Genomic DNA, 288,358 nt, shown 5'->3' with positions numbered 1-288,358 from the left:
CTCCGTCGAGTTTTGTTAGCTAATACCTTTATAATGTAAACATACTGCTTAAGATATGATGAAACTTAAGCTAATTGTATAATAAGCGAAAACAACCCTTTAGAGTTTGTTAGCTATGATATAAACCTAGTATTGAGCTTATGAAGGAAAACTTAAGCTACATATATAATAGCAAGAACTCCGTTAGAGTTTGTTAGCTAATACATGTTATAATGTAACCATAAAGCTTAAAATATGATGAAACTTAAGCGAAATATATAATAGCAAAACCCTCTTTTAGAGTTTTGATAGCTAATATACCTATATGATATAAACATAGTACTAAGCTTAAGATATGAATAAGCTTAAGTTACATATATAATAGCTAAAACTCTGTAGAGTTTGTTAGCTAATACATGTTATAATATAACCATATTGCTTAGAAATATGATGATACTTAAGCCAAATAGCAAAAAACTCTTTAGAGTTTGTTAGCTAATCTACTTATATGATATAAACATAGTACTAAGCTTAAGATATGAATAAGCTTAAGCTACCTATATAATAGCAAAACTCCTTAGAGTTTGTTAGCCAATATATTTTAATAATATGAGTATAGTACTATGCTTAAGGTATAATTAGCTTAAGTTACCTATATAATAGTAAAACTCCGTAGAGTTTGTTAGCTTAATTAACTTAAGCTATGTATAAAATAGCCAAAAACTCTGTAGAGTTTGTTAGCTAATGCATTTATCATGTAACCATAGTATTACTCTTAAGATATGAATAACTTAAGGTAAATATATATAATAACAAACTCTGTAGAGTTGTTAACTTATATATTGTATGATGTAATAATCATAGTACTGTGATGATAAAAGGAACTTAAGTAAATTATACATAGCATGAAGCTATTTAGTATTGTTATAAGATAAGTAAAATCTGTTAGATTGACTTATCTTCTCGAGAGAACTGTCAGCTGTTGTCGCGAGGACCATGGGATCGAATTGGTGTATACCTGAGGCGTCCTCGGTGGTGATATCTCTCAGATAATGGTTTGCAACCACCATATCAGTTCAGAAATAAACCCTCCATTATTTCAATCACATTTGTGTAGAACAATTGTAGAAGTTAAGCTATAATATCATGAGTATTAAGCTCATGGAGGGTCGGAATAGGTCCATCCATATATGCGTAGTATGACAGTTCTGATCCAAATGGAGATATAGTACATGAGACTTCACTCTGCGTAAGTTGATGATAGAGGAAATAATCTGTTGCATTTTTTCCTCCTGTTTGGTTTGGTGGAGATAAATTTACAGTGCTCTTGCTGGCCAACTTGATAGAATCATCGTATCATGGGGTCCAAGTATGTCATCCAGGCGTGTTCATAAACCTCACTTGTGAGGTGTTGGAACACTATATTCATATCCCCAGGTTGGGAAGTGAAATTTCCGTTTTATTCTCCAAACAGAAGTTTAGTAGGTTTACTAACCATCTAGTTGTGTTAGTTAGCTTGATGAAATTCAGCTGTAGTCTGAAGCGCTGTGGATTTAGATCCACTTGTATCTTCGTCTAGGTAATTAAGCTCGCGCGAAGTCCTTGATGATGTAGGTGCACAACCAGGTGTGTCTGTCCTCGTTGAACTTTATGTAAAATCGCCTGACTGCCGATCCCTCGTCTTAACTTGACAGGGGAGGTCTCTAATGAAGAAAGGCAGTCTAATCATGAATGTTCAGGTTAACTGGACTGTAATGAGGCTTGCTCGTTCACTGATATATAGTTGTCACTTGTGGCGTAAGTCTTGAACTGTGAATTGAGATCGACCTCTGTGTAGGTCGTTGTCCCTCAGCGGTCCAATCAGAACAAGGCATTTTGATTCTGTATAATACCAGCTGTGATGTCACGGTGTAGCGGGAAAAAACCCACCTTGAATAAATTCTTGTAAATTCGTTGATATTAGCATAAGCGTCGGTCTTCACCGTAGCTTCGAAGTTATCCGAGTGACCCGTGTTTGAGGGTTAATGGTAATAGCGAAACCTCCGGTATGAAATATCTCGCTCTGTAATTTTATGCTGGGTAGGTTATTTTCCTGGTTGTCGTGAAAGTAATTTCAGTTTTGAATATAATTCCGACTTCCTTATATATAAGGGTATAAACAACTTGCAAGTTGTGAGCTTGTAGACTGTATACATGAATGTATCGTCATAATTGTAGAATTAACGTTGAACTTGTTGTACATATTTCTTCTCAGAAACTTTGGCGATTAAAGAGTTATACTTCGCTGTAACAAGGCTGCTGTTCAATTTCGATATTGAATTGTCTGCAGATATGCGTAATGGTCGCATGTAGATAATCGTATCGTCGATCGGGATTGTATATTAGCAATTTATCACGGAATAGTTGATTTCTGTGAAGATCTATGAAATGTCGTTGACTAATAATACAGCGGCGTTCTGTGTTGTAAATAGCCTGAGCAATTATCTTGGCGTGGAGGCTTATAGGCGGCATCTGGCATACAGTTGATAATCAACTTATGCGGCGTCTTGAAACGGACTGACGAGTAGCTATATATGGCGAGTGGCTAGTATATGGAAACCTTGGAGGAGACTTCCTCGGTGAGCGCCGGAGACTTAGCGAAGTTCTCGAAGTATCCCTTCTAGATCTTCTGGGTGAAGTAGACTTGGAGCCACTTAGCCTTAGCGACCATCGCGAAGGTGTCGAAATCAAAACCCGATTAGTATATATATATATATATAAATATATATATGGCGCTTGCCGTGAACAGCCTCTGTGTTTAACAGGATGTGGGATCGGCGTGGCGCTTGCCTAAAATAGGGCCGCATGGATCATCTTATCATATTCAGAAGTCGTGTTCACGAAGTCTGGTGATAAGTGTCTAATTGATCGTTCTAGATCTATTTAGGCCAGCGAACATCGTCTCGTCATGGATTCAACAGAACCAATATCACGATTGTAGTTCTTATACTTGATATCGATGATCAACTTGTCTATGGGTTGATCTTCTCGGAGACTTGTGAGGAGCGTTGATAGTTTAGCTGAAGCTCTTGTATAGTCCCTCGATGTCCTTCTAGATGATGATGATCTGGATTCAGGTGTCCTGGGCATGCCTTAGCGAAGCTTCCTCTGCGTCGGTCGAGGAGCGGCGATATGACCTTCAGCGAAGGCTTCCGTGATGTCTGATGGTCGAGTCCACATCTAGGGATGAAACGCGCATAAGGTGATGATCTATCCTGCCTTAGCGAAGTCGCCAGCGAAGGCTGTATCTAGGTTCTTTCAGCGAAGGCTGTACATCTTCGCCGCGAAGGCGAAGCGAAGGCTGTACATCTAGGTCCGCCGTCAAGGTGGTCCGTGACTTCCTTTAGCGAAGGTGACATCGTCCTGGCTGCTACGTTGGCGGGGGTGCCTCTGGGGTGCTGTCACGTTGGAGCCTTCAGCGAAAACTTCGGACCCTGCTACGCCAGATATAGTGGTCCTCCATGATGTTCATAATTTGTCGCATCATGTCTTCTGGGATGGTCTGCGGCGAGGTCGTCGGTGCTTTATCTGCGGTGTTAATGGAGGGGTCCACCGGAAAATCGTCCGACATCAGTGTAGAGGCATCAGGCTGCATGGTGATCTCTGCTGATGTCGTTGTAGCTGTCACCGGTCGTTTCTTGTGGCGTCGTCGGGGATGATGATCAGCTGATCATCGTAGAGAGTCCAGGTCATCGGCTGGAACAATCTCGGTTGAGAAAGTCCTAGTAGACCGTTGATTTTCCCTCAGAGGTCGGCGCTGCCCTGGGTGTCGCGGCGTCTGCGTTGAGTGTTGGTAATGATGGGACCCTCAGGACGATCATCGCATATCTGCGTTGGTACATCAGGCTGCATGCTGATCTGAGCCGACATCGGTCAATCTTTGATGTACATCTGGTATGATGACCGGCTGATCATCAAACAGGCCCAAACTGCGATGGGAGCGGTCGGCTGTTGAGATGTGGTAGAAAAACCCTCTAGTCTTCTGCTGCGGCGATGGGATGTCTGGGGAAGCAGGATGCTTCTTGGAGATGGCGGACTCGTCCCACACCTCTCCACCACTCTAGCGGAAACACCACGGGGAGGAGTCGGCCAACAGCAGTAGACTGGCGAGGGTTCGGTGTATCAGTCATACTAGAGTCTGCATCGCGACCTATCTGCTGTGCGTGCCAAAGCGCAAAGTAAATATTAATAAAAGGTAGAATTGGATAAATTAGTACCGCAACTGCAATGTGAATATAATAAACATGGCCGTACATCATATTAAAGCGGATCAGCAGCAGCATAAAAGCGTAATCTGCAATAGTACAGAATTTTCATCAAGCGTAATCCACTGAAACAAACCGCGGCGTCCGTGAATAAACTGTAGAAAAGCGACTAAATATCAATATATAATCGTTGAAGGATACTAGCTAAACCTCTATAGATGTCTATCACGAGGGTAACTAACTAAATATATTTCAAAGGATATAGTGTGTCGGAGACACAGAAGCTCTCGTCCAGCTCACTGGGCGAAGAAGGAGAGTGAGGCACATGGGTAGAGGTGAAGCCCTCGTTCAGCTTGTGGAAAGGAGGTAACTTCGTGGTGAATACTAATTAGTGATTTTAAATTGAAGGGAGCTTCAATTAGGGAGATACAAGTGTTCCACTATGTTCGCAAGAAGAAGAAGACAAGCAAAAGAGCATGAGTCAGGATAAGGAAAATATCCAGCTTAAGTCTGGGCTAGTACAAGCAGCCGCACATACACATACACATGCATGCACATCGTCATATGAGCGAAATATTCTCAAGCACGACGTAAAACCCAATTTCACCTCACCTCACCTTAAGGTATATGTTGTATTACTACAGTTCCTACCCGACAATGGAATGATTCTGTCGCAGTAGCTTCCCAAGAGTTTCTGTTCCTGCACCTCGAATGTTGTTTCCCTGGAGATCAATATCAATAACAGTTACACTGACATCACCCTTGTTAGCCATGGTAATAGAAATATCAACAGTATCCATGGTAACGGCAACATGAACAACTTTAACATCAACAACACTGCAGATATAAGCTACAGTAATCACACTGTCTGTCACTTGTCCAAAGAAAGAGTCAAGTAAAATTCTGTACAGTCAAGTAACTTCTGCTAGTCCATACAATACCCATGTTACAACACTAAAATTTACTGAAAATGATGCTGCGAACCAGGGCTTGGATTATCGTAAGTGCCATACATTAACATTAACATACGCCTACCTTAGGGCTAGGAGAGCTGCGAAAATCTAGGCCCAGGGTCCTCTTCCACAAAGAAATCTTAGCACTCAACTGATCGTAAGTCCATGTAAAATATATGTCAGTTTCGATCACCATAGTGCTAAGATCATTTTGTGGAACAGGGGATCCTAAACTATTAAGTTTGGGCACCAACTGTCTTCCCAAAAGAAGTGACTCTTCTGGACTGTTGCTTTTCAATATATTAACAAGTTCTAAATACAACACCCAAAACAAAACACATTCCATTTTATTCTTACATCATGATCTAACTTTAATTCAAATGTTACAGATCAACACTAGCATTTGGTTCAATATCAGAACATTCAACATCTTTCCTACCTTCAGATCCAGCTTTTTACTGTAGGAATTGTGGATGAATCCTTGACACAGACCTTTGAGAGCTTCATGAAAGAAAATAAGAAGGAATACTCCATCATACAGTAGTCATACAGTAATCAATGATGTAACATTGCTGTCAACAGGCACAACACATATGCTATACGCACTCAAGTGACAGAAGTCAATATTCAGGGGTGGAAATAACCTTAAAATTGCTAGTGTACTCCGGTACAGTTGCACATGTAAAATCACTTGCCCTGATAATTTATCCACTATACCGGCCACTTTTCTTGTTGGTTTTTTAAATAAACAACATAATTAACATTGGAAAGTCAACTGGACACCGGTATAGCGTGATATACAAATTGGCTTGCCCGACAGAAAAAAACACTGGACTGGGGCGTCGGGCAATGGGTTATTTCCACCCCTGATGTTTATTTCATTGTATTTCCCTAGGAATAGTTTGTCAGAATATTTTGTTTACTGTGCTGTTTAGAGTATAATATTCACAAAATTCCAGCAATTGGACCTATCTGATGATGGTCCGTAAACATGGCAAATACATGAGTCATGGTTTGACCACTCCATCATGTCCATCATGGCCTATTCTGACTATGAGTGAGTAACTTGTGTTTTACACCGCTTTAAGCAATATTCCAGCAATATCATGATGGGGGATACCAGAAATGGGATTCACACATTGTACCCATGTGGGGAATTGAACCTGGGCCATGGGCATGACAAGTGAATGCCACTAGGCTACCCCATCACCCCGACTCTATCCAAGCTACCACAGAGGATGTCATCAAGCACTGAAGCATGGAATGACATTCAGCTGCAAAATGTTTTATGTGAACTAAGAAAACCTACCATCCTCACTGAGCATACAGTCAGCAAACTTGTACTCTGTAAACGTCCGATCAGGTGCAATGACCTTTCCCAGAACAGCACAGGACTTCGCAGTAAGGCTGTTGGTAGATAGGTCGAGAGTTGTCCGCCCCTTACTGCCAGCATGAGTCAAACTGAAAAACAAAACAAAACAAAAACAGTGAGTGAGTATAGTTTTACGCTGATTTTAGCAATATTCCAGCAACATCACGGCAGGGGACACCAGAAATGGGCTTCACACATTGTACCCGTGTGGGGAATCGAACCCGGGCCTTTGGCGTGACGAGCGAACGCTTTAACCACTAGGCTACCCCACTGCCCCAAAAACAAAAACAGAAATGAGGTGTAGAGAAAACTCACACATACTGTTGAGTATTTTATTGAAATAACAAAATAATATATCATTGTTCATCATGATTAAAATGTTAATATATACTACCCATCAAAAGTTTAGACTCACTAGTGTAAATGTAGCCACTTACTTGTCCACTGTTCTAAACTAGCTTTTTGCAAAATATTCCATACTGTTTAAAGGTACTGTTTAGTTATGAACTGGTGTATTGTAAAACATATTCGTAACATTGAAAAGATTATTGTCATGAGTTCAGTAAATGATTAAAATCTGTGAAAATTGGCGAATTCTTAACAAAACTTTACACCAAAACGCATCTGTTCACATGCACGACATTTGCTCATGCCTTTCGCAATTTGAAGCATCATCCTTGTGCAATTCATCTGCATAAGGTTTTCAGTTGGTTCCCCCAAGTTGGTGGAGAAATTCATCTTCGATGTAACCACATACATATACATAACATATAGTGAGTGCTTTAAGTGAGTCTAAACTTTTGATGGGTAGTATATGAACTGCCTAAACAAAAAGATATTTTTTATAAGCTGTCCCATCAAATGAAAGGATCAGTTTAAAAAATTGAGGCTGGATAAAACTTAATTCTAGAATTTTAGGGGTGGTGGGTTCATGACTGTGCAAGTTTTCCATCCTTCATATTTAACCTACCTTATTTCTCAATGTTAACTTTGATCCTTTTTAACGAGTCCATTTTAACCACAAGATTATTATCACTGAGTGCAACTTGAAAGAAAAAGGCAGTTAACACTGTTCACAAACTCTTACCACCACTGCTAATGTAAGTCTGCTGTTAGGAGTTTTTCATTAAATACATTCAGTCTTTCCAAGAGATAGCGTCCTCATGACACTGTGTTTTTTAGCATTGATTGATTATGATGATGAAACAAAATGCTCATATCATGTGTATAACAATGATTAAGAAGAGGCAAATGGTTCTTGGCTAAAACAAATGAATTTGTTTCATTTGGATCATAAACTATTCAAAACATTATGATGATGAAACAGATCAGTGAGTTTCTTGTGCACCTTTTAAGTTTCTCCACAATACAATCTTGGGCTTCCACGTGGTTGTCCTTGCAGAGACGAACATACACCTGCCTGAAGTCATCCATTTCACTGAAGCTAAAAGCAAAATACGGTTTGGACATTGACATGGTTACAATACAGAACAAATGACACAGTAACCGGAGAGCTATTAATTTTACCATGTTACAAGCTAAATATGAACTTCAGAACTGTATTTTTTTTCACTTGTGTATGCACAACCTAATTCCTTTTTTATGGAGGATTGGGCCTGTGGATACTGATGCTAATTTCAATAATTTTATGAAGACCATATACCAGGGTTTAACTCTACTGGAACAGGGTAATACCATACATGCCACCTGAGGTGTTGTTTGTAGATTTAAATACATGGCTGAAATTATTTGTTTGATTGGCATTCTAGAGGTTGGTGAGTCTAAAATTTGTTAAAATCTTGAAAACACCCCACCTCATATGGCTTGCTCAAGACTGTTGGGTACAAAATATGAGCTTGTGGAACATGTGTATAGAGAAAGTAGGACTCGCATGTCTGTAGTTCAAATGCAAAGTCGTGCTGGACTAGCATGTCTGTTGATGCAACAGCCACGGAAAGGATAGCAAAGTACCCCTGCACGTTTTCTCTCATACCCTATTTTCGAACACTCAGGAACAGTCAAGACGAAATTGAACGAAGACGAAGTGTCATTCGATAATTGGAAGGAGACCTCAACTCTGCCATGACTTTGATGTAAAATTTGCAATGTTTGGAAATAAACACGTATCAACATAACCAACATAAACGTTTAAATGTTCTACAAGTCCGTAATATATTATTTTCAAATTTGACATGAAATGCCGGGTTTTGGTTGTCATGATTTTATGTTTTTAACTTTTTATAGTAGACCAAGTATTTCCACATGTTCAGATCGTGAATATGAACGATGATAGAGCCAGATATGTCTAGGGATGTCTATATTAAAAATAACAAACAATTTCAAAGCGATTCGTGTAATGTTGTCTTTAGAGGAAATTGTCGTTGACTGTCAAAAAGATTTGTTGAGACACGTTTCCATCCAAGGAAACCTGTTACAAAAACTGCAGTGACTGCATCGGCCTCAAAGATCACACTGAAAGCATGCAATTGTATTTCTACCAATACAGGCGGTAGTAAACACTTGCATTACCCCTTGTGAACGAGGAACACCACACAATATCCTTCGCACTGCTTCGAAAATATTCAGAACGCCGCCATTTTGAACCAATGACGCTTGCCAAGATTCGCATCTTCTTTCAAGGAGAACGACATAAATTACTTCCCTTGGATGAAACCGCGATTGATGGCTTTCCCTAAGCGCAACGTCAATTAATTATTCAAATTTGATCAGTCCGGAGAACAAATCTACATTAAAATTGTATATTTGGTCAATTTTGGTTTAATTAGTACAGAAGTAGTGTCGATGTCTAAGAACAATACAAACGCTAAATGTGTTTATTCTAAAAAAGGACTTGATCCGGTCCATATAAACACACAGGCCCCCACTGCGGGTCAGAAAATCGATAAACTAAGCCCTAGTTTACTATCCAGCCCCCCTACATGTTATATACTAGTAGTAGGGGGGCTGGATAGTAAACCAGGGCTTGGTTTATCGATTTTCTGACCCGCAGTGGGGGCCTGTGTATAAACAGTGAGTGTGCAAATCTGTATGTACATGTAATACCAGAGACCCGGTCTCTGGTAATACTCAGGGTTGTAATAAACGATATATCATTCATAACTTTTATATTAGGCTCATTTACGTGAAATCAGGCATTCTCCGATGTGATTACATGTCAACCTAGGTATTAAAAGAAAATCAATTATCGACCCTCAACTCCATTCACGCAGTCACATTTCTCAAAGTGATTTTCTTTCATAAAGGGTTGATTGAGGATGGTATTATAGATCATCCAGTGGAAAGATTTCCGCCCGTAACCCCCGTATTTTTTTAAAATCATTATATGACTAAGAACATACGCCTATGATTTTTTTTATATAAACAGCCTATACCTAATCCTAAACCCTAACCCTAAATATAACCCCAAACATACCCTAAACCCTCGAAATAATCCTAATACATGTAAAGAGAATACATTTCAAGCGGGGATTACGGAAACTCTTACCTCTAGATTTACAAGCTTGTAAATATCTTGTAAAATGAGATTAAAAAGACATTTAATTATTTAAAAAATTTTAAAGATGATATTTTTTTCTTTGTAAATATTGACAAAGAGAGATAATTTGTATGTAATGTCATAAGATTATTCTGTATGGGCTAACCTCCTGCTATAGTGGAGCTTGTCTATCACACAGACTCTGAAACAAATAGGTCCAACAAATGTACCCAATAACCCATGCAAATCTAGAATGTGTGTGGTGTCTAGATTACCAGTTATAGGAAATGAACAACGACCCTGGGCCCCTTTTTATTATATTTTATGAATATTATTTATGAACCGTTTTTCAATAAAATATGTTCATTTCAGAAAGTAGATGTTAGTCTATAGTGGCGCGTGACATTACTTAAATTTGCCCTGAGCTATAATTAGTGCTATGTGTACAGTATGCTACCGCCGTTTTCACATTTATTAAGAAATACTGATATCTTGAATTGTTTTAAAGATATCTTGAATGAAAATAGAGACATCTTGTATTGAATTGAAGATGTTATGAAACGAATTAAAGATACCTCAAACATTACTGAATAATTTACCGTTCGTAAATAATTATACTGATAATGCATTAACATTCTGCAACACAAGTGTAGTTATCATAAACTACTCAATATTTACAATATGACAAAACAGCCAACTTATCAAAGCGCAAACACAATATCTTTACACATCACGTGAATATGTATGTACTACAAAAATACTCAAACAGACTAACCTTCAGAAATGACCCCAAGAGCTCCAAAATAAATGTCCAAATAATCCAAATATTCGTTATTCAATACCCACAAGTGCCTTGTAACCAGTTGACAGTCAGGCGCGTAGCAAGCCATTTTTTTCGAGTAAGCCCGATAGGTTTCAAAGCTTTATATTTAGATAGCACTGAACCCTTGCCCAACCTTTTAGCAACAATCACGTGTAGGCCCGGGTTTTTTTTATAATGGTGGCTACGCCCCTGATAGTAGAGATGTTCTGAGCTGCACATAAACTCAAAACTTTAAACAGGGGACAGTAAGCTAATAAGGTTTACGACAAAAGGACAGTAAGTGGCGCGCTTGGGGTGGCTATTGTGTGGCAGTGCTCTAGGTGATTGTGATTGAGGCAGAAAACTCATGCAGTAAGCTGAGAGAGGGGTTTAGAAAAGCTGAAGAGTGAAGTATATAATGTTTAAAATATACTAAACTGAAGATTTATTTTGTTAAAACTAAAGAATAAAAACTCTACAAACAGTTCATCCTGTCACAGATAATAATAGATATCTGTAATAAACTTCATAACATCGCGAAATGAATTAAGGATATGATAAAGTATAATAATGATACCTTGAAGAGCATTGCTGATATCTTAAATTGGATTAATGATATCAGAATAAGATATAAGATTTATACAAATGCATGTTTTAATGATATCTGTTATTCAGTTCATGAAATGATGCAATTAAATATAGATATCTTTGATCAATTAAGGACATCTTAATTGTTCTAAAAATATTTTCAATTGAATTGGAGATATCTTGAATTGAATTAAAGATATCACTAATTGAATTAAAGATACCGCTAACCGAATTAAAGATATATCTCACAGAGTTAAAAATATCTGTAATGCGTTTGTGGATATGTATAAATTATTCCAAGCTATCTTGAATTGAATGTGAAATATCTTGAAATAATTTCTAATATAGTCATGTACATGTACATTATGAGCGTAACTGTTCAGTTGTTCATGGAGGCGGTGGGGTAGCCTAATGGTTAAAGCGTTGGCTCGTCACGCCGAAGACCCGGGTTCGAATCCCCACATGGGTACAATGTGTGAAGCCAATTTCTGGTGTCGCCCGCCGTGATATTGCTGGAATATTGCTAAAAGCGGCGTAAAACCAAACTCAGTCAGTCAGTCAGTTGTTCATGATATCTCAATAACATTTAACGATATCAATAATTCTGTTTTGGATATCAGAAATTACTGAAAGATATCTTCGATTATTTACCGATATCTTAAAAACATTATTGCCATCTTAAATAGAATACACATTTCTATAAACAATTGAAGATATCTTTATTTTCTTGATAAATGTGAAAACGGCTTGCCATACTACAGTGTGTTAGTGGGGTGACATACTCTCCTTGTATATACATGTAGTGGATTTGCAGACGGACGATTGCACTGGCTGTGACATCTATATCACACTGACTTGAAAGTGCTGAAATTGTTTCTGCAGAGCTGTCGGTGTTGTATATATGGTGTAGCCATGTTTGGAATGGAAACTGGGTCTTCGGTAGCCTTGCTAACCGACAACTTCACAAAGGAGCTCGGCCTCATTTCAAACCACATGTTCGCAGCTTATTTGATCATGGAAATGTTATTACAGTTATACTGTTTTCCGAGTTTAATTATATCTGCAAGTATTAGTTAACAGTGTATGTCCCCATCAGCCAATGCTTGTTTTATAATGGAACTAAATAGATCGGTGTTCGGAATTGGTGACTTGCTTGATTATTTACAGACCGCCGTCCTATATCTGGAATATTGCTGAGTGGCTGAATATAGCGCTAAACGCTTATCCGTGTTCTGATTTCCAATCAATAAGGAACGGTGGTGTAGCCTTGTGGTTGAAGCGTTTGATCGTCACGCCGAAGACCCAGGTTCGATTCCCCACATGGGCACAGTGTGTGAAGCACATTTTTGGTTTCCCCCGCCGTGATAATGCCGAAATATTGCCGGAATATTGCTAAAAGCGGCGTAAAACCATTCTCACTCACTCCAATCAATAAAAGTTAAAGTATAAAAAATAACTGCAACGCTCGTGCTATTGTATACATAGCTAAAATACAGTCGAAACAATTTTGTTTGAAGAAATAATATTTATTCATGATCAGTGTGTAAAAGGACTCTAGGAATACAAAATGCACACACCCATATTACTTATTAAACAGAAAACGTATAATATTGGGATTATTGCATTCAAACGTATTTCAAATGGTATAAGTCAGTTTCACATAATTTGCTTTCTGTTAATCTTCCGTAGTCAACATGGCGCTTCTGGAAGAAACGAGGAATGACCTCTAAATAGTTTTATAATAGTTGACATCAAATACGTATGGAGAGAGGGCTTTTCTAAGTTGGATTACTTGTGCCCAATCCTTTTCTTGAATGAATAAAATATGTTTCAGTCAATACGTATAACTATTATTATACAACGACACTACAGTCCGCCCACACATTTGATATCGCACTGATGGAAATTGTTTATGATGATCAGAACAGACAGTTGGTCTTGTATCAAGTGTGTTACTAATACAACATAAACTGAATTTATGAGGTTACCCCACTGCTATAACCTATAGAGAGAAATTGGACATCGTGATAAGACGTCCCAAAACACTCACAGCTAAAGAGTCATTTGAATTTACATTTGAGATTCATCAGAGATACTCTATATCTATATGTACATATTGCTTTCCGGGGCATGGTTCACAGTACAACTGAAATACTATTGCAATTTGAGGCAAACCGAAAGTATGCACATTTATATGGAGGTAGCGACAGCGAACCTTTACATGGTTATAAGCAAAGGGTAAGTAAAATGGAGGTTGCGGGGAAATAGAAAGCACACGCGTGCTTGTAGGAAAAGAGAACGCAGACGTGTGCTTGTAAGACAAGAGAAGAATACGTGTGCTTGAAGGAAAAGAAAAAGCACACGCGTGCTTGTAGGAAAAGAGAACGCAGACGTGTGCTTGTAAGACAAGAGAAGAAGACGTGTGCTTGAAGGAAAAGAAAAGCACACGCGTGCTTGTAGGAAAAGAGAACGCAGACGTGTGCTTGTAAGACAAGAGAAGAATACGTGTGCTTGAAGGAAAAGAAAAAGCACACGCGTGCTTGTAGGAAAAGAGAACGCAGACGTGTGCTTGTAAGACAAGAGAAGAATACGTGTGCTTGAAGGAAAAGAAAAAGCACACACGTGTTTGTATGCAAAATGAAACCATGAACATGTTTGCAGGCAAAGTGAAAGTACACATGTGCTTGTAGGAAAAGAGAAAATATTCGTGTACTGTAAATTTACCACGAACATGGTTGTAGGTATAGATGCATACCAGACACAAGGTTGTGAACACATCACCATATCACGAACGAAATCACATATTTGGAGGTACATACAAAAGATGAATTAGCCATACATACATGTACTTTTGCAGTCTTCATGGCAGTATTTTGAACCATATGACTGAACAGAAGGAACATGTCTATGTGAATACAACACACAGGCAAATGCTAGACTGAAAAGAAGTGCAACTTGTTCACTTGCTCATCATCAGTATGCAACTACTCCCAATGCAAAACAAAACACACACGCGCGCGCATGCCGCACGCACACACTTTACTTTTCGATAAGTGCCATATCAAACGATTGCCTACAGCTCATACGCATGGATGTTTTGCTCACAGATAAATTCCTTATGCATGGCGCCAAATGATCTTTCTGTTCGCTCATCCATACGTTGTCCTCCTTCTTATGATCCCATGGGATATATTAGTCATTCACCGCACTGGTCTATAATGGTGCCACCTTCTTGATGCAGAACATGCCTCTAAGGCGACGCCAGGCACGGACGAAAACGGATTTCTTTGGCGTGTTCATTCTGCTGGCAAGCATTGGCACGGAAGAGTGACCAGGCGACATCAGAGATGCAGTGTCAGCAGAGGAAGACGCAGCAACGGATCCATCGACGGCACTCTCTTGCCCATCTTCTGATTGAGCATCTGTGTTGACCGAGTTGCTCGTAGTATCGTTGCCATCATTGGTAGATGACTTGGACATCTTGATTGGCGGCAGGGCATACAGGGCTCCCAGACCGATGCTGGTCTCAAGCTTTGAGGTCATGTCCGTTTCTACTTCATTAACAGCAGGTATGCTTGGTTTTCCTGTCGACCGTGGAGAAATCTTTAGTGGCGGTAGACTCGATCTTCTAGGAGATCTGACCCTCAAAGGACTAGTTTCAGAAGAAACTTCTTCGGTTGTATTGGCCTTGGTAATCTCCAAATGTGATATCATTTCTTTCGTTGTATCGTTTCCACATTCAGTTTTGTCAGCAGGAAGATCATGGGAAGAGGTGACCCTTACAGGAGATCTAACTGGTTCTGTATCAGCTTCAGAGCTTCCAGGTGTTGGGCTGGTTGACAGGGTTTTGACATTGATTAGTTTACCGGTCGACCTTGGTGACAGCGAAGGTAGAACGGGAGACACACGGAGCGCTGGTAGGGCATCAGCTTCAGGAGATCCAGGTCCTAGGTGTCCTGACACAGATGACCTGGTGGACCTTGGAGAAATCTGTAATGGTGGGAGGGTTGCCCTGGGTGACCTCACTGGTCCTGGGTCAGGTCCAAATGGTTCATCAGCAGTGTTACCATCTGATAATGTGTCTGGGACAGTTTCTACTTTGAATACGACTTCTTCAGCTGAATCGCTCTCACTACAGGACTCCTTTACAGCCAAAAGCTCTTGCGACGAACGCTGTCCTGAAAGAACAAGCTCAATAGAATCACGCCGTTCGAAGGAGAAGGTTGATGGGCACGTTTCGGAAAGGTCAGTTGTTGACCGTCCACCCTGTCCAATCAGATCTTCTTCCGGTACTTCGGACATTTGACAGACACGACGGAGACTTTTAGTGTGGATCCGACTCCCCCGTCTGTCCTTAAGCCTGGCTAATATATCCCTGTGTCTGTATAAAAACTTTCGGTTTGGTTTCTCTGGTGTTTTTCTCTCACGGATAATTGCTAGCAACTTTTCGTGGTTATTGGACTCCGATTCTTCTCCAGTCTGAAATGCCGCTATTCGACTACAGCGTCTGTAAACCAGACTGAGGAAGCGCCTAAGTTTTCCTGGCTGGATGAACTTTCCTTTCGAGTAGACTGGCGGTGGGAGGTGCTGCGACACTTTGAGTTGACGGGCAACTTTGTGGACGATTCTGTGTACGTTTCGTAAGGAACTTTGGACAGTTGTAGAACGACCTGAGAGGAGACAAAGTTTGGACACGAGGTCGATGCTGTGATCGATCTCTCTTTTCAGAAGAAACAGCCTCTTTCTCTCAATGATATTGGTTTCTACCTGGAATAGGAAGAGACAGATTATATATAGACTCAGTTTTTCTACAGACTGCGATTATAGAGATGGAATATTGAGTGGAGCGTTGATAGAAAGTATGGTTTAGTTTGGTTGTTGTTTAACGCCGCACTCAGCAATATTCCAGCTATATGGCGGCAGTCTCTACATAATCGAGTCTGGACCAGACAATCCAGTGATCAACAGCATGAGCATCAATCTACGTAATTGGGATACGATGGCGTGTGTCAACCAAGTCAGCGAGCCTGACCACCCGATCCCGTTAGTCGCCTCTTACGACAAGCATGGGTTGCTGAAGATCAATTCTAACCCGTATCTTCACTGGTTCATAAAAAAATTAAAATAAAGTTGGGATAAAATTTAAATCAATCTCGGTAACACTGCATAGAAAAGGGCGGCTAGGTCATCAGTGCACTGATACGTATCCCTGTAGAAGGATAGTTATCAAGTATCACTGCATGACTGACTGACTGATTTTGGTTTTACGCCGCTTTTAGCAATATTCCAGCAACATCACGGCGGGGGACACCAGAAATGGGCTTCACACATTGTACCCATGTGGGGATTCGAACCCGGGTCTTCGGCGTGACGAGCCAACGCTTTAACCATTAGGCTACCTCACCGCCCCATCATTGCATGAGGGGCGGTGGGGTAGCCTAGTGGTAAGAGCGTTATCTCGTTACACCGAAGACCCAGGTTTGATTCCATGCATGGGTAAAATGTTTGAAGCCCATCTCCTGTGTCCCCAGTCGGTAATTCTGGAATATTGGGCGCAAAAACCCAGCTCACTCATTTATGACTGACCTTGTCTTGTGTGATTGCTGAAACCTTGATCTTGTCCAGCCACAGACGCAGGGTATCTATCTGCTCTTGGACCTCATGACTTGACTCGCTCTGGGACGCTGGAAGGAAAATACAAAATTTATAATTACCATATTCTCTCGCCTCATATTTACCAGGTGAAATATAGACAGACAGACAGACAGTTTTATTCAGTAAAAGGCCACTGGCCATGATACAGACAGATGCATGGTCACACATCACATGAAAAGCACATGTAGAGTTATAAACAAGTGGAGTGGAATCTTCCTAAACTAAAACACACACTATTATGCCGCCCACACTTACGGTTAGTAAAACCTGACCATTTTGGACTTGCTCCAGTTCGGACTGAAATTGTGGACATCAAGGGACCAAGTCATTGGGGGCGACTATTGAAGGCATTTCCTATTTAAATAATACTGCTATAGTTTTATACGTATACCTTTAAGGCTTTCCAGTGTAGATTCACGTGCATTATTTGACACAGTGGCGAAACCTCCGGACAACTGGTTAGATGACCAGGATCGTTAGATGACCAGAGGCTCGACTGACTGACTGAGTTTGGTTTTACGCCGCTTTTAGCAATATTCCAGCAACATCACGGCGGGGGACACCAGAAATGGGCTTCACACATTGTACCCATGTGGGGATTCGAACCCGGGTCTTCAGCGCGACGAGCCAACGCTTTAACCATTAGGCTACCCCACCGCCCCCCAGAGGCTCGAGATAACAGATACTCGGTAACCTCTGGTGGTCGTAAGAGGCGACTGAATGGATAAGGTGGTCAAACTCTTTGACTGGGTCGATTGCATGGAGCGATGCGCATGATAACAACCACTGGATTGCCTGATCCAGACTCTATTATATACGGGTCGCCGATCAGTAGCTCCTGTGCAGGATTAACAACCCAAAATATTAAAGTTTTGATGATTAAAACGGTATTTATACTGTGAGATACTTATTGTTATGAAGCATGTGACGTAATCTAAAATCCCTGTATCATAATTATGCAACTCCAATGAATGACTATTTCTTGTTTGTTTCCATTGTTAGCTACCATCAAACAAAAACATCCATGCATGTTTTTCCACGGTAGTTAAAGGTCCGGGTTAGAACAGGATTGGGTGGTCAGGCAAGCTAACATAGATCGATGCTCATGATGTCAATCTCTGGATAAGTGCTGTATTAAACAACAACCAAAATATTGATAAATAATTTGTCAATTGGCAATAGACTATTACGAAACACCGAGAGTTCCAATAATCGATACATAGGTCATTACCGGAATAACTTGCTGATGTCTTATAAATAGTGTGTGAGTGAGTGAGTGGCTTTTAGCCAAATTCCATCAATATCATGGCGGGGGAGACCAAAATGGGCTGCACACATTGTATCCATGTGGGGAATCGAACCCGGGTCTTCGTTGAACGAGCCAACGCTTTATACGTAATCATTAAAACTATAAATTGTTATGTTGAAGATAAGAATTATTTTTTTTAAATAATTTAAATATACGCGTATTTAACTAATAGTGGTGTTAGGGTTGGTAAAGAATATTTACAATTGAACAATCTGTAGCACAAAAACTTAAGAATCAGCATACTAAACTACTTGGTAAAAGAAAGTCTACCCATGTTTGGAGAGGCTAAAAATGTAACAAAAGATGAAGACTATAATGGTTATTAGTCCAAGATTTATTTGATACGGGGCTCGTGGTTATGTTTTGGACTCTATAAGTTTGTAGTCATTTAGAAACGACAGTTTGGTAACGCCTTGACAATGTTTGTAAATTTCTGCTCAAACAAGTGTACTCTCTTTTGCCCTTCAGTATAATATGATGTATTTCTATACTGTCGTAAAACTCTGTCCATATGTGATACAAGTTGGCTCACATGTCAATATTTCATTTACATATTTGTCCACCTGACGAACACGGGCCAAAACGGCGTTGTCATATATATTCATAGAAACGAATAAGGGAACACATGAAAGTACAAGTGTTCCTTTATTTATTTCCCGAATTTCACTCACAGTGCAATACATACCTTGTGAAGAAACCTGGAAAAGAATAAAGGAACACTTGTACTTTCATGCGTTCTCTTATCCTTTCCATGAGTAATATATTTCAGAAGAAAGGACATATATATGCGGACTTAAAGTGAGAGCATTGAACGAACAAGTATACTTTACAAACTTTTACTCTCACTATAGCTGCCAGTTCACAAACCCAGTTCGTACAGAATGTTCCAATAAGTATTTTATCAAAAACGTAAATTTCATCTCACCTGCCCGAGTCAGTGACACGCCAGAGATGACTTTCTTAAAATCAGGCATCTTGTCGAACATGAAAACTAGTGAAAACAGGAGAGAAACAAGGCGCAGCGTTCACAAGTGAATTACGCTGTCATTCAGACTGTCTATGACGTCATGTTACTGTGATGTCACTAGCGATAAATGTGTCGCGACCATTCGGGTCATTCCGGGAACGTCGTATGACCTTCTGCAGGTTACCGAAAGGAGGGCCACATCCCAATGTAGTCATGACAGTGGTACGCTACCTCCACACGCTATTTGTCCACAATATGTGACCAGATTGTTCTCTTTGGCGTAAAACAACAAACCAATCAACCAAATAATCTTTTAATAGAATAATCTATTCGGCGCAATTCTCTGAACAGAGTTGCATCTCTTGGTACGCCAGAAACCTATGGTCGTTGTTTTTATCCCGGTTCGACCCGAATATATTTGCGAGGTATTTTAGCTCCACACCAGTGCTCAATGGTTCCTACCAAAGTGTTAAACGCCTGAATGTTGCATAACCATTCAGCCCAGACGCAGTGACTTAACTGGAATACTATTTAAAGCAGTGTTGATTAAACCCAACTCACTGACTTACACTTAGAACTTCATCAATTCTGGTATGTAATAACAGTTCATTCAATTTGGTTAAAGCATTCTCTTGATTCAGTTTTCCAAATGGGTTCAATATGGGAAGCTTAGTTAGGGATTGCCCCACGCTGATATTCCTGGAATACCGCTAAGGCGGCGTAAAATGTCACTCACTCGCTTGAATTGAAAGAAACTGTTTACACTTAAAGCTGTAATTAAAGTCGTGGTGTGGTTCCACTGTAGGAATAACTATGGTAACCGAGACATCATTCATATTATCACCTTTAACTGCGGCCGCGATAAAGCGACAATGCAGCAACACGAGACGTAAAGAGGGGTGATGATTTTAGGTGTGTGTGTGTGTGTGTGTGTGTGTGTGTGTGTGAGAGAGAGACAGAGAGAGAGACATAATGTATAATATATTATGGGAAGGAAGGAGGGGTGTGTGTGTTTTGTACATGACATGCAGGGGAGTGTCACCTTAATCTTTTGTGTGTGTGTGTGTGTGTGTGTGTTGTCATTCACATCTACTTGCCTCTCCATAAAAATCATCATCACCCCTAGCCATAAATTATTAATGGTCCCTTAACGTTTAGATGCATATTTATATCACGACTTGTCAGCTTGATATGGGAGAAACTGTTGCATGCCTCCATTGTTGACCACTTTGATTAAACCCACAACCACGTGTATGGTGCTGGCAAACCCACGAAGCATATTGGGACAAACCAGGATTCGAACCCACGACCATAGGCTCCTGGGATGTGACATGTTCAGTACATTCAGAGACAACGGTGATTATTGATGAGCTGTAAACCTGGTCAGTAACTTACGAACGCTAATGGATACAAACACAGAGCACCCTGTTGTCATTGCAAATCGATACTGGGGCTAAATGTACGCCGACATGACAGAAAACTTTCACGACTGTGTGTGATAAATTCTCTGGTTGCCAATGTTATATTTTGTTTGTTTGTGTGCACGTTTAAGGTTATTTGACACAGTATTTACATGTCATTGCAAGTACAGTACAAACATATTTACGTTATTTATTAATGGAATGGAGACTGTTCCAGCCCAAGGCGACATACGCCTGTCGGAACGTGGTTCAATGGGATCGATATTATTGAATTTCGGTTGACAGTTTCCACATATATGTCATTGGCCTGCCATATTTTCGTCGACGGAGAACATGGCAACCGGGAAGTGAGTCAGTGCAAGAAATGTCCGGTCGTAGTCGAGTATGACATTTTGCGGAGAAGACTGGCTTCGTGGCGCGAGACGCAGACAAGGTATGGTTTTAATGTAAACATTGTATTCCGTGTCATTGTAATCTGGCTAGTTCGAGTCGTTTGGGGTGTCTGCACAGCACGTCGACCCCTTGGGCACCCTTGGGCAAAATGTCACGGTTCAGTTAAGAAAAAAGGTCGACGTCCTGTCCATTTGACTTTATGCCAATTAACAGGGGATTAACAAAGACAAAGACATAATTCAGTGTTTTCACAAGGCGGTAATCCGGATTATGTGGTTGAGAGCACAGACAACATGAGAAAATTACTATATTTCGTCCATTTTATTTCGTATACAAAATCATTCAACATGAAGTAGGTGAGATGCAGCATCTGCAAACTCTCTGGTGTTGATTTATCCACTCTCAAGATCATGTCTTAGGACGTCAAGGCGGCGTTCCAAGTTCCTGTATTTCTTTTTCTTCCATGGATGTTTCTGTCCAACGCATAACTGCAACAGGCGGACTTCAGCGTGAGTCTGCTCCTTAGCAAGAAATTTAATTATTTAAAAAATTATTGGGATGGGCCTTTCCCACCAATCTCTTCAGACGACAGTGCTACCCTTCCTGATGGTTGTTGGTACGGAGACCGTCGGGATCGTGGTGGTTCAATGGGATCTATGGACGTCACAATGTCATTAACAGTTAACGCAGTGGACTTACAGCTCTTTGCTGTGCACTTCCGATCTCGCTCCCTCATATTCACTCAGTACATGAATCCACCACCACAGTCATCTTCCACCACGAGATGGAAGAAATCGCCGATTTCACTGTGCATTTGCCATTTCGAAACTGAATGCAATCTACCGCAAGGTCTTTCCTTACATATAGCTAAACTGAATGAAATATGTTCATCATTGTAAACTTCACTCCCATATGATGTCATTGATGACATTTTGAGTGAACTATGTTCACTCCTTACGCTATGGTGACCTTATCGATAATCTTAAAACAACACCCACTAGCGGATTAGAGTGACTCCAGCAACACCTTCAACATCAAAGGTTACCGCGGGTCGACTTCGTGTCCATAGCGAAATTTCAAAAGGTCGACTTCTTGTCCATAAACCTATCTATTCTCGCTCTCATTTTTATTTATTTATTCACACACAGTCACATGTGTATATATCTATGTGAATGAAAACGTATGTTTGTGTGCATATACATGTAAACAACTCATTCTAATTCATTAATCCATTCCAGACCTGGAGTATTTGTTCAGAGGTGAAATCTTAGAAGAATTTGACGACATGAGACTTTGGTTGCTTCTGTTGAGGAATTCCATTCTCCACGAGCTTCAGGTGAGAGAACATCATCTGTGGCTTAATGCATGAACATTAATCACGTGGAACTGTTCGTTATAATTTCATATCCAGTCGATCATTGTCTCATTTCTATGTTCTTTTGTTGATTATGAAGTTATTCAGTACAAGTGAGGTCGTGCATATACATGTAGTATTTTCATCGATCCGTTTCACGGTCTATATACTCTTTTTCATAATTATGAATAGGTCACAGGTGCCACAGTATGGAGAATAATGTGTGCTTTTGTCATACAGAACAATGCGATTTGTGGTTTGGATGCCAAATGGATAACTGAAATTAATGTTTAATACAATAACCTGATCATGCAGCAAAATATATAGACGTAGTGTTACTCTCATATAGTGTTGTAATAATCAATAAACATATCGAAATAATTGGTTAACAGGTTACCAGGGTAGAAGGAACTCTTCTGTCTCTTTGGAAACTACATGAAGAAGTCGTCAGGTCGTGGAGCCAGACATCCAGACTCTTTCTCAGTGGTGATCGTTCTCCCAGTATCCGTGACTCCCTCATCTCCATCTACAACATCGTCACTACGGCTGCTGACAAGTACAGTCTCTCCAGGCTTCTACCACCGCCCATCTTCGAAAAAGGCGAGCTTGTGCGACCATCCTTATCATCAAGAACAACCCTCGTACGGAAATCCATACAAAAGACCCACAAAATACTATCAACCACTGCAATGACAGAGCGACGTAAGGTTCAGAAGCCGCCACGAGGACGAACAGCCGAAGCCGATCACTTACCACAAAACCTGGATGAACCAGGGACGAGCTGTCTTTCTCAACAACATGAACAGACGGAGCGTTGTGAAGACGTTTCAAATATGTTACCAACGGTTCATGAGTTTGGTGGCGAAGAATGTACTTTTAATCATAACAAAAGGTCACTCATTCACGCCCATTCTACAAACTATACGTGTGGAAAGTCAAAAATATGTTCTTTACAATGATTTTATGGAACATGGGAGTGGTAATTTTGGAACCCCAGTACAGACTTAGTGGAGGCCTCAACGTTGTATTTAGTGCCGAGATCTTGTTCTCAAAAGTGTATAATCATCAACTGCAAGATGTATTTTGTCATACAAAGTTACAGACAAAACAAATGGTGGGTTTGTCAAATTTGCTGGGACTGTGATGAAGCCAAAACACTTCTCCATTAAAGCATCACAGAAAGCCTAAACGTGGCATAAGATAAGAAACCTGGAAGAACGTTCGGAAAATATTCTTGATTGTCAAACTGAAGAAAGTACATTTAAAGAGAGCAATATTTGATATATGTATTGATGCATTGTTCACTTTCTTTTCCTCACGAATCAATTCAATGTTCAGTTAATCACACTGAACAAATGACTGGAATCATCTGGAAGAGGTCAAATGTGCAGAACACTAACAATTTGGAGAATATGCTTCTGGAAATCATGGCATAAAAATATAGCACCACAAGCTCTGGAGCTCACCCGTGTTTTTGTGTGTGTCTGGAATACAATTTTCCATTGGAAGTCAAAGGAGGATAAGTCAAATTCATTACATTATGTGACACTTGTAAAGGAAGTTAAACAGAGGCAAGTTACATGGTGATGGTCAGCATGCCACTATTGACAACCATGGATAAACATGGGCGGATCCAGGATTTAAAAAAAATAATTTTTTGGGTGGGGTGGGGTGTGGGGTGTGTGGAGTGTTACTGGGGGTTCGAACCCCCTGAACCCCCCCCAACGCAAAAAAAATATCTTCACTGTGGTCTTAAGTCATTTTCAAAAGGGGGGGTTCGAACCTCCTGAACCCACCCTCTGGATCCGCCAATGGATAAATGTTGAACATGTGTCAAAAATCAAGAGACAGCAAAACATAACATATTGGTGGTGGCATATTGTTGGTGGCATAGTATTCTTTCACCATGATTGTTGAATATAAAATCTCGTAACAATACATGAGGTGTTGATGTGTTTATTGACAGTGAACTGCTGCTCACTCTACTACCATTTGTATATGATCAGAGTCACAGTATGGTATCACAGTCTTGGCAAATCTGGACACACTTGACACAACTGCATTTTCATTGATTTTATTTATAAATATACAAGTATGTACATTGTAAAATATATATGTATTCCCTGCAAATATCTTCTATTTCACAATGCAGTAGAATGATGGTATATGTTACCAATATAAGTAAATCTTATTATGGTTTGTTTACCGATCATTCTGTTCCAACCCATAATATTATGCTTTAGTGGTAGTTCTCAGAAAACTATAATCTGTTTGCAGTAAAAACGTACCGATGAATTTCAATTTTAACAAAAAAGTAAATCGAATAAAGTGAAATTAAGACTGCGAATCCTCATAATTTTACCTTGCCAATTGAACATTTAAATCTCAGAATTTCATTCAACTTAGGATAGAAGTTGTTTAACAAACGATCATGGTCTCACATCGCCATTAATGGTTTGTATTACAAGGGGGTGTGCACATCAAATGAAACACCCAGAACATGTAGGGTTGGTCTAAGTTAAGGCTCATCACGTACCACACATGCATTTGTTTCACTGTTCCAACTACTGAGCTTACCCCTTTGTAACTTGTTCGACTGAACAAACTATGATGGCACCAGTACTTGGAAAGTTGAAGAATCTATGCTGAATTCAATAGGACAAGGATTTTGCTGCTGTTATTCAGTTTTGAATGAATATGGGATTTGAACATCGTATGTTCCCGGGCACAGCAAATTGCAGGAAGATTCTAAGATCAGAAAACATTTTATATGTACAATACATCCTACTGCAATGGTATGCATAATACATATCTGTACCGATTTTATGGAAGACATTGTCAGGTTTCCATGCATTGGGAAATTGGTTTAAACACCATTTTCAACAGTAGTTAAGCTTATGGAGGAAAGCCAAAGGTGATGATGGTCAAAGCTGTTTAGCACTTATGTGCAACCCCAGAATACAGATGGCACTGGAGTTAAAGTGAGTTTGAAGTCACATCAGCAATATGTCAGCCATATTGTGAAGATGGTCTTGGAACCATGAAGTGTTGGAGCAACAACCAGTCAAGTCATGTGTTCAGCTGTTGGACATTATAAAGGTCCTCTGTCCTGTATTGTGGGATGTCCTCATCCAGCATGTTGTCTAAGGGCATGCATTGGGGGTTTAGTTTGTGAGCACCTTTAGCCTCTAAAACTCCCCCGGGGGCACAGATCCAGGGGTCGGCAGTGACATTCTGCCACTGAGTCAGGTCCATCTGCAACTGCTTCAGGATGTTTGCATATCCTGCATCTTTCACCAAGTTCTTGGTTTCCTTTGGGTCAAGTTCAAGGTCAAACAGTTCCCACTGACTGCGGTAATAATATTCCCGCAATGTTTTTATCCATGGCAAAGGCTGGCCTTGTCTTGTGCGGGTTAGGATATCTTGGAATGTTGGAGAGAGATAGAAGTCCTGATCGATGGGGAATGGCATCTTGAAGTTGATGTTCTGAATGAGCTTGTAGCGGGTAGTCTGAACGACTCTCATTGGGTAATACATTGTGACCTCATGCAGATCATGGCTGGCGTAGACGGAGGTCCAGCCTGTTGGTGGCTCCACCTGGAGGATGGGGAGGACAGATCGACCAGTCAGCTTGACGGGCTGCTGGTTGAGGACGTAGTTAGGGTACTGTAAGCCATACCACTCCAGCACAGTTGGGACGATGTCTACCAGGCTGACCATAGCACTGCTCTCCTGAAGAAATAGTTCCACGGAACTTTAGCTCACCTGGATATGTAGTCAATAGCCTAAAATCTCATGAAATACCTACACATGAAAAGATGCTGTCTGCATTGATATTCAGATGACTAGGGGATGTTTAAGGTTTTACAATGTTTTGAGCAATATTCCAGCAGTATCACTGTTGGGACACCAGAAATGGACTTCAGACATTGTATCCATATAGGGAATCAAACCCTGGTCTCCAGTAGGAAGAGTAAATGCTTTAACCACTAGGCTACTTAATTCCCTTAAGAAACGAAGACTAAAACAACACTAAAATATACTGATATCAGGAAAATATGATGTTATCATAAAGAGAAACATATGCCAGGTCCCTCACTGTAGCCATTTTAGGTTAGATGATGTTTACAGAGTACAATTTGCCTTTTGAGAGAAATTGTTTTAAAGAAATGGTTAAACAAACTGAAAATTGTAGAAACAATAAATAAAGTGCAGAATGTATATGTGAATCTTAAAACTAAATAAATATCATGTACAGACTTAGGGCAATAAACAGGAGGACAATATTGGACCGTCTTGTTAAATTTTCAAAGTGTTCAGATCTCAAAGTTGTTTTGGATGGGAGCCCTCTCATTAAAAAGTTTGGCCAGTTAAATAGTAGCCATTTTAATATATCTGGTGATTAAAAATATGATCTTGGACACAATTTAGTGTATTTTAGTAAGAAAACGCTGAGTGGAGTAGAGCGGAGTGGAGTGGAGCGGAGCGTAACTGACCTGCCCCCAGCGTTTCCTATGTGCTGGGGAGGACACCAGCATGGGTTCAGCCATGCCAGGGTTGTAGAGGTTGGTGCGGCCAGAGGGGAAGGGGATGCCATTGTCAGATGTGTAGATGATGAGCGTGTCGTCTGCCACACCTGCCTCCTGTAGCTCCTTCATCAGCATCCCGATACCTATACAGTCGGGACATGGAATGTTAAATACTGTCACCTCTATCTCAGGCTGCCACTTTTATCTAAAGACTAAGCAACCCTGACTCAATTTCTTATGCTGATCGTGTCTACTGCCAAGAGTTAACTAGCCTTTTCCATTCTAGTGCATTTGTAACTACTCGTCCCTTTCTGTAACCTGAAAGTAGACTCGTACCCCTCTCGTAGCCATGTCCGGGAGAAATATTCCCCCCAGCCAATCAGAATGCGCAGAAGAAATTGGGTTAAGATAGGTCTTTGAAATATTTTTCATTTGGGCTTGCATAAATTTTTCCCAGACACTTCAAGTATATTCTAATTATTGCATAGTCCTCCTGGGTTTCCTGAATTTTTATAACCAGGATATATTAACATTATGGCGTAAGAAAGTATTTAAGCATGTTAAACATACCCTTTGAGGTAATTTCCTTGGCATGGATGCCATATGTGTTTTCCAAGTAAACTAGAGTTACATGCCCTTGAAAATAGTTCGGCGACTAGACTATTTCTTTCTCTCTGTGCTTTTGCGCTCAGACAGTGCCGAGTTCAATAAAATGGCTACGAGAAGGTTATGAGTCTACTTTCTGGTTACAGTAAGGGACGGTTAGTTACGAATGTCACTAACAGTTACAAATTTGGATCGAGTCTGTTGGAGGAGTTACCTACCCTGATCCAGTCTATCACAAAGAGGTACAAACTTGTATCCAGTCTGCTGTTAAAGTGAGTGAGTGAGTGAGTTTGGTTTTATGCCGCTTTTAGCAATATTCCAGCTCATTAGTCGGGGGACACCAGAAATAGGCTTCACACATTGTACCAATGTGGGGAATTGAACCCGGATCTTCGGCGCGTGACGAGCGAACGTCAACTGTTAAAGAGTTACTTACCTTGATCCAGGTTACTACTAACTGTTACCTAACTTGATCTTGTTGCCTAATTACCTACCCTTATGCTGTCTTCCTAAGAGTTACCTACACTGATCTATGTTACTACAAGAGTTGCTTACCCTGATCAAGTCTGCTGATAGTCGTGTACTGTGCTGCAATGTCTGCCCGAGCAGCTGGTGTGTCTTGTACAAAGTAGGGTACCACTACCTCATCAGGAGAGTACTTGACTGGCTTCCAGTCTGGGATCAAACCCATCCCTGGTTCCCCGTTACCAAACTTCTCACAGAATTGCCCATACTGAGGCTGGGTGCTGCCACAGCGGTGGGGGTCATGGAAACCAATGTAGAGAAAAAATGGTCTGAAATTCAAAACACAAAGCTGTCAGTATCATCAGAATACATCCTTGACATGATATCCTTACCTTGCCAGCTGCTGATAAAGTCAACCTCTTTAGTCAGGTGGATAAGGTGTCCGACCTTGGATCAGACCTTGTTCGAATCCCAACATTGGACATGGAAATCTTTTGGAAATGGACACTCTGTAGAAACTGCTTTTAACGGACTAGCGAAGCTACAGCCTGGTTCTAGCCAATGGGATACTGGCAAGTGCTCTGAACATTCAATATGCCACAAATCTCGATACTTCTCGTGCAGTGCCTGCTCCACCCTTGTAGCCATCTATACTGCACACTGCTGCTCTATTGGGCAATAGTATATTTGGGCCCATTTACCTCAATGTGCTCATTTTACTACGTGACTTGAAATAGACATACTTCACTGCTACTGCATTTTGACTGTATTCATGTGTGATGGAGGAAGAAGTGTATAGAACCCCTATCTCATTAAAATCAGGTCTTTCGCTCTGATATACCACCTTCTAATGAAATTGGAGGACTGATATATAGGTTGTATTGGATGCACATAATGCAGGCCTATTGGAGGGTGGTGGGGTAGCCTAGTCGTTAAAGCGTTTGTTCATCACACTGAAGACCCAGGTTCGATTCCCCCACATAGGTACAATGTGTAAAGCCCATTTCTGGTGTCCCCCATCGTGATATTGCTGGAATGTTGCTAAGAGTGGTGTACAAACCATACTTACTCTAGGCATATAACATTGTTATTTATGCACCCACCTGCTGTCATTGGCGGCCAGGAACTCGCGGACGTACTGCTTGATGAATGTGGTGTTCCGCCCCACCTGTAGGATCGGATGGTTCTCCTCCGTCTGGGAGAAGTCAAACGGGTACACTGGCTCGGGACCTACATGCTTCTTACCCACAATTCCTGCAGTCAGACACACAGAACACATGAACACAGTGGGCGTTGAAGGCTTTTAATTCTAAAGGAAGGTGAGCATTAGACAAATTCTGATATCAACACAAACCATAAATGTTCCCTGGATAGTTCACACTTTTGATTGCAGAAACTACCAGCTGTATAAGCTATAAAAACACAATACTTTAGGACTGGATCAATGTCTGCTTTAAGAACAGGCTGTTTAGAAACATACACATACAGGGGTGGAAATAACCCATTGCCTGACGTCAGAGTCCAGTGTTTTTTTCTGTCGGGCAAGCAAATTTGTATATCACACTGTACCGGTGTCCAGTTGACTTTCCAATGGTAATTATGTTGTTTATTTTAAAAAATCAACAAGAAAACGTCCGGTATAGATAAAATTATCAGGGCAAGTGAATTTACATGTGCCACTGTTCCGGAGTACACTAGCAATTTTAAAGTTATTTCAACCCGACATAGTTCTTTAGATGTTGGTGCTATAAATAATATCACACCACTATGGTGGTCGAGCTGTCTAAGTGCGTGGATCGATCCCCACTTGTGACCGGGTGTAAAAACCTTGGAGCTAACATTACTTGCAGGCTCTTTCAGTGTTTTCACAACCCCTAGTGTGCAGTACACAACCCTGTGAACTTAAAAGAACCCACGAATCTGAAGGTATATGACCAGATGGACACACTTACACTTACAGACACCCAGTTGTGGGTATTGTAACGTGCAGTATCATTGGACAAAATACTGTGACTATGTGTCCCAGTTCACCCCGCTGCAAATGGGTACCTTGGGAGGATGAGGCTGTGTTATAACTCGCTGCTCCAAACAGGCTGCATGAGTTGAAAACTCCCCAGGGAGTTGAGATGGTTAAAAGAATGCCAGAAAAAAAAGACATCCGTTGATCAAGGGAACACTCAAGCGCCTTGAGCATGTACTAGTTGCGTGGATATGTGCATTATACATCATATCATCATCAATATAGTTCTGGTCACTGCTATTATCGTATGGGCATCTTGAACGAACCTTATAAAGCATGTCATGTGCAATATTTTGCCCTAAAGTTTAAAAAGGATTTTAGAAGAAACAGTCAAAGTCAATATTCATAACCAATTTTAAAATACTGGAAATGCGCTGAAATACTGGAAACAAGCTTATGCATGCAAGCCTAGCGTATTTTAAACAAGACATTAACACACCTGTCCTGACACCTGCTTGTTGGAGGATCCTGGGCAGACTCTGCACCTTGTCGAAGGACATGAAGTGATGCACGCTGTGATGCAGGCCATACATGCCATTTTGGTGCTGCGGCAGTCCTGTCAAGATGGCCGACCTGGGATACACACCACAAGGATGTATATAAGTGTCAGTGAACGTATATATATATATATATATATGGGTCTGTGAATGTGTTGGATAATGTTAGGTCTTTTATACTTGGTAAATGCATTTATGCATCAGTGACAAAATGAATAAAAGTGTTGGTGAATGAGTGTAAGTGTTGGTGAATGTGTATAAGTGTCAGTTAATGAGTATAAGTGTTGGTGAATGTGTATAAGTGTCGGTGAATGAGTATAAGTGTCAGTGAATGAGTATAAGTGTTGGTGAATGAGTATAAGTGTCAGTGAATGAGTATAAGTGTCAGTGAAAGAGTATAAGTGTTGGTGAATGTGTATAAGTGTGGTCAATGAGTATAAGTGTCAGTGAATGTGTATAAGTGTTGGTGAATGTGTATAAGTGCTGGTGAATGAGTATAAGTTTTGGTGAATGTGTATAAGTGTGGTGAATGTGTATAAGTGTCAGTGAATGAGTATAAGTGCTGGTGAATGAGTATAAGTGCTGGTGAATGAGTATAAGTTTTGGTGAATGTGTATAAGTGTGGTGAATGTGTATAAGTGTCGGTGAATGAGTATAAGTGCTGGTGAATGAGTATAAGTGTCAGTGAATGAGTATAAGTGTGGTGAATGAGTATAAGTGTTGGTGAATGATTATAAGTGTCGGTGAATGTGTATAAGTGTTGGTGAATGAGTATAAGTGTCAGTGAATGTGTATAAGTGTCAGTTAATGAATATATAAGTGTTGGGTGTGTATAAGTGTCGGTGAATGAGTATAAGTGTCAGTGAATGAGTATAAGTGTTGGTGAATGAGTATAAGTGTCAGTGAATGAGTATAAGTGTCAGTGAAAGAGTATAAGTGTTGGTGAATGTGTATAAGTGTGGTCAATGAGTATAAGTGTCAGTGAATGTGTATAAGTGTTGGTGAATGTGTATAAGTGCTGGTGAATGAGTATAAGTTTTGGTGAATGTGTATAAGTGTGGTGAATGTGTATAAGTGTCAGTGAATGAGTATAAGTGCTGGTGAATGAGTATAAGTGCTGGTGAATGAGTATAAGTGAGTTGGTGAATGTGTATAGCGTGTGGTGAATGTGTATGAGTGTAATCAGTGAATGAGTATAAGTGTTGGTGAATGAGTATAAGTGTCAGTGAATGATTATAAAGCGTGGTGAATGAGTATAAGTGTTGGTGAATGATTATAAGTGTCGGTGAATGTGTATAAGTGTTGGTGAATGAGTATAAGTGTCAGTGAATGTGTATAAGTGTCAGTGAATGATTATAAGTGTTGGTGAATGAGTATAAGTGTGGTGAATGAGAATAAATGTTGGTGAATGAGTATAAGTGTGGTGAATAAATATAAGTGTAGGTACCTGCTAGGTGAACAGCTGCTGACGGAAGTGAAGGCATTCTTGAAGACGACACTCTGGGCTGCCAGCTTGTTGATGTTCGGGGTGCGACATACCGAGTTGTTGTACACCTGTGTCTCGAACCCTGCATCGTCACCTAGGAAACACAGTGACGGCCAGAATTATTAGGCGAGCATGTTGCTGCTTGGGTGGCTGGTTAGACTGCAACACACACAGTTGTGCACCTGCGTCTCGAAACCTACATCATCACCTAGGATTGAATGATTGGTGTTGTTTAACACTGCACTCAGCAATATTCTAGCTTTATGATGGTGGTCTGTAAATAATCAAACCAGACAATCCAGTGATCAACATCATGAGCATCCATTTACGCAATTGGGATACATACATACATTGATGCCTGAATTAAAAGAACAAGCATGTTGATGCGAAGGATGAGATGCACAAAGTCATCTGCTTCAGTGATGATGTGTAAAACTGTCCCTCTTATTTTGTCTTGCCTTGTGTGACTCATAGTCATTTGATTTATATTTTAATGTGGTAAAGTGACCATCATTCATAAATATATGAAATATTGTACAATGCAAAGGGGCAGGTATGTAAACTTGAAAGGAATTTTGAATATCGATTTTTTAACTGCAAATTGAAATAAAAATCAAGTGACTACTGAAAGAGCACACAAGGCAAGACAAAATAAGAGCTACTGTGCATATTGTCCTGACCGAAGTCAGCTGCTATCGATTCCAGTGACTAAAACAAGAATGGCCAGGTGTGATGTTTGCTCCATGACAACCCGACATTCCTGTGGATCTCTGTCACTAAAAAATTAGATCTGTCAAGAGTAGTACAACTGTCCAATTCCTCCTGAAAACACTTCTTTTCTCTGAAGCATATTCATGTTAGACAACTTAAAGCACCATTGAACAGTTGGAAACCTGGCGCTACAAAATTACAATGTAATTATTGGCATGGTGCAGGACTCAGGAAGCTGTACAAAGCAATGTCAGTGCTAATGTCGTTGTAACTGCCATACCTCCACATGGACTTAAAACTGTTAAAGATCTTAGGTTGCTTTGTACACTGGCACCCTGGTACATAGAATCGATGCTAATATTTCAGTGAAGAATTTTTGGGCCTATACTCTTGTAATGTGTGACAAATCAATACAATATTTATCCCTAAGCTGAATATCAGAATGCATGGTCATAAATTTAAAAGAAAAATCCCAGTCTAATTTAGTTGTACCAGCTGTTTACACTAACACAATGACGTACCTATATTCAGGTCTCTGACTCACATGACCCAGGAGTTCTTAAACTGGATTACAATACAAATCAAGCGTTAGGACTAGGAGAAGGATTGGCATCTTCTTATATGTACCTGCCGGACATGTATGGCCCTAACGTAAACCAAGTGGTACTGTTACGACTGAGAGAGGAAATTGGCACTTGCCGGACATGTAAGAGCCTAACTATAGAGTATTAAGTGTCCACGATGATGTCAACAAAGAAGTGTAAAGTGTGTCTCTTCAAATGTTCTATATCACATAACGTAGAATCACTGCAGTATCTTCAAGCACCACATAATGTCTATCCTATTTCAAAGTACATGTAATAAGCGATATATTGTTTGAAGCTTACCTACAATCACCAAAACATTTCTTGTCTTGGAACTGACCACGTTCGGTAACACAAAAGTCAAAAACAAGACGTATCCTGTGGCAATATACATTTTTCCAGCTTTATCTAATCCGTCCACACACATATATGTGGGTCAAGAGCTGTTACCATGCATGGTGCACGAGAACTACAAAGTCCGAACTCCCACTTCCTCCATGTTGTACTCGGTCACATGACTCTCATGTGACAAGACCGAGCGGTGGGGTTAATCTGATCGCGGTGAAGATGTCCCAGATATCAGTACGAATGGATCTTAAGCAACTCAGAAGCAATGTTTTCCTCACATGTAAGTCAATTTGTCAACTTCATGTAATTGTTGATTGCAGTTTCATTGCTATTTCAGCGACACGTCTCTTCTATACCACAGTGGTGGGCATTGTGTCAGTGCCTGTCACAACCTCGTCATCGTCAATATATAGCGATACAGCTGGATCTAAATATAAATTAAATGGAAGTTAAACTTCTCAATAAATGTTATTTAACATTTTTCGAAAACTTATATGGTTATTAAAAAACATTTTCAACACCCCACAGGAGATATATTTGTTTATTTTCTTATAAATGTATTTAATCAATATCACTGTTTGATAAGTTATACAACGTTTTATACCTATTTTGAGAGCAGTGTGTTTATGCAAATTAGGCACATATTTTGGCCCTTATCCAATCAAACGGTGTAAAGAGTGTAAACTTTACTCCTGTTAGTCTGAAGGGTAAATTTGACACATCTTATACCCAGGATTTATGATGCATTTAGCACTTACTTCACTATCTATATTATGGCAGGGAGGAGAAGAGCTAATTGCAGGATACTGTTACAGAGGAGAAGATTTCTGTCACCTTTGCAATGAGGTCCTTAGCTGACATTCATCTTTTCTGAAGTCACAACACGCTTCTTGTCATCTCTTTACCAGCCGTAATGTTTGTGTGCAAAGTTTACTTGGTAATGGTGCTGCATTTGGTAGATTTTATGTGAACATTTCACAGTAACCTGAATGCATAGTTACCAAGTAGACACAGTCTGTCATACAACCCGAGAAACAAATACATTAAACTACACTGTAACAAACACACTTTAAACTGTTTATGTCTCAGCAACCTGTATGTTTTAGTCAAAATGACACTATTTAACAAATTATAGTTATAACAAACTAATATTATTGGTCTCTTTGAGGTTGGTATAACCATAGTTCACTGTACACCTAATACTGCAAGTACACTAATACTGATACAGAGCATGCAAGTCTGTAAGAGTCTGCAAGTCTCGATTACTTCAGTTAGAGAAAAAAGTCTTTGGGCTCCTTTTTTGCTAGAATAATTTATCATTTTCTGTAAAAATATTTCATTCATTTCAGAGTCTAGATGATAGTCTATAAGTTACCACTCTATGTACTTTCTTTGTTACTAATGTTAGGTCTGCATGATGCTGAAAGGCTTGTGACCAACTACTTAACTAGCATTAAAAGTAATAGCTGTTCGCTGATAAGTGTTGAAAGCTTTAAAGGACATTGCAGGACTGCCCTTGTTCACCTTATCCTTTAAAAATACATGACCAATCATAAAGTGGAACTTAATCTACCTTTAGTTATACATGTTATAATGTCTATATTGATTTGTCCTTATAGTCTGTTTGCGGTGAAAACGTACGGATGAATTTCCCTCTAAACAAACAAGTAAATCAAATAAAGTGAAATTAAGATTGCGAATCCTCATAATTTTACCTTGCCATTTGAAAATTTAAATCTCAGAATTTTATTCAACTTGGGATGAAAGTTGTTTAACAAACGATCATAGTTTCAAATCGGTATTATTGGTTTGTATTTACACTCACTAATCTCTTTATTCCTGATTATCTAGCAAGACAAGATGAGTGTATTGGATAAGGGACCTTGATTGGACTGCTCATACCCATGCCGGCTTAGAGTGTTTGATTCACCATGCAATCACTACTTCCTGATTATCTAGCGTGACAAGAGGATTAATTAGTGTATTGGATTATGGGTCCTTGATTGGACTGCTCATACCCATGCTAGTTTAGACAGTGTTAATTACAGTTAAAATTGCTTGTTGGGACCAGAAAGTCGTCCCGGAATACGGAATAGACAGGTGCCGGATAAGACAATGTTTTAATGATCATAATATCTTCTTTGAGTGGCATTTTAGAAGTTCCATCTGCTTATGATGCACTCATCCACCAAGCCCAATCTACTGTATAAACTCTGCTGTATAAACATCTCATTATTATTTGTACATCATTGGCTTCCACGCCTGTCCTTTGTCTGCGCTTTGGCTTCATCAGCTTTCTGCCTAGCCAATTATGTTAATTATGTTGTTTTCTTTGTTACATTGTTACATCCAGTATATATATACTTCCCCCCTTCTTCATGTTCCATTATGCTTGACAACGGTGCAAGAATCTGTATCGAAATGTCGCACTCACGAATAAAAAGAAGTTGTTATCCATAAAGTTTGTTCTATAATGATCTTAATATCATTGTAAAATGGCGGGACCAAATTTTATGCCGGTTTTGACAGTGTGCCCGGATTAGACAGGTGCAGGTGTTGGCAGGTTTCACTGTATATTTCTACTTGAAATACTTTCAAAAGTAAGAATCTTCCGCATTAAAAGGTATATATAAGGTAAGCATTTTTCACTTATGCCAAGTGCTTCCAAAACATTTTCCCTGGCAAGTAAAGCATATCACGATGGTAATAACTAGGACTGTGTATTGGCAAATACATTGTATTGCAGTATATTGCAGTTCAGGTACCTGTATTGCCATACATATTGCAATATATTGGAAACTTTGTGTTTGACAATGAGTGACACTAATTGTGCATGTCGATCCTAAACATATGTTATGCTTCTGATAGGGCAGTGGGGTAGCCTAGTGGTTAAAGCGTTCTCTCGTCACGCCAAAGGCCTGGGTTCGATTCCCCACGTGGGTACAATGTGTGAAGCCCATTTCTGGTGTCCCCACCATGATATTGCTGGAATATTGCTAAAAGCGGCGTAAAACCATACTCACTCACTCACTATGGTTCTGATAACAGCAATCTCAAAATTAGGTTGCATAGTCACAGATTTATTTTATTTTTCATACAACTTATACATTACAGTATGCAGTTTTGTCCTTGAATAACCAAGGAATACATTTGTTGTGAATGAAAGTATGTGTAGATTTTAATTTATACCATAGAGATAATCACAAAAATTTCATATATGTTCTTTACCCAATATACCAGTTCTCAGAAAGAATAGGGGCGGTGGGGTAGTCTAGTGGTTAAAGCGCTGGCTTGTTACACCGAAGACCCGGGTTCGAATCCCCACATGGGTACAATGAGTGAAGCCCATTTCTGGTGTCCCCTGCCGTGATATTGCTGGAATATTGCTAAAAGCAGCGTAAAACCAAACTCAGTCAGTCAGTCAGAAAGAATATTGCAATGCATATCGTTTGAAGCGTATTGCAATATACCGTATACCGGTAATACCGTGCAGCCCTAGTAATAACATCACAAAAAAATAATCAGCATTTTCCGACATGAACGTAGTGCTACTGAAATCAGACCAGCTGCTTCTGTTGGGATGTTAGTAAAGTAACAGGTGTTTGTAGACATTGTTGGGCTTAGTGATTGATTTCGCACTCGTGATGTGCGATATCGTTCGCGTAGCGTGACAATGCCCCATGTGATGGCCTGAACAACAGCTGTCGTGTAACAGAATCACCATGTCAATACCTTTACTGTATGGCAATCAGTGTTTGTTTAGTTGATGAAATATAATTTGATTTTTATCCATGTACTCATCATTTGGGATTAGTTTTGAAATGCTGAGAGGATTAAATATTCAGGTATTTTAAGACTATGACAAAATAAATTCTTAGGTCTTCATTTCATCATGGCTTGCAATGAAACCTCCTACATTATATTGGTTTATTGTCACATAATAACTGATGCTTTGTCTCTGAAAATATATAAACGATTCTCATTTAAAATAAAAAGGAGCCCCAGGGGATGGAAGATTCAGATCCTGAACCTGTGGAAAATCGAGACTTGCTTGATTAAGGGTTTTAGTATGATGGTATCGGCTTGGTGAAAGGGAAAATATGCATTAAGATCCGGGTTAGAATTGGTCTTTACCAACCCATTCCTGTTGTCAGAGGCGACTTGCGGGATCAGGTGGTCAGGCTAAGTGACTTGGGTGATTCTTCTCAATAGTGTGATCGATGCTCATGATGTCAATCGCTGGTTTGTGTGGTCCCGACTCATATATTTACAGACCACTGTCTTATAGCTGGAATATTGCTGAGTGTGACATTAAACAACAAACAAATGAAAGGGAAGGTAATAGGGACTGTGACACACTCTACCAAAGTAAGGGCAGTTGATGCCTATGTGTGTCCTCGGATCTCTACCAAACGAAACACACCATATTGGTACTCATATCAAACGCTCATGCTTTATGTGAATCATATCTGCAGATACTTAATTTATAAGTATTCTTTGATTAGATTTTTTATGATAAATAGCATAAATGAATAAATAATATGCTTCGTCCATCATTGGAATATTTATGAAATCTTATGATTAATTTAACCTTATCAGTTATGGCAATTTTCAGAAGATCCACAGATTTCTGCGGATTTTATTTCAAATTACGCCCAAGCTGAACCCCGCATTCGATGGCACAGTATTAAGTTTTCAGCTGAAAATAGATTTTCCTGTTGCCATCCCTGCCTTATTCACATGACACATGAGTTTTGGCCTGATCAAGGTAATGAACGTTTGCATCTTCATCATATTGAATGTTGATTGATTTTCATGGTGAGTATGTTATATGTTCCCAGATTGTGCAGTCAGACAAGAGTATAGATATATATGCTGTTAACTTTGAACAGTCAGGCAGATAAAGTAACATTGGGGTGAGTCAGTGGGTTGGGTTTGATGCTCCACTGACCATGTGGATGAGTAATATCACTGATAGACTTCCTTGTGAACATAATGTGGGAAGAATGTTGAATGTCTTCCACTAGAAACATTATCAAGTAGAATGTGGGATATGGAGTTGAAACTAATGATTGTAGGATTCTGGCATGTCTAAGGGAGGCAACTCTGCAAAGTAAATGGAACACCTTATAGACAATATAAACCACATTGCTGTAGTATGAAGCTGATAAACCTAGAAACATAATCAAGTTGAACCTGCCACCAGGGATTATATGGACCTACAATCATAGGGTTCTGCAATGTCTAAGGGAGGGAACTCTGCAATGTAAATGGAACGACTTAGACCATATAGACCACACAGCCTTAGTATGAAGCTGACAAACCTAACAGAATCACAGTCACAGGATTCTGGCTTATCTAAGGGGGGCAACTCTGTACAGCTAAGTATGAACTTGAGACTATACAGACCACACAGCCATCTATGCCACTTTTATTAGTTAAGTATCTGGTGTAGTGATGTGCTGATAAATGGCTGTTAATTCTGATCCATCAGTTTCCCATTTACAACCCAGTATGGTGTAGTAGAGATTCCAGTGACGAACATACTAGATTGTCTTCATCCCGACTTGCACAAGTCTCTGAGGTAATAGTTAATAGTTTCAATGATAATTTCTAAAAAATAAAACTATTCCTATAACAGACTGGCGTCCTTAGAGGTACTGTCCCCTTATCTAGACTTGCCTCATTAGAGGATAGAATTCCCATACATCCATGGGCTTAGCCTTCAGTACAGCCTTGTGAGGTGAGGTGAGGTGAAATTGGGCTTAACGTCGTGCTAGAGAATATTTCAATCATATGATAACGTGCATGTGTGTGTATGTGCGGCTGCTTGTACTAGCCCAGACTGAAGCTGGTTTTATAGTGCTAGCCCACTGAGATACCATGCCGCAGTGAAGCATGAATACCCTACTCAGACACATTATACTGACTCTGAGCCGTCCAGTCCTTGATGTACCCATTAATGCCGAGCGCCAGACAGGGACCAACAAGTACCATATTTTAACGTCTTTTGGTATGACTCGGTCGGGGATCGAACCCGCGACCTTCCGCTCTCCGGGCAGACGCTCTAACCACTACACTATGGAGGCGGTCAGTACAAGGCTAGTAGCAAGGCTAGTTTCCATCATGTTATAATAAATACCCTGCGTCCATTTGCCGCCATTTGCTACATTTCTAAATGGACGTCGCTTTCTCAATCTCTCTGATCACTATATCATCACAGAATTTCTCTCACTAATTACTGGAATTTGTTTGGATGAGTAGTTCAAGCGTCATGCAATTCAATTCATGCTGAAAGTGAAGCTTTAGTAGCAAGCTGTGGTGAGAGTATTTAAAATGACAGAATGGAAATATTATACCAAGATAATCAGGGACAGTGACTGAACTGTATATAATTCTTACTCAGATTCTCTTTTTCTAGTCTGGTGTGGAGCGGTGAGGTAGCATAGTGGTTAAAGCGTTTGCTCATAACGCCGAAGACCTGGGTTCGATTCCCCACATGGGTACAATGTGTGAAGCCCATTTCTACTGTACCCCGTGAAGATACTGGTAGAATATTGCTAAAAGCTGTGTAAAACTAAACTCACTCACTCAGTCTAGTTTGGTTCATTCAGAATATTTTTGACCACAATAATCTTGTCACTTACAGCTACCCATGTGTGTGTCAAACACATAGAAACGAATGTGAGTGATTTAAGCAAGATCAGTGATTTAGAAACAAAATAATTAAACAGAATTTTGTGATTGTTAAAAACACCTTTCTTCCATAAAATTTTATGTCCTCAACATTGATGAATAGATGTTACATGAAGTGTTTCAGAATCTTGATCATCTTGATATTGTTATCACCTAGGTCAGTTATCATTGGATTATTTATATGATTATCTGTCATGTAGAATCAGGAATTTAGAAAATACAGATAGGTATTCAGAATTTGTTGATTTGCTTTTGATATGTGTCTATTGAAAATATTTAATTTCCAGTGATTAATAAATGTAATTAAAAAAGATCTTTTACTCTGATATCTATCGGTGCAAAGATATGAACACATCTCCAAAGTAGGTCGCATCAGGTGAACCTTTTAATCAGCCAATCAGTGTCAAGGCTTCAAATATCTTGGTATGTGTAAGATAAGGGTTCTAACTAGCTTATCTGATTTGTGCATCCTTTAATAGAATGTACAGCGATGTCACTATATTGGGCAGCGGGGTATCCTAGTGGTTAAAGCATTTGTTTGTCACGCTGAAGAGCCAGGTTCGATTCCCCACATGGGTACAATGTATGACGCCCATTTCTGGTGTCCCTCTCCGTGATATTGCTGGAATATTGCTAAAAGTGGCGTAACACCATACTAACTCACTCACTCACCAACAAATATTTGTGTTCTGTCTAGGTTTATATTTGTACAAATAAAAAATTCTTAATCAAGGTTGTAATAAAATTAGGCTAGATTGGTTTAGAAAGCTGACTTCTGATTGGCTCAAGAACCCACTTTCCTGATGTGACCTTCTATGAAGGCATCATAAAATCTTGACGCTCTAAGCATCCTAAACATCCAAATTTATCATCCATAAAGTTGGATGTTTCAAGGTTCAAGCCTGACCCAAAATGCTTTGGTCACTGACATCATTTACTGACTCTTGACATGATCAATAAAGGACCGCCTCCCTAGTGTAGTGGTTAGAGCGTCCACCCGGAGAGCGGAAGGTCACGGTTCGATCCCCGACTGGAGTCATACCAAAAGACGTTAAAATATGGTACTTGTTGGTCCCTGCCTGGCGTTCGGCATTAATGGGTACAAGAAGGACTGGTCGGCTCGGAGTCAGTATAATGTGTCTGAGTTGGGTATTCATGCTTCACTGCGGCATGGTATGTCAGTGAGTTAGCACTATAAAAGTCTGGGCTAGTACAAGCAGCCGCACGTACACATACACATACACACGCATGCACGTCGTCATATGAGCAAAATATTCTCAAGCACGACATTAAACCCAATTTCACCTCACCTCACCTCATCAATAAAGATTTTGTCAGCTGGGAAATAACATGGCTTTTGCATGGAGCATAAGTGGTGTCTAATAGGACTGGATGGTCAGACTCTCTGTCTTGGTTGAGGGGCAGTGGGGTAGCCTCGTGGTTAAGGCGTTTGCTTGTCACGCTGAATACCCGGGTTTGATTCCACACACAGGTACAATGTGTGAAGCCCATTTCTGGTGTTCCCCGCCGTGATATTACTGGAATATTGTGGCATAAAACCGTACTCACTCACTCACTTTCTGTCTTGGTTGATGCATGCCATAGTATCCCATTCATGTAGATCAATGCTGATGATATCAGTGAGAGGATTGTTTATCTAAACTTTATTCTTTATAGACTGTTTTTATACACAAAGAACTAAGTTACGCACCCCCTGGCATATCTCACGATTTAATGAGCCCCGATCTTAACCCTTTGGAGCATATCTGGGAAATGATTGGTTGTCGTGAGCAACAAAGGGATCCTCCTACAGAACCTGGCCCAATTGGAAGCTGCTTTAAACGAGGAATGGCGCAGACTGCCCTTCAGCGGATCAGGAGGTTGACTGGGGGTATGAGGAGGAGAGTACTGGCTGTCATATAGTCACATGGAGGTGATACTTGGTATTGACCTTGAATCGTGTCAGACATGCAAAATGACATTGTGAATGTTCATATTCACCAATAAATTCAACATTAAACATTCCAGGGCCATACTTGTACAGACATGGTTTTGTATGAAAATCAGTGGCTTTTTTTAATGATTTTTTCATCGTGGTCACCACGAGAAGTTTTATGTACATGTTGAAAACATCATTGCAAAAATACAGAGGTTGCTTAATTAGCTTCTTTGTGTATATAAGCTAGGGAATTGCTGAGTGCAATATCAAACCACAATCAAACAAACACACAGTTTAGAAAATGAACTTTAACTGAATAAAATAATTTTTATCATTAATAACAAAAAACATCCACCACTCTTTTCCTGAATTTTGCTCATGTTGTATGTCCTTTGATGTGTAAAAACCTTTGTCACAGTCTCGTCTAATCTTTTGATTTGAAAATATGACAACAAAGTTTTCTACATTTATGGTTTAGAGCAGCACTCAGTATTCATAACCATTGTGAGAAACAGTGTTGGTAGCAGGCAACAGTTGTATGAAATGTTCAACTGTTTATTTCACATGTTGCACAATTGTTGCATACTCAGTCAATATTAACAAAAATTACTGGTACAATTTGCTGCTGAACAAAAAAGGTAAAACGATTAGCTGCTTTGTTGAACTGTCACAAACAGTTTAATCTTGCTCAAACATACCACTTATTGAACATTTTGTTATCCAATATAATACATATTCTTATTCTAATGGACATGCTGAATCATTCTACAGGTACAATACAAAAGTTGACCAGTTGTCAATAGAAACCATCTGTTTCATTGTACAACATTGTATGATAGCATGACATACGAAACAATACAGCCTTTGTTTAAAGTGGGTGTGTGTGTATTTCTAGTGCACATATCCAGTGTGGAATAAGGATGAAATAAGTGTTATTCTCGTATGTATACAAAAACACATTATATGGTTGTATAAAATAGTGGTGACAGTGTTTACATATAATATGGAAATTATGATCTCCTTCATCATGTTCACTTTGAGAAACATTTCATATAAATGATAACATATTTCCCCCTGTTAACTAAAAATGTCTCTGAAATGAACATATTTTACTGAAAAAATTTAATTCACTCATTAATCCCATGGGCAACAGGCTCTGTTATTATAGTGTGCATTGATGTGTTGTAAAAATTTAATTGAACAGTGTGAGTTTGAAACAATCATTGGCATTGCTATTTTATATTCATTTTTGTATTCAGTCACCTTTCTCACAAGAGACACTTATTGAAACCAAACACCTATTGAAGGCAGACACATGTTCAAGGCAGAAACTTATTGAAGCTGACACTTATTGAAGACAAACTCTTATTGAAGCTGACACTTATTGAAGTTGACACTTATTGAAGCTGACACTTATTGAAGCTGACACTTATTGAAGGCAAACAGTTATTGAAGACAAACTCTTATTGAAGCTGACACTTATTGAAGGCAAATTCTTACTGAAGTTGACACTTAAGACAAACAGTTGACACTTATTGAAGCAGACTCTTACTGAAGCAAACAAATATTGAAGACAAACACTTATTGAAGCTGACACTTATTGAAGGCAAACTCTTACTGAAGCAGACAAATATTCAAGACAAACACTTGTCGAAGCAGACACTTATTGAAGGCAGACTCTTACTGAAGCAGACAAATATTCAAGACAAACACTTGTCGAAGCAGACACTTATTGAAGCAGACACTTATTGAAGGCAGACACTCACTGAGCAGGCATCTGTTCAAGGCAACACATTTTCAAAACAGGCCTTGATCAAGGATGACTGAAGCTTGCATTTTTCTGAATTGCAAAATAATGTATTGCAAGGATAGTCATCACAGCAATCAATAATACTGTGCAAAGTTTAACACAACCAATAGATTTATAGAAAGAAGTGCATCATTGATGACATGGAGGGCTGAATCTGCTGAAAATATGATGATACTGCTTCATTGTATTGATTTCATACTTGTGAGTTTATTGTCTGTGTGGCTGGCAAGAGTGATTAGGGGCCTGTAGGCTGGTAATGTGATCATCTGATGACAGTAACCACAGATGGATGAGGACAGGGAGGATATAACGTTATATCATCTTAAGGTATGTTGTATCTTCCGTATCGCTGAAATGTACCATGGTTGTGATCATCTGATGACAGAACAACAGATGGATGTGGACAGGGAGGATATAACATTATATCATGTGAAGGTATGTTGTATCTTCCGTATCACTGAAATGTACAATAGTTGTGATCATCTGATGACAGTAACCACAGATGGATGAGGACAGGGAGGATATAACGTTATATCATCTTTAGGTATGTTGTATCTTCCGTATCACTGAAATGTACAATACTTGTGATCATCTGATGACAGTAACCACAGATGGATGAGGACAGGGAGGATATAATGTTATATCATGTTAAGATATGTTGTATCTTCCGTATCACTGAAATGTACAATAGTTGTGATCATCTGATGACAGTAACCACAGATGGATGAGGACAGGGAGGATATAACGTTATATCATGTTAAGGTATGTTGTATCTTCCGTATCACTGAAATGTACAATAGTTGTGATCATCTGATGACAGTAACCACAGATGGATGAGGACAGGGAGGATATAATGTTATATCATGTTAAGATATGTTGTATCTTCCGTATCACTGAAATGTACAATAGTTGTGATCATCTGATGACAGTAACCACAGATGGATGTGGACAGGGAGGATATAACGTTATATCATCTTAAGGTATGTTGTATCTTCCGTATCACTGAAATGTACAATAGTTGTGATCATCTGATGACAGAACAACAGATGGATGTGGACAGGGAGGATATAACATTATATCATGTTAAGGTATGTTGTATCTTCCGTATCACTGAAATGTACCGTGGTTGTGATCATCTGATGACAGTAACCACAGATGGATGAGGACAGGGAGGATATAATGTTATATCATGTTAAGGTATGTTGTATCTTCCGTATCACTGAAATGTACCGTGGTTGTGATCATCTGATGACAGTAACCACAGATGGATGAGGACAGGGAGGATATAACATTATATCATGTGAAGGTATGTTGTATCTTCCGTATCACTGAAATGTACCGTGGTTGTGATCATCTGATGACAGTAACCACAGATGGATGAGGACAGGGAGGATATAACATTATATCATGTGAAGGTATGTTGTATCTTCCGTATCACTGAAAGGTACCGTGGTTGTGATCATCTGATGACAGTAACAACAGATGGATGAGGACAGGGAGGATATAACATTATATCATCTTAAGGTATGTTGTATCTTCCGTATCACTGAAATGTACAATACTTGTGATCATCTGATGACAGTAACCACAGGTGGTTGAGGACAGGGAGGATATAACATTGTATCATGTTAAAGTATGTTGTATCTTCCGTATCACTGAAATGTACAATAGTTGTGATGATCTGATGACAGAACAACAGATGGATGTGGACAGGGAGGATATAACATTATATCATGTGAAGGTATGTTGTATCTTCCGTATCACTGAAATGTACAATAGTTGTGATCATCTGATGACAGAACAACAGATGGATGAGGACAGGGAGGATATAACATTATATCATGTTAAGGTATGTTGTATCTTCCGTATCACTGAAATGTACCGTGGTTGTGATCATCTGATGACAGTAACCACAGATGGATGAGGACAGGGAGGATATAACATTATATCATGTGAAGGTATGTTGTATCTTCCGTATCACTGAAATGTACCGTGGTTGTGATCATCTGATGACAGTAACCACAGATGGTTGAGGACAGGGAGGATATAATGTTATATCATGTTAAGGTATGTTGTATCTTCCGTATAAGGAGTGTTGTCAAACAAGCACCTTGGGAAGTTATGACAGAACTAAAAATCCAAATTAATATTGTATAGAGTAGAATAGTTTGAAGAGAGATGTGTCTAATACATTATGAAAATGTTGACAGTGTTGAAATAAGGTTCAATAAAATAGAAAACTGGAGGGAGGGAAAGTGTTCTGCCTGAAGAAGCGGACATAGGTTACACAGTGTTTAAACCCAGGAATTTAACTAAATTCATTAAGCATTATAATAAATACCTTTAATATCTGTAGGCTCTTGTAAAAGAGGTTGTCAATATTTTATTACCCAAGACACAGAACAATTCCTGGTCCATCTGCAGTATTACTGCCACAGGACAACAGGTTAGCGTTCTTTTCCAACACTGCATACTACCAAACATCGCCTGCATCAAGCCATGCTCAACCAGGTCCAGATCTGTTCGGCAATTATTTCTAAAATATATTTTTAAAATAATTGTCAAAATGATACTATGTGTTTGTATGCATATAATTTGTTCTTATGCATCTAAGGAAGTCATTCTGTGTGTTACCATGGTAACTGTTGGGTTCAATCCCCCACATAGGTACTACGTGTGAAGTTCATTTCTGATGTGCCCCGCCATGATATTGCTGGAATACTGCTAAAAGCGGCATACAAATGAACTAACTGACTCACTCCTGCAACCGGATAAGATGCATTGACTTCGTCATTCTGACAGCATTAAAGCATATTGTTACACTACTATTCACACTTGCCATAAGCCTTTGTCGATATATTTTTCTGTTTCCCATCTCCCACCCACCCGGAAGTTTTATTCTGACATGAAATGATATAGAGTTTTCCTATCTCAGTTTTCCCCATGGAAATTTATGTGATGAAAAACACTACTCATGCATGTGTCAACTTGATCTTTCTTTATGTGTTACTAAGCAACTAACTTGATTTACATTATAAATTATAAAGACTATTACCAATTGATCTAAATTTCTAATATTTTTTTAATAAGATGCACAATAAGTGGAGGTATGGATGGCTCTTTTTTCAGCATGACAAAAAATGTAAATTAATTATTATTTGTTTTGTTGATGTATTGTGTCACATCATTGATGACTTAAATGCATGATTCTCAGCTTCTTGTGGCTTCATACGAGGAGCTACCCGTGAAGGTCCGGGTTAGAATATTGATCTTCAGGAACCCATGCTTGTTGTAAGAGGCGACTAACAGGATTGGGTGGTCAGGCTCGCTGACTAGGTTGACACATGTCATCGGTTCCCAATTGTGCAGATCAATCCTCAGGCTGTTGATGACTGGATTGTCTGGTCCAGACTCGATGTTTTACAGACTGCCTCCATATAGCTGGAATATTGCTGAGTGCGGTGTGAAACAACTCACTCACTCACTCATACGAGGAGCAGAATGACTCATATTATGTTGTTGGAATTGTCTCATACACTACAGCTGTGACTACAAATTCATATATATAACCCGTGAAGATCTGGATTAGAATTTGTCTCCAGCAACCCATGCTTGTCGTAAGAGGCGACTAACAGGATCGGGTGGTCAGGCTCGCTGTCTTGGTTAACACAATGTCATCGTACCCCAATTGAGTAGATTGATACTCATGCTCTTGAACACTGGATTGTCTGGTCCAGACTTGATTATTTACAGACTGCTGCCATATAGTTGGAATCTTGCTGAGTGCAAACAACAAACAAAAACAAAGTCATAAAGCCATGGTATTGAAGATCCTTGACCATGCTCACATTACTTGAGTCAGATTTAGTACATGCTCTCAATCTACTTGAATAGGAAATTGCTGTTATATAAGCTCCTCAATGTTTTATCATTATGTTCCTTTTTGTTATTATTAAATCAAAACCCAGCTATATCACAGCATCTTGTGCTTATACCTAAATACTGTGGTTTTGTCCACTATGTTCTACAATCAGGATAAGATGTATGCTTTCAGATTCAAACAGACAGAATCAGATTGTTTTTCTCTGTTGTTGCTGTCAAATTTCCTCTCTTAATGACTTGGTGCAGAAGGGAAATGAGAACACATGACCACAAAAGGAACTATATCAAGTGTCCTAAACTTGATCTTGTGACCCAACGTGTGATATGTTTGTGGGCAATGCTTCCTACTACAGCATGATCTGAGACTACTTGTGATGACTCTCATGCTGTAGGCAGTACAATAATACTGTCTTTCTCCATGGTCCACTTCTTAATATGGGGGTGCAGTGGGGTAGCCTAATGGTTAAAGTGTTGGCTCGTCACGCCGAAGACCCGGGTTCGAATCCCCATATAGGTACAATGTGTGAAGCCCATTTCTGGTGTCCCCCACCGTGATGTTGCTGGAATATTGCTAAAAGTGGCATAAAACCAAACTCAGTCAGTCAGGCTTAATATTGGCTTAACCCTTATTAATGGCTTCAGTAAATCTTTTGCATACTTGCTTCTGTATTTTTGTGGAAGTTATTTCCACTCTAAAGTTGTAGTTTTTGATGTAACCTGCTCTGAATACAAGCATTGCTGTTCAATTTGAAATGTTGTTTTAGAAGCCTTTGAAGGTTATTTTGGGGAGTTTGGTCAAAATCAAACTAAATATAGAATTTGATTGATGTAGCAATTCTTCTATTTTTTAAATTTAATGTAGGATTTTGTTTCACATGCTGTTATTGATGTTGATATGATTCATAACATCCTGCAGCTCTAGTGCAAGGAGGTCCCTCTGTGTGTCATAGTTCACGTGTTATTTAGCTTCCCCTTGCCCTTTTGTACCCTATTTTGGTTCCTCGTCCACACTTCCCAGTACTATAGGACGTATCCGTAGTGATGATCACATGATTGTAAGGTCTGACTACTTTAGTTTCTTACATGACACTGATCAATGTGCAAAGAAGCTGGAGCCAGAAATGTCTGGGTTAATTTGAAAAGAAAAATTAGATAAACAGTCACTTACCATACCAGAATTGCAATTCCTTTGAGCAGACATCACATCCTTCCAGGTTCCCACCCATAGCAGAGTGAACAGAGTCATGTTGCATATCAGATATGTCACTCCTTGTAGCGGACATATAGCTATCTCATCCTTCCAGGTACCCATCCTCAGCAGTCAACAGAGTCATTTTCTGTATATCAGATATATCATCCCTTGTAGGGTTCATATAACTATCTCATCCTTCCAGGTACCCATTTTCAGCAGTCAACAGAGTCATTTTCTGTATATCAGATATGTCATCCCTTGTAGACAGACAGGTACCCATCCTCAGCAGTCAACAGATTTTCTATATCATCCTTCCCTTGTAGGGTTCATATAACTATCTCATCCTTCCAGGTACCCATTTTCAGCAGTCAACAGAGTCATATTCTGTATATCAGATATGTCATCCCTTGTAGGAAGCCGGGCACATATAACTATCTCATCCTTCCAGATACCCATCCTCAGCAGTCAACAGAGTCATTTCTGTATATCAGATATGTCATCCCTTGTACGGGACATATAACTATCTCATCCTTCCAGGTACCCACTCATTGCTGGATGAACACTTTCCACACCATATATGTCACTCCTTGTAACAGACATATTACCATTTCATCCTTCCAGGTACCCACCCACAGCAGAGTCAACAGAGTCCTTTTGCATATCAGATATGTAACCCTGGAATATTTTAATTATTTCAGTTTCCGGATCCGGATGGAGCCATTAACATGGCAGAGCAAAAGCTAGGCTTTGTGGACGAGGATCCCGACATGGTCAACATTCAGCTCAGTGCCAAGATCAAGGAGTGTGGAGCTGGAATCTGCACCCTTGACTTCCTCAAGAAGAAGGTCCCCAGTATCAAGTGGATACCAAAATACAGGTAATGTTGCTTCAGGCTGTCATAACTCACTCTATGTTAACACTCTGGCAATACTTGATGAGGCTCTTAATGCTAAGGGGCGGTGGGGTGGCCCAGTGGTTAAAGTTATTGCTCGTCACGCTGAAGACCCGGGTTCGATTCCCCACATGGGTACAATGTGTGAAGCCCATTTCTGGTGTCCTCTGTCGTGATATTGCTGGAATATTGCTGAAAGTGGCATAAAACCATACTCAATCACTCACTCACTCACTCTTGATGCTAAGATGGTTTTGTGCAATAGGATTCAGGGAAACAGCTCTCCATCTTTGTTACCATGCACACTAAAAATTGGCATGAAATGCATGTGGACCCGTTTTTTTGTAAATATCTCTTCATCCAATGACCCAATCGATCTCAAACTGTGCAAGTGGATGTTTTGTCAGACAACCTAATCACATTGTAAATCACTGATTTTATGCATTTGTATTAAAGAATCTGTCTATGTAACTGTCAACAAAATAAACAGCAGAACGCAAACTGCTTGCAGAGGGAGGGAGCCAATGACCTGTAACAGCGGCAGTGTTGGGTCATAAAAGTAAATGCACGTGCAGTTCATGATAGTTACCTGTGCACTACACAGTGATAGACCGTTTGAATCATTCACATTGACTACTTCTAGCTGTCATCAAAAAACGGGTCCACATGCATTTCATGCCAAACTATAGGGGCCAGTTCCATAAAGAGGTCTTAGTGGTAAGTTTAACATAGTTGTGGGAGTAACAGGAGCGTACAGCTGTAGAACCACTGATAAATCTTTAAACAATATTCACTCACTTAGTGCTGACATAGCTTTCTGAAATGTGCCCAAGATTTTAATGCTTGAACTTTTCCAGTATCTTAAACACAGACATACTACGAAGTCTGAGTTGGTATTGGTCACATGACCTTGGCTCATATTGGTCATATGCCGGTGGCTGGTATCTGTCATGTGACCACAGATGGATTTTGTCAAATGGTTCAGGCTGGTACTGGGGACATGATGTTGGGTTGTATTTGTCACATGACTGAAAGTGGTATTGGTCTAATGATCCCAGTTGGTACCAGTAATGTGACTTAAGTTGGTATTGGTCATGCTACTTCAGTTGGCATTGGCCACTTGACCCCAGTTGCTATTGGCCACATGACCCCAGTTGGTATTGGTCATGTGACCCAAGTTACTATTGGTCACATGACTCCAGTCAGTATTCGGTCATGCGGACACATGTCCCCTGTAAATAATGAACAGGAACGATTTTTTTATGGACTTGCTTAATAACTGTTAGCATTGACACCGAAACCTTCGCATCCATTGCGATAAGGAAGTTGTCTGTCCATAAAAAATCATTCCTGTTCATCATACCAGCTTCTAAATGCCACTCAAAGAAGTTGCCCTGTAAATATTGTTCAAATGGTCCCTGTCGGTATTGGTCAAAAGACCACAGGTGATATTAACCATTTTACTCCAGTCTGCATAGGTCACATTGACCTCAGACACGTAACAAAATGGTACAGTCTCCATGTCCAACTGCCTTTGGAAACTATCACCATTTTACACCGTTTCTAACTTTTCTTGGGACGGCGGGTTGCTTAGTGGTTAAAGCGTTTGCTCGTCATGCCAAAGGCCCAGGTTTAATTCCCCACATGGGTACTTTGTGTGAAGCTCATTTCTAGTGTCCCCTGACGTGATATTGCTGGAATATTGCTAAAAGTGGCGTAAAACTCACTCAATCGCTCTAACTTTTCTTTGTTCATATTGAAACATTTAATCAGCAAGTACTATATGTACCAAGCCCATGTTGACAGAAGCATGAAATTGGATTTTATGGCATGTTAGTTTATTGTTCCATTTAAAAGTTTAAGAGTATTTTTAACATTGTTCACTATATATGTTAATATGGTTAATGAGTCATGCTTGTACACAGTCCCATCTAGGATTCTTGTCACCAGTACATCATGGGGGAAACAGGATGAAATCAAGAATTTACACTGAAATCTGTCAAAACTCTGATCCAGATCTCACTATAAATGAACCAAATTTATGGTCCCAAGTTGATCATGCTTTTTCTTCATCAAGCAAAGTTCTGTTCAATCAGAACCCGCTTTACCTCGGACTCTTGACCGAAATTTTTCTCAAAGTAACATCAGTTAAGAGTATTTGAAATGGAGAAAATAGCACACAATTTTAATGTCAAGCTGCTTGCATAAACGTAAGATCAGATTTACATTCCTAAATTTACCGTTTCTATATTATCAAGTTAAATGTGCTAAACACAATTTCCAGCACTTGCACTGAAGTTGTCACAAATGGGGTTTGTTCGTTTGTTGTTTAACGCCGCACTCAGCAATATTTCAGCTATGTGGTGGTAGTCTGTAAATAATTGAGTCTGGACCAGACAATCCAGTGATCAATGGCATGATCTACGCATTTGGGATACGATGACATGTAATTCAGCGAGCCCATGATCCTGTTAGTCGCCTCTTACAACAAGCATGAGTTTCTGAAGACCAATTCTAACCCGGATCTTCACGTGTCTGTCACAAAGGACTAATGTTTGGTGTGCTGACTCTTATCATTCCTCATTATATTTTTACAAACCTGCCTCAGACTGAAAGCTGTTCTCGCAAATGAACTGCTGTACATTATTGGGCGGTACTAAAACTACATTATGCTGACTTGTGTAACAGTACGAGGAACCTTTATGTTCTTGGCCTGTTCACCTGAGCTGAAGTGACAATGAGCACTCCGACATTTTCTGCCCCAACAATGGGGAAGTGTTTTCTGTGACTTATTTGCCAACAAAATGACATTTCATAATGGGTAAGACTTCCGCCTGTATCCCCTAAATTTTAATGATGAGGAAAATTTCTCTGAGTGGCATTTTTAGAAGTTGAATATGTCTTTCGGTACGTTTAGATACAATTAAAGAAACATGTTAAAACTCATCCTTATCAGATAAGGAAAATATATTCAGGTGATATGATTTGCTAAATTTTTAGAAGTTGAATATGTCTTTCGGTACGTTTAGATACAATTAAAGAAACATGTTAAAACTCATCCTTATCAGATGAGGAATATATATTCAGGTGATATGATATGACTAGAATGAATTTAAGGGGATACGGGTGGAAGTCTTTCCTATTAATGATTTTATGTCTAAAAGGCCATTACGACAGTCTCTCATCTGGCCAGATATATGCACTTTGATATGATGCCTTCTACTGAAACACTTATCTTGAATCAGCTCCTTTGTCTAATACTGTTACAGTGACTGACCACTGATGAGAAGGTTGTGGGTTCAATTCCAGTCAGTCATCAGTAATGTTAAAGTTTCAAGTCTCTCATGTTTTTACTTTAGTCATTTGAAACACTAGATCCAATTTTAATCTGCTGCTCAATTCATCAAGTGTACAACAACAAAAGTACCAGTAAAACCCCTCATACCCAAGGATGTGGTCTTACAGGGAAATTGTAAAACTTCATACCCAGGATGTGGTCTTACAGGGAAATTGTAAAACTTCATACCCAGGATGTGGTTTTAACTTAGAGGGAAATTGTAGGAAACTTCATACCCAAGATGTGGAAATTGTAAAACTTCATACCCAGGATGTGGTCTTACAGGGAAATTGTAAAACTTCATACCCAGGATGTGGTCTTACAGGGAAATTGTAAAACTTCATACCCAGGATGTGGTCTTACAGGAAATTGTAAAACTTCATACCCAGGATGTGGTCTTAGGAAATTGTAAAACTTCATACCCAGGATGTGGTCTTACAGGGAAATTGTAAAACTTCATACCCAGGATGTGGTCTTACAGGGAAATTGTAAAACTTCATACCCAGGATGTGGTCTTATAGGGAAATTGTAAAACTTCATACCCAGGATGTGGTCTTACAGGGAAATTGTAAAACTTCATACCCAAGATGTGGTCTTACAGGGAAATTGTAAAACTTCATACCCAAGATGTGGTCTTACAGGGAAATTGTAAAACTTCATACCCAAGATGTGGTCTTACAGGGAAATTGTAAAACTTCATACCCAAGATGTGGTCTTACAGGGAAATTGTAAAACTTCATACCCAAGATGTGGTCTTACAGGGAAATTGTAAAACCTCATACCCAGGATGTGGTCTTACAGGGAAATTGTAAAACTTCATACCCAGGATGTGGTCTTACAGGGAAATTGTAAAACCTCATACCCAGGATGTGGTCTTATAGGAAATTGTAAAACTTCATACCCAGGATGTGGTCTTACAGGGAAATTGTAAAACTTCATACCCAGAATGTGGTCTTACAGGGAAATTGTAAAACTTCATTCCCAGGATGTGGTTTTAAAGGGAAATTGTAAAACTTCATATCCAGGAGATGGTCTTACAGGAAAGTGTAAAACTTCATACCCAGGATGTGGTCTTACAGGAAATTGTAAAACTTCATACCCAGGATGGTCTTACAGGGAAATTGTAAAACTTCATACCCAGAAGTGGTCTTACAGGAAATTGTAAAACTTCACCCAGATGTCTTACAGGAAATTGTAAAACTTCATACCCAGAGATGTCTTACAGGAAATTGTAAAACTTCATACCCAGATGTGGTCTTACAGGAAAATTGTAAAACTTCATACCCAAGATGGTCTTACAGGAAATTGTAAAACTTCATACCCAGGATGTCTTGAAATTGTCTTACAGGGAAATTGTAAAACTTCATACCCAAGATGTCTTACAGGGAAATTGTAAAACTTCATACCCAAGATGTCTTACAGGGAAATTGTAAAACTTCATACCCAAGATGTCTTACAGGGAAATTGTAAAACTTCATACCGAAGATGTCTTACAGGGAAATTGTAAAACTTCATACCCAAGATGTCTTACAGGGAAATTGTAAAACTTCATACCAAGATGTTGTCTTACAGGGAAATTGTAAAACTTCATACCCAAGATGTGGTCTTACAGGGAAATTGTAAAACTTCATACCCAAGATGTGGTCTTACAGGGAAGTGTAAAACTTCATATCCAGGATGTGATGTCTTACAGGGAAATTGTAAAACTTCATACCAGGGAAATTGTAAAACTTCAAGATGTGGTCTTACAGGGAAATTGTAAAACTTCATACCCAGGGAGTGTCTTACAGGAAAGTGTAAAACTTCATACCCAGGATGTGGTCTTACAGAGGAAATTGTAAAACTTCATACCCAGGATGTGTGGTCTTACAGGAAATTGTAAAACCTCATGCCAAGAGTTTGTACCCAAATTGTAAAAGATGTCTTACAGGGGAAATTGTAAAACTTCATACCCAAGATGTGGTCTTACAGGAAATTGTAAAACTTCATACCCAGGGATGTGGTCTTACAGGGAAATTGTAAAACTTCATATCAGGAAGTGGTCTTACAGGAAATTGTAAAACTTCATACCCAGGATGTCTTACAGGAAATTGTAAAACTTCATACCCAGGATGTGGTCTTACAGGAAATTGTAAAACCTCATATCCAGGATTTGTCTTACAGGGAAATTGTAAAACTTCATACCGAAGATGTCTTACAGGGAAATTGTAAAACTTCATACCGAAGATGTCTTACAGGGAAATTGTAAAACTTCATACCGAAGATGTCTTACAGGGAAATTGTAAAACTTCATACCCAAGATGTCTTACAGGGAAATTGTAAAACCTCATATCCAAGAGTGGTCTTACAGGGAAATTGTAAAACCTTCAGTTTGTCACAGGGAAAGATGTCTTACAGGATGTGGGGAAATTGTCATAAAACTTCATACCCAGGATGTGGTCTTACAGAGAAATTGTAAAACTTCATACCCAGGATGTGGTCTTACAGGAAATTGTAAAACTTCATATCCAGGGAGTGGTCTTACAGGGAATTGTAAAACTTCATACCCAGAGAAATGTGTACAAACCTCAAATCCAGGGAGTGGTCTTACAGGAAATTGTAAAACTTCATACCCAGGGATGTGGTCTTACAGGAAATTGTAAAACCTCATGCGGTCTTAAGAGAAATTGTGGTCTTACAGGGAAATTGTAAAACTTCATATCCAGGGATGTGTCTTACAGGGAAATTGTAAAACTTCATACCCAGGATGTGGTCTTGCAGAAATGTCATTACAAAACAGAAATTGTAAAACTTCATATCCAGGGACTGGTCTTACAGATGTCTTACAGGGAAATTGTAAAACTTCATACCGAAGTCTTGTCTTACAGGAATTGTAAAACCTCATATCAGGAGTTTGTCTTACAGGAAGTGTAAAACTTCATACCCAGGATGTGGTCTTACAGAGAAATTGTAAAACCTCATATCCAGGGAGTGGTCTTACAGGAAATTGTAAAACTTCATACCCAGGAGGGTCTTACAGAGAAATTGTCTTACAGGAAATTGTAAAACTTCATATCCAAGGGACTGTGGTCTTACAGAGAAATTGTAAAACCTCATATCCAGGGAGTGGTCTTACAGGGAAATTGTAAAACTTCATACCCAGGATGTGGTCTTACAGGGAAATTGTAAAACTTCATACCCAGGATGTGGTCTTACAGGGAAATTGTAAAACTTCATACCCAGGGAGTGGTCTTACAGGAAGTGTAAATTGTAAAACTTCATAAAATCCAGGGATGGTCTTACAGGAAATTGTAAAACTTCATATCCAGGAGGGATGGTCTTACAGGAAATTGTAAAACTTCATATCCAGGGAGTGGTCTTACAGGAAATTGTAAAACTTCATACCCAGGATGGTCTTACAGAGGGAAGTGTAAAACTCATATCAGGGAGTGGTTTATCCAGGTTCTTACATGTGGGAAATTGTAAAACCTCATATCCAGGGAGTGGTCTTACAGGGAAATTGTAAAACTTCATACCCAGGATGTGGTCTTACAGGGAAAGTGTAAAACTTCATATCCAGGATGTGGTCTTACAGGAAATTGTAAAACTTCATACCCAGGATGTGGTGGTCTTACAGGAAATTGTAAAACTTCATACCCAGGATGTGTCTTACAGAGAAGTTGTCTTACAGGGAGTGGTCTTAAAGGAAAGTGTAAAACTTCATACCCAGGATGTGGTCTTACAGGGAAATTGTAAAACTTCATATCCAGGAGTGGTCTTACAGGGAAATTGTAAAACTTCATACCCAGGATGTCTTACAGGAAATTGTAAAACCTCATATCCAGGATGTGGTCTTACAGGAAGTGTAAAACCTCATATCCAGGAGATGGTCTTACAGGAAATTGTAAAACTTCATATCCAGGGATGTGGTCTTACAGGGAAATTGTAAAACTTCATACCCAGGATGTGGTCTTACAGGAAAGTGTAAAACTTCATACCCAAGATGGTCTTACAGGGAAATTGTAAAACTTCATATCCAGGGATGGTCTTACAGGAAAGTGTAAAACCCCTCATATCCAGATGTCTTACAGGGAAATTGTAAAACTTCATATCCAGGATGTGGTCTTACAGGGAAATTGTAAAACTTCATATCCAGGATGTGGTCTTACAGGGAAATTGTAAAACCTCATATCCAGGGAGTTTGTCTTACAGGGAAATTGTAAAACTTCATACCCAGGATGTGGTCTTGCAGAGAAATTGTAAAACCTCATATCCAGGGAGTGGTCTTACAGGGAAATTGTAAAACCTCGTATCCAGGGAGTTTGTCTTACAGGGAAATTGTAAAACTTCATACCCAGGATGTGGTCTTGCAGAGAAATTGTAAAACCTCATATCCAGGGAGTGGTCTTACAGGGAAATTGTAAAACCTCATATCCAGGAGTTGGTCTTACAGGGAAATTGTAAAACTTCATACCCAGGATGTGGTCTTACAGAGAAATTGTAAAACCTCATATCCAGGGACTGGTCTTACAGGGAAATTGTAAAACTTCATGCAGAAGATGTCTTACAGGGGAAGTGTCTTGGAGAACAATTGCCAAAAGCTTCATGCAGAATCATGTCTTACAGTGGGAACTGGTCTTCACAGAGAAATTGTAAAACCTCATATCCAGGGAGTGGTCTTACAGGGAAATCATGTAAAACTTCAGGGATGGAAGCTTTTCATATCTAGGGACTGGTCTTACAGGGAAATTGTAAAACCTCATATCCAGGGACTGGTCTTACAGGAAATTGTAAAACTTCATATCCCAGGAGTGGTCTTACAGGGAAATTGTAAAACTTCATACCCAGGACGTGGTTTTACAAGGAAATTGTAAACCTGATATTCAGGGACTGGTCTTACAGGGAAATTGTAAACCTCATATCGAGGGAGTGGTCTTACAGGGAAATTGTAAAACCCCATACCCAGCAAGTGGTCTTACAGGGAAATTGTAAAACCTCATATCCAGGGACCTTTCTTACAGAGAAATTGTAAAACTTCATACCCAGGGAGTGGTCTTACAGGGAAATTGTAAAACCTCATATCCAGGGACTGGTCTTACAGGGAAATTGTAAAACCTCATATCCAGGGACTGGTCTTACAGGGAAATTGTAAAACCTCATATCCAGGGACTGGTCTTACAGGAAATTGTAAAACTTCATATCCAGGGAGTGGTCTTACAGGGAAATTGTAAAACCTCATACCCAGCAAATGGTCTTACAGGGAAATTGTAAAACCTCATATCCAGGGACTGGTCTTACAGGGAAATTGTAAAACCTCATATCCAGGGAGTGGTCTTACAGGGAAATTGTAAAACTTCATATCCAGGGGACTTACACGGAGTGTAAGCCTGCATATCAGGGGTCTTACAGAGAAATTGTAAAACTTCATACCCATGGGTATGCAAGAGTGGTCTTACAGGGAAATTGTAAAAACCTCATATCTTACAGGAAGTGTGGTCTTACATTGGGAAAGTGTAAAACTTCATATCCAAGGAGTGGTCTTACAGGAAATTGTCTTACAGGAAATTGTAAAACCTCATACCCAGGGACTGGTCTTACAGGGAAATTGTAAAACCTCATATCCAGTGAGGTGGTCTTACAGGGAAATTGTAAAACCTCATACCCAGGGATGTGGTCTTACAGGGGAAATTGTAAAACTTCATACCCAGGGACTGGTCTTACAGGGAAAGTGTAAAACCTCATATCCAGGGAGTGGTCTTACAGGGAAATTGTAAAACTTCATATCCAGGGAGTGGTCTTACAGGGAAATTGTAAAACCTCATACCCAAGAAATGGTCTTACAGGGAAATTGTAAAACTTCATACCCAGGGACTGGGTCTTACAGGGACTGGAAGGAAATTGTAAAACCTCATATCCAGGATGTGGTCTTACAGGAAATGTAAAACCTCATATCCAGTGACTGGTCTTACAGAAATTGTAAAACTTCATACCCGGTGGATGTGGTCTTACAGGGAAATTGTAAAACCTCATATCCAGGATGTGGTCTTACAGGGAAATTGTAAAACTTCATATCTAGGGACTGGTCTTACAGGGAAATAGGGGTGTAAAACCTCATATCCAGGGACTGGTCTTACAGAGAAATTGTAAAACTTCATACCCAGTGAGTGGTCTTACAGGGAAATTGTAAAACCTCATATCCAGGGAGTGGTCTTACAGGGAAATTGTAAAACTTCATATCTAGGGACTGGTCTTACAGGGGAAATTGTAAAACCTCATATCCAGGGAGTGGTCTTACAGGAAATTGTAAAACTTCATAACCAGGGTGGTCTTACAGGGAAATTGTAAAACTTCATGCCCAGGATGTGGTGGTTTAGAGGGAAATTGTAAACCTGATATCCAGGGACTGGTCTTACAGGGAAATTGTAAACCTCATATCGAGGGAGTGGTCTTACAGGGAAATTGTAAAACTTCATACCCAGGAGTGGTCTTACAGGGAAATTGTAAAACCTCATATCCAGGAGTGGTCTTACAGGGAAATTGTAAAACTTCATATCTAGGGACTGGTCTTACAGGGAAAGTGTAAAACCTCATATCCAGGGACTGGTCTTACAGAGAAATTGTAAAACCTCATACCCAGTGAGTGGTCTTACAGGGAAATTGTAAAACCTCATATCCAGGGAGTGGTCTTACAGGGAAATTGTAAAACCTCATATCCAGGGACTGGTCTTACAGGGAAATTGTAAAACCTCATATCCAGGGAGTGGTCTTACAGGGAAATTGTAAAACTTCATATCCAGGGAGTGGTCTTACAGGGAAATTGTAAAACCTCATACCCAGGAAGTGGTCTTAGAGGGAAATTGTAAAACCTCATATCCAGGGACTGGTCTTACAGGGAAATTGTAAAACCTCATATCCAGGGAGTGGTCTTACAGGGAAATTGTAAAACCTCATATCCAGGGACTGGTCTTACAGAGAAATTGTAAAACCTCATATCCAGGGAGTGGTCTTACAGGGAAATTGTAAAACCTCATATCCAGGGAGTGGTCTTACAGGGAAATTGTAAAACCTCATATCCAGGGACTGGTCTTACAGGGAAATTGTAAAACCTCATATCCAGGGACTGGTCTTACAGAGAAATTGTAAAACTTCATACCCAGTGAGTGGTCTTACAGGGAAATTGTAAAACCTCATATCCAGGGAGTGGTCTTACAGGGAAATTGTAAAACTTCATATCTAGGGACTGGTCTTACAGGGAAATTGTAAAACCTCATATCCAGGGACTGGTCTTACAGGAAATTGTAAAACTTCATAACCAGGGAGTGGTCTTACAGGGAAATTGTAAAACTTCATGCCCAGGACGTGGTTTTGAAAGGGAAATTGTAAACCTGATATCCAGGGACTGGTCTTACAGGGAAATTGTAAACCTCATATCGAGGGAGTGGTCTTACAGGGAAATTGTAAAACCCCATACCCAGCAAGTGGTCTTACAGGGAAATTGTAAAACCTCATATCCAGGATGAGGTTTTAAAGGGAAATTGTAACAAGTGGTCTTACAGGGAAATTGTAAAACCTCATATCCAAGGAGTTGTTTTAGAACAAACCAACAAGTAATGTCCATGGTTAACATCACAGGTTTATAGACTCAGGTTCAGGCTACAAGGGGGTCCTGGATAGACCTGGGCCCCATTTCACAAAGCTATCGTAGCGCTACGATTGTCGTAAGTCTTATGTTATAGTATAGGAGGTACGACAGTCGTAGGGCTACGATAGCTTTGTGAAACGGGACCCTGGTTCCCAGTAACCCATGCTGTCTGACAAGGCAACAAGAACAAAATTACTTTGGTCTTATTATACTTCCAGCCCATTCATATCTGCGGACATTGATATAGTTTTGCACAAGCATGAACACACAGCACAAATGATTATTTATTTGGAATGATGAGATACTATCACCCTGACTACTAGTTTAATAATAGTGCTTTATTATGAGTATTGATTAATATTCATGTATTGTGCAGTGGTTTCATTGATTATTCAAGAAAGTTGTCCTGGTACAACATTGAAGCGCATGACTAAATGGATTAACACAAGTCAGGCTTTGTGGTTGAGCTTCCCAACTGTGAACTAAAATGCTGTGAGGAAATACTTGTTAGGAAGTTAAATACATGCATTACAATCAATATATACTGGTGTAATTGTAAGTAATAATTAAGTTTATTCAACAAATAATAATAGCAACAAAAATGCATATGGAAACAATATAATTAAAAAGAACAGGGATATAATTTGCTAAAGTATAATTACCTGGGTTGGTGGTTCAGTGTGCTTTTCATTTTCAAATAATTTTATAAATCTGGTGTGTGCAGTTGTATGACTGTGTGTGAATGTGAGTGTGTCTGTGTGTTTAGTTATGCACACAAAAAAAGACCTGATATCTGTCTTCACATTTATTCATAAGTGACATTGGGCCTTTCACTTCCCTGGGTGAGGGTCCATTGTCTGTAACAGGGTTTCAGAAATAAAATATCAATTAAAATAAAATGATTTTAGAAATCTGATGACAAGTTGTCCTGAATGTAGATTTTATATTCAGAGGCTAGCGACAACCCTAACACATGCATTATGTTATGAAAACCTAAGGCAGTATGTGAGATATAGCTAAATGCATGGTAGAGATTATGGAGGCTCTGTACCTTCTGCTGATCTGCTGACATTGTTTGTTGATATTTTATTTTCCAGTGTTCGTGATCTGCAGTGCGATTTGATTGCTGGTCTCACAGTGGGTCTGACTGTCATTCCTCAGGGTCTTGCCTATGCCAAACTTGCCGGTCTACCTCCTCAGGTTGGTCTAACAGTCTAACAAATCTTGCCCATATTGGGCTTTCTTGTCTACCTCCAGCTCCAAATCATGCCTACATTATACTTGCTGGTCTACCTCTTCAGGGAGGTCTACCTCCAGCTCCAAATCATGCCTACATTATACTTGCTGGTCTACCTCTTCAGGGAGGTCTATTTCCAGCCCCAAAACTTGCCTACACTATACTTTTCAGCCTACTTCCTCAGAAAGGTCTAACAGCCAGCTCCAAATGTTGCCTACTCTAAACTTACCAGTCTAACTCCTCACTTAGGTCTAACCAAACTTCAAACCTTGCCTACACTAACTTGACGATCTACCTCCTCAGGTAAGTCTAAAACTATACTCCAAGTCCTTCATTCTCTGACCTGTAAGTTGGGGTAAAATGGCCAGTCTAACACAAGCCAGTGAGCCAGTGTAAGAACTTTGACTGTTTGGTATGTCCTCTGTCTTAGCAAGAACATACTGCATGTCCATACTTGTCCTTCACCTTTTGTCCTTGTGATCCAGTATGGTTTGTACTCGTCCTCCAGCTTTTGTCCTTGTGATCCAGTATGGTTTGTACTGGTCCTCCAGCTTTTGTCTTTATGATCCAGTATGGTTTGTACTCGTCCTCCAGCTTTTGTCCTTGTGATCCAGTATGGTTTGTACTCGTCCTCCAGCTTTTGTCTTTATGATCCAGTATGATCTTGTACAGTATGGTTTGTACTCCCCTCCAGCTTTTGTTTTGTCCTTTATGATCCAGTATCCAGTATGGTTTGTACTCATCCTCCAGCTTTTGTCTTTATGATCCAGTATGGCCTGTACTCGTCCTCCAGCTTTTGTCTTTATGATCCAGTATGGCCTGTACTCGTCCTCCAGCTTTTGTCTTTATGATCCAGTATGATCTGTACTCGTCCTCAACCTTCTGTCCTTCTGTTCCAGTATGGCCTGTACTCGTCCTTCATGGGGTGCTTCATCTACTGCTTACTGGGAACATCCAAGGATATCACCCTTGGGCCCACTGCCATCATGTCTCTCATGACCGGGGCCTTTGCCACATCTCCAATACAAAATGATGGCACCTACGCCATTGTGCTCAGTCTCATGTGTGGAGTGGTACAGTTCGTAATGGGAATTTGCAATTTAGGTAGGATATATTTATTTCATTTTTAAGAGACTGGATGCAATAAACAATAAAATATGTCATGACTGATTTCAATATTATTATCATAAAAAGACAAAAGAATAGAATAATTCTATAAAAAAACAGGAATTTTTTTTTTTTTAAATAATTTTTGTGCATACTTTGGGGGATGTAACATTGACCCTTTTACAACAAATAATGTCATGTTATATGATATCATGCTTGAATGATTTCATATTTATCAGGGGGGCGGTGGGGTAGCCTGGTGGTTTAAGTGTTTGCTGGTCATGCCGAAGACCCAGGTTTGATTCCCCACATGGGTACAATGTGTGAAGCCCATTTCTGGTGTCCCCCGCTGTGATATTGCTGGAATATTGCTGGAATATTGCTAAAAGCGGTGTAAAACCATACTCACTCACTCACTCATACTTATCAGTAACACTTTTATGATCAGACATCATTGTTAATGAAAACTTATTTTCTTGTTCAGATATTTTGATCAAACTTCCTTTCTGTATTCCATCATCTCATTCGAAAACAATAAGTCCACATGTATGTATTTGTTTCAGGAATCCTTGTGAATTTTATATCCTATCCAGTCATCAACTCATTCACATCAGCTGCGGCCATCACTATAGCATTTGGTCAGGTCAAGGTAAGTCAGTGTCTAGTCAGCGATTAGATCAGCAAAGATTTGTCTTGTAGTGTAATCAGTAGCCTGCACTTTCTCCGCTGTAGGTGCAGTGGGACGCAAAGTCTTGAAATCAGTCCCTCATCAAACTGAATACTTAAATTAAAATGTTTAGAGCCCTTCCTTTGTGTGGCAATCATCAAGGTGCTGTTTTACATCATGAAGCTGAAAACATATACCTAAACATATTTCTCGTTACACTCTGGGGCACTATTATTATGTGTATCCCTTGGGTGAGGTAAGGTGAAATTGGGTTTAACGACTTGCTTGAGAATATTTCGCTCATATGACGACGTGCATGTGTGTGTATGTGTGTGTGCAGCTGCTTGTACTAGCCCAGACTTAAGCTGTTTTTTTCATAGTGCTAGCCCACTGAGATACCATGCCGCAGTGAAGCATGAATACCGCACTCAGATGACCAGTCCTTGTTGAACCCATTAATGCCGGGCGCCAGGCAGGGACCAACAAGTACCATATTACATGTATAACGCTTTTGGTATGACGCGGTCAGGGATCGAACCCGCGACCTTCCGCTCTCCGGGCAGACGCTCTAACCACTACACCACAAGATCATGTATGCAGAAAAGTACCATGCATGCAGACGACCGCCCAGGATACAGGAGTTCACCTTGCATGCAGAATACCGTCATGCATGCAGATGATCACCAAGCATGCAGGGGTTCACATGCTTGCAGAATTCTGCTGTGAGTTCATTATGTTGGCAGAAGGCTTTAATGTAGTAAACTCATATGCATGAAAAATGCCATGCATGCAGAAGACCACCATGCATGTAGAAGACCACAGTGCATGCAGTAGACCCATGTGCATGTAGAAGACTACAATGCATGCAGAAGACTAACATGCATGAAGATTGCAATGCATGAAGAATGTCATTCATGCATAACATCCCTATGCATGCAGGAGATTCAGTTGCCACACAATATTTTATAATATAGTCATTTGGCGATAACTGATAGAAAACAAAACTGAAATTTAGGTTGCAGAGGCAACTGTTTTAGTAGCAAGTTCGAGGCCTGGATGTGTTCTACTTTTGCACAGTATAATGTGTTATCAACTGGTATGCTGAGGTTATCTACTCTTGGCCTCAGATATGTGTTGGGATCTTGATAAGATACTTGGCAACATTCATATATCAACATGTGATAATTTGTTAACCTTGATTCATAGTTGACTTACTAATTTTTTCATAGTTAAATAGACTATCAATGAGATGAGTTTAATATTTTTACAATGTAGCTATGGTTACAAGTATTGTTTTCCAGATAGACACTAGTAAAGAATAAGTCAGTATGGGAAGCCAAAAATATTTGAAATTATCTTTTAAAATCATTTTAATCAAGTTCCTACTATGATATGTACAAGACATTTATCTTGGAATTGTATTGATACAACTTGTACTTTGTTGGCCACTTTCACAGCAGCCAATTTAATTTAATTTTAAATGTCACCAGCATGGATGGTTTCTCCGTGTCTTTATTTATTGTCTCAGAATTTCATCAACTATCACCATTATTAGTTCTTAAGTTTCTGTCATAATCCTTTTTGCATGACTTACGGTCGTGTGATCGTTTTTGGCTGTGCAGTGATGGAAAAGAGCTTTGCTGCATTGTTCTGAAGTGAAATGGAACGGTTGACACATATCAATATTCACATTAAGAAATTTGATTCACTACGTTTCGTAAAATTATTAAGCATAACCAAATCCTCCTAGCACCGCATGCAGCTATTGAAATTTCACAGTTATACAAGTTGTAGTTGGAAAAACCGTAGCTGTCACTCAATTTATATACTGTAATCGTAGTTACTTTCGCGTGGGATTAATTTTTGCGCTTTTATCGCAAAATGATTGTGCGTCAATGATCATACCAAGCGAAATATTCATGGTCAAGTCATGACAAATACTCAAGTAGGAACAACATGCAATTTGTTTATTCCCTCAGATAACAACATCAAAACAATATACAAAGGAATAGAGGCATATACTAGTATACTAGTAATAGCGATCACAATCAGCAAATATCACAATCAGCAAATCAGCAGTTTGTCAGTTAATTGATAGCTGATTACTTGTAATCACAAAATGAACGAAACTCACTTACATCAGTCACAAATCACAATGTTGACACAAGTATAATCCCACATCTCTCTGATTGTTTTAGTAAACACGATACAATTATGGCGGCTAGCTTTGATCATTGCATGTCTATGGGTTGTGAAAACTTTGTGATTGGCACCACCACTCAGGCGTTTGTAATGCGCGAAAAAACTACTGCGCTAATAGGTCTTTGGTGAACTTTCCGCGAAAATTGCACCCAGTGAAAATATATACGATTACAGTATACTAATGTAAGGTATTATAATTCAGTTGCAACAAGATATTTTTCAAGTTTGTTATTTGGCGACCTCTGAATTTATTACAGCCGACAAAGTGAACTTACTGTTGAATAGATAAGCATTTTACTTTGAGGTCTGGATGTGTATTGGTTTTGCACTGTATAGATGCATTATCAGCTGGTATGTCGAGGGTATCTGTTGGGCTATATCATGGGATATCAGAAAGATACTTGGCAATATTTGAAAATATACATGATTAGAAAGTAATAATTTATTCACCCTTGATTCAAAGGTGACGATACTTAAAACTAATACTACCAGGTTGTACACAAATGTGAGATACTTCGACTGGGAGGTATGGTTTGGTCAGTTGCAGCTGTATTGGGATGGCAAGAAACTCAAGTCTGTCTAGGTACATTATGTATAAAGGGATGATATCGATATCAGTAAATGATAGAGCATGTTATCAGCACTTTACCTTGATCTACTGACTCCAGTCTACATAGTATGGAAGTGATGGTTGGAGGGGAGATAACCCAAGGTCAGGTTGGAGGGGAGATAACTCAAGGTCAGGTTGGAGGTCACATTATTTGATGATGATGGCAACATACCTGTGTATATTTCATTGATAACAGAGAAATTGGTGACAGGATGGGCATGGTATTTTTCTGTTTTTTCAACAGTCATGCCACATAGATACAGAGAATGTCAATCAATGCAAACCAAGATAGTTCATCAGTAATGATATGGCAATACAGTAATGATATCTTGATATTGTACATTACAACTCCTGTCTTGCAATGCATAGGATTCATTGCATAGCAAATTATATTGATGTTTAAACATGAATTGGAACAGAAACTGTTCAAGATCCAGTTTATGCAGATCTCTGGTATTTCCAGGTTAGCTCTGAATATCAAATTCTGCCCAGTGCCAACAAACTTATATTCTCACCCACAATATGACAATATGACCTTGGAAAATAGATGTACTGCATAGGGATACAAGTTGTATCACATCCATATTACAAGGATATGTATTTTTTACGGAATTTGGGATGTTATCTCTGGGAGACCTTCCTCTCAAGTCTCATCCCAAGAATAAAAATCATGAATTAATGTGATATCATTACGTGTCAGTTAGGTTTTATTATAATTTAAGCCACATTGAGCAGTATTCCAGATACATAACAGCTTGTCAGTTTTTACATGAGAAAAATGGAGATTGGTCTGCGCCAACTTTGGTGAAACCAAGGAGAATGATGTGGACATGTCACCACATTGATGCGAATTTTGAGATCAAGCCTATAATTAGTAACGAAGTAAAAGCGAGTAGCCCTTTAAAATTAACTATAATAAGCATATGACAATTTTGTGACTGTCTCTTTACAGTATGGATGATCCCAGCTTTTTATTGAATATTTTCATTTGCTTTCCTAACACGCCTAGCTTCTGCCACTTGACATGAAATCAGTCAATGGAAATTCCAAACATGGTGTATTCAAATGAGTGATATGTCAGGTCAACAGTCAAGATTGAAAAGTTTCCAAGTATTACACTTGTTATATTTGGGATTACACTTTCTTAGTAAAGTACAGATTCTAGTACTTTTGTTAGGTTGAGTCTCATCCAGGGTTCAAACCCATACTGTCAGAGTCACCTAATCGCCAGCACACAAAGTCAGCCATCTAACCCACTCAGCCACCACAACCTACACTTTCCTGACTTTATGTCCTGTACTCATCATGACGGATGTTACGGACACGTTTCATAGGCGGATCCAGAGGGGGTGCAGGGGTGCGCACCCCCACTTTTGTGCTGAAAGTTTGTTAAATGACCATTGAAACTCGGGTGAAAATGAAGTGTGCAGCCCTCCTTTTCTCAATAGTGTGACCCCCTTTCTCAAAAAGCTGTATCTGCCCCTGCGTTTACGACACTGATGAGCTGTTTGTAACTGTATACTGTATAATTTGTGTAAACAAACATTGACCTACACTTGACACAGTACTTGGTGTGGAGGAATAGATCCTAGATTTAGATCTCAGTTACACTGTTTACTGAGAACTTTGTAATATAATACTGATATATTAGACACATTCCTCTGTGGGCAGTGAACCTGAGATGACCACAATCTCCTGTATATCAGAATAATGCTTCACTTCTGTAATGAGAGCAAAGGATTCTTATTGTTACACGCATGTTGTACATGTGTGTAATTCATGACAGTATTTATGATTCATGAAAACGCAGAGATCTTGTTTCATGTGATTTGTTTTAATATCAGGGGTGAGTGAGTGAGTGAGTTAATATTTATCGTCACATTGGCAATATTTCAGCCATATCGTGACAGGTTGGTAGGGTGATTTTGAAATACCAGTTGGATTTTTTGGTGTCTAATAATTTGTTGTGCTTTGAAGTTTACAATATGTATTTTGAACAGGCATTTTATTTTAGTCTAATAAATATCTCAGTTATGATAACAGCTTCAGTATTTTTGTGTGTATTTTTAACATTTTCTATATTTCCAGGCAGCAACATTTTTGCCATTAAAAAAAAATATTCCACTGCTTTTCATTTTTTAAATTGTTTTAACATTTAAATTTTTGGAGTTGTTGGAATCATGTTTTAAAACATGCCTATCTTAAAAACAATAAAATTGACAAATACCAGGATCATGTTTGATTATGTTATAAACTGTCATACCAGATAAATGACAAGACAATGAGGTTCAACACTGTGTTATATATTTGTCTTGTCCTTCAGTTACTGATCATAGGATGTTTCTACATTTCAGAGTCTGCTGGGTCTACATAATATACCAAGATCGTTTGGTCCTATGGTGTACGAGACATTTAGAAATATAGGAGAAACAAAGTAAGTCTGTCTTGGCTTTCATGACAATTAGGCCAGACCAATTATATTTCGTGTTTTACGGATGTTGGCCTCAGAAAACCTAAAGGCAGGAGGGAAAATACATAAAAATAAAATCACCAGTCAAAGTAATATTCCTTCTAAATACTCAAAGTATTTTACTTTTTGTAATTAATGAAGTGTATATGGGGCACAAAAAAATCTAAAAAACATTTTCTTTTAAGTTTACATTTTTCGCCCATAGAAACACTAGGATTTTATTTTTTTGAGCGGGAAAATTAAATATTTTTTGTTTATTTTCTTATTCTTGAAAAAATACGACTGGCAGATCCGTAAAACAAGAAATAAAATCGGTCTGGCCTTAGTTACAATTTGTCTTCAGCAACCTTGACTTGTCGTAAGGGGTGTCTAACGGAATTGGGTGGTCAGGCTCGCTGGCTTGTTTGATGCATGTCATCGTATCCTAACTTCACAGATCGATGCTCGTGACGTCAGTTACTGGTTTATTTTGTCCAGACTTGATTATTTACGGCTAGCCCTCATATAGGTGGAAAATTGCTGAGTGCTGCGTTAAACAACAAACAGGAAAAAACAAAATGCAAAATTTGATAATTTGTTTACTTTCCTTTCACAGTTTACTTGAAAGCAATAAATAACATTGGTGACAAAATTATTGAATAGCTCATAATAGTAAAATAGCACATAGTCTACAACTCACTCACTCACTCATGGAACATTTTTAGCTGAAGCAGATTTTCTTCCGACAATGAACAATCATGGCCTTCGAGTTGGCCAACATCATGACTTCGATTTCTAAAGTGAAAACCTTAGGTGAACCTGTGTTAAGCCACGGTAACCCATGTTAACCCATGTAGTTGACCAATGTAAGGACATGTCAGGTGAGTTACGTCATATTTCAGCCTATAACCACTGTGCTCGTGGAGTGTAGTGCTCTGGTTAGCAGTCACTGTTTATGCTAATTTAGTTTCATGCATTGGTTCAGTCCTGAATAAATGAATTTTAATGAATATAATTAATTAGGGCCTGATAGTAACGGTGTATTCTGATATGCATCAGTAAAAATACTTTTTGTTTCTGATGTAAATGCTTTAGAATCAATAATACATGATTTTGCTATGACACACTTAACACTTAAATAGTTGTGTGATAGCAGTATACTGGTTGATGTGTATCTCAGCCTCCAGGCAGCCATTTTGTATTATATGTAATGGTGTATTTTATGTGTCTAATTTTGGTTATTGCCCTAAGCAAGGCTTCTTTAACACAGGTTAACTTGAATTCAATCCAGTTAACCCTGCTTTCCTAGAACTATGGTATACCTATTTGAGAAGGTTATTCAGATTATTTATAATAATAAATTCTACAGTTAAAAACAGAGTCTCCTTTTTGAGTACTTTCCCAATGATACTGGCAATTGACATGAGGCTCAACAAATGCCACATTCTTCATCTTTAAAGTTGCAAGATAGAAGAAGGAGGATTGTTCGATTTACTTGGGGAGAAGTTATTGGCCATCTCGTGGAAGGTCAGGTCTATATGTACTTAGGGATACAGGTTAGAGATTAACTCCAGAATACCCATATCAAGGACAAACTGTCCAGGGCGAATATAATGTAGACTTAATAAAGTCTGGAGATCAGAGCTGAATGCTCAACAAGATTCAGAAAAATCATAGCAAATATGCAGACTTACGAAATGTTATGCTTGCATCCCCAGTGCCCAGTTGTTTCACTCACTTGTTTTTGGTTCCCTTGGTTTGGTACCTCCTGATCTCTTGGTGCACCAGATAGGTAAAATGTGTGAAGCCCATTTCTGGTGTCCCCCGCCGTGATATTGCTGCAATATTGCTAAGCAGCACATCCTAGGAAACCATACTCACTCACTCACTCTAGGTGCAGATCAGGAGAGTTCTCGGGTTCTGACAACTCTTCTGATACTCTGGGTAATGCAGAAGTCTGTGGTATTGGGGAGTCTGAATATTCTTGGAAAGGTTTGCCAAGGCAGCACTTCCTAGGAGAAATCCCATCCTCTGTCTGGGCTGCGTGTAGTGGGGGCATGGGCCTCAGTTGATGATGAGCACTACCGGCCTGAGAGTAGCAGGACCACCTGAACCTTCTCTGCAGCATTCATCTATATAAATCTTTAAAACATATTGGAAGTCACTCCACATCCACACTTATCAGATATTTTCTTACATTTCAGTCCGTGGGACCTGTTACTGGGATTTTGTTGTCTGGTACTATTATTCTTTTTAAAAGTAAGTAAATCATTTGTATTCAAGAATAACATAACTATTGATTTCTCATACAGCAATAAAAATGTTTGCAAAGAGCAGGTATTTGTTTCCTTAACTTTGTATAACTGATTAATAATCTTTCCTGATTAACATATTTTTGTATAATATGTTTTGATGATTAAAACAGTAAGTGTATATCTTCTGGTTTTGTTCTTCTGCTTGGATTATTTTATTCTGGTCATTTCAGAAATTACGGACTTTGAAATGGGGAGACGAGGGAGAGGAGAATATCCCCAAGGTGCAGACGGTGGCCAGGAAGTTTATATGGCTTGTCGGGACGGGTCAGTGCATCTGCAATGAATTAATTGCACAGCTTTTCCTTTGTTGCCAGCTTAATTCCATTTAACACAAACGGATGTTAGCTGGGATTATTTCCTGATTTTTAGCTTTTGAATTAAGGTCTGTTTATCCTGTAACTGTTGATGATTTCTCAGAAATTGTCTAAAGGGATAATGCAGAAATATTCTTTTCACAATAATGGGACTGAAATTTGGGTCATTAGATTGAATTGAATAAATTTGAAATAAACAAAGTTGAATTGACTGCAATTGATCAGTGTCAGTGCAATCAATTATCTATTGTGAATATAAGAGGTGTCAATATACACCTACCATAGGTCGTGGAATATATTGTGAGTCTTGTGTCATGTCATAATATGTATTACTATAATTAACGTTGGCTTTTTTTTGTTAAATACTCCATGCTAGAGTTGCGGAGATAAAAGAGATTTTTGCTGTCAAACATTTACTATTGTATTTGTATTTTAGTCCAGAAACACTAAACCAAATTTAAGTTATTACAAAACTTTAAGAATTTTTAAAATTGATGCAAAATTTAAACATGAAATAGTACATAGGTATTGCCTCTTGTTGTATCATACTGTCATATTGTATCATATTATCTGCTATAGATTTGTGATATCCCAATACTGTGAATCAGATATTTGAATATGTAAATTAATAACCATAGAATTTCCAGTATCAAATAAATTTTCAAGGCATCATATCCTAAATAAAGCATATCATGTTAATGTTATTATAATCAGAAATAACGTGATTATCTCCTGAATGTCTAATAAATATCAATGTATTTAATCCTTTTGTGTTTCCAGGAGCCAATGCTATCATAGTGATATCTGCAGCCGGTATTGCAGCGTCTCTTCTCAGTCAAAACATCACTGGAAAACTGACAATCACCGGCCACTTAAAGGAGGGGTTACCTCCCTTTAAACCGCCATCCTTCTCCGTCAGTAATGGCACTCATACATACACAGCTAGTGACATCTTTAGTGTAAGTATCAGCACTATTTATTGCTACCGACTTTGTCTGGTTTCTAATGTTGTATTTTGAGAATGATGAAAAGGTACTATAGTCCATTTGGCTGAAAAGCGGACCGATGAATTGCAATCTAACTAAAAAACTAATAAACATATAATACTCAATGAAACATCAGACCAACTCTGTGAGGTTTTGGCAGAATTTATGTCCTAAAATTAAAAACGTTGTTTAACAAACTATGATGAAAGTTTTGACACAGTTCACTGTTTGTTAGGAGGGAGGAGTGCAGAAAAAGGGACAGCCAGGTGTTAGAGAAGCACGTGCACAAGTGCCGACAAAGTTATTGATTCATTAACCTGTGCTGTGCTGTCTCCATCCTTTCTTGCACACCTGGCTGTCCCTTTCTCTACACTCCTCCTCAGTAACAAACAGCGAACTGTGTCAATATTCTAATGATAGTTTGTTAAACAACTTTTTTATTTGCAGGACATAAATTCTGCAAAAACCTCACAGAGTTGGTCTGATGTTTTCATTATGATCAGTGTTTCATTGAGTATTTTATGTTTATTAGTTTTCGAGTTAGATTGCAATTCATTGGTCCGCTTTTGAGCTAAACGGACTATATTTGCTGTGAAAGATCAAGATCAGTAAAGATGAGGTGACATTCTATGTAAATATATACAGTAAACTACATATATAATGGACATATATTGTACAACATTAGAAATGCACCACCCACATAATACGAAATATCCCTCTCAGACTACAATGTACCTTTGGTATCTGAGCATCGTCGGTGCATTTTAGTGTTGTGCGTTTCTAATGTTGTTCAGTATACTTTGAATGAAATGACAAAGTTATTGTTTCTGGTCATTTGCTGTATATTTTAGTCGAAATGCATAAAACAAACTATGTATAATGAACTGAAATTAATTTCTTATAACCATAGGCTACTGTACTTAAGAAATTTATCCACTTACAGAGTTATTTCCACATTTGGTTTGATATTTTATATTCATTGTACATGTACCTTATGAAACAGATTTATCTCATATGATGGGGGGGCGGTTGGGTAGCCTAGTGGTTAAAGCGTTGGCTCGTCACGCTGAAAACCCGGGTTCGAAACCCCACATGGGTACAATGTGTGAAGCCAATTTCTGGTGTTCCCCTCCGTGATGTTGCTGGAATATTGCTAAAAGCGGCGTAAAACCAAACGCAGTCAGTCAGTTATATGATGGGTGAGTAAATTTGGTTTAGCATCTTTATGAAGAATATTTCAGCTATATCATGGCGTTCTGCTTGATTTGTGGGGAAAACAAGATGTCATGTAGTTGTTGGGTGATTACCATGTTTGTGAAACCTGCAAACACAGATATGGTGCTGACAAACCCAGACGCATAATAAGGGCAAAATTTGGAGTTCAAACCCACGGCTATCGGTTCCTGTTGCATCTAAGGGATGCAACTCTGCACGTTGAATTGCAGCTTCTTCAACAACCAGACCATGGTACCAGGATGGGTATAAAGAAATATGCTTATAATTACATGTTTTTCATAAAATGATATGAAAATTGAATTCAGAAGAATCTTTTTGTAATTAATAATGCCATACAGTAAGTGTCTGCTGTTTTGCTGTCCACAGTCTATAGGTGCTGGCTTTGGTATTGTCCCTTTAATTGGTTTGGTGGAGACAATCGCCATCGGAAAGGCTTTCGGTAAGGCTTTTAGAATTGATTATCTTGAAGAAATATAAAATTTGTCAAGGGTATACAACTTTCATAGAAAGGAAAAAAGGTTTTAAGCCCAAAAGTCATTCCACAAACTTTTAATTGAATACAAGATCGGTTTATTCAATTTAAAATCACCAGAAGCACTAATACAACTGTGATTGGTCATATGTTCATACAGGCTACTTAATGTGATCAAGTAATTTTGTTAACTTTTGTTTTCAGCCCGACAGAATAACTATCGCATTGACCCCAGCCAGGAACTTGTTGCTATTGGTAAGATATGATCACAGTGATCGAAATAATGCTTACCGTGTAATTTGTGTGCCATGGTAAAGTAGATAGTGAAATGGCATGAATGAAATATATTCACAGCGTCTGGTGGTACGCCTGAAATTATATAAATAATACTCACCATTATTCATTTAATAGATAGTGTGATATATTTGATTAATTCAAATGATTCAAAACTTATTTATGCACCCCATGAAACTATTATTGGTGACCTGTGAAGATCGGGTTAGAATTGGTCTTCCGTAACCCATGCTTGTCGTAAGAGGCAACTAACAGGATCGGGTGGTCAGTCTCGCTGACTTAATTGACACTTGTCATCGTATCCCAATTGCGCAGAACGATGCTCATGCTGTTGATCATTGGATTGTCTGGTCCAGACTGGATTATTTACAGACTGAGGCCATATAGCTGGAATACTGCTGAGAGTGGTGCTAAACAACAAAGTGGTGCCACTCTCAATCTCACATCATAACATGTATTTTGAATGCCAGTGTGGGTTAATTTGTGGGTCCAGGACAAATGAAGCTTAACAACAGCTATGTACATAAAAAAACATTGGCCTATTAGGATGTTACCAACTTTGAGAATTCTTGTGGCCAGTGACAAATATCATTCCAAATTTATCAATATTGACCCCAGACTCTAAGGTAAGCAAGATCGTGATTTATGTCATGTCGAGTGAACTGCCATTGTACTTGCTGCTTCAAGCTGTGGTTCATGCAACAGTGTGCCTCAATGTCAGTTGTCTAGTAATGGTGGTTGTGCTTGTGACCTTGCCTGCAACCTTGATAGAACCTTCTTCTGATATCTACAGAAAACATGTACATACACTGGTCCTTGACATACCCGGTTATGTATTTGTATATTTCTTACAGGGGTGGCAAATATCGTCAGCTCATTTGTGTCGTCCTACCCTGTGACAGGCAGCTTCTCCAGGTGAGACGGTCTGTTGTCCAGCTACACAATCGTGTTGACCATCACCATGGTCAGCTTGTCATCTTGTTCTATGTCTTTTTATTCTGTTATGTGAGAGAGTTGGGTTCTAACATGCTTTCAACAGTGCTCCAGTTATATCACACTGTGTCAGCTTGCTGTGGGAGGAAAGCCTGGAATTATGCGGTTCTTAAACTTAACAACATTAGTGAAACCGATGAGCATGGTATGATGCTGGCAAACCTAGAAACCTTATTGGGGTGAGCCAGCATTTGTCCCACAATCATAGGTTTCAGGTGTACCAAAGGGACATAACTCTGCACAGTGAATTGCAGCACCATAGATGACAGAGTTACCTCCCCTGTGTGTCCCTCCCTGTGTATGGACTTTGACAACCTGTACACATAATACACAAGGCGAAACATTCGATTCTAAAATTATATGCAAATGAATTACAATAACACATGTTTATTTCTGAACATTTTCATCTATAGATGTAGAATCAATATGATAATGACTTTGCCATAGCTCTAGCTTTATCAGCCATTTTCCAATATTTGTGGAGGTGCTTCCTCTTCTCTTACACATTTATAGGTCCATAATAAATTAAGCGTCACTGTGGCATGGTATCACAGTGGGCTAGCACTATAAAACCAGCTTCAGTCTGGGCTATGCATGCCTGTCATCTTCCCACCATTGAAACACCCCATGTCATTTCACTGTCCTACAGATGAGGAAAATAGCCATGCGTTTTCCCTTCTGTCATTAGTTCTTGAAATATGCCATACATGCCTCCTGACCATTTGTTGACAATGTAATTCTTATTCATTGTTTCAAAAACAATTAATGTCATTGTTTGAAGGTGTAGTGAAATGTGTTTGTTAACAGAACTGCTGTCAACTCGCAGAGTGGTGTGAGAACCCCAGCCAATGGCATATTCACAGGTAACGTCAATTCAAAATGCAACAAGTTATAGTTAAAGAGAGAGGTCTTTGGACAAAGTATAACCGCTGATGGAGAGCATGCTGTGAACACAATTTTCTGACAGTTTCTTGTTCAGACTTTTCCTGAGCTTCATTAGATACTTATTTCATATCAAAGATGTCCAGCTATTGTTTAAGCCTGCTAAAAATCCATTGAAAGCTGTATGTTCAGTAGTGTGTGGTTCAAAACATCTCAACAGTGTTGCACATCATTGCCAGGCCAGAATAAAATGACTGGCTTCAAATACTAAATTTGTCCAATTATATAGATATGGTTTGACACCTCCTTATGGGGTGTCATCAGATTGTAAATGTTTTACATGGATGACTTTGGCGTTCGTCTCTTAATAAGATGAAACACACTGAAAATTGACGTACAATCATGAACTGCTTGGAACCCAACACACTCACTCACTGTTGATCCATGTGGGTGTGGTTCCTGCAGGTGCTCTCATCCTTCTGGCGCTGGACCTCCTGACCCCCCTCTTCTACTACATCCCCAACGCGCGCTCGCTGCCGTCATCATCTCCGCTGTGCTTCAGATGGTGGACTACAAGATAGTCCTCATCCTCTGGAGAGCCAACAGTGAGTTGCATTTACACTCGGTTGTCATGAATCCCTTTTACATCCATGTGCTACATTTGAACTCATTAAAATTAAAACCAATGTTTCAACATGACTCACTAATTGTCACCGTGATTCACATTGCCACTCATGTTTCACATTTCCCCCATGATGTGTACATTCAGTTGTCACCATGACTCACATCTACACTAACTTGTCACCATGACTCACTTCTACACTAACTTGTCACCATGACTCACATCTACACTAACTTGTCACCATGACTCACTTCTACACTAACTTGTCACCATGACTCACTTCTACACTCAGTTGTCACCATGACTCACATCTACACTAACTTGTCACCATGACTCACATCTACACTAACTTGTCACCATGACTCACTTCTACACTAACTTGTCACCATGACTCACATCTACACTAACTTGTCACCATGACTCACATCTACACTAACTTGTCACCATGACTCACTTCTACACTAACTTGTCACCATGACTCACATCTACACTAACTTGTCACCATGACTCACATCTACACTAACTTGTCACCATGACTCACTTCTACACTATCTTGTCACCCTGACTCACTTCTACACTAACTTGTCACCATGACTCACTTCTACAGAGGCTGGGGTCACCTGATGGTTAAAGCTCACTTCTACACGAAGACGGGTTGTCACCATGACTACAATGTGTAAACTCAACTGGTGTCACCATGACTCATATCTACACTAACTTGTCACCCTGACTCACTTCTACACTATCTTGTCACCATGACTCACTTCAACACTAACTTGTCACCATGACTCACTTCTTCACTAACTTGTCACCATGACTCACATGTACACTAACTTGTCACCACATCTACAACCCTTATTGTGACAGCTGACTTACTGTAGTTGCATATAATTTTCATTAGATACATATTTAGACGATATTCTCCTGTTTAATTCCCAGAGTGGGATCTTGTGCCTTACACCATCACCTTCATTGCATCTCTGGCTATAGGGATAGAGGTGAGTTATGACTACAGGGGAATATACATCTTGAAACACTAGTATCAAACCTTCTAATAATACCCTTGTCTCCTCAAAACAAGAAGTGTAAATGAAAGGTGCTTGTTGTTGCCCAGAGATGAGCATTAAGTGGGACAAAACAAGTGGTGTTTGGAGTCAGTCAGTCTTGCATGTTAAATGTTAAACAAGTATGGTATCTATAGAACTGTAACGCCAGCTTTGGTCTGATCTCGAACAAGCAACCACAAAAAATCGTGAAATAATCGTGAAGTCCCATTCAGGGCAATACGATACTCTCCACCACTTAAATGTGTCACATTAGGCTTACAAAGAGTCCTAGAAACAAAGTTAGGAATATGTGTCAAGAGAATATAAAGTTATATTGTATATCGTATCCTGATTATTCTTTGATGTTTAATGGTTTCGTTATCACCTGACATTGTTTACTTCCAGTATGGCATTCTGGTCGGTATAGGCATCTCAATCTTGATGCTCCTGTATCCAACATCCAGGCCCAAACTCAAGGTATGGTGGCTGGATGGGCGGGTAGATGGGTGGGTGGATGGGTGTAGGGGGAGGTGAGGTAAATGTGTGTGGGGGTAGGGGTGTCAAGTCTCTGTGAGTGAGTGTGTGTTTTTGGGGGTGAGGGGATGTGTGTGTGGATGGAGGTGTGTGATGGGATAGGATAATGTGTACAAATAAAGTGAAGAAATAGATGGGTGGGTGGATGGGTTGGGGGTAATGGAATATGTCTTGGGGTAAGGTACTACACATGGGTAGGGGGAGGTAAATAATGTTTGTGTGTGTGTGTGTGAGAAGGCAGGGGACATGTGTTTAAGCGTGGAGTAGTTTCAGTCACTTCATCTGTCACCTGTATATGATCTGTGTTTCAACATATTCATGAAATTCTGTCCCATCTATATTTCCAGTCCCTCTCCCGTCCGGGTATTCTGGTAGTCCGACCTGACCAGGGACTGCTGTTCCCGGCTGCTGAGTACTTCCATGAGACAGTCCTGGAGAAGGCCACCAGTGGTCAGTAGTCACAGCATGGTACAAGACTAACGATAGGCTATAGTAAGCTGGGAGAAGGCCACCAGTGGTCAGTAGTCACAGCATGGTACAAGACTAATGATAGGCTTTAGTAAGCTAGGGGAGAAGCTGGTCAGAGAAGGCTAACGATAGGCCAGTGGTCAGTGGTCAGTAGTCACAGCATGGTACAAGACTAACGATAGGCTTTAGTAAGCTGGGAGAAGGCCACCAGTGGTCAGTAGTCACAGCATGGTACAAGACTAACGATAGGCTTAGTAAGCTGGGAGAAGGCCATCAGTGGTCAGTAGTCACAGCATGGTACAAGACTAACGATAGGCTTTAGTAAGCTGGGAGAAGGCCATCAGTGGTCAGTAGTCACAGCATGGTACAAGACTAACGATAGGCTTAGTAAGCTGGGAGAAGGCCATCAGTGGTCAGTAGTCACAGCATGGTACAAGACTAACGATAGGCTTTAGTAAGCTGGGAGAAGCCATCAGTGACATATAATCTGTTGATGTGAACCCCAGACTAAGCCTATATCTGTTGATGTGAACCCCAGACTAAGCCTATATCTGTTGATGTGAACCCCAGACTAATGAACCCCAGACTAAGCCTATATCTGTTGATGTGAACCCCAGACTAAGCCTTTATCTGTTGATGTGAACCCCAGACTAAGACTATATCTGTTGATGTGAACCCCAGACTAAGCCTGTCTGTTGATGTGAGCCCAGACTAAACTTAATCTGTTGATGTGAACCCCAGACTAAACTTAATCTGTTGATGTGAACCCCAGACTAAACTTAATCTGTTGATGTGAACCCCAGACTCAACTTAATATGTTGATGTGAACTCCAGACTCAACTTAATCTGTTGATGTGAACTCCAGACTAAACTTAATCTGTTGATGTGAACCCCAGACTGAACTTAATCTGTTGATGTGAACCCCAGACTAAACTTAATCTGTTGATGTGAACCCCAGACTAAGACTATATCTGTTGATGTGAACCCCAGACTAAGACTATATCTGTTGATGTGAACCCCAGACTAAATCTGTTGATGTGAACCCCAGACTAAGCCTAATCTGTTGATGTGAACCCCAGACTAAACTTAATCTGTTGATGTGAACCCCAGACTAAACTTAATCTGTTGATGTGAACCCCAGACTAAACTTAATCTGATGATGTGAACCCCAGACTCAACTTAATATGTTGATGTGAACTCCAGACTAAACTTAATCTGTTGATGTGAACCCCAGACTGAACTTAATCTGTTGATGTGAACCCCAGACTCAACTTAATATGTTGATGTGAACTCCAGACTAAACTTAATCTGATGATGTGAACCCCAGACTGAACTTAATCTGTTGATGTGAACCCCAGACTGAACTTAATCTGTTGATGTGAACTCCAGACTTAACTTAATCTGTTGATGTGAACCCCAGACTAAACTTAATATGTTGATGTGAACTCCAGACTGAACTTAATCTGTTGATGTGAACCCCAGACTCAACTTAATATGTTGATGTGAACCCCAGACTGAACTTAATCTGTTGATGTGAACCCCAGACTAAACTTAATCTGTTGATGTGAACTCCAGACTGAACTTAATCTGTTGATGTGAACCCCAGACTCAACTTAATATGTTGATGTGAACCCCAGACTGAACTTAATATGTTGATGTGAACTCCAGACTAAACTTAATCTGTTGATGTGAACCCCAGACTGAACTTAATCTGTTGATGTGAACCCCAGACTAAACTTAATCTGTTGATGTGAACTCCAGACTGAACTTAATCTGTTGATGTGAACCCCAGACTAAACTTAATCTGTTGATGTGAACCCCAGACTGAACTTAATCTGTTGATGTGAACCCCAGACTGAACTTAATCTGTTGATGTGAACTCCAGACTAAACTTAATCTGTTGATGTGAACCCCAGACTAAACTTAATCTGTTGATGTGAACCCCAGACTAAACTTAATCTGTTGATGTGAACTCCAGACTGAACTTAATCTGTTGATGTGAACTCCAGACTGAACTTAATCTGTTGATGTGAACCCCAGACTCAACTTAATATGTTGATGTGAACTCCAGACTGAACTTAATCTGTTGATGTGAACTCCAGACTGAACTTAATCTGTTGATGTGAACTCCAGACTGAACTTAATCTGTTGATGTGAACCCCAGACTAAACTTAATCTGTTGGTGTGAACTCCAGACTGAACTTAATCTGTTGGTGTGAACTCCAGACTAAACTAAATCTGTTGATGTGAACTCCAGACTGAACTTAATATGTTGATGTGAACTCCAGACTGAACTTAATCTGTTGATGTGAACTCCAGACTAAACTTAATATGTTGATGTGAACCCCAGACTAAAGCTTAATCTGTTGATGTGAACTCCAGACTAAACTTGATGTCAGCCTGGTATGGTAAAGGCTGGATGTGTTGTCGAACATCAAACTTGACACTCAATTCAACAATTTCAGATGGTCGTCAGAGGTCTGTGATCCTAGATTTCCAGCATATCAGTGGTATTGACTACAGCACAGTCATGGTGAGTAGACAGTGCTACATCGGAATTAAAATCACCCCGATAGAGTTGTGTCTGACACAGAAGCCCCTCCTATAGAGCTGTATGACACAGAAGTTTGGTGAAAGATCACATCAAACTTTTGATGGGGAAAGAATTTTCTGTTGTTTCATTAGAACCCTCTGGGTGATTTTTCCAGGGCCTGATGCAGCTCTTGGCTGAGATGAAGAGGAGAGGACTGGGTGTCATCCTGGTGAATGTGGCAGTAAGTATACCAATGCATTGTAATCGGGGCAGGTGTTGGAATCATAGCCATTAGATCCTGGCACTTATAAGAGGCATAACTCTGCAATGCAAATCAAATCAGCTGGCTTGACACAAATCAAATTAGCTGGCTTGATACTATCTAAAGGTTTGAAATTTTGAAAATTTTCACTCATTAAAGTCTCTCATGTATCCAGAAATAAATGGTTGAGTATAATAGTTCGCATTAATGACCATGTTGGCCCTGAGCTTGTGTTTGGTGATGTTCCAGCCTACAGTGATGTACAGCCTACAGAAGGCCGAGCTCCCCGGACTTGTGATCTCCAACTCTGTGGAGGAGGCGTGCGAGGAGCTGCATGTTCAGGGTAGGATCTCCCCTTCCACCTTCCTGTCTGTCTGGAGGAACATGAAACAGTGGACCAAGAGAACTCTATGAGGGGATAATCTTATTACTTGTGTTTTCACATCCTTGCTCCTTCCGCTTCAGAGGCGGTGGGGTAGCCTAGTGGTTAAAGCGTTCGCTCTTAACTCTGAGGACCCAGGTTCGATTCCCGACATGGGTAAAATATATGAAGCCCATTTCTGGTGTCCCTCGCCGTGATATTGCAGGAATATTGCTAAAAGCGGCTTAAAACCTCACTCACTCACTCCTTCAGCTTCAGTTGGAAGACTGGTAGACAGTAAAAAAAGTTCCTTTGGTTGACAACGTGACTACTAATATTCTGTTGTATAAGACGTGTGAGAAAATGGTACTGGTTTTGGTGTTAAAGCCTTGAAGATGATAATAGGAGGTCAGTTTTGATGTAAAATTAAGAGTGTGTCTTCAAATACTCTTATGATAGAAGACACCACAGGTTTTCTTTTGAAATGGGATTTCCGCAATATTAAGTCCAAAGTTGGGATTACAGTAGAATACTGTTATAACGAACGCGGATATAACGAACTGACGGCTATAGCAAACTGTTTCAAAAGTCCCGAATAACCTTATATTATATAAATAAGTGAATAGCGAACTACGGATATAACGAGCTAATTTCAGTGGTCCTTTGGAGTTCGTTATAAAGGTATTCTACTATATATACACTGAACATAACAAGTGAGGGATCATGAAACACATTTATATATAATGCACAGAAACTCAGATTCCACTGCAAAGACATATTCCCAAGAGTATTCATGATCCTGAACTTGCTGTTGTTGAGTATGTTCAGTTTGGTAAATGGGTTAGTATTATTTATAACAGTTTTTGAGCATGTTGGTGATATGGATTGGCAAGGTTTGGTGTGGTTAGTTTGTTTTTTAATAATGCACTCAGCACCATTCCAGCTATGTGAATGCAGCCTGTAAATAATTGAGTCTGGACTAGTCAATCCAATGATCATCACCAAGAGCATCGATCTATGCAACTGGGTTACAATGACATGTGTCAACCAAGTCAGTGAGCCTGACAACCCAATCCATCTTAGGACAAGCATGGGTTGCTGAAGACCAATTCTAACCCGGATCTTCAGGGGTGGACTGGCAAGGAAGAGAAACCAAAAAGATACATATGTCCTAAGGAGGCCTACATATCATTGTTATGGATACCTCAACTGGGGACCCGTGAAGATCTTGGTTAGAACTGATCTTCAATAACCCATGCTTGTCATAAGAGGCAACTAATGGGATCGGGTGGTCAGGCTCGCTGACTTGGTTGACACATGTCATCGTATCCCAATTGCGTAGATCGATGATCATGCTGTTGATCATCTGGTCCAGACTTGATTATTTGCAAACCGCTGCCATATAACTAGAATATTGATGAGTGTGGCATAAAACTAAACTCACTCACTCTGGAATGTCGATTCGCTAAACATGAATGCGTTTATCATGATTTGCGATCTTAATAGTATGCTTGTTTTTGTGTGTTCTGCAGAGGACAGAGTGTTGGATGTTGATGTCGATGTCGATGAGACTAAACCACTTATCAGCAAGAGAACTTAGTGAGGGTACAGAACAATGCAGGCGGGTGCTTGCTGGGACGGAACATTGTGTACAGGTGCATGCTGGGACGGAACATGTGTGCAGGTGCAAGCTGGGACGGAACATTGTGTACAGGTGCATGCTGGGATGGAACATTGTGTGGAGGTGCATGCTGGGATGGAACATTGTGTACAGGTGCATGCTGGGATGGAACATTGTGTGGAGGTGCATGCTGGGATGGAACATTGTGTGCTGGTACTGGTGCTGGGCTGGTCAATGCAGGCAGGTGCTTGCTGTGACAGAAGATTGTGTGGAGGTGCTTGTTCGGACAGAACATCGTGTGCATGTGCCTGCTGGGGCTGTTCAAAGCAGGCGTGTGCTTGCTGGAACAGAACTATACATGCAAATGCTTGGTTGATCAAGGCAGACAAGTGCATGCTGGGATGGAACATTATATGCAGGTGCTTGCTACGGATGATCAAGGCAGGTGCTTGCTATGGATGATCAAGGCAGGTGCTTGCTATGGATGATCAAGGCAGGTGCTTGCTATGGATGATCAAGGCAGGTGCTTGCTATGGATGATCAAGGCAGGTGCTTGCTATGGATGATCAAGGCAGGTGCTTGTTGGACAGAACATTATATGCAGGTACCTGCTGTGGATGATCAAAGCAGGCAGGTGCTTGATTGAGAACACATCTTATTGCAGGCATATTGCAAACAAGTGCTTCCTAAAGAGAGAACATTGTACCGGTATGTGTAGACTTGTTAGGGAAAAATACATTGCATACTGGCTCTTCTGTAATATGTTTCAGGGAGACACAATTTGTTTAATTGCAGGCAGATATTTGTTGGTGCCTGTTATCAGTGGGTAAAATCAATATCGTTTTGCTTGATTTACAACATGTGAATGAATAACTATTTATGCGGTTTATACAGAACTCAGTAATGCAATGATCAAGAACTGCCAGCTGCTATATAACATCACTGTCATTGTATATCCTTCATCATGTGTAATGGCAGGCACATTTGCTTCCTGTATGGGACAGATTTATAAGAAATAATGTCCTAGGACTCAAGAGCAGGCAGCATCTTCAGCTGAAGACATCACACAATATGAAATACACAATAGCAGTGCAGTGGTCAGTGTTTTGGTCATTATACAGAGCTGTGTCAAAGACAAGCAAGGGCTTGGGCTACTGATAGTGTGTCCTGACTATAGGGGCTGTTATTCAAAATATATATGGCCCTTGCAATGAACTTCCTTTCTGCTGTGTCAGCAGTTTTCCTATCTGTGATGGTAGATGAAGTTTTGTTGTCACTTGTATAAGAAGCTGATTGTGATCATTTGCAAATTTACTTTCGTCATATATATTTTTTGTAACAATGCTTATTTTTATATTGAATGGCATTTGGTATTGTACATAAAATTAATGTTATTATAAGATCAGGTATGATCTTTTAAACATCGATGGTTGTTTCTTTAACAATGTCTCAATATAGTTTGAGATTAATCAAAGTCCCAAGTGCTTGTTTACTCACTCTGACTGAATATAGTCTCTTTGTTTTTGTTTTGCCAAGCCCCCTATCAAAATGACAATCACATCTGATGATACTGTATTTTTTAAGGAATAATCCTGTTGGTATGTTAGGCAAAAATATAGTGTGAAAGACACTTCAGATTTTTTTGTCATTCAGATAGAACTTGATCCTGTATGAACACTTTTAGTAAATCCTGTCTCATTAGAGTTTTGAAGTTCACAGAAACCTATTCGGGCCAATTTTGTTCTCTTAACATGTGAAGTTATCTTGAAAATTGATGATCTTACCTGGCAACTGTGTCAGATCTGCAGAAAGTGAAGGCTTGGGAAGTTCATTGGTGGAATTAAGCTGCATCATGCTTTTAAATCTAATAAATCAAATTTCAAGGTAGTAGAAAGTTAGTATATTTCATCTGAATAACTTTAATTTTCTAACTTGAGATTTAATTTTCATGATATTTTGAATTTTCATTTAAAACCTGGCATGACCCTAATGAGCTCCATTTACTTGTATGCACAGTATATTTGGTTGGATACGCGTGTCAGTGGAATACCAACAAATTATGATTTTGAGATTTTTTCTCACATTACATTATTCAAGAGTGGGTGGAACCTGTAAGACAATTATTTAAAAAGTCTACTTTTTTATTCAGTGTGTACATGAAGTCAACAACCATGGTCAGGACAATGTCCATATAGGAATGTACATGCCCCCCTCGTGACCAGTGAACAACGTATTTATCTTACTGAACACCTTAATGTTAATTTTGAATTGTTTGAAGCACGGGTACAAATCTTTTTGTAGCCATCGCTAGATTTTGCTGACAAGAAAAACAAATTTAGAGTTATCTCCCTTCCATCAATTTGCATTCGCAAAACATCGTAATTTCCGTACATCATACATGATTCAGTGTAATTCGAGATAAAGAATTACTACCACGAAGTGCCAAATGAGTTGCCATTGACAGCGGGGTACATTGAAGTGTTACTCGCTTGTAAGCGGGGTACATTGAAAATAATAGAAGAGCGCTCAGCCAATCAGAAAGCGTCATGTATGTGTGAGGTAAGATAATTACCAATGTTGGTTAGTTGTTATTGTGACACAGCCAAATACTGTTATGTCAAACGTTGAAGTGTCAAACTTATGGTTGTATGTAAATACAACTCAGCCCATTTGTCGTCTTCCTTTATGCATCATTTTTCGGTAGTGTCAATCCTCAGATAACTCGAAGTATGTACACTGGTTTCTTCAATAACACAACAGTGTTGTGTCGAGAAATGGCTGTCTTAACCAGCTTCACTCAGATGTGATCACAACTGATTTTATTTTGCTTCTGTCATTGAAGGTCAGCTTGTCAAGACATTTGTTAACAAAATATTTTCCCCAGCTAGAATGGAACCGAATTTATCAAGCTATTAAGTGGACGCTCTATCTCACAGATACCGGGCCGACAAAGAAGCTAGTGTTGAATTATCTATTTATAATTAGGCCTACTGTCATTAAATTGATTTTACTAGCGCTTCAGTTACTGTTGATGTAGCTTCACTACATGATCATCTAATTATCCATCATTGACGGTTTATATGTATAATAAAGCACTCCTCCTCGGTTATGGTTAGGAAAGTAAGCCCTCGACCATCGCTCTTGGTCTAACTTCTCCCCACCCTCCAGTTTCGGGTCTTACTTTCCCAACCATAACCTCGGATTTGTGCTTAATCCTACACAGATTGACTGTATGGCAAATTTGTGACAGAGTAACTATGGTAATAAGAAAGAATCAGGTGTCCTTTGTCGATATCAGGAAGAAAAACGTGATACCGTTCATACATCTTCCCCTCGCAATGATGGCCAGTGACCTAAGATGATGCAGTCTGTGGGCAAGGTCACTGTAACCCATGATTAGGCAGTACTGGAGCAGGTCAGTGACGTATATGATGCAGTGTATGGTCCAGGCCACTTTACCTCAGTGTGATGCAGTATTAGAACAGGTCAGTGACCTAAGTAGATGCAGTTTGGGGCCAGTGATAGATACCTTCTGTCAATGATCAGGGCAATGTTTATTTATGTACTCACTTCAACATTTGTTACTAATTATGTTTATTTTAACTGTGCTTGACAAGCTTCAATTTTAGCTTTTCGTTTGACATCTAGTTCCCCATGATGGGTAACAAATGCATACAGGAAATATTTTATCATGTGTCTTACATATGGGGTAAAATACTAATATTCTGTTATTTTTCTATCACACTTATTATGGCATTTTTTCATATATGTACAGCAATAAACATTCTGGAGGAAAATAGTTTTAATATATTTGGTTTCTGCTGCCAGCAGATTACAAAAGAAATATGTTTAATTATATTCTTCAATGGTCACAGATAGTATGAACTTTATCAGTATTTCTTACAAAACTATTATGTCTGTGCATATTAATAACTGCTGTTTAGTATGGGCACCTGCCCAGTTTTTAGAATGTTTGATGCAATCCAGGTTGTTTGGTTGATTGGTTTGATGTTTACCGACACATTCCGCAATATTCAAGCTATTATTGCGGCGATCTTTAAATAATCAAGTCTGGACAGATATCGATTACACAACTGTGATACGATGAAGTGTGTCAACCAAGTCAGCGAGCCTGACCACCCGATCTCGTTAGCCACCTCGTACGACAAGCATAGTCGCCTTTTGTGGCAAACATGGGTTGCTGAAGATCAATTCTGACCCAGATCTCGTGGGTCTGCAATCCAGGTGCATCTGTGCATTTACTTGTAGTGCACAAAGAAAAGTCCCCAAACTGCAACCATTGCATGAATGTTTGGTCATAAATCATTATCAGCACTCACTAATCTAATCTAGTCTGTAAATAATTGAGTCTGGACCAGACAATCCAGTGATCAACAGCATGAGCATTACTAATCTGAGCACTCATTAATTTTCCTTTCATGTGAAGGTGGTCCTGGTTTGTTTAGGGACAAAATAGTGAGCTGTAAAGGGGAAATATATTTTCACAGTTCAGAGCAGATGGAGGTTTGTCTTCTGTTTGATGATGGTCAAGTCTCAGGGAGAGATTATTTTGCACAGTAGTGTACTATATTCAGGGATGAAGATGGGTATGAGTGGAAAAAGAGGAAAATGAGCCGGGGGGCCGCAGGTTTAGACGATTCACAAGAATGACCCCAGCGTGATCAAATCCACGGAAAATGTTTCATCCCTGTTTATTTTCATTTAATGGATCAACCCCCTCAGCTGTCCTGACAACAAACACAGTCAAGTAGCAGAAATGGTTTATTAAGCAAGTTCACAGCACTCTGTCCTGACATCATGATGGATCTAATAAACGCTCTCCCTCTCGTGAGTTATAAAAATACAGTATACTGACTGTCAGTAACAAAATACTTTGATCACAGGCAACAATCTGCATGGTGTGCTACTTATAGAAATATCTACAACTGGTAATGTTACTGCCAACCAGAGTGCTTCTCTGGTGGGTAACCTCCCTTAGGATGAGTTCTCTCCCTTGGTTATTCCACCAGACAAGCAGTCCAACCTTCACAAGATTGTTCACAAACCATTATGTAAGAGCCACATTTTAAAAACTTGTCAATAATAAGTTATTTTATTATCATATAAAGCCAGACCAATTTTATTAAATTTTTGTCCTCAGAAAACCTAAAGGCAGGAAGGAAAAAAATAAAAAATAGAAATCACTAGTCAAAATAATTTTCCTTTTAAATACTAAAAGTATTTTATTTTTGGCAATTTATGAAGTTTACTTTTTTGGCCAATAAAAACATGAGGAGTTTATTTTTTGAGCGGGGAAAATTATTATTTTTTTCTTCTTATTCTTGAAAACATACGACTGGCAGATCCGTAAAACAAGAAATAAAATTAGTCTGGCCTAATTAGAAATATTAAAGTCATATTCACAAGCCTTTGACAGAAAATAATAAACAATGCAAAATCATTAAGACTTTAAAGACATGTAAAGTTTTACTTGACAAAGATTTCCATTGATCTTCCTGACAATGTTGAAATATAAGATGTTTTCAAGTACTGAAACTGCTTTAGGGTGCTTTTCTATTTTATTCAGGATTCCTGGAATGAAAAGTTAAATGCTAAATGTGAAACTGGGTGTTGCTAGTTCGATTGGTCTCAGGAAAATATTTTGCTTATCACCCTCCCTAGCCCCTTTGGCAATTCCCATTTGATTTCTATTTTTTCATGGTTCCTGACTCAAATCACCAGGCCATCACTACCTACAATAAATGATGAGTTCCTTCGACTATTGTTTTTGGCTCTCAGTTCTGGAAATATAGTAAATGTTTTTTTGTGACAGCTTATTACAGTTTCAGATTGACATAAATATTATTTACGACCATTCTTGTCCTTCCAAATGGTTAAATACTGTGTCAGTATAAAGAAATAATTAAACACTCTCCTTTTTGTTTGTCTTTTGTATTTAAGATAGCATGCAACTAAATCACAAAATTCATTCAGTATATAAAAAGAGATGTTTTTAGTTCTAAAAACCTAAAAACTAAAATTGGTGTGAATACTGACAAAGATCATCAATCTCTATCCCTTAATAACATTCACACAAATGAGACAGAAAACAATTATTAAGTAAAAATCATCAAAACATAGTATAAAGGAATAATTTCACACAAATCTCTTTTCTGTTTGTCTTTTGTATTTAAGATTGTGTGCCCCTAAATCTCAAAATACATTCAATATTCTGAAAAGAGAGATATCTTTAACTCTAAAAAATAAAACTGGTGTGAATACTGACAAAGATCATCAATCTCTATAACTTAACAACATTCACACAAATAAGACAGAACAGAATTCCTAATTCAAAATATTTTAAACATGTTGGCACCACAATCAACATGTCCATACACACCTAAGGATTTCTAAATTGTCTAAAAGCTCTTGTACTTCAATCGTTATACAGTTCATTTCATTTTGATATAAACATTTCTTGCTTAAATTTCATCACGCCAACCTAGCTTGTCAATGTTTGTTCTATACAATATTAAAAATGTTGCAATTTATTCATAAATAGAGGATGATAAACAATAGTCCAAAATGGATAAAAACAAATGCAGGGGAATATAAATAACTGCATGTGATACCACTGTACACACATAGACAATAGATACAATCAAAGAAAATTCAAACACTTGATCAAGTTAGAAAGGATGATAACGTTTGACAATAGGTAATAAGAGTATTTGAAAATTTAAACATTCTTCAAGGAAAAATAATTTAAGCATGATTTCATATGCAACAGTCAGAACAAATATCAATGGTAATTTCATCAGCAATAGTATTTGTCTCAAAATATAATTTGATAAAAATTTTGTCAGAAATGATAAGACTCAGTGAGATAAATGAAAGTAGTTTCAAGGACAATTGTTGTTTTTTTTTCACTAGGACTTGACAAGATACATAGCATAACACCTCTAGCAAAGCCGTAACAAACACCAATAGGAAATTGTACAATTAAAGCAGGTGTTAAGTACAACACAAATGACTGCCCATTGTCTTGTAATAAAAGGAAGTAAAAAAAGTATCGATGATATGTGTACCAGTACATAGCTCCTGATGTATGTGTAAAGTTTGACTTAACATGGAGTGAAGAAGCGGTGATCTGGTGAGTGAGTGAGTGAGTCGGGTCACACACCACGTTGAACTACACTGCAGTTAAATCACGGAAGTCAGAAAATTATAAAGGGATGCAGAGTGTAGATGTTTGTCTCTCTGACAAATCCTTGAGCAACTATATTGCAGATCAAGAATCTTATTAGGGAAAAATGTGGAGTCAAACCTGGACCTGATCTGGAAGCAAAGGGACACAACTCTGCAGGGTGAACTTGTAGTAGAGAATACTGACAAGCAATGCAGGCATACATACACACAATACTGAGGAGTTCGGAGATGTGCTTATCTCACTGGAAACTGATATACTATTTTCCTGAGCTAGATGTTGCAAGACTGAATCACAGACAACTTACAACAATGTCTCACAGACCATATGTTAAACGTTTGGTAAAAATTGCTTTTCAAGTTATGATGTTTTAAAACTGGGTTTAATATTGTCTTAGCAACATTTTAGGAGACTGACTACAGAATATATTTTATCAAATATTTAACAAATATGATTGACATTAATACTCAATATTTTTTTCCTTTGAATATTAGACTATCTTGCTGATTTCTACTCACTCATCTATCTCTGTAAAATAAAAAAATATATATATTAAAATTACACCTTTTTCTTACAGCATGTTTTTGAATCTGAAAAACAAGATTTGTCTGACTTTGGTCAAAGGTGAACACAACCTGTTTAAAAAGAAAGTATTATTATTAGTTGATAGGAATGCAGTGTACATCAAGAAACTGACACACAAACCAGAATTTCAAACAGTTTCATGAATAAATGTAATACAACACACTTGGTTATGTTTGAGCTCTATGACAAGGACTAGAATGATGGTCAAATTGAATAATAAAAAGACATTTCAAACATTGCAAGTGCATATAATACAAAGGTTGACAAAAAACTGGCCTTTGTGGTTGTATTAATGGTTGCCTGCTAAATATTGAAGCTAGTTGTGTTCCCATCAGCACATTGGTCATGTGACAATTTTAGAACAAGTGAAAATTGTAACAAATAGCCTGTGACTGTACAATATATTGACCAACATGAGCTTCGTCTTGTAAAAAGGGCACACAGAGATATCAGTTGCTCTCTGAGTATATAGTTCATATATAGAAAACAGACATGATTTAACTTTTCAATCAGTGGTAGGGAAACACTATCCCTAAACAAAATTCATTATTATCATCATGCCATACCATAAAACATTTTAAAGCCAAAATTTAATTACTTTAACATTTAATAATCTTAATAATTCTCTCCAATCCTTTTAGCTATGCAAAACTTTCATTCATTTATTAATACATAACAATGGTACAGCTAGCTCCCTTGGACATAATCTCTTAGGGCAGAATCTTCATAAATATATTAACTCAATTTTATATATAATATACATCTATCTACATCAGTGTATTTACAAACTATTTCTTTAAATGATATACATTTTGAATGTATACAGCTCAATATACACATATTATAAATGTATATATACACAGTGGAACTTTCATTTAAGTACAATTCATTGTGTGAAATAAATGGAAAAGAAATTGCAACAATATCTATCAAAGAGTCTGCTGAAACAAGGCAAGCTAACTTCCAAGACCCAATAAAACACCAGAGTGCATTGCTAGTCTTGTTATTTGGTGCCATGGTCAAATATTGCCATTTACAAGTAAAACTGATAAAAAGTGTGATGAAATATCTAAACATAAACACAAATTTTAATATTTTTTTTACTAATCAATACCTCAAATGATAGTTGTACGATTAAAGTTGTACAATATTCAACATATGACACACCCCTTATTCCAACTGTAGTCAAATAACATGTTCTGTAAATACTCTGTATTTGATTTGTTCTGCAAAATATTTCTTCAAAACTTTCCCTGCATTTCTGTAGTACAAAAAACATTTTTAATAATAACGATTCCCAATTTTTCATGATCAACTATTAAAAGTCATTGAAAACAAAGTGGAGAACGCTTTTAAAAAAACAATACTGTTTGACACCTTTGTTACATCTTGGGTGTTTAATCTGTTATTTACAGTTTTAACTATTGAAAGATTAAACTAATTTTTGTCTATATATTGAATATATAAATAATGTTAGTGTAGGAATTTTATTTTTTTTCAAAGTTTAAATTGACTTGAATTGCACTGAATGCGATGACAGAGTTCTTAATATAGAATATATTTCAGAAGTAGTGTTCTATCATTGCCACCCCTGGACTGTGAAAACATGTGACTGCCACCCCTGGGACACCCCGATTCACAAAGAATCGAACCCAGGTCTTCAGAATGTTATGACTTGTAGTAACTCTATCCGCCCGTAATGTTATCATAGGCTTACGTTTATCATAGGCTTACAAATATCATAGCGCTTCGAACGTTATGTGGATAAGGACCCAGGTCTTCATGTGTTGATTAAAGGGATAATCCTCCACTATTTCATATTGATATCGAAATTTGAAAAATCAAAACATTACTTCCTAGAAAGGAAGGCATCACCAAACTTTGCCAAAATGGCAGCACCCAGTAAGGGAGTGAAATAACACCTTTGTGGCTAACACGCACCATATGAGAGTAAATTAGCAACATGTTTTATTATGCTATCCTTTGGGGTTCTGGATATAGGTAAATTTCAAATTATGATTTTAATTTAATGGGTGGACTATCCCTCACTGAATATATACATTTCCTTGACGACAAATACATTATGAGGCAGGTAAATTAAAATGACAGATTATCATTATGCAAATCAGCAGTGTCTGAACATCATTATCTAAACTACAAATCTCATTTCAAGTAAATGCACAATTGTCATTGAGAAATCAAAGTATTGAAGTATCAATGCCAGATGGCTTTTGATATACTGACATAAAATATGAGACTATCGGTAGAGAAAATTTGAAAGTATTTGGTGTAGAAATACTTACAATTATTTAACATTTATTTCATCAAGATAAACTCATTCAAATGCCATTTATAAGACAACTCTTTGAAGTTGAACTGTGTGAGCTTACTCTAAATATTCTACACTTTTGTCAACATGATATGTTCGAGAGAAATAACATGGATATGCTATGAAGTCATGTCATATTATATTTTATATGTAATATACATAAAAAGCACATTCTGTAGGAAATAAATTTTAAATATTTTGCTTTTCTTTAAATGTTTCATTTTCACTTTATTTTCACATCTCCGAGTAATAAAACCCAAACTATCATCATCTTTGTAAAATTCAAAACATTTTGACTAGTGGCAACCATTAAAATTTTGAACAATTAAATTAGACTAAACATCTTGATATTTAAGGCCAGGATTTGCAGACGAGTATTGGGCACTTCAATAATGAGGAATAAATCTTAAACATTGAGAAACAGCAACAACTTGGTGGTGTAAATGTATCGTATATATAAAAACTACCATCACTTGGTGTGAAGATAGACAATGACCAGATTAAAGAGTATTATATATCTTGTCCATTGAATACCGCTGGGTTTGAGAATTGATATTGCCTCCTGTCACCATGGTTACAGCTATGATTCGGTCTCTGTCCTTCTTTTCTTTTTTGCTTTTTTCATGATTTCATTAAAGTTGAAAGGTTGAAGACAATAGACCTGAAAAATGAAGCATTGACTTTATCACTAGGTTATAAGGTTATAGTAGTAAGGTTTTAGCAAGAAATATGAGATCACCAGAACAATGGAAGTGAATTTACCAAAATGCAAAAGCCAGCCATATAGTGGGTGGTACATTGAAATGAACAGAATGATTCCCACATATTGTGTTCTCCAACTCACCTGATCTGTAGGAAGCAGTTTGAAGTCTTCAGGAGGGTTGGCTATCACATACCGCTTTGATGAGGGGCTCTTCACAGACTCGCTTGTGTCTCGGAATCGGTACAGCCCAATACACAGGATGCCGAAGTGCCGCAACGCATGGACAAAGAGGTCCCCATATTTACCTGCTTCCTGAGGTCAGAAACCAAACATAGCCAAACATTAGTAACACATTCTTACAGCTTGGTAAATATACCGTGGTTGTATATGTTACATTCCACATGATGATAACAATTAAATTTAACACCAGGTAACATGGCATTGTCAATGTTCAAGAGTTACACCAGGTAACATGACATTGTCAATGTTCAAGAGTTACACCAGGTAACATGGCATTGTCAATGTTCAAGAGTTACACCAGGTAACATGGCATTGTCAATGTTCAAGAGTTACACCAGGTAACATGGCATTGTCAATGTTCAAGAGTAACACCAGGTAACATGGCATTGTCAATGTTCAAGAGTTACACCAGGTAACATGGCATTGTCAATGTTCAAGAGTAACACCAGGTAACATGACATTGTCAATGTTCAAGAGTAACACCCGGTAACATGGCATTGTCAATGTTCAAGAGTTACACCAGGTAACATGACATTGTCAATGTTCAAGAGTAACGTCCGGTAACATGACATTGTCAATGTTCAAGAGTAACACCAGGTAACATGGCATTGTCAATGTTCAAGAGTTACACCAGGTAACATGGCATTGTCAATGTTCAAGAGTTACACCAGGTAACATGACATTGTCAATGTTCAAGAGTAACATCAGGTAACATGACATTGTCAATGTTCAAGAGTTACATCAGGTAACATGACATTGTCAATGTTCAAGAGTTACATCAGGTAACATGACATTGTCAATGTTCAAGAGTAACACCAGGTAACATGACATTGTCAATGTTCAAGAGTTACACCAGGTAACATGGCATTGTCAATGTTCAAGAGTTACATCAGGTAACATGACATTGTCAATGTTCAAGAGTTACACCAGGTAACATGGCATTGTCAATGTTCAAGAGTTACACCAGGTAACATGGCATTGTCAATGTTCAAGAGTTACACCAGGTAACATGACATTGTCAATGTTCAAGAGTAACACCAGGTAACATGGCATTGTCAATGTTCAAGAGTTACACCAGGTAACATGACATTGTCAATGTTCAAGAGTAACACCCGGTAACATGACATTGTCAATGTTCAAGAGTAACACCAGGTAACATGGCATTGTCAATGTTCAAGAGTTACACCAGGTAACATGGCATTGTCAATGTTCAAGAGTTACACCAGGTAACATGACATTGTCAATGTTCAAGAGTAACATCAGGTAACATGACATTGTCAATGTTCAAGAGTTACATCAGGTAACATGACATTGTCAATGTTCAAGAGTTACACCAGGTAACATGGCATTGTCAATGTTCAAGAGTAACACCAGGTAACATGGCATTGTCAATGTTCAAGAGTTACACCAGGTAACATGGCATTGTCAATGTTCAAGAGTAACACCAGGTAACATGACATTGTCAATGTTCAAGAGTAACACCCGGTAACATGGCATTGTCAATGTTCAAGAGTTACACCAGGTAACATGACATTGTCAATGTTCAAGAGTAACGTCCGGTAACATGACATTGTCAATGTTCAAGAGTAACACCAGGTAACATGGCATTGTCAATGTTCAAGAGTTACACCAGGTAACATGGCATTGTCAATGTTCAAGAGTTACACCAGGTAACATGACATTGTCAATGTTCAAGAGTAACATCAGGTAACATGACATTGTCAATGTTCAAGAGTTACATCAGGTAACATGACATTGTCAATGTTCAAGAGTTACATCAGGTAACATGACATTGTCAATGTTCAAGAGTAACACCAGGTAACATGACATTGTCAATGTTCAAGAAGTTACACCAGGTAACATGGCATTGTCAATGTTCAAGAGTTACATCAGGTAACATGACATTGTCAATGTTCAAGAGTTACACCAGGTAACATGGCATTGTCAATGTTCAAGAGTTACACCAGGTAACATGGCATTGTCAATGTTCAAGAGTTACACCAGGTAACATGACATTGTCAATGTTCAAGAGTAACACCAGGTAACATGGCATTGTCAATGTTCAAGAGTTACACCAGGTAACATGACATTGTCAATGTTCAAGAGTAACACCCGGTAACATGACATTGTCAATGTTCAAGAGTAACACCAGGTAACATGGCATTGTCAATGTTCAAGAGTTACACCAGGTAACATGGCATTGTCAATGTTCAAGAGTTACACCAGGTAACATGACATTGTCAATGTTCAAGAGTAACATCAGGTAACATGACATTGTCAATGTTCAAGAGTTACATCAGGTAACATGACATTGTCAATGTTCAAGAGTTACATCAGGTAACATGACATTGTCAATGTTCAAGAGTTACATCAGGTAACATGACATTGTCAATGTTCAAGAGTAACACCAGGTAACATGACATTGTCAATGTTCAAGAGTAACACCAGGTAACATGGCATTGTCAATGTTCAAGAGTTACACCAGGTAACATGACATTGTCAATGTTCAAGAGTAACATCAGGTAACATGACATTGTCAATGTTCAAGAGTTACATCAGGTAACATGACATTGTCAATGTTCAAGGGTTACACCAGGTAACATGGCATTGTCAATGTTCAAGAGTTACACCAGGTAACATGACATTGTCAATGTTCAAGAGTTACATCAGGTAACATGGCATTGTCAATGTTCAAGAGTAACACCACGTAACATGACATTAGGTAACATGACATTGTCAATGTTCAAGAGTTACATCAGGTAACATGACATTGTCAATGTTCAAGAGTAACACCAGGTAACATGACATTGTCAATGTTCAAGAGTTACATCAGGTAACATGGCATTGTCAATGTTCAAGAGTAACACCAGGTAACATGACATTGTCAATGTTCAAGAGTTACACCAGGTAACATGACATTGTCAATGTTCAAGAGTAACACTACCTAACATGACATAGTCAATGTTCAAGAGTAACACCACCTAACATGACATTGTCAATGTTCAAGAGTTACACCAGGTAACATGGCATTGTCAATGTTCAAGAGTTACATCAGGTAACATGGCATTGTCAATGTTGAAGAGTAACACCAGGTAACATGACATTGTCAATGTTCAAGAGTTACACCAGGTAACATGACATTGTCAATGTTCAAGAGTAACACTACCTAACATGACATTGTCAATGTTCAAGAGTTACACCAGGTAACATGACATTGTCAATGTTCAAGAGTTACACCAGGTAACATGACATTGTCAATGTTCAAGAGTAACACCAGGTAACATGGCATTGTCAATGTTCAAGAGTAACACCAGGTAACATGGCATTGTCAATGTTCAAGAGTTGCACCAGGTAACATGGCATTGTCAATGTTCAAGAGTAACACCACGTAACATGACATTAGGTAACATGACATTGTCAATGTTCAAGAGTTACATCAGGTAACATGACATTGTCAATGTTCAAGAGTAACACCAGGTAACATGACATTGTCAATGTTCAAGAGTTACATCAGGTAACATGGCATTGTCAATGTTCAAGAGTAACACCAGGTAACATGACATTGTCAATGTTCAAGAGTTACACCAGGTAACATGACATTGTCAATGTTCAAGAGTAACACTACCTAACATGACATAGTCAATGTTCAAGAGTAACACCACCTAACATGACATTGTCAATGTTCAAGAGTTACACCAGGTAACATGGCATTGTCAATGTTCAAGAGTTACATCAGGTAACATGGCATTGTCAATGTTCAAGAGTAACACCAGGTAACATGACATTGTCAATGTTCAAGAGTTACACCAGGTAACATGACATTGTCAATGTTCAAGAGTAACACTACCTAACATGACATTGTCAATGTTCAAGAGTTACACCAGGTAACATGACATTGTCAATGTTCAAGAGTTACACCAGGTAACATGACATTGTCAATGTTCAAGAGTAACACTACCTAACATGACATCAACAATATTCAACTGTAACATTAGCCATAACCGTACCCATCACCTACAGCCGTACAGGTAAGTCTGGAGTGACCTTGACACCTACCCCAAACTGCTGCAGTGGACCATCAAACAACGAGATCTGCGCCACTCTGCATCGGTCCCGGTTTGCCAGGACAGATGGGGTGCAGTAGCCCCCCTTCATCCCCGGCCCTTCAGCCAGAATCTGCTCCAGCTCGGGGGTGGCGCCCCCTGTGATCAGGGTGCGGATCAATGTCAGTGCGTTGTCATTGAAATAACTCTGAAACGGGACAGACATTCTCAGACTTGTTTTTCAATAAAGTCAATCAGTACGAAGTATGGAAGCCCATTACTTCCATTTCATTTTTGTTCTTCAAAATTCAAGACACTAATTTGAGAATTAAATGCAACACAGTTGTTACTGCATTTGAAATTACAAAGTAGCACCTTCAAATTTCAAACTTAAAACATTAAACTTCAAAATGTTACATTGAACGTTCAAGAAAAAAAAAGAGAAAAACATATGAGCTTCCATAATGCAGACAGTCTCTCTCGAAATGAATAATATTATTTTCAATAAAAGTAAAATTTAAATCATAAACAAGTAAAGATGCGAATCAGGTGAAGAGAACTTAAATGTATACATGAATGAAAAACCTGTTATATGGCTACTGATTGTTTTAGCAGTCTTAGAACTAATAACACTAACATCAATTATACCATCACAAATAAGTGAGTTGGATATATCACCACTTTCAACTAGTGGTGTTCCCGATTAATTGAAATAATAGAAGATTGGTCGCAGTGGCCAAATGACCAAGCAATCGATCACATTTTCTCATAATCGAACACAAATGATTTTGGAACCGCTGTAATAGAGTTTGAAATACTTGATGATATAACATATCTAGGACGTTGTCAGGGCCTGAAAATGTGTTTATTTCTAAGAAAACTCACTTCACTTTCTGAAACGTCATGACTGAATATTTCTTGAAGAATCTGGGAAGTTTATGTTACACTGGAACTGAATCATTTTACACTGGATGTGAAATTTGCAAATGTAATTTGTGCAGTTTCAAAAAACAACAAGTGTTTGCCACTGATGTGGCAATGTCCCCCGCCGCTAAAGAATGGAATATCTATATTTACTACTTTTTTATTTTTGGGTCACATACAAGATGCCTGAAATGACTGGTGTCTGCATAATCACCCAATGTAGGCTGTCAACATACTTGAAAACATTGGGTGCAATGTTTTATGAGATATCGCCTTTAAAAAGCGGTCAAAGTATCATGGTGACCTTGAAGATAAGGTCAAGGTCACCCAAATAAACTGGTGTCTGTGTAATACCCCAATGTAAACTGTCACCAAATTTGATGACATTGGGTACAACAGTCCATGAGATATTGCATTAACAAGAGTTTGAAAAGTGGTCAAAGTGTCGTGGTGACCTTGAAAATAAGGTCAAGGTCACCCAAATCGACTGGTGTCTGCATAATTCCCCAATGTAGGCTGTCCCCAAATTTGAAGACATTGGGTGCAACAGTTCATGAGATATCACGTTAACAAGAGTTTGAAAAGTGGTCAAAGTGTTGTGGTGACCTTGAAAATAAGGTCAAGGTCACCCAAATCGACTGGTATCTGCATAATCCCCCAATGTAGACTGTCACCAAATTTTAAGACATTGGGTGCAACAGTTCATGAGATATCGTTAACAAGAGTTTGAAAAGTGGTCAAAGTGTTGTGGTGACCTTGAAAATAAGGTCAAGGTCACCCAAATCGACTGGTATCTGCATAATCCCCCAATGTAGACTGTCACCAAATTTTAAGACATTGGGTGCAACAGTTCATGAGATATCGCGTTAACAAGCGTTTGAAAAGTGGTCAAAGTGTTGTGGTGACCTTGAAAATAAGGTCAAGGTCACCCAAATCGACTGGTATCTGCATAATCCCCCAATGTAGACTGTCACCAAATTTTAAGACATTGGGTGCAACAGTTCATGAGATATCGCGTTAACAAGAGTTTGAAAAGTGGTCAAAGTGTTGTGGTGACCTTGAAAATAAGGTCAAGGTCACCCAAATCGACTGGTGTCTGCATAATCCCCCAATGTAGGCTGTCACCAAATTTGAAGACATTGGGTACAACAGTGCATGAGATATCGCGTTAACAAGAGTTTGAAAAGTGGTCAAAGTGTTGTGGTGACCTTGAAAATAAGGTCAAGGTCACCCAAATCGACTGGTGTCTGCATAATCCCCCAATGTAGGCTGTCACCAAATTTGAAGACATTGGGTACAACATTTCATGAGATATCGCGTTAACAAGAGTTTGAAAAGTGGTCAAAGTGTCGTGGTGACCTTGAAAATAAGGTCAAGGTCACCCAAATCGACTGGTGTCTGCATAATTTCCCAGTGTAGGCTCACACCAAATTTGAAGACATTGGGTGCAACAGTTCATGAGATATCGCGTTAACAAGAATCGGGACGTACGTACGGACGTAGCTGAATACATAGTCCCCCGTTCCGCGTTGCGGCGGGGGACAACAACAGAGAACCAAATGTTTTTTCTTTATACTTATCTGCAACTACAACCTGAATAGGAAAATCTAAAAAATGACGCGAACCAATATATTTTGATGATTGGTCGTTGGTATTGAACCAATCATCAATTGTGAGATTTCAACCAATTCCCAACACTACTTTGAACAGTATGTTTAAGTTATATCACAGCTTGTCATCTTGATAGGGAACAAAAACCCAAAGTGATGAAGATCAAAGATGTTTACCACTTTGGTGAAAGCCCTGAGCATGGGTATGGTTCTATCATGGAATAATAATTCATACGAAAATTCATTATTAATTATAACCACTACAAGCGATATATTAGGATTCAGATATTAGGAAAATATAAAATATAGAATATATTTAGTTCATCATGTATCTGTAATAGCTTAGAGAAAGACTCCAGTCAAAAGTAGTATAACTCATCTCACAGACATACTATTGAAAAAGATATAAGTTACAATATCACAGATGTTCAAGATAAATCCTAGCCCAAGGTTTCAAGGACTCAAACCTTTCAGTAAGACAAAGTAATGTCTAGACGATTTAATGAACTGCTTTGATAAAGTAAACATGTCATCACCTCCATTAAAATATATTGTGCAAACACTTTAAATTAGGGTCATTAAGCCATCTATTGTAACACCATAACTATCCAAGCAACATGTCAGCACAATTAGTGCCAGTTAAATTAGGAAGCTTCCAGGACATGTGTCAACACAATTAGTGCCAGTTGAAATAGGATTAGTAGGATTAAGTACTCTCCCTGTCTGGTCATTTCATTTGTAGGACACACCCCATACCGCATATTCTGTATTTCATTGGTTAATATAGGGAACACCCATTTTGTATCATTCAAGGAATCTTTTTATTGTTTCAATTTTAGATAAATAGTCACCAACTCCATTTGTTAGTCAGTAGGGTTTAGACTCCCAACACTGGTCATCTCTAACCCTCAGCCCAGAGGGTTGTACCGACTCTCTGTGGCCACCCCATGTTATTTTTGTTCTTGTTAATAAAACTGTAATTAGCCTCTTGTGACTTAGGACTCTTTGCTGAGCTAATTCCCCAAGCAGACCAGCCGCCAGTTAGATAAGGGGTTTCACGGAACCATCACTTGGACCCGAGACCCTTACCATAATAGTTGGCGGAGAATCAGCGATTTTGGAACCTCGGAGCCCAGGAACTAACTACAACCAGTAACAAGAACATATGGAATAACAAGAGACTGCATCCACCTCTGATCTCAGCACTGGATTAAGGACCACCAACTCTTAAAGTCACCAACCAAGAAGAAAAAGTCTTCAAAATTGTAAGTACTACTTTACATTGTTGATTTCTTGTCTTTCTTAATTATAGTACGGTACATACTATAAGGTGTCATGGCCAATATGGAGTCTGGTATGGAAAGTAACTTTGCAAGTGAAATTCCAACTGTGTCCTTAGTTAAGCCCTTGCCAAAAGTGTAATTCAGGTAACATTTGGCACTGAAACAACAACTTGTTTAATAGATACAGGGGCATCCATTTGCTGCATTTCGTTTGCTTTTCTAAACAAAGCTTTCAACAACCCTGTACTTGGAAACTCACCTTTTCCACACATTCAAGGTGTTGGCGTAGTGCACAAAGTGTTGGGTTCAGTTGTGTTAGATTTTGTCATTGAAGATCAGGAATTTTCACAGCAATTCTATATCCTGCCCTCATTACCACAGTCAGTCCTACTAGGTGAAAACTTCCTCAATGACAATGATGCAGTCTTAGATTATAGCTGCCATTCCCTCATAATAGGCAACAGCACCTCAGATAGGCAATACATCAATTTCATTGCCACTGCAGTTCAAGAAATTTGTGGACTAGCAAAACAATAGATCAAATTTATATGCCCCTCAGAGTGAAATTCATTTTTAAGGTAAAACTGCCTGAGGCAAAAGATGATTCCCTCATCCTCATTGAACCAATTGCCTCCCTCACTGCTCATTCTGAAGTAGCAGGTGGCAGGACCCTCTCAAAAGCACAGGAAAACTGCTACATTTAGGCTTATGAATCCTTCCCAAGAAGAAAAGGTTTTAGACAAGGGTACAGTTGTAGGCAAATTTAGTTACATTGACAGCCACTCTATCTTTGAAATTGACTGCAACCAACCTTTCATCAATACAGTTAACACTGGCGTTAAGAAAACAGACATTGACACTAGGGATTATGTCAAAATTGCTCAAGATTTAGGATTCGACTTGACCATGACACAACTGACACCTGACCAACAACAAAGACTACTCAGCTTTTAGGACAAAATAGAGACATGTTTTCAACAAGCCTTGCAGATTTAGGAAAACTGACATGCACGAGCATGTCATTGACACGAGCAACCATCCCCTGTTAAGTGTAGGCCTTATCGTCAGTCTCCTCATCTCCAAAAGTCACTGAAGAACTTGTAGAAGATTTTCTCAAATATGATTTAATTGAGGAGTCCACTTCAATGTATTCAGCCCCATCATCTTAGTTAAGCGTGGCGGCTCATATAGATTTGTTTGTGACTACAGAAAATTAAATTCTGTCACATTACCAATGTCATGGCCACTCCCTGTTTTTGGCGATGTTGTTGATCACATCGGCAATGGCCAAGCTTCTACAATTTTCTCCACTTTAGATCTTGCCAATGGCTTCTTCCAAGTGCCATTACATGAAGACTCAAAGCATAAAACTGCTTTTGTCACCCATCAAGGCCTTTATCAATTCAAACGTTTGCCCCAGGGTTTGACTAATTCTCCACTTTGTTTTCAGCAACTCATGAGCAAAGTGCTAAGAAAATTGCTTTTCAAAGTTGCGTTGATTTACATTGATGATTTGATAATCTACAGCAAAAACTTTGAAGAACATCTCCAACATTTGGAGCAAGTCTTCTACTATCTCAAACAGGCAAAATTAACACTGAAGCCATCAAAATGCAATTTTGCAACAGACAAGGTTTCATTTCTTGGTCATGTTTTATCCTGCGGAGGTGTTCAAGTTGATGACAAAAAGGTCGAAGCAATTAAAACCTTCCCAATACCCAAATCACAAAAACAGATTCGTTCATTTTTAGGCCTCACAAACTTTTACAGAAAATATGTGAAAGATTATGCTAAAATAGCACTGCCATTGAATGCATTGTTAAAAAAGCATTCAGAGGCAGAAACTGGTAAGAAACCAAAGTTCCAGTGGTCACTTGAGTGTGATCAGGCTTTCAACACACTCAAACATGCTATGTGTAACACACCGTTCTGGCTTATCCAGACTTTGACAAAGAATTTTTTCATAACTGATGCCAGCGATATGAGCATAGGGTTTGTCTTAAGTCAAAAGACAAGAAGAATAATGAACACCCTATAGCTTTTGGAGGCAGAGCTCTTCACGGCAGCGAGAAGAACTGGAGCATCACAGAGAAAGAAGGTTTAGCTTTAGTTGAAGCCATTAGATCATTTCGTCCATACCTTGCAAATTCCCAATTCACTGTCTACACAGACCACATCGCATTAAAATGGCTCAAATCCATCAAGGATGCCACAGGTAGGTTAGAGGCGATGGTCATTAGAACTGTCTACCTATACTTTTGATATCGTTCATCATGGCGGCAAAGCCAGCGGGAATGCCGATCGCTCTCACGCAGGGAATATGAGCAAAATATTAACTGTCAGAATCAAACAGAAGAAGATGCTGAGAAAACCGTCTTTACAGTAACTTCACTTGGGAAAGAAGCCATACCAACATTTCAACAAGCCCACAACTATCCTCACCGTCACCCAATCAACTCAGACTGAGGATGATTGCGTACCAAGATGTTAATCACTTAGTTAGTGAAACACAGACAACTCATTTGTCTGTCACCTTTGAATATGAAGCGGACTACCAAACAGTACCAGCAAGCGTTGTTGCAGCATTACGCGCTACAAGTGGCGATGTCACACAAGCCACAATGGTTCAGGTAAATATTAATGCACATCAAACTTCGTCATCTACAAAGGATTTGTCCAGATTTCACACAGATTTTCGACTACAAAGAAGATGATGTCCTTCCAGAAAATGAAAAGGATCGCCAAAAGATTCTTATTGAAGCCACTACCTTTGATATCGATGAAGGAATTTTATACAGATTTGTCCCACAGAGACAGAAGGGCCATGCGGACAAATTCATTAAACAACTGGCAGTTCAAGAACTCTCAGGAATCAGGTCCTGAGATCCTACCACGATTCTGAGTTTGGCGGTTGCCACCATGGAAAAGAAAGGATGCACAACACCATGAGACCAAAATACTACTGGCCCAAGATGTACACGAAATTGCGACATATGTCCAGACATGTGAGGTATGTCAACAGACCAAGAGGCACTACCACAGCAAAAGGCACCCTCGTCCACTACCTGTTGAAGAAGTCTTCACCCGATGGCATGTTGACATCCTTGGTCCTTTGCCAACAACACCAGATAAGTACAAGCACATTTTGGTCATCACTGATGCAGCATCTAGATGGTGTGAAGCCTTTCCCCTCAGAACCCAAGAAGCCACAGAGGTAGCAGATGTTCTCGTGAGAGAAATATTTTGCCGATATGGCTCAAGGACCTTAATTTCAGACAGAGGTCAGAACTTCATGTCCAAATTAATCAAGGCTATTTGTGAACTTTTGGCAATCAAATTCACTCATACCAGCCCATACCATCCCCAAACAAATAGCTGTGTAGAAAGGCTCAATTCCTACATCAATCAATCACTAAGAGCCTATTGTAACAAAACTCAAAATGATTGGCCCGGTTTCTTCCAGGCATCATGATGGCCTATCGGATGGCTCCAAATTCATCAACCCAAAAGTCCCGTTTGTTATGCTTTTTGGCGAGAAATGAGAGCTCCACAAGATGTTTCGTTAATTCCAAAGGAAAATTTAGGCCACAACCACAAAAGCTATCTTTCAAATTTGCTTGAGGAGTTAGAAATTACAAGGACTATTGCAGCTGAAAACACCACTCGAGCAAAGGAGGTGTATTCTGAACAATACAATCGTAAGGCTAAAGAGCCAGATTTCTCCCCAGGCCAAAAGAGTTTGGCTATATTGTCAAAAAGTAGAAAAAGGCCTCTGCAACAAGTTAACAAAAAAATGGTATGGTAGTTACTACATTGTTCATTTAGGTCCAAATTTCACCTACAAACTACGCCGAAGTTCTGACGACAAATTACACAAACCACTGGTCCATGCCAATCGTCTGAAGCTATATTTCGATCCAGCTGATGCGCCCACAGTATCCGCCAGAACCATACCTCAACAACAGCAACAATATGGATTCAGGCGTCGTAGATAACAACGAGGAACAAGTCAGCGACCCACAGCTTGACAGCAACAACGCCCAGTCAACAAGTTCAACCAAAGATCAATCACCTGTACAACAGAGGCGTAAGAAAACCAATCCAAAAGCGAAGGCAGACAAACCAAATACTCCACGAAGAAGAAATCCACTCCGGAAAACTCTGCTGGCCCCAGCGCAGCAGTTACTAAGCAGAAGCAGAGCACCCCAGGTCCAAGTAATCCAACCAATCGCAAGGGAGAAAGGAAATACAAACAAGGGAAAGCGAGGAATAAACAACAAGCATCATCAGCCAAAATCAAGGCCACAATCAGAAGCAAGTCAAGTTCAACAACCAACCCAACAACCAAGCGTCAACAAATGATCCCAAGGTTTTCAATCCTGATGACATTCACTCAATTCTTGCTTCCAAGAGAGCAAATAACAAAATCTACTACAGAGTGAAATGGACAGATCCAGAAAGAGGAAACACATGGGAATATGGCAGCACCATTCAGACTCAATCCGGAGAATTTCCGTCAAGAAAAACATGTCAGGAAAAGCGGCGAAAGCGGCCACTGAAGAATCACAAATTTTTCAACCAAAGAGAATCAACACAAAGCGATAAATCAGTCAATGTACTGTCAAAAGTTTCAGACAGCAATCAAACATTACAGACCAAGTATTGGGACGTTGAACCATACCCAATGGAACCTATACACCTCACGAGAAATCAATCCAAATATAAAGAGAGTTGTGGGCATTGAAATAGTTCAAGGAGACTGCTATGTCAAAGTCTCATATAACTATGACAAAATGATCATAGATATCATACAGCGTATTTTGAAGCTGTTCCTCTCCACCTCATACAGGATTACATCAATGAGAGCTGGGTGGATCTCTGTAAATGGTTTGATACTGACACCCCAGAGGATTATGATACTCCTGGTGAATTACCCATCTATAAATCCAAAGCGCTCTTTTGTACAAGAAGAAGGCATCGGCATTGTTGGCTCCTTTGAATACCGTGCAGTGCACACTGATTACAGATGCCATATACCTTACCAATATTCATTTCCGACCCACACCTGTGGTAAGCCAGATAGTCATATTCCTGCAAAAGGTACAGTACCTCGTTAATAAATGGATCTGTTAGCTCTGGGTAACGTATATTTGTCCTGTCATTTCACTTAGTGTTACCTGATATCACTAGTTGTGAGCAAATGACATCAGCCTGATCATCTGAGTTATTTGCATCACAACAGATTTTGAGCATTGACCTGATCAACCAATCTCAAATGCAAAGTGAACTCATACGAACTTAGCCAACCACGAAAGCGAAAGTGAAATACTCTGCACGAAGCAGAACAAACTTAGCCAACCGAAACGAAAGCGAAATACTCTGCACGAAGCAGAACAAACTTAGCCAACCACGAAGCGAAAGCGAAATACTCTGCGCGAAGCAGAGCGAACTTAGCCAACCACGAAGCGAAATACTCTGCACGAAGAAGCAGAATGAACTTAGCAAACCACGAAAGCGAAATACTCTGCGAAGCAGAACAAACTTAGCGAACACAAAGCGAACCAAAATTTGAGTGAAGTAAACTCAAAATAAACCAAAGCTAAAATAAAATAGAGAATTAAACAAAAATCCTGAACAATTAAGATGTTTAAAAGTTGAAACTAACAAAATCAGCCAAATTAACAAGGTACCTAACAAATGGTTCAAAACAAAATATGTATATGTATGAGCTCAATGAACCTATGCACTTGTTATATGTACTAGCACATCTATATATAATTGCTCATACACAATATTATATATCAATATATAATATACCCACATACATTGTGTAGTCCAGCGCAAAATAGTATCATTTCATTCCAGGTCGCGACTGTCATTTTGTTTCTTCTATGCATTAACAACTCAAATTTATTTGCAGGGGAAATGTATCTCCATATATTTACTTCATGTACATTTCATTTGTATGTACTCGAACACTTGAAACCATCAGAATAAGTTTTCATATATTTTGACCGCAAGCTAACTCTTATTTGTTTTGTATTTTCATGAAAATCATCTATCTGCATGGGATAATTGACAAATCAACTCCAAACTCGAGATGTGGAACCATCACAAGGCGTTCTTGCACCTCCATCACTTCAAGATGAACCAGTACAGTGCCAAAACCAGCCAGATTCCACATCCAGATACCCTGATGACAACAGAAACAACCTCTGCCCAAATACCAAGAAAGAATATTATATATATAATTATTATTTACTGTACTACCAGTTTCAGATGATTGTCCATCAACTAAGTTTGTACCATTGTCCATCTAAGAATCATTTTTTTCTTTTGTCCAAGTTTGGGGACCAAACTTTTTCAGACAGTGAGGGAAGTTATCATGGAATAATAATTCATCACGAAAATTCATTATTAATTATAACCACTACAAGCGATATATTAGGATTCAGATATTAGGAAAATATAAAATATAGAATATATTTAGTTCATCATGTATCTGTAATAGAGAAAGACTCCAGTCAAAAGTAGTATAACTCATCTCACAGACATACTATTGAAAAGATATAAGTTACAATATCACAGATGTTCAAGATAAATCCTAGCCCAAGGTTTCAAGGACTCAAACCTTTCAGTAAGACAAAGTAATGTCTAGACGATTTAATGAACTGCTTTGATAAAGTAAACATGTCATCACCTCCATTAAAATATATTGTGCAAACACTTTAAATTAGGGTCATTAAGCCATCTATTGTAACACCATAACTATCCAAGCAACATGTCAGCACAATTAGTGCCAGTTAAATTAGGAAGCTTCAGGACATGTGTCAACACAATTAGTGCCAGTTGAAATAGGATTAGTAGGATTTAAGTACTCTCCTGTCTGGTCATTTCATTTGTAGGACACACCCCATACCGCATATTCTGTATTTCATTGGTTAATATAGGGAACACCCATTTTGTATCATTCAAGGAATCTTTTTATTGTTTCAATTTTAGATAAATAGTCACCAACTCCATTTGTTAGTCAGTAGGGTTTAGACTCCCAACACTGGTCATCTCTAACCCTCAGCCCAGAGGGTTGTACCGACTCTCTGTGGCCACCCCATGTTATTTTTGTTCTTGTTAATAAAACTGTAATTAGCCTCTTGTGACTTGACTCTTTGGACTCTTTGCTGGAGCTAATTCCCCAAGCAGAACCAACAGGTTTCGCCAGTTAGATAAGGGGTTTCACGGAACCATCACTTGGACCGAGACCCTTACCATAATAGTTTGTGATTGATTTTACAAAACCAGGAAAACCTGACATGTACAACGGACACAACACCATGTTAGCTGATCATAGAGGACCAGCAGAACCTGGCACAAGTAAGGGACACAATTCCATACAGACTTGAAACAACATGACTGCTGGTCAAAGATGAACAGCAGTTTCTGGCTAATGGACATTTCTATGTGCAGCTACTTTCAACAGTATGGCTTCGAGATTTAGATGAACAGTACCTGTCATGACAACATCAAATGACACTCTGATTTTGGTGGGGTTAGCCAAATGTCTTATATATTTTACCATGAGAAAGTCTTTCCTCTAATCTGGATTATTTGGAGATGTAGGCTAATCATCTTATACTAGGGCAAAAACTTGCATTTGGACTATGTCTTCTGTACAGGAAGATTGTATAACATTGCTTTGAACAATTCAAGCACACTTTTAGGAAGTCTTTCTAAATATTTCATGTGTCAACATAACGAATGACATCAAGGTCACTCACTGAAGTATTGCATCCCACTTGACTGTGTGGGAGATGTGTGACTTACCTAGTTCAGTGATGAGTGGTACATTGGATCCACACACCGAGCCTCGTCTGGACACACTGGCCGGACTGCCCATCGGGGAGAACCCAGGAGGTAGGAACCCTGAGATGGAGAAACATTGTCACTTCCTGCCCTTTGATATTCAGGTCACACATTTCCAGGTGGAATTTACAGATTTTGAAACTGTTGGTTGGAAGGTCGATATAAATGAAAGATAAAATGCTTGCAACAGTTGTCAGGGGGTGTTGACAGTTGAGGTTATCAGTGTGTGTCAATAAACCAAATAAATCAGACCAAAACTGTTGTGGTCCTTTCTCTGTTGTTTGTATTTTTAAGTATGCAGAAAAAGTAACTTGTGTTCAGTTTAGCATTTCAGGAACTGCAAAATATTTGAGATATAGGTTATCATCAAATGATCTTTTTCCACCATTTTACTGACTGACTGAATATGGTTTTACGCCGCTTTTAGCAATATTCCAGCAATATCACGGCGGGGGACACCAGAAATGGGCTTCACACATTGTACCCATGTGGGGAATCGAACCCAGGCCTTCGGCGTGATGAGCGAACGTTTTAACCACTAGGCTACCCCACCGCCCTTCCACCATTTTAGACAACAAAACAAATGTCATAATTTGAGAAATGGAGAAAGAGACTGGATGAGGTCCTGACCTGTGCTGAGGACTAGATGAGGTACCAAAGTGGGGTGAGGACTGGATGAGGTACTGACCTGCACTGGTGGGGGCAATGGACTGTAGGGGGTACTGACCTGCACTGGTGGGGGCTGAGGACTGGATGAGGCCGATACTGTCATCAAAGTTCATAGCTTTGATGTTCAGTGAGCACAAAATGGCCTCCTTGTCCACCAGGTTGGGGTCGTCAATATTCTTATCCTTGGCAGACACGATAACACACATATCACACAGGTTAATGTTGACTGCACGAAGGTTGGCACGGTTGAGAGGCGATCCCTGAGGAGAAAAGACACAGATTGTTGTTCTTGGATGTACACCCACTTGAGGTGAGAAAAGACATTTCACTCATATTGTTATGTTCTTGCCCAGACTGAAGCATAGTGCTAGCCCACTGCGATATGCATGTGAAGCAAAAGGTATCAGAACATTATACTGACTCGGCCCCCATATTGTTTCCATAGTATCCATATATGTTACTATTGTAACCACTATAGCAAAGTAAACTATCAATATAGTATATCAATATAGTAATAGTATCAATATGTTACTATTATAACCATAGCAAAGAAACTCTTCCAAACCTCAGTTTAACTTAATATCTGGATAAAATTACCCCAAAGGAATATTAAATAGAAAATCTGAACAAAAAGCTGAAGATTAATCATTGAAGCAAACATAGCAAAACAGACTTGTTTTGTGCTGATAACTGTGGTCATATGACATTAACAAGTGTGGTCATTTTCAAGATTTGGACACACAATCCTCAAACATTCAGATAAGCATCAATAACCAAGCTTAATGCCATCTAGTGTATTATGGGATATTTATGTAGCGGATATATATCCACGTTATTCTAGTACATGCTCAAGGCCTCAATTTTTCCCTATTATCAATCTCAACTCCCTGGGGATCATACAACTCTTGCAGCCACTAGGCACGAAGTTTCATCCTTACAAGGTGAAGCTCCCTTTGATCATAGCATGTGCATATCTTACATCAATGTATGGTGCTTCAGAAGGGTCAATATAATCAAATGCACAAACATCATTATTAGGAATATAAAGGGCAATTTGGGTTGAAAATCATAGGTGTTGCAATACTTTTTCCATGTGCATATATAAATATACCACAAAGGGTGCAGTGTTTATACAGCTGGTTTCATCCGTTATACATATTAATTAACTGTATGCACAATATTTCAGTGGGGACAATGGCAATACATTTGGCAGGATGAAAAACATCTTCTGGTTGTATATTTAACTGTTGTAGATTCTTAAACCAAACTGTTTATTTATCATGGGTAAGTACCAGTGTTACTGATGTGACAGATTAACTGAAGTGCTATCTTCCCAAGGCAAGGGAATTTCTACGTGGAAACTGGATTTCCAGTTATTTATCTTGCTTGCCTCAGGAGAAACAATCTGAGAGAACCACATGGTCTTTGAGTGGAACATAAGTAGATTCGTTTGTTTGTTGTTTAACACTTCACTCAGCAATATTCCAGCTATATGGTGTCAGTCTGTAAATAACAGAGTCTGGACCAGACAATCAAGTGATCAACATCACGAGCATCATCTACATAACTGGGATACGAATACATGTATCAACCATGTCAGAGAGCCTGACCACCCGATCCCGTTAGTCGTCTCTTATGACAAGCATGGATGCTGCAGATCAATCCTACTCCGGATCTTCATGCGTCTGTACATAGAGATACACAGATCATAAAAGGTATGCATGTATTAGGATACATACACCAACATACTGTTACATATTACACACTAGTATTTAAACTTACATGTAATATGGAAAGCTTGGGAAAGTTCTGTAATGTCTTCCACTCTCTTTCGAGATATTTGAGGTCGCCGACAATGACAACATGCTTCAGTTCGTGGTAGTGGAAGTTGCTGGCACGCAGCGGCATCACCAGATTGCGCAGACCAATCAGAGGTGAGTGTGGGTCAGCAAAGAGGCACACTATCACGTGACTGTGCATTGTCGTTAATGAGGCCTGATTCCGGTCCTGCAAGGAGTGAGTGAGTTATGATTTTTCGTCACACTGGAAACATTTCAACCATATCATGACTAAAACAAGTCAAACAGTCTTAATAACTAAATTTATTCTACATGATCTGTCTACAAAGGACAGTGAAATATCAAGAATGTCACAGATATAGATGTAAAACGAGCATGTAACTTTAAAATTATATCATTATTCAAGACCTTGCAACATAGGCTATAAAGTGACAGTAACTGAAGGTGGGAGCCAAGGGGACATACATGGACCCAAAGTGGATTTGCATCATCCCTTCTGTTGCATGAGATGCAAGCCAAAGACATAACCTACAGAATTTGTTCAGGACAACCCTTAAATTTTCCCAATTCCTCAGAAATTTCACAGGATAAGCACAATATAATAAGTTCATACAAACATTTGTATAGTGCCGATATCCAGTACAACTGCTCAAAGGCGCTTTGTTTTCCCTCGATCATTGGATGTCCATCACAACAGCACATCGTATTTGCATCTCAACTCCCTGGGGATCATACAACTCTTGCTGCCTACTAGGCGAACCGAGTTAATGTGGCTTTCCCATCCTTACGAGGTACCCATTCACAGCTGGGTGGACTGGGACACATAGTCACAGTACTTTGTCCAAGTTTACTGCATGTTGCTGTACCCGCAACTAGGTGTTTGCGCGTATTCATGTGGCCACCATCTGGTCATCTACCAACGGATTTGTGGGTTCTTTTAAGTGCACAGGGTTGTGTACTGTATACTAGGGGTTGTGACAACACTGAAAGAGTCTGCACACAAAGTTGACTCCTAGGTTTTTTACACCCGGTCACAGCTGGGCTCGATCCCGGCACCTCCAAGCTCGCTGGATTACTAGCCTGGCTCCTTAGACAGCTTGTCCACTGCGCCCCAAATCCAATTATAAACAATCTCATCTTTTCATTTTACCAAACTGCTCCCAATTGCACTTAGTGAGAAATTCTATATAACTTTTAGTGAGTGAGTGAGTATTGTTTTACGCCGCACTCAGCAATATTCCAGCCATATGGTTGCAGTCTGTAAATAATCAAGTCTGGACCAGATAATCCAGTGATCAAAATCCACATGAGCATTGACCTGAGATACAATAACACGTGTCAACCAAGTCAGCGAGCCTGACCACCCGATCCCATTAGTCGCCTTTTACGACAAGCATGAGTTACTGAAGATCAATTCTAACAGGGTTCTTCAGGGGTAAGATTCCCGTTAGAGATGACGCAGCTACGGAAACCCACTTACAATAACCACTTCATCAAGCGGCCTGTCCGGGACACCAATGGAACATCCCCGTGGAGTCAAATCTTCTCGGTTCCTCCCCGGGTGTCAGCTGGTCTGTGGAGGGCACTGGTGACGTTGCTTCACTCAGGTTCAAACTCGTCCCTCCGTCCAGCGAAGTCTTACTGGCACTGGTTTGCCTACAGAAGGGGAGATTTGTTGTAGAGGAGGGTAGGAAACTCTCATATCAGGCACTGCAGTGATGCTTAATGATAGAATTTCAGTAATTTTGTAAACAAAAATGATATACGTTTTAAGGGAGAAAGTGAGTTATATTCCATTTTAGCAACATTCCAGTCATATCAGGAATAAGGGGCAGAGGACGGGCTTCAAGTTGTATCCAAGGTTAAGCTGTTCATGCTCTGGCTCGTCACACAAAAGACCTGGTTTGGGATCACATGGATAAAATTTGATTTAGTTGGTTCTTTTGTTGCTTAACGCTGCACTCAGCAATATTCCAGCTATGTGGCGGCGGTCTGTAAATAATCGAGTCCGGGACCAGACATTCCAGTGATCAATAACATGAGCATCGTTCTACTGTGATACGATGACATGTGTCAACCAGGTCAGCGAGTCTGACCAGCTGATCATGTTAGTTGCCTTGTACAACAAGCATGGGATAAAATTTGAAGTCCAACCTGAGAGGTGAAGATTTTCCTGGCCAGACCACACTCAGGAATGAGTATAGCCTGATCCTACATTAAATGGAAGTCTGAACAGGTCCTTAGATATCTCATAACAGGGAATACAAGAATGAGTTTACAGTTTGTATCCATCAAAGCAGGTCTTTGGTGTTACAAGTTTTACCACCAAGCTACCCTATCATCGTCTGCTTTTTCATTCAGTTAATCAACAGACTGACTGCATTTGCAGGCCCAATCAAGTATATTTTGTTAGATGATACAAACAAGTTCAAACAGTATAAATATCTGTATCACTTTTCAGCATCATTGCAGTGTGGGCATTCTTAAAGCAATTTTTAATTATATATTTAAAATGATTAATCTGAAATATGTACTTTTTTTTAATCAGTCACTTGTTTGAAAAATTATTAAATCAAAGACAACTTTAGTACTGATGATCAAATCAGTCGAGGTGTGACGATACAGAAATTTCTTGATACGATATCTTGGAACAATACGATTTGATTCGATGCATATCACTTAAATTTGATTCGATGCATATCAGTGTAAATGCTATCTTTGAGTTACTAGTAGTTGTTTCAAAAAAGAAAAAGATTGACTATTATATCGTCACAGCTCTACAAATCAGCATATTTGTATAAAAGCACTGTTGTTGATATCCCAGACAGTTATCACACATGCACATGGGGAACAGACCATCTGCACAAACAGCAGCTTACCATATGTCTACATATGTTCTGTCAAAACGTTTATTGAGAATGTTTTCCTCTAAACAAATAATCTATCAGAACAATAAAAACCATTAAAACATAATGCCTGGTAAACTTTTACATGAAATATAAACATTAGTTAATGCAAATTCTGTAGTTTAGATTTTCGGATTTATTTCATGATAAACAAAATGTACATACAATACACACAATATTCCCGACATTTTAAATATAATATGTTGTAGGATGTCAGTATGTGCATGCTAGGGGTACACAACCATGAAACAACAAACATGCAAACATGTCCTTTTGATGCGTTGTGGTGATTTTCCTTATCTCAGATAACACAACACCATTTTCTATGCAACTGAACCTCCCCTAAATATATAAAATGATCCAAGCAATGACTGTTGCTGTCTATATTAATATCTAAGCTGATATTATTCTGTGCAAAAGCATATCTAAACATTTACCATTGATACTGGAGCTTTGTATTGTCACGATATGATATTTTTAGCTACAAGTGCAACGTGAAAAGCATGACTTTGGTAAGGCAACAAGTAAACACTTCCTGTGATTTATAGTTGATTATTTTATAAAGCTCTGAAGTAATTTCAAAGAATGGTACATATATAATTATAATAGTGTGGTTGTCAGTGAATGCTAGACCTAAAATAAGCTGTTTAGTTTTGTTTAAATGCGTGCTAAATGAACTAGAACTGGTGCATTTTATGAAATTACAGTGTATTTACAATGGACTTATTTTGCCATGAACACTTGAAACAGTAACCATAGTACCCAAGGTACAGAAGCTCACCTATCAGGATGATATACCACTTGAGTGATATTTTGATGAAGTATTTTGTTGAACGAGGACACCAAAATGTACATGAACTGATATGATATTCACATAATGATGAGTGAGGACTAATAATTATTTTACCTTTAAAACATAATTATTTTTTTTAAAGCTATAGATACATCTTTGTGGTTTTATCAATGTCTATGCATTTTTTTCAGTTCTACCAGTGGTATAAATGTTGATTTGTTACACATGATAACCTTACTTCATAATAGATAATAGGGGTGACTATTGAGGTTGAAACAACTATTGCGATAGTCTATTGCAACATACTATCGCGATATCGATAGTCTATTGCAATACTATTGCAATAGCTTTTTCTCTCCATAAATTGTCTCATTTGAAGACATTTCCCAAATGAATATATAGTTTATATGAAATATAAACAAAGTGAAGTAGTTTCAGTCTCTTCTAATAACTGATAAGAAACTTGAAACCCAGATCAATTAAAAGGTTAAAACATAAACTCAATGAAGCCGAAAGTCTGCAGGGGTGGATAACTCTAAATCAACATGAACGAATCTGGTACTTCCTATATTTGGCCCTGCACATTTATCAATGGAAGTCAATTACAAAACTATCGATAATCAGACATACTATCGATGCATCGATAGTTTTTCGTTTCTACCATCGATTTATTGTTATCGCAGACTCAACAATTGCAATCCATCGATAGTTTGATGCATCGTTACAGCCCTAATAGGTAAGGACTTTCTCTGAAGACTTAAAGGTCAAATGTGACAAAATATATGTAAGATTTTCATCCTAATGCGTAACAACCTACAGATGAAGACATTTTTTGCTTGATAAATTACAGCATGAAACTATACAAGACACATTCATGCTTCATGTAAATCACATCCTTTTACATTAGTTTACAGAGAAGCTTGAACAGCTTAAATTAAACAGATTAAATTTAGCAAAGTATAAAAATTTATACTATTTGCTTCACTTTTTTTTTTACTGAAAATCTAATTATTATTTATTCTTGCCATGTCTATGACAAGACATTTTCTAACTTGGGATTGCTCCGGTAGAAGCCATTTTTAATTTTTCAGACATAAAACCCTACTTCAGCATAACGCCGGACAACATAACATGCACTTCCGTGATACTTGATTACATTTGGTTACAAACATGTGCAGTGCTGCTAAATGATAAGAAGGATGTAGTGTGGACAAATTCCGATAACATGCTCACATCGACGATGTCAAGGTGAGCTACCATGACGCAAGACAATGATGCAGGTTGGTGCACAGGACATTGCAGTGCAAGAGGGAGGTCAATATGGAGGCCAATATGGAGGTCAGTAGGAAGAAGTTTACAATGCAAGAGGAAGAGGAAATAGTGCACATGTATTTAACATTCTTACTCTTCTTTCTTCGGCAAGGACCAGATGTTTGCTATATTGGGACTGAACCAGGCATATCGGGTTAGTGAGACAGAAGGTGAATATGTACTACAGAAGTTAACATGTGAATGACAGTCAGAAGCACCCTGTGAAACCTCTAGTTAAAGCATGTGAATCTAGTCAACATATATCCGTGTAGTGCCACAGCAATATTATTCTAATTTTATGGATTTTTGGTCAAAACTGAGGTATGAAAATGTTATCAGCGATGAGTTGGTCGATTAAAACAAAAGTATTTATTTCAATCAAAATAATTTTTGACACAATTTTTTCTAATCAATTTTGTTGACTTAAGAAATAAGATTGAAATCAACCCTGACAAAATTCATCTTAAACAAATCTGAACAAAATCCATACAAGAAAACAAGGAATCACCAGACATTTCAAAGCATATAAGTGACACTACGTGGCCTATGGTATAATGTCAATGGACATATTATAAGTGTTGTGAGATCATCCTACCATTTAGTACACAGTAATACTCAAAGGAAATGTGTAACAAGAGGTGTTTTTTTAACATGTCAGATGATATCCTCTTCAGATGAAATCAGTGACAGGAAACACATTGAACTTCAGTCAACATGCTGGTGTATATGAAATTATGTTGTAAATTTGTGATATCTCTGGGTAATATTATAATCAATTTTACCATATGCCATTATAGCTTATGATTACAGCATTAATTTGTTGCTGTAATTCTACCTCTAAATTCCATCGTGTTGGAAACATATTTTCATAGATTTGAATATTACGTCTGTCTATTTGCAAAAATTGTACTGCAATATGATGTGATACTGGAGTGAGTGAAAGAGCTTAGTTTCACTCCTCTTTTAGCAATATTTCGCAATATCATGACGGGGACACCAGAAATGGGCTTCACACACTGAACCCATGTGGGGAATTGAACCCAGGTCTTCAGCATGATGAGTGTACACTTTGACCACTAGGCTACCCCACTGAAATGGGCTTCACATGTTGAACCCATGTGGGGAATAGAACCCAGGTCTTCTGCTTTACAAACAATCGCTTTAACCACTAGGCTAACTCACCTCCCCATGTGATACAAGGGCTTGCATTGCACTACACAGAAAGTGTTCAAGCAGACGTCACATTTACATCTTTTTGTGCAAGAGTGGTGCCTCCCCCCCCCCCCCAGATTTTCCCCCTGCAGTGATGTCAAAGTCAGAATGGTCACCTGCTGCTATTTTGTAGTCATGGATACAAGAGATTCCAGAGAATTCTTTAAGCAACTGTGTACTACCGAAATGGTTGTTTTCACATTCAACAACTTCATAACCAGATATCATCTCTATGATATAGTGTTTTCCTATATACTACCTCAAATGATCATTTTTACATATGTCTTTAGTTAATGTCGGTTACAGCAGAAAATAGCAACGAAGGTATAAGATAGGGGATCTAGCAATGCATGGATGAAGATGAAATATTCATTCAAACTTTCTAAAAACCCAAACATATTATTTGTTGGAACTGTCAAATTTAAGACCGGGAATTTGCACACTCAAATGATCAAATGTTTGATGCACAAGAGGCTGTCATGAGGAAAACATACATAACTAGTTGTTGGGAACATGCCATCAACACTGTAAATGCTGGAAATACCAGAATTACATAATACAGCGCCTATTTGCAGACAGCTGCAGGTATGTCAACTGCTTTTCTTTTTCCCCTGAATCTCGCCTGTTGCTTTTACTGCGTTTCTGTCCTTTGAGGCTTTTTTGGGAATTGCTACGCTGTCTATGAGAAGAGGGGTGGTTCTTATCGACCATATTGGGTGGGTCGCCATGTTTATGGTGCACCTCCAAGTACAGATCCGCCTTGCGGGAGACATGTCTGCAATGATGTGGGGTGTCAGCTTCTCAGCAGTATTGCAATCACATCTTAGCCCTCTCTTATCATTTGGTTTACAGACTTTGGCGAAAAGAATAAATAAAATAAAATAAAATATTTCCAGAAAATATAAAAACATAAACATATGTGTCTATAAAAATCTATATATATATTCATCGATGAAAAATAAAAGAAGGAATGAAGGGAAGTTTTTGGGAATGGTCAAGAGTTACCTCCCTTAACCTAATGGCAAATGCACTTTATATCTTATTCATAAAAAGTGACTTAAGATTTGCAGGGCAGTTAGGATATTGTTTCTTAGTTAGTGTATCTGTAAACCAAGTTTTAAAAGAGAAGCATTACCATTTACAAAATTGTTAAATTAAAAAATGCTTTTTTTCAAAGAATTCTCTACATACTAAATATATATATTTGCAATTACAACTTAGAAGACATTTAAATCACTTCATTTCCAACATTAAAAAATCTAAACAATCATTAACACAATCAATAGCTTATAAATATACTAATATATAAGTAAATTTGAAATATCTCATTGTACATACCATTCGTTTTGAAAATTGATTATTAGAGATATGAATTACAAGTAAATAGAAAGTTAAAGCATCTTAAAAGCCTCTAAGAGATCAAAGGATTGGGGAGGATATGAGCTACAAGGTAAAATGATCCACATTTAGAGGAAGGGTCCAGTTAAAGGTAGGATCCACAATTATGGAGAGTAACTGGAACATCTGGATGAGAAATACACAGGTCTGGGGATGAAAGTTGTCACTTGGAGTATGGGAGATGACAGAGAAGGGGGTACGGTTCATTATAATTTTTTGCATCTTTTCATGCTTGAGAAAAATTAATTGTAAAAAAATATCAAAACAATTTGTATTCTTTTGTACAGAAATTATATCATTAATATATTTTATATACTATATTCTTTAAAATAAATATTTCCGATAAAATCAAACAGAAACATATCCAACAGACAGACATGACAGGTTTATATACAATATACAAAAGTTGAGGAACCAGTATTGGAACAGCGACACATGACATATTGATAGACAGGGAATAGATGGGAGGGTTTTGTCGTAATGTCATTTAACAATCTGTTCTACCGTAAATGCATTACATCCATAGCTACACTCCATTTTGAAGTCTGGTAAATTCTTTTGAAACACAGCACTTACTATAGAAATCTTCAGAATATAATCCCTAAATACTGTCAATACTATCCACAACAAATTAAACTGCATTACTGTTCTCTAGAACTGGGAAGTCAATACTGAAATACTATCTTCCCAAAACATATGTGAAGTCAATAGTAAATTATAACATCTTCCTAACAACTTATCTAAATTTGTTAATCATGCTTAGACTAAGAAGAAGTCAATACTGAAATACTATCTTCCCAAAACATATGTGAAGTCAATAGTAAATTATAACATCTTCCTAACAACTTATCTAAATTTGTTAATCATGCTTAAACTAAGAAGGAGTTCACTCTAGTCAAGTCGCAGGCTTAGTAATGCCATGCTTTAATCTGCCCCATTCACCTAGTCTACAAGAACGACAGCAATGACTTCAAGTCTCGACTCTTCTAGGGTTAACATGACATCACATGACAGGGCCTAGCACAGCCAAAGTTAACATGTCGTGAGATAGGGTTAACTCATCCCTGGGGTCAAGGCACGGCACACACGGGGATAAGGAGAGTGGGGTCTGCTTACTGTTTATTTCGAATTCCCTTTTATGGTGTTTCTCATTCCTAAAAAGAAACTCACTAATGAAGTGGGGAGCTATTTGTAGGAGATGCATCCATGAAACCGACAGTACTCACCTGGTAATTGAACATTTAACAATTCTTATAATATTTTGCATGAATGAGTGAGTATGACAGTTTTTAACGATATTCCTGCAGAACATGCCAGAAATGGGTTTCACACATTGTACCCATCAAATCAAAACCTACAGGAATCAAACCTGGGTCTTCAGTGGGACTAGTGAATGCTTTCACCACTAGGCTACACAAATGCCCTTAAAATATGTAGAGGAAATGTTTTATTTGACTATTTCTTCCTGACATGCTGCTTTAGGATATCCATATATGACATCCCAAAGGGACACAACTCATGGCAGCTTGGACAACTGGGCTACCAATGGTGCCTACAGCATGGAATAACACTGAATATTCCTATCAACAGTTGAGCTATGTATTGAAACTGTTTCAGTGAGGTCGGTTAAATATTTTGGTTTGCATTCTTGTTATATCACAGCTTGTTAGTTTGATTTGGAAGTAAAGCCCAAAGTGATGCAAATCTAAGATGTTCAAACTTTGTTGATCCCTTCGATCACTGCTATGGTGCTGACAAGCATAGAAACATACTCAGGGCAAATTGGACTGTGAATCCAACATTATAGATTTTTATCACACCTAAGGGAGGCAACTCTGCAGAGTAAATTTTGTCTTGGAAAACTAAACACTTTGCACCCATCTCTAACTTTGGTAATATAAATTCAAGACCATATTTTCCAGAACTGATGCCACTTAGTCATAGTTTCTAGCTTGCAGGAATGATATCAAGAAACAGAGTGATGGAGACTGGAAAAAAGTACAAGCTGAAGGACAAATGGTTTTGAAAAATGCAAGACAAATGAGTTGGCTCAAAAGTAACAGTAATATTTGACAGTACTGCTGTAAAGTCATGACAGTAATCTCCATACGGAGCATATCTGTATCAGTAATCGGCAAGTGCATCAATAATTAAATCAAAGCTGTTGGTGTCGCTTGTCATCAAACATGTCAGTCTTGTATTTGCCATCTAGCATTAGTTAGTCATGGTGGTTTGCTAATAGGTGCCTTCAAATTATGGTCAATGGCTCTGCTTCTCAAAGAGGTCTTATCTTAGCCATTTAGGTTTGCTAATATGTGCCTTCAAATTATGCAATTAGTTAGTCATGGTGGTTTGCTAATATGTGCCTTCAAATTATGGTCAATGGCTCTGCTTCTCAAAGAGATCTTAGCCATTTAGCATTAGTTAGTCATGGTGGTTTGCTAATATGTGCCTTCAAATTATGGTCAATGGCTCTGCTTCTCAAAGAGATCTTAGCCATTTAGCATTAGTTAGTCATGGTGGTATGCTAATAGGTGCCTTCAAATAACGTGTCAATGGCTCTGCTTCTCAAAGAGATCTTAGCCATTTAGCATTAGTCATGGTGGTATGCTAATATGTGCCTTCAAATAACCAGATCCCTGCTCCACAAAGCAACCTTAGCACTATGATTGCTGTAAGTTCATGTTAGAATATGAGAGCTACAACCATCTTAGCTCTAAGATCAGATCGTGGAACAGAGCTCTGTTGTGGAGTCCTACATCCTAAGGTCAATGTGTAAGTCTACATCTCTATTGTATATACCTTACTGCATGGAAGCTCATAATTCTTTGTCTAAAATTTAAGACATGAAATGGTAATTAAAAAAATAATGACAATCTTAAGCTTAAATGCAAAAAATCATTCATGAAAAGGGGTGATTTCATGTTTCTAAGAGGAGACAATGGCAGGTAATGAGACATTGATAACTCTACTGGAGCTAGTTTTCATGGAAATACTTTTGAAACATTCTAAAATACTCACACTTGGGGAGTCTTTTCTGGAGTTTTCTTCTCCCTTGCTCCTGGAACTGGAGTAAAGATGGACATTGTCAAATACAATCTGGTGTGGGCTTTCACAAAGTTGGCATCTACTCTACCTTCATAATAGACCAGGTGTATCACAGAGATATGTAAATCTCACCTGATTCATACATACCTGTACCTATTTACATAACAGATAAACATTGGTCACAACGCAGCTGAATCTGAATGATCAAAACTGTATTCTGGTGTAATATTTTCTTTGGTGTCTGTTTGTTTGCAGTTTTACTGCACTCTGCAATATTCCGCCAACATGAATGCAGCTAGTAAATAATGTAACCCAGACCAGACAAACCAGTGATTAATGTCCAAGTGACATATCTGGACAACCTAATGCTTAGTTGCCTGGGTGGCTGATAATGTGGGAGTATATACAGCTGGTAATGGGAAGTAAATACAGCTGATAACGGTGAGTATATATACAGCTGGTATTGGGGAAATAGATGCAGCTGTTTATGGGGGGGATATGCAGCTGTTGATGGTGGGAAATATGTGGAGCTATTAGTGGGGTGGGGAATATATGCAGCTGTTAATTGGGGAATGGGGAATATATGCAGCTGTTAATGGGGAGGGGAATATATGCAGCTGATAATGGGGATATATATGCAGCTGTTAATGGGGAGGGGAATATATGCAGCTGTTAATGGGGAGGAATATATGCAGCTGATAATGGGGGGAATATATGCAGCTGTTAATGGGAGGGCAGCTGATAATGGGGATATACGGTTTTTATTATGCAGCTGATAATGGGGGATAATATGCAGCTGATAATGGGGAAATATATGCAGCTGATAATGGGGAAATATGCAGCTGTTAATGGGGGGTATATATGCAGCTGATAATGGGGAAATATATGCAGCTGATAATGGGGAAATATATATGCAGCTGATAATGGGGATATATATATGCAGCTGATAATGGGGAAATATATGCAGCTGATAATGGGAAAATATATGCAGCTGTTAATGGGGGGAATATATGCAGCTGATAATGGGGGGGATATATGCAGCTGATAATGGGGGAAATATATGCAGCTGATAATGGGGGGGGGATATATGCAGCTGTTAATGGGGAAATATACTGCATAACATAACATACTGCAAACACACATTGCCATGGTTACACATCAGGAATGAAAATACAGTGACATCGTTATGTTACTTTGAATTGAGTGAAGAACTGTCAACAGCACCATAAGATTTGGTCATTGGCAGAAAGTTAAAGAAAACAGCGACGTGATGAGGTTTGGGAGAATTGTTAAGAATGCTTGCATGTACGTAGATGTAACTGTCTCTTTCAGTATTAAATTTTGTATGAGACAAAATCTGTTTTAGTCAGTGCTCCGAAATATGATATAGAAAAGCCAAATTATATACTCACAATATATCATATATGCACCATTATTCAGGGCACAGTTTTCTAAAACCTGAGGAAATATTTTGTTTTTCCCAAACATTTTTGTAAAAGGTTATATTGGTCCCAAACCCACAAGATTATCTAATGGAGGGGAGTAACAAAAGCACAGCAACATGAACAAATTTGTCAACATCCTTATGCTGACAGTCTGATGATGGGGTTGACATGTTGACAGATCTTGCACATTATCACAAAATAAGTGTAACATTACCATCCGGGTTAGTGGGTTCAGTTCGTTGTAAGGCTGCATGAAAACAGAACAAACCATTAGTAGATGAACATTCCTGCCAAATACAGGGAAAAGTTAGTTCAAACAAAGACTGCAAAACTGTCCAGACAATACACAACAAAAAAGGAAGTGTTTACATTGAATATCCCCACAATATACTTTTAAGCATGAGGAAATCTAGAATAAATATTAATTTACTTGGATCAAGAGGGGATTAGGGCATGCAGCAAATATCATGCTCAGTTTCTGGAAACTATAATTCTTACAATTATGACTCATTTTGATAAAAGTTCAAGAAATCACTTGATCCAAGAAAGAACTGTTCCATCTTTCTTTGAGTTGCATGCTAAGATATTTCAGTTGCAAAGATGACAACAGTTCTCCATGCATTTTGTTCTCATTAATAACATGCAAGGGCCTTTAAGTTATTTAGTTGGTTTACAAAACAATATGACCGAATATAAAATAATTATGATGTTGGTTGGAACATGAAATTACCTTACTAATTAGCATTGATACTCATGAGTGAAAATGAGAACCTTGTAGGACACACTGTCACGATAGCTGAATGTTTTGGGGTTGAAATAATGATTTTTATATCTATCATTTACCAATGGTTACAAACATAAGTGTCCATTTACAAAACAGTCAACCCCAAAATTGACATAAAGTAATTTTTTGTATCTAATTTCTTTTTTTTTCAGCCTTCTAAACCAACTTAAAAGATTTGGAGGCCATGGCATAGATTGATAAAAGCATATATTCTGTAAGAAGAGGTATACTATAGTATTTTGTACATGCTTACAGGGTCATGCATAGCATGCATAGGGGGCGTGAATGTTGTTTTATGCCACAGTCAGCACTGTTCCAGCTATATCAGGGCATTTAGGCAGCTTTCCTGGATGAGTGAGTGATTTGGGTTTATGCCGTTATATCAATATTCATGTAACATCATGTCCTGGGAAACTAGAAATAGGTTTCACCCATGGTACCCATGTGAATAATAGAACCTGTGTGTTGACTTAATGTACCAGGAAAGCTGCAAGGAAGGCTGGTCTGACACGGTTACCACTTTGGCAAAACCTATAAGTATGCTTATGGTGCAGACAATCCTAGAAACATAAGGGCCTCGTGGGATTCAAACCCATGATCATAAGTTTCTGGAATGCACAAGGAATACAACGCAGCACATAAAATTGTTGTAAGTGAGTATGTTGTCAAGCTGCTTTTAGCAATATTACAGCAATATTACAGCATGGGACACCAGAAATGGGCTTCACTAATTGCACCCATGTAGGGAATCGAACACGGGTCTTCGGTGGGACGAGCAATCGCTTTAACTACTAGGCTACCCCACTGTCCCTCGAAACATTGTCTTGGAACACTGTGCCATCCATGCTCCATGAACATTTCTGATAAGTTTGATTTCAGTGCAACATTAAAGTCAAATCTGAATATCCTATACAGACACCAAATTCCATTTTCCACACACATTCATAACCCCTAACAGTTCATTGCATATTGTGTTGATATGTCTAAAACAATTAAGAAAATAATCATAAAAATCTGAAATAAAAAAATACTATAGGGACTTATATAACAGGAACAAATGAAGGTATTAACACAGATCATCATTTTGAACAATAAAATGAAGAAAAGAAATATTCATAAAAGTATGGCAACATATGTATGCATATTTGTGAACAAAGATTTTAATACCCTACAACCAATATTGAAACAGTCAACACAGGACGGGATGCTGACAATTTAGGAACTTACTAAATCTGAATTCACATCTATAAAAGTTAATAAATGCAAAGAAGTGCACCATATATTTGTATATATATATTCAAGCATGCAGAAGGTGCAGTGATGGAAGGAAATATGTACAACTGATAACAAACAGCTGACCGTGCTGTTTGTTCATTTCTCCACATAAAACATAATTCTTGCCTTACCTTTAATTCACAATCAAATTATTTTTTCATATCTTTGTTTAAGATATATTCTTTGAATAATCATAGTGATTATTTCGGATACAATACTTAGTAAAACATAAACATTACCATATCCAACACAAAAAACACCCTGGACCTAATAAAAGTCCTTCAGTTAGTGAGTGAGTGAGTTGGGTTTTACGCCGCTTTTAGCAATATTCCAGTAAGATCACAGCGGGGGACACCAGAAATGGGCTTCCCACATTGTACCCATGTAGGGAATCGAACCTGGGTCTTTGGCGTGAAAAGCGAATGCTTTAACCACTGGGCTACCCCACCGCCTCCTTCAGTTAGTGAGTGAGCATGGTTTTATGCTGCTTTAAGCAATATTCCAGCAATAATATCACAGGGGACACCAGAAATGGGCTCCACTTATTTTACACACGTGGGGAATCGAACACAAGTCCTTCGGATGTTCACAGATTTGTGTACAGTTGTAGTGACACTACGGTACAGCTTTAAAAACTTGAATACTTTGAATATGGACAAGCAGAATTCTGAATAGGAGTCAAGTTGTTTGTAAATATACCCGCAACATTGAAGTGATGGTGGAGATCTTATACAAGGGTGCTTGTTGGGTTGAAAATAGTAACAACATAGAGAAAAACAAACAACTGAGAGATAATACTTAGCATATTGAATACTGAAAAATTGTTTTGTATTTGTGGAAACATTATAAAGGAAGCTTTCTCTGGTGCATTCTTGAAAGGTTACACTGCAGTGTGCAGTGGCATGCATATATTCATGCACTCATGCATTGAGTAACGCTCATACACTCTTATCATCTTAAACACTGACGCAAAACTTCATTTACATCAATCCAAAAACTGAGCACATTTAAGCAAGAGCAAGAAATCAGTTTAAGTAGCATGAAGCAGAAAAAGTAATCAAAACATTTATTTGTAAATTAACAAAATTTGTCATCAAAAGGTAAATAAAAAACATATTTTGCATAATGGCAAAAATAGTGAACAAGGAATAAGTTGTCTTGAGGAAAAGAGCATATGAACATATACGAATGAGCAGACTCTTCAGAAATTGTCAATAACACATAGAGAAGATAGTTATTGAGGGTATTAGTAGAGACTGGTTCAGCACCACAACCTCAGGTCAGTGATCAAACTATTTTTGATCCAAGTGTCAATGACAGAAGGCCGTTTCCCCTGAAATGTTAGCGACATCCACCACGGACTCTAGTAAACGAAGCAAATCATACACAACAGATCCCATTCACTGGTATCATAGTCCACGGACATTGTTGGGGACTCGTCAACTGAAATACACACATGTAGCTTGTATAGAATCAAGTCATTTCAACTGTTTAAGGACTACATGGACAACAAACTGAAGTTATTGAAGAGAGACATTGTCGGCGAGTCCGAGGAAAGGTCTCTCAGTGTTTTCAAAAAGGTGAGGAAAATTGATACGCCAAACTTTAAATACAAAGGGAACGAAATTCAATTCAAGTTCAATTCTGATATTTCTGACAGACTAGATTCGGCTAGAAGACACTGTAACAGGAGAGATTTTCCAGAATGTTTAGAACTTATAGACACTATTCAATGTTCTATTAAGAAGAGGAATAAGTTCATCAGACTGGCGGACAGATCTCCGTCGGGATGGGGATTGATATCGGAGTTGGAAGGTGACGAAATTGCTTCTAATTCGGAGGAGGAGAGACGGTTTGAAAGGGCAGAGACCAAGGCACTTCAGAAGAGACAACGCCGTGAGTTGCTGTCAGGCCCCGAGGCAGAGGACCTCAAGGATCCGTTAACTCAAGTCCTTATCCTCAACCAACTTTACAACCAACATCTCAGCCTCCCAATCAGCCCTTTCGGTCAGTACTCGGCGTCATCACCCGCCTCCAGGCCATGTTTCTTGTGCGGAGAGGTCGGACACTGGCGAGCCACGTGTCCTGCAGCAGCAGCTTTATACCGGTCAGCCCAGCAGAACTCCAGGGAGGGTAGCTCCCAACAGGACGCAAGAAATACAGTGAGAGACAAAGTCTTGGAGAAAACTAAAGTGGAGTTAGTTAGGAAACCGTGGACTTACAGTTATTCAGATTCGACTTCATCTGCAGGGTTAGAAGGTATCGAACTTGAGACAAGTGCCTTGCATCTATCTGAAAATTTGAGTTTGAGTATAGTTCTCATGTTATAGTAAAGGGAATCTTAAGAATCATGTCGCCTTCTGGAGACAAATTTCTGCTTCTGATTACATTTTGCAAGTCATAGAACACGGTTATGTTATTCCATTTGTCCGAAACCCTCCTCCTTCGTGTGTAGTCGTAACAACTGCTCTGCATTTAAATATGGCGAAGTTTGTGACTGACCTTGAATTCAACAACTCTTGGCAAATAATTGTATAGTGCAAGTTACACAAAAACCTCATATTATAAGCCCACTGTCAGTGTCCGTTCAAAAATCAGGCAAGAAAAGGTTAATTTTAGACCTGAGGTTAGTAAATCGTTACGTTTGGAAGGAGAAGATTGTTCTTGAAGGTCATAATGTAGCATTGAACCTTGTTCATATTGGCGGATACATGTTTAAATTTGATTTAAAGTCAGGTTATCATCACATTGATATTCACAAAGATCAGCACAAGTTTTAGGTTTTAAATGGACAGATAATAACGGTTATATCAAGTATTATTGTTTTACTGTTCTCCTTTTCGGTTTGACTTCTGCACCATATATTTTCACCAAGTGTCTCAGACCACTCGTGAAGTATTGGAGACAGAATTCGCGTGATATCGCCGTATCTGGATGATGGGTTCGGCCTCGCTCAGACTCTAGCTTTATGCAGCAAGCATTCATCTTTCGTTAGATCTACGTTAGCTAAGGCAGGTTTTGTCTGCAACGATCAGAAATCAGTGTGGGCACCTTCAAGACAGCTAGAATGGCTTGGTTTTAACTGGGACCTTGACAACGGCGTCATTTCCATTCCTTACAGGAAACTCGACGATATAAACCTAAGTTTTTCGAAGTTTATGTCACTGCTACCCAAGTTTACTCCAAGAGACGTTGCCAGACTAACCGGTAAAGTCATTTCCCTTATGCCAGTATTTGGAGACGTATGTAGGTTATTAACCAGGCAAATGTATTTGCAGATACAAGGTTACACTCACTGGGATAAAGTCGTTACCTCTTATGATAATCCTGGGTTTGTGTCAGAGCTAGTATTTTGGAGAGATAATGTTCTGAATTTTAATAGCAGAAGTCTCCAGCAAGAGTTCTCTCCCTCGTAGTTTATTTTCAGACGCTAGTTCGATTGGTTGTGCAGCATTCATTCAGGATACCACCCACACTTTTCACTGTACATGGAATAGTTCGGAGAAAACATTCAGTTCAACTTGGAGGAATTAAAAGCTGTTGAATTGGCATTGTTGTCTTTTCGACACCTTCTTAGACATAAGTCAGTCAAGTGGTTTTCAGATAATAAAGCATGTTGTCACATTGCTACTTGCGGTAGTTTTCCCCGACTGCAGGCGATAGCTCTGTCCATCTTCAGATGTGTAGGTCAAACAACATAAATCTTCAGTTCTGTTGGATCCCTAGGTCAGAGAATGATAAAGCGGACAGTTTGAGTAAATTCCACGATTATGATGATTGGACCATATCGGATCGTGTTTTTCAGCTGTTAAATAACAGGTGGGGTCCTCACCGTGAACAGGTTTGCCAGTCATATCAATACTAAGCTGAATAGGTTTAACTCCAGATTTTGGAATCCAGGTTCGAGGCGGTCGACACGTTCACTCAAGATTGGTCTAGAGATAACAACTGGGTAGTTCCCCTATATCTTTAGTGACAAAAGCTATTAAATATGCTCTGAACAATAGGGCTCCAGCAACACTGGTCATTCCCTACTGGCCATCGGCATCGTTATTGGTCAATTTTGTTTGATAATGGTACAGTTCGCCCTTTGTAAAGGATTTTATTCAGTTATGCGGTAGTACTTCCTTTCAGGGAGGCAGTAGAAAATCTGTTTTCGACAATTTCCAAGGTTATGCATTAGCCATAAGGATATAGAATGGTACTTATGTCATTGGACATTTTCAGAGCTGTTTACGGCTGGAGTGTGGCGCGGAGAGAAAAACTCTTCAGGATGAGAGATTACAGATTCTAGCTGACAAGTTGCCCGATGTAGTGTTGAAATCAAGGGCCAACTACTACAAGCAAGTATAAGAGCTTATAAGAACTGGAGAAAATGGGCCTCTAGTTTTGAAGACATTAGTTTTTCCCAGCATCACCATTTCATGTTTCGGCTGTATTTAGTCTCGTTGATCCAAAGCGTAAAAATAGTTGTAGCATAATAGAAGCAATTCACGGTATTTCATGGGCTCATAGGATCGCAGGTTTACCTGATCCTTGTGCAGATAACCTGGTTATTAATGTTAAAGAATCAGCAATGAGAACGTGTGTTAAACCTGTGGTTAAGAAAGATCCAGTCACCCCAGATATGTTGTTAAAGCTGGTACAGATGTTTGGTGGGAACAACGCTACTTTGCCAGATTTAAGGTTTTATCAATGTCTTTGCTCTCATACGCAGGGATTTTTAGATTTTCTGAAGTAGTTAACATAAAAGAAATGATATTACTTTTGAAAAAGGCTATATAAGTATATTTCTCGGTAAAAGTAAAACTGACGCTTACAGAGACGGAGAAGTGTTTTGATCTCCACACTAGTTCTCCTACATTTCCAGTTACTATGTTAAAGAGGTATCTTGAGGCAGCAGATATAGTTGATTCTTCCCAAGATTACATATTTAGACAGATGTGTTATTGTAAAAGTAAATCCAAATACAAGTTGAAAGGGAAATTTCCGCTGTCCTATACTAGAGCTAGGGAAATATTCCTAGAAAAATTACGTTCATTGGTGAAGATGCCACAAAAATTGGTTTGCACAGTTTTAGGCTCAGGGGGAGCCAGTGCTGCTGCTAACGCCGGTGTCCCCGGACAGATTGTTCAAAAGACATGGCCGCTGGGCTTCAGAGACGGACAAAAGACGGTTACGTTGAAAGGCGATGTTAATTCATTACTATTAGTGTCTGCAAATTTGGGAATTTGAAGGTTGTTTTTGTATGGCATTTGTTGGAAGTAAAGTTGGTTTGCATCAACAGGCCCGCTCTTTTTATATCGAGGCGCCGTAGACAGCACCCTGTATTACGAGTATGTTATACTTGGTAAATGTTTTATGTTCGCTTGAGCCGGCGAATTAGAACATAAATAAATTTATCTAGGTAAAATACGGTAGTCTAGGACGGACTACCGTGGAGGCATGTGCTGCACGAGAAGTTGTGCTTGTTTAGTCACGTGGTAGAAGGTTACAAGGTGGGTTGAAGATATTGTTTCATTACCGAGGTCTCACGCTGCTACTCAGGCGAAAGTAGCTTTGCCTTGGTTTTTGTTTTCATTGGGGACAGGGCCACTGGGCGTGTGTTTGGCCACTGGGCCGTGTGTTTGGCCACTGGGCCGTGTGTTACGAATGTAGGCCACTGGGCCGTGTTACGAAAGTAGGCCACTGGGTCGTGCTGTACACAGGTGGGCCACGGATGCGATGTTATGGTGATATACAAAGTTACTTGATGGAGGATCAGCAGAAGTAAATAGAAAGAATTGCACGCATCCTGGGATTGGTGACAGGGACACAGCCAACAACTCAACAGAGACGAATCTTATGGCGTGGAGCGGTCAATATTTTAAGTTAAGTATGCTTTATGTTTAGGCTGGAAATTCTTGTGGGGGTCTTAAATGGTTTGTTTTTCTGTAGTTACTTGCAAATGTTTAAAGTAACGATGGGTTATGTTCGAATATTAAGTAAAGCAAGGGATTATGTTTCCATTTAAGTCAACGTTAGAGTTACTTATTATAGAAGTTTGCAATTGTATCGATGGCTTTTATGGACCTTGTTTCAGAGGCAGTTCAGCTCAGGGTGGAGTCGTCTCAGATGTATACAAGATTCAAGGATGCATGATTACGTGGAGATCCGGCATTGTGTTCGTGCGAAATATGGAAGGATATCCGATTGGGCAGTGTATGGACTTGCGCTCTATCGCATTTATATCTGTGATCCGTGTCGATGAGTTCTTGCTATGTAAACTTCAGAAATAAACCTGCTCGCACTCGAGGCGCGGTAGACAGCACCCTGTATTACGAGTATGTTATACTTGGTAAATGTTTTATGTTCGTTTGAGCGAAGCGAATTAGAACATAACACCAGGAGTCGTCACCATTCAGAGAGTCCACAGCTCACTTAAACTCAGTCTAGTCCAGAGCTTGTTTAAACTCAGTCTAGTCCATAGCTTGTTTAAACTCAGACTAGTCGAGAGATAATAGCAGGCTTGTACACATCTCTCTTAAACTCACATTGTTCCGTGTCTAACTTAAACTCTGGCTATTCCACAGTTCACTTAAAAACTCAGTCTAGTCCAGGGCTTGTTTAAACTCAGACTAGTCAACAAATAATAGCAGGCTTGTACACAGCTCTCTTAAACTCACATTGTTCCATGTCTAACTTAAATTCTGGCTATTCCACAGCCAATTTAAATTCAGCCTAGTCCACAGCTAATTTAAACTCAGTCTAGTCCAGGGCTTGTTTAAACTCAGACTAGTCAACAGCTTACTTACACTTCACACTAGTCCACAGCTCACTTGAATTTAGGCTAGTTAATTTAGCACAGTTCAATTTAGCAGTGTAAGAAAAAACCAGATGAAGGGGAACACAAGTTCTTCTTGATTTAGAATCTGTGCCAAAACTTTTGAAACTACCAGAATAAACTTGTCTTTCAACACTATTTTCATTAGATTCCATTCTAAAAATAATCATATTTGATCAATATTAACTGGCGCTTGATCACCCTGCATTACCCTGTTGACTTTCAATTCCTGGTCATACTGTTGCTAAACACTGCTCCAATGTTGTCCTTTTCCTCTGTGCAGTTCCTTCCAATAACTGTTGTAGCCCGAAGCTTTCAATGCCGACATTTTTCGGATGCTCAATGTTCTTTGTCCGATTATTGGCTACAGACCTATTTTTCAAATGTTTACATTTTATTGGTATTTAATGTTCCTTGGCCCAGTAATGGTTACAGATTTTTTCTTCATATGTCCATAACAAGTTTATTTCTTGTTTTACGGATCCGCCTGCCATATTCTTTCATGAATAATAATAATAAAAAAAAAAAAAAAATTCCCTGGCTCAAAAAATAATAAAATCCTAATGTTTTTATTGGCCAAACACGTAAACTTACAAGAAAAATATTTATATAGATTGTTTTTTAGCCCCATAAACACTTCATAAATTGCCAAAAGTAAAATACTTTGAGTATTTAGAAGGAATATTACTTTGACTGGTGATTTCATTGTTATTTTTTTTGCCCTCCTGCCTTTAGGATTTCTGAGGATAAAAATCTGTAAAACAAGAAATAAAATTGGTGTGGCCTATGTTATCATTTTAAGGATGCTATGTTCCTTGTCTAAGTAATGGCTTTACACTTATTCTTTGTTGTCATTTGTCCTGACATTCTACGCTGCTTGGCTCAATAACCATCCATGCTTCCAACATGTGCAGAACATTTCTTCCTCTTCATCACAGAAGTTGAATCTCCAATGATAATATACCTGTCTTCATCATCAAGTACACACACAAGACTTCGCTCACCTCTGTATACCACTATCTACCAATTATCATGTTTCAGATATTTCCTCCTTGACAATACTATTCAAAATGGTAATCAGCATCTATGTCTGAACTAAGTGTGTAAGCCTTTTCTTGCACTAATACTAGCTATGCTGACTCCAAACTAAAACATAATGTGGTTATATATCTCTACAACAAACTATGCATGCTGACTCCTACACAAGACACTTATAGTATAAACACACATATTACCTAACTCTTGCATGGCTGCACGCATGAAAACATATTTCCATGGGTAAACAAGCTTAACATACCTTAAAACAGAATATTACATGACTAGTCTCATGGTGAAATCTCAAAAACCCAGTATGAAATATTTAAAAGATACTACTTTCATTTTTATATCTCATTTGCAGGGACATTGAATCTGATCCTCCTTGAATAATGGTTCTTTTAATGTTAAAGTTATATACACCCTCGATCAGTTGATGTTATTCAACCAACAACAATAATTCTATCGAACACTGACAACAACCATCCAATCAGCAACAACACCGGCGACCTTTCCTGACACTGACAGAAACGCATGCTAAGGTCAAGGTCATGCTGGGTTCTTCCATCTTGTTCGACTTGATCAATCCTAGCAACTAGCACTATCACAACACGCGAACACAGTCATTGGCATGATGTTATTGTCGAGGTTACTTGTTGGTTACACTAAGCACTTATGATTTACAATAAGCACTTACTACCTAGACAAAGCACTCATTGCTTGCATAAAGCACTTACTGCATACACCAAGCACTTCCTGCATGGAGTTCTAAGTATCACAGCATCACAAAATGGATGGATGTGTTAATTGCGATGATGAGAGTCGACGTCTCAACTCAAGTGACGACCATCTGGTAACAGTGATGAGAGAATAGTGACAAATTACAGGACAAAACATATACGGGCAACACACAGTGAGCTAGTCAGCTGCTTAGAGTGAGCAGTTGAACAGCGGAGCGAGCATTGAGCGAGCACACGAGCAGCATTGAGGGAACCACGCAGAAACACAGGTGCGAGAAGACGCCGTGAGGTACTACCTAGGACAGCTGCAGCTCCCTTCTTGAACATTGCCACTTTTAAAATAAAGATGGGAAATATTGACAATCTCCTGCCACTTTTAAAATCAAGATGGGAAATATTGACAATCTCCTGCCACTTTTAAAATAAAGATGGGAAATATTGACAATCTCTTGCCACTTTTAACAAAAGGTGGAAAATATTGATAATCTCTTGCCACTTTTAATGAAAAGACAATATATATTGACAATCTTGCCACTCTTAACATAAAGATAGGAAATACTGACAATCCCTCGCCACCTCAAAAATATAGATAATATATATTGACAATCCCTTGCTATGTTAAAAAGAAAGATGGTAAATACTGTTAATCTCTTGCCACTTTTAACTTAAAGATGGGAAATATCGATAATCTCCTGCCACTTTTATAAATAAAGATCAGAAATGTTGACACTATATTCCCACTTATAACAAGAAGATGGGATATATTAAAAATCTCTTCCCACGTTTTATGCGAAGATGGAAAAATGAACAATCTCTTGCCACATTTAGCATGAAGATGAGATATAATATAAACTATCTCTTGCCACCTTTAAAATAGATATGGACCATATTTACAAACCCAAGAAAAAGTTAACCGAGAACATGTTTACAAACCCAATAAAATTTAACCAAGGGAATCCTAAATATGTATGATTTTGTAACACAGAGATGTGGTGATCATTACATTTTCTTGCTATATTTTACATTAAATCAGTCAAAGTTTTGAATTGTCTCATTTGCAACATAAAGCTGTATGATTGGTATTCCTTTTCTGTAACATGTAATATAACGTTACAATATTATCAGTCACTTTCTTGCCACTGTAAACATAGAATGGAATTACTTATAATTCGTTACTTCCAGGGAAAACATGTTTAGATAACAAAGCAATATTACATATATTACAACGGTTAACATGGTGCAATATTACATGTATTTGCCATTGTTAACATGGTGCAATATTACATGTATTTGCCATTGTTAACAAGGTGCAATATTACATATATTTGCCATTGTTAACATGATGCAATATTACATATATTGCAATGGTTAACATGGTGCAATATTACATATATTGCAATGGTTAACATGGTGCAATATTACACATATTTGCCATTGTTAACATGGTGCAATATTACATATATTTGCCATTGTTAACTTTAGCAGCATCATATATATTACCCACTGTTAATATGGCGTAATATTACATATATTTGAAATCTATAACCTAGTGCAAATATCCATATATTGTCACTGTTAACATGGTGCAAATATTTTATATTCAGAACATGCTGTTGCCACGGTAACTGAAATATTCCAAAGAATACAAAGAATCATTTCTTTTTGAAAAGCACCATAGTAAGCTATGTTTAATGTGTCCATGTTAGCAGTCAACATAAAACATAAGTATTTTGTGATCAGTTTACATCTTACAGTGTATGTATCTTTGAAGGTTTCTTAAATAATGCAGATAATGTTCACCAAAGTGAGTCCTGATCCTAACACATCCTTCTAAATGTTTCTTCAGATGTCATCATTTTTCTTTTTTAGAGCCTAGGAACCAAACTTATGTTTCTAAGATATCTTTAACTCAGTTATCTGACTAATGTGCCCCCAAAAAGAGAGATTTGAATAATTTACTTTACAATTGCCTTTGACAGACACTATGTATAAGTCTATCCTAATTAAGGTTAAGTGTCTCTCGTAAAACCCCTTTCTACTTACATGGACGACAGCGACACTTCTTAATAGCACGGACATCGTTTACGTCGCTGTGGCAGGTTTTACAATAATAAAATGCTCTGAAACAAATACACATTCAAAATAGATGACACAACTCATGATCATCTTGTGAAGGTGAAAATTTAATGAGCTAAACCAATACAATATCTGGCCTTTTTATGGGGTTCAAATTTAATTTGCCTTAAAAACAAATTTAATTTCGGAGTGATTTAGACACAATATATGGGCTATAAATAAGTCTATACTTTCTTAAATTGAGGTATGTTTAATATTCAAAAACTAAACATTCAAGGGTCATTTTGTTTATAGGTCCTTCTATGGAAATGCAAGTCAACTCTTCAAAATTTGGTTCTTCCCACTGACAACTACTTCAGTCTTTGGGCCAAATATCTGCCACTGAGCAGGTCTAGATAACAGGGATGGCAACAGGAAAATCTATTTTTAAGGTCAGCTCAACCTTCTTAACACCAGTGTCTAGATTACAGGGATGGCAACAGGAAAACTTAACAATCGAATGTAGGGTTCGGGGAGAAAGAAGAGAGAAACATAAGTCGAAAAATAGAGAGAGAGAGTAATAATTTGAAAAATATTTGACGGAAATCTGTGGATCAGCGGAAAATTGCCATAACTGAGATTAATCAAACTTCTGAATGTTTTTTTATACCATTGTTAAACAGTATCCAAAACTGATTTTATGCAAATTTTAGCAATATTTTCCTAAACACATGCTCATGATAAAGTCGGAATTGTACAACTGACTCTGCATTTAGCAAAGATTTCTTATGGACGTGGATATTTTTTGTCACTTTTATTTACACACTCATGTATCAGTACATCACCTTGTGATACATCTTTGCCCTCAACTGACTCACCTTTTGACCTCCTCTGCAGACTCAGCTATGAAGAACCCCTGTGTGGCATTCTCTATCTTCACCTTAGGCCCGGGATTGATAGCAAGAGTGCTCTCCCTTGTGTCCTCCTGCCGGACTTCTATTGCCAATAGGAGGAGCTTTAGCTTCACAAAACACAACCTAAAGACAAGATAAACAAAGAAACTGAAACAGAACCTTCTTGGTGAATTTACATCTCATGGTAACCTGCAATGTATGTAGGGCAAAGAACAGGGTGAGTGAGTGAGTTTGGTTTTATTCCACTTTTAGCAATATTCCAGCACTATCACTGTGGGGGACACCAGAAATGGGCTTCACACATTGTACCCATGTGAGAAATCGAACCTGGTTCTTTGGTGTGACGAGCGAACACTTCAACCACTAGGCTACCCCACCGCCCTTCAAAGAACAGAGACTCTGTAGCCTATTTGCGGACAGCTCAATTTTTTGGTTGATCAGTTGCTATTACTTCCTAATCAGTGGTTTCCAAGAAATGTTGGAACATATATGTCCTAATAGCTGTTTCTTGCTGAATCATGCAGCCGTCCACCTATATCGCATTGACCTGTAAATAATTGATGCTATGCCTGTAATTGAGTGTACAATAAATGATCAATTCTTGTCCATCTTGGGGTACCACAGCAACAGACTATTTCACCCAGGATGCAAAGGGTGGAATGCTTACAATTGTGAATAATAAACAATGTGACTCAGTCTCTACTGAAAATAACTAACCAGGGCCTAGATTTTCGAAGCTCTCTTAGGCTAAGATCATCGTAAGTTAATGTTAATGTATGGCAGTTATGACTATCTTAGCGCTAAGAGAGCTTCGAAAATCTAGGCCAAGGATCCCAAGTGTAGAAAAGTTATGACTGGCTATTTTCCAAACAATATCCTAATGGATCCAGTAGATTACTGTAAATCTTAAAAGTAATGCGAGAGTAAATTCAATGCATGTGGCCTTTGCTCGCATTAATTAAACTTCGCAATTATGGTTAAAAAATTACTCTTAACATGATGGCATCAGTATGGATTATTGAACAACCAACTTAGATGTCAAAACAAACACCTTTCTATTCCACATCACGGTTTATTGAGCTACCAAGTATATACCTGTAATATATGTCATTCAATTGCATAATGGACATCCAGTGAGTCGACATTGCTGTGGTCCAGAGTTTCAAACTCTGGCATCACAGAATACTGCATCAAAGGCTGACATGACCCAACACATATACTGACTGACTGAGTTTAGTTTTACGCCGCTTTTAGCAATATTCCAGCAATATCCCAGCCTGTTTAGTTAAAGCGGTCAGAAATGGGCTTAACACATTGTGCCCATGTGGGGAATCCAGTGAACCCGGTCTTGCTGTGGTCCAGAGTGTCAACGCTTTAACCACTAGGCTACTGCATCAAAGGCTGACATGACCCAGCACATATGGATAGGCTTTATAACACATATTATGACACCTACACCTTTGTCGTGTGTACCTACAAGTTCGTTGACACCTTCTTCACATAGCAATCTGTATATTGTTGTTTTATCGTGATGTTGAATGGTTCTTTGTGAAGTACTCTACTCTCCGCTAATAAGCAGTACTATTTTCTGTTTGATAGGATTAATGAAGGATTTGATTTAGGTAAGGCTTAAATGCTTCTCCTGTATATCTCACAGAAGTAATTTTATAACTACTTATATAACTGGGGCTGGGGGAAGTCAAATGATGTTGAGTCACATTTTATAATGATATAGACCGGGATAGACGTCTGGAGTTGCATTAATTTGGAAACATTAAGTTCAATATTTACAGTAAATCAGTTGAAAGACAGGAAGACAGGAAGTGACTTGATACATACTCTGCTGCTTCAGGGAAGGTCATGCCATTGAAGGCACTGGAAAGGTATTCTGTGTACATCTCCATGGCTGTTCCCCGCATATAGTCTGCCTGCCACTGAGCTCGATCAACACCCTGCAATGTCAAGGATTCAGTGTCACCAACTCCATCTCAGTGTTCAGCTCAGATGTATGGGAGATCTGATGAAGACGTCACAAGAATAACAAACATGTTTCAATCTAAAATAGTTCAAATGAGGTTGAGGTAAATCACTCACTTCAAACTGTATGATAATGAAGATGAACACATGTTATATATGGGATTACACTTTCTCAGTAAGGATGATGATACTAAAGTTTCAATGCACAAATGGCCAATATAACCAAGGAAGTAGAACTGTTCCTTGTCTCACACAGATACAAAATGTGTATGTCTATCATAGTTGCTGATAAAAACAAACACTTTCCCCTGCTGAATACTGATGCACACCCTATAGACATATTTTTCTTGAGTATAACAAATAAATTCTTTTTATGAAACTGTCCAAGGACATAAGATTTTCAACACAGCAATTCTGTCTTCATCGTTTAGGACACCTATGACATTTCCACTGATTACTAGCCTACTGCTTCATGGCTAACTATGCTTGAAGATATTTCATGTCAACTGGTTAGGTAACTAGCCTACTGCTTAAACATACCTACCGGTCTGTCTAACTAGCCTACTGCTTAATGACTAACTATGCTTGATGATAGTTCATGTAAACTGGTTAACTAACTAGCCAAATGAAATACTGAAAGATGGAATCTTAAACTGTTAAGGCTGTAAAAACAAAAAAAAACTATCTGTAATGTAATAACTTCGATGAAACTATGAAGTCTACAAAATTGGTCAAATTAGTGACAATCTAGTTCTACATATAGAAATGGAAATTCTCTTTGTTTGAGTCATGATGACTCTTGATTACCTCGGGTATCTTATGTTGCAAGTCAAATAAGAAATGAAACATGAGATGAAAAGATAAAACATTCCCTAAATTGCTGATTTGCGCTTCCATAAATGAAGAGAAATGGATTTCATGAATAATATTTCATCAACACTGTTATGTACACAGTTTTTCAGCAAACACCCAATCTATACCTTGAAGGTGAGTGAGTGAATGAGTTTGATTTTGCACCACTGTGATATTTGAGTCATGTTACATCTGTGACACCAGGAGACAGCTTTACTCCTGCACCATGTGTGGAATCAAACTCGAAGCCTAATGACTTGTTCTACCCCACCACCTTGCACCCTGAAAGCCAACCCACACATTCAATGTTAACCATTCCCATCCTCCAGCAGTGTGTTAAGTCCCTTCAACAGCTGATGTTCAGGGATGGCAACAGGAAAATCTATTTTCAGCTTAAAACTTAATATTGTGTCATCGAATGGGGGGTTCAGGGTTTCTCAATGGGTTTAGACGATCCACAGAATTGATAAATTTGAAATAAAATCGGTGGAAATCTCATGATCAGTGGAAAATTGCCATCCCTGTATGTTACAAAGACATCCTTGAAATCTTAAACTGTGAAAGTGAGTTAGTCAGGTTTTACACCACTTTTAACAATATTCCAGCAAAATTGTTGCAGGGGGCACCAGAAATGGGCTCACCCATTGTACCCAAGTGGGGAATCGAACCCAGGTCTTCGGTGTGGTGAGAGAACATTTTAACCACTAAGCTACCCAGCAGCCACTACTGGAACAACTGAATCCAAATAGGCTGGTGTTAAAGTGACGGAAATAAGGAAATCTAGAACTTGTCCTTTCAGTTAGAGTGAGTGAGTTTAGTTTTACGCCGCTTTTAGCAATATTCCAGCTATATCACGGCGGGGGACACCAGAAATGGGCTTCACATATTGTACCCATGTGGGGAATCGAACCCTGGTCTTCGGCGTGACGAACGAACACTTTAACCACTAAGCTACCCTACCGCCCCCCTTTCAGTTAGAAACCTATGTTGTGGTGATAATGAGTTCAAGTCCGTGGTCAGCATAATGACCAATAATGAAATCTGGACCAGACAAACCAATGACTGAAAGCAGAAGGAACAATCAGGTCATGATGACACACAATCAAAAAGTCACTGAGACTGACCACCAGATTTTGGAATTGTTCTAACCTAGGTCTGCATTGGTCTGGTCAGCATGTCCACAACTTTATGACCATCTCATCCTTTTAATACCCATCTGTTCTTACGACAAGCATCGAGACTGCCGTGAAATCCTTATTGGATGCTTCACACATCACACACATTAATTTACATATTACACTCATGGCAGCATTGCCCACACCAGTGAAGCGATATTAGTGTAATGCTCTTGAGTTGAGTAATTTTGAATGTTGTCACTGAATGCACTGAAGTCATATCAATTAAGGTGAAAGTTGTTGGATTTTTTTTAGTTCAACGTCACACTCAGCAAAATTGCAGCTCTATGACGATGGCCTGTAAATAATCAGGTCCAGACCAGACAATCCAGTGATTGATATCATGAGCATGTATCTATGCAACCCCGGTGCAGTGATCTCAATTATCTGTGTCACTGAACACCTGATGCATTAGGTCATCTCTTGCAACAAGCAAAAGTTGCTGAGGACCAATAATCTTAACTCAGGATCTTCTTGTAAATATATAAAATATTTTGACTTGACCAAGCATCATTACATGTATTGAGGTATCAAATTAAAGTTCATTAAAAACTTATATGGAAGAACAACACTGCTCATATGAAAGTGACATCAAAGTAACACTTGATGTATTGTGAAGTGATCTGAAACAGTAACAGGGCAAGTCTTCATGTGATAGCAAATACCCTTGAACTGAAGTGATCTGAAATAGCAACACAGCATGTCTGGTAGTGATGCTCTTGAGAGCGTGAAGTGATAGTGTAGTAACACCACCACACGGTTTGAATGATACTAACATTCTTGTACATGTTGAGGGGATATTCATCTGACACCATTGGCGCCATGACTCCACTTCCAGGCACCGCCATCTGCTGTAGGAGGCAACACATGTCACATGGGCCAATACCAATCAAGTATTAGTAGTGTTAGCTGCTCAGAAAACTTACAACCAGAAAATCTCTGCAGAAAACTGTGCTAACGAACATACCGTGCAGCAAGCAAAACATCCTGACAAAAACATCTGAAATCAGAGAACATGCACATCTACAACTGGAAACAGAATGCATTACATAAAAACAGAAGGATTGATAAACAAGTAAACAGGCAGATTCAGATTGATCAGAAAGTAAACAGGCAGATTGATCAAAGGGTAAACAGGGTTGCTCACAGGGTAAAATGGATTGAGCACAGGGTAAACAGGCAGGTTGGTCATGGGGTAAACAAGCAGATTGGTTACCGGGTAAACAGGTAGGTTGGTCATGGGTAAACAGGCAGATTTATAACAGGGTAAAAGGATAGGTTGGTCACAGGGTAAACAGGCAGGTTGGTCATGGGTAAACAGGCAGATTTATCACAGGGTAAAAGGATAGGTTGATCACTGGGTAAACAGGCAGGTTGGTCATGGGTAAACAGGCAGATTTATCACAGGGTAAAAGGATAGGTTGGTCACAGGGTAAACAGGCAGGTTGGTCACTGGGTAAACAGGCAGGTTGGTCACTGGGTAAACAGGCAGGTTGATCACAGGGTAAACAGGCAGATTGATCACAGGGTAAACAGGCAGATTTATCACAGGGTAAAAGGATAGGTTGGTCACAGGGTAAACAGGCGGGTTGGTCAATGGGTAAACAGGCAGGTTGCTCACAGGGTAAACAGGCAGGTTGCTCACAGGGCAAACAGGCAGATTTATCACAGGGTAAACAGGCAGATTTATCACAGGTAGATTGGTCACAGAGTTATAACAGGGTTAATCACAGGGAAACAGGGTTCAACACAGGATAAACACTGCAGTACACAGGATAAAGAGGACTGAATATAAACATGAGGCTTATGCAAAAGTTTAACAGGTAGACTAATAAAATGGATAAAAATGAAAGGATTTAAAAAAGAATTAAAAGACAGAATTGGACAAAGGATTAGTACAAGGATTGACCACAAGATTAACATATAAACAAATGGATTGAGAAAAAGATAAACATGCATTAATAATGAAGACTCATACCATGTTTTTAAAGGAAACAGAATAATTCAAAGAATATAATAAAGATAAGTGTTTTTACTACATTTGTCTTATTTTCTACACTGTTAACAGCCATGTAGTGAGATCATTTAGGACCAAGCAGCATCCCCAAAATTTGTTCTTATACGTGGCAATGACCTTTTCCCTTAATTCTTGTCGTTTGTGGACAATTTTCACCCTTTTCAAAATGTGCAATTTCAATTACATATTTGAAAACACAAGAGAGTCACTCCATGACCATAGACACTGCTTGTGCAAAACATATCAAGATGTCATAAAAGGGGAAACAGTTTTCAAGTTGGTGAAACTGTTTGATAGAAACAACACAAGCATGTCACTGTAAATTGTATCAATTTATTAAAATAACTTAATTTATGGATACAATTACCTAAGCTTCCAAATCTCTTCCCAAGAGGCCATCAAAAAATTCCATTAATTTCGCAAACCCTCTTGGGTATAGTATATGATGAGACAAAAATATGACATTAACATTTTGGCACACAGGTCCCTGGATGCTCATACAGTTATTATTCATGCCATCTTACTGACATTAATCTGAAGTGATTGCTAGAACTAAAAGTGGTTTCACAATTATTTATTGGACTTTTAAAGTTTCAAAAATAAAGTGTCAGTAAAATGAACAAAGTGTTCACAAACTGGTCAGCTATGCTGATAAGGAGACACTTTGGGAACACTTTGAGATAGAGCGAGTGCTTGCAAGCACAAATATTGTTAAAGCAGGCGCATACTGGTAAAGTAAACACAGTACAATGCACTGAGGTGCAAGGTGTCAAAGGTTAACGAGCAATAGTGAGTGAGTGAGTGAGTTGGGTTTTATGCCACATTTAGCGATATTCCAGTATTATCACAGGAGGACACCAGAAATGGTCTTCACACATTGTACCCATGTGGGGAATTGAACCATGGCCTTCGGCATCACTTGCGAACACTTTATCCACTAGAATACCCTACCGTCCCGTTAAAAGCAATAAGCAGTATGGGACCACAAGTCATCCAAGTATCAATACTATGATACTGGTGCAGTAACACACACAATGTACCCTCCGTACCAATGGAGATGAGGGAAATTGTTTCAGTATGGTTCCAGTGGTCGTAAATTTTACAAATGTGGATTAAAATTCACATAATAAAAGGCTGTCAGTTCATTTCCTTCCAAACAAGCTTATATATTTCCCCAAGAGAAATATTTCCTTGTAGATCCGGCCTGTGAATTGTGTGTCCAAGCAAGTGTCCTCACAAGGACACAAGCAAGCAGCACATAGCCTTGTCTCATGTACACACTGATCAAACAACTTGCATGAAGTGAGGTGGATGTAACGTCGTTTTGAAGAGTTTTCCAGTTATATCACAACATGTCGCCCTGATGTGGGAGGAAATCCTGAAGCAGGTTTCCGTTGTTCCCACTTAGGTGCAGCACGCCAGCACAAACAAGTTACAAACCTTGAAACATCATCGGTGTAACAAGGATTTGAACCAGAATTCAAACCCGCTCATGCAATAAAGTAATAAAGGTAAATTGCCAGAATAATTGAAAATTATACCCATCAATTGCATTTGATGTTCGGGAAGTGAAAAAAGGGCTTGTCACTTTGTTGGCCATGATTTCAAATTAATAACAAGCTATTGTAATGGTGCCTATGCTCTCCAAACCAAGCCATGCAAACATCAATCTCAGAAACACATGCCCCTCTCAAACATGTGCTGTGATGGTCTCGCAGAGCTATAAAGTCAAGGGAGATAACTCTTCTCTTTGTCTACAGCACTACGGCAATGCAGTCCCAACTGTTACACTCACGTCAACATGCATGAAGGATTAGTTTGTGATTCAGGGACAGATAACTATCAATCATTCCAACCCAACATCTATATTTTACTGCTGCCACTTATTTCTCTACAAATCCCTGGCCATCTCGTATCAAAAGATGTTAAAATATGGTACTATTGTTTCCCTGCCTGGTTCTCAAGGCGTTAAAACAAGGTCTGGTCCAACTTTTGAAATTAAAGTCGGTCCTTAGGCCACTGAAAACAGCTCAGACCCACAGCTTTTGTTTATGGGTCCTTATGGCCTTGTTTGCTGGGAATTACTTTTATTGTAGCTAAAATATAGGGCCTACACATTCTGATCAGGACCCACAACTTTTTATGGTTCTGGGTCCTCAGGGCCTGCAGCTATTCAGGGTTAAGGGCAAACACTGGTCTGGTCAGTTCAGACTCTGTGTACCCTCTCTGATTGAGTATCTATGTTAAACTGCAACATCGTATCTCAGTGGATGAGCATGAAACCGATGTTATTGAACAAGCTGAAGCAGCCACACACAGAAGAATGCATCTAATGTGTTTCACTTCACCTCTCCATTTCTACAAAGATATATTTGTTGAATCTTAAAGGAACAGTTTGACCTGGAGGGCAGATATGTCACCACCCAACCCCTTTTTGTGCCACCCACCATTTGTAGCATCACACATTAGACAATTTTAACTGGAACCCAGAAACCCATCCATCGCCACCAACCACCATTATATGCACTACCCGCCATTATAACCACCTACCACAATCACAAACACCAACCCTAACTTCACAACCACCACCACCCATCATTATAATCCCCACCCACCCACCATCACAAACACCTACCCTAACATCCCAACCACCACCACCCATCATCATAATCCCCACCCACCCACCATCACAAACACCAACCTGCTTGTAGGACCTCATGGTGAAGAGGTTGGCCATGAGGGTTGAGAATCCAGGTGCCAGACAGCTCTGAGCGATGAATCCGAGTTTGAGTTCTGCAATACACACAGCATCATCCCCTCGTTTCCAGTCCCAGCTTGGGATGTTCAGCAGGTATGCCTGGTGACCAGAATATGATAGTTTAAACACTTGCGTAACTACAGTGGCAAACTCAGTTATAGTCCGTTTGGCTCAAAAGCGGACCGATGAATTGCAATCTAACTCGAAAACTAATAAACATATAATACTAAATGAAACGCTGATCATAATCAAAATAGTAAACCAACTCTAAGTGAGTTTTTTGCAGAATTTATGAGAGGAACAGCCAGGTGTACGCGCATAGCGTGCACGCCCACACGTTGTTAATTCATTTGTACTGTGCGTCCATCCATCCTTTTCTCCCACACCTAAATAGTGAGTGAGTGTTCCTCCTTTGCACTCCTCCCTCGTAATAAATAGTGAACTGTGTAAATATTTTAATGATAGTTAGTTAAACAACTTTTTTATTTTTAGGACATAAATTCTACCAAAAAAATCACAGAGTTGGTCTGATGGTTTGATTATGATCAATGTTTCATAGAGTAATATATGTTTATTAGTTTTCGAGTTAGACTGCAATTCATCGGTCCGCTTTTGAGCCAAACGGACTATAACAACATTAGGAACAGTAGCTCACCAACACATGTACAAACAATAAATGTCGTCTTATACCATAGTCAGACCCATGCAAGCACTATAGGGTAATGGCTTTGTGTATTACCAGTATGTCCAGTGCTGACAATGTAAGCAGGTGACCACTGTGGCACAATGACACAGGATAAGCTAAGTCACCCATTGTGGACAACCAATTCTCATTTTCATTTGATCTGAGGACCATCATGGCACTGGAGATCTATCCTGCCTTAGATGCTCTGCATCTGCATTTAGGCTTGTTGAGGCCAGACCAATTTTATTTCTTGTTTTACGGATCCGCCTGTCATATTTTTTCAAGAAATAGAAAAAAATAATAATTAATTTTCCCCACTCATAAAATAAAATCCTCATGTTTTTATTGGCCAAAAATGTAAACTTAAAACTTTTATTTTTTTGATTGTTTTTGCCCCACATTAACTTAAAAAATTGCCAAAAATAAAATACTTTAAGTATTTAAAAGGAAAATTATTTTGACTAGTGATTTTATTTTTTATGTTTTTCCCTCCTGCCTTTAGGTTTTCTGAGGACAAAAATCCGTAAAACAAGAAATAAAATTGATCTGGCCTAATATAAAGTCATGTTTCACATGACCTACCCATAACTAAACTTCCCCTTCCTTTAATATTTTATTTTGAAGCAGTTTTATGAAAGTAGTTTCAGCTAAACTTTTGCTCTTTGCACCAGATTTAGATTTAGATTTTGTCACTTCGAGCTCATCCTTGATGATCATGGATATTAAATCACCATTCTATTATGACAAAACCCAGGATCCATTTGTAGCCATTAGCTTCAGTTTGGAAGTGCCATCATCAGCTGGTTCTCTCTTATCTTTCACTTACAACAGAATTTTCTTCTCATAAGGTACTTTCAACAAGCCTTGCCACAAACACCTGGTGTCATCACTATTGTACTGTGATCAGACTATATAGATTTCAGCACTATTCTTACCCGTGAAGGTCTGGGTTAGAATGAACCTTCACTAACCCATGCTTGTCGTAAGAGGCGACTAATGGGATCGGGTGGTCAGGCTCGCTGGCTTGGTTGAACATGTCATCGGTTCCCAATTGCGCAGATCGATGCTCATGCTGTTGATCACTGGATTGTCTGGTCCAGACTTGATTATTTACAGACCGCTGCCATATAGCTGGAATATTGCTGAGTGGGGCGTAAACTAAACTCAACTCACTCACTCATAATATTCAAGGTTCTATTGCACAAGGGCAGTTATTCATTCACCCAGTTGAGTCCGACATCCATCATGACTCTCATATTCTGACACAGACCAATAAGAGTCATGATGCTAAGATCCCATCATGGAAGGTGGTCCAGATCAATAACCTCAAGATTAGAGTGGCACACTGATACTTGACCTGAGATGCACAGTCAACGACAGTCACATGTTTCTGTCCTGGTCCTCTGCGTGGGTCACAAACGACCTTGACAGTCATTATGTCCCTGAAAGTCATTTGTGACATTTTTGCCATTCTGGGACAAGATGGATTGAACTTGTACCCAGTAATAGAAATATTATTGTCTGGCTTCCATCTTCACGCAAGTTGACATACAGATGTACATATTCACGTTGTTCAACAATCAAATTATCGACAGCTGCATACTTTAAAAAGCTATTAATATCAAATTGTGACTCTTGGCAATGTTAAGTATTATTCTTACTTGAAATCAGCCAAAATACTCTTAAAAACCATGCATAAACACAAAACACTAAGAGCTATTTTGAATGATTGGTTGGTTTGTTGTTTAACGCCATACTCAGTGATATTCCAGCTATATGGCTGTGATCAACATCATCAGCATCAATCGACACAGTTGGGATAAAATGACATGTCAACCAAGTCAGTGAGCCCAATCCTGCTAGTAGCCTGTTAGGACAAGCCTACTTTGAATGAAATGCCTGTAGTCATGCATTTTAACTGATTTGTCATGATATTGAAAATATTGATATTCGACAGCGAAAGTCTAGCAGCAATGGCCGTGGCAAGATGAGCGCTTGATCAGATCAACATTCATATATTCAATAAGCCCCACAGGCAGCAATCAAGATGTCTCTCTCAAAGACTACAAATGTTTTTCTCATCGGTTTCCTCATCTGAATGGAGACGGGGTCAAGAACAGTCCCATCATTCACCAGTACTTGTCATACATTCTGATTGGCAGGACACTGTCCTCCAAACACCAAGCTGGTCGATATCCACATTATCGACATTTTGAAGACAGCTAGGTTATTACCTTCACTGACATTTAATTACAAAATCTAAATTAATCTACTGCCTAGATTTTGCATTGTGTCAATGTGAAATTCTATCTGATTTGTTCTAATTCTCAACACAATAGTTTAAACAGGAAATAAAACTATGAGGGATCATTTTCAGGTTTCAAAACAACATTAAAAAATTCAGGACCATTCTCATCATTGAAGCCAAAACATATTATCATTAATCTAAAATAATGACTAAGATGGCGATAAATGGCCGAGATTGTATGTCAGTACCATCCAAAGCCTCCTTTGTTTTAAATGTTCATCTCAATGAAGCGAGAGATAGGCATTGATTTTGTTTTGTGAAATCAGGTTATACAGCCCATAGCTGTTGTTCAGAATGCCTCATATTAACCTATTCATGATTAGACAACACATTTGGATTTATTTTTGCTATCTGTAAAGTGATGTACAGATAGATGGATGTAGGGTCGTTTTAAAATGACCTGTAATGGGAGGTCTTGAGATAGATGAGCAGCGGTAGCGATCACTGAGATCTGATTTCAACGAAAATGTCTTTAACCATACCACTTTCGGCAGTATTCCAACAATTAGAAAACACATTTGGATTTATTTTTGCGATTAGTTAAGTGATATGTAGATATCTGGATGTAGGGTCGTTTTTAAAATGACCTGTAATGGGAGGTCTTCAGATAGATGAGAAGGCGGTAGCGATCAATAAGATCTGATTTTAACGAAAATGTCTTTAACCATACCACTTTCGGCAGTATTCCAACAATTAGAAACACATTTGGATTCATTTTTTATGATCAGTTAAGTGATATGTAGATATCTGGATGTAGCGTCGTTTTTAAATAACCTGTAATGGGAGGTCTTCAGATAGATGAGCAGCGATAGCGATCGCTAAAATCTGAATTCAACAAAAATGGCTTTCATCCAGCACTTTCAGCAGTACTCAAGCCATGTCTATGTGTGGTCACAAATTAGCTTTACACATTGTGTCCATGTGGAGAATCAAAGCAATTCATTGGGGAATACAACCTATAAGCTAAGCAGAATTATTAGCCTTCATGATCCCAATTGACAAGGAAGAATGTGATGATAAAAATAATCCTAACAGCCACATCAAAAGCCAACCTAGACACATTAGCCATAATATTCAATTATTTATTTTCTATTGAGAACATCTGAAGCCACCATGAGACACTGCCAATTGTGCGGTCAATGCTAATACTATCATCCTACCACTGTTTCACACTGACCAGGCCCATCTGCTTAGTGTCATGTAATATTCATGTGGTCAACACTGGCGGTCACTCAGACGTGTCTACTTAGCGAACATGACCATATGTGTGGCAACTACGGCCTTTTGTAGTTATAAAGTTCGCAAAATGTAGTCCTTGTAATGGATACAAGGAGTGCCATCATTAATTTTCATTACCTAATGCAACAGAGGTGGAATAAAATGCTCAGTCAATAAATATTAACCACATATGTGTCATCATTATTCTGTGTGTGAATCATTCATTTTGACAAAGATTTCAATATCCAACTAAAAGGAAGTTAAAGAATATTCCTTATATGACTGACTGACTGAGTTTAGTTTTACGCCACTTTTAGCAATATTCCAGCAATATCACGGCGGGGGACACCTATTCCTTATATGACTCTAGTTGATCTGTCATGGCCGAAACATTGGTTGCTGTTCCTTTGAGTGGTTTAATTACATCAGTACTGGTGAGAGGTTATATGTAAGGGGGATAATTATGTAAAATATGACACAACACCACTTTGGGGGCAAAAATAAAGATGATCCAGTTAGGAAATTTGGATAAGTTATTGGTATATTTATGCAACATTCAAGGACTTTTCCGAATAAAACATGCTGTGAAACTTCAAAATCAAAACCTTATCAAAGTTTAATTGTTATATGTGCTTACGGAAGAAATTATTCATATACCAATTTTTTGCAAACTTACATATATATACCAGCTTGTACGATGAGCGAGTGATTGTTTTGCACCATTGTTATAGTTAAGATGAAATGAACAGTAAAAAGTTTATTAAAATTATGCCACACTTGCGTGCACTCAATGTTCAATTCTCAGCTCCCTGAGGAGTATACAACCCTGTCTCATCCTATGAGGTACAAATTCACTGTATGGTGAACAGATGCATATTTGAAAAGAAAACATTTGCTGAGGGTCACAACACAGGTGTGACACATTCTTCACAGTGGGGCAGGACCGAAGACCAAGAAACAGATTGACCGTTCTCAGCTCCATGTGGAGTATACAATTCACTTGATGACTTGATGAAGGTCACAACATGTGTGACACAATCTGTAGTGTCGGACAGGACTGGAGCTGTAGAAACAGACTGACCCAGGTATATCTATGTGTGCTCTACTAGATGGTGACACCTTGAACAGGACTAGGGCAGGGACGACTGCTGGTGGCAGACATCTGGTATCCATGTGGTCAATCCATTTCACAATCTCAATCTGGGATATATGTTTAAATCATAATAACTAAATCATAATAACCGTGGGCTACCTTATACTGTAATACATTTAGGCATGAATGCATTTCTCACTCTAGGACATGATTAGACACAGTAAATGGCCTAGGTGACAGAGATGCCAAATTTTATTAATGTTCCAGTGTAATCGTGGGGGAATTTCATATAAAAATTATTTTAGAATGGTCTTCACCTTTGAGAATATCAGAAAATGGTTTCTGCTTGAACATATTCATCAGGCCTTGTCATGAGTGGAACTCATGGTCAAAGCTCCATATTCAGAAAAAGTATCATCATCAGTTGATTAACCATGGGTTTTCTTCAGAAAGACAAAGTGGAGTTTCATTTAAAGTTCTGAAGTAACATCTGCATTTATGCAGTTAGTTCCACGTCTCCACTTGCAAAAACCAATCGATAACATTACTTGTGTGTCTTTTAACATAACAACCAATCACAGACCTTGTATCACTGAGAAGAGAATATTTTAACACTATGAGAAATGAAAGCATGGCTCTCATTGGTCAGTATAGTCATCACAAAGAATGCATCATTCTGTAGTGCATTACCAATTTGCTTTAAAAAATGCAAATATTTCATGAAAAAAAAAATCAAGTATGAGGACAAATATAATAGCATAATTTTATCTCAAAATTATAACCATTATGCCAAAATGGTAACAGCTGGTATTTCTTGTAAACAGCTTTGTCAGTCTCACCTTGTTATGATATTGCAGGAGTTGCACAATAACTTTTATTTCGGAATGGTAGTTTTTTATTGATATGACTCTCATGATGTTGGCTGCGTCCTCCTGGTCTGGGTCTTCGCAGTACTTGTTGGCCAGGACCAGACACGCGTCACCTTGACGAATCTGGAAACAGAGTGAGTGAGTGAGTGATTATGTTGACATGGCAATAGTACTTGTTGGCCAGGACCAGACACGCGTCACCTTGACGAATCTGGAAACAGAGTGAGTGAGTGAGTCAGTATGTTGACATGGCAACAGGAAACAGAGGAGGAGTAGTGACACATTTTGTCCAGGACCAGAGGAAACTGAGGGTGTAATTAGTTGTCACCTAGTGACAAAACACACTTGATACTCTCATATTCTTCTAATTATTGTCAAATTATATCAAACAAAACCAATCAGGTTGTTTAAAGCAATCTTTGCAAAAGACGTTTGAACATTCCATACCTTAACCCTTTCCAAGTCATTGGCATCCATCACTGTGCCCTGGAAAAACTCAACTTGTGTAAAGTGACGTTTGAGAAGACCTTCCAATTCCAGGTCAGGCAACATCCTGGAAAGGAATAGATCCCATTTAGCGTCTCACACTCGTCTAAATGCCTTTGTTTGGGATCCTTTTCGGGACATGGGTTCTATTCAGGGTGTCAGATGAAATTTAAGATTCCAGCAGTGTCACCTCACAGTGGGTGGAAGGCCCACAATGACTATGGTATTTATTTAACAAGGTTCAAAATCGGGCAGATTTAGGTCCAGTGCTCAGTTTTACACTGGTCTATATTCACAGGATTTGACTTTTTCTCAGGTAGGTGTTTTTTTCAAATCTAGATGACATAATCTAACTTTCTTATTGAAAACCTGGATGTTCCTGAGAATTCTTATGAGAAGCGTTATTATATTTGGCACAATGCACAAAACAATTTGAAACTTAAAAGGTCTCCAGAAAAAACATTCAGTTTTTACAATTTTGACGAAAAGAATACAAATATTTAACTTCATTAAATATTTGAGCCAAATACATATAAAAGTGTTCATCAATAAGAGCAGAGCTGATGTATCTTATATATACTAAACATGCACATGTATAGAAAACGTGCATATTTACATTTTCCCCCGCCCATTTCTGGTGTCCCCCGCCGTGATATTGCTGGAATATTGCTAAAAGAGGCGTAAACTAAACTCACTCACATTTTCCCCCCAATTCACAGTAATGTTCCCATCATGTAACAATAATATGACATCACAAAATGGGGTCACAATTTAGTGACAAAATTTTTGAAGAATGTTTTGAAGCTACTCTCATTCACTCAAAATGGGCAAGAAATGACAATTTGTTTGATATATAACACCACATATCTGATGATTATGGCTTCTAAACTCTTATCAGCAGACACTGGAGCCTTTGTTTAGCAAGGTGTCATCCTAATAATTGCAAATGGTATAAAATATTGATTTTTTTTGTCATCTCAGTCATAAATACAGTTCTACAAACCGCTACATCACTGATACAAAGGCAATGACCCTACGCTAGTTACCCCAAGATAATATACTGTCATTAAACGCAGGATTAAGGTCAGTACCAGACATTGCCACTACAGTCTTCAGGCATTATCCGACAAGGAATGTCCTCCATCTTATCAAATATGGTTAATTCTAAATTTGAAATTAAATTGGACTTGCGTACTTGTGTATGAAGACAATTTCTACATCCACGTCCTCTCTATCTTTGTGTAAGAAATCCTTTAAGAAGTTGGACACCGACTCGAAGGTGATATGGCCACACACAACAATATGTCTGAAAGAGAATTCCAAACACCGATAAATGACATATTATCAAACACTCCAATCTTTAAAATAATCATTCAAAATTGATAACATTATATGCAGTTGAAATAATTCTTATTTGCTATATTGAAATATATCTGGAATGATAAAAAACACACTTTATTTATTAATAAGGCCAGACCAATTTTATTTATTGTTTTACAGATTTTTGTCCTCAGAAAATCTAGAGGCAGGAGGGAAAAAAAATAACAATAAAATCACCAGTCAAAGTAATATTCCTTCTAAATACTCAAAGTATTTTACTTTAGGCAATTTATGAAGAAAATGGAAAAACATTAATGTAGAATATGATTGAATTAACCCAGAACAGGAGTGACAAAATATAGAAGATATGATCATAGAAGTAACTGAATTTATATTACCTCTTTCCCCTTTCTTTCTTGTATGTGCCTCCGTATTTCTGTCTGCGACTCAAGATTTCTGCTATTTCAGGGATAAAGCTTGCAAACAAACCCTACAGGAGACAGGAAAGTAATAATTAAAATTAAGATTTGACAATGATCCACTTTAGTATGGAATATATCCATGTATTTGTTGGTTACATATGTTACTGATATCAAGGACTAACATGATTCATAATTTGAATCCGGGTAAGAGGCGACTAACAGGATCGGATGGTCAGGCTTGCTGGCTTGTCATCGTATTCCATTTGCGTAGATTGATGCTCATAGTGTCAATCACGGGATTGTTTGGTCCAGGATTATTTTCACACTGCTGACGTATAGCTGGAATATGGCTAAGAAGCATTAAACAATAAACAAACAAATCATAATCTGAAGGTTGATAATGGTGCTAATTAAGGATATGTTGTTAAATACATGTACAATAAACCTGAAGAAGTTAAACATAAATGGTGAGTGTTTTCTTACTTCTGTGTGCAGTTGTGTGACAATCGAAAGATGCAGGGAATTGGAATTGTACATTTTGATTTAATGTGAGTGTGTGACTTTGGTTCATCAATGATATTAGATCTCGTGTCCCACCAATCTAAGAGTAATGACAACATTTTAGTGGTTGATAATAGGCAATACATGGTCAAGGTGCTCAGTCTTGTTGGTCACAGTGAGTTTAGTTTTTTTACGCTGCTTTTAGCAATATTTCAGCAATATCATGGCGGGGGACACCAGACATGGACTTTACACATTGCACCCAAGTGGGGAATCAAACCCAGATCTTCAGCGTGATAAGCGAATGCTTTAACCACTAGGCTACACCACTGCCCCTCGCTGGTCACAGGGTGCTCTCGAGAGACTGGTCACCAGAGTCTCCATCCTTCCACAAATGGTATCAATAGCCACAGTGACCAACCCTAGATAGTCAGAATTACAAGCATCATGTCCTGATAACCATTTTTGTATCAAAGTCCCAACAAGAGATTCCTTGAAGAATAACTTGTACTTTTGGTACTTATTTTGTTTAAACAACCTCCTAGCCAATGTAAAACCTAAACGATTTCAGTAAAGATAAAATGGCACAATTAGGTAAGCGGACATGATGCACTTAACAAGGAAAAGCATCACATATTATCTTGTGCATGGTACAAACTCAACCCAGTCCATGAAGGCTCAATTAAAGATACATGAGGGATTCTGTTTGGACCTTATCTTACCAATTATCAAATGAAAAAGTTAAAATTAATGAGATTTCTCTGTATTTCATTTTCTTCTCTGATGTCCAAGCCATGCATGAATTATTCATCTCCTAGCACACTTCAAAACATATTCCCCAACACATATGCATCGATGTGTGAGTCACACAATGACACTATGGGGTGGTACATAGCAACACAGAATGCTTACATGCTTTCATAAACTGTACATATTTACCTCTTCTATACATTTTCATCCACCAGATTAATTATTCACTGAATTGATTTTGCTTGAGACATCTGTACAGAATGTCAATCACATACGCAACAATTATAGCTGACTCACATCCTGTGTATCTGATCAATTTTGTATTCAACTGATTTTCTGAAGAGAAGCAGCCATCTTGAAATATTGCACACACATTTAAAAAAAAAACTTCTTTGAAACCTATGGTAATTGGTTTATGACACAGCGAATCAATATAAAAGTCAAATTGATTTATAGAGTAAATTTTCATGTTCCTAAGGGAGTAACGCTGACAAGATAATGTATCACAATCTATCAATCTATTAATTTCCATCATGCATAAAAGTTATTCAGCTGAGGCATCGAGTGTAGATTAATATCAATATTCATGTTATTTACATGCAGAACTAGCGATTGATTATATGCAGGACCCAGAATCATTGCAAGGATAATCTCACTGATATAATCTCAAACAGTTTGCGCCAGTCTCAGCAGAGTTGGAAACTAACAGAACAATATCAGTCACGTGTTCTTAAATTGTGTTTTGATTGTCTACTGACTCTCCAAAACAGACTTAACAAATTAAGTTAACAAATTCCTGTTTTCGACAGGGGACACTAAAACAAACTCTTATGCAGATCAATACATATTCAAATGTTCAATAGATCAATTAATCTGTTCTGTGTGTTCTCTATCACAACTGTCTAATCAAAGACTTTATCAGTGCCATGTTTTTAAATTGTTTTCATTTTCTACCAAATCTCCACAACAGACTTATCTAACAAGTTCTACAGGGGACACTAAAACAAACTCTTATGCAGATCAATACATATTCGAATGTTCAATAGATCAATTCATCTGTCCTGTGTGTTCCTTATCACGACTGTCAAACCTCAGACTACATCAGTGCATGTGAGATGTTCTTAAATTGTTTTCATTAGCTACCAACTCTCCACAACAGACTTAACAAACAAGTTCTACTTGCCACACTAAAATAAACTCTTACATAGATCGATACATTTTCAAATGTTTAATATATCAATTAATACGTCCTGTGCATTCTCGAACAAGGCTTGTCTTATTGATGTTTTATTTTATGGCCTGGCTTATTGATGAATAAGGGAAGGTCCAATCTGATTTTAATGTTAACTTCTCGACATTGATGTATGAGAAATGCTTTGATGCATGGAGAATGTTTTTCCTTTTTTGATTTTTTTTTCAAGCCACGCAATAACCGTGTTTGTTTCCGTTCTTTCTTTACATGAACTGAATCATTTATGGACCTTTTGAAAAACTTGTAGTGAAGGAAAACAAAGTTTTATGTTTATCAATTCCCAAGATGACAAAGATCACAGCAGAGGTAATGTGGTTGCATAGTACTTAGAACATGACAAAATAATTTATACCTAGATTGTCAAGGGATTGTTCACACAGCATAATAGTCATAGACTGGGACAGCAGAAGAAGCCTAGTTTTTTATTTTATACCATATAGCTGGTAAAAGTTGCTATAGTATATTTGTGATGGTATTTTTGAGTTGCTAGGGTAACTTGTGGTGATAATTTTGAGTTGCTAGAGAACTTAGTGATAATTTTGAGTAGCAATAGGAATTTGTGATGATAATTTTGAGTTGCCCGAGTATTATGTTGCTGACAATTTTAAGTTGCCCTAGTATTATGTCGCTGATAATTTTAAGTTGCCCGAGTATCATGTTGATGATAATTTTGAGTTACTTGATTAATATGTTGCTGATAATATGTAAGTTGCCTGAGTAGTAAGTTGATGATAATTTTAAGTTGCCAGAGTAATTTGTGATAATTTTGAATTGCCAGAATAATGTTTGTTGATAAAAGATGCAAGAGAAATATGTTAATGATAATTTTGAATTTTGTTGGGATTGGTTCTTTGGAAAAAATGAACAAAAGCAGTGAAAAAGATCTTTATCACTGACGGAATACGTCTATTTTTCACATTAAATTCTGTGTTGTCCACCAAGACCACAGCAGATGAATGATCACATTCTGTAAAGTATCACATTTCCTATTTCATTAAAAAGTATATATTAATAAAAAAAGCAACAAAAGTTTTCCATAACCATAAGTAATCCCTGCTAACAGAAATCTCTGACTCAATTCCAACTATATCCTAAGCAGGTGTTTATGAATCATTATCACACAATAAAGATATATGCCACATGAATCTACTACATAGCTTTCAATGTGTGAAATATCATGATTAGATAGAAATCTTGCTCACCTGTTACCTACAATACAAATTTAATAAGTTTAGATGTATGTCAACCTTTAGATTAACAACTAGTCTCTGAAATGTACATATTTGACAGAAAAAAAGCTCATAGTGAAAAAAACAACAACAAAATATAATAAAGGAGCCCTGAGACTTTCTTCATTTTCCTGAAGCTGTGGAAATCTAGACTTGCCAAATTTTCTAGACTTGCGTGGGATTTCTTGGATATATTTGCTTCAGGGTCTGTATGACAGACTAGTCTACCAGCAGAGTTCTCAATTGTGTCTGTGTCAGTTTAATTGTCAATGAGTAAAAATGAAATTTATCAATCTGAGCCATGACCACAGACTTACACTTAATTTCCGAAATTATATAATTTTTAAAGGAACAAAGAACTCCATATAAATTAAAAAGGAGCCCTGGGAGGATGAGATTCAGATCCTGAGGAAAATCTAGACTTGCTTAATTTAGGGCTTTTGTATTAGAGTAAAGGTTGGGTGGATTAGAAACAGATTTGATCCAGGGACTGGTAGAGACTATCCTGAGTAATGCAGTGAGTGTGTGTGAGTTTCGCAGGGTATGAAACTCACAAAAATGTCAGCCAGACCACAGCGCTGATACGATGACAAAAATCTACAGTCAGCAAGCCGGACCACCTGATCCTGTTAGTCGCCTCTTACGACAAACATGTGTTGCTGAAGACCAATTCTAACCCGGATCTTCACGGGTCATTAAAAGTAAGGAAACTTAGGTATAATGCAAAAAATCATAAAGAGGATGACTATGGCTTCGTATCAAACCCAAATAACTGATGTGACTAGCAAACACTTTATCTACTTGGCCAGTGAATCCTCCTCACAAAAAAGCAAAACTTACAATGCTTATGAGGATAAAAAAGGTGACAAAGGTCCGCCCCAGAACAGTTGTTGCGTAGACGTCTCCATACCCTACGGTTGACATGGTTACCAACAGGAAGTAGAGGCACTCCCAGTAGGTCAACTTTTGGGGATTCGAGAAATTGAAGAAAAAGTCTCCAGAATTCTCAATCTGAAATGACAAAAAACAAACATCAACAATGGGAAGTGGAAACTGAGAAACATTAAAACGGTTTGTGAGAAGTTTGCAACAATTTTTTACAATGTCTATCATAAAAATGACAATACCTTACTTTTCATAATAATAATAATGGCCATTCATAAAACACCTGTTTACACACACTTGTGCGTGCTCAAAGCCCTAAAGATAATGGGTAGCTCATGTGAATACTAGAAAAAGTTGTTTCACAAACGATCATTATTTTGTCACTTTTCGCTATTTCTTATGAGGGAGGACCACTTGTTGGTAGAACAGCCAGGTGTGCACGTTGTACATGTGAAATTGAAATTTCACTGCACACGCTTGTTTATTACCTGGCTGTTCTATCAGCAAGTGGTTCCCCCTTGTAAGAAATAGCAAAAAGTGACAACAAAATAATGATCGTTTATTAAACAACTTTTTTATTCAGGTGTCCAGAATTATGAGACGAATCATTAGAGTTGGTCTGTCGATTTCATGTGACTGCAAAATTTGGTTTTGTTGCAAGTATTAGGTTTTGTGTTAGTGAGCAATTCAAAGGTCTAAAATGAAGTCAAACGGACTATACATCAATGACACATAAAGAAATTGCTTACAATCATAACATCAACATGAATGACCTATTACTGGACGCTATTTCTTTGCATGCATTCTACACACTTAAACATGAGCTCTCGAAAATGTATCTGAAGGCTACTTTTTGAGCAATTACATAGCATCCTACAAGTAAGGGTACTTAAAATCACCAGCAGTGTTTTACTGCTATGGCTTGATAGTGTTTTATTTTATTTGCTTGTTGATAACATTCCACTCAATAATATTTCAGCCATTATGCTATATAAATATCCAATAATAAAATAATAATAATAATAATTATTTGAAAGACATTGAAATGTGCTGTGGTGAAGAATGATGGAGAGGTGAGGTGAGGTGAGGTGAAATTTGGTTTTACGTCGTGCTTGAGAATATTTCGCTCATATGACGACGTGCATGCATGTGTATGTGTATGTGCGGCTGCTTGTACTAGCCCAGACTTAAGCTGGTTTTATAGTGCTAGCCCACTGAGATACCATGCCGCAGTGAAGCATGAATACCCCACCCAGACACATTATACTGACTCCGAGCCGACCAGTCCCTGTTGTACCCATTAAATCTGAGCGCCAGGCAGGGACCAACAAGTACCATATTTTAATGTCTTTTGGTATGATGCGGTCGGGGATCGAACCCGCGACCTTCCGCTCTCCAGGCGGACGCTCTAACCACTACACCATGGAGGCGTAATGATGGAGAGAGAGGGAGCAGATGTTCCATCATGGGATGGTGGAATTACGTAAACAGCTATTACTACCACCTGGGATGCTATTGTAATATAACATAATAATATATGTGAATACAGACCTATAGTAACTAACAACACTAAACAACACTTAAAATATCATGTCTGGACAAAACAATCAACCAAGATATTAAGCCTTGCCACTTGATTCATTATGCACAAATTTACCTGGAGTCCTGTATTTGAGGGTCTCGGGGACTCATACTCTTAATTTTCAGGGTCCTGGGACAACAAAATGGGGTCCCAGACACTTAAATATTATTATTGATACTGTTATTGTATTGTGTATCATGATCATTGCATTGTTACAGTAATTAAATTGCAAATGTTACCATAACCCAGCTAGCAGCAAACTCAGTGATAACTTATTGTTACTTGATTGGAATTTTTACAAAAAGTATTTGGACTTTTTCTTCGTTCCTGTGGATGCGCTAATAAATATTGTTGCATCCACTGTCAATTTTTATGCATACAGGATGCAGGAATTCGTGTCCTATAAATCCCTGATTATGGTTGCCCATACTAATTCTCAATAAGAATACCAACGGGGATATCACAGAGCAAGTATTACTATGTGACATTAAAGTACTTCTACCTTCAGACATTTGCAATTGTAAATAACATTGGTTGGTTGTTCAGGTTCGCTTGTTTAAGGTCGACTCAGCAATACTGGTGTTTTATGGCGGTGACCTTTAAATTACCGAGTCTGGACCAGACAATCTAGTGATCAACAGCATGAGTATCAATCTACACAATTGGCATGCTATGATGTAAACAAGGAGTTTATGTTCTTGAAGCTTATGATTATATTATCTTGCCGATTTTACATTCCGTCTTATGCTTGGTAACCGCAGTCCAAATTATATTTCAGCACTACCAGGAGATGGATGGAAATGCTTTCAGGGCATGAGGAGTTCTATTAGAAGCAAACTGACTGAACTCCTTCACAGCTGGAGAATGACTCTTATGAGAAATGATTTGCATTAAAATCAATTACTTTATTGATCAATCTAATTTTATCCTGTTCTCTTCAGAAAACTGTAAAATTTGCTGCAGTGAAATGACACTGTGGATCAAGTCTTATGAGCAATATTGAGAGTGTGTTAAGTTTTATGCCTGTGAATGAGTTTGGTTGAAATCTGCTTTTAGCAGTGATTCATGGAGATCATGATTCTCAGTTTGATGTGGTAATCAGATGAATCTGGAAATAGAACCAGGGTGCAGTGAACCTTGATAAGTAGAAGCAAATATGCAGAGTACATTGATGCCTCTTCACCAGAATCACTTACATTTTTACATTGACAATTGGTATCACCATATCATGATCTTGAAACTGAATTTTTTCTAGTCAAGAATTCACAGCAATAGTTAACACTCAAATTACACATCTACAACCCAAACCATTCCATAATGCAAACATAGCTTGTGAAATGGATCAAGACACTACGTTTTTCTTTTCCAGGTCTGCATGTTAGTGGTAGTGAGAGTTATTTCCCCTGGTCAAATACTTGCATCCTGAGATAGGAGTTCTGTCCATCTAAACCTGAACTGTGCTTGACTTCTTATCAGACGCCAAAATATATCTTTATGCCTTAAGTCTGAGGCTTGATCAGAATGAAATATCAATGATTAGACATTGATGTTATTCCATACTCATTCGCTTTATTTGACCCTCAGAGGTTTTGGTTTGTCTTGTAGGGCACAAAGGACTATGGAACGTTGGAATCTCCACTGATCTTAAGACAAAACAAATATCTCAGGATAATACATAACTAGGAATCAAATAATTTGAACATATCTGTGCGTGACCATACAGAAAAATTTATGAAGGTGTTCAAATGCTGTGATGTCACACCTCAGGGAGATAACCATGTATATATCTGGGCCTACCACAAGGAATTATTAGCTATGACTTTGAAATTTTTTAATCTCTTTCATTCTGTATGTATCTGTGGTACCCACAGGAAACTGGCAACCATAATCCAGAGGGAACGTTTATGACATAATTAAATAATTTGTAATGGTCAAAATCATGTCCCATTGGTGTTCAGAGTGGCTTATGGTCAAAATGAGCTTGGTGTGAAAATATCATGCAGTCTACAGTATTTATAGTTTCAGGCCTGTGTCAGTTTCTCACCAGGTGGAGGAAGCCAGCCGCGGCGAGCCAGAGACTGACGAAGTATGCCACCAGCTGGACAAGGCGGATCATGGTGCTGGTCTTGAGGATGTTGAGGTACGTCAAGATGTCCGGGATGGACATCAGCCGCAATGCTCTCAGGAACCTCAAACCTGGAAGACACAAGAGAGACATAGTTACATCATCTGCAACACTCCCAGAAACCTTGGGATTGGTCCCTGTGATACAGTCCTCAAACCAAAGTAATCCCCCTTCCTCTTATCATTGACATCAATGCTAAGACAGTCTGACATAGTTATCACGGACAGACAGACATCAGTGACAAGACCTAGTATTTTGTTTCTTTCTTTTTTAAGGCCAGACTCAGATATGTTCCAGTGTTATGTTGGAGGCTTTTAAATAATCAAGTCTGGACCACTCAATTCCGTTAGTTGCCGCATATCCATCCAGTAATTAAAACTGACCATATTTTTCAATATTTATCGGTCTCTTTTTCAACACAATGACTTGTGCTGAATGTGTGCAGATATATTTTCAAGTAGGTGACGGAACTGGGGTTGGTGTGTTCACCTTCCTGTACTCAGAAAAGGAATTGGTTAACCTAATCCAAATTTGTGTTTGTATTTTGGCCTCATGATCATACTGTGCCTATATATGCACTCTAATGGCTATTACTGACCTGGTTATTTTTTAAGACAATATAACGTTACCATGGAAGTGTATGGGAAAACATTTGGTTTTGTGTAACCACAAATATAAAGCTTCACCCAGCTAAGGGACACAACTCTGCACAGTGAGCTGCATTTCCTTCAGGCAAAAGGTGAGCCGTGCTGCCCCCTGGTGAGTAAATGTCAAGGCTAATCTGTTGGCTTTTTAAAGCATGGCATCCTAATGGAAAGCATAGCCATCCCATATATTTCCTCTAACTCAAACTTGACATCTCAGCCATCAGATCGCAACAAGTATGACATAATGGCCTCATTACACACAACTGTTGTAACCTTTACAAGCGTAAGCAAAGTGTGTGTGTCACGATAATTATCACTCGATGATAAGGTTCATAAATATTCTTTATGTCAACAAAACTAATTCAGCTCTTCATCTCTCCCACTTGACCGACGCTCACAAATGCTCCAAGTTCTGTTTTAATGTCACATCGCTCATTAGGCAATGCATTGTGTGAGCTCTGTGTTGATTGATGTTGGCCATAACTTTCAAGACCATGGAGTATCCTACTGGGTGAATACGGCTTTATATCCTTTACAGCAATATTGCAGCAATCTCACAGTAAGGGACACTGTGAATGGGTTCACACATTCTGCCAATCTGTAGAATCATTGTCAGGCATACTCTAACGATGGTGCCACCAAGCTGACGCTTATAAACTTCATCACACACTATGGATGAGTGAGGGAGTATCGCTTTACATGGCTTTTAGCAACATGGGAGCAAACAGACACCTAGGTTTGGCGTCAGACATTGAACCATATTGGGAATCAAACCAGAGTCTCTGGTGTGACAAGCAAATGCTTACACCACTGTGCCCTTCAATTACAATCACAAGGGGTGTGAGTGTTTTTGTTTACAATACCCCAGCAGAGGTTAGTTGACTGAATTAGAATTTGGTAGTTCTGTGATTAACTAGTCTCTGCCGAAACAGACCGCCTCCATGGTGTAGTGGCACCTCACCTCTGCAGTAAAACATGTTATGGCATGGCTAGAGTGTAGCAGTTTGTGAGTGAGTGAGTGAGAGGGTGGGTGAGAGGGCGAGGTGGGGAGCAAGCGAGCAAGTAAGTGAGTGAATGAGTGAGTGCATTTTCCGGCAAGTAAGTGTTTCAATACTCAGGCCACCTCTAACAAGTAATTGAGAGAACAGGCTTCACACATTGTTCCCGTGTGAGGAACAGAACAAAAGTCTCCCTCAAGGGAACACTCCTGCAGATGTGAATTTAAATGCTTTCAAATCAACTTGAAGAGTTACAAAATACTTTGCTTACAGTCTACCTGCTTACATTTATAAAAGAATCATTAAATAAAACTGCCCTATGTACGCATCCAACTCTTACAGCTGTTTCTGCACTTCAGGAGAAGCCGTACACACTGATTAGTGACTGATAAGATAAATAGGAATAAGTCTCCGAGGCATGCTGCCTGCTTGGTAGCGTCTTCATTCAGGAAAACTTTAGATGCAAACAGCTGCTTTTCTGCCCATTTTGAAATTACTTTCTTAATCTTTTAGTGTTTCAAAGAGGTAAGGGAATATGTGAGTGAGTGAATTTAGTTGTACGGCACTCGGATAATCAAGTGCACTCAGCAATATTCCAGTTGTATGGCAGCGGTCTATGGATAATCAAGTCTGGACCAGACAATCCAGAGATCAACAGCATGAACATGGACCTATGCAATTGGGATATGATGACATGTGTCAACCAAGTCAGCGAGCCTGACCACCTCCGATCCAGTTGCCTCTTACAACAAGCATGGGTTGCTGAAGATCTTCTAACCTGGATCTTCATGGGTTGGTATGGGAATAAATCCACCATGGATGTTATCAGAAACTATTTCGTTTTGTTGACATGTCATATCAGACAGAATCAGACTGATACACAATTGACTAGCAGGTACTAGGGCTGGCTAAATAGAGAAGTAACTTTAAGCCAAAATGCCAAAATGCCCCCCCCCCAAGGAATATGAATGAGTTGTAACTGTTTTTGCATGGATTTTTTTCAGCGTCTTGAACATAATTTAGAAGCAGACCATGAATAAAGTCCTACTTTCGTATATTATGTAAGAAAATAAAAAAGAATGTTAATGTACGATATTATCGACAAACCCAATTTTCCTATCGATAATCATTAATAATTTTTCCTATCGACAATATTTCTGATTATTGATCATTTTAGCGAGCCCTGGCAGGTACTACTGTTAATTCCCTCCGGTCACACATACAGTCTGTAATCGGATTAGATTAATGCAATGTTACTCAGTGGCAACTTCCTCTGGGGTTAAATAAGGGTAATACTTGGCAAATTTTCTATTCCAATCATAGCATGTAAAATTCAGTAACAGCATTCTTGGAGTGAGTTGGTATATCGGTAATTTCCACTGTGCCTCTTACAGCCATGATCATCTGGGAGCTGGTAGAGCGACTAGGTCATCCTGTTGCCGTAACTACAACAAGATGGCATCATGGGATATCTCAAACAATTCTCATTGTCAGATCGACACAAAAGACACGACACTTCATTAGACATGTGAGGAATTCTAAATCCCGACACAGCATTCAATTACCCTAAACCGACTTCTCGTCTCACTTCAACAGATTGTGTAGACGAACAAGGATGCATTATTCACTGCATCGTCGTGTGCAGCATCCCCATCCTTGCACATCCACGGTATTACGTCTCCATTCTGTTATGATAAATAGCCTCGATCCATTTGCCACCTTAACTTTATTTTGAATCTTGTCAAATGAAACAATCCTTGAATGAGTCACCTAATCAAATAATACTGATTGTAACAAGCAGCCATATTACTGATACTTGAGCCACTTTGTGAAATAATACAGCTCAAATACTACCAGGAATGCCTGACTTCCATCTTCTTATCTTGGAACCCAGGAAACATGTTTCCCAGCCAAACCTTCAGCTACAAATCTTTTGTTTCTGTTTGACATATTGATGGTTTATTTACACCAGGCCAGTCATTTTGATGACTAACATTCAGAAAGGTAAATAATTGGTTATTGAGTGGTGGAAATCTGTGCTAAGTGATAAGCAGGAGGAGATGGCGAGGTCACTTCAGCAACAAAGTGGTGAATGGGCCCATGGTGTTTATCATTATGGAATAGAGATAAAATACCCTAGATCATAGAGGATGAGAACTGTTATGCTGTATTGTCATGAAGCAGTGACTAGTGCCAGTGTAGCCCAGTGGTTAAATTGTTCACTAGTAATGCTGAAGAGCTGGGTTCGATTCCCCACATGGGTACCATGTGTGAAGCCCATTTCAGGTTTTTCCCCGCTGTGATATTGCTGGAATATTGCTAAAAGTGGCATTAAACTAACCTCACTCACTCACCAGTGTCAAGAAACATGTCTATGTTCAGGTTAACGAAACACATTTATAATTCCGTAGATCATACAGTGGCTATCATCACTCATTCAATGCTTTGATTGCCATTATAACACAGGTTCCCAACAAGTACAATGGGTAATTCCCATTTCTGGTGGACAAAAATACTGTATAGAAATATTTTCACTCAATCACCCTTAACAACTAATGCACCTGATAATTCAGCAACAATACCTTATCACTGTTGCTGCCTCATTAAGCAATCATTACTCACTCACATACTGATAAAATTTTGCCAGTGTTTTGTTTTTTTAACACCATTCAGCAAGTATTCCATCTATAAAATAGAAGCCAGTAAATCTGGACCAGACAATCAAGTGATTGATATTGAAAAACCAAGAGACCAATTCACTGAACCTGACAGCCTAAAGCATTTTCTGGACGGAGTCTTGGGACTTATTCTAACAAAGAACCTCTATAGGGTTGCTGCCCATGTAGAATGAGTTTAGTTTTATGCCGCTTTTAGCAATATTCCAGCAATATCACGGCTGGGTACACCAGAAATGGGCTTTACATATTGTGAGTGAGTGAGTTTAGTTTTATGCCGCACTCAGCAATAATCCAGCTATATGGCAGTGGTCTGTAAATAATCGAGTCTGGACCAGACAATCCAGTGATCAACAGCAATTGGGAACCGATGTCAACCAAGTCAGCGAGCCTGACCACCCGATCCCGTTAGTCGCCTCTTACTTCACATATTGTACCAATGGGAGGAATCAAACTTGGATCTTTGGCATGACATGTGAACGCTTAAACCACTAGGCTACCATACCACCCCTCTGCCCATGTTGAAGCTAAGTAATTATCACAACACTCATACAAGAAAATACTAAATGTTTCATAAGACTCTAGACAGGGAATTTCATCGTCATAGAAAGTGTACATCGATCAAATGATTTTTTCCGAGCATTCAATATTCCATTCCAGATTGACAGTCCCGGGGGAGATGATCGGAGAGTTCAGCTTTAGCATATTTCCCCTGGGTGGATCAACATCTTATCACATAGACTCCTGGCGACGATATCAGACCCCACAATCAGTTTTTTTTATATCTAACATGATGCTTTCATGATTTATTCTGTCAACAATATGTGCTGCTTTCCTAAACACACATAATAAGATAACATCAGCCTCTGAAATATAGCACTGTTTAAATTAAATTGAACATATAGGATTAATTCCTTTGGGTACTCTGATAAAACATTATTGAAATCGAAAATAATTTTCAGTCAATAAAACATGAACCTATCTCAAAAGAACATTCAATTTCTAGTCACTTGGGACAATGCACATTCAATAATCATAATATCAAATGTTTAGAATAAATACAAATAGAATGCAAATAAAAATGTAGTTTTCATACTTGACTGACTGACTGAGAAGACAAGAGAAGAGATCATGGTGGGAAACACCAGAAATAGGCTTCACACACTTGTACCCATGTGGGGAATCAAACCCGGACCTTCAGTGTGACACTTTAACCATTAGGCTACCCTAACCCCCAGGATTTATGACAACGATCTGTGGATAATGTAGTCTGGACCAGACAACTCTGTGATAGACATCTGATGAACATTGATCTATGCAGCTGAAGCATGATAACCACCATTACCAAATCAATGACTGACACCTCAATCTCAACAGTACCAACTCAGAGTGAGTGAGTGAGTGAGTGAGTTTCAATGACCATTATTTAGGTAACAACACAACATGTCAGCATAACAAGGTATCCAAAGTCTTGATATTACCATCATGGAGTGGACAGATCAAGGATAATTATGATGACATAGGGATCTAGACTCATGATTAGAGCATCCTGACATAACTAAGGGAGACAACTGCACAGAATAAGGACCCAAAGTAATGCCGGTCTTTGATAACAGTACTTACAAATCAAGGATCATTATAATCAAAAGTACTAATTTGGACTCATGATCAAGGGATTCTGGCTTGACTAAGTGAGACAACTGCACAGAATAAGGACCCAAAGTAATGCAGGTCTTAACAAACGATCATAGTTTCAAATTGTTATTATTGGTTTGTATTACAAAGGCGTATGCACATTAGATGAAACACCGAGAACAAGTAGGGCTGGTCTAAGTTAACGCTCATCACATACCGCCGCGTTTTGTTTCACTCCATCTACTAAAAGCTTTACCCTTGTAATACAAACCAATAATAGCGATTTGAATCTTTGATCGTTTGTTAAACAACTTTTATCCTAAGTTGAATAAAATTTTGAGATTTAAATGTTCATTTGGCAATGTAAAATCATGAGGATTCTCAATCTTAATTTCACTTAATTTGATTTACTTTTTTGTTTAAAGTGAAATTCATCGGTACGTTTTCACTGCAAACAGGCTATAATTTGGACTCATGATCAGAGGATTCTAGCATGACTAAGGGAGACAACTGCACAGCAAAAGTGGCTGCTCAGACAACTGAGTCAACAGTGCCCTACATAAAATGTCATTATCTGATCTATTACAATTAGGACTATTAGATAGTGAAATGTATGTCATATTGAAATACATAAAACATTAAACTAATGAAACTATCATTCAATCAAGCTTAAGTTTTGAATAACACATCTAAATAACAGTATTCCATTTGAATACACTTAACCGACCTTAACTTCAAGGTGAACATAGTAATTTAACAAAAAATAATAAAAACGCAAGCCAGGTGTTACTTTAAAAGTAGTATCATGTTCAGATCAAACAGAATATTAAGCCAATCTATGAATATATTGATTTGGATAGTCTAAATGACCACAAAATGAAAATGTAACAAAGGATATGTGGATCTAGTTCACCATATATCTTGTTTCAGCTCCTGCTGTGGTTTGAGAGAATTACAGGAGTGTGTATTGAGGTGAAAAAAATGTGTATCAAAACATATATACTCTTGAAAATTCACATGTCGAAAACAATTATAAATTTCTTTTAAAATGAATAATAAAGTATTCTCCTTCACTGCACATTTGATCTTAGCCCCTGATGTACAGCTATTTCTATCAATAAATTTGAATTCAAAGAATATAAAAAACTAGAACTCTACTCTTGCTTATGCAACATTAAACAAACATTTCAATTCAGTTCTATTTTATTTTAGAAGCAAAAGAAAGCGTGTACAATGCAACTGCTGATGTCTTCGATCTTAGACATCATCTTTGAATGTGCTTTTTTGGCACATTACATTAATTGATTATTTGTTGTTTAACACTGCACTCAATGATAGTTTTAGGCCGCACGCAGCAATATTCCAGCTATATGGCAGCAGTCTGTAAATAATAGAGTCTGGATCAGACAATCCAGTGATTCACATCATGAGCATTGATCTACGCTAATGGTGATACAATGACATGTGTCAACCAAGTCGGCGTGCCTGACCACCCGATCCCATTAGTCGCCTTTTACGATAAGCATCGGGGAATCGAACCCGAGACTTCAGCGTGACAAGCGGAAAGGTGGAATAACCCATTGCCCGACACCCCAGTCCAGTGTTTTTTTCTGTCGGGCAAGCAAATTTGTATATCATGCTGTACCGGTGTTCAGCTGACTTTCCAATGTTAATTATGTTGTCTATTTATAATATCAACAAGAAAATCGGCCGGTATAGTGGAAAGTGATTTTACACGTGCCACTGTACTGGAGTACACTAGCAATTCTAAAGTTATTTCCACCCCTGTTAGGCTACCCCATCGCTACGGACACCTGCATAAGCTATGGAGTAATATACTAAATGATACTTGATATGGCTTTCATGACACGCTGTTACATCAGAATTCTCTAATCAAACCACAGTAATCCACATGGAATAGCATAATTAATATTTGAATAATATAATTAACATTAGAATTTTATTGAGACATTGCGTCAGGTGTGAAAATGAGTGAGTGAGTGAGTGAGTATGGTTTTATGCCGCTTTTAGCAATATTCCAGCAATATCACAGCGGGGACACCAGAAATGGGCTTCACACATTGTGCCCACGTGGGGATTCGAACCCGGGTCTTCGGCGTGGCGAGCGGATGCTTTAACCACTAGGCCACCCCACCGCCCCAGGTGTGGATATGCACAGCAACAGGATTCATTAATGTATAACAACAATAGAAAGAACACCAAATTTTTACATTGTTTTCATTGTACATCTAAAGAATCTTTCTTTTACCAAATGTGACAATGGTACTCATGTCTTGTATTATACAGATAAAGGGAATTCTGAAGGCTTTCACAGACACCAACGTTGTCATTACATATACAAAATGTCAACATTTTGAATAAACAACAAATGGGTTGGGTTATATGTAATTCAGAACAGTCTTTCTGTTACATCACAGAATAATGGGTTTTCAGAAGTGTTGAAATTTTAGTGCATGCATCTATAGATTCATGAGGGAGTGAGAACAATTGTATCAGCAAGAAAATCACCAAGAACATGTAAAAATGATATTTAACATAAAGCACACAATATTTCAAAATAATAAATAAATATATGATGGAGAACTTTGTGGTATTAAGGCAAGAACAGACATATCCAATATGGCTGCAGCAGATGTCATATTTGAAATGGAAATTCTCTCCACAAGATCAGGAGATATATACTGTCATGGCTCGATTTAAGAGATGTTAACCTACTTGCACCAGGTGCAACCTAAGATAAAAACCTAGTTGCACCAGTCAAATTCTAGTTGCACTTCCTTAAATTACAATATGTAATGAAAGAAATATGCTATTGAATCATTTAGATGTCTTATTCAGAAGTTTACCCACTCAAAAATTGACTTGCACATGGTGTGAGTTACACTGATAACTATGTTGCACTATGTAATATTAGGCTGCACCAGTACAAGTCACAAAGCACTAAATTAAGCCCTGACTGTATATACTGCACAAAAAAGTTAGGGAACATGAAATACCAAAACCTTTCCCCTCCAAATATTCATGTTGCATAACTATTTTTGTTCAGTATATATAAAGGATAAAACTTAATGACTTATAAATAGACTGTGTCCCATTACATATTACACCCACTATCATGTGTGCAAAAAATTCATAATACATAGAAAAACAGCAAACTTTCCCCAATGACCCAAAGAAGCTAACCATGAATCATTCTGAGAGAGGTGTCTTTGAATAGTGGTTAAAGACTTTGTTTCTGTTACTTTCCCAACACCAGCAATTTTGTCATCTATTTAAAACACATTCTTAACTGAACATCCTTCACATCTGGTGAACAATTTTTCCATTTCTTCTTGTAAAACATGAAACATCCTGACACATATTACTTTTTAAAAACTCCCAGCCTCTCTAAAGCGGCCGCACACGCACGCGCTCACACACACACACACACACACACACAGAGCCTCTGAGTATCTAACTGACACTGGGTAAATTCTCACCTAGCCAGTTTCTGTCCAGGTAGATGGCCACGAAGGAAGGGGGGATTGTGAAGTAGTCCACAAACGAGAACAACTCCAGCCAGAACCATAGCTTGTCGTTGGCTGCCACAAACTGCAACAGAAACAACATGGACATGAGCAAAATGTTTTTGGTTAGATTGTTGTTTAACGTTGCAATGTTATAGATATATCGGTATATGATGGTCTGTACATAATGGAGTCTGGACCAGACAATCCAGTGATTGACATCATGAGTATTGATCTACGCAATTGGGATATGATGAAGTGTGTCAACCAAGTCAGCAAGGCAGACCACCCAATTCAGACAAGCATTGGGTTGCTGACCACCCAATTCTGTTAGCTGTCTCTTATGACAAGCATTGGGTTGCTGAAGACCAATTCTTAAAATGGTTGTGACTTCATTGGTCTGGTAGAGACAAAATGGACATCAATAAAACAAAGTGGTTGTGACGTTCAATGACATTAAAATGGTAGTGACCTTCATCATTAAACGGTTGTGAGTGGTAGTGATCTTCATCGACATTATCAAAATGGTTGTGACCTTCATCAAAACGGTGATTGGTGTGACCTTCAATAGACATTAAAATGGTAACCTTCATTAAAATGGTAGTGACCTACATTGATGACAATAAATTTAAAATGGTTGTCACCATTTTCAATAGTAATAGTATGTTTCTGCTAAACAATTAGAGCCACATAGACATACATCTAAAATATCTCATCTACCATGATGAATGACCATTGTCACAAGTCAGTGCAGAACTAGAAACATTCCCCTGCACAATTTAGACTGTATAGTAGTATTTCACATCAAGAACCCGTGAAGGTCCGGGTTAAAATATTGATCTTCAGTAACCCATGCTTGTCGTAAGAGGCGACTAACGGGATCGGGTGGTCAGGCTCGCTGACTTGGTTGACACATGTCATCGGTTCACAATTGTGCAGATCGATGCTCATGCTGTTGATCACTGGATTGTCTGGTCCAGACTGAATTATTTACAGACCGCCGCCATATAGCTGGAATATTGCTGAGTGTGGCGTAAAACTAAACTCACTCACTCACATCAAGACCTTTCTTACATTGAGAAAACCTACAATTTATTGACATAACTGTCAATTCTTGATTACCACACTGCCGAGTCCTGGGCTTCAACAAGCCCCCAGAAACAATTCATCATCTAGGAGAATCCCTGTTGTAATGAGTGCCATTTCCTGGCTAAGCACTTAATAAGGTCATCCTGTATTCTAAATAGCACAGCAATCCGCTCCTGGAGGTTGTCAGATTGATCTAGGAACATAGCTGTTCTCTGTTCTATTGAGTTACATATTGTAGAACATTCTTTGGTCAGGAATTCTGGTTCTGCTTGCACTATCAGATCAATGCAAAGTGAGGTGAGGCTTAAAGTAAAACTGATAATGCAGCGGAATATATATTACACACATGATCTTGATAATAATTATGTGCATATTTCTGTATGGAACGGATAATAATTAGTGCTGGGTTCTCAAAATAATAGCATCAACTTGATATTATGATATATATGTATAGATAGTGAGTGAGTGAGTATGGTTTTATGCCGCTTTTAGCAACATTCCAGCAATATCACGGCGGGGGATGACAGAAATGGGCATCACACATTGTACCCATGTGGGGAATCGAACTGGGTCTTCGGCATGAAGAGCGAACGCTTTAACCACTAGGCTACCCCATCGCCCTTTAGTTTGATAACTCAAGCTATTTATACACATGTGTTGAAACCTACACTGTCTACATCAGCATCACCTACATTAGAAGTTAGTGACTAATAAACACTGAGCACACCTGAGAAGGGTCCCAAAGAGACCCATCACACCTCATTGGCAGGTGCCCTGACCTCGGTCTGACCTCCAAGACAACTATTGCATTGGTGATCTCCAGAGACACAATGTAACTGCATATTGACTGCAACAAATAGTCTCTCTCACACTCCCTGAACCACATTATTTTCCCTACAGCCTAGCCCTCCCTGCCATGCTAAAACCCTAAATAAAGTCAAGATTTCCCCAAATTCAGGATCTCTGGTCTCCCTGGAGATCCTTTTCAAACTATAGTCCGTTTGACTTCTTTTGAGACCGATGAATTTCTCACTAACAAAAAATCTAATAAGTGCAACAAAATTTTGCACAGTCACATGAAATCAACAGACCAACTCAGATGATTTGTCTCATAATTTTGGACACCGAAACAAAAAAGTTGTTTAATAAACGATCATTATTTTGTTGTCACTTTTCGCTATTTCTTATGAGGGAGGACCACTTGTTGGTAGAACAGCCAGGTGGCAAGGTGTACGTGTGAAATTGAAATTTCACTGCTCACACGTGTTCATTACCTTGTTCTACCAGCAAGTGGTACCCCCTCAAAAGAAATAGCAAAGAGTGATAACAAAATAATGATCGTTTATTAAACAACTTTTTTATTCGGGTGTCCAAAATTATGAGACAAATCATCAGAGTTGGTCTGTCGATTTCATGTGACTGTGCAAAGTTTTGATTTTGTTGCATTGTTTAGATTGTGTGTTAGTGAGCAATTCATCGGTCTCAAATGAAGTCAAACGGATTGTAAATGGGTTTATTTGTTATGATCAAAATTATATATATTCAGAAACTAAGCGTTAGTCTACGTAACAAACATCCGAATCAGCTTTATTGTTCTGGCTTTCTTTCTTTAACACTGGATGCCTTCCTTGGGGACAAACACCTTAGGTGAAACAAACTCATTCTGAATGTGATGAATCATCATTGAAAGTTACACTTACATTGCTACCTGGGGACTACATGATTAAATAGGTCCCATCAACCAGCACCAGCCATATAGAAGATGTAATGAAACATTCAGCAGACTCGGGGGACTGATGTCATCGCTGCTCACAGTAACAAGCAAGTCTATGTACCGTGGGGGAGTGGGGAGTTTGGATCATCATGGTGCTTAAGGATCATTTTGTGGATCAAGGTGCCATTGTACAAAGCGATCTTAGCGCTAAGGTGACCGTGACTCCCGTACCTTAACATAGACTTAAGGTAGTCTTAGCTCTAAGGTTGTTTTATACAACGGCACCCAGGGCCCTGGAATATATATTTTTCAGACAAAGATACAGGATTTTCTAGTCCTGACTCTTACATTTAAAGGGAGACATTAGCTTGAATATTACTGAGTGGGCATCAAAAACAAACTAAACTGTTAAGGTAATTGTTAAGCACAAGAGTTGCCCATTACAGTGAAATTATTGTTATTGCCACATTCTGAAATATTCTGTGTGCAGGATGTTGTCTTTATTAAAACAGGAACTGGGTGACCTCCATGTGTTTTTTGTTAAACAGGACTCAGTAATATTCCAGCTATATAACAGCTGTCTGTTAATCAAGTCTGGACCCGACAATCCAGTGAGTGATATTGTGAACAACGACCCACGTTGTTGAGGTACGATGGCACACAGCCTACCACATCACCAAGCCTGACCACCAGATCCAGATTCGCCTTACAGCCAGCAGAAGCTCATGGGTACCAATTCTAATCTGTGTGTTAATGCAAGATACATATGTTTCATTTTTTCTGAGCACATTTCCCACCTGCAGATATTTTCACATAATTTTCATTTGCATATTTCATGCATCATAAAAGTCTTCCTAATCTGTACTGTCTCTGTAGCACAGTGCACACAGTGCATAGCACATAATCTTCAAAGGTTTTCAAAGTCTACTTATTATTTCACACTATGGCTAACGACCAACGTCCAACGTGTATTTTACATTTGTCACCGTACATCAACGCATAACGTATCATCGTTTACCATCAAAGAATAAAACCCTGTGGATGCGAGTTCTTTGTGATTTGTCATTCTTGCGTCTACACTGTGGTCCATGTTTCTGAGGTGCATGAACCTGCAACTATGAAACACGCTATTACCTGGCAAAAAGCATCCCCTATTTCACTTGCACTTTGGTACAACCTCTCTCGGATTCATTCCGGTTGTTCTTGCAATCATAAATAACCTATCCATGATTTTCAGTAACATTTTACCAACCAATCAAACGTATCCTACTTCATCAGCTTCTGTTTACAAACCCTGACACCCTTCAACCTATGGTTGTTTACAGTAAACAAACCCTGACACCCTTCAACCTATGGTTGTTTACAGTAAACAAACCCTGACACCCTTCAACCTATGGTTGTTCAGTAGACAAACCCTGACACCCTTCAACCTATGGTTGTTTACAGTAAACAAACCCTGACACCCTTCAACCTATGGTTGTTTACAGTAAACAAACCCTGACACCCTTCAACCTATGGTTGTTTACAGTAAACAAACCCTGACACCCTTCAACCTATGGTTGTTTTCAGTAAACAAACCCTGACACCTTCAACCTATGACTGTTCACAGTAAACAAACCCTGACACCTTCAACCTATGGTTGTTCACAGTAAACAAACCCTGACACCTTCAACATATGGTTGTTCACAGTAAACAAACCCTGACACCTTCAACCTATGGTTGTTCACAGTAAAAAAAACCTGACACCTTCAACCTATGGTTGTTCACAGTAAACAAACCCTGACACCCTTCAACCCATGGTTGTTCACAGTAAACAAACCCTGACACCCTTCAACCTATGGTTGTTCACAGTAAACAAACCCTGACACCTTCAACCTATGACTGTTCAGTAGACAAACCCTGACACCCTTCAACCTATGGTTGTTCACAGTAAACAAACCCTGACACCTTCAACCTATGGTTGTTCACAGTAAACAAACCCTGGCACCCTTCAACCCATGGTTGTTCACAGTAAACAAACCCTGACACCTTCAACCTATGGTTGTTCACAGTAAACAAACCCTGACACCTTCAACCTATGACTGTTCACAGTAAACAAACCCTGACACCCTTCAACCTATGGTTGTTCACAGTAAACAAACCCTGACACCTTCAACCTATGACTGTTCAGTAGACAAACCCTGACACCCTTCAACCTATGGTTGTTCACAGTAAACAAACCCTGACACCCTTCAACCTATGGTTGTTCAGTAGACAAACCCTGACACCCTTCAACCTATGGTTGTTCACAGTAAACAAACCCTGACACCTTCAACCTATGACTGTTCACAGTAAACAAACCCTGACACCTTCAACCTATGACTGTTCACAGTAAACAAACCCTGACACCCTTCAACCTATGGTTGTTCACAGTAGACAAACCCTGACACCTTCAACCTATGGTTGTTCACAGTAAACAAACCCTGACACCCTTCAACCTATGGTTGTTCACAGTAAACAAACCCTGACACCTTCAACCTATGGTTGTTCACAGTAAACAAACCCTGACACCTTCAACCTATGACTGTTCACAGTAAACAAACCCTGACACCTTCAACCTATGGTTGTTCACAGTAAACAAACCCTGACACCTTCAACCCATGGTTGTTCACAGTAAACAAACCCTGACACCTTCAACCTATGGTTGTTCACAGTAAACAAACCCTGACACCTTCAACCTATGGTTGTTCACAGTAAACAAACCCTGACACCTCTTCAACCTATGGTTGTTCACAAACCCTGACACCCTTCAACCTATGGTTGTTCACAGTAAACAAACCCTGACACCCTTCAACCTATGGTTGTTTACAGTAAACAAACCCTGACACCCTTCAACCTATGGTTGTTCACAGTAAACAAACCCTGACACCCTTCAACCTATGACTGTTCACAGTAAACAAACCCTGACACCCTTCAACCTATGGTTGTTCACAGTAAACAAACCCTGACACCCTTCAACCTATGGTTGTTCACAGTAAACAAACCCTGACACCTTCAAACCTATGGTTGTTCACAGTAAACAAACCCTGACACCCTTCAACCTATGGTTGTTCAAAACAAACCCTGACACCCTTCAACCTATGGTTGTTCACAGTAAACAAACCCTGACACCTTTCAACCTATGGTTGTTCACAGTAAACAAACCCTGACACCTTCAACCTATGGTTGTTCACAGTAAACAAACCCTGACACCCTTCAACCTATGGTTGTTCAGTAAACAAACCCTGACACCTTCAACCCATGGTTGTTCACAGTAAACAAACCCTGACACCTTCAACCTATGGTTGTTCACAGTAAACAAACCCTGACACCCTTCAACCTATGACTGTTCACAGTAAACAAACCCTGACACCTTTCAACCTATTCAGTAAACCCCTGACACCTGGTTGTTCACAGTAAACAAACCCTGACACCCTTCAAAACCTGACACCTTTCAACCTATGGTTGTTCACAGTAAACAAACTGTCACACCCTTCAACCTATGACTGTTTACAGTAAACAAACTAAACACCATCTAACCTGTGACACCCTTCAACCTATGGTTGTTTACAGTAAACAAACCCTCACATCTTTCAACCTGTGTTTACAGTAAATGAACCCCTTTAACTTAAGGGTGTTGAGAGTAAACAAACCCAAACCTCCTTCGACCTGTGGAAAACTCAAGTCTTCCAATCTCTAGGCGACAGATGAAAACTCTGACATCCCTGAACACAGGAGTGTATATCTAGGACACTTAACAGTTACTGGTGGAACATTCAGATCAATAATACTCTGCCTACCAAGACAAGTTAATTGGCTAGAGACATGAGCAGATTATTGCCTGTATGAAGCTTTTTTCTGAATATTGATCCATTCCCCTCCCAGTTGCCTTGCTGGAGGGACATAGGTGGCAGGGATCCACAAGGGTGTTCAACAAATGGCACTTTGCTAACAATTTACTGCTGACAATGTGTAGTAAATAGCCAACACACTACTTGCGATACTTCAGATATCCATGTTATATAACAACATTACACAGGTTACAGGTGATACTCACATTATATATGGAGTGGTAAGGATACCCACCTTACACAGGATAGTATGGGTATCCAATTTACACAGGATAGTAAGGGTATCCAATTTACACAGGATAGTAAGAATACCCACCTTACACAGGATAGTAAGGATACCTAGCTTACATGGGAGAGTCAGGATACCCAGCTTACACGGGATAGTAAAGATACCCACCTTACATGGGATAGTAAGGATACCCACCTTACACGGGATAGTAAGGATACCCACCTTACACAGGATAGTAAGGGTATCCACCTTACACAGGATAGTAAGGATACCCAGCTTACACAGGATAGTAAGGATTCCCAGCTTACACGGGATAGTAAGGATACCCATCTTACATGGGATAGTAAGGATACCCACCTTACACAGGATAGTAAGGATACCCACCTTACACAGGATAGTAAGGATACCCACCTTACACAGGATAGTAAGGATACCCAGCTTACACGGGATAGTAAGGATACCCAGCTTAAACAGGATAGTAAGGATTCCCATCTTACACAGGATAGTAAGGGTATCCACCTTACACAGGATAGTAAGGATACCCAGCTTACACGGGATAGTAAGGATACCCAGCTTACACGGGATAGTAAGGATACCCACCTTACACAGGATAGTAAGGGTATCCACCTTAAGGATACACCTTACACAGGATAGTAAGGATACCCACCTTACACAGGATAGTAAGGATATCCACCTTACACAGGATAGTAAGGATACCCAGCTTACACAGGATAGTAAGGGTATCCACCTTACACAGGATAGTAAGGATACCCAGCTTACACAGGATAGTAAGGGTATCCACCTTACACAGGATAGTAAGGATACCCAGCTTACACAGGATAGTAAGGATACCCAGCTTACACAGGATAGTAAGGATACCCAGCTTACACAGGACAGTAAGGGTATCCACCTTACACAATATAGTAAGGATACCCACCTTACACAGGATAGTAAGGATACCCACCTTACACAGGATAGTAAGGATATCCACCTTACACAGGATAGTAAGGATACCCAGCTTACACAGGACAGTACCACAGGATAGTAAGGATACCCAGCTTACACAGGATAGTAAGGATACCCAGCTTACACAGGATTGTAAGGATACCCAGCTTACACAGGATAGTAAGGATACCCAGCTTACACGGGATAGTAAGGATACCCAGCTTACACAGGATAGTAAGGATACCCACCTTACACAGGATAGTAAGGATACCCACCTTACACAGGATAGTAAGGGTATCCACCTTACACAGGATAGTAAGGATACCCAGCTTACATAGGATAGTAAGGATACCCAGCTTACACAGGATAGTAAGGATACCCACCTTACACAGGATAGTAAGGGTATCCATCTTACACACGATAGTAATGATACCCAGCTTACACAGGATAGATGCTTGATTAGCATTTTAGAAGATGATATTTACAGGATAGTAAGGGTATCCCCCTTAAACACAGTAGTAAGGACACACAACAGGATAGTTATGACACCACCTTACACAAGATACTAAAGATACCTACATTACACACAGTATTTAGGATACCCACTTTACATGGGATAGTAAGGACAACAACTTTACACAGGACAACCACTTTACACGGGATAGCAAGGACAACCACTTTACATGGGATAGTAAGGACAACCACTTTACATGGGATAGTAAGGACAACCACTTTACATGGGATAGTAAGGACAACCACTTTACATGGGATAGTAAGGACAACCACTTTACATGGGATAGTAAGGACAACCACTTTACACGGGATAGTAAGGACAACCACTTTACATGGGATAGTAAGGACAACCACTTTACATGGGATACAACCACTTTACATGGGATAGTAAGGACAACCACTTTACATGGGATAGTAAGCAAGGACAACCACTTTACACGGGTTAGTAAGGACAACCACTTTACATGGGATAGTAAGGATACCCACTTCACACAGAATAGTAAGCATATCCACTTTATACATTAGTAAGGATATCTGTGTCTTTACACACGATAGTATGGATACCTATCTTACACAGGATAGTGAGGAAACCCAATGTGCACAGGAGAGTAAGGATACCTACTTTACACAGGAGAGTAACTACTTTACACATAACATATAGAAGTTCAGGGTGGGTGAGCTATATTACAAAACATTGGCTTTACAATGGAGGGTAGCCACTATTCCCACTTCACGCTGTGTATATTTACATTAGTGAACCCAACAAATATAGCTGTTGTGCTGACAGACCAAGTGTCATAGTCAGGACAAATCTGGTATTCAAACAATGGATCATCAGTTCCTAGCTCTGCCAAGGGAGGTAACTCTATAAATTGTGGCACTGTGTACTTTGTTTTCTTGTTTCAAAATATTGTCCTCCTGTTCTAAATGACAGAGCACAGTGCAACACATGGTGAAATTGCTAAGAACAAAATAGACCAACCCTTTTTCTTAATTTAGTACCTTCTTCCTGTGGTACTGATGAACTCTTATGCATCTACCAGTCACAGATTCTGTTAAAACAAAAGCGAATTCCACCTAAAGCACTAAAAGAGCTGTGAAAATATTCCTTTGGTACACATTCTTCCTAACTATACTCAGGAATGCTAGATCTATATTCACTGCTCTAGCATTTCTGACATTCACTGCACCACTTCTGTATCTAGCATTTGTTGATCACATTTAAGGGCTGGTACCATATGGCCTAGTCTTGACAGTTGGGTAATGCCATGTTCCACATCTGTGCACTGAGCAACCTCCATCAGGTATTGTACGTACATATAAATGCCAGCACTACTACTTATGGTTGGGTCAATGCTACTGATATGGTTGTACTGCTGGACTTTCTCAGAGACTACTGTAGCAAAACTACCTATAAAGTTAACATGATGTTTGTATTCACTGTAAATACATAAAAATGCCAGGTACTGTTTCCGCACAACTACTTATGGTTGGGTCAATGCTACTGATATGGCTGTACTGCTGGACTTTCTCAGAATACTGTAGCAAAACTACCTATAAAGTTAACAAGATGTTTGTATTCACTGTAAATACATAAAAATGCTAGGTACTGTTTCAGCACAACTGGTCATGGTGTGGCCATTCTGTGCCAGTGATTGATGTACTGCTGGAGACTGTCTGTTTTCAGTTTATTAGATACTACTTCAGAATGACTACTTAGGGTTTGATGAAGTTTTTGGATTCAGAGCAAATACATTTAAATGCCAGGTCCTGTTAGGGACCGTTAATAATTTATGGCTAGTGTGTGTGTGTGCATGCGTGTGTGCATGATTTTAAGGGGGTCACCCATTTTGTTCTGAAGAGGTGGGGTGGGGTGGTTTCACCAATTGTGTACACATGTACTGGGGTTGTCACCAATTTTGTAAAAAAAAATAAGAAAAAAAAATATGATTATAAATTAAGAGAAAGGGGGAAAATTGATTTTGTACATGACATGCAAGGGGGTTCACATATTTTGTACATATATTTTAGGGGGGGGTCATTCACATTGTACATGCCTTTCCATGAAAATCATAAAAAAAAACCCCACCCCACATATATTATGAACAGTCCCTTACAGCATAACTACTAATTGTTGGGTCAGTCTGTGCTGATATGGCCGTAGTGTTATCGATTGTCTGCTTTCACTTACACAGATACTACTGTAATGGCAACAAGATGTTTGTATTCACTGTAAATACATTTAAATGCCAGGTACTGTTCCAGCACTAACTACGAAAGGCACAGCTACAGACTTTCAGGTCGGATACAAGTGAAAACATATATCCAATCTACAAGTGATTATACATTATCTGTGTGAATAGACTGTAAACTGAGCTGTGGCAAGGAAATGTGGACAAACTTACGAGACAGATAATCCATGGCTCCATCTTTCTTTATATAACCCACACTCTTTATTAATAAAACTCAAATAAACTCATGGATCACTGAGTCTTAAAGGGAGACATCAACCTGACTTAGTTTCACAAAAAAATCTTGTAATGTTCAAAATGTTCAAGGGACAACATCATCTGTATTCACCTGATGAAGGAGCAAGAATTAGCTCTGAAACGTCGTGTAAAGAATAAAAAGAAGTTGTTATCCATAAAAGTGTCATGTATATTCATGTTCATCCAACTTCTAAATGCCTTTCAAAAACATCATCTGTAACTATGCAATGTGTTTAAATGCCATCCTGTTATGATAGACCTCTACATATACCACTAAAAGGAAGTTAAGGACCATCTGATTTGGATGGAATCGAGAGATCCCTAATTTTTTTCACTGGAATGAAAATACTGAAACTGGGACGACATCCCTATGGGTAATACTGCTGTACAACTACTAGCAAGGATGACATGATTAGTGCATTAAGGGACCGTTCATAATTTATAGCTAAGTGGGGTGGTGATGATTTTCATGGAAAGGCATGTACAATGTGAATGACCCCCCCCCTAAAATTTATGTACAAAATATGTGAACCCCCTTGCATGTCATGTACAAAATCAATGATCCCCCCTTCCCGTAATTTATAATCATATTTTTTTCTTATTCTTGTGTACAAAATTGGTGACCCCCCTAGTACATGTGTACAAAATTGGTGACCCCCTACCTCTTCAGAACAAAATGGGTGACCCCTCCTTAAAATCATCATCACGCCCCTATCCATAAATTATGAACGGTCCCTAAGTGTAATACTATTGTAACACAACTACTAGTAGGTCAAATCTGTTTATGCTGTAGGGGTAGCAATACTTGCAAAGAATGTCTGCTCTGAGTCTCAGATGCTACTTCAGTACAGCTACTTATAATGGTTACATGGTTCTTGCATTCAGTGCTTAAGGCATGGGCTTTCAAAAACACAGTTAAGACTACTGATGCACAACTGCTTATGGTTTAGGGGCAAATTGGTTCACTTCACAAAGGCTGTCTTGCAGCAGTACACAGTGTTCTGCGTAGATTTCAGACTCCTTTCAAGCATTTTTTCAAGAGTGAAATTTTAACCTGTCATGTAGACAATCGAAAATCCTGCATTTGTTGGTTCTTGAAACTTACAACATTATCCTACATCTTAGTTGTTAAATAATCCTTAGTGTTACAGCATCTTTAATTATCATCAAAACACATGCAGCAGTTTTGCAGAGTTATCTCCCCTAGTGACAGGATCTGCTTATTGTAGATTTGAATCCAAGACTAAATATAGTTTGTCTTGAGCATACCATCATTGATCCTTGCATACAATCCACAACCTGGAACATCTTGAGTTTTCACCTAATTGAGGTTGATATACAATGAAATTACTAGACTACTGAAAGGTTTTGCAGTGACTTCAATCATTTAAACGGTTCGGGAATCTGGCATCTGGATGAGCAGAACAAAGGCAGCAATGGAGCTTTCGCCAATTTGTAACAATCAGAGCCATTGGCTGCTACACTATCGATGGTCAACCGGTGTGACAGGTGCACTCTCATCACTTCCTTGCTCCTCTCCAGGCTCGGGGAAACTGTCCGATCAATATGAACGTAAGGACACTGATGTTCCTGTCAACAGCTGGCCACATGAATACCATGGCTAGGCTGCTGCTGTTTACCAGATTGAGAATGAATGAATGGACCAAATAGCAACTTGGGGATTCAGTTCACTATTCACAAGCTTAAGACAAATCAATCTCAGAAATGTTTTCAGTTAACAACTGTCAGTGAGCTTGGTCAGATACAACCCTATTTAAGAAATATTTCGCTCTAGCACCATGTATAGTGTAATAAAGCACACTTTCATCCTGAAATATTGGACCGCCTCTGAGGTGTAGTGGTTAGAGCGTCCGCCCGGAGAGCGGAAGGTCGCGAGTTCGATCCCCGACCATGTCATACCAAAAGACGTTAAAATATGGTACTTGCTGGTCCCTGCCTGGCGCTCGGCAGTACTGGGTACAACAAGGACTAGTCGGCTTGGAGTCAGTATAATGTGTCTGAGTGGGGTATTCATGCTTCACTGCGGCATGGTATCTCAGTGGGCTAGCACTATAAAACCAAGCACGACTTAAAACCCAGTATCACCTCACCTCACCTGAAATATTGTAGTTAACGCATGAGGACACTTTAACGTTATATACAGTTATACTGTAGGAGGCTGTACGAGGCGATGACAACTGGCACCGATCATGACGTCGATTACATTGTGACGTAATGCAAAAGTGTTCGATTCTGATGCCAATACATTGGGCAGACTAGAATGGAGCAGTGACGCCAATACATTGTGACGTAATGCAAAAAGTGCACATTATCGTATGAAAAAGTACTGTTGGCGCCTTTGATCTTTCACAGAAGCATCTTAGAATTCATTATAGACCATATATTTGTGTGAGGTGAGGTGAGGTGAGGTGAGATGGGATGGACCAGGCTGGGTGATAACCAGCATTATTGTTTCGAGTCTTTTGATTGGATGTTTTTCTGGGACTTAACCATCCATCCTGTCTTTCCAAGCAGGCTCTCGATCTGCTTGATCACAGTGTAGCTGTATCAGGTATTGTCTATGCTCTTCAGGTTACAAAATGTCATATTATGCCAACTTGATACAGGTTGTATTCATGGACGTCTTTGATGAAACCCAAAAGCATGACGATGGTGTTTATAACCCGGGTGTATCTGGGAACCTGAATACAAAGACCAACATTCTGACATGTCCATACATCAATCCACAGACTATATCTCAAGAGACCATACATTGTGCACAGTCTGGACAATCACAACAGTCTTCTGCACAAACTGTCAGATGACCTTGACCTTTACATCATTACCTAATTATCAGAACTGATCATTTTACATAAAGTGACTGAGAAACACTTAATTTTCAAAACAGTCCTCTGCCAGTCCTATCCTCTGAAGTCCTCAGGCACTATTCAGGAGTATGACATCTCATATTCAGGTTGTTGCAATAGTAGAGCGCACCCACATAAGTCCGCCTCACAGTCCCTGAACCACATTATTATCCCTTACAGTCCTTTCTGCAATGCTTAAGCCCTCAATGAAGCAAGTCTAGAATTCTTCAGAACTGAATCTCCCATCTCACAGGGGCTCCTTTGCAATTTAAATAGGAACAATTTGTTTCTACCAAAATGATATATATTCAGAGACCAAGCCTTACTCTATGAGCCATTGTCTGCTTCCATGCTGTGCCTTACTCATTTAGCAGCTAACAACAAGCATCCGTCAAAGTTATACTGTAATATACCACCTGCACCTAACTTAGGAAGGTTAAGGTTAAATAGATAACACCACTTTAATTCCGAGGTGAGAAAACATCTTAACATTGATAGTTTCTGAGCCTGAATTATCGCTTTAATATTTGGGACGTTAAATCCCCCATCCTTTTTGTCACAAATGATTTGACTTCTCTTAATTTATCAGGTTTGTTCTTCCAGATGAATTTAAAACATTTTGTTGAAAATCGTAAATAACATCAATATTTGGATTTGGTAATAAGCTGAAGAGGTGTTGCAGCTTTGGGATACAACAAGCCTCCTTCAGGAGTGCACAAGTCACTGCATATACCTGTAGTACAAAACATGTCATATTCTTTTCTACCTAGGTACAAACTATAGCTTCTCCTGGATTTCAACAATGACAGGATCAGCTGTGCGCATACCAGTTCAGTTACATGTAACTTGACATAGTTGTCGGTTTCTGTTTTTGCCTTTTTGTAGCTCTGGATTCTAATGCATTAAGCCCTACACGTCCTCTGCACAGCAGGAATCAGTTGACGAAAAGGGACAGGTGTGTTGTGAGGAGGCGGAGAAGAACTTCCTCCCCGATATGAGGCAGGTGAGTCAGGAAATGTAGATGATGCTAAGGAAGGCAGCAGCAGCTGCTGCATGCAATGATGCTATCCTGTGAGTAACCAATATGTAAGACTCAGGCAGTCTGTGATCAGCAGTAATGTGCAATTTCTCTGTCACATGACGTCACAACCCACATGCTGTCATTCTTAATTCGTCATCCTGCTGGCAAGATACGACATGTTTTTTTCAGATGTTATGTTTTCTTTCTCTTTTTCTGATTTAGTATTGAGGTATTAATCTAATCAAGCTTGACTATGTACTAAAAGTCATGACCAAAATTAATGGCCCATAGCACCTTGACCAAATACCCTCACCCACAAAACAATGAAGAAATATCCTGACCTACAGAAGGATGGCCAACTACTTTGCCAGAGAGGACAATGACTAAAATCCATGGCCCACATTGTGATGACCAAAGTCCCCATCTCACAGACCGATGACCAAATACCCTGACCCACCATGGCTACATTCCTTGCTTCAGAGGACAATGACAAACAGCCCCCAAAACACTTGATAATACCCAATTACCTGACCTACAGACCGATGACCAAATACCCTGACCCACCATGACTACATTCCTTGCTTCAGAGGACCATGACAAACAGCCCCCAAACACTTGACCGATGACCAAATACCCTGGCTGAGAAGACAAGGACTAAAAGCCCTGGACCCATGATCACATTCCTTGTCTGAGAGGACAATGACAAACAGCTGAAAACCACATAATGATGACCCAAATGCCTGACCTACAGGTGTCCTGATGATCATATAACCTGCCTCAGAAGACAATGACAGACCCCAGGTTTTGGTTGTACATTCTAAACCTAGATGCTGGAAAGCTCTGACCCATAGAGCAATGACTAAATGCCCTGACCCACAGAACAATGACCAAATACCCTGCCTGTGAAAACAATGACAAACCACAGGTTTGCATGCTGGAAAGCTCTGACCCACAGAACAATGACCAAATCCCTCATCCCCAGAACAATGACCAAATACCCTGACCCACAGAACAATGACCAAATACCCTGACCCAAAGAACAATGACCAAATACCCTGACCCACGGAACAATGACCAAATATCCTGATCCACAGAACAATGACCAAATACCCTGACCCACCATGGCTACATTCCTTGCTTCAGAGGACAATGACAAACAGCCCCCAAAACACTTGATAATACCCAATTACCTGACCTACAGACCGATGACCAAATACCCTGACCCACCATGACTACATTCCTTGCTTCAGAGGACCATGACAAACAGCCCCCAAACACTTGACCGATGACCAAATACCCTGGCTGAGAAGACAAGGACTAAAAGCCCTGGACCCATGATCACATTCCTTGTCTGAGAGGACAATGACAAACAGCTGAAAACCACATAATGATGACCCAAATGCCTGACCTACAGGTGTCCTGATGATCATATAACCTGCCTCAGAAGACAATGACAGACCCCAGGTTTTGGTTGTACATTCTAAACCTAGATGCTGGAAAGCTCTGACCCATAGAGCAATGACTAAATGCCCTGACCCACAGAACAATGACCAAATACCCTGCCTGTGAAAACAATGACAAACCACAGGTTTGCATGCTGGAAAGCTCTGACCCACAGAACAATGACCAAATCCCTCATCCCCAGAACAATGACCAAATACGCTGACCCACAGAACAATGACCAAATACCCTGACCCACAGAACAATGACCAAATACCCTGACCCAAAGAACAATGACCAAATACCCTGACCCACGGAACAATGACCAAATATCCTGATCCACAGAACAATGACCAAATACCCTGACCCACAGAACAATGACCAAATACCCTGACCCACGGAACAATGACCAAATACCCTGATCCACGGAACAATGACCAAATACCCTGACCCACAAAATTCTCCAGATACACTGCCTGACAGGACAATGACCTCAGGTTTGGCCTATACATTCCAGACCTGGATGCTGTAGAAGCTTGACCTGTCCAAGCTAGTCCTGTCAGTCCTGTTCCTGTCAGACTTTATACCAGAAGCTGTGGAATAGATAGGTACTCTCCATGCCAAAATACTGAGTTCCACTGCTGGCACTGCAAACACAACAATGTGTACGAGGTGTGACTAGGTGTACATAATGGTGCCAGAGATCAGTCAACATTCTGGCAGCAGAACAAGCACCACTGTTCCAATAGCTGCCAGTCTTTTATGCCAACCTGTTATACTTTAGGTGAACTAGAAAATCATCACCTATTCAGCCTAAAAGGACAATATTCTTCTTACATAAGTATTGCACAGTCATTAGCATTGAGTAGGCAATGACTTAATGGATGATCTACCAACTAATAAATCTCTGAAACCAAGGTCGCTAAGCAGTACCTGAGAGACTGAGTAGGGTCTTGAATCTCAGTCAGAATATGGCAGTGGACAGTAAATACCCAAGTCTGGACCAGACAAACCAGTGAGTGATATCATGAACAACATAATCTTTAAGAACACAATGACACACAATCAACCAAGTCACTAAGTCTGACCACTTAATCTATATAGTCACTTTATATAACTGCATGGATGACCTTTATTAATCCAGAATTTCTAAGGGGTCAATTTTCTTAACAGTATCGCTGTCAATCTGAATTGGGGAAGAGAACAAGGAAATGAAACTAAGTGGCAAACACCTTCACCACAAGGCTACACCTCTGTTCCTTGTCAATATGAGTGATTTGGGTTTTAAGCCACTTTAAGCAATATTCCAGCAATATCACCATGGTGGACACCTGAAATTGGCTTCACACATTGCACCCAAGTGGGTATCGAACCAGGGCTTCAACATGATGAGCTAACGGTTTAACCACTAGGCTACCACACTACCCTTTACCAATATGGTCTGTTTAAGACAATAATAAGAAAGTGAGGTCAAAAGGAGTTTAACATTGCAAACTATGTAAGCTGACTCTGAGGCGACCATTCCTTGTGCTAACTGCTTAATGCTGAGCACCAGTCTGGGAAACAACAATCTAACAATGTGTCGTTATGATGCAGCAAGGAATGAGTGAGTTGGGTTTTACGCCGCCTTTAGCAATATTACAGCAACATCCCTGCAGGGGACACCAGAAATGGGCTTCACATATTGTACCCATGTGGGGAATCGAACCTGGGTGTTTGGCGTGAGGGGCGAATGCTTTAACTGCTAGGCTATCCCACTGCCCCGATGCAGCAAGGTTTGAACTAAGGACCTTTTTGCTCTCGAGGCAGACGCTTTATCCACTAGGCCACTGAGGCAATGTGGCAAATACTTCTGATTTCATCCAAAGAAGAACACTCAACGAAACTCTTGGCCTCATTAAACTTAACAGATTTTTTCCTTTTCGTTTTTCGGGAACAGATGAACACTTTCAATCCACTTTTCCATCAATACATATTTTCCCCATAACATCTTGACCCAAACAGTTAAACTATAATACAGGATGTAAAAATTGTCCCACCTTCTTTAAAATGGTTGAAAACATTCGCCTGATTCCAAACAATAAATTTCTACAGAAAATTGATATTACTGAAATACTCCTTCCTCCGAGAAAGGTTGAACTGAATTCAACCCCAGGGAGCCATGCACACTCCTTTCTCTCTAAACAGCCAGTTCTACAATCACCAGCTGTACGGAGGACAACGTGCTTATCTCTGAGCTAAATGTGCTTCTCGCTGAGCTAAATGTGCAGTGTTTTGGTTGTTTTGATTCCAACAGAAATGAAACCACTGGAAGAATTGGAACGTGAGTCATTTAATGGATCCTGCTGTTCTCCTGAAACCACAATACATAATCATACATGTTATGAAGCGAGAAGATATCGCTAGGAAAACATACCGAAGCACAGAGGCCAGCTGGAAGGAATAACCGACATGAGGAAAAAACACAGAAAAAAAGATGGTGGGAAGATATGCTGGCTCTGGTTTACGCAAGACTATGTCTCTCTGACGTCGACAGACGGAATATCCCGTGCATCCATCGACAGAATAACAGGCAAACAAAGAATATCACTCAGCTAGAACGGGTGTCTGATGAGATTCCAGGATTATACAGGGTACCGGTACCTCAGATCGTTTGACTTGCAGGAATTTGGCACTCACAGTGTTCTATATACCATGTGGCATTAAATGAAACATAAACAATGATCAAAGCATGTATAACCATGACAGAACAATATCTTGCCTTTCCACATGTTTGGAAGATTTACGACAATATTCAACTAATCTCTAGACATCCTGTTCATTCCTATGGCTACATCCAGTCCCAATTCCTTCTAGCTAAATCCTTAATTCAATAGAACGTTCATCTCCAGAAAGATGACAAGACATTGCACAGAGGCACGGTATGAAGAACACAAGAGACCAATTGCCTTTGGCGGCAATGGGAAGCTTGTTCAGAGATATGAGTTGAGAAATTGTCAGACTGATTCCACCCACCATATCTTCTCTTCCATGAGTCATTTGACATTTAAGATTTAAGACCTCCACAGGTAGTTTTTTGCATTTTATCTAAAAAAAAGGAAATTGCCATATGAGCAAGCTTCAGTGTGTTATACTGTTTTACAAACCAAGTCTTAGAATTCTTGTATTTCCCTAGCAAATGTCAAGGTAATTCATGGAAAGATTACGACACATGGGAGGGTAATACTGTCTTTATTACCCATTATACCTTATCCTCTTAGGCACTGACCTTCACCTTAGAAAACTACAATTGTCAAATGATGTCAGCAACATTCAGTTATGACGTCTTTTGTTGGATGATGTCATTCTGACCGTACAGCACAAAAAGATTCTAATGGCATCAATAAAGCTTTGATTGATTGATTGTATTTTTGTTTTATCGCCGCACTCAACAATATTCCAGCTATGGCAGCAGTCTGTAAATAATCGAGTCTGGACCAGACAATTTTGTGATCAACAGCATAAGCATCGAATAACACTATTGGGATACGTTGACATGTGTCAACCAAGTCAGCAAGCCTGACCATCCTATCCTGTTAGTAAGTCTTACGACAAGCATGGGTTGCTGAAGACCCAGATCTTCACGAGGGTTCTGGGGATAGAACAGTAAAAATACTTCATATTCGATCATCATCATCATCATCATCAACAAAAAAGGCAACAACAATGCTCCAAGGAGCATTAACCAATACAATGGCTTTTATGAAGTGATATTTGCAACAGTGCACATATCATTTTTATGAACTACGATATTCTAATCCTATGGGTAATGAAACACAGCTAATGCTAAAATGACACTTAGGTTGTTGCGGGAGAGTGAATGAAACAAGATTTCACAAGGGAGGAGAGCATGATGTTTACGATCTTCTCCAGAAAGATCACAAGCTGAAGACATTGACTGATGCACAACCCAATGATATAAAAACACAAGGGACCATTCTGTAAGTGGCAGTTAAGTGAATCTTATTCATGATGCAAGTTAAGAAATTGTCAGATTCCACCCACAAGCTCTTCACTTTCTGCACATCACGAATGAATCTGAATAATGATTTGAAGTGCAGTGGATTCAGGTTCTTCAGTGGACTTGGTTTACATGTTGTGTAACAGATGCAGCTGATGCCATAGAGTGTGAATGGATAGAATTTCAAGTATATGAAGGCTTGTCAGCTTAATGTAACAAAAGCCTGAACTGATACAGGTTGTGGACATATAATTCTTTTGTGAAATCCATGATCGCGTGTGGTGCCCCATAGTTGGTTGTTGTTTGTTTGTTGTTTAACACAGCACACAGCAACATTCCAGCTATATGGTGGCGGTCTGTAAATAATCGAATCTGGACCAGACAATCCAGTGATCAACAGCATGAGCATCGATCTACACAATTGGGATACAATGACATTTGTTGACCAGTCAGCGAGCCTGACCACCCGATCCCGTTAGTTGTCCCATAGTGACTTACTTGACAGACAGAATCATGATCACTGCATCAGAGCAGAATTGTGTGTCCGTGTTAATGACGTCCACTTACCCTGATGAAGAAATAGATCATGAAGAACACGTTGAAGGCCAGGTCGACCTGCTGGGTTGTACTGGAGGCCCACGGGTGACATGTTTCCACGTTCTCGTTACCTCTGAAATTGTAAAGTCGGACATGCTTGAATCAGTCAATATCAGTTTCAGTATACTGAACAAAAGAATTAAGGGATCATAAATATATGCATATCCTGCACACAAATACATAAACATTTGTCTTTTCTACAACAAAATTTACCCAAACATCTTCATGTTCCACAACCTTTTTGTTCAGTATATTGAACTAAGGGCAGAATATGGCAACTAGAAGGAATCCTTGGCAGCCATCTTTGGTTTCCAGCTGCTACATTTTTTGGGTCAATAATTACCATCAAGTGAGAACTATACATACTTAAAGCATAAAATGATGGTTTTAGTAGACTATTATAGTTATTTCAGTTATATAAATGTATCAGTGTGTTGATTAAGGAAATTCAGAAACGATGCAGGTCTTGGACATCTTGGGGATTCTGCTGTAAAGCCAGAAACAATCAAGACAGTCTGGGTTTCATACCCATAATGATAGTGCACCGGTAGGTTGTATATGTGAATTGTGGTTCCCTAGACTATTGGGGTTCCCTGGACTATTTCAGTGCCCTAGACTTTTGGGGTGCCTTAGACTATCCCAGTGCTTTAGACTATTGGGGTTCCCTGGACTATTCCAGTGCCCTAGACTTTTGGGGTGCCCTAGACTATCCCAGTGCCTTAGACTATTGGGGTTCCTTTTTGGGGTGCCCTAGACTATCCCAGTGCCTTAGACTATTGGGGTTCCCTGGACTATTCCAGTGCCCTTTTTGGGGTGCACTAGACTATCCCAGTGCCTTAGACTATTGGGGTTCCCTGGACTATTCCGGTTCCCTAGACTTTTGGGGTGCACTAGACTATCCCAGTGCCTTAGACTATTGGGGTTCCCTGGACTATTCCAGTGCCCTAGACTTTTGGGGTGCCCTAGACTATCCCAGTGCCTTAGACTATTGGGGTTCCCTGGACTATTCCAGTGCCCTAGACTTTTGGGGTGCCCTAGACTATCCCAGTGCCTTAGAATTTTGGGGGTTCCCTGGACTATTCCAGTGCCCTAGACTTTTGGGGAGCACTAGACTATCCCAGTGCCTTAGACTATTGGGTGCCCCAGACTATTCCAGTGCCCTTGACTATTGGGTGCCCCAGACTATCGGAGTGCCCCAGGCTACTGTGGGTGCTCCCGGCTATTGGGTTACTCATCCCCTGGGTAATAACTGAGTGTACTCCGGGAATCATGATTTCATGACATTACTAGGTACTACAACAGCTGCTTCCAATCATCAACTCCTGGAGAATACACTGAACCTTCCCGACAGACATAAATAAACCAGGCCGTGGGGAGATCAGGTGTTCCCTGGGGTGTTATACCAGGTTACAGGGGTGGAAGTATGGTGGCGTGGTATCATCACTATTTGATAGTAATTCATAAACACACGCTCTTGATATGTCGGACAACGGACTCTGCTTTTAGATTTGTTGTGATTATGTAAATATATTTTATTGCCTATATATATCAAAACAGGTGGTTGGAAGATTACAACTATACCCCATCTCCATCATCCCAGCTAACACACAATGTTTTCGCAACATTGTGGCAAGGTTGTAGATTGGTAACGTCATGACACATCGTCAGTATTACATCATTTTATAGCTAAAATACATGGAATTATCATGAAACGGCCCTACTATTATCAGAAATATGCTGGCTGCTGCAAATGATATTGGACCGCTCAACCTTAACGACGGGCCACTATCAGTTCTGTTGTCAAGTGACGTGTGTCGGTTCATTCGACTTTGGCTTTAGACTGGCAGATATTCTGGGGCAAACAAGTCAAAGCAACCCGAATTCCCGCTTTAAATATCGCTAATATTGGCTTTCCTGCTGGTGCTAACCTTAACAATTGCACTATTAACGTTGTTGTTGGACCATAACCGAACTCTGAAAACTGATCTTGTGTCTGACATAGTTTGACATAGTGTAGGCTTAGGTATGGCCAAGGTCGAATATCATCAAGTTCCTTGTGACGTCACTTGAATTGTTCGACGATGTAATTGCATTCGGTCAGTCAACCCCATCAGCAGTTGGTTTTGAGTAAACTTACAGTCAAATTCCTTCATTGTTTCCTTTTTCTTTTCAACACAAATTCCATGTATTTTAGCAATAATAACGGTAATGCACTGCATCATATCATAACATATTAACTTAAAGTGAGTATGTTTTAAAGTGATTTTAGCAACATTCTAGCTATATCACAGCAGAGGACACCAGAAATGGGCTTCACACATTGTACCCATGTGGGGAATCGAACCCATGTCTTCAGCATGAGTGAAAACTTTAACCAACAGGCTGTTACCTGACTTAACTCAGCTCAACATGAGTAGGAGGTGAGGTGAGGTGAAATTGGGTTTTACATCATGCTTGAGAATATTTCGCTCATATGACGACATGCATGCATGTGTATGTGTATGTGTGGCTGCTTGTACTAGCACAGACTTAAGCTGGTTTTATAGTGCTAGCTCACTGAGATACCATGCCGCAGTGAAGCATGAATACCCAACTCAGACACATTATACTGACTCCGAGCCGACCAGTCCTGTTGTACCCATTAATGCTGAGCGCCAGGCAGGAACCAACAAGTACCATATTTTAACGTCTTTTGGTATTATGCGTCGGGGATCGAACCCGCGACCTTCCGTTCTCTGGGCGGATGCTCTAACCACTATACCACGGAGGCAGTGACATAAAAACTAATGATAGCGATGTAAAACTATGATCGTTTGTTAAACAACTTTTACCATAAGTTTAATTAAATTCTGAGATTTAAATGTTCAATTGGCAAGGTAAAATTATGAAGATTTGCATTCTTAATTTCACTTTATTCGATTTACTTTTTTGTTTAAGGTCAAATTCATCGGTACGTTTCTCTGCAAACAGACTATAATTGGGATATGATGAGAACTAAAAGGCATTTAAGAAACATGACAGATTGCATACCTAAGATATGTTCATTCTAAAGAGAACTGAAATAGAACACATTCCCCATCCCACAAATGACGCATGTCTAGTAATACTAAAACTCCAGTTAAAATTCCTGTAAAACCATATACCATGTCCAAACGAGGCTGTAACTAGCGAAAACATGTAACAGATGATCCTTCACCATACCCATAACACAGGAACCGTGTCAAGATGCACACTTCATCAGTAACAGCAGAGTGTAGTAAGCTTTGACTTACCACATTACATTTCAAACATCATTTGAGTAAGCTATGGTGCTTGTGTCTTGGACAGAAGAAAATCACTAACAACATCTGTACACCATGAAATAAATAAAGCAATTTTAGTTAATTTGTTTGCTGGACATGGTTTATCATCAGTAAAAAAAAAATTGTGTCATTATTCTTTACATTTCATAAAGAATAATTTGATGTCTTGAAGCAGTGACTGAAATCTCAAATTCCATTACCAAATTCCACAAATTCTAACTCCCCAAATATATTAAATGGTCAGTCCATAAGACAGAGTAGGTTTTACATTTCTGAGCCCCCTTTATCGACACTCCAGGAAAATCGGGTTGGTGGGGTAGTCTAGTGGTTAAAGCGTTTGCTCGTCATGCCAAAGACCCGGGTTCAAATCCCCACATGGGTACAATGAGTGAAGCCCATTTCGGGGTGTCCCCCGCCGTGATATTGCTGGAATATTGCTAAAAGCGGCGTAAAATCAAACTCAGTCAGTCAGTCCAGGAAAATCACAGGACACATTACAAATTGGCCTTACACACTGCTCATGAGGAAGCAACCTGTACCTTGGGTATGATGAGTAAACACTAGTGTTGGGAATTGGTTAAAATCTCATAATTGACGATTGCTTTATTACAACCGATCAATCATTGAAATAAATTGTTTAGCGTCATTTTTCAGATTTTCCTATCCAGGTTGTTATTGCAGACACTATAGCATGATGCAACTTGCTACTTTAAAGTGATGACTAATATATCATGAACATAAACTTCCTGGAGTCTTCAAGAAATATTCAGTCATGGCTTTTCACTTAGTGAAGTGAGTATTCTAACAATTAAACACGTTTTCAGGCCCTGACAACTTCGAAGATATGTTCCATCGTCAAGTGTTTCAAAGACTAAACCAGTAGTTCCAAAATCATTTGTGTTTGATAATGAGAAATGTGATCGATTGCTTGGTCGTTTGGTCATTGTGACCAATCTTCGATTATTTCAATTTATTGGAACAACACTAGTGACCACAGCAGAGTGTAGAAAGCTCGGACTTATCACACCACTGATTGTGTACTTCTAGACATAATTTGTGTAAGCTGTGGTGCTTGTGTTTCAAACATGACAGGTAGACAGACGAGAATCAGGTGAGTCGTGTAACATGTTGAAAAGAGCAACCAACAGCTGATGCTCGTCAAAACACAAAATCAGCACAGAATATGTAGACTGATATAATTGGATTGGGATTTTTAAACAATTCCAGTGATGTTTTTCTACTTTTTTATCTGATCATATGATATACTGAGTCATTACAATATGGTTGCTAGACTTAAAAATTTGGAAAAAATTCTCATCTTCATTTCAACATCACTGTGCTAAAGTTCTTAAAAAATGACAGATTGTCTTGTTACCCAATGTTTAGTGATAAGACACATGGAACTGGTAACATCATCGCCGAAATGAGGTGAGGCGAAATGGCACTGAACGTCACGTTCAAGATTACTGCACTTACATAGAGACTGGTGACTGCTTGCTTGTCCTACCCTGAAGTAATGCTTGTTTTATTGTCTGAGCTGACTGAGATACTATGACAGAGTATGCAAGGCATACCTGCTCAGATGCAGCATATTCTGATCAGACCAGTCCTTGTGTAACACCTTAATGCTAAGAATCAGGCAGGGTAACAAAAAGTTCCATTTTTAATGAGTAACTCCTTGTTTGACTTCCAAAGCCAAGAGCCAGACAGGGTAGTGAAATGTACCATCTTTTAATGTATAAATGCTTGTTTGTCCAAACTGAGATCCACACAGGGTAACAATCAGTACCATCTTTTACTGTATAAATGCTTGTTTGTCCAAAATGAGATCAACACAGGGTAAGAAACAGTACCATTTTTTAATGTATAATTGCTTGTTTGTCCAAACTGAGATCCAGGCAGGGCAACAAGAAGTAACATATTTTAATGTTTAAGTCCCTGTTTGACCTAATGCCGAATGCCAGACAGGATAACAAGAAGTAGCATCTACTATTGGTTGGTTGGTTGTTTAATGCCGCACTCAGCAATATTCGAGCTACATGGCAGCAGTCTATAAATAATCAAATCTGGGCCAGACAATCCAGTGATCAGCAGCATCAATCTACGCAGTTAGGATACCAATTCTAACCCTGATATTCACAGGAAAAAACACACATTTGTACTCGGCCTACGACTTCAAGTGATCGTCGATACCAGTGCATCACTCTACTTCCACCATACAGAAGCTCATGGCATGAAGCATGCAACATTGCTCATCTTCTACATTATCATAGGTTCTCTCTGCCTGCCTCTAACGATCAAACAATCTAAAAAACAACCAATATATCATCATCAACCGAACAGCTGAACGTCAGGAACGGCAATATGTTGCAATGATTATTACATACAGGTCTCCAAAACAAATCTGTGGTTCCACATCAGACACATAAATATGATAAATGGCTATGACCCTTATTACTGTCAGTTGTGATGTTTACCATCTTCCATGTGTTTCATGCCCTCAGATTTGAGGTATTGATGCTAGATGATGCTCATGACTATTTAGAATCGAAAAGATGATAGAAACGACATTATGCCAACACAATTGCAATTGAGTCAAAACAGGAATAAATCTCCAGATCAAATATGAATACATTGGAATAAAAGATCAGTTCCATCATTCCTCAAGCTAAAGTGGCTTGTCTTTTGAATCATTGGACATCCTAAGGTTATTTGTGTTATGGTTTACAGACGTTTGCCATCCAAAATGAATGGGTTGATGGAAAAATAAACATATAAAGAAATCTGTGTAGCTAGTACTTTTTCAGTTGTAGAAAAAATGCAGAATTATTTATCTTTAAGGTTAAAAGATATAAAATTGCAATAGACCCAAGTTACACAATAACAACATCTGTAAACCATGAAACGATAATATTCTTGCTAGACATGCTCTGTCAGCTGTAAATATTCGTGTCAGTGCTTTTTATTTCATTTTGCTCCTATTTTTAGAGAATAATTCAATGTCTTGAAGCAGGGATTGAAATCTTAAACCAAAATTCCATCCCAAAATCTCAACTCCCCAAATTTATTCAATGGTCAGTCCGTAAGAGACAGTAACTATTATGCTTTCAGCAATCGTAACTCCAGAAAAATCACAGCAGGTGAGATTTGAAATTGGCCTCACACACTCTGCTCATGAGGAATCAAACCTGTACCTTTGGCATGATGAGTGAACACTTAAACCTTCAGACTACCTCCCTAGGTCACCCGTGAAGATCTGGGTTAGAATTGATCTTCAGCAACCCATGCTAGTCATAAGATGTGACAAATGGGATCGGGTGGTCAGGCCCACTGACACATGTCATCGTATCCCAACTGCATAGTCTTAGGTTGATGCTCATGATGTTGATCACTAGATTGTCTGTCAGACAGCCGCCATATAGCTGTAATATTGATGAGTGCAGCGTTAAACAACAAACCAACAACAACCAACGATCACCAGGTAGCCAGCTTGAATCTGCACACCATGTAGCATTACACCAGTCATTCTCAGATGACATTATAAAAAAGGATGTGGGCCATTTTTATTGTGAGATACACATGGCTGCTTACGAAGATAAAAGCAGAGCTCAGTATGTACGTAACATGCTCAAAAATCTATTCACAATTGGTCATGCAATTACCATAACAGTATTGATATTGACAACACTAATGATTCGTGTGGCCATTTTGTCAACAAATGATATTACGTTAACCTTGGAAAGTCAAAGTATTAGTTGATTACAACCTGCATTTGCCACTGGCAGTAAACAGACTAAGGGTACAAAGAGAATTCTCCAATACAGATGAACAAAAAATATAACAATATCATTTTATGTAATTACAACTTCTGGGTGTATATTGACATGCCATGCAGAGTGCCTGAACACTGTTTGTGCTATATGTCACGACCTGTGAAGATCTGGGTTAGAATTGATCTTCAGTAACCTATGCTTGTCGTAAGAGGCGACTAACGGGATCGGGTGGTCAGGCTCACTGACTTGGTTGACACATGTCATCGGTTCCCAATTGCGTACATCGATGCTCCTGCTGTTGGTCACTGGATTGTCTGGTCCAGACTTGATTATTTACAGACCGCCCATATAGCTGGAATATTGCTGTGTGTGGTGTAAAACTAAACTCACTCACTGTTATATGTCAGTGTTTCAGCATATCTTAAGGATTTACCATGGTGCTGAAACCCATAAGGTAGATCCATGATGATCCGGGTTAGAATTGGTCTTCAACAACCCTTGCTTATCGTAGGGGCGCGACTAGCAGGAATGGATGGTCAGGCTCACTGACATAGTTTATGCATGTCATTGTGCGGATGCTCGTTATGTCAATCACTGGATTGTCTGGTGAAGACTTGATTGTTTACAGTTGGCCATGATATAGCTGGATACACCTGTGCCCCAGAGGTAATCACAAGACTCAGGCTCACCTGTGCCCCAAGGTAATCAGAAGAATGGGCCACAAAGAGAAAATCAGAAGAATGAAACACCTGTGCCGACACAGTATTTACAAGAATGGGGCCCCTGTGAACCTGAGGTAATCAGAATGGGCCTCCAATGTCCCCAAGGTAATCAGAACAATGAGCCATCTATTCCCCCAAGGTAATCACAAGACTTGGGCACCTGTGCCCCCCAAGGTAATCACAAGACTTGGGCACCTGTGCCCCCAAGGTAATCACAAGACTGGCCAACCTAGTTCATACTTGCATAACATGTAGTTCAGCAGGATATGGGTTTTGACAGGGAGCAAAGGCTGCACATTCCATCACTAACTTCTGATATTTGTAAGAGCCTTCTAATATAGAACAGGTGGTTTCAATTTATGTTTTGACCCGGATAACAGTGAGTCATCATGGTTCAAAGGTCTGATGCTCATGCTGTCGACCACAGGTTTACCTGATCCACACTGATATATGTAGCAATCCTGGGATCTAATAGGTTTTGCCACATGCTGGGAAAAACCCATACACAATGTTAGTAACCCTGGAGACTGGTAGCACATGTTGTTGATCACATATCGAAGAGCTTTTACCTCTCACGCAGGAATGCATTGGCATCGTTACACAACATGTGACGTCATTTGCACTAACGACCACCCAACTACTACTACTGACTAACACTGTCCTACTTAGCTAAACCTAGTCCTAAACCTAATGAAACTGCATGAAGATAATTATACAGTTATATACTGTTATGTCATATACTTAATCCAATAAGAAAATGTTCTATGACAGTTTGGTTTCAGTGAGGAAATAAGACTTGATAATTAAAAATGTGTAAAAAATTAAGATTATTCAAATTAATTATGTCAAAATTAGTATCTTTGACATATATAGTATATTGATGACTGACTGACTGACTGACTGACTGAGTTTGGTTTTACGCTGCTTTTAGCAATATTCCAGCAATATCACGCAGGCGGGGACACCAGAAATGGGCTTCACTTTTGCCCATTGTCTTCGGCGTGACGACCCATTTAACCATTAGGCTACCCCACCGCCCGAATAATCCAATAAGAAAATGTTCTATGTCATTTTGGTTTCAGTGAGGAAATAAGACATGATAATTAAAAATGTGTAAAAAATTAATTATGTCAAAAACTCATTTGAATTAAAAATCCTTTCATTTTACAAGACATAGTATATTTGACATATATAGTACATTGATGAAAACAACATGGCTGCACTATAGGGATGATAAGATCTGGGAGAAGTATGTGGAATACAGAAATATGAGCTCTGACAGGTGGCGCCACTTGGTGTGAGACAACAGGTGCTGCCATCTACATTCACACCATGTAATATAGTACAGTGTGTTCACTATAAGCAGTCACTTCATTAAAACACCAGCTGATGCCGACTCTCTTCGTAATTCAATTCTTCATCACAGTGTCATGTAAATGACCACGGACACTAGGAATACTATACATGTTCATGTAGTAGACATCAGTGATATAATACAGGGGCCCGCCATAACATACTCTGGCGGAGGGGGAGTGGGATATATAGACTAGTTGTTAAAGCTTTCGCTCGTCACGCCGAACCCCTAGGTTTGAATCCCCACATGCGTACAATGTGTGAAGCCCATTTCTCGTGTCCCCGCTGTGATATTGCTAAAAGCGGCATAAAACCAAACTCACTCACTCATAAAAGCATAAAATTGTCTGAGTGTTCCTACCAAAGAAAATATTTTTTGTTTGACTAAAAAATAATTTGTCTTGAACAAACATCCCCCCACCCTCAATATACAAAATACAAAGCATATATTAACTTGTTGCCTGACTTTTAGTTACTGAGAGCCCAGTTCAAGACTATGATTAGGGCAGCTCATACAAGGACGATGTGGACTGTCCAGAACTAGGGTACTCCCCTTACCCTGAACCAAGTTGACAATGATTGTTCTGATGTCATCACCGGGTCCATAGGGTGAGAATGTGGGCCAATTCAAGACTGTGAAAGAGTGAACACCTTGGTTTGGGTAGCTCATACAAGGACTATGTGGACCGTCCAGAACAAGGGCACTCCCTTTGCCCTGAAGCAAGTTGACAATGGTTGTTCTGATGCCATCACCGGGTCCAGAGGGTGAGAATCTGGTCAAATTCGATTAAAGCTTGGGCGATGTAGCACAAATATGTCTTGATCCATTTTCTTAATGACAGCACCACACTAAAAAACTTGAAGGGTGACACAACAAAATGAACCCTCTAACACTACCACCCAAATAATATCAAACCTGTGAAGAAAGAACAGTCTTGCAGTGAGGTTAAACTAGGTTAGTTACAACGACACTACTGTATCAAATGAATGAGCATTACAACACACACTTGTTGTAGCATCAAATGAATCAGCATTACAACACACACTTGAGCATTACAACACACACTTGTTGTAGCATCAAATGAATCAGCATTACAACACACACTTGTTGTAGCATCAAATGAATCAGCATTACAACACACACTTGTTGTAGCATCAAATGAATCAGCATTACAACACACACTTGTTGTAGCATCAAATGAATCAGCATTACAACACACACTTGTTGTAGCATCAAATGAATGAACATTACAACACACACTTGTTGTAGCATCAAATGAATCATTACAACACACATTTGTTGTAGCATCAAATGAATGAACATTACAACACACACTTGTTGTAGCATCAAATGAATCAGCATTACAACACACAGCATCAAATGAATTTACAACACACTTGTTGTAGCATCAAATGAATCAGCATTACAACACACACTTGTTGTAGCATCAAATGAATCAGCATTACAACACACACTTGTTGTAGCATCAAATGAATCAGCATTACAACACACACTTGTTGTAGCATCAAATGAATCAGCATTACAACACACACTTGTAGCATCAAATGAATCAGCATTACAAATGTTGTAATCAAATGAATTTACAACACACACTTGTTGTAGCATCAAATGAATCAGCATTACAACACACACTTGTTGTAGCATCAAATGAATCAGCATTACAACACACACTTGTTGTAGCATCAAATGAATCAGCATTACAACACACTTGTTGTAGCATCAAATGAATCAGCATTACAACACACACTTGTTGTAGCATCAAATGAATCAGCATTACAACACACACTTGTTGTATCAAATGAATCAGCATTACAACACACACTTGTTGTAGCATCAAATGAATCAGCATTACAACACACACTTGTTGCTGTATTCCTGATCAAATGCATGAGTATGACAACACACATTTGTTGTAGCATCAAATGAATCAGCATTACAACACACACTTGTTGTAGCATCAAATGAATCAGCATTACAACACACACTTGTTGTAGCATCAAATGAATCAGCATTACAACACACACTTGTTGTAGCATCAAATGAATCAGCATTACAACACACAGCATCAAATGAATCAGCATTACAACACACACTTGTTGTAGCATCAAATGAATCAGCATTACAACACACACTTGTTGTAGTATCAAATGAATCAGCATTACAACACACATTTGTTGCATATTCAACACACACTGATCAAATGAATGAGCATTACAACACACACTTGTTGTAGCATCAAATGAATCAGCATTACAACACACACTTGTTGTAGCATCAAATGAATCAGCATTACAACATACACTTGTTGTAGCATCAAATGAATCAGCATTACAACACACACTTGTTGTAGCATCAAATGAATCAGCATTACAACACACACTTGTTGTAGCATCAAATGAATCAAATTGAAACAGTATAACAATACACATTTGTTGTATCCTTAACATTCAACAATGGATCCTAATTCAGCGTAAACGTTTTCAAAGTGAAAATGGAGACTCAACTGTTAACAGATCAGTCTAACAACGTTTCAATACATGACCCTAAAAAATTAGATCAAGTGGTCGGATGCCATCTGGCAACAGAGTTTACAGTCATAGCCCAGTACAGGTGCTGGAAACATCGGCACATATTACTTGGAATAAAAAATAAAAATGTAATTAAGAGACAGATTATTAAGTGGGAAACGTGTCATGGTTCGATACCCAACTGGATCAAGTACACACATCAGTCTCCATGTGAGATCATGTCCAACGATGTGCCCGCCAATGTTGTAGAAATGTCCAGTATACTAGCAGTAGATGTGGTGATTTCACTTAGGTTAATTACATTCCTGCTTATTTGTGTCACAACTAGTGGTGGTCCGATTAATTGAAATAATCGAAGATTGGTCGCAATGACAAAACGACTAAGCAATCGATCATGTTTTCTCATAATCGAACACAAACAATTTTGGACCACTTGTTTGCAATAACAATATTTTTCAAAGGTTGATTTTGTCTCGACACTGCATAAGCACTACAAGCTCGTTCCAAGTCATGATTAAGTTTATCTTAACAACTCCAGGAAATGTATGTTCCTAACACACTATAGTACTGTCGGAAATAGAAAAAAACTGTATTTTCTCATTTATCTCTACAATTTATGTAGTTGATATGTGAAAGTGTGAAATATCTGTTAAACCAAGTTCGGCCTAACGACAGTCTCAGTGGTAGAGAGATAGGAAACGGAGAAAAAGGACTTTACTGAGGGGAAATTAGTGCAGAAATGAGCAATGCGGTTATTTTCTAAGTCCAAAAAGACATATTTGGAACAGACCATGGCTTTATGCAAATTAGTGTGCGACGATATTGTATTACAAAGGACACTTTTTAAATGCCCAATTTGAAATTACACCGTCCAATTTACAAATAATATCCAGTCCTGTTGATCTTGAATTGGTCATGCCACCTATATACTACGATGCGTTTCTATGGTTTTCGGGTATCATACTCTCTTACATATCTCAACATAAACTTTATGAAAGAAAGACACATAAGATGTTAATCAGTAGATGAGACATATTCAACACACATGAAAAAGCACAAAATATCTTTGAGATGACCCCTTGTGCCTGTAGGCAGCACGTGCATTTCATGCCAGGTGAGTCGACGGTCCGTCGTTATACCTGGCTGAACGACCTAATTGCCATCTATAGTCTGATCTATTGTTTTCAGCAGCTATTCGTATTTTTCTAAGTTTTGCCCGATTTTACGAGTAAACATGCTTTTCTGGATATCGTATTACGCATCCCAATGAACGCCCAGTTAGGCCGAAGTGGGTTATTTCAACATATGCTATTTGCAATTGTGTCAATTTTAGGGATACAGAGTAACAGCCTAAAAACAGTTTTTTTCTATTTCCGACAGTAATATAGTCATCCTTTAAAGATGTGAAATTTGCAAATGCATTTTGTGCAATTTGCGATAAAACCCGAGAGAACTACATGTTTTTTCTTTATTTTTGTGCATTAACAAACATAACCAGAAAATTTGATAAATGATGCTAACCAATTATTTTCGATGATTGATCGGCTGTAATGAACCAATCATCAATTATGAGATTTACACCAATTCCCAACACTAGTCACAACACATGAGCCTTTACAATCTCTGTTGGTTGACCTGATATATCGCATTAGAATATGTACTATATATATCTTTGTTGTGATCCAAAGAGGGGCGGTGGGGTAGCCTAGTGGTTAAAGCATTCGTTCATCATGCTGAAGGCCCGGGTTCGATTCCCCACATGGGTACAATGTGTGAAGCCCATATCTGGTGTCCCCTCCCACTATATTGCTGGAATGTTGCTAAAAGCGGCGTAAACCCAACTCACTCACTCACTGTGATCCGAAGATCCATTTGACCCTGAACACAAGTGAGTGAGTGAGTGATGAGTGAGTGAGTGAGTGAGTGAGTGAGTGAGTGAGTGAGTGAGTGAGTGAGTGAGTGAGTGAGTGAGTGAGTATGGTTTTACACTTCTTTTAGCAATATTCCAGCAATATTCACAGCAGCAGCAGAAACCAGAAATAGGCTTCACACATTGTACCCACATGGGGAATCAAACTCAGGTCTCTGATGTGAAAAGCGAATGCTTTAACTACAAGGCTACCTGTCCCCACTGAATAATTTTGAAAGCAAAAACACAAACTTTTCTTTTGTTTTCATTAAGTTCGTACAGAAATTCTCTCACTCATTAGCTTGAACACACCAACCAATCAAAATGAATCTTCTGACCAGCATAGGTCTAAATTTAAACCCACAGCCTCATGAGTGCATCCTGAGAACATTCTAATTTGGTTCAGTGCTATAAATGAATAATCCAGCAGGAAGGGATTTCCTCATGCAATACAACGCTCCTAGTTGTACCCGAGTTAGCATGGAACATGGAGAGTCAAGTGCTCTTGACATGGCTTGTTTCCGTCAGACACTTCAGTGAGGCATGGTGAACGAAACAGTATAAATCACAACAGAATAGTGAGTGAGTAAGTATGGTTTACGCCACTTTTAGCAATATTCTACCAATATCACGTCGGGGGGACACCAGAAATGGCTTCACAAATTGTACTCATGTAGGGAATTGAACCTGGGTCTTCGGCGTGATGAGCGAACACTTTAACCACTAGGCTACCCCACCGCCCTGACCAAAAGTCATGAACCCTATGTGAGAGCAATGGACAGCCCCACCACCCCTACAACTGAACAGAGACACTGGTTAATCCAGGAAGTGGATAGAACAGGTTGATACTTACGAAGCATCGATGAAGTATATGATGAGAGATGCTATGCTCAGCAGAAACACAAGCCCAACCTGAAAACATGAAGCACAGTTTAGAGGATGATCAAGAACTGAACACAAGTACTGGTATACATATTAGCCTTGGGCAAGGATAACAGATACATTATAGTAAATCCACCCTGAACATACGATGATTGTTCTGTATTGATGTATTGATGTATTGTATTGATGGTGATGTTTGCACAATGTTTGATGCCGAGGATGTGTTGTGTATGATGCTTTAGTACTACAACAACAAATGTACTTTAGGAAATAAAAATATTTTTTAAAAAAAGAACAAAAAAGAACTGTCCATTCAGAAGGCATAAATCACGGGTCATGTTAACATTTGCTGTATGTCATGATGATCACTTTCAGCGAAAATCAATATCCTTTTGTTCTCTGAAATAGTCAAGTTCAAGTCTACTGCCCTATTGCAAATGGTTAAAAGCAAAATGTAATATTTTTCAGTTAATGCATCTTGTTACATGTTTAGACGTTAGGTGGCATCAGTTTACAAATCCTGTACACACAATACAAACAATTCATAACATAACATCACTTATATTGATGTAAAAACATGTGAACAATAACAGAGATGGTTCAAGAACCAGTTTATGCTGATTGTCTAGTTATCCATAAATAGCAGAATCTGCACAGTGACCCACACTTATATACTTCTCTCCTAGAAATGGAACGTTTACTGTTTCAGATTTAAAAACAAATTCGCGGTTGTGATTCATCTGCAAAAAGGCAGAGAATATGAACTTATGAAATAAAAGTATAAGCATATGAATCATATCACACAAATATTATTGGGATATATATCGTATCACTGGTTCACCGTGTGATGACATGTCAAGTGATAAAAGGGACTTGCATCTAATCCTAACCGGTCAATATCGATCTTTGCTCATGATATCCATCCTTGGTATGTAGTTCCAGACTCGATTGTCTACAGACTGCTGCCATAAAGCTGGAATATTTCTGAGATGGTGTTAAACAGTTTTGCAATGTAAACCTGTACTGCATTAGTTTCAAAAATGCTGAATTTATTGTCAGCCTTCAATATATTTAATTGACATTGCCGATTAGAAACTCTCAAACCAATTAAAGCTCCGTTAAAGTAATGAACTTCATCACAAAGTACCATGATACCTCCTTTATGTAATCTCTCTGTACTGACATCCACCTCTCTGCACTTGGCTGCAGGTACCAAGGACGGTTCAAGACAATTATACCTTCACTTCGGAAAAACTCATTAACTATCTAACCAGCACATGTGCAATAGTTGATACTGAACGGAATAATGAGCATTCTCGTCCGAACATACCAATTAAATTTTTATCAAAAATTTACAATCCGCATACACATGAAATGATGAAAATCAATCCTGACGAATAAATATCAATTCTTCGTTGCAAAGAAAATATATGCACTTGGCATTTCAAAATAATAAAGATGTTCACTGACATTATGAAATTCACGGATGTAAAATCTGAATGATTCTTTCAATTAAATTCTTTTTAACAATTCAGTAAGTGCTTTCAGGCTGAGAAACTCAAGACATTTCAGTTACTCATGCTGAATATTTCAGAGAATTTTCCAAGAACAATAGCCTGACAGAAGAGAGGATTTCATCTGAATCTATATGCTACTCATAGTTAGAAAAGGATACTGATAAACATGTACCTCAGTCTGTTACAAAACTTGGGATCGGTAACTAACTTATGTTTCATTAATTCAAATAAATCTAAAAAGGAGTCAGGTTCATGGCAATACCCAATACTATCTGTGTGACAATATCTCTTATATTTCCTTCAATTCAAATGAAGTTGAATTAACAAGGCTCCATGGCAACACCAAATACTGCTTGTGTGGCAACATTTCTTATGTTTCATTCAATTCAAATACAGCTGAGCTTGAGAAGATCTATTTCAAACAACAGTTTCATGTTGTATTCAATTCAATACTGAAGTTTGTGTCAAGTCCTTGACATTAAGTGTTTGCAGTATCAAATGTTAACTTGTGACAATAACACAAAGCATTCTGTTCCATTCCGTTCTTCCTGGGCATTAAGAATATCCCATTAAAATATTATTTTCATGACAACATCGCCAAGCAATGGGCACTCCAATAAATTGTTGAGAAGCATAAAAGCAGCACTGTGATTAAGTCATGCAAACATCCCCGTTACAATGTATTTTCTAGACTAACTCCAAGTCTCTGAATATATATATTTTTGATACAAACAAACAATTCCTTTAAAACTGAAAAGGAGCCATTGAGATAGTAGATTCAGAACCTGAGGAAATATAGACTTGCATCATTTAAGGTTTTAGCATTGCAGATAGAGCTGGACAGAAGGGAAAACAAGCATTGTCACTAAGGTGACATAATCCCCCGCCACAAATTATCAAATCAAACTTATAAAGTAATGAAAGTTTAAGTTAAATGTCAACAAAAACATGACCAGTCAACCTCTCTTGATGTCTTGCTCTTTAGGTGTTCAAACACACACATATTTTCAAGACTGACTTTGACATGAATGTCATAGTGTATGAAATATTCAAAAATAGTACTAAAGAAATTGCTTTTTGAAAAACATTTAAGGGAAGTCTTGAAAGTCTTTGAAGAAGATCCAGTGAACTGTTTTTGAAATATCTTGATGACAATTCAGGTTAACATGCTGAAATCTTCAAAGTGTCTCTGTGACCTTGAAAATTAAGTGAAGGTTACCAAAATCGACTGGGCCCTGCGCCTTCCCTAGATAAAGCTTTGTATTGAATATGAAGAAAATCCAGTGAACGGTTCTTGAGATAGCTTAACATGCAGGTAAAACGTTAAAGTCCCCTTGTGACCTTGAAATTAAGGTCAAGGTCACCAAACCTGACTTAGACCTTTCTTATACTGTGATGAACCTAGGTACCAATTATGAAAAGAATCTAGTGAACGGTTCTTAAGATATTCCAATTACGTACGTGCACAGACGTACGGATGGATGGACGGACGGACGGAGCCTAATACTATATCCCCCGCTTCGCGCTAAACGCGGAGCGGGGGATAATAATGCGGTTCAGGGACTGTGAGACAGACTATGTACATGTATTTTCATAACATCACTGTACAGCACAAGCAGATCTTCCTGGTTGGCTTGCATGAGGTACACACATATACAAGGGTTTGCTGGGAAAGTAGCAGGTAAAAGACCATCATTAGGGACTGTGCAGTCATCACAATTATACACATTATATCCCGTGCTATCCGTTTACATAAGACACAAGCTATTAAAGACAATTAAAGAAACATTAGGAAAGCATGGTTTCTCTTTACAGATGCAGGATGTGGACATTTGGCTCATCTGTGGTTGGTAAGGGCGGTGGGGTACATACTTTCACGCATTTGGCGTGAGTCTCACGCTTTATTGACAAATGTCACGCTCTCACGCCTCCAAATAATAATCTCACGCATATCTGGTAGCCTAAAATAATTTCAAAATTAATACGCATTTTCGATCGTTTTTGCGTAAAGTTGAACATTGAAAGAACGCCTAAATGAACGAAGTACTAAAACGATGTTTATGCGAATGATTCGGTTTATTATTTATTAGCATGCATCTTTTAGTGTCAAAATAATGCCACCAGAAGGCTCCAAATGCTCCTGAAAATCACTAAACTTCATTTTCGGCTGGGCATTGCCCTACATGTGGACCCCCCGGGCTTATTTTTTTCAGTCTCACTCCAAACCATCTTTAAGGTTGACAGCTGCCTAGTGGTTAAAGTGCTTCCTCATCACACCAAAGATACGGGTTTGATTCCCCCTCCTTCTGAAGCCCATTTCTGAAGTCCCTGACTAGGATATTGCAGGAATATTGCTCAAAGTGGCATAAAACCTCTCATTCATTTACTCACTCGTTGAGGGTGGTAATTATTTTAAAAGGCAAGATGAAAGTGGAGACAAATAGTTCTCAAATAAGAGTGGCAGCGAAAAGGTTTTGCAGTCATAGTCTGCCCATTCCTCTCACATATGGCTATGTTACTTTTGGTCAAATCAGGGCTGACAAATATATTCTGTTCATTTGATTGGCCTTTTATCAGTTTAATTAACTTTGATTACAAAAATATATTAAAGAAATACATGATAAAAATCATTATGATGATCAAATTAGGCATCTTTTCCATCAGAACAGAATAATGTAATTTTTTAAGTGTGAGGACCATTACAAAACAAAGAAACAGTTAATTTTCTGAAAATCCTGTTTGTCTAGAACAAGAACTGAGTAAAACAGATTCTGCTGCTCACATTGATTGTCCTGCCAAATGAACAATGCAAAAGGTTAACTCTAAGTTAACATCTTCAAGCTGGGCTAATTATGTACTGCAAACAATGGCAACACAATCAATCATTTATAAATATATGTCAACAGTGGGCAAAAACTGAACATTATTATTCTCATTTTATCAGCGTTTCACTGCAGCAACTCTACTTAGTATTGACATATTTGATGAAGTAATGATCAATTATGAAGATAGTATTTTCCTAATTACACTCTAGAAGTTCACCAACTTCGACTTAACCAGGTTCAATTGTACATTCTCAAGGGTAAGCATTCCTGGAAAACTAATTTCATGTATAGAATTGTTTTTGAAAAAACAATGGTTGCTATGAACACATGTAGCACTGTCCTATTTGTCGTATATGTTTAAAACTATATTAACATAAAAATATAACAGGGATTTCAGGAAGTCTTGATAATAAATTTAAACATTTTAAAATTGCAGATACTGTCCTCATTTCCAAACATCAGTACTTAGGAAAATAGTCCCAGTTGATTTCCTTTTCTCAAGATGCTAATGGTTCCTCAATGCCTGTTAAAAAAATTATATGAGATGTTGAGTTTTATTGTCTTCCAAAAGGCAAATAGAAACAGGAAATAGAAATAGACACAACCAAAACACAATGGTAGAACAGATTATTACTATTTATGCATCAGTACTTAGGAAAATAGTCCCAGTTGATTTCCTTTTCTCAAGATGCTAATGGTTCCTCAATGCCTGTTAAAACATTTATATGAGATGTTGAGTTTTATTGTCTTCCAAAAGGCAAATAGAAACAGGAAATAGAAATAGACACAACCAAAACACAATGGTAGAACAGATTATTACTATTTATGCATCATTTATACATTCTGCAATGTATATTTTCTCTGTAGGATTATGTTTTAGGTATGTACCATGCAAACACTGCATATGTACCATGTAACATGTAGGTGCCATGTATGCATACGTACCATGGAGATACCATGGAAGTACTGTATATGTACCGTATGTGTACTGCGTATGCACATGTAATGTGTAGGTACCATGGATGTACCATGTATGCACAGTATGTGTACCATGTATCCAGATGTACCATGCATGTACTACATCTCAACCTTGTATGTACTACCCGTGAAGATCTGGGTTAGAATTGGTCTTCAGTAACCCATGCTTGTCGTAAGAGGCGACCAATGGGATTTGGGGGTCAGGCTCGCTGACTGGGTTGACACATGTCATTGTATCCCATTTGTGTAGATCAATGCTCATGCTGTTGATCCTGGATTGTCTGGTCCAGACTCGATTATTTACAGACCGCCACCATAATGGCTGGAATATCGCTGAATGCGGCGTAAAACTAAACTCACACACTCACTCACTTGTATGTACTACCTATGCTTCATGTATACACAATGTTGTATCACTTTAGATTACACTGCATATCCATGGAAAAGAGAAGAAAAAAAAAAGAAATATGAAATTTAATTATCTGTTCGAAATGAAGGCATAAATGCTTTCCACATCATGGATTTCTGTCACTCAACTCACAGATCTTGACAATCACATAAAACACATACAAATATGACAGACAGCCTTACATCATACATGATTTCAAAATTAATTCAAGGTAGAACTATGTCTGGGTCATAAATGAATCAATTCAATCAGACTTGATTCACATGACACAGACAAGCATCGAGATGAGTGAGTGAGTTAATATTTATCGTCACATCGGCAGTATTTCAGCCATATCGTGACCAGAACCGTTTATAATTATATTATAGATCAATAAAGTTAGACATTAAAAACCTGTTGACGAAGAACAGTAAAACTACTAGTGTATCACAGATATCCATTTAAAACTAGCAATTAAATCTAAAATATTGGAACTATAAATGACAATACAATATAAAAACAGGCTATAGATTGCCAACAACTGAAGGTAGATCACCATACTAGGGACCATGGGGACTTACAGTACATTTGCTTCCTGCATCGGCCCTAGCTGGATTTACATCATCCCCTCAGCTGTTAGCAATTTAGATATATCTAGCCATACATTAAAATTACACATATTCTACAATTAAAAAATGGAAAGTTGAAATTTACTTTGAATGTTTTGGGACTTACGTACCCTCTCAGGAGGACAATAATTTTACAGTACTTTAAGCATCGAGATGAGCTCAGCTGTATGTTAAATAATGTTAAAAGACAATGTCATGAAATCTCTACCTACAAACTTCATAACATAACCTTATTCTAATCAAAGGCTTTCCAGATTCATCCTTCAAAGAAATGTATGTGTTGGAAATTAGACTATACTTGTAACATAAGGTTCGATATGACTGACAGCTTGGATGAAATAAAATTTAAAATACCATCTGCGGCTTTTAGTCAATATTACAGACACTTGCTAACAAATTTGTATGAAGGCAAATATAATTTTGTTCAACATTTAAGAAATTTTGAGTTGAGAGATATTGTCACCATAAAATATATTCTGAAACGTGAGTGAGTGAGTGAGTGAGTTTAGTTTCACGCCGCACTCAGCAATATTCCAGCTATATGGCGACGGTCTGTAAATAATCAAGTCGGGACCAGATAATCCAGGGATCAACAGCATGAACATCAATCTACACAATTGGGATACGATGACATGTGTCAACCCAGTCAGCGAGCCTGATCACCCGATCTCGTTGGTCTATTCTGAAACGCCTACTTGAAATAAGCACATTGCTTTTGTGTATTTCATGCAGTCAGGTGTCATTTATCTATAGAGTGAGTGAGTGAGTTTGGTATTACACCACTTCTAGCAATATTCCAGCAATATTATGGCAGGGGACACCAGAAATGGACTTCGCACATTGTACCCATGTGGGAAATTGAATTGGGTCTTCCTCGTGACAAGCAAACGCTTTATCCACTAGGCTACCCCACCACCCCATCTATAGATGGCAGGGTAGCCTAGAGGATAAAGTGTTTTCTCAGCACTACAATAACCTGGGTTCAACTCCCACACAGGTAAAATGCACAGAGACCATTTCTTGGGTACCCTGCTTTGATATTGCTGGAATATTGCTAAAAGCAGCTCAAGCACCAAATTATTCACATACACCATGTTTGAAAGCTTGTATATTTGTCAAAATAAGAGCCTTGTGCTTCACGAAAGAGGGAAAGTTAGTACATGAATGCTGTGATAGAGCTTGTACTAGAATACAAACAGAACACCTGCTCCAACATTTGATGATAATGACGCCTTCTGTTACACATACAGCCACACACACTTTGATGAGACAAGCTTGTATAAATATCAATTTGAACGCCCATCTTGTTAGAAGTACTTCATGCAGGCCCTGATTAGCACTGAATCAGAAATCAATAAGTGCAGAGTGTGTCGTTACATAACAGATCAGCCGCGTCCTAGACAACATGGACAAATAACGCCAATTGTCCAATGAGTCGGCATCATGTTTAACAGAGAGAACAATGCATATGAGCAAGAAACCTGAATCTGGACAAATATTTTGTGATCAACATACTAAGCTCAAATTTCGAAGGGAGTGTTATTGATTCTTATTCTCTCTATATACAGTAAAATACCTTTATAACGAACTCCAAGGGACCACTGAAATTAGTTCGTTATATCCGTAGTTCGTTTTTCACTTATTTATATAATATAAGGTTTATTCGGGACTTTTAAAACAGTTCACTATAGCGGTCAGTTCGTTATATCCGTGTTTGTTATAAAAGTATTCTACTGTATACCTGTTTGAGTGAGTGTGTGCATGCATGAGAGAAAGAGAGAGAAAGAAGGAAGGAGAGAGAGAGAGAGAGAGAGAGAGAGAGAGCGAGATAACTGAGTAAGTGCATCTGCCAATTCTAAACTATGTCTGAGTGGACAATATTAATCTGCTGCTGGTTACAAATCTGATCAAACTGAGCCAAAGTCACAATGAGGAACTACAATCTGGCAATGACCTCGGAGCAGGCTGCCATCTACTGTCATTACTCATCAACTCCTCATCTATGCTCATCATCACATTTTTCAAATGTCTTTTTTCAGATCTGACTAATCAGAGCCAACAGTCACAATGAACAAGCATAATAAGTATAATTATTTCTATACGCCAAGCCAATCCTTGATTGATTAGATAAATAAAAAGATACAACATTCAATTTATTCTGAAGCACTTGATGAAATGCATTGCATGTAGTTTCAGGACACTGCAACCTCCTTCATGCCAAAACGTTAAAACATTGAGCTTTTCAAATACATCTTTTTTTCTATTTTGACTATGTTAACCCAAGATAAATGGTTAGGAAAACATTAAAGCCACAGATTAGAATAACTGAGGCCTAGTATTCCTTATTCACAATGCTGGAAATTCTGGGTTTAAAGGTTCAAAACAAATGAAACATGCTCTTGTCAAGTCAAGCTATGATGGGCAAGAATCATCCTTGAAAGGTTGGCGGTAATTCACACCAAAGACGTTGCTGTCCAGAAAAATTGCATATCTTCTTCAAATTCCTAATGTCAATAAAATATTTCCTGCCACAACCATAAATGGGGTGGTGGGGTAGGCTAGTGGTTAAAGCGTTTGCTTCTCATGCCGAAAACCCGGGTTCAATTCCCCACACGGGTACGATGTGTGAAGCCCAATTCTGGCGTTACCAGCCATGATGTTGCTGGAATATTGCTAAAAGTGGTGTAAACCTAAACTCACTCACTTAGACACTCACACACACAAGCAATAGTAAGTCTAGTCCCATCTGAGCATGGGATGATTGGTTAATATCAGTTGTCATGCTAATATTACTTTGTGGAAGTGTCAGTGGTATGAGTTGGTGGAGTTTGTGTCAACATAGGCGTTGATGTGAGTATCGCTTGTCATCATTATTCCCAAGTTTTCAGCCACTTACTTATCTTGTCAAGACTTGATTAATATCAGGTTGACATGATATATAATTTGGACCTAATTATGGAGTTTTGTTTCATTATTTCTTGTAATTTTATATTACCCATAAAGTTTATTTCCAGTTTCTAGGAGATCCCACACACGGCAATTTGTTAACAAAATAAATCATTGGATTATGTCAATAGATTGATTCAGGAAATATTTACCAGTGAGTATATGTGCCAAGGTGGAGGAATATACAATACGACTGTCAAGATAACCAGTACATGTTTGACCATGGGTGTACTCTATACATACATGTTGTATGAACTTCCTTAAAAGGACTCTTTAAAGTACGTTTTGTCTTGTGACGGATCAGTGATGGAAGTATGTACACATGAATTAAGTTGCCCAGACAGTAAATGTTTGATGCTGTCACTATGGCTACGAGACTAAGTAGGCAATCAATTAGCAAGAAACTCACATGGTGGGCATCAAAACAAACAGCCAGTATGACAAAGGGATTTCTAGAAGAAAACGCTCCTGTATTATGTAGGCATCTTTTGTTTGTATATAAAGTACTTGACTTTATGGATTCCCAGAACCATGAAGGTCATGTCTTTAGACTTATCACTGGCTGTTGAGTGAGTGAGTGAGTGAGTTTAGTTTTATGCTGCACTCAGCAACATTCCAGCTATATGGCGGCGGTCAGTAAATAATTGAGTTGAGACCATACAATCCAGTGATCAACAGCATGAGCATGATCTGCGCAGTTGGGAACCGATGACATGTGGCAATCAAGTCAGCGAGCCTGACCACCCGATCCCGTTAGTCACCTTTTTACAACAAGCATGGGTTAGTGAAGATCAATATTCTAACCTGGACCTTCATGGGTATGGTAAACATAAGAAGTTCCTGAGTGAGTATGCTTTTACACCATTTTAAGCACTATTCCAGCAATGCCTGAGGCTTCACACACCATACGCATGTCATGACAAGCAAATGCTTTAACCACTTGCCTACCTATACAGCTTGAAGACACCTGAACAGTCAAGAGGCAACCAGTTCCCAAAACTGACTGACTATGGTTTTACGCCGCTTTTAGCAATATTCCAGCAACATCACGGCGGGAGACACAAAAATGGGCTTCACACATTGTACCCATGTGGGGAATCAAACCCAGGCCTTCGGCGTGGCAAGCGAATGCTTTAACCACTAGGCTACTCCATCGCTCCCCAATTACTAAGACGTTCTAGTGGCAGGAACCTCATCTGAAGATAGAGTAAGCTAATGATTGTGCAGGAATTGTCAGGAACTTGAAGCTGATAATCAGATCATAATACGTTTAGAGAGGGCCCTTGTCATATTTGTGGAGTGATAGGCTCCATGATTAGATCGGCATTACTCTCGGGCTGGATGGTAGCCAATCCATGCAGGGATACCCAGAGTGAGGCTCTGGTGAACCTGTGTGCTGTATCACACCTCGCACTCAACGTAAACAATGTAATCCTCACGTAATCACTTCCACTCAACACTGACTCCGTTTAAAAACTAACATCTTCACGATTAACTACATGGTTTTCATTTTTACTGTAGTTTAGTTGCCTGCGGTACCGTTAATACCCTAGATGAGGATTTTCTGATTAAGAATCCAGACACGGCTAGAGGTTCGTGATGCCGATATTTACAGAAAACAAAATATGAACACTAAAACCTACATCTATGAACTGTTAGAATCATTTCTTTCACAAGTTGGTGTCTTCTAAAATAGCAGATAAGAGTAAACCTAAATGCTGTAATGATAAAATAGGTCTTGTTTTAAACCAATACATCAGTTTGATGACGTCTCCATCTTGAACTATCCTCCCTTCTTCAAGAACCTGCAATTTCTCAAATCACATAACATTAAGCAAACCGTATAGTTCACCCAGGACACACACTTGAAACAACTTGAAGCAAGTGTAATATTGGATTTATTTCCATCTGCAGTGTCAGCATCCTCTCTATAGCTACTGAAAGAATGAGGTTATGATTAAACTCCACTGAACTGGAGCTTGAAATTTATATGTGACCAAATGAATGCTGTTACTGTAGTACTGTAAAGAGTCAGCCATTCAGGTTTCTAGAATGATTGAAAATTGATATGTGCATTCTGTGGAAATGCCAGAAATACTCCAGTGTGTCAATATTAAGTCAACCTTTCAATTTTTTTTAATACTGTTAAATTTGAATATGAGCGAGAGTTAATATATTCACTTAACTTCATAAAATGTTTTTAAACCTCCATTTGTCAGCTGGAAAGTTAGATTCAATCGACTAGACTTAAAAATACCAATTTCAGAAACGTTGTAGCCAACTAGCAGCTTTGAACAGAATGCTGCACGTGAAGTGTTCCTTGGTACTTTGTTTCTCGCTACATTATAGATCATAGGGAAGGACTCTGATCAATTTGGTTTCCTAAACAACACTGTGGCTTCTTTACAGCAGAGTTTCATGATTACATGACTCAGGTGGAAACTGGTAGAAACTGCCAACATCAACTGAAATGAGGCTGAGGGTCTTAGGTTGAGGAGTCTAAGTTGGAGACTGGAATCTGAGGAGATTGAGGGGATAAATTAGAGGAGATGGATGAGAGTGTGGAGTCTGAGGAGACATATGAGAGGAGATAGATGACACTTTAGTCCGAGGAGAGGAGGAGACTGTGGAGTCTGAGGAGACAAATGAGAGGAGATGGATGACACTGTAATCTGAGGAGAGGAGGAGACTTTGGAGTCTGATGAGACAAATGAGAGATGGATGACACTGTAATCTGAGAAGAGGAGGAGACTTTGGAGTCTGAGGAGACAAATGAGAGATGGATTACACTGTAATCTGAGGAGAGGAGGAGACTGTGGAGTATGATGAGACAAATGAGAGGAGATGGATGACACTGTAATCTGAGGAGAGGAGGACACTGTGAAGTCTGATGAGACAAATGAGAGGAGATGGATGACACTGTAGTCTGAGGAGAGGAGGAGACTATGGAGTCTGATGAGACAAATGAGAGATGGATGACACTGTAGTCCGAGGAGAGGAGACTGTGGAGTCTGATGAGACAAATGAGAGGAGATGGATGACACTGTAGTCCGAGGAGAGGAGGAGACTATGGAGTCTGATGAGACAAATGAGAGGAGATGGATGACACTGTAGTCAGAGGAGAGGAGACTGTGGAGTCTGAGACAAATGAGAGGAGATGGATGACACTGTAGTCCGGAGGAGAGGAGGACACTTTGGAGTCTGAGGAGACAAATGAGAGGAGATGGATGACACTGTAATCTGAGGAGAGAGGAGACTGTGGAGTCTGATGAGACAAATGAGAGGAGATGGATGACACTGTAGTCAGAGGAGAGGAGACTGTGGAGTCTGAGACAAATGAGAGGAGATGGATGACACTGTAGTCCGAGGAGAGGAGACTGTGGAGTCTGATGAGACAAATGAGAGGAGATGGATGACACTGTAATCTGAGGAGAGGAGACTTTGGAGTCCCAAGAGACAAATGAGAGGAGATGGATGACACTGTAGTCCGAGGAGAGAGGAGACTATGGAGTCCCAAGAGACAAGTCTGAGCTGATGGAGGAGTGTGTGGATTTGGAAAAGATGAGGATACTGGAGTTTGAGGAGATGGAGGGATTTGTTCAGACAAGGGAGACTGTGGAAACACATATGGGTGGTGTGGGTGGAAGAGACAAAGAGGGAAAAAGTCCATGCACACACCCTCAGCTGGCAAAAAGATTCCCCAAGCTCCAAACACAGATTTGAGATCCATTGGGTACTACCTTCATTACTACTTGCTGGAAATTACTATTTTGACCTATTTAAAGGATTCATTTAGGTATTTCTAATGGGACCATAATTCTAAAGATAGTTGTTGTAACCTGTCCCAAGGACACAATTTAATCCCTTAGAGTCTGAAAGAGAGAGAACCTGACTCCCATAGAGGCAAGTTATGTAAATATGTAGTATAAATGCAAATCTATCTTGAAGTAATATTCCATTCTTCAGACTTCAGAGAGCCATTTCCTGGAACTGATTCCATTCTCAAGAATTAAGTAGATTACAGACTATGAAGACCTCCAGACAAATAAAGAGTCATCCATTATCATGACATCGTATGTCTGGCTGAACTTTCCCATAAACTAGAAAAGTCAGACATTGATGCTTCTGATATCATATCTTATCATGCCATGTGACACTATCAGAAATAAAGTCTGTCAAAATTTTATTTAAACCCCCCAAATTTCTGTTGTAAAATCAAGCATGCAATAAATGCATCTCTGTTGTGAACAAGAGATGGAACAAATCTCAAAACATTGTTACATGATCTTATGGCTTTCAAGGGTACAATCTTTTGAAGAAATAAGGCCAAACAAAAATATATGTCCATTTCCTATTACATGCTTTTTAAAAATAGGGTAGGTGGGTCGGTTTTATCTTCTTAATTTTTAATTATTTTTTTTTTACTAGTACCAGGTGGGCACCTGAGAAGGTTTTCAAGAGTACCATATCATGTAGTGACAATGCCTTGTGATGAAACATTGAAAGATTTCTATATCAAATCATTATTTATGTTATTTATTTACAGGTTTTGTCAGTGAGAGCCCATTATGCCATTTCAAAGTAATCCATTTTAGCCCTATGTACACTGAAAAACATGAAAATATCATACTCAATTTGGATGAAAATGATGAGTTGAAATGCACTCCAGTCATGATTTTTGACTTGGTTAAATAAAGATTTGGGGTCGGTCGGGTTATGATAGGGTCGGTCGGGCTTTTTTGGTCTAATTGTATTTTACATATCTAGTGAATAAATATTTCCATGATCTACTTTCATGAAAAACATCCCATGGCAGTTAGTCGAGAGTGACAGACTCCACTGAACAGTCTTTTAGTTCCATCTGTCAATGTGAGTGTATTGTCTGTATTGTAGACATCAATGAAGGGGATGAAGATAATGATGAAGAGATGACCGTCAGGCAGATTTATATATCTACATACATGTATATGGTTTATACATAGAGTAAGATGGACACAGCTGTAGAGGTTTGATCGACCCTAGTGCTTGAACAGCACAAGAGCTTGCAGTCCAGGCTGTTCTGTTTTCTTGCAGAAGTTGATCACGTTTTACTGTCTATCCACTGAGATGCTATAGGGCCTGTAAGTAGCTCACGGCACTTTGAGAGTCCTTACGTAGTTTTGTACTTCCAGTGACAAACAACATTTTATACCTTTTCAAATGGTCTCATGGTTATCAGTTGACAGTAAGGAACTGATAATCCTTGAAGGAATAACAAATTTTCCGATCTAATCATCCCCAAATTAGCCAACTATTACGACCGTCAACAGCTGTGACAGACTTACAGGCCCAGTATATATGAAGCGGCCATAAAATTTCCGAGTCCCGTGCTGGGATTCGAACCACGGACCTTCTAATCCGAAGTCGGATGCCTTGTCCACATGACCAAAGAGGTTAACCCCGTCAGCAGGCTGACAAGGTAAGGATGTCATCTGTGGGATGACTCCACGCCCTGCTACATATACATGTGTAAAGATTGTGGTGACCCATGCATCACTTTTCTTATGTGCAACAAAATGTAGATCCTGATCTGCCATAGGTTAAAGTAAGTATTAATGCATAGAAAATAGTTCTAAGTGACTGAGAACCTTTTAGTAAAGATATTGGACACTTATATAATGATTATAACAAAACAGTTTGGTACCCGAAGGCCAGAGAACAGTGAAGATCCGGGTTAGAATTGATCTTCAGTAATCCATGCTTGTTGTAACAGGCGACTAATGGGATTGGGTGGTCTGGCTCACTGTCTTGGTTGACACGTGTCATCATATCCCCATTGGCTAGATGGATGCTCATGATGCTGATCACTGGATTGTCTGGTTCAGACTCGAATTATTTACAAACCGCGGCCATATAGCTGGAATATTGCTAGTAGCAGTGTAAAATTAAACTCAATCACCTCACTCACTCCAAAGGCCCGAGCACCTAGAATATTATTGAACACACAAAGTTGACCAGTTGAAAGTTACTGACATCTCTCTTGTTAATCAAAACAAAAATCACTTCATGGTAAAACAATTTGTCACAACAGAATCCGAACTCTTCTACTTGCTCTCAGGTGCCTGGGTTAAAATAGAAAACCTGAGGCAATTAGCCATAAATGAGTATTTTGATTTGAAATATTAGATTACTCCACAGTTACGTAACATTGACCGTGTTAATGGCAGCATTTAAAATAGCTGCTGAAATGTTTTCACAACTCGGAAGGTGTGATATCACGATCGCCAGAGTGTACAATGGCAGGCAATAACAACTCGTGCTGAATATATTTCGGTAGTCATCAATGCATTCCATGTGGGTAAACAGACAACAGATGACGTCATGGTAATTGTGTCCACATCAGCACCAACCCAACTTCTGACATTTCTTTGGAACAACACTTTAAAGGTTACAAGCATTCAAGAGTTTCAAAATAGCCAGCGAGATGTTATCTGATTGTGAAGCCATGAAACTGTAGTGTTATCATGGGTGTTAATTGTGGAAGTTATCCATACTTGTTTGAAAGGTGATAGGCTTTCAATATGGCTCCATGTCAGCTTACACCTTTCAGGCATCTAACAGAACATTTTAGTTACATGAAACATTATTAGAGGCCCACAATGTGTATGCTCACTGACTGAGTTTTGGTTTTACGCCGCTTTTAGCAATATTCCAGTAACATCACGCTGGGGGACACCAGAAATGGGCTTCACACATTGTACCCATGTAGGGATTCGAACCCGGGTCTTCGGCGTGACGAGCCAACGCTTTAACCACTAGGCTACCCCACCACCCCCACTGTGTATGTGTGAAGTACAGCTTAGCAAGTTTTCATGGAATATGTCATTTATTTGTTGTTGAATGCAGTACGCAGCAATTTTCCAGTTATTGGATAGCTAAATGTAAATAATTGAGTCTGGACCAGACATGCCAGTGACCTGACGATCCAGTGACTGACATCATGAACAGCATCTATGCAATGGGATACATTGATATGTATCAAAGAAGTCAATGAGCTTGACCGCCTGATCTCGTTTGTTGCCACTTACGACAAGCATGGGTTGCTGTTGACCAATCCCAACCTGGATCTTCATGGGATGTCTCAACATTTACAACAAAACTAAATTTGAATCTTGCAAAGAAAAAACCCTGCTACCATGTATAGAAGACTGAGTGAGCGCTTGTCTTCAGAGAATTACTGAGAGTGAGTTTGGTTTTAAGTCGATTTCAGCAATATTCCAGCAATATCACGGCAGGGGACACCAGAAATGGGCTTCAGACATTGTACCCATGTGGGGAATCGAAACGGGTCTTCAGCGTGACGAGTGAATGCTTTAACCACTAGGCTACCCCACTGCAAAGCAATACAACCGAAAGAACAGTTATTCATGACATTTAAATATGAGTTACTTGGGCATTCTTGGTTTGGCAGGAGTGGTGTTAGAAGCACATAGGTGTAATATATATAACTTAACCTGCAACTGCAAACATGAGTCAGAATTGGTTGAAAAATAAACTGCATGATTAACACGTATTGCTCATCTCTTAGTCCTCTGAAATAAATGGAGATCACTCACAGTGATTCCTGACTCTCATGTTGGAAGGAGGGTCTCAGTGCCTTTAGCGCGAGAACCTCTTACCATACTTCCTGACTCCTGTGATAAATGGGATATTTTGGTGTGAGAGGAGGATCTGTACTACACTTCCTGAGTCTACTGAGGTGAGGGGCGGTGGGGTAGCCTAATGGTTAAAGCGTTGGCTCGTCACGCCAAAGACCCGGGTTCGAATCCCCACATGGGTACAATGTGTGAAGACCATTTCTGGTGTCCCCCGCCGTGATGTTGCTGGAATATTGCTAAAAGCGGCGTAAAACAAAAACTCAGTCAGTCAGTCTACTGAGGTGAAGCGGAATCCTTATCATTACTGCTGGGGTGAAACATAGTTCCTGAGTGAAGCAGAAATATTTACTATAGTATCTTACTTCCAGTGAAGATGAATCCTTACTATGGGGCCATACTCTCATAGTGAACAGGGTGCGATTTAGTCATTGACAGGCTGCACCTTTGCAAGTTAATTTTACCTGTGCAAGTAACATTTACCAACAGGTTGCAACCAGTGCAAGTAAACTGATTGCTTCAAAACATAATAAATTATCATAAAACGGCGTTAATAATGAAACTAAGATTTTCATTTATTTGATTAAATCTTTTTGATTGTTTTATTACAAATTTATGTTTGAAAGTTTCATTAGGAAAATAGGAATTGAATGAATCTGTTGCACAGTGCCTTAGTTTCTCTTTAGCTCTGTTAGAATTGGTAAGATATCTATTTTCTTTTTTTTTCGAGCATAATGGGTACAATCACATGGGTATGGACAGTCATCAATCAGCATGTTGTACAGGCTTCATGACAAAGTTCAAGGAGATGGACATTGAAAGTGTAATGAAGTAATTCTATGGCTGTACAGATATACAATATTATATAAAACTGCTATATAAAATCAGATATACTCTATATCAAGCTGGTACAAACCGTTCAAGATCGGCACAATGTTTGTCGAAGAAAGTAAACTTCAAAGTTGTATGCCAGTGATACATAAAATCAGATATAGTTAATCTAATTGTTTGAGATGCAAAGTTCAAGAAAGGCACATATGGCTATAGGTTAATAGCATACCAACAGACCAATAGTATACACGATCAGATGTAATTTGTCAGCTTAGAGATGTAACAAGCATGTTTGAAAATACAATAATTGAACAGTTTCTTATAATTGTTTTTGGATGCAACCAATACCAGGGTAATTTGGAAGTGCAACCCAAATTATCTATCAGGTTGCACCTGGTGCAATCTCTTCAAGGCAAACTAAATTGCACCCTCATGAAACTGAATCCTTTCTATGGTAATAAGGAGAATAATAAACAGAATGATAACTATGCCATGCTCTCAGCCTGAAGCGGAATCTTACTATGGCTCTAGCTTTTGTAGTATTAAGCAACTTCTTAATGTTGTGCTTGCTTTCCAGAAATCATTCTTCAGATGATAAATAACATGTATCCTGAAACCTGCACAGGGATCTCTGACATTTGGCAAGCACCTGCACCTGTTATCTCATGAGAGTCAGTGCTTGTCTGAGATCTGGAAACATGGTAGTCACACTCTGGGAACACACCAGACTCAATCCTCCATTGCTGCAGTTGAAGAATACTAAATGAGTATACATGTTCTGTATTTACTTGCCAACAGGAAAGATCAATGCTTCTCAAACAAATTATGAAATTCCCAGGCGAAAACGGCCTTGCTCAAATATTTGTTTTCTGTCCCTGTAGCCCTATCAAATATTGTTCATTAACTTGAACTGGATGTAGTGTCACTTCCAGAATAAGCAGGTTTTTAACTCAGGCACGGGGAGACATTATATTGTTTAATGAAAATAAACTCACTCACTCATGACAGATAATCGGCTTGTAGGTTATTCTCTAAAAGTCATATCAACATTATACAGAAACAAGACTGACTAACATTTTAAATCTAACAATATTATTGACTTTCTTCATCAATGGCACCAGTTCACACCTAAGCATCCTGACCTGATTATTAAAATGACTAACCTGAGCTATTAACCTCACTTACCCTGCAAAAAAATGTAAAAAATTATACACTTCACAAAGAGGCAGCGAACAAAACCCTAGTTCATAGTTCAGTAATCAAAACACCTTAGAATGAATTTAAAAATATCTATAAATAATTCAGTTACAGCTAATAATCCAAAATGGCTGTCCAAGATCAATACTGACGACCTGACAACTACTTCTGACTTATGTTTTCTTGGGTGACTGCTTTTCGTACACAAGGGACAACTAAGCACCATGTGGTACTTTGCTAAGATGGCAACATGAAAAACAAACAAACACGATTTTCAAAACAATACCATTTTATAGTCTATGTTTGTCTTCAGATTGAATCTACATAACATTGAAACAAACAGAAACACGATTTTCAAAACAATACCGTTGTATAGCCTATGTTTGTCTTCAGATTGAATCTACATAACATTGAAACAAACAGAAACACGATTTTCAAAACAATACCATTGTATAGTCTATGTTTGTCTTCAGATTGAATCTACATAACATTGAAACAAACAGAAACACGATTTTCAAAACAATACCATTGTATAGTCTATGTTTGTCTTCAGATTGAATCTACATAACATTGAAACAAACAGAAACACGATTTTCAAAACAATACCATTGTATAGTCTATGTTTGTCTTCAGATTGAATCTACATAACATTGAAACAAACAGAAACACGATTTTCAAAACAATACCATTGTATAGTCTATGTTTGTCTTCAGATTGAATCTACATAACATTGAAACAAACAGAAACACGATTTTCAAAACAATACCATTGTATAGTCTATGTTTGTCTTCAGATTGAATCTACATAACATTGAAACAAACAGAAACACGATTTTCAAAACAATACCGTTGTATAGCCTATGTTCGTCTTCAGATTGAATCTACATAACATTAGAATCAACTGTAAATCAGCGTACAACTTGAACCTTTGGATCTAATTCAAAAGATGTAATGAAAATGTTAATAATTATATTCAGAAAACTCGTGTTCCTGACTACGACTGTTACAATTGCAAGCATACAAATAATGGTGATGTGTGTCAAATGAACCTATTTCAGTAATTACTGACATCAATAAACAACACATAACTCAGTATTTGGGATATACATGTAGTTATGAATGGATCCTGGTACATCTGAATGTATTCTAAGCTATTGCTTATTGCTTTCGTGTCATAAATGGGATCTACAGTGTATATGAATGGAGCATAAAAATCTGGAGTAGGTTCAAATAAGTAAGTGAGTAGTTGGCTGGGTGGGCAGGTGAGTGGATGGTGAGTGGCGGGTGAGTGGATGGTGAGTGGCTGGTGAGTGGCGGATGAGTGAATGGGATGGTGAATGAGTGAGTGAATGGGATGGTGAGTGAGTGAGTGATTGACTGGTTGTGTAGGTGTGCAGCTGAGTGGATGGTGGGTGAATGGGTGGGTGAATGGGTGGGTGACTGAGTGAGAGAGACTGACTGACTGAGTTTGGTTTTATGCCGCTTTTAGCAATATTCCAGCAACATCACAGCGGGGGACACCAGAAATGGGCTTCACACATTGTATCCATGTGGGGATTTGAACCCGGGTCTTCGACGTGACGAGCCAACGCTTTAACCATTAGGCTACCCCACCGCCCCGAGAGAGAGAGAGAGAGGGAGAGAGGAGAGAGAGAGAGAGAGAGAGAGTGAGAGTGAGAGAGTGAGTGAGTGAGTGAGTGAGTGTTGGGGTGTGCAGCTGAGTGGATGGTGGGTGAATGGGTGAGTAAGTGAGTGAGTGAGTGATTAACTAGGACAGCATATGCTGCAGTCCGCCACATTCCAGGAATATTCTGCAGTCTACAAATAATGTAGATTTAGCAGCAAAAATGTTGACAATGTACCAAGACACAAAGTCAGTTTGGTCCCATAATGTAAATACAAGAACATGGTTCTGGAGGCCATGGAAAGACATTCACCATGGGAACACAATCAGTGCGTGCTATGGATCACCTGTGCCTAAGAATTACCATGGGAAGACAATCTATTGGCAATGTCCATCAACATGTCCATTTCCTAGACTGTCCACGGGAAGACTATGGATCAAATGTGGCCAACAATCTCCATGTTGATACAATCTGTTGGTCAAGTATGCCCAGAATTTCTAATATCCATTAAAGACAATCTGAGAGCTTAAGGAACCCAATCTATTCAAGAATCTCCATACATCCACTTGAACTTCCACACATTAACCTCTCCAGCAGGACAACATTACAATCACCAGTTACACTCACATGTACATATGGGACTATGGACATTATCCCAAATAAAGAATCACCAAGCTTGAATGATTCATGTCACTCATCTGAAGGCAGCCCGTCGTGTTACACAACAAAGGCCCAAGACTTGACACACTGTCATAACATGTATGGTAAATATAGCTTGTTGGCTAATCCTATTGGAAGCTCCGACCCTGTATTCCTTGTGGGAGAGTAACCTTGTTCATAGGGGTATAGGTTTGATCTTGAGGCCAAATCTGATCAAAAGGATTCACTCAGTAATGCATGATATTATAAAAGATAGGTGAGTTTGGTATAACACTACTTTTGATGGTATTCTAGTTTATATCCTAGCGTGTCGGGGCGGTGGGGTAGCCTAGTGGTTAAAGCGTTGGCTCGTCATGCCGAAGACCAAGGTTCGATTCCCCACATGGGTACAATTTGTGAAGCCCATTTCTGGTGTCCCCTGCCGTGATGTTGCTGGAATATTGCTAAAAGCAACCGCAGTCAGTCAGTCAGTCCTAAACCAAATTCAGTCAGTCAGTCAGTCCTAGCGTGTCAGCTGAATGTGGGATGAAACCCTTGTACGTGGGATTCAGGTCTCGCGGACATTTACATGGTAACTGACTGACTGCCTGAGCACGGTTGGTTTTGCCAAACGCCATCACACGCATATTGTTCACCCATGTATTCAAGGGAAGCATTCCGCACCCTTTATAAAATGGTCTGGGTTGGCTGGTTGGTTGGTTTGTTGTTTAATGCCAACTCAGCAATATTCAACCAGCGGCCTGTAAATAATTGGTCTGGACCAGACAATACAGTGATCAACAGCATGCATCCTCTACCAAAAATATGTGTCAACCAAGGTCTGACCAAACCTCTGATGAGCATAGGGGCTGACAGTGTCTTCACAGGTAGGAGAGAGAGAACATTGACAGACTGCCGCCATAACTGTGTGGCGCATACATAATGGCCATTCACACACAAATCAAACTTAAAGGTTTCTGGCATATTCAAGGGAAATAATCAATACTTGTGGCATGACTGACATGAGCACCACACTAAATGAACTGATTACTGTATTCCCATCATTATCACCAACATCATTTGTCCAGAAAATGTTTAGCCTGAAAACTGTACACCTGTTGTAACACCTGTGTTTGTGACCACATGTGTCCACATGTTTGACCATCATGATCCGTATCGATCGCTGACAGAGATCAGACATTGTTCTATGGCTGATCAGCCAACTGGGTCATGTTTTTCAACAGCTGTTCAAAGGAATCGATTTTCATATCATAATCTAGTATTTAAGCATATCCTAATAGTGTGATGTATGTGACACTTTCAGCAGACACTTTGTTTACGTCTCACAGTAATGTATTGCAAGTAATGATTAGACATTGCAATCAAGAATGCATTTACCTGTGTGTCACCTGCAATCAAGAATGCATTCACCTGTCTGTCACTTGCATGCATGGATGCATTTACCTGTCTGTCACCTGCATGCAAGGATGCATTTACAGTGCATTCACCTGTCTATCATCTGGTGTACAGTAATAATTTAATCTAATCCTGCACTTTGTTATTGTAAGACTTGTTTCAGACAAAATGCATTTGGAAACATATTGTGAAGAAAGGTGAATTGAGTAATATAGATATACCACTCAAAAGAAGCTAGGCACACTTGATGCTTCTACTGCAGTTAATGTGAGTAGTATATACTGGACAGCATGCTGTCAAAACCAGATGAAGAAACAATACTCAAATGGTTTCATAATACTTATACATATAGATGATAAGAAATAAGGTTCTTCAGCATTCCATATGTATGTATACTTCAGCATCTGATAATAGTGTCTGCCTTCAGCATCTGATAACAGTGTACCACTTCATCCCCTGATAACAGTATCTGACTGCAGCATCTGATAACAGTGTACCACTTCATCCCCTGATAACAGTATCTGACTTCATCCCTGATAACAGTGTACCACTTCATCTCCTGATAACAGTATCTGACTTCATCCCCTGATAACAGTGTACCACTTCCTCCCCTGATAATAGTGTCTGACTTCATCCCCTGATAACAGTGTACCACTTCCTCCCCTGATAATAGTGTCTGACTTCATCCCCTGATAACAGTGTACCACTTCCTCCCCTGATAATAGTGTCTGACTTCATCCCCTGATCAGTGTACCACTTCCTCCCCTGATAATAGTGTCTGACTTCAGCATCTGATAAGTGTCTGACTGCAGCATCTGATAACAGTGTCTAGCTTCATCCCCTGATAACAGTGTCTAGCTTTATCCCCTGATAACAATATACCACTTCATCCCCTGTTAATAGTGTCTGACTTCAGCATCTGATAAGTGTCTGACTGCAGCATCTGATAACAGTGTACCACTTCATCCCCTGATAACAGTGCTAGCTTCAGCACCCGACGATAGTGTCTGACTTCAGCATCTAACAGCATCTGATGTCTGTTTCCTAACTTGTTCTCTGTGCTCTTGTTCTTGTATAAACAATGTATGTCAGCATATTACCAGCGTAGTATAGTCACAGCAAGCCAACAAACACATTATCATCCGTAGAGACAGCAATTACATACAGCATGTAAACAGGCAGTGCAAACCACTTGTCTACATCTTCAATATAAAATCTTTAACAGCACATACTCAAAGGTAAAATCGAAGACCAGGACATGCCAATATTGATTAATCAACTAGTGTTTTACAACAGCTCAACCGCCAAGCAGCTGCAATGTATAACAACATCATCCACAGCACCACTTACACAGCTGTCAGCCATAATTAACCCTTGAACTCTGATTTATGACCTTCACCTAATTGCCTACCTGATCACAGGTCTAATCATTGCAAACTGGGATTGACTTGTGATACAAAGTGCTTTACAGTGCAGTAATGGCCGACAAGAAATACCACTTTCGCACATAGGTTGTAAATGTTCTTATTTTTATTGGGGTTAAAGCGTTCACTCTTCACGCCAAAGACCCGGGTTTGATTCCCCACATGGGTACAATGTATGAACCCATTTCTTGTGTCCCCCGATGTGATATTGCTGGAATATTGTTAAAAGCTGGACAAAACTAAACTCACTCACTCACTCTTATTTTTATCAAGAGGTCACAAAGCAAATGAAAATAAAATTTGACTTCAATTTAGATGAGAAACCAAAAACTCAAATTTTCTTATTACTTTAAATATGATGTAACCGGAACATGTTTTAAAAAAGTGGAACATAGTTATACACTGTACAGAGTACGAGGGATGCTATTTCACCAAACAATGATCACTTATGTTCCACTTATCTTCGCGCATATGTTTTGCAATTTTTCATTCAAAAGCATCAGGCTTGGTGTTGATATAAAAGGATTGCCTCAGATATGCAAACTAAATATAATGCCAAATACCTGAAAAATCATTAAACGCCCAGAAATGGGATTCTTATCACAGTTTAGCTTAAAAGCCTGTTATGAACATTATTTCACATATACCACAGTGTGTCAGCCTGCTGTGGGAGGAGTGAATGAGTGAGTTTAGTTTTACGCCGCACTTAGCAATATTCCAGCTATATGGCATCGGTCTGTAAATAATCAAGTCTGGATCAGACAATCCAGTGAGCAACAGCATGAACATCGATCTACGCAATTGGGAATCGATGACATGTGTCAACCAAGTCAGCGAGCCTTACCACCCGATCCTGTTAGTCGCCTCTTACGACAAGCATGGGTTAATACTGTATATTACTGTAGATAAGCTGTCTGTAGAAGGGGGCAATTATCTATGGGTTACGCTTTCATCAAACTTTTTTCCAGGGGTAAGAAAACAACATCGTATCACTTCACGTGAACAAACAACAGAAGACGACTTTGTGAGTAAAGACGTCAAATTTGCAATTAAACATCACTAGACAAGATTATTTACCTTTTAAGTTCTAAGTTATTGCGGAGAATTGTATTATTTGCAGGGATGAAGATTACCTTATGTATTTGAGCCGGAAATAGCAATCAGCTGTGCACATGTTTCCCGGCGATCAAGTTCAAACATGTACAATAATATAACGGGATGAATTCTGACACAGTCATCAGTAAAATATAATACAAAATATGATTATTTAACCCAAAGAAATATATCCTAGCATTGTGCAATTTAAATTACAGTTTTTGCTCCATAAATTAATTAAGATTACCTTATGTATTTGAGCCGGAAATAGCAATCAGCTGTGCACATGTTTCCCGGCGATCAAGTTCAAACATGTACAATAATATAACGGGATGAATTCTGACACAGTCATCAGTAAAATATAATACAAAATATGATTATTTAACCCAAAGAAATATATCCTAGCATTGTGCAATTTAAATTACAGTTTTTGCTCCATAAATTAATTAAGATTACCTTATGTATTTGAGCCGGAAATAGCAATCAGCTGTGCACACGTTTCCTGGTGATCAAGTTCAAACATGCACAATAATATAACGGGATGAATTCTGACACAGTCATCAGTAAAATATAATACAGAGTACTATTAATTAACCCAAAGAAATATGTACTAGTTTTGTGTACTTTTAATTACAGTTTTTGCTCTATAAATGTAAAATATATATAATCAACACTAAGGTTATACGGACCCTCATGAACGTTGTAAGCAGAATAAGGTAAAAGCGGAATGAGGTAAAATAAGCAAGCCATTTAAATTCACACATTTTTACTGATGTTTCTGTAAACTAGCAGACCATGGAAAACAAGGCGGTAATCAGTTCGTGATTGTTGAAAGGGGTAAAATAAGCAAGCCAGTTTGTTGACATGTGATCGTCCAGCTACAAGAAGTATGATATTTAGTGAAACAAAATATATTTATTATCCATTTTCTGTCACCTACACTTCATTTCGATGCATAAGCAGACGCAATATGATTGTGAATTCTATGAATAATGTGGACCAAAGTTATAATTATTGGTAACTGCCAGTTGTCTGTGGTCTGTGTTTGCCGTGATTAGGACCCCATCGCGGGGGATCGGCTTATGTACGAAACATACCATTTTCACACTGATTTTAAGGGTCAAGTTTCGGGGTCGGCTTATCTATGGGGTCGGTTTATATACGGTAATATACGGTAAGGAAGATGAATTCTAACCCGGGTCTTTACGAGTTACTGTGGGAAGAACATCCAGCATTACGAAGTCTTAGATAATAACTTTATGAAAAACCACCTGATCAGTGGTCCTTACAAACTCAGAAACATGAACCTAGGAATCAAACCCATGATCACCAGCTCCTGGTACACCCTAAGGGACGTAACTCTGCATAGTGAATTTCCACACCTTGTTGACTGGCCACATGTGACCAGCTTGACCAACAGGTCAACAATACATCCTTTCTTTCAACACAATGAGATCGGACTGACTCTGACAAATCAATGGCACAAGAGCAACCCATTGTTTAAATTTTAAACACGGAACACAAAGCCTATTGAATGTTTTGTGTTTACCTCAAAGCCAACACTGCATATCTGGACAGATATCTAGAAACACCCACAATGTATACAACAGCCTGGAACACTGCACGATACAGTTTCAGTTGGAATAAGTTGTGATATTCTACTTCAATAACACTCTGACCAGGGGTGGAAATAACTTTAAAATTGCTAGTGCACTCCCGGTACAGTGGTACATGTAAAATCACTTGCCCTGATAATTTTTCCACTATACCGGCCGATTTTCTTGTTGATTTTTAAAAACAAACATAATTAACGTTGGAAAGTCAACTGGACACCGTTACAGCGAGATATACAAATTTGCTTGCCCGACAGAAAACAACACTGAAAGGGGACGTCAGGCAGTGGATTTTTTCCACCCCTGCCGACCAATGCTACCTTCGAATCAATATTAGGTTTATGCTGCACACAGTTAACAAAGCCCAACAATGGAAATCCACAGTAGCTATCATTTTGTTAGACAACAAACAACTGAAGACATCAACAACAATCTTATCTGAACACAAGTAACAACTGAACTGAACCCGTATGAACTCCATACCAGACCATCATATACAAAGACAGACTTGAGTAGAACAAAGATTAGGATTCAACCAAAATGAGACGCTTACAATGTGTTTCCATGGTTACTTGAAGGAGGTATTTGCTAGAAATAAAGTATCATAACAAAGTACGTTTCCATAAAGAATATGTTACGCTTCATTACCTACTATTAATTTTACTGATGAAAGTTGGCAAAGCAGAGTAATTGTTTTGTCAACTGAAACTTTTAACTTAAATAAAAACTTGATATGTTTTGCAAAAACAAGTAACAAATCGATATCAACGAACAACTGGTTGCCATCATCACCATAATGAAATACAGGCAAAGCAAAAACTGTTCTCAAGGACAATCAGTTGATGGCAATTTACTTCCGACAAAAAGTCTTGCATCGACAGACAGCTGAAATCTACATTAGTTTACTTTATCAAGTCAAGGAAATGCATATTGTTTTTTAAAATTTTCTTGGACAATAATACAAGATGCAGTTTAAGTAAGTTATAATGAAGTTGGAAATCACTCGTGATTGAAAAAATAAAAATATATCTCGATTGTGTAAGAGAAGTGAGTGAGTGAGTTTAGTTTTATGCCTCACTCAGCAATATCCCAGCTATATGGCGGCAGTCTGTAAATAATCCAGTCTGGACCAGACAATCCAGTGATCAACAGCATGAGCATCGATCTGCGCAATTGGGAACCGATGACATATGTCAGTGTAAGAGAAGAGAATATAAGACAAATGTATCATGTATAGAAAGTATGTAATCTCTATTTAATTATTAACTTTGCTATTAAGTAAGTACAAGTTGAAATTCATATCAAACATTTATAGGAGATTACCATTCCTTTTAAAATGATTATTTCAATTTACTAATGAGACAAATGTCTGAGTGCATCCAGGAATTGACTGCAGGTAATACCTCCTTAACATTACAATGACCTTTACCTGAGTATACAGGTGAACTGTTCCTTCCTTTCAATTGATTGCTGTAGTCATATTGTCTGCTGCCATTGTATCCAAGTTCTTGGACACATCGATTCAGATTCAGATTCCATTTATTTGGTTGGTTTGTTGTTTAACGCCACACTCAGCAATATTCCAGCTATATGGTGGCAGTCTGCAAATAATCGAGTCTGGACCAGACATTCCAGTGATCAACAACATGAGCATCAATCTACGCAATTAGGATACAATGACATGTGTCAACCAAGTCAGCGAGCCTGACCACCCGATCCCGGTAGTCACCTCTTACGACAAGCATGGGTTACTGAAGACCAATTCTAACCCGGATCTTCACGAGTTGACTCAATTTAGATCAAGAAGTAGTTTTCAAATCTACATTCCAGTCCTCATCTTGGTATTTCATCAGTTAATAAATTCTAGAAAGAAATTTCCCAACTCTTACACCACGATTAAAATGACTTTCCATACCAACAGAACATACATCCCATTAGAAAGTAGTGGGAGGAAAATGGTTTGAATCTGTAAAATTATCATTTGATTAATAAGAATGAATTTCTAGGGCAGTTGCCATGTTAATTACACAGTTATAACCTACCATGGTGGAGGTAATTAAATTGACTGAGCCATAGTAATCAAGCCCATCCTGTTCTGGTATTCATGTCAGGGAACCCTTCAGCTGTTCAATGACTTGCAGATATTTACGGCTTTACTATCTCAATACACTGGGATTCAGCTGGAACGTGCTCAAGTATGTTTCAGTGCAGAGGATTAGAAACAGTCTGCATGTGTTGATGATATTGTACGTGGTGTAAAACTAAACTCACTCACTAAGGATATTGTACAAATTGGACGCTGTTTATCTCTATTAATCAAACAATTGGACCATAAATTTGTTGGGTTATATCAGTGTATGAAATAAGCCCAAAACCAGCCACACATCCCGGCTGGTAACTTCTAAATGTTACTAGCCCAAAATGGATTTAACCATAACAGACACCAAGATATTGTGAATTTACTCAGATGTATGGAACATCTAAATTTTTTACCAGACCATTGGACTTGTTAGCTGTAAATTAAGACTATCCGTCAGAAATCTAGCCTTCTCGGGCGGTCAGACGGGCATTATTTCATACACTGGTTTTATATTCCCCAGGTATGAAATGTAGTGTTGTATTCAGGGTGCATAGTTTTACAATCCAGTTGTATTCAACAATACACCACTGTCCAAGTTTGAGCCAGTCGCTTTGTAGCCTTGGGAGGCAGATTTGTCAGTGACTGCGATGTAACAACTTTTGTAAATATTGTCATCTAAACCCCATCATAATATCACTATATTGTACAAGTGAAGAAGAAAAGAAGATTGGTGAAGTCATAACCGATTGACCTCCTTACAACAACTTATATGAGATGACACAGTTGATCAACCCGAAACATCTGTCTGTGGAGTGGCCATAACCTTTACAAGATCTCTCATAGACCTTCTGAACCAAGGATGCATGACTGCCCAGATGACCAAATTGTTAACCCAAATCAACAGGCCGAAATGGTAAGGATGTCTATCCCATATTGTCCCCCGTTATCACAATGGATATGAAAGACTGTATTATAGCTGCTTGAGATAAAATTTGCTCAAATTGTTTATGAATGTCCTCAGCTCCTCATTGGAAAGTAACTTTGCCGTCATAAAATTTCTAAGTCCTGAAATGGGATTAGAACCACAGACATTTTAATCAAGGAGGAATGCCTTGTCCACAAACCCAAAGAGGTTAACCCCGGGTGAGCAAGCTGACAAGGTATGGATATCATCTATGGGGTGACACCATAGGCAGATCAAGAGGGGGAGTGCAGGGGTGTGCATCCCCCCTTTTGTCCAGAAAGTTTGTTAAATGGTCGTTGAAACTTGGGTGGAAATGAAGTGTGCACCCCCCTTTTCTCAATAGTGTGCACCCCCTTTTCTCAAAAAGCTGTATCCGCCCCTGTGACACTACCCTGCTACTTCTGCATCTTACATACCAAGAGTATAATATCTCAGTTCTATCATAACATCCCCTAGACTCACTCACTACAAGAACTTCACACTAGAAGTGAAATTCCCAGCTCCATTAGAAATTAAAACAATGGCTCTTAGGAACAGATAGAGACAGATTAATTTTCATCCACACATTAATACAAGAACTTGATATATAAGCAAAACAGGAAACTTTAATGGAAGACTGACTGGAAACACCATTCCCTGAAGAGGACACCAGTCATGAAGATTCCGTATATCGCCTCTTCGGTCATGAAAGAACAGTTTAATTTAATTTGACAGCTATTTGTACCATTGTCATTCGATATGGACTCACACCAAAGAATAGGCTGGCAATTGGGTCCAGGTTATTTATAATGGAATGGAAAATGCTAAATAGACAAGGGCAGCATGTCATGATGGGCACTCACCAGTATCCTGCCAGTCGTGGTCTGTCCTGATATAAGTTCCCCTGCCCAGTCTTTGGCCTCGGTCATCCATCCAATCTCAGGGTCAGGGGTCTTGTTGAGTAGCATCCCCTGCTGACCTTGACCTTGAACAGTGGCAGCTGCCTTCTGGTTCTGGGCAGTAGGGGATCTGGACATAAGAGAAGTCAGAACCGTTACAGTAGTGACTATAGTATTGGCCTGACCTACAAAGAGTCATCAGTGCTAAGACGATCGTGTTCGTAACTCCAATTCTTTAACATAGACTTACGACAGTCTTAGCATCGAGATCACTTTGTTGAATGCTGCCATGGTCTTGCAAGAAATATACACAACTTCACTGACACGGAAACTAAATTACGAGTAGAAACAAAAACAGGTACATGCACGCAAGCAAATGCTTTGTAAATTAACAAAACACTAAAAATAAAAGCTCTAAACATAATTACTACAATGATAATGAACACAGGATTCTGTAGTCGTTTCACTGCCAAAGCCTGGGACCCTGAAAACTAATGATGGCAGGCCTACAACAAAATCTTAGATAAAAATATTAAGTCAGTCTCAATAAAAATATGATCTCTCTGCATTCTTCTTATACTATTGTTTAGTCACTGAATGTACATAATTTTCATAGAAACAAATAATTACTTTTAAATTGAAATGAGCCCCAGTGATATGGTAGATTCAGAACCTGAGGAAATCTAAATTCGCTTCATTTAGAGATTTAACATTACAGAAAGGGCAAGACATGTGGGAAAATAATGTGGTTCTGGGACTGTTAGACAGACTTCACTATTCTCTGTAGGAAAATCTGAGCAAACCTCCATAGAAGGTTACTGGGATGGTGGGGTTGCCTAGTGGTTAAAGCGTTTGGTTGTCACGCCAAAGGCCCCGGTTCGATTCCCCAGATGGGTACAATGCGTGAAACCCATTTCTGGTGTCCCCCGCCATGATATTGCTGGAATATTGCTAAAAGCAGCGTAAAACTAAACTCACTAGAAGGTTACTGCAGGAGAACCTGAGCGACCTCTGACTATCCAATCAAAAAAAGGATGACTGGATTCTTGAACCAATCAGATGTCAGCTTTTTAAAATGTTTCTGCTCCATTTCTTTACCACCTTGAATCAGGATAATAATCAGAGCAATTCAAACTTCCACTGTAAATAAATATGCTCTCAGTAGAACACCCATTTGATGGCATAGCGCTCAGAAATGATGGGATGAATTAAATATCCACAACCAACATAACAGTTCTTTATGTCTTGCAACTCAAATATGAATATGAGTTGCGAGTTACAGCAATCAGACATGTTGGTTTGTATGCTTCTCTCGCTCAATACGAGAATTTAGAAGCCTTGATGCTCATTAGCTGATTAGAAATTTGATGTGGTGCAACCTTCTACAGAGGTGTCCTCAGATCTCCATGCAACAGCTATCGTACTTGGGTTAAAATCATAATTTTAGGAGACTGTTGTAAGGAAAACCAAACACATAGTTCATCTCTGGGAAATGTTAACGGCATCAAAAATATGTGTGAATGAATATATGGAAATAAATTTGATGACTCAGAAAAGTGATCATCTTGTTGGGATTCTGTGTGAAATGTTTGGCTGTAGTAATACAGTGTCATACATTAAAGTTGGCTACCATGCCTGGTGCCAATGTCTTTGAGCATTGTTTTCGACTGATTCAGAGGTTGAATATGACATATGGCACATCAAACCTACTGAAGCTACTCGCGTCCACCATTCAGGGCCTAGATTTTCAAAGCTCTCTTAGCGCTAAGATAGTCGTAGTGCCATAAGATAGTCGACTATGTGCCATACATTAACATTAACTTATAACTATCTTAGCGATAAGAGAGCTTCGGAAACCTAGGGCCTGGTTGTTAACAGGCTACAAGTAGTTTGCTGGGATGTTGTTAACTAGAAGTATTTAGCTGTAATATTGAGGGCTGCAAGTATTTAGCTGTAATATTTAGCTGTCATACTGTTGACTATAAGTATTTAGCTAAGATAATGAGGACTATAAATATTTAGCAGTAACACTGCAGGTAAACAAATATTTAGCTGTGATACTGTGCCCTATAAGTATTAAGATGTAACATTGTGGGCTACATATTTCAATATCAGAAACAATTTTTGGATACAAAATACAGTTTCTTCAGGATTTGAACCCTCAGTAAGAAGAGCCTTATCCTTGTAAGCAACAGCACCATGCTGATCAACTGTAAATTCTTGAACAAAGCATCTTTATGTGCCCCTCTTTTGTCACCGGCTATGACATAATGTGACATATATATATCATGACATATATATTTTATACATGCATCAACTCTCACATACATTATGTAAATCGGTTGCGGTGGGGTGGCCACGTGGTGAAAGTGTTCACTTATGACGCCCAAGCCCTGGGTTTGATTCCCCACATGGGTACAATGTGTGAAGCCCAGTTCTGGTGTGCCCCGCTGTGATGCTGGTGGAATGTTGCTAAAAGCAGAGCAAAACCCATCTTATTTACTCATTGATATAAGGATTGTGGGGTAGCCTAGTGGTTAAAGTGTTTGCTCATCATGCTGAAGACCCAGGTTTGATTCTCCACATGTGTACAATGTGTGAAACCCATTTCTTGAGTTCTCTGCCAAGATATTGCTGAAATGTTGCTAAAAGCGGCGTAAAAACAAGACTCACTCACTCAGTATATCAAAGACAGAAATCTCAAATGCTCATCTCATAAGTGAAAAAAATATCAATTTTCAACATAAATTAAATAAAATCTTTTGGAAATAAAAGATATCTTTTTGTCTTCTCTTCATGAAAGGTCGATGTTCCAGAAGTGAACTAGCTTACAAAACCTAACTATTACTATAAACGTGAATCAGGCAATATCAATTAAACTTAATGTATTTGAGTAGATGGTTGCTCATGTTGTTGATGACGCGATTATTTACAGACCGCTGCCATATTACTAGAATATTAAACTTGATAGAGGTGAGCTAAAAATCTACCATATACAAAATTGCCGGTGAACTACAATTAAAAACAATCTAAGTACACTACCAGTACATCCCTTAGTCAACATGACATAAAGAGACAAATAAATGAACGGCTGAATAGAATTTTATGTAAAATGTCCAATAACCAACAAATAAAAGTTGAGCTTTCTGTACGTAACAAAACCAAGCCTGCGTGTACAGCATCACAAAAGTATCCATGATGCAATGTGTTTATAGACCTGTATTGATAACTACGCACTCACACCTGTGTAATATATGGCCGACGCCTACATCTGCTTCCCCCTCACAATGGCTGCTCATATAGCAGCACTGTGTTACAATGTGGCCACGGTGTTAATGAATGCTGGTGATTCATGCGAACTGGAAATTCCGTCAAATACTGAAACGTATTTACCTTGGATGAAAATTGCACCCAAATAAGTATTAATTAGTATCTGGATTGGTCAATAGAGCACAGACAAGTTTAGTATTTGGATAAAATGGGTGAAATATGTCAACAGTACTCTGATAATTTAAGCTGTTTCATATGATATGCAGGAAAATTCAAACCGAAAGTATAACACTGAGCATGATACCTGTATTGTCTTCGTACCTGTAATCTGTTCAGATCTTAAATTACTATGCTGTCATCACATTCTCATGAACTCTACAGTAATAATTTATTGCGCAAAATGTCACCTGACACGGATGAATTATATAAATATTGACTTCATTCATGGAGTAAAACTATTTAGAATAGTGAAAGAAAACTAGTTGAGGTGTAAATATTTGTTTGCTCACATTTCAAAATACAATTAAAAGTTTGAGTGAGAGAGAAAACTTTCATGACTGTAATTTATTATTGAAAACAAATTTTAAACTAATCTCACCATTTATTTTGAACTACACAAAATACAAATGACAAATAAGTATTACTAAGTATATACCATTTAGATTATTTAATTTCATAATTAATCTATATTATGTGCTGCCAAACACCTGTATTTAATCATCAATAGAGAGATAGGGAGTATGGTTTCAAGCCGCTTTTAGTGAGTGAGTGAGTTTAGTTTTATGCCTCACTCAGCAATATTCCAGCTATACGGCGGCGGTCTGTAAATAATCAAGTCTGGGCCAGCCAATCCAGTGTTCAACAGCATGAGCATCGATCTGCGCAATTGGAAACCGATGACATGTGTCAATCAAGTCAGCGAGTCTGACCACCTGATCCCGTTAGTCACCTCCCGTTACGACAAGCATGGGTAACTGAAGATCAGTATTCTAACCCGGACCTTCATGGGTCCCACTTTTAGCAATATTCCAGCAATATTATGGCATTTCACGCCAGAAATGGGTTTCACACATTCTACCCATGTGGAGAACCTGGGTCTTTGGCGTGATGAGCAAACACTTTAACCACTAGGCTATCCTACTTCCCCGTCTACCCGTGAAGTTACAATAGAGATAGTTAGTCTGGTTGTATGCTGCTTATAGTAATATTCCAACAATTTTATGGCAATTGATACCAGAAATGGGCTTCACACATTATACCAATGTGGGGGAATCGAACCTGGGTCTTCTGCTTGACGAGCGACCACTTTAACCACTAGGCTATCCCACCGCCCATAATCATTAATAAGGGAGGGGGGCAGATTCAGTTTTGATTACAGACCTTTTCAAAATATCATTATTAGAGAAAACACTTAATTTCTTTATTTTCAGACATTGTGACCTCATTCCTCCATAGTCTTCATTCTGAAAATGTTTAATTCCATGTAACAGCATATTAAAGCGAATGAAAACATTTTAGTACTAGTCCATATGTTTTACCATAACATGAAAACAAAGAATGATAATTACATATTGAAAATTTATGATGATGACCTTGTGGTAAAAGTAGGATCAGTACAGTTGGATGGGAGTTATGGTCTGTTTATCATGTTTATGTTACAACTTAAAACACTGAGAAATAATGTAAGTTGATTTTATTGGAAGGAAAACTTGCAGGGACCTTAACCATACAACCTATAAATCCAAGGAATTGAGATTTTCACTTCCAATTCATTGTGTTTATATACCATTAAAAAAATGTAGGGGATATTCCATTTGAAAGTATACAACTAGCCAATGCCAATGCATATGAGAAAAGTAATATATATCCATACGGATGAAACATTTCCAAAGGAATGGGATAAATTGTCACATTTTCCCTTAATTTCTCTTCATCATCTGTTTCCTACTTAGCTTCATCACATGCTTTTTATCAATCTTGTGAATCCAAAATCCCCTACTTTTTTTAATGGTATAGTTATGAAATGATATATTAATAATTTTTTTATTAAAAATATTATATAAATTATGATATTGCAGCAAAATAAATTGATATAACATACTAATAAAAAAACACATTGTTTGGCTTAGTGGATAACTACTTAGTCAAAATACTTTCAGCCTAAATGACCTTGGAGCTCAAAAATAAAACACATAATAACTAAAATATTTATCTTTTGTTATCAAACAAAGTTTTTCTCATTCTGTGAGCTGGCTAAATGTGGCTATCTTCTTTTATACAATCCATGATGGTAATTTCACAGTAGAATTACTCAAGAAAAGGACTTAGGTTATAATCTCAGATGAATACCTACCTCAGCTAGATTCTAGAAGCTTCAAGAAAGTGCCCACAAAATTACGAGCATTAATTTGTTATTCATTCATGCAATGTGAAAAGTCCTATCTTTTTAAATTTAGGGGTACTTTAGCATTAAATACAATAAGGCGAAATTAAGCTTTAAAGCTTTTTCGTCTTTATTGATTTCTGTCCTTGGGAAAATACCGCTGACCTTTGCCATGTTTGCAAAGCTAAGTCATTAGTTCCAATAATAATAATCACCGGAATGATTGGGGGAATTTAACTTTGGCAATTTTTGCTGACATTTACAGTAGACCTGGGTTTTACATCAGTCTGAGAGAACACATAAATACATCCCTGGTGGTGACAAGCAGATACTTCACACGAGGTCACCTTGATGCTCCGACTGTTAAAAGTTTAACCCATCAGCAGTCTTACTGACATAAGGGTGTGTGTTTTTAATCCTGTATAATCCGTGCCAACACTCTAGTGATAAGATGGTGGCTTGTAAATATTCAACTAAGGACTAGATGAACCTGTGATTGATGTTATCACAAGCATGTGAGTTACTTTACTCTTTACTCGCTGACACTGCAGTTAATATAAACATTAGAGGTGTGACAATACAGAAATTTCACGATACGATACGCATCGCGATATCATGGAACGATACGATTCGATACGATGCATATCACGATATGCTATCTTTAGTTATTTTCTTTAAAAAAGTGTATTTTGATAACAAGAAACAGTGTAAATTTTGACATAACCGTCAATTTCGGGTGAAAATTCACAATTTTAAGGTCAACGATATATATCACGATACGGAAAAAAGTATCGATATATTTATTGTCAGAAAAAGTATCACGATTATCGATACTACGATATATCATCACAACTCTAATAAACATTCTTGAAAGAAATTTTGAGTAAAATTAATAAACTAGATTACAAACATGAGTCCAGATATGCAGAGAACATGTTTTATTATGGAGTCATTTAGAGGGATACACATAAAGGTGAGAATTGTATGGATGTCAACTTCTTTATTGTGAAGGGTCACGACGTTTCGAAGTATATTCTTACTCCTTCATCAGGTGAATGAAACAATTAGGAACAGACAGCTACCGGTATATCAGGGGTGGAAATAACTTTAAAATTGCTAGTGTACTCCGGAACAGTGGCACATGTAAAATCACTTGCCCTGATAATTTTTCCACTATACCGGCCGCTTTCTTGTTGATTTATTTAAATAAACAACATAATTAACATTGGAAAGTCAACTGGACACCTGTACAGTGTGATATACAAATTTGCTTGCCCGACAGAAAAAAAACACTGGACTCGGACCTCGGGCAATGGGCTATTTCCACCCCTGTATATATGTACATGTTAAAACAAGAACAGTTATGAGATTAACCCATCTCATAACTGTTGTTGTTTTAACATGTACATATATAGCTGTCTGTTCCTAATTGAAGAATAAAGAAGTTGACATCCATAAAATTCTTGCCAAACCCGTGTATTCATATCAAACCTGTGGCATGGTATCACATTGGTCTAGCACTATAAAACTGGTATTAGTCCTGTAAGTTGAATTCTGAGATATTATTTTGCCAATGTAGGGTGAGTAATAAAATAAAATACTAAACAATGTCCTGTGTAATACCATATTTACATGGGACATTGTATAGTATTCTCTATATGTTACACACATGCATGGTACGCAAAATGTATCACTTGGTTGCAAGAATATAAATTATGTACATGCATTTAACCAGTTAAATGAACAATGTTACACTATGTAAGTTCAATGACATTTGACTCCACTTTACCTCAACTCCCATTGTAAATGTATCAAACAGACCAAACAAACAGGATATGAACCCAGAACAGCACATCCTGCATGCCTAAGGGGAGCAACTCTGTCATTTTAGACCATAATACACAGTCAACAACATTCACATTTTATGGCAAAATTGAATTTTTCCACAGTATCAATGCACATGGTTTGGATAGCAGTAACAGCTTCAACATCAACGTATCGGCCACTCAATATCCAACACCGTCAACTGCATATACAGCGCCTACACTATAAAGCCTGGTAATGATTTCAATGGAGGCACTGTTGTGTCTGTCAGTTACAGGGAAACCACATTCATCAACTGTACACACAATGAAGGGGTCTTTCTCACAGCATGTATACCATGTACACAACTGTTGACAGAAGGCAGTTTATTACTGAAAAGCCAAACACTATGTCAACACAATTATCAGTGTTTTGTGACCAGAAAGTATGCAAATTAATATCATTTGAGTTTTAAAATCAGTAAGTCTGAAGATTAACCACAGACAAAGCTAACATTATTAGGATTATCTTACTGACTGAGTTTGGGTTTTACGCCGCTTTTAGCAATATTCCAGCAACATCACGGCGGGGGACACCAGAAATGGGCTTCACACATTGTACCCATGTGGGGATTCGAACCCGGGGTCTTAGGCGTGACGAGCCAACGCTTTAACCACTAGGCTACCCCACCGCCTCTAGGATTATCTTAAGATGCTACCATTTTATAGTCAAATGACAAAAAATTAGAAGAAATTAAATGAAAGAGTTTTTTCAAATCTTGTATTATATATGTCATAAATGTGAGAATATTCCAAATATAATAGTAAAAGCAAGATGGGTTTGGAATACAAAAAAGAGAATAACACAGACCTGTATTTAAAACAATTAATAATTTCACATGTAAATCATTTTAGCATGGTCAGGCAATTTGGTAGGTACCATTTTCTGTAGGAAATAAATCTAAGTTGTTTTACACACGTTTTGAATACCTGTCACAGAAACATTAATATTTGAGAGTCATGCCAGAGTTTTGCTCGACATTCGCGTCATATCACAACAAAATTAACATTGAAAACAACAACCAGACACCACGGTCTATAATCTAATATAATTTGTAACCACTCAATTCTGGATTGTCCATTAAATGTTACAGATTTAAGAGCTAACACCAATGGGTCAATTCATCACATCAAAATTGAACATACACATTTTAAATACTATTAGAGAAATTTACCGATTGTTAACTAACCAATGAGAAATGATGAAAGCATGATACAATGCTGGAAGTAGAAATATAATGAAATATTTCAAAAAATGAACGAGAAGAGAGTAAGAAGGTGAATGAGTAATGGCAACAGATGAAGTAAGTTTAGGGAAAATAGCATGTTTGGGTACATATCCACACAAACACGTCACATCACAACAAATGGCGTGCAGATGGACAGTGAGGCGGACTTACGGACAGACTGACCTGTAGGACACCTGAGCATGTTTTCGCTTGCCACAACACAGCCAGGCTATTAATCTCCAGCAAAGTATAACCACCAAACCCAATCCAAATGTCACCAAACTTGAAGCCAGGAAGGCATACCACATACGATCGTTATCCAAACATTCTTGGTAGGTAGAATTTTTAGCACTCATTTTGGGGGGCCACAACGCTCCTCAAGAAATACACATCAGGGCCTATTCCCAATCGGAACCTTCGTCCATGTCACGATAACTCGCAATTGACGAGGCGACGACGATTTCTGTCACCACGCGCCACAATTCGATCAACCACTTTCACCTTCAATATCTCGGAAATCACTCATGCGTGATGCGAAGGAGCGCGATATATGACTCGCTACTGTGTGTGTATATATGCTAATGAAGATCTTCACGTCGTAATCCACTGATCGTAAGGTATTCACAAGTCTGCTGCTGGAAACTCGCACGTGTTTAGCCGTGGCTAATGTGACCCATTGCGCGGACAGATCGGCTGGTGGCACCTGTAACGTTAGCATATCGTCTCACTCCTTCACGTAACGACATCGTCTACGGTACATATTCCATCTCCTCCGAAGTGACGTGAATCTTGTGACCCACCTCCGTTGAAACAGTACGGATCTAGCGTCTGAATAGATGCTAGCGGTTCCCAGAATAGAGATGCGGAAAACGATACCGCGCAGCTATGGCTGAAGGTAGCACAATCGATGCCAGTTACTCCGGCAACAAACCAGATGCTGACTGGCTGAATGCCATTGAGGCCTTATTCAACACTCTTCATACAAATATACATAACATTTAAGACCGAGAAACTGGAATTATGGCGGGAAGAAATACGTGGCTACAAATGTTACAGATTCATTAGTGTTTGGAAACATGGAAAGAACTGCACCCGCGTCTGTCAGAATGTGATCCAATGGTCGTGACCTTTGTAAGCGTTAGTAGAAGCAGAGTTAATTCAATCAAACGCTCAGAGGCCACACGCGACAGATATATTGTGTAAACGCAGTCGGTCGTGACAAATTGTTTTTATGAACTGCATGTAATAATACTCAAGTGGCCGATACTTTAAAGATAAGAGAATCACACAAATACCTTTATAATCAATTTCTTTGGATTCCAGCAAGTGCACCGAGCACTTGTCGATAGGTTGTTATGATTGCCAAAGTTTGATCCACTAAACTTAAAGATTCGGAAGTATATCTGTATAATATGGTATTAATTGATGGAATAATACTCAAGTGGCCGATACTTTAAAGATAAGAGTATCGCACAAACACCCTTATAATCAATGTCGTTGGATTGCAACAAGTGCCCGATCACTTGTCGATATAGCTATAGGTCGTTCTGATTGCTAAAGTTTCATGGACGATGCTCAGATATCATGGGTACATTTCAGTCTGACGGGCCGGGGTTAGCTCGTATTATAATCGTATTTTCTAGACCCGTTGTATGGTTTTAACTGATGGAATGATTAATGCCTAAGAATATTTGAAGAAGAAGAAGAAGAAGAAAATATTTTTATTTTTGTGTCACATGTTATATATAAAACATACATAAACTTAAAAACATTCAATAAAATATAACATCCGGCCATATGGCCTATGAGACACAAGGCACTATATTATATCTAAAACAGATAGTGGTAAATAAAATATCACAGCTTTGTAAGCAACAATGGAGTGTGGTATATATATTTAATGACATGACTACAAACTGCGTTTACAAATGGTTACCGAGAAGAAAGTGTTATAATTTGTGTTTAACATGTTGTACCATAAGACCCTTAATATAACATCTGGCCTGTGAGATACAAGCCACTACATTCCATCTAAAACAGAATAGAATATCACAATTCTATAAGTAACAGTGGAGTGTGGTATATTTAATTACATGACTACAAAGTGCGTTTACGTCTATTAAACATTTTAGTAACTAATGCAGCTAAGGGTTTTATTAATTTAACATTACCTAGCATATATTTGGCCTGGTCGGAAGGTGGCAAGAGAGAAAAAAAAGGGTTAATATTTAGTACATTTTCCCACAAATCGTATCGTAAATCTGGATATAGTGGACAGCTGACCAAAAAGTGAACTTCGTCCTCAATCGTATTGCCATCACAATATTTACAAATTCTATCGTCTAAAGGTGTTTTTGGGCGTGTAAACCTACCGACCTCTATTTCAAGAGGTAAGGTGCCACATCGTAACTTGCTAAGTGTACTGCGATGAGATTTGACATATTTCTTTGATATATGAGGGGCGCCTTGGAAGTACAGTGGTTATGACGTTCGTTCCTCACACTGTAATTAGTCCGGGTTCGATTCCGGAAATAGGTACATGTTTGTTGTATATCGTCGCACTAAGTAATACTCCAGCTATATGGCGGCGTTCTGTAAATAATAGGATCTACACCAGACAATCAAGTGATCAACATCATGATTTGTTTGTTTATTGTTTTACGCCGCACTCAGCAATAATCCAACTATATGGCGGCGGTCTGTAAATAATCGAGTCAGGACCAGACAATCCAGTGACCAACAGCATGAGCATCGATCAACATACGCTACTGGGATCCGATGACGTGTACGTCAACCAAGTCAGCGACCTGACCACCCGACCCCATTAGTCGCTTGTTACGGCAAGCATGGATTTCTGAAGACCAATTCTAACCCGGATCTTCTCGGGTTCGAAATAGGTACAAGCGTAAAGTCAATTTATATCGCCCATCGCCGTGATGTGGCTGGCATATTGGTGAACAAGGCATTAAATATAATTCACTTTGATTATGTGGCGACGTGCACGTCATGTTCATTCTGCATGTGTACGACTCGCGGTAGACTTAATGGATCTGGTGACCCGGCTCTGTGACGTGGCTCATCGTATTGCCCATGCTTTTGATATCAATCACTGGATTATCTGGATTATTTCCAAATCTCCAAAATATTGCTGGCAGATTTTTGTTGCGGTGTGAAACAACACGCACAGAGACCCACACTCGTATACGAAGCTTGAAATAAACATATTGTAAATTTCATTCCGCACTGAAGGACCAAATTTCAGTTTTAGTCAAAATACGCTCAGTTGTACAAAACGATATGAAAACACCGTATTTCATGAGCGTTATAATCCTCTTACTTAAACATAGATGTACACAGTCATGGCACTTAATCTGGTGTCCCCAGATGTGATATTGCTAAAAGCGGCGTGAACACTCACTCATTCACTCATAGGGCTTAATGACGTCCGATTTGGGTACGTACAAGGGTAGATCCCTGCTAACATGCTCTTAACCACAAGAAGATGCTACTTTCATTTGTTTCCCGGGCGCTAATGCTCGGGGTATGTCGTTGCTCTCTTTGAGTTCACTGACCATGGGTTACGGACATACAGGCGCATGTACATGCATCCCTAGATTCAGGTCCATTAGGGAGCACAGAGCTACGTCCCTTTGCCGTGGCAGAAACAGCTTGGTTCCTGTGTCACATCAGGAGCCTCCAGCTGTTCACACACTCCCAGTGCACGTAGATTTCCTTCATTGTGGTAAACGATGGTCTGTCATCCAGAATAAGGCCGTACATTTGTTTGCTTCGTTTGGGATCCGCCGAACTTAAAATTCGGAACTTCAGAGAAAAGGAAATTGGAATGAGCATCTTCCGCAGTTAAGATCGCTTTGGCATTAAATATTGCATTGGATTTTTATGCGACTGAATTATATTTTTTCGAAAAATTATATTTTGCATCACCGGTCCAAATCAATTTGAAAACTCATTGCAATCGTGAAATAATAATATAAACTGAACGAAAAATCTACGGAATGTAATCATAGCTGAAATGTGATGGTTGGTTGGTTTTATAGTTTTAGGGCGAATGCGCCAGTCAGGGGCCTGTTTCCGCCCATGAAATGTGATGGTTCACCATGTAGAGTTGCTTCCCTTTGGCGTACCAGGCCCCGATGATTGTATGATCGCCCTGGTTAGGTTTCTTTGGTAGCCAGCACAGTATCTGCGTTAAACGTACACAAACACACTCGGGCTTTGATCTATTCTCAAGCTGGCAAGCCCTGATATAACTGAAATGCTAGCTGTTCAATGCAGGTTAAACCCAGTTCTCCCAATAACACACTGTTGTCTGTTTGCAGTGACCAGACACTATATCTGTATGCCTAATGCATTTGATCAATCAACACAATGTGAACAGTGTATTCCAAGAATGGTTTAGTTGTTCGTTCTGGCACTTGTCTAATCCGTCAATGTTAAAAGTGGTGGGGCTATTTGCGTTTGTTTGGTACTGCTGTCGAATCAGTAAGGAAGCTTCTTTTTAAATCGTTACCTATCAATTATCAACATTAACTTGTGGGGCACTCTTTGCTCGTGTCTTGAATACAGTTCGAGGCGGTGAGGTAGCCCAGTGGATAAAGCAATCGCTCTTCACGCCGAAGGGGCGGTGGGGTAGCCTAGTGGTCAAAGCGTTGGCTCGTCACGCCGAAGACCCGGGTTCGAATCCCCACATGGGTACAATGTGTGAAGTCCATTTCTGGTGTCCCCCGCCGTGATGTTGCTGGAATATTGCTAAAAGCGGCGTAAAACCAAACTCAGTCAGTCAGTCAGTCTTCACGCCGAAACCCGGGTTCGAGTCCCCACGTGAGTACAATGTGGACGCCCATTTCTGGTGTTCCCCCACCGAGATATTGCTGGAATGGTGCTTAAACAGAGGTAAAACCAAACTCACTCACTCCCTATTCAGGGCTTAATTGCTACACCAAGCAGTGTGTGACTGTTCTCATGTAGGAGCTTAACATGTTTAACATTTCCCGTCACATTTCACATTGATAACTACTTTGAAGTTTTACTTAACAACTCATATACTACGGATCACTGTAAATAAAACGTTGTCAATTTGACAATTTTAGCGTTGTCATTATTGCTTTGACAATTATAAGTTGTCAGTTTGAACATTGAGAGCTGTCAGTATGACAACCCATGTTGTTATTGTGACAACATTGCGAGTCTTATGCTGACTGCTTTAAAACAAACATTTATTAGATATGATATTTAGATAGTGTTGACGATCATGTTTATAGTTTAACCACGCGTTTTACACAGGATATGTGTTGACAATAGTTTATTGTCAAAGCATTGTCATAGTGTGCGTTTTCTCAAACGTTGACAATACAAGGTTGTCAAACTTGACGGATTGAGCGCATGCGCAGTTCCAATGTCCTTCACAGCGAAGGTCACAGTAATTGAGTTGTAACGCATGTTTTTTTCCTGTTTCAGTTTGCGTAATATAGCTATACACCCAATGCATGGTTGGTCCCTGAAAATATAATCGATAAACAACTTTTTTTATTTGTTTAACGGATAATTTTATGCTCCAGGTAATTTGGACAGTGAATGGAAAGATGTTAGCTTTCTGAAAACCTGATATATTTTTCATTAGGTGATACAACAGTCTCGTTGTGTAACCATGTGTTCAGTCATGGCTACAATTAGTTATGGTAATAGTGTCAATTTTGTTATACTCTATCCTTTGTACAGATGCAGTACTGGCCACAGTGATCCTGGGTCTTCCCGGACTCGGGCGGTGGGGTAGCCTAATGGTTAAAGCGTCCGCTCGTCACGCCGAAGACCCGGGTTCGAATCCCCACATGGGCACAATGTGTGAAGCCCATTTCTAGTGTCCCCCGCCGTGATGTTGCTGGAATATTGCTAAAAGCGGCGTAAAACCAAACTCAGTCAGTCAGTCAGTCTTCCCGGACTCCTACGAGATGAGGCGAAGACCTTCGTTGTAAAGGACTGTCAAGTGAGTTACACTGGATATTGTTACATTGTTAAAAAATAGGAGGAAATATGAGTTGATGTTAATCCATAATTCGTTGTTCTACATCATATAAGTTTGTAAAGACAGTATTATGTGTTCAAGTAATTTTCATCCAAAACGAAAATAAGCATTTATGGTATGAATATTTATAAGTAGATAAATATTTATATAAGTATGTTTAACATAATAAATATGTTTATTCCTTTAACTTAAGTGGCGCAAGGGCACATCTTTTGCACGGCCTAGAACAAGTATTTCATTTCCATTTATAGGTTGCAATTACATCCTTCATTCTCTGCGATGGAGTTGCAGAAGAAGCCTTCATGGACGTTTGCGTTTTCCATGTGTTTTCTGAGGGACAGAAAGTGCATTATTGATGCCCTCAAGGTTTACCTTTCAGTTTTTTACATCTATAATTTGCAATGTGCACAAGGTCTCAGCAAATCCCATTTTTTCTTGGACAAAATTTTGCTGAAAATCAACAATAAATTGATGGGTAAAAAAACCTTGAAAACCAAGAATGTTGAAAAATCAGTCAATTCCGTGATCACGAAACTAATTGCAGGAAATTGAATGTGCTGACTAGAACAGACCAGAGTCAATTGTAACATTTGGAAATAGTCACAAGGACCATACCTGTGAGACTAAATATTCTATCTCATGCCTTATATTTTAGAAATACTCCCCTCTGAATATAGTAAAGTATTGTATATACATCTCGTAGTGTTTGATTAGACTAACACTTAGACTCTGAATATATATAATTTTGATAGTAACAAACAAGCCCTTTTAAATTGAAAAGGAGGCCCAAGGAGACTAGAACCTGAAGAATCTAGACATGCTGCATTTACATTTTTTTATTTAGGGCTTTAGCAGTATCCTAAAGCGTTGTGTTCAATGAAAATGTTACAATTGACCCTGGTATCCCCTACAATTCACATATGTTTTGCTTGAATAATCCAAATTTAAACAATACGAACATCACAAAGCAGGTATGCATGCATGATAGGAGAGGTTATTATTACTTATAATTATAGGGGTTTAAATGGAATCATTGTTCGTGAATGTATTTGTATTGTTGTAGAGCTACCATATGTTGCTTGCATATCGTTGTCTGAAAGTAATTACGAGAGTTTCAGATATGAGTTTTGTAGATAATTAATTTTAAAGTAATTTTAGACATTCTTTGTGTAGAAGTTGAGAAATGCTGTGATATCTTGAAATATGTTCCATACTCACACTAGACAGAAGACAGTAACCACATGCAATGACATTTGTGTGTTTATTACTATGCCTTTCTAATTCAGAGTTTAGTAGAAAATTATTTCAAGAAACTCAAACATGTTTTTATTTAAAGTACTGTGAGGTGTCTATAGAGAGGTAACGTTGGAAGTTGATACAATGTTTGATGGTATTGATGATTTTCCATGATATAAGAGGAGCACAATTTTCATGATCGGATAGTTTTGCTTATGATAGTAATTACTGAGGATGTCCTTGAGATTTCCAATTAATATTTCTTTAGAAATGATGTTTGTTTCGATTCTGTGTCACGGTTGTTAAGTACCTCTGTAGCACTTCCCTCTGTGGCCTATGACATTTAATTGATCTGGATGAAAGTTCCCTCTGTGGCCTATGATGTTTTGTGTGAACCTGAGTGGCCCTTGTGTGCAGTAAGCCATGACTGATAAGGTGTTAGGTCATTAACACAGTATTTGGTTGACCTTGATTGGCAGATTGATAGCATTATATGGTTGTTACGGAAATACGTAAGAAATACATCAAAGAGAAACAAAAGAAAATGTTTCATATATTTATTTTCTGATTTCTCAGGTGGTCTCATGTCTTATACATGAATTGTACACATGCATGCATGCATACATACATACGCACACATGCACGCACGTGTGCACACATACATACACAGATACATTTACGCACGCATGCACACGCACACACACATCTATATATGTGGGTTACAACCATATACACACATTGTTCATATACTAATGAAATACAGTACACCTGATTGATTGTTTAGAAATAAAAGATATTGGTCTCCACACAAGTGTTCATGTTTGTTTTCACAAGATAATGCTTGTTCCTAAATGCATGAATTGTATTTTGAAATTGTAGTCATACTTACCGTATGATACTTATATTGTTTGCCATTGGCTGTGTGTTTATATTATGCCATTGTCATTGTGACAATCGAAATGCATTAAAATTGACATCTTTTCCATTGCCAATTTTGAATGTATAATATATTCAAATTGAATATCTCTTGACAACAATTTGAATATACAATCATGTGAATGACAACCCAAATGCATTGTCAAAAAGTTGCCCATTGTCAAATTGACAACTCAAGTTGTTATCTAAGGCACCCCCGTTTGACAACTTTTTAGTTGTCAAATTGACAACGTTTTATTTACAGTGATCATTTAAAACGTAAACAAAATAATTTTTAAAAAACCCGCATTTAAAACAATTCACAAACAATACTAAAACTGTTCACTAGAGAAAGAGAAATTTTACCTCAGCTCTAAGGCCGGGCTGAATGTCTGTTATCTGAACCAACTACAATGTATTGAGTGAGTTAAGATTTTAAGTCACATCCGCAATATTTCAGCCAAGTCCCGACACACCAACTATTTAAAAAGAAGGTCTGGGTTTATTGTGTGTTACCATAACCCACGAGTGAGGGTCGCTGTTCATCTACCATGGTCCCGGCTAGATTATCTAAATACTATTGTGACATACTTTCAATATTCCGACGTAAAACAATACTCACTCACTCATATCTAACCCTAAATGTGTGAACATTAAAAGGTTCATAAAGTTTAACGTTTTTCCGGGATATACTTCATACAACATAATATAACACAATGAATGCCATCTTTAATCACTTAAAGGTTTAAGGGTTATTCGGTCCGTTCAAATTAAAGTCCTCGGTTCAATGCTGTATTCCTTGCGTGAAGGATTCTACTCTGAGCAGTGAACAGCACAGCACTGTTTGTCACTGTGTGTTGACATATGGATAAATACCTGCTTACGGGATAATGGTAGCGGTGTTTGTTCTTCTTTATCTGGTTGCTAACAACACGGCGCACGGTCTGTTGAGGATGCTGCTCATCTGATAGTGTGTCTCACATGCCATGAACCATATTATTTCCCGTTCAGTCCATCGCGTTCTGTGATGCACTTGAAGCAAGGCAAGGATTTCCACAGGTTTTTGAATATCCCAAACAAATGGCTCCCGTTTAAACGTGGTTACTTATTTCTGTTTAAAATAGGTATTTTCAGAGACTTACCGTTAGTCTAGTGTTCTGGTGTTCTAAGATAACAGCATCTTAGACATCGCAGATTAATGTTTTGTTTGTTGTTTAGACAGCAATGCCCCACATATATGACGGCCTTCTGTAAATAATCTAGCATGAACCAATGGTTGACATAATGAGCATCGATCTATGCAATCGGGATACGATGACATGTGTCACAAAGTTTAGTGCGCCTGACCATACCCGATCCTGTTAGTCGCCTCTTACGACAAGCATGGGTTTCTGAAGTTCAATTCATCCTGCATTATAAAGAGACGGGGGAGTATTCTAGTGGTTAAATCGTTCGCTCGTCACACTGACGACCCGGGTTCGATTTCCTACATGAGTACAATGTGTGAAGCCCATTTCTGGTGTTCCCCGCCGTGATACTGCTGGAATATTGCTAAAAGCGGCGTAAAACTAAATTCACTCACTCACCTAAGTCCTGGAGTTCAAGTTAACTACACGTCTACGATATGTGAAGTTCTTTTCTGGTGTTCCCCGCCGTGATATTGCTGAAATATTGCTAAAAGCGGCGTAAAACTAAACTCACTCACTCACCTAAGTCCTGGAGTTCAAGTTAACTACACGTCTACGATATGTGAAGTTCTTTTCTGGTTTTCCGTGCCATGGTATTACTCTAATATTGCTGAGAGCGGCGTAAAACCATACTCAGTCATACTCTCACTGAAAACTACAACAGCATCATTGTTTACTAGGTTTATATATATGTGTTGCTGGTTTTTTTCGTCCTGGTTACAAAAACGCGTTACAGTTTAACAAATCGTTATGTTAAACAGTTGAATTTTGAAAATCATTATGCCAGGAATGAATGGAAATTTACATAATTAAGCTTTAGGTCGATTCGGGACTTGCAACAGCTGGGCTCTGCATCAACGCTTGCACAGAATCTCTTCATCCGGGCACTATACTATCACAACAGGGCGCCATTACAACGACCATCATCTTATTTTACTGTACAGACGGTACGGAAAGCACCATGAAAAAGTAGAAATTCGTCACGTAAGGCATTCGACGCCGCCGTAAGCGTCGCTCTGCCTTAAAAATATGGACAAGTTATGTTTCTTGTGATCTTGTGATGTCAGACATAGTTCACAACGTTGTTGCTCCGTTTCGTTTGCCCGGAGAGCGGAAGGTCGCGGGTTCGATCCCCGACCGCGTCATACCAAAAGACTTTTAAATATGGTACTTGTTGGTCCCTGCCTGGCGCTCGGCATTAATGGATACAACAAGGACTGGTCGGCTCGGAGTCAGTATAATGTGTCTGAGTGGGGTATTCATGCTTCACTGCGGCATGGTATCTCAGTGGGCTAGCACTATAAAACCAGCTTAAGTCTGGGCTAGTACAAGCAGCCGCACATACACATACACACGCATGCACGTCGTCATGTGAGCGAAATATTCTCAAGCACGACGTTAAACCCAATTTCACCTCACTCACTAGGCTATATTGTGTCAGTGTGGAGTGTGACTGTCCATGGCAGAATGGTACTCCGGTGGTGTATCTCTGAAACACTGGCATTAAACCGGACCAGTTCACGCCGACGACCCGTGAAGATCCGGGGTAGAATAGGTCTTCAGCAACCCAAGCTTGCCACGAAAGCGACTATGCTTGTCGTAACAGGCGACTAACGGGATCGGGTGGTCAGGTTCGCTGACTTGGTTGACACATGTCATCGGTTCCCAATTGCGCAAATCGATGCTCATGCTGTTGATCACTGGATTGTCTGGTCCAGACTCAATTATTTACAGACCGCCGCCATATAGATGGAATATTGCTGAGTGCGGCGTAAAACTAAACTCACTCACTCACGCCGACACATAAACAGACACACGCACACACCCATACATTGCTAAATAAGAGGCAAAAATGATTAATCCCATTTTCACCAAACATCTTATCAAAATCAGTACTATGTCCCAATCTCCGTACCGATCAAAGGGCCAGTTACGGGCGCTTCCTTCACTCACAGCTGAACTTTTGTACTCCTTCGTCTCTTTCCGTAACCCACAAGCTTGTCCCGGAATAACACGAGTTGTTAACGAAAATGTCCCGATGCCTCAAAACACTTACTTACGGAATGATATCTAGATATCGCATGATATCCAGGGATACTTTCATCTACGTAGATGATACGTTCTCATCGCCATATATCATGTAAAATCGTGCGCATTGTTACTTAGACCGTGGCATTGTCTTGTGAAGTCACGACCATAGTTGGATATAGTTTATACAACAACATATATGCATGTGATCTGTTTAAATTTCTACTAGCTTTAGCATACCATATGGTCGTTTATTTCCATTTTGCCTTTTCTGTATTTTGACAACTTACTGAAATCATTTGAAATTGTCAAAATATCAGAGTTAAAATACAAAACAACTTAACTGAAATAAATTTAACACATTTAAATGAAAAGTTACCTCATTTCATGTCAAGATAGTATTTCAATACATACATAATTATCACATCATAACACATTTGAAAGTCAAACAAATCGTCATTTTTAAATTAAGGAAAGGATGCATACATAGATCCTGTTGTCCTGTTGTGCGAGAAAATATGGTGATGATATAAGTCCATTATTTCTATAGTAGGTAACACCTCCTGAGAAAGGAGTGGCGCACAAGCCATTTTCACTGGTTATTTAATAAACCTACAGGAAAAAGTGGGGCGCAATGTGAAAATGTGTGTTCAGACAGGATGCAAGGCACATTGCAGTACCATAGGGGACCACATCACCATTGCATCTGACCACTGCCATCCCAGAGAGAATGAAGACCATACGCGTCTTCTAAGCCGACTCCGTGAACGTGTGCAGACCGACATCACTCCAGTTCAGCAGATCTACGATGATGAGCTGAATGCAGCTGAAGACGTGAACGCAGCAACCATGCCATCCTTCAACAGCTTGAAGTCTGGACTGTATCGACAGCGAAGCAAGTGTATTCCACCTCTTCCCCAGTCTCGAGCTGAGGTTGATCTGCAAGAACCTTGGACTCAGACCCTAAATGGCGACCAGTTCCTGTGCATCGACGACGGTGTTGACGACAAGCTGCTCGTATTTGCTACAACTGATATGCTAGATATTCTGAGTGAGGCAGAGACCCTGTACATGGAACTGGAAGAAAGACAGTGCTGCAGTTTCTGGACGCAGCTGGACATTTAATTAAACTGCAAATACATTAGATTTGTTGAGAACAATGATATAAACTTGATATCTTCAGTGACTTGATATATTTGTGCTTATGTGATTTGATATAACTTGATATGTTCCAGTTTATGATTACATGTATATTATTTGATATGTATATATATATATATATGTATATATATATATATATATACACTATTAAAATGGTCAGACCAACTCAACCCGACTCACAAGTTTGTTTCTCATTATTTGGGTTAGTCCATTAAACTACAGTGAACAGCATACAAATCCTATGTTCACTCAAGTGTAAATTTGTTTTGATAAGGGTGTAGGCGAAATGGGATGTAGGCGAAATGGGAACAAGCCTATCGTCTACACCTCATACCGCCTACAATAATTGTAATGGCCAGTTACACCCCTATCATGATAATGGGTATTACCCAACTGGCTGTTAACGTTAAACAAATAGATCTTGTACATTGTCTCTGTGACATGTCTCTGTGGATGTAATAATTACTGTGGCAGTAATACGCTTTCATACAATCTACCAAACTGTGTCCGCTTGCATCTTTCCGTTACCATTGTCTCATTTACAAATTAATACATATTGTATCAAAGTGAATACAATGGCTGTACTCAATAGAGTAGCTGTAAAAAATGAATCAACTGAGCCTAAACAGAAACAATGTAACACAAACGCAACATTGTATAACAGTAAACTACTACAACACAAATTATGTCTGCTGATAGCTGAAGACACAAATGCAGTTACTGTACGATCTGTATGCCATATACCCCATCACTTATATGCACTTAGAGACCAATCGTTGTTTGACAGAGTAAAGGTGTATCAGAGGCAAAATATATACAGCGGGTACGAGTATGGATTTCTCCATGAATCCGTTTTAGGTCTAATCAAGGGAGACAACTGGCTTCCGGACCCGGTGGACATCCATACTCCTGACGCTGCAGTTAGTTGGTTTGTTGTTTAATGCCGCACTAATCAATATTCCAGCTATATGGCGGCAGTCTGTAAATAATCGAGTCTGGGCCAGACAATCCATTTATCAACATCATGAGCATCGATCTACACGCAAATGGGATACGATGACATGTGCCAGCCAAATCAGCGAGTTTGACAAAAAGATCCCGTTAGATCCTTTTGCGACAAGAATGGGTTACTGAAGATCAATTCTGACTCGGATCTTCACGGGTTTCCTGATACTGTAATGAATACGATGTGTGAAACTGTGGCGCCGTTTCTGTGTAATTGGGTTAGTCTGTGTTTGTCGCACTTGAACCAGATGTATCGTGATGTAGAGAGTAGAATAATCGTTCTATGAAGCAGCTCAGAGTAGCTGAACAACACAATACAACTTAGGAACCCAGCATCGCATCACACACAAAACGAAGAAGCAGCGCAACACAGTATAGTACCAATACAGAACAACAGATTAGCACACCATAGCAGCACACCACACCGCAACAGAATTACAGCAGCGCAACACAACACAATAGAGTAGAATAACAAAATAGCAGCGCAATAGAACAACACAAGAGAGTAGAATAACAAAATAGCAGAGCAACACAACACCACAAGAGAGTAGAATAACAAAATAGCAGCGCAACACAACACCACAAGAGAGTAGAATAACAAAATAGCAGCGCAACACAACACCACAAGAGAGTAGAATAACAAAATAGCAGCGCAACATAATAACACAAGAGAATAGAATAACAAAATAGCAGCGCAACACAACACCACAAGAGAATAGAATAACAAAATAGCAGCGCAATATAATAACACAAGAGAATAGAATAACAAAATAGCAGCGCAATATAATAACACAAGAGAGTAGAATAACAAAATAGCAGCGCAACACAACACCACAAGAGAATAGAATAACAAAATAGCAGCGCAATATAATAACACAAGAGAATAGAATAACAAAGCAACAGCGCAACACAACAACACAAGAGAGTAGAATAACAAAATAGCAGCGCAACACAATAACACAAGAGAGTAGAATAACACAAAAGGAACACAACACAATAGCATAACAATGCAGAACAGCGCTAACCGTGTGTCACATATACATTTTGATAAGTAATTCTACACAATACACAAACATTAAGACGAAAAGAAAATAGGTATAACTGTCATGTACATGAAACGCATATGCTGACATATATGCCGTATCTTATATATCCTCATGCCGTGTTGTGTTAGTTGGGAAATTATTTAACAGGTTTGATATAAAATTAAAAATGAATCCATCCACACGCCAGGATACGACATTAGAAGGATTTGCCCCTCTCTCTCCACTCCGATTTTCTTATAATTAACAAACATGTAAATCAGCTCCTGTGTTTGTAAAGCATTACCGTTGACACTAAAGCAAACAGTACTAACAGTGTAATACCAATTATTATAATATTGCATTACGTGAATGTGAATAAGTACAATGTGTCATTCTCTAATTACCGTTATTTTCTCCGGTAAATGGCATTAGACGAGTTCCCACGAATACAAAACTGCGTTTTCCGTTTTTAGGAAGTGTGTAGTTAACAGTGTATACTCTGCAGGGAGCTGTGAATGTAATTTAAATACACTGATTCATTGACCAAAGGACTTCCAATTATCCAGTGTTTCGTATTTTTCAAACTATTTGATTTTTCATGACTAGATGTTGACTTATTACACTAGACCATGTTGCTTGGAGTGTATTTTTTTGTCATGCGTCTCACACACGCGCACATACACGCTCACGTACGCACATGCGCGCGCAAGCACAGAAAAAGCGCACGCACGTGTGCACTCACACACAGACACACACATGCGCGCGCACACGCACAAAAGCACACTCACTCACACACAGTCGCACACACACACACGCGCGCGCACTCACGCACGCGCTGGCACGCACACAAGCAGACAGACACACACACACACACACACACACGCACGCATCGAACCTCCTCGAACACATTGATCCTCCTCTGCCTCTACTTATAATGAAACTAATTTATGATAATGGTTGTATGAGATAAAATCAGTAGAGAACTACAGGTCGTGGTCATCAACAAAATTACTTACAATTAAAATAGTTTATAAGTTACGCTTCCGGTGCAATTAATGTTACCCGGACAGTCACGATCATTCGGCAACCTTGAAGTTTCTATTTTCAAATACATGTTGCACCATATTATTCCAACATTGAGTCATTGCGGTTTACGTGGCTTCAATTCGAACGCTGTACACCAGAAATCGGCCTCACATGTAGGGAATCGAACCCGGGCCCGGCGTGAATGCATATGGCTAACTCGTAAACACCCTATAGCTAGTCCCGGTCCACAAAGCCATCTTGGCGCTAAGGTCACCTAACTACCATTTGTTATCCCCCGCAACGCGTTTTGTGTGGGGTATTAAACTTGGCACATAGATAGGTCTGGTGGTGAACTGGTGTCTTTTGGTAGGTTTGGATTTCTGAATAAAATATATTTTGCGTTTCCAATATTCTTTTTGTTTCACATTCTTCACGATGATCTGGAAAGCCTAGTTACATCCGTTCAGTAAATGGCCATCAAGTGTCTTCGCTCCGATTATGACCATTTCTTTGTCGCCTTCATAGCCACACTCTGTTTTGTAGTTAGGAACGAGCACCTCAACCTCAGTGCTACCCCAATGCATCTATGCTATTAAAATCCTCTTCTCTTGCCAGGTACTAAGTCTATGCGTGTATGTGAAGATCCGGGTTATAATTGGTTTACAGTCACCCATGCTTGTCGTAAAAGGCGACGGGATCAGGGTGGTCAAGCTCGCTGACTTGGTTGACTGATGCCATCGTATTCCAATTGCGTAGATCAATGCTCATGATGTTGATTACTGGATTGTCTGGTCCAGACTCGATTATTTACAGACCGCCGCCATATAGCTGGATTATTGCTTAGTGCGGCGTTAAACAACAATTCTACCATGACATCAGTAAATACTGGATTGTGATTGGTCAACTAAAGTCACTCAGAGGGATATAATCACGTTATATGGCTCTGATTTTCTAACACGGTATGTTATCCCCTAAATCAGCAATCGATTATACCCACACTGTGGATAGCGCCAAATGCATGAAGACCATAGTCTTTAACATTGCAAAAGATAAACCTGCAATCCCTACTCATTCGGTCCAACTGTACCCCAATCGTTCCCCTCGACGTTTATTCGTTGAACAGATGACCGCCGAGCACATGTTGAGCCGTGACCTACTGATCTATGTTAAATAGCATAAAGAGAATTATTTAATCTAACCATTAGGTTCCAATTAAACGTGATGAAAACTACTCGTTAAGAGCAATGTTCATTTCAGGGGCATGCTATCCAACGTTATAATAGTTTCTCATAATGATCTTCCAATTGGAATATTTAGCTAAATAAAGCTTTTCCGCCGTAGTGTGTAGGCGTATGATCACAGCCCATTATGTCAAAGGTCAGAACTGGCAGAAGGTCCCACGGCTATAAGGGACGGATGTTGAAAGGCAGAACGTTTCAGCACCAACGACTGATCCGCTCAAAGCCGCGGTTGCACGAGGTAATTTAACTATTTCTTGAATTTGGTAAATTTGGATATTATTTAAAGCCATTTTTAAATTTCATTTCTTATAATCACATTTTCGGCGTCATAGCCAAGGACATGTCCTGGAACCATATGTTCTTGTGTTGATGTCCCGTGAAAAACTGTCTGTGCTGATTTTATGTGACACATTATTATTTTATTATTATCAATTATTATCAATATTGTTCTGATTCGTTGCCATTATCATTGTCTTCATCTTGTGTTAAAAAGAATTTATATAGCAAATTCTTATTGAAAACTCCTTATATACTGGCCTCTTATGGGAAGGTTCTTTCAGTATTTGTGCTCCATCGCTGTGGAATGAACTGCCCGTCGCCTTAAAACTGTCTCCATATTTTGCTGCGTTCAAATGATTTACTCCCACTTAGCCAGTAGTTAATCCGAACACAGTTTACGAATATCGGATTATAGTTAACGCCCTAATTAGCAAGGTCATGCTTAAAACGCATCTCTTTTCACTGTTAAATCAGATTAACGCATCAGATTACCGAGTAGTAGGATGGATGTTGTTTGTTTTGCATGTAGGAGTTTGACCTTTTCTTGTATTTGTTATTTAAGTACTTTCGCAAAATATTTTTATAAAAATATTGTTCTTAATAAATACAGATGGAATCAAACAGTTCAGCGTTTGGGTGGACACAAGTAGAACAACAGTGTTACTTTTCACAATTCTTTTTGTAATATGGTCATGTGGTAAGGGATTCAGTGCGCTTTATCGACAGGTGAATGAAATACACTTACCGTATTTCCTCTACTCGACGCCTGGATTTCTAATTGAATATGCTTGAATTGGGAAGGCTGAAATCAATCTCTTCAAAACTCACAAGAGAGTTCAAATCTAGCCTAGGTACAGGTCATTCCCTTTTACCGAGCTCAACACACCCACTGAAGTGATGTGTCCCCAATGAGCACAAGTAAATCCCATACATATCTACAGAATCTACTTCTCATGGCAAACCAGCGTTTGTTTCATGGCAACACCGACCATTTCCAACCGACATAGTCGGCCCTCCTTACCAGCATATGGGAAGAAGAGAAACTGCCCAAAGATTTTATTGATGCCACGGTCGTCTCTCTGTTCAATAATAAGGGCAGCAAGACTGACTGCGGCGATTACCGGGACATCTCTCTTCTCTCCATTGCTGGAAAGGTCCTGGCTCGGGTCATCCTTAACCGCCTGATCGCAAACATCTCTGAGGGAAACCTGCCCGAGACCCAGTCTGGTTTCAGGTCGAATCGTGGCACAGTCTACATGATCTTCACTGTCTGTATGGTGCAGGAAAAATGCCTCGAGCAGAACATGGACTTGTATACAGTCTTTATAGATCTAACAAAGGCCTTCGACACGATGAACAGAGAGACCTTCTGGATCATCCTGTCCAAGCTCGGATGCCCTGACAAATTCGTGAACATCATACGCCAGTATCGCGACGTCAAGACTGGGCAGGTTCTTTCTGGTTTGCCGTTCAACATCAGCAACGACGTCAAGCAGGGATGCGTGCTGGCCCCGGTCCTCTTCAACCTGTTTTTCGCCTATGTAATTCAGCCATGCCGTTAGGGATCTGGCTCCGTTTCACAAAGCTCTCGTAAGCCTAAGATCTCGTGACCTTTCTCGTAGCATTCGTACCTCCTATTTTACAGTATAAGAGGTACGGATACTACGAGAATAGTTACGAGATCTTAGGCTTACGAGAGCTTTGTGAAACGGGGACCTGGACCTTGAAGTGTACCTGCTGTACGGGTTCGATGGATCCATGTTTAACATCCACCGGCTGAGTAGCAAGACAAAGACTGTGGAAAAGCTCGTCATAGCAGCGCTGTTTGCCGATGACTATGCCCTCATGGCTCACGAGGAGTCTGACCTCCAGTTCATCGTGAACAAGTTTGCTGAAAAGCCTCCCGTCTCTTTGGCCTCACCACCAGCCTCGGCAAGACAGAATTCCTTTTCCAGCCAGCGCCCGCTTCCACTTCCCACCCTCCCTCCATCTCCATCGAGGGAACTCAGCTGAAGACCGTGGACGACGACGGACGACCATCAGCAACAACGGAACCCTGGATAAAGAGACCAGCTTCAGGATCTGCAAGGCCAGCCAAGCACACGGTCGTCCTCGTGCACGTGTCTTTGACCAGCACAGCATCAAGCTGTCCACCAGGTTGAAGGCATACAGGGCCGTGGTCCTCATCAGCCTCCTCCTATGAGTCATGGACCCTGTACTCACGACACCTCAAACAACTGGAGCAATTCCATACGCGCAGTCTGAGGTCCATTCTGAACATTTGATGGTAGGACCGAGTTACAAATTTCGAAGTCTTTGACCAAGCCGAATCAATCAGCATCAAAGCTATGATACTGAAGAACCAGCTCCGATGAGTGGGACACGCTGTTCGAACGGGCGATCAGCGGCTACCCCAAAAGCTGCAATTATCACATACATGTCTTAATTCCTTGTGTATGCAATTGTATTATCATGTATCTATAATATTGGTACTTGATCTGAATGGATGTTCATACCTCGTTATCTCGAATGTACGGATATCTCGAAGTTTTAACACGGAGATAAAAGGATTTCACTGTATTTATAGAAATTACCGTATTTCGGTGAAACATTCAAACCACATTTCGATTCATTCCAGTTGAGCCAGAGCAAATATCATCATGACGACGTTGCAGACGGTGTCGTTCCTGCTGTTTCTGGCGACCCCTGGGCTGACCATGCCTTCAGAAGTGGACAGAGCCAAGAAGATGAGTGATCCTAACCAGTGGAAACACTTAAGACGTGAGTATACTTGAGGTCATCACATCTGGTTCTGACGTTCGTCCTGTATTTGGGCCGCGGGTAGCCTAGTGGTTATAGCGATCGCTCGTTACGTCGAAAACCCGGGTTCGATTACTCACATAGGTACATTCGAAGCCCATTTCCGGTGTCCCCCGCCGTGATATTACTATTCTCACACACTCGTCGTGTATTAACTGTTCAATTTGATTAATGTGTAAGCATTCTAACGAAATGCAGGTTGAGCCAGGTTAACAAAAGAATCATATTGTTAAGACTGTCTTAAATACCAGTGAAGATCAGGTCAGAATTGATCTTCACCAATCCATGCTTGTCGTTTGAGGCGAATAATGGGTTCTAGTGGCCAGGCTAGAAGGCTCCTGCCTTGATCACTGGGTTGCCTACTCCAGACTCGATCATGTACAGACCGCCGCCATATAGCTGAAATATTGCGGCGTCAACAGCAAACAAACAAACAAACAAACAAACAAACACATCGCCCTGTCTTAACCGTCCTGTATTAAATATGACGAATGTGTTTACTGTAACGAGGGTAATGCAGGGTAGTCTATCAACCATCTCAAGTTAAGCTAGGTTTACAAAGGGATGTTAGTGTTGCGACTCTTGTTAACTGAGGTTAAAGTATGGGTGCTACGATCTGTAACCAGGTCCATACACTAAGAGTCCAATCGCCAGTAAAACGGAGTTTTATAGGAACGAAAAGAGAACTACAGCTACTGTTGTTTCGAACATACGGTTGTAGAACGTACAGTCCGGATGGGACTCAACCCCAAAAGTACTAGAATTTGTACTTTACTAAGAAAGTGTATTCCCAAATATAACATAAGGTGAACTTACGAATGCCCAGAAGTAAAAGCGTTGTCCCTTCTTTCTTTATTCATATATGCTTCAGTTGTGTCGAACTTCATATAAGTCGAAGTATTGACGTAGGTCTCTTCAATTTCGACACAACGACGTTTCACTGTCCTTTTTATATGTGACCAAGAGGTCACACATCTTTAGGGTTTGTAATTGGGCTTGTATTTCGGAGTTAACAGCGAGCACCTCAACCTCAGTGCTACCCCAATGCTATTATATACTCTTAAAAAGAGTAGGGCGGTGGGGTAGCCTAGTGGTTAAAGCGTTCGCTCGTCACGCCGAAGGCCCGGGTTCGATTCCCCACATGGGTACAATGTGTGAAGCCCATTTCTGGTGTCCCCCGCCGTGATATTGCTGTAACATTGCTAAAAGCGGCGTAAAACCCAACTCACTCACTCACTCACTTAAAAAGAGTAGAGGAACTTCACTTTTAAGTCTGATCATCAGTGTGGATATGATAATAATGAATGTTTCGAGAGTGCATCACTACTTCCGTATGACCATAGTTGTTTGCACAGTAATCACTCTTGAAAGATGACTGGTGTATGGCGTAAATTATGCTTGTGTACGATTTTCGTTATAAAAAAAACAACACACACAAATGGCTAGAAACAAACACTAACAACTATGTGATGAAAAGATGATTGTCAAAATTAATGTTCTACAGTGATTTATTGACCTTCTTGAAAACCGTCAAAATCAAGAATGACACCCTATGCACGTGTATGGGGCTACTGCGGGGTGTGCATCCCGTGAGTTGTGTTTAGGGGTGAGGTGAGGTGAAATTGGGTTTAACGTCGTGCTTGAGAATATTTCGCTCATATGACGACGTGCATACGTGTGTTTGCGTATGTGCGTCTGCTTGTACTAGCCCAGACTTAAGCTGGTTTTATAGTGCTAGCCCACTAAGATACCATGCCGCAGTGAAGCATGAATACCCAACTCAGACACATTGTACCGACTCCGAGCCGACCAGTCCTTGTTGTGCCCATTACTGCCGAGCGTCAGGCAGGGACCAACAAGTACCACATTTTAACGTCTTTTGGTATGACGCGGTCGGGGATCGAACCCGCGACCTTCCGCTCCTCGGGCGGACGCTCTAACCACTACACCACGGAGGCGGTCTTGTTTAGGGGTGGTGATAAAGAGAAATGGTGGTGCGTTCATAAGATATCTGTCTTTGAAAAGTTTGTTAACGCTCATACTTCCTATCCAAATTGAAAGTTCGGGCTCCCCTACTTTTTTTAAAGAGTATATATGCTCTTCTACGGCAGGTCCTAAGTGTATGCTTGTAGCCCTCCCCAGTTGAAATAGACTGAGATATATAGACAGTTTTGTTTGAATGAAGTTTTTGTTTTTGACGACAGCTCAGAACCAGGCAAATGGTTGCCTCGTGTCCGGACAAACCTTCAACCACGCCGCCGTCTTCATCATGAACAACAATCCCTGCATCAAGTATCAGTGCCAAAATGGACAAGCACTGCCAATTGAAATAAGTAAGTGGTTCTTCCTTGATAAATAGAGAAGAATGTTAAAAAACCCCATGTGGCATACATACGTCACAGTGGAAAATGTTTTCGACATTAATGTTGTTACATTAGACACTATGAGTGGAGCAAAATATGCATCACTAAAAATATCACAACATGTAAGTCACGATTTTGAATTAAGCAGCGCACTAGCCGAACGCTTGATGGGTATCTTTAAAAGCACTGGTAACGGAATCGAGCCATTTCCATCTTCACTACTCATGTTTAAATTTCAGCTGCAATGTCAATGAAATGTGAATGTTTTAATGACAAAATTAAACAGATGGCTGTTTTTTGAGAACACCTGTTAATAAACTGTACTTGTAATTTGTTTTAATGAGAAAGTTACACCTGACAATGTTTCATGAGAAAGTTACACCTGACAATGTTTCATGAGAAAATAACACCTGTAAAGTTTTAATGGCGAAGTTACACATGTCAGTATTATAATGCCGAATTCTACTTGTGATCTGCAGAATGTCTGGACCAGCAAAACCGGTGCCACGTGGTTGGAAGCAGGACGCGACAATCAAACTGTCTTATGATGCAGTGCCAAACAAATGGCGTGCTCCAGCACGTGCAAAGTGGTGTGTATAGTTTTTGATGTTCTCATGTGTTTTCAGATGAATAATTGATATGCCTTTGTGTGTATTTGTGATGGGGGCAACCGGTTGGGTAGGGTACGGTGAAATGTTCACAAACGGCTGTTATCAATACAATGTGACGGTGATTCATATACGCACAATGAACATGTATCATACAGTAGTAACAGGGATTGTTCCCCATTACCTAATACTCAAAGGCCTATTTGTAACCGCAATGACGCTTCAGGTTTTCATGAATTGTGGAAGCCCATTTTCTGGTGTCCCCGTCGTTGATGTTGCTGGAATATTGCTTTCTAAAAGCGGCGTAAAACCAAATTCAGTCAGTCCAGTCAGGTTTTCATGATTAACATGCTCTATTTGTTTTGTTTTCCTGTTGTTCAACTCGGCACAGTTCTTATTGTTTGACCACAGACTGAAAAGAAATGGATTGGTCTAGATAAACCCGTGATCAATGTTATGAGTAACATCGATGCAATGAGTGAGTGCGTTTGTTTAGTTTTACGGCGCACAGCACAGGTAGTCTGCCATACAGACCCTAAAACAAATATATCCAAGAAAGCCAATGCAAATCTAAAATATTTGGCAAGTTTAGATTACCACAGTTTCAGGAAATGATTATCATGATAATAATATAGGAACCGTGTTTTCTGCAATATACTGTAAACGTAGTATATTTCGCGCAGGTTTTATTTTCGCGCTTTTCGCGCAAAACATTTTAGCGCGAATATTTATACACCGCGAATAAACCTGTCATTCATTCAGTCTAGCCACGCTCGCCCCTGAGTTGTTACCATAACACATCAAGTATGTTAATTGTGGACACCAACACGGTCACGGTGGGACATGTCCCACTCGGCATGGTCCTGATGAAAAAGGAAGCAGCCATATTTTTGTAGCTGTATCTATTTTTAAACGAATTATTTTAGGCGTATGACTTAAGGGGGACAAGGTGACGACATATTTAGCCTTTACACAAGTGTTAGAGGATGAAACGTTGGCATAACATGTACTTTAGTTCTTACTATGTGCAATTCTATATTAATTGTTATTTCATATGAATAGGTTAATGAACAGTGATTCATTAAGTAAAACTGACAATCTTAATGATTGATATATATCCTGAACTGAATATGTACACATTTTAAAAGGAATTGTCTTCTTCACTGAATGAGTGAGTGAGTAGGGTTTAGATTTACGCGCCGCACTCAGCAATATTCCAGCTATATGGCGGCGGTCTGTAGACTCAATCGAGTCTGGACCAGACAATCAAAGGGATCAACAGCATGAGAATCGATCTTCTTCACTGAATTTTTTAATATGGGTTTTATGGTGAAAACAATGATGTATAATGACTGGCCAGGTGCGCGTTTTGTCACAAACGTTTTACGATTCACTCATTGTTAATGATAATGAAATCAGTTTATATTCGAAAACAATATTGTGATGACATGATATCTAGCTGTAAACTATATTTCTACAGGAATGGTAAAAGAAACTAAACTTAAACCATGCCATATCTTTGAATTCCTTTGGACAAGAGCTTTACATCATTATTTTGATTCCATACAAAGAGGTATCTTTTCCATCTTTCGTTTGTATACTTATGAGAGAGAAATAACCACATTATCATAAACAAAGAAAAAGACTTATCCTGAAACATATGTTTGTGTGTTATGAAATATTTCTTTTATCATTTGCGTTCATTTGACGCCGGAGTCCTGTCAACCGAAAAAATTGCCGTGTGGCGGGTAGCCTGAGTGGTTAAAGCGTTGGCTCGTCAAACAGAAACTTTCAGGTGGGGAATGTTGATGAAAATTCAGGAAAAAAATGCTAATATTTAGTGGTTATTGATCAGCAGAAGTGCATCAAAGTGTTTGGCGTAAGCCTAACGAAATTTGGAGACCGGAGTTGTTTGGGTCAGCGAGGCGGCCGTAAAATATCAGTGATGTTTTGGGGTGTGTGTGGTGGCGGTGACGTGTGTGTGGCGCGTGTGTGTGTGGCGTGTGTGTGTGTGCATGTGTGTGTGGCGTGTGTATGTGTGTGAGAGAGTGAGTGAGTGAGTGGGTTGAGTTTTACGCCGCACTCAGCAATATTCCAAATATATGGCGGCGGTCTGTAAATAATCGGATCTGGACCAGACAATCCAGGGATCAACAGCATGAGCATCGATCTACGCAATTGGGATGCGATGACATGTGTCAACCCAGTCAGCAAGCCTGACCACCCGATCCCGTTAGTCGTCTCTTACGACAATCATGGGTTACTGAAGGTTCATTCTAACCCGGACCTTCACGGGGAAGTAAGTGAGTGAGATGACAATCTTTTGCCTGTTATTGCCAAGAATGTTCCTAGTTGGGGCTGGATTTTTCAGGATGGCAATGCCCCCGTACACACTTCAAGTCAGACTCGCCGCTGGAAAGACGAAAATCAGATTCGTGGCATGGCATGGCCCTCTCAGAGCCCAGGCATGAATATTACTGAAAATGTATGGAGAACACTGAAAATTCGACTTCAACGCGAAATTTACAACATTAACCCCAGAGACAATCTGATACGTGTCATTAACCGTTGGTGGGCTGACCTCCGTCCTCATTACATACAGAGCTTATACACGTCTATTCCCAACAGATTACGACATGTCATTAGAGCCAAGGGTCATATAACAAACTGAAAGATTCCATGTGAGTAAACATACTTAAATCAATGTATTCGTCAAAACCTTTTTCATACATCCCCGTTGGTCATAACGTCGGCAGCCATTTCCTGACCGCGACAAAACGTCCACGTCACCCATTGTTCGATCGTCATTCTAGAAGTTGGTGAGTCAATAAGGAAGCACACGACTTTATGGAAAACTACTTGTTTATTGAATAAACATCAAATAATAAACAAAACGTTGTTTTCCATTTATTCCTTTGCTTTGTTATCCACGTTACCCTTCATCTTTACAACAACAAATGCATTAATACAACAATGGTTGATTGTAACAGTTTGAAAACAGGTCGAATAAATTTTCGAACAAGATACACGAATAACGCAGTTGATTGCCCAGGCAAGATATAAAGCGTGAATGCGTGAAGTGATCATCATCATCATCATCATCATCATCATCATCATCATCATCATCATCATCATCTACTATTAAAATGTAGTTAATCACACCTTCCGCTCGATTACCGAAACAATATGTAAAAAACAATATGTCAGAGTGCCACGCTACCACAACGTACCGGCTATTGTCATCACGTAACGGATGTAAAAAGTCAGATTCTTGCAACATTCACAACAGTTACTGACAAATTCCAGAGTCTGCTGCCACGAGGTAGGTTGTGTGAGCCGAATGTCCATTTGCATTGCATAGACTTTTCATTCTCAGAATTTACGTATTGTCTGTATCCTATTGTCGTGTGTCACTTATACTAACATAATTTTTAGTTTTTATTCCATTTTTGACCAATCAATCGGAAGATCAATGGGACGAGTAATGCATAGGCATGAAGGTAAACGAAATTACAAAGGCAAATCCTACGGTAAATGAAAGTGAAAAAACCCCACCTAGATAGGAAATAATGAAATGGTGATTTTGATTGTTCGCGACAAATTCAATGTAAATGCAATATTTTTGACTTAACGATTTTACTCACTTGACCGTTAACTGGTGTAGTGAACTAACACAACCGTTTTAAACTGTTGCAGCTTTACACAGCAATGTTATAAGACCCCTGCAATTTCCATTGACATCCATTGAAGGAAATATAAAGCTTAATGTGACAATCATGTGCAGTGACAGTGACTATGAAACGTCATGGTGGTCACAACAGGTGGACACGGCAGTAAGTGTCTTCAGATCATCTGACGTTCACCATGGTATGTTTAATCCTTCTATAGGTAAAAATGATTGTAAAGTGTACATTCAATTGTAAAAAAGCTTTCAAATTAAGCCAACCGTTTATTTTATTTTACAAGTGTAGCGTCCGGACGTACAGATAATGCGTAACTTCTTTTTGCTAGATAGTTTTGCTTTTGAATTAGCTTCTAGATTGATTATTCTCCTGACATTTGTCTATTGTCAATATTATTCTATAGGATTAATTACCTTTGGTAACTGTAAACAAGTTTTCAATAAATCTTGCATAAAAATGTCATTGGCCTGAATATATATTCTTACAATTGTTGAATATGCAACATTATAGCTAAAGTACATTATAGACCATTCTTAATGAGGCCTCATGAATATTCATATCTGTACCAAAACGAGGCTAAATGGGGCAAGGACACAATCGCATAATGGCGACAAATCTTAATGTATACTTCCTGGTTTCAAATTTCCCTTGAACGGTACATTACGAAACTGTCCAGTAGTTCAGGGAAATCGCAGAGTAATGGGAAAGGGCTACACAAATGTTTCTGTAGCATATCCACGGATTGAAGGGTGAATAATTACTGTACATCACGACACATCACGATAAGTCATATGACCTAGATATCTAGGTAACGTTTACCTTGTTGCGCAGCATTTATGAAGGGAAGCTACTCTAAAGTCACAATAGTGGAAATATTACCAAGGGAAGTCAATCACGTTTACTTTATCAACATATGAACAAAGCAAAAGACTCAACGTATTTCCTGACCTGGATTCAAATCATCCACTTCCACATGGGAGTAGTGTTGTTAATTCTTGAGCTCGATAATCGAGATTATAAGTAATGTGTAGATCAAGATAGCTCTCCTCGAGTGGATCTGGACCAAACAAATTTGTTTGTATTATTCATGTGATGAAATTATTTGTTTGGTATTTTTTTCTGTTTAAAATGTTTTGTCCTATCGACTCTGTTTTATAGATATAGGGTATTTATTCACGCATTTATTTTCAGTTGTACAGGACTAGTGGTGATGGCGATGTGCGCGTAGCTGCATGTTACAATCGCAGAGGAAAAACGAATCGCCACATCGTCATGTAGAAACTATTTATTTCACTCAACATGAGTGGGACCAGAGACCATATCTATTATGGTCTCTGGTGGGACACAATGTGCAAGACAAAACTGGATGATTTTTTTCAAGTTTTTTCTTGACTGATTTGGAGGTGAATAATTAATTTACCTAAATGGACAAGTGGTACCTGCATGGGGAATATTTGAACCAATTTCCAATACTGTGTTACTATACCATAAAATTGATTTATTGTAGATCAGGTGTATTTATTCTGTTCCACTGCAACTGAAGACATTTTTAAGGAGAACATATTATAAGATTAACATAACAGGATTCACACTACAGCAAACAATTAACCCAAATAAATAACGAACACCTGGAGTGCAGTTAATAAAAAATTATTTTGAAATGGCGTCTTAAAAGTCCAATAACAATAGGCACATTCACAATAGCTTCCAACTGTAATACTGATGAATAACAATAAAATTTTCAGAGGATGCAAATTGAAAATATATTGGGTGCAATATTTATGTTGATAGAACTATCCTTTTAGATTAGTCTGACATAAATTGCAACAATTACAGCTGGATCAATGCATAATTTATCATAGTTCTCTCCCCTTACACATTATCATAATCTCTTACCTATGAATGATGTTTTTTTCTGATTCCCAACTAACACTTTTCAAACAGGATGAAATACATTCTTTTTTATCAATTATTAATTAAACAGCAGCAAATGAGTTACATCTACAACTATGCCATTATGAAAGACCTTTCTATTATTCAGTTAAATCCATCAATGTGTATGTATTACAACTGTCTCTTTTTTCATCCATCATTTACACAACACAAAAGCACCAAACAATTTCATTTACATTCATGTCTGTCAATTTTTGTGCTGTTTGGGCAAGGTACTTCACAAAACCTGGGAAGATATTGAACAAATGAAAAAGTTCCAGCTAATCAGTGCCAATGTTTGAAATGATGGAATACTGTAAAATGTTCAATCAATTTTTATCATCATACATGAATTTACAAACTCCAAACTTTCCAAGTTCAAGTTTTCTGTTCAATTTTTCTATTTTGTCAACCTTTTCCTTGAGTTGCCTCCCCTGTTCATGTAATGTTTGATGGAGTTGTTCTATGTAGGACTGGGGTCAGTGGCTGCTGTATCACTCTCTGCTTCACTGTAATATAAGCATTGTAAAGCATCACTATTATCTCTTCGACCACACAAACAATAAATATATCTCTGGAATAGACCGATCCAGTCTGTCAATTGTTGTGCCCTTAAACGCACAATGGTCTTAAGTGCACAGAAATCATAAATAAACATGAGTGGGCGGAGCTTATGTGACCACGTCATACGTGTTTCGTACGCACTTCTTCTCTCTTGAACACGGAAGTATCTTTACTTCTGTTGAGTCGTGTAAAGTTGAATAGCGTGTAATGAGAATGCATTTTCCCCTACAACATAACAAAAACAGCATTTCCTTCCATACTACCATTTATAAATATGAAAGAAAATATAGCAATACTCAAATGTTTGTTAAAAGTTCGATCGAAAATTTGCAAGGGACCGTTCATAATGTATAGCTGGGCTGGGATCGAGTGATGATAATTTTTATGGAGAAGCACGTACAATGTGAATAACAGTCCCACCCCACCCCTCTTCCTTCATGAAAACACACCAAGTGCATGTATACAAAATTGATGACACCCTCCCTCCCCTCCTCTCTCTCTCTCAGTTATGTATCATTGTCTCTCAGAGTTTGACAGAGGAAGACAGATTGTTATGTTATGTCACCCACATTCTAGATGATTGTTGATCAATCTGTCAAGTCATAATTGCACTTTACTTTAATCAATCAGTACATTGATAAACTGTAGAATAAATATATAATACATCTTCCTCATGACAGAGCCTGTTTTGTTACCACTATGCACACAGGGTGAGTGTGTAACTTTAGAAAATTTGAGAGAGTGTGAATTCTACTCTTTTAGGTGGGGTGGGGGTGGCCTAGTGGTTAAAGTGTTCTCTCATCATGCCGAAGGCCCGGTTCGATTCCCCACATCGGTACAATGTTTCAAGTCCATTTCTGGTGTCTTCTGCCATAATATTGGAGTATTGCTAAAAGTGGTGTAAACCCATACTCAGTCTTTTAGCAGGGTGGAGGGTTGTCTGCAGGTCTTCCCTGTTGGAACTGAATTTGGTGTTTGGTAATCAATTCTTGGGTTATGTGCCATGTTCTTTATCAATAAGGCCAGACCAATGTATTTCTTGTTTTACATATTTTTGTCCTCAGAAGAATTTCATGTAAGTTTACATTTTTGACCAATAAAAACATTAGGATTTTATTTTTTGAGTGGGGAAAATTCACTTTTATTTCTTTTCGTATTCTTGAAAAAATACAACTGGAGGATACATAAAACAAGAAATAGAATTGGTCTGGTCTAAACTTGAAATATAGGTGTGCTTATACAGTATGCATGAGAAGCAATGTATACAGGACACCTTTAGCACAGTTTACTAAAGGTAAAAGATGCAAATGTGTTATGTGATTTTTAAGTTTAAACATTTGGGACATCTTTGAAATAGTGTGAAATGAGAGATAGTTGGTTATGATGCCTCTATCAGTATCATACCAGTCACATCCCAATCAAGGGCATCAACTTTATATATTTGCATTGGGGTAGGGAGTCAAATCAATGCCTGTGGCGTCACATAAGTTTATGCAGCTGAACATAGACAAGCATGTGCAAGGTGAACATGTCACAGTGGACTTTTTCTGTCCAAGTATAGACATCCATCAAAACATGCATGGTGTTAGTTGTTTGTGTATTCAGAAATGTTGTAGAGCATCAGCTGACCAGATAAAAAACTGACCATTGTCAGATTTCCCCATAAAATGACAAAAAGAAATGAGTTTTGTTAAAGATGTTTTATTACTAAAATACAGAGCAGCCTGTCTTGAAATGGGACAGGCTAGAAGAATACTATGAAATGTAATTATATGTAGTACCGAACTCATTAAGTTGGTTCACACACATATCTTTATGTCTGTTGAAAAGACTCTTACAAACAATTGAAGTAATGCCATTGGCTCACCAACGTGAAATGTGTAAATACGTGGAGGTTACATGTATATGGCATTGAACATTACACCCATCATATTTGTGAAAATATAAACTAGTAAACAAACCAAGGTAGCTATTTGAAAATACTTTCATAAACAGAAGCATCCCCTACATTCCATTCCTTAAAGTATTTTCAAGTGTTACAAGAATAATTTAAAACCATACAACTGATTAAAATCCAACAATAACCAAGTCTATGATATAAATACAAGTATTACAGTCACATTTCACAATCATCTCGGGGGAGGGTGGGGTGTGGGGTGTGTGGTGGTTTAGCCTATAGCTAGTGGTTAAAATGTTCGCTCATCACCCAGAAGACCCTGTTTTGATTCCCCACATGGGTACAGCCCATTTCTGGTGTCCCCCGTCGTGATATTGCTGGAATATTGCTAAAAGTGGTGTAAAACCATACTCACTCACAATCACCTCAAATGTCACCTTGAATGTTGACATAGCACTAACATTAAACATGGCAGTAATTATAACCAGACATGAAAATGAGGAATACCTTGCATCATATATGAGTAATAATAAGTGAAACATGTTTTACAGCTACATGAACACTGACATCAACTTTAATTATCATGACCAAAACCTTCAAAGAACAGGGTATCCATTTGAAAGGAGAAGGCACATGTCATGTTTAATTATGCATGTGTGAATTCCTTCTTAGAACCTGTGTTGTCTTGTGACATGAACATTTTACCAAAACAATTCCCCGGGACTAATGAAGAATAATCTCATTAATCTTTGTGTTGTAGTCATTGTGGAAACAACACTGTTTCAGTGGGCTGCACATCTTGTTTATAAATTATTACCTTTATCAAATGATTTGGTATGAACTCATGATAGGTAACTACATTTCACAAAATGTCCTCCAGAAACAAAATATGGCAAAATCTGGAGCAACAAAAACTGACAAAGCTGAATATTTCAAGATGGGGTAATTTTCTTTTTTCTAAGACTAACAGCATACACATTAAATATTTAGATGTAACATCACATGTCAGACATTATTCACATATCATGAATTACACATATAAAACTTTCTTCGTTCTGGCAAAGGGCAACAGTTTTACATGCCTTCCATGGCAGACATGCAGAGACTTAGTTGCCAGTATGTCCAGCCTTAATTAAGTACTAACTATCACAAAAGTAATATAACAGCCAGTATCATGAAATACAAGAAATATGGCATAACTTTACTATTCCATTGTTTACTACATGCCACATATACTAATATCAAACCATCAAACTATATCAAATCATACTTATAAATCACATTGTCATGCAGTGTAAAAAAAATGTCACTGAAAAGGTGGTCCAATTGTTCAGCAGGACAATAAGCACAAATGGGGAACAGAAAAAGCACAAAATGTTTGTGTGGGAAAATTAATGGAAACTTCTGTTCTGCTGGCAAAATAAATAAAAATTCTTGCTGAGACTATTTTACTGCTTCAAAACAGAAGTTCCTTAATTTGTCTCCATTATGGAGGTGTTACTCAGCTGACATCAGAATGCCAGAACAATTATCAAAATACATCAAACAAATCAGTAAACTGCATAATGAATGCACTTGAATCATTCCTGTAGTCCATCAAGATAACTGTCATCACTTGTCATCTACAGTGATGGGGACACCTCTTCCTGGTACTTGGTCAGTATCATATTCTGTTGATTTGCATTCCGGTTAACCTCTCGAGGTAATATGTGGCTGCTCTGAAGTACAAAAAGATAGAAGTGTTTTTATTTATATTGAACAATTTTTTATGGATAACAACTTCTTTTATTTTATAAGTGTGACGTTTTGATAAGATTCTTGTACCATTGTGAACGAATGCTTGGACAAGGTGAACTACCATACATGTATATCATGTACCTGCATCACAATATTTGGTCATATTTGGGAAACTGTGTTATACATCAACCGAGATACATTAACTCAGTTAATGTTTTATGCTTGTTAAAAAATAGCAACAGTCAGTTTCAATGAGATAATAATAGCATTAGCAAGCTAATTTTCTTTTGGCAGTACAAACTTAAGTCCAACAAAAATCACAAGGGGGGAGGGGGGAGAGGAGTTTGATGATTTTTATGGAGAAGCATGTACAATCTGAGTAACTTAAAATTTATGTACAAAGGAAGTGACCCCCCTCCCATGTACAAATACAATTATGCCCCCCCCCTCCCTCGCCTTCACATTAATTTGTATATTTATAATTTAAATATAATTATGTACAAAATTGCTGCCCTGCCCGAGTACATGTGTACAAAATGCACGACTACCCCTACCTCCCAGAAGAAAAATGGGTGACCCTCCCCTTAAAATCATCACCACCCCCACCCTCAAAATCAATCAATCAATCAATCAATCAATCAATCAAATCAATAAATAAATAAATAAATAAATAAATAAATAAACATCTGTGCATAAAACAAGCACCACCCTCTATTTCTACCAATTAATTTTGTCTGAAATAAAATTCTCAACTCTTTCCAAAAATAACCTTTATGATTTGATAGAGCAAGCATTTAACATTTCAAAACGAAAACATCATTGAATTTTGATTAGGATAATTGCCCATATTAAAACAGGAATTTTGAAAAGTGAAAGTAATAATTGATTGTTGTGTGGCCTATACATTCGTTATTTATTGTGAATGGATGAAAGTTTGTAAACTAAGATTTAGGAAAAGTTACAGTCAAACTAAAAAAAAGGCAAATTTTAAAATGCATTAAAAGTTGCTTTACAAACAAAACAAACAGATTTTAGCTGTAATTATCAGTATCCGGCAAGGGGAAGTGTTTATTCATTACAATAAACTCAAAATCATAAAACATTTATTCCAAAATCTTATTAATGTGGCCTTTTTCAGTTTTGTCAATTAGCAATCTGAATTGTTGGAAAGATGTCTGAATCTTTGACATTCGGGTTCTTCCTGATTATGCGTAATTAAAGCTTACTTGATGTGTAAATGTCATCTTGGTATATAACAGAATTGTTATTCTTAGTCAAAACGTAATTCAATTGTGTAGTTTGAGCAGGAGAGGAATAATTATTTTGGGTAAAATTTCAGTCCAATCACATTTTAATCAACATATTCTTTCATAAAGAATAGAAAAGGTTATGGTATCTGTAAAACTGTCAGTGGATAAAGCTTTTTTAACTACAGGTTGATTAAATTGATGGCTATACCCTAACTTTTCTGAAGCATCACATCTTATTTTCAAAATAGGGTGGTGCCTAATTAATGCACAGTAAATAAATAAATAAATAAATAAATAAATAAATAAATAAATAAATAAATAAATAAATAAATAAATAAATAAATAAATAAATAAATAAATAAATAAATAAATAAAAAAAATAAATAAATAAATAAATAAAAATAAATAAATAAATAAATAAATAAATAAATAAATAACAAAAATAAATAATGAACGTTCCCTTAAATGGACATTACATTACCTAAATTTTTCTGAAGCATCACAATGAATAAATAAATAAATAAATAAATAAATAAATAAATAAATAAATAAAATGTAACAAAAGCCATAAATAATGAACGTTCCCTTAAACGGACATTACATTACCCTACCTTTTCTGAAGCATCACAATGAATGAATGAACAAACAAACAAACAAACAAACAAACACATTACAAACACACACACACACACACACAATAAATAAATAAATAAATAAATAAAATAAAATATAAATAAAAAAAACAATGTAACAAAAGCCATAAATAATTAACGTTCCCTTAAACGGACATTACATATCCACTTTTTTCTATTCTGCACCAAGATGTAACATGTTGCATCATTACACTGTTACAAAACAAAACATTCATGTTTCTTTTACAAATGTTTCAAGACTGATCTCATTTTGGTGGTTTTGAGACAGTGCAATAGATATGCAGTTAGCTGCCCTTCTTGTTCAAAATTTCAACATCACAAAATGAGGCCTATAGCTCCAGTTCTTTTACAGTTTGTACCTTCTAGTATCCCCCACACACACACACACATACACATTTTCATGAGTATCACAAATATTCTTCAATGTATGTACAAATGTAGCATTTATCAACTGAGACAATAAACCATTTCAGAAAAATGAATGACGTGAGAAAATGCCATATCTGAAGCCAAATGAGAAACTGACACAACCTCATACTTAGCATTTACATACCAAATTATGATTCATCTTGAGTTTATTAGTCCCATATACTATACCCATCAGCTAATACCTTTCTTGGTGTCATCACATCTACTCTTCTTTGGAGTCTGTTCTCCCTTCCTGAAAAGTAAAATTATTTATCACCAAGTGCAAACATGTTCCTTTAGCATAAAGCAATGCTTACCATTATAATATTTCTTAAAAGTGTCTCAAATTGTAATAACCTTTTTGTCATGGGTTTCTCCTTCTTTTGCATCTGGCAATGAGTCTGTTAGGACAATACATGTGAAAAAATATGATATTTTACCTACTTTGGTACAAATCCAGGCATCAGCAATGTTTTCATTTCAGGGTACATATAAGAGTGAGTAGGTGAGTTAAGTTTTACGCCACACTCAGCACTATTCCAGCTATATGGCAGCAGTCTCTGAATAATCGAGTCTGTACAAGACAAACCAGTGATCAACAGCATGAGCATCGATCTACCCAATTGGGATAAGATGACGTGTCAACCAAGTCAGCAAACCTGACCACCTGATCCTGTTAGTCGCCTCTTACGACAAGCATGGGTTACTGAAGATCAACTCTAACCCGTATCTTCATGGGTTCATATAAGAGTGGATCATTGTAAATGGTTAAAAATGTACTGTTTCTTTGTTGGCTCTAGAAATTGCTAAACGAATTACCTCTTGCATTTAGGCACTATATACCATCCATACCTGTGCTGACCATGAACTTGTTTAAACAGTGATGATTTTATTTACCACTAAGTTACCATCAACCAATGTTCATCCAGTGACATAAAAATCAGTCGAGTGCAATTTTTTGTTATTAGAAATTTACCTATGACCCTGTCATAATTTTGTGGTTTTTTTTAGAGGTGTGTGTGTGTGTGTGTGTGTGTGTGTGTGTGTGTGCGTGCGTGCGCGTGCGTGTGTGTGTGCTGTGAGAGTGTGAGATATTCCTATTCGAAATCGATGGCAATAACACATTCTCTAAATAAAACAACTATTTGACACAATCCAGCTTGATCGGTATACCTTAGGAACATTGATAAGAAAGGTTACTGTCATAAAACATTAGCCCTCTCAAAAGTAGTACATATTTTAAGCTCATTGCCTAATCCTCCAGATGGCTTTAGCAAGTTTCTTGAAAAGATATTTTTCAAATTCATTTGGAATGGTAATAATGATATAATAAAAAGAATCACAATGAAAAGATTAAAGGCTGAAGGGGGACTTGGTATGGTAGATTTAAAAACATTTATTGAAGCTCTAAAATTATCCACTCTTAGACAATAATTACTGTAAAAAATCATCCGACAATAATCCTTTCACTATACCTTATAATGATATCTTCAAGTATGGAGCAAATATTCACAAAATACTTAACATTGAAAACCCTTATTGGAAAGATGTTTAAAAGCATGGAACAATTATTGCAAAAAGGTTAATGCCGATTCTGACAATACTGATCACATTCTTGCACAACCATTATGGCTCAATCATAATCATAAAAACACTTATATTAGACACTGGGCGTATAAGGGTTTATTGACAGTAAAACATGTATGTGATGAGCATGGAATTATGCCTTTTGATAAGTTAAAGATACAATACAAAATAAGAGGGACACACTTAGACTATAACTATCTACTTCAAATCTGACCTGATATTTGGAAAAATGTTTTTAAAAATACAGTTATCATTCCTTCCTACAATTCATACATCAATGTTTACCAAAGAATTGAAAATTTTATAATATATTGTATATTTATATACTTATCCTATCTCACGGTATGCACCATCTCTCTTCTACGACCATGTGTGGAAACGTGCTGTCAGCTAAGTTGAGTCAAATCTAACTGGCCTCTGATCCGCCCTCTGACCTCTGCCTGCACCCCCGACATCAATGCCTGTCAATCATCCATCAAAGCGTGCGGCTCACCTAAACGATCACATGACCACCTCTACTTGTCATTCTCGTCTTGGAGCTTCCAGTAATCTGTGATGTGGGGCAGGTCGGGTGGGTCCAAACCTGTGAGATAGGACAAGTATATAAATATACAATTTATTATAACATTTTCAAATTTTAAACTTATCCTATCTCACAGTATGCATAATCCCACGGTTGGTATGGCTGCAGATTACCCGGTTACTACTACCACCGGAAAAACGCATAACTCAAGGAGGCCAGGAGAAAGCACCAACTCTCGATATGCAAACTCCAAACTTGAGATGTTTTTGTTGTTTTTTGTGTTTTTTCAGGTAACCCCTTGGCTTATACAGCACAAAACTCTAAGGAGTGGGCGCCCCGAGTTAATGTGGTTTTCAGCCGCAACTTTTGACAAAGCAAAAGGACGCAGTTTGGCAAGGAGGCCCCGCCATCCCAAAATGATTTATCAGGTGACCCCAGTGAATTAAAGTCCAGGACCTTAATCTGACAGTCCCTGCTTCAAACTATCCCCACACAGACACACTGGAAGGCGGTGAAAGAAGGAATAGCCTGGTTGCTCAACTAGTTTAACGTTCAGTACCAATCTCCCTAAATTACCAAAGGTGAGAAAGGACTTAGGAGCAGAACGCTTTGAAAACCATACAGGAAATCGGGATCACCACTTCACTGACGTGATTGCACAAAGAGTAGAGGTCAGTAAGCTTGAATGTCAAACTTCTCTACATGTAGTACAGGACTTGCCTCATAGTCTTCTGAGCCCGGCGCCAAGAGGCATAGGAGTTCCTGCCATTGACGGAGCTGCCTGGCTTGCTTAGAGCTAGGGAGACCAACCGCTGTATCTGCAGAAACGATCCCTCGGGACAAACATTCTGTTGACCTGTGTGTCGAAAACAGCTCCGATGAATTGAAGTCGGCACATTGGGACTAGTTCCGATTTCTGCAGATTGATTAACCATCCTAATTGGCAAAGAAGCTGTATCGCAAACTGCATGTGACGAACCAGAAGGGCATGATCGTTCTGTGCCTGAATGCAGTCGTCGATGTAGGCTTCGAACACTGTCCTCTTGCGATGAAGAAAACTGGTGATAGGCTTCGTTACCCGTGTAAACAGCCACGGGGCCGAAGAAATTCCAAACCGGAGAACACGCCAGGAATATCGGGATGTGGAGGTAGGCATCCTGAAGATCCAAACTGACCATGCAGTCTCCCGGCTTGATAATTGTCTTGAGGAGTGCCACCGATATCATGTGAAAATGAGGCGGGGGCTGCAGAAATTTCTCGTTGAAAGTCTTCATGTTGAAGATTAATCTCAGTTTGTCCGAATCCTTCTTGGGCACCAGAAAGATTGGAGAATAGAACCCTGGATTGGTCGGGGCCGGACCCAGGGATTCGATCGCAAGTTTCTTGAGTAAAGTGTTTATCGTTGATCGCAGAACAGCCGATTGTTGTTTTGGATACGCTCTCTGCATCCGAAGTATTGTGGAGCGGAGGTTTCCTGATGACTGGTAACTGGAATCCCTTGGTTAACATGGACAGGACGTAAGGGTCTCCCAAAATTGTCCAATTGGGGAGCAAGTCGGCCTCCTACTGGGGAAATCTGAATGGGCACGACTGGAGGTGGAAGTTCCCAGTGGCCTTCAATGTCAACAAGTCATTGCCTATCACGCCTCTGTGAGGTGGGCTGGTCGGTAGTGGAAGTTGATCGTGGAGCAGTGGCAGTTCTTCGTTGGCTTACCTCGACCGTCTTCCGTGAGGAACCCCTCCCACCTAAAAGAAGCCGAGAACCCGAAATGGGTCCGGATTAGTCGGGACATAGTGAGCTGGTCGTCGCTGTCTCATTGATTGCTCCACTTGTAGTCGCTGGAACCTCAACACCGGGATCGAGACTTGTAGATGGGCATCCTTCCCTACTCTTTCTCGGCTACTTCCCTAATTGTCCCGTTGAACAGAGAATTGCCCGACCAGGGTGGGGTGAAACAGGTCCGCTTCTGAATCTGTCTTCCCAGGATGATAATTGTAACGGTCCTCTACGCCTCATAGCCGTGACACAGAAGAAGAAATGAGCCAAGAGATCTAGGATGGTTTGGAATTGTTCCTGCAACTCGGATGTATGCTTGCTGATGGGCAAGCGCATGCACGACACATTGACAGACATGGCCACCGCTTCAGTAGTTGTCAACATTAAG

The 288,358-nt window shown here is 38.9% G+C and overlaps 7 protein-coding genes and 2 long non-coding RNA genes across 12 annotated transcripts in view; 4 read left to right on the top strand and 5 right to left on the bottom strand.

Annotated features, from left to right (window-relative positions):
* LOC124284131 (leucine-rich repeat-containing protein 45-like) overlaps nucleotides 1-9,155 on the bottom strand; it is a 25,583-nt gene extending 16,428 nt beyond the window's left edge. Inside the window, exons 1-5 of the mRNA XM_046720190.1 lie at nucleotides 9,073-9,155; nucleotides 7,897-7,992; nucleotides 6,486-6,637; nucleotides 5,616-5,677; nucleotides 4,875-4,945 (exon numbers count right to left, since the gene is read on the bottom strand). Of these exons, the coding sequence (XP_046576146.1) occupies nucleotides 4,875-4,945; nucleotides 5,616-5,677; nucleotides 6,486-6,637; nucleotides 7,897-7,982 (371 nt within the window). The 5' untranslated portion in view covers nucleotides 7,983-7,992; nucleotides 9,073-9,155. The remainder of the gene's footprint in view (nucleotides 1-4,874; nucleotides 4,946-5,615; nucleotides 5,678-6,485; nucleotides 6,638-7,896; nucleotides 7,993-9,072) is intronic.
* Nucleotides 9,156-13,879: 4,724 nt separating this feature from the next.
* On the bottom strand, nucleotides 13,880-19,372 carry LOC124284100. The gene is made up of 3 exons (XM_046720158.1): nucleotides 19,324-19,372; nucleotides 17,021-17,118; nucleotides 13,880-16,201 (listed from the first exon to the last, which is right to left on the bottom strand). The coding sequence occupies exons 1-3, from the start codon at nucleotides 19,370-19,372 to the stop codon at nucleotides 14,648-14,650; spliced, it is 1,701 nt and encodes a 566-aa protein (XP_046576114.1). The 3' UTR covers nucleotides 13,880-14,647.
* Nucleotides 19,373-20,904: 1,532 nt separating this feature from the next.
* LOC124284130 lies at nucleotides 20,905-24,471 on the top strand. Its single transcript, XM_046720189.1, has 3 exons — nucleotides 20,905-21,219; nucleotides 22,418-22,515; nucleotides 22,926-24,471. The coding sequence occupies exons 1-3, from the start codon at nucleotides 21,171-21,173 to the stop codon at nucleotides 23,490-23,492; spliced, it is 714 nt and encodes a 237-aa protein (XP_046576145.1). The 5' UTR covers nucleotides 20,905-21,170; the 3' UTR covers nucleotides 23,493-24,471.
* A 557-nt stretch (nucleotides 24,472-25,028) lies between these two features.
* On the bottom strand, nucleotides 25,029-34,156 carry LOC124284129 (N-sulphoglucosamine sulphohydrolase-like). Its single transcript, XM_046720188.1, has 7 exons — nucleotides 33,735-34,156; nucleotides 32,098-32,230; nucleotides 30,593-30,726; nucleotides 29,237-29,387; nucleotides 28,224-28,462; nucleotides 27,030-27,205; nucleotides 25,029-26,265 (listed from the first exon to the last, which is right to left on the bottom strand). The coding sequence occupies exons 1-7, from the start codon at nucleotides 33,856-33,858 to the stop codon at nucleotides 25,603-25,605; spliced, it is 1,620 nt and encodes a 539-aa protein (XP_046576144.1). The 5' UTR covers nucleotides 33,859-34,156; the 3' UTR covers nucleotides 25,029-25,602.
* Nucleotides 33,958-85,780, top strand: LOC124284128 (sodium-independent sulfate anion transporter-like). The gene is given in 22 exon segments (XM_046720187.1): nucleotides 33,958-34,059; nucleotides 49,997-50,175; nucleotides 62,246-62,348; nucleotides 63,285-63,489; nucleotides 64,056-64,141; nucleotides 69,326-69,405; nucleotides 71,625-71,679; nucleotides 71,906-71,999; nucleotides 72,830-73,008; nucleotides 74,638-74,710; nucleotides 74,948-74,998; nucleotides 75,892-75,952; nucleotides 76,838-76,893; nucleotides 77,378-77,434; nucleotides 77,437-77,517; nucleotides 78,474-78,532; nucleotides 78,986-79,057; nucleotides 79,462-79,564; nucleotides 82,048-82,115; nucleotides 82,291-82,356; nucleotides 82,627-82,720; nucleotides 84,271-85,780. Coding segments are annotated over 22 exon segments (1,905 nt in total). The 5' UTR covers nucleotides 33,958-34,044; the 3' UTR covers nucleotides 84,339-85,780.
* A 27,943-nt stretch (nucleotides 85,781-113,723) lies between these two features.
* LOC124284126 (calcium-activated potassium channel slowpoke-like) lies at nucleotides 113,724-250,101 on the bottom strand. Of its 4 annotated transcripts, XM_046720182.1 has the most exons (21): nucleotides 249,194-250,100; nucleotides 240,243-240,408; nucleotides 209,572-209,630; nucleotides 195,080-195,182; nucleotides 174,310-174,421; nucleotides 164,774-164,925; nucleotides 161,103-161,273; nucleotides 156,507-156,598; nucleotides 155,984-156,094; nucleotides 154,750-154,855; nucleotides 154,273-154,425; nucleotides 148,073-148,228; nucleotides 141,190-141,302; nucleotides 139,315-139,473; nucleotides 138,425-138,501; nucleotides 129,170-129,226; nucleotides 125,939-125,971; nucleotides 124,253-124,298; nucleotides 118,716-118,757; nucleotides 115,092-115,267; nucleotides 113,724-113,819 (listed from the first exon to the last, which is right to left on the bottom strand). In XM_046720182.1, exons 1-20 carry the CDS (start codon nucleotides 249,376-249,378, stop codon nucleotides 115,105-115,107), a joined length of 2,256 nt encoding a protein of 751 aa, XP_046576138.1. In that variant the 5' UTR covers nucleotides 249,379-250,100; the 3' UTR covers nucleotides 113,724-113,819; nucleotides 115,092-115,104. The 4 variants fall into 4 exon arrangements, with proteins under 4 accessions (XP_046576138.1, XP_046576141.1, XP_046576139.1 ...); XM_046720185.1 differs by lacking the exons at nucleotides 113,724-113,819; nucleotides 118,716-118,757 and adding an exon at nucleotides 122,348-122,385 and having other exon boundaries at nucleotides 115,120-115,267; XM_046720183.1 differs by lacking the exons at nucleotides 113,724-113,819; nucleotides 115,092-115,267; nucleotides 118,716-118,757; nucleotides 129,170-129,226 and adding exons at nucleotides 120,123-120,608; nucleotides 122,348-122,385; nucleotides 136,678-136,713 and having other exon boundaries at nucleotides 249,194-250,101.
* On the top strand, nucleotides 178,068-187,121 carry LOC124284127. Its single transcript, XR_006900473.1, has 3 exons — nucleotides 178,068-178,220; nucleotides 184,266-184,271; nucleotides 187,111-187,121. It is a non-coding gene; the product is annotated as an uncharacterized LOC124284127 (long non-coding RNA).
* Nucleotides 250,102-266,032: 15,931 nt separating the features above from the next.
* Nucleotides 266,033-271,958, top strand: LOC124284099. Its single transcript, XM_046720156.1, has 4 exons — nucleotides 266,033-266,127; nucleotides 268,807-268,949; nucleotides 271,193-271,321; nucleotides 271,831-271,958. The coding sequence occupies exons 2-4, from the start codon at nucleotides 268,829-268,831 to the stop codon at nucleotides 271,956-271,958; spliced, it is 378 nt and encodes a 125-aa protein (XP_046576112.1). The 5' UTR covers nucleotides 266,033-266,127; nucleotides 268,807-268,828.
* Nucleotides 271,959-281,420: 9,462 nt separating this feature from the next.
* Nucleotides 281,421-284,461, bottom strand: LOC124284124. The gene is made up of 2 exons (XR_006900472.1): nucleotides 284,287-284,461; nucleotides 281,421-281,753 (listed from the first exon to the last, which is right to left on the bottom strand). It is a non-coding gene; the product is annotated as an uncharacterized LOC124284124 (long non-coding RNA).
* Between the last annotated feature and the right edge of the window lie 3,897 nt (nucleotides 284,462-288,358).

Source organism: Haliotis rubra, unplaced genomic scaffold, assembly GCF_003918875.1.
Source record: "Haliotis rubra isolate DU_JTF1 unplaced genomic scaffold, ASM391887v1 Scf33, whole genome shotgun sequence".
Classification (NCBI taxonomy): Eukaryota; Metazoa; Mollusca; class Gastropoda; order Lepetellida; family Haliotidae; genus Haliotis; species Haliotis rubra.
The sequence above is the reverse complement of the archived record's forward strand: the minus strand, read 5'-3'. Positions and strand labels throughout refer to the sequence as shown.

What these genes read in the sequence shown, in the direction of transcription:
- LOC124284099 (XM_046720156.1), top strand. Translation starts at nt 268,829, where the DNA reads ATGACGACGTTGCAGACGGTGTCGTTCCTGCTGTTTCTGGCGACCCCT. An exon ending in CCAGTGGAAACACTTAAGAC is followed by an intron (nt 268,950 to 271,192) that starts GTGAGTATACTT and finishes TTTTGACGACAG; the next exon opens with CTCAGAACCAGGCAAATGGT. An exon ending in AGCACTGCCAATTGAAATAA is followed by an intron (nt 271,322 to 271,830) that starts GTAAGTGGTTCT and finishes TGTGATCTGCAG; the next exon opens with AATGTCTGGACCAGCAAAAC.
- LOC124284126 (XM_046720182.1), bottom strand. Translation starts at nt 249,378, where the DNA reads ATGAGTGCTAAAAATTCTACCTACCAAGAATGTTTGGATAACGATCGT. An exon ending in GAAATTGTCTTCATACACAA is followed by an intron (nt 154,856 to 155,983) that starts GTACGCAAGTCC and finishes ATTCCTTTCCAG; the next exon opens with GATGTTGCCTGACCTGGAAT. An exon ending in CCAGAAAAGACTCCCCAAGT is followed by an intron (nt 118,758 to 124,252) that starts GTGAGTATTTTA and finishes TGCCTGGTTCAG; the next exon opens with TCCCAATATAGCAAACATCT.
- LOC124284129 (XM_046720188.1), bottom strand. Translation starts at nt 33,858, where the DNA reads ATGTGTGTGGACGGATTAGATAAAGCTGGAAAAATGTATATTGCCACA. An exon ending in AGCAGCTGTTCACCTAGCAG is followed by an intron (nt 30,727 to 32,097) that starts GTACCTACACTT and finishes TGTGTATCCCAG; the next exon opens with GTCGGCCATCTTGACAGGAC. An exon ending in TATCAGCAGACTTGATCAGG is followed by an intron (nt 27,206 to 28,223) that starts GTAAGCAACTCT and finishes CCGACTGTATAG; the next exon opens with GTATCGGGATGCTGATGAAG.
- LOC124284100 (XM_046720158.1), bottom strand. Translation starts at nt 19,372, where the DNA reads ATGCCTGATTTTAAGAAAGTCATCTCTGGCGTGTCACTGACTCGGGCA. An exon ending in CGTGTCACTGACTCGGGCAG is followed by an intron (nt 17,119 to 19,323) that starts GTGAGATGAAAT and finishes TTTTCCTTCCAG; the next exon opens with CGTCCCAGAGCGAGTCAAGT. An exon ending in CAGCAATCACACAAGACAAG is followed by an intron (nt 16,202 to 17,020) that starts GTCAGTCATAAA and finishes TTCCTATTCCAG; the next exon opens with GTAGAAACCAATATCATTGA.
- LOC124284130 (XM_046720189.1), top strand. Translation starts at nt 21,171, where the DNA reads ATGACATTTTGCGGAGAAGACTGGCTTCGTGGCGCGAGACGCAGACAA. An exon ending in TGGCGCGAGACGCAGACAAG is followed by an intron (nt 21,220 to 22,417) that starts GTATGGTTTTAA and finishes AATCCATTCCAG; the next exon opens with ACCTGGAGTATTTGTTCAGA. An exon ending in CCATTCTCCACGAGCTTCAG is followed by an intron (nt 22,516 to 22,925) that starts GTGAGAGAACAT and finishes ATTGGTTAACAG; the next exon opens with GTTACCAGGGTAGAAGGAAC.